Consider the following 217800-nt stretch of genomic DNA (forward strand, 5'->3'; position numbering starts at 1 on the left):
ATTCTGTTGGAAGACCCTCTAAAATCTTTTATAAAGCATGAGCAGTATGAAGTTCAAAATCAATAAAGTACAGGTGGCTTTTTTTTAATTTTTTTTAAACAGTATTACTACATCAGAACAAGATTTATCTGAAATCAATCAGCTTTATCAACAGTGAAGCAAATTCTTTGTTCATAATAGAGATTAAATGAACATTTCTGTCAAGATTTGCACCTTATTTTGAATCCTCTAATCTGTCAGAAAGGCTAGTTAGAAGAATTTGACCGATATTGTGCATTATCCTCGAATTGCTTAGATTTGAAATCCAAAGAGGCAAAAGTGACTAAATTGAAACCACAAGGACCGTAGTGGTAAAACTGGGAAACCACAAAGACAACAAGTGAATTTTTACCTTTTTTTTAGACGATATTCTACTTTAATATAATCCAAACTACGATGTGGGGGATTCAAACTCAGGTGCATAGTGGGGATCTCTAGCCAACTTGACTAAAGCTCATGTCTACTTTTATTTTAGGACTTTTTTGTTTTTGGTAAAAAATGTTAAGACTTTCATATTACATTACATGCTAGTACTGAATTGATTATTATAAATCACATTAGTTCCTTCCTTTTTTTTTTTTTAAAGAAAAAAATTATAGACATAGTGATAGGATTATTAGCACATCTGTTTAGTTTTCTATTAATTAATTAATTAATTATTTTATTTTATTTTATCATGGGCCGTCTTTTAGTCAAATAATCCTCATTTGTAAATGAGTACTTGTCCCTTTTATTACAACAAAGGCTTATTGGTTGGGAGGACTTAGGAGGCATACGTAGGAACGGTATAATAATGTGAGATTTTGTAAGCCTTATGATTATACTTGTGAACTTTTTTCTTGAGTAGCCAAGATGAAACCTGTGCATGCATGCAACGAAAAAGGCAACACACATCACGTACCATGTCTTATTTTGCACTAGTTTTGTGAATGCTTAGTTTTAAAAGAAAATAGAATTAGAGAGATCAAATCAGATGTATTATATCACTCATGATAAAGAAAGTTTGATTTTGACCTGAGAAGTGTAACAAAGTGTCTCATGCTACATTTTATTTTGCACAAACAAGGTCTTGTGTGGCTAATGAATTGTATTATTGATGACTTTATTGTAACAAATTCTTCCAATTAATGAACTTTACTTCTTTTCGATTAAAAAAAAATGAAACCACACATACATATATCATTAACGCAAAAGATAGTTTAGTGATGAACTTTTGGCTAAATACGAGGTGGTTCCAGGCTCAAACTTCGTTAGTTCCAAGCACAGCTTCTTCTTTTTTTAACTTGAAAATCCAATTATAATATAAAAAACTTTGACTCGAAGATTAATAAAAATACATAAAAACAATTGAGTTGTTGACGCCAAAAAGTGGTTCTCTGACTTAGAGGGTCAACTTAGTAATCTGATGCCTTCGGTACCCTTGATGCCTCGGTAGTCTGCGTAATCTGCAATATGAGTAAACGCACGGTAAGACCTGGGGCACCGGTGTGGTACCGGCCGAAGGCTCTCCGATGCTTAAGTAAGTTCGGGAATAGAAAGTTCAACTGACAGATCAATAGGCTTGTATGCCGTAAGTTCTGATTACCTCCATTTTGGGATAGTTGGCCTCCTTTTATAGCTCTTGGGAGGTGTGCATTTTGTTTATTATTTCGATGTGGGACTGTGGGCGTCGCTTGGGAGCGCGCCACGTGTCCCAGGAGAGGGTGTTGCCCTAATGGAGAGATCGGTAGGTAGGGTGCCGAGGATGCCTCTGACCAAGCCCAGTTTCCTCCACGTGTCTTGTCCTTATTGGCTGTTTAATTTGGGTGTAAACAGGAGTCCCCCAAGTTCTCGAGCGAGATTTCCCGGTCGGGGACTTGTATGTCCTTCGGTAATCACTCGGTTAATCTACCGTTCGGTAGTCTGTCAGGGAGGCGCGCTGGGGCCTTGTCCTGGTGCCGATCGATTTCAAAGACTTGCCCGGAAACTCAAGAGTCGCCACTTCGAGGGTTACCGTTCGGCAGGTCATAGTATGTTTAAAGGGTCCCGAGAGATTCTTGACGATGCCCTGTTAACTTGGGCGAGTTTGATATCTTCTCATGCGACCTCGCGCACAGTGAGGGGTAATGATGGGACAGAATGTCGCTTCGTCTTCTGCACCCAGCGTGCTCTCAGAGATCCCATTCAGCGCTCGACACGTGGCGTGTCTTATCACGCGGAGCAGCGCCATTAATGCGTCGTTTGGGATTTCGAGGAGTACCGTTGCAACTTTCGCCCTATAAATAGAGGGAGTCTCTGAGGCAAAACTCACTTTGCATTTGTGAGTAAGGCGAGAGCTCTGTCCAGGCGATTTCTGACGAAGGCGAACGGTAACATAGGCGATTTCCGGTGAGAGCAAACGGCAATACAGGCGATTTCCGGCAACAGCAAACGGTACTAGAAGCGATTTGAGCCTTTTACTTCCAATACACAAGGTACCGTTCGGTAACTTTGCAATTTTCATTTCTTCTTTTCATTGTGCATACGTCCTTCCATGGTTTGAACTAGACTGGAACTTTATGCAAGTGGGATGTGGTTCGGTAGTCTAGTTGCCATAGGTAGAGACGTAGGCATCGGTAGGATAGATCCGTGCATGGCCCTTAGTTTCCTTCCGTTGCTTTTGTAGATGTCTGATAGCGAGTCGGGATTCGAGAGTGAGCCCAACGCCTTTGAGGAGGAGTCTCCAGATAGGGGGAAGACTACCGATAGTGAAGAGTCACCCCAAGATACCGATAGCGATAGCGGTTCTGAGGTGGAAGTGGTGGGCGAGAGGTTCAGACCTGCGCCTACCCATGGGATCGGTAAGGGGCTCATGACTAGCCAGCCCCTACCGTTGGCGATCGTGTATAGCAGCGGTCGTCAAGCTGGGTTGGGCTCGTATCCCGAACCTGAAGAGAACGTTCGGACACCTGAGGCATCTTCCAGTCAACCTCCGGAGGCTTCCACTTCAGGCCGTGGAGAGCCTTCTGAGTCACCTTCCATGCCGAGGGTGACGATAGTAAACAGCGGTAACCCTCGGGTGCCGATGGGTGTACCGAGAGAGCAGCTCTTTGACGTAGAGCTGGCGAGGATCAGGGAGGAGTTCAAGATTCCCCAATCGGTAGGGATGAGGATCCCAAGCCCTACCGAATCTCTGAGCAACCCACAGGACGGTGAGGTTGCGTTCTTCACTGACGTCCTTCAGCAGGGTGTTAGGCTACCGTTGCAGCCCCCAGTTCAGCGAATCTTAGCCCAAATTGGATATGCCCCTGGGCAGTTCAATCCGAACTTCTGGGCTGTTCTGATGGGGGTAGTAACGGAATTCGGGCTTGCCGATGAGGAGGGGCCTTCCTACGAACAGTTCTCCCACCTGTACAGCATCACCAAATCGAAGAGTACTGATCATGGTGGCTGGGTCCAGGCGAACTGTCTTAGGGCTTCCGAAAGGGGCCATTTTCTTACGGCAGTGCCAACCTCCCAGAAGTCCTGGAGGAATCGGCGGGTTCTCCTCTCTGGCGATTGGGAATCGCCCTCAGGGGTTCCCGTTCGCTTCCATATCCCAACTACCTTTCAGATTGCCGGTAGGTTGCCACCATGCCGATCGGTAGATCAGTTTTTTCGGTTCAATGGATTAACCTCTTTCGTTATTTTTGTAGGCAAACTGAAGCAACCATCGGCAACACAGTCAGAGCTTCGGCAGATTGACAGAGTTCGGCTGAGAGTTCCCGCCGGTGACAGGGAATACCCACAATTCCTATTTACCGAGAACCTCGTCAGAGCCCGTCTTTTTTTTTGCTAACTCCACCGTTCCTGCAGTGTCAGAGGCCAGGAAGACTGCCGAGGCCAAGAAGATGTCGGAGACCTCGAAGAGGCGCCTCCAAGTGCTTTCGAAAGGGAAGAAGCAGAAACGGCATCCAGAGGCCACGGCGGAGAAGGTCTCGGAGGCAGTCTCTGAGGAGCAGCCCCCTTCCGAACGGCACAGGCAACGCCATGCCGAGCCCATGAGTAGAAGGGCGCCTGTCAACGAGCCGGCGCCCATTCCGAGCCAGGGTGCCGATGCCGCTTCGTCCAAGGCGTTCGGGAAACGGCCCGTGACGGTGGACCTGGATGCCGCCTCGACTCCCAAGCGGGTCCGGCTTGCCGATTCCCAGAGGGCCATCTTCGCGGTTGAGGACGAGGAGGGCCCTGCCGAAGCGGTGACACTTGCCTGTCCATCCAAGACAGTTCAGTTTGCGAACCACATGATCCTGGGTTCGCAGATGGACCTGTCTGAAATCGACGAGCTGCCGAAGAGGGCTCTTCGGGAAGAGGCGGGGCGTGCCTTCCGTCTCCAGGCCACGGTAACCTCTGATTCCCCTTGTGTTTTCGCTGTTGTTGTTTTTCGTTCGGTACTAACTTGTGGCTTAACCTTTCAGGCGTCGATGGACATGTGGCTGTGCATGAGGAGGGCGATCAACGCTGCCGAGCGCGCCAAACGGCTGTACGAGGATGGCCGTTCCAAGGTTGCCGACGCAGCCAAGGCACTCCAGGACCATGCCAACCTCGTGCAGGACATGCACGCTGCCGAACGGCAGATCCAAGCGCACGAGGCGAAGCTCGCCGAGATGCGCGAGGCTCCGGATGGCGCAGAGCGGGCGGTCAAGGATGCTGAAGAGGCGAAACTGGTGGTGTAGACGGCGTTGGAGGCTTCCGAGCGGACTAAGGCGGCGGAGGTTGAGGCTGCCGTTACAGGGGCGATCAGGGACTACCGTTCATCCGCCGAGTTCACTTCTCTGGTGGACAATGAAGTGGCTTCGGAAATGGCGGACCTCATCTACCGTTTCAAGCGGTTTAATCCGGGCCAGAAGCTGAACCTGAACTTCACTGCCGATCCTCCTCCCCTACCGGAAGGCATCACAGAGGAGATGATCGAGGAATATGAGGGGGAAGATGCCCCTGAAGATGCCGAAGGTCCGGATGCCGAAGATGCCCCTGTCGCGACCGTCGATGCCGCGGTTGAGGCTACCGAAGACCAGGGAGGGCGTGCTGCCGAGGCTTGAGCTGTATTTTTATAATAGTAATTTTTTTTGTATTTTAATTGCCGTTGGCAAAATTTCCGAACATATTAATGCCGAGGGCATTTTTAATTTGAAGTAATTTGTCTTTTCAGACTTGTGTTTTTGTTAATTGCACTTTGAATTCTTATCCATGCTTGTTACTGCCGTAGGCTAATAACTGTAGGATAATTACTGATTGGGCCGTTGGCTACTTAGGAGTTGGTTTGCCTTGGATTTTCCCAAAGTGCCCTTACCTTCGGTATACAAACCAAAGCTTTGGTAGGAACAAGGTCCCACAAAGCCTTTCGCCTATGGAAATGCCGTGGGCACGTCTGGGATACCGTATAGCCTTGTAGTCCTTGCGCGATGAGAATACCGTAGGTAATTCTAGGGCGTTGTACTGCCGTAGGCTCGTACATACTGTATTAACTTGGAATGAAAATTGACAAGCTAAGTTGGAATCGGCAGTAAGCATGTAGTGGCCTACTTTTAGTTGCCGTCGGCAATGTTACTGTGGCTCATTTTGGTGAGCCCTACCGAAACAATTTTTTTTTTTTGAATGGATACCGCTAGGATGTTACGTTCCGAATACATGGGACTGGATAATCTCGTTTTATTTATATATGCCGTAGGCAAAAATACAAATTCCTCCCTGCCGTTGGCTAGGGGGCTTTATTTAAAATAACTCTTGAGATGGTCCACATTCCATGGGTGACCGAGGGTCTTCCCATCTGTGCCTCGGAGTCTGTAAGTACCGGAACGTAGGATGCCGATGACTTCGTAAGGTCCTTCCCAAGAAGGTCCGAGGGTTCCTTCCGTTGGGTTTTTGGTTGCAAGCGAAACCTTGCGCATGACCCAGCCCCCGATTCTGAAGGAACGCGGTTTGACCCTTGAGTCGTAGTACCGAGAGACGCGCTGTTTGTAAGCTTCATTCCGAAGGTTGGCTACCGTTCTCCGTTCTTCGATTAAATCCAGGCTTAACGCTAGTGCTGCCTCGTTAGCCTTCGGCTCGAAGCTTTCCGTTCGGTAAGAAGACTCACCGATCTCAACTGGGACAACGGCTTCCGAGCCGAATGCGAGGCTGAAGGGAGTTTCCCCTGTGGAGGTTCGGTAGGATGTCCGTATGGCCCACAGAGCTTCGGGAAGCTTCTCCGGCCAAGCGCCCTTGGCACTGTTGAGTTGCCGTTTCAAGAGTTTCTTGATGATCTTATTTACGGCCTCAACCTGGACGTTCGATTGAGGGTGAGCTGGCGAGGCGAAGAACAGGTTGATTTTGAGGCGAGTACAGAACTGTCTGAAGAGCGCCGAATCGAACTGTCTGCCGTTATCAGTGATCATGGCGTAGGGAATGCCGAAGCGGCAACAGATGTTGGTCCACACAAACTCTTCAACTCTAGCTGCCGTTATGGTGGCTAAGGCTTCGGCCTCAACCCATTTTGTGAAGTAGTCCACGGCAACGATCGCGTATTTGACCTGTCCTTTGCCTTGCGGCATTGGTCCAATTAGGTCGAGTCCCCATTGGGCGAATGGCCATGGGCTTACGATAGGCGTGAGTGGTTCGGCAGGTAGGTGCGAGATGTTACCGAACCTCTGGCATTTGTCGCACTTCTTTACCATTGCGATTGCATCCCTGTGCATGGATGGCCAATAGTAGCCCTGCCGAAAGGCATTGTGGGCCAGGGATTTAGAACCGGAGTGGTCGCCGCAGACACCACTGTGGATCTCCCGAAGGACATACTCGCCCTGCTCTTCGGTGATGCATTTCATGTAGGGGGTCGAGTAGCCACGTTTGTACAGGATGTCGTTGATGACAATGTACCTCGTCGATCGGTAGCGCAGCTGTCTGGCCTTGGCCTTATCTGTAGGGAGGGCGCCGTTCGTTAGGTAAGCATGAATAGGCGACATCCACGTATCGTTGTACTCTACAGCACAGATCTCGGCAGTGGCGGTGCTCGGAAGGGCCAGTATCTCGACGGGGATCTTTCGACCCACTTTGTCGTTGATTGCCGAAGCCAGTCTAGCGAGGGCGTCGGCATGACTGTTCTCGTTCCTTGGTATCTGCCGAATCTCGTACGCCTGGAACTTGTTTAGCAGTTGGTGTGCTGCCGTAAGGTATGCCGTCATGGATGCGTCTTTAGCTGCGAAGTCGGCAGTCACCTGGTTCACTATTAGCTGCGAGTCGCTGTAGATGCTGATCTAAATTGCCCCCATGCTTCTGGCGAGCCGTAGGCCAGCCAAAAGTGCCTCGTATTCGGCTTCGTTGTTGGACGTTTGGAAGCCAAACCTGATGGCGTATTCAATTTTGGCTCTATCGGGAGCGGTGAGTACCAGACCTGCTCCGCATCCTTGTTGGTTTGCCGAGCCGTCAACGTGCAGGATCCAGAAAGGAGTTGACTGGTCGAGACGACTACCGTTCGGTAGGCCTTCCAGTGGAGGGGTTTTCTCAGTTTCTGAAGTCTCCGAAGGTGTCAGTTCAGCGATGAAGTCTGCTACGGCTTGTCCCTTTTCGGCAGGCCTAGGTTTGAACTGCACGTCGAATTCTCCTAGCTCGATCGCCCATTTCACCAGTCTTCCGGATGTTTCTGGTTTTTGAAAAACTTGCCGAAGGGGCTGGTTAGTCAGAACGATGATGGTGTGGGCCTGAAACTAGGGCCTTAACCGCCGGGCAGAAACGACCAGAGCTAAAGCCAGCTGCTCGAGTGGGGGGTACCGAGACTCTGCCCCCTGAAGGGCCTTACTGACTTAGAAGATCGGCAGCTCTGCCTTCTCTGGGATCCGTATTAGTACTGAACTGACGGCAGTGCTGGATACCGACAGATATAGAGAGAGCGTTTCTCCAGGGAGGGGTTTCGACAGTAGCGGTGCTCGGCCCATATAGTTCTTCAAGTCTTGAAACGCCTTGTCGCATTCGGCAGTCCACTCTATATGGTGTTTGCCCCCTTTCAAGGCTTTGAAGAACGGTGCACATTTGTCTGTAGCTTTGGAGATGAAGCGAGTGAGGGCTGCCACTCGTCCGGTAAGGCTCTGGATGTCCTTTTGTGTCTTCGGCACCTCCATGTCGATTATTGCCTTGATTTTATCGGGGTTTGCCTCAATACCCCTCTGGCTGATCATGAAACCGAGGAATCTTCCGGAAGATACACCGAAGGCGCACTTCGTCGGGTTGAGTCACATTCGGTAATCCTTCAAGATGCCGAACATGAGCGATAGGTTTTTCAAATGCTCCCCTGCCGTTCGGCTCTTTACTAGCATGTCATCCACGTAGACCTCCATGGTGCTGCCGATCTGCTCAGGGAAGATTCGGTTGACCAGTCTCTGATAGGTTGCCCCCGCATTCTTCAAGCCGAACGGCATGACGTTGTAGCAATACAGGCCTTTGTCAGTTATGAACGCCGTGTGTTCGCTATCGGCAGTGTGCATGAAGATCTGGTTGTACCCGGAGTATGCGTCCATGAAGCTGAGCAGTTCATGACCGGCAGTGGCGTCAACCAGCTGATCGATGCGTGGCAACGGGAAGCTATCCTTTGGACAGGCCTTATTGAGGTCGGTGTAGTCCTGGCACATTCGCCATCCGCCCTTCGTCTTCCGAACCATGACTGAGTTCGCCAGCCATTCCGGGTATATGGCTTCCCGTATGAAGCCAATGGTCATGAGTTTGTCCACTTCGTTCTTCATGGCCTCATACCGTTCGGCATCATAGGATCGGCGCTTTTGCCTGATAGGTTTGAATGCTGGCGAGATGCTCAGTTTGTGGCTGATGATGTCAGTGGATATGCCTGGCATGTCGTTGTAGGACCAAGCAAAGACTTCTGAGTTCTGCCGAAGGAACTGGATGAATTCGGCACGGAGGGTGGCGTTCAGCATGGTACCGATTTTCACACACCGGTCCGGTTGATTTTCGTCCAGCGCCACCGTTTCCAGATCTTCGGCAGGTTGTGCCACTGGAGTGGGCGTTTCCTCCCTTGGATCGTCCACTGGTTCATTGCCGTTCGGCAAGTCTGCGACCGTGAAGGTTTCCTTTTGCTTGTGGGGAGCTGCCGATTTCAACGCTGTGGCGTAGCAGTTCCGAGCGCTCAATTGATCGCCCCTGATTGCCCCCGTGCCGTAGCAGGTTGGGAACTTCATGAGTAGCATGTGGGGGGACAAATGGGCCTTTATTGCCGTTAGCGTCGTTCGGCCGACAATTACGTTGTACGCCGTAGGACAGTCCACCACAAGGAACTGGTCGTAGACCATGGTTCTTCGTGGTGCTGTGCCGAAGGCGATTGGCAAGCTGATACTACCGATTGGCTGGACCAGGTCTCCTGAAAAGTTAAGGAGAGGCGAGAGTTGCCGATTGACTTGGCTGTCGTCAATTCCGAGTTCTTTGAATGCATCGGCGAAGATGACGTTTACCGAACTGCCATTGTCGATTAGGATTCGTCTGACATCGAACTCGGCAATGACGGCTCGGATGATCATAGGGTCGTTGTGTGGGTAGATGATCCCTTCCTCTTCTTCTTCGGAGAAGGTGATGGGTTCCCACCTGACCTTCGGCATCTTTGTATGCCGGCTGCTTTCAATTCCGAGGACTTGGGGGTACTGCGCCGCCCTGACATACTGCTTTATCGAACGGTTGGATGCTCCGGCAAGGGTTAGGCCTCCGCTGATCGTGCTGATCATGTTGATCTGCCGATTAGCGTTCGGGACTGGCGCCTGCTGAGGCCTGGCGACGTATTGGTCCAGTTTGCCTTCCCGAATTAACCGTTCAACGATTTTTCGCAGGCTTATGCAGTCCTCGGTATTGTGGCTGTTCTGCTGGTGGTATCGGCAGAATTTCCCTGTATCCCTGCCGTCTTGCCGACTGGGCTTTCGGAAGGCTGGCTTCGGGATTATCTCGTTCTCGTTCATCAGCACTGCTTCGTAGGAGGTGTTGAGCAGGGTGAACACCTCCGTCCCTTGGTTATGTGCCGTTAGTGGGGCTCGGTAGTTTTCCCTGCCGTACCTGCTCTTGTTTTTCTTGGAATACCCCTTTTGGGAGCTTCCGGCATCTTTGCGTTTGTGACTTTCAGAGTACGCAGCAGTCTGGGTTGGTGGTGCGTACGGCGATGCCTGTGCCGTGGAGGGACGCTGTACGGGTTCGCTCTGCCGAGCCGTGGGCTCGGCCCTCGAGTTGAAGTATTCAGCCTTGGCGTGGATTGCCGCTTGCTTCATGAGTTCATCATACGTACGCCAATTGCTACTGTGTACCAGATACCGAAAGTGTGAGGACCGTAGGCCACTCTTGAAGGCGCCGTAGGCTGCCCTGTCATCGGTATCCGGACATCTCGAGTACTCGTGGCTGAATCGTGCAGCATACTCGCGCAATGGTTCGTCATCCCTCTGCCGGATGGTATACAGATCATCGGCAGAGTACAGTCTGTCTGTCTGAATCATGAAGTGGTTCAGGAAGATTTGCTTCAGCTCGTCGAAGGAGTCGACCGTCCCCGGTTCCAAACGGTAGAACCAATTCAGAGCTGCTTCTGTGAGTGAGGAAGGGAACAGAAGGCAAAGGCCTTCGTCGCTCAGCCCTCGGCACCCTACTGCCGATTGAAAAGAATGAAGGTGCGTCAGTGGATCCTCCACCCCTGTGTAGGGGGTTATGCGGAGGGGCTGCACATCCCTATCCTGCCGTGAGTGCCTTATGCGCTCGATGAAGGGTCCTGGCCGAAGCCTTCCCCAGTCTGGCTCCTGTGAACGAGTCTGATCGTCCTCCATCTTCTGTACCCTTTGAAGGAGGAGGCGAATGACAGGGTCCCTGTCCGGTATCTCCTCTGCAATCTGGTGTGCCGATCGCTGCTGGGATCTAGCAGGATTGACCTCCGAGAACTTCGTTGGGGTTGCCGAACGGTAGGAAGATGACCGGTTGGCGGAAGGAGTGTACTCGTGGTCAGACTCTGCCGTGGACTCCAGGACCGGTATCCTTCGTATCGGAGACTTCCTCCCCATGTTCTTCAGTCGAGGATCGTCCAAGCGGGCGTTGATCCTGATCGGCGATTCTTGCCGTTCGGACCGTCGTTCGACTTCTCGCTCTAGCAGCCTGTGTCGGCAATCGGAATAGACCTTCTTCGGTACATGGGGCTTATTTTTGGGTGCCGGGACCACCAATTGTTTAGACGGCGCAGGCGTTGCCTTTGCCACCTTCTTCTGCCGACGAGGAGTCTGTAGGCTTTCGGACGATCGATCTGTCGGCATGTTCTGCGTTTGCTGCTGGTTCAACAGCAGTTGCGTTTCTTCCACTCTGGTCGAGAGAAGATTGTTGTGTTCTTGCATCCTAGCCATGTCCTGCCGAAGGGACACGACTTGTGCTAAAAGCTCCGCGTTCTCGGCAGCTTGGATCGCAGGGGGATTTGTTGCCGGTGTGTAGGGGGCTGGCGCAGGGCTTACCCCGCTTGGCATGCCGAACGGCATCCCCTCTCGCGGTACGAACGTAGTTTTTTCAGTGGTCCCCATATGTTCGGGATAAAGGGTTGATTTTATCGAGTTCCCACAGACGGCGCCAAACTGTTGGCGCCAAACTGCTGACGCCAAAAAGTGGTTCTCTGACTTAGAGGGTCAACTTAGTAATCTGATGCCTTCGGTACCCTTGATGCCTCGGTAGTCTGCGTAATCTGCAATATGAGTAAACGCACGGTAAGACCTGGGGCACCGGTGTGGTACCGGCCGAAGGCTCTCCGATGCTTAAGTAAGTTCGGGAATAGAAAGTTCAACTGACAGATCAATAGGCTTGTATGCCGTAAGTTCTGATTACCTCCATTTTGGGATAGTTGGCCTCCTTTTATAGCTCTTGGGAGGTGTGCATTTTGTTGATTATTTCGATGTGGGATTGTGGGCGTCGCTTGGGAGCGCGCCACGTGTCCCAGGAGAGGGCGTTGCCCTAATGGAGAGATCGGTAGGTAGGGTGCCGAGGATGCCTCTGACCAAGCCCAGTTTCCTCCACGTATCTTGTCCTTATTGGCTGTTTAATTTGGGTGTAAACATGAGTCAATTGATTAATTTCATGGTCATTAAATAAATAAAAAAGATTTAATTTAGACGCATTTCTTTCACCTTGCCATTCTCCAATGCTTCCACTCTAGAAAAATTCTCATCCAGAGGGAGGTTTCGTCTTTTCAAACACCTACCTGCCTAGTAAGAATTAGGATAATGAATGAAGCAATAGGTGAAAGCGACAACATCTACTTTAGGTGAACTGAATGCCAGCATCAATACAATACAATACAAACAAAACAGTAAAATAGCGAGTATCAATAATTTCACATTTAAGAATATGTAACATACTGGTGAACTGAATGGAAGCAAAGATTGTGAAGACCGTATTTTTAAAAGTATATATATTAATAATTTGAAGAAATAAATATTTACATCTTATTTTATTATATATATATATATATATATATATATCTTATTATATTATATATGTGTGTGTTACATAAATATATTATTCTATATATATGGATATGTATTAATGGTTCTTGTTAGTTTAGTTTTGCCAATTCCTTACGTGTCAAAGTGAAAACCTTGCTAAGTAGCAAGGTTAGCCAACTCACCAAAAAGAAAGGAATATGATTGGAGGTCTTGCATGCTTTCTTAATTAGTAATAGAAGTTTTGGTGAAACAACACGTAGGAAGTCATCTTAAGCTTGAGGTGGCTAGTCTAAATTCATCCTATTGACACATGCACACACATGCAAATACTTAGTCTTTAAATATAGTAGATATTTGTATTTCCTTGGAGAATAAGTAGGTTATATTCCTTGGAGAACAAGTACGTAGGTTCTCCTTTAATTGTTTAATAGTTGCTTCTAGTTATTAAACCAATAAGGAGCTAGTAGCAACCGACTTCTTCTAGTATAAATAGGCATATCCATTGCTTCTTATTTGAAAACATAAAAACTTTGTATTTGAGGTAGCACATTGCATGCCATGCAAAGTTAGTTCTTGAGAGAGACGGAGAAAGAGAGGAAGAAGATAAAGGAAGAAAGTAGGCTAGTGGTGATAGAATTTCTAGAGGAGTTAGAGGTCATAGCTCTTATGTTTTCTTAACTTGGAATTAGCTTTGAAAACAAGGTAGGGATTTCTTGGGATGCCTTTACGGGGATTGATCTAATTAAATTTCGTGAGCACTATATTATGCATGCTATTATTATTTGAAATGCATAATTATATCATGTTATCGGTGATGGTTGGAATTCTTGGGTTGATGGAAAAGAGGGTAATGGAAATAGTCTTTTGTGTAGTTGAGTCTAACTCTTGGCAGGTACCAGGTCTCAGGGATCCCACAGTGCACATGCTTTTTATTGGGTGATTCGGGACTGGCGAAAGGGAGTTAGACAAGATGACTAACAAAAGGGGAATTATGGGATGGTTGAAATGGGTGTTAGTTCATATAAATGGGCATCCGGGACCAAGTGGTATAAGCATGGTATGGGACGTGCAGGTCTGCTTGTCCAGTTATATGAATTAACGGGATTAGATGAAGAGCATTCGTTCATGCATTATTATTTATTTTATATTATATAATTGCATGTCACTTAATTTAGTTATATCAATCTACTGTGGTAAGGTCTCATATCCCTACTGAGCGGTGGTTGCTCATCCCTCACTCTGTTTAATTTTTTTCAGATGAATTAGTGGGCAAGACAAGGACTAAACCAGTCGATGCTGAATTAGATGAAAGTGTTAGAGCTTTATTTATTAATTGTAAAGTTGTAAGATTTTGGATCTATTTTTATAACAGAAATTTATTTTAAACCCTTCTTTGTATTTCTTTTTATTTTATTTTACTCACGTACCGGGCGCGGGATTTCCACCTACCCCCGGGTCCGGGGCGTGACAAAGATATATAAACCTCCTGTAGCATCAAGATAGCCAAACAAACATCGCAAATCTATTCAGGAATTAAATCATATACTTAAATTACACTCATTCAAAAAATAAATCCGGCGGATAAAATTAATTATTATAGACCAATTAGTCTATATTGTTGTGCGAAAACACTCCAAGACCTTGTCATTGATGGACTATGCAACCGGCACACAAACAAACCACACAAGAATAAATCAAGCACACACCCAAAAAATAAAGCAAACACACATAGAACACAAGAATTTAGCGAGATTCGGCGTTGTACCTACGTCCTCTTGGTGATCCACTTGAGAAATTCACTAGTATGTAAGAACACTTTTTGTTACAATCAAGGACCCCTTAGCTCTCACAAGAACTATTGCTCTCTTTTCTCTCACCCGTCTCAAAACCAATTTGATGTCCTTGTTTTATCTCACCCTCTGTGAGTCGTAAAGGAAAACTTCATATAGGGGGAGGAGGAAGAAGCGTCACTCCCATAATATCTAAACAATTTTCAATCTACCTCCTAGCAAAAGGTCAATCTTCAACAGAGAAAATCTACTATTTATTTTTCGTATCATGTTGATAGAGGAATTAAAGACCATATTACTAGTATATTAGATATTCCTCATAAAATACATTTGGAAAATATTTTGGAATTCCTAATATAGTTAAATGGAAAGATCTGGCTAATACACAAGAATTAATTACAAAAATTACCAAAAACTTTTCAGGTTGGAAATCTAATCTCTTATCTAGAGCAGGAAAGTTAATTCTAATTAATTCCCAAATTATAAGTATGCCCCAAACCTAATGGCATTCTTTCCTTGTTTAAAAAACTGTTATTAATAGAATGGAAAATCTGGCAAGGAGCTTTTTTTGCGGACTTCTACTAAAAGATAGAATATTATTTGCAACCAAAAGACCTTGGTTGGCTTGGATTAAGAAAACAACAATTGGTTAATAATGCTTCCCTAGCTAAAAGATAGTTGGGAATGGTCATAATATTAAATTTTGGAATTTCAATTGGGTCTTGTTAAACGAATCATAAAATTAACTGAGTACACCTTATGATCTAAGTATATCCTAATATTTAAATCAAAATGTAAAATTAACTAAGTACACCTTATTTAACTACCAAAAATACCTTTTTTTGAGAGCGAGACCTCTTCCTTCTTTAGTCTCTGTTGTAGTTGGTTTCATACCTCTTCACTCGTGTATGCAATTTTATACATAATTCAGTCTCTAGAAATTCTTTGGGCCGGATGTCAATCCTTGATATAAAATCCAAAAATTAACAGAGCTTTTACCGTCATCTTTTCTGGTTAACGGTAATTCAAGCCGTGTCTTCCACTAAATACAGACCAATAATGATGGCTTCAAAGGAATTCTTTACCTCAGGTAATACATACCGTTATTCAGTATATATAAAGGAAATAATTTAAATTTCTATTACTGAAATAAACATAATTTTAGTTAACAAATGCTAATTAAGGCATTAGCCTAAGTGAGAAGACGGTGAAGCAAGATAGAACAAACAGAAACCACATGATCAAGATCCCAAAACTACCACAACAAATATAACTAATATATATTGCATGTACTGGAAACGAAATTGAACTTCACATTCATCAGTTTGTGCAGCAACACACTGAAACATGATAATTATATATAGTAAACAAGGAACATTAATTCAATATCCTTAACAAAAACAAAAAATAGCAATATCAACTGTGAAGAAAAGATAACAGCCAATAATGGGCTAGATGGAAGTAAAATGCCTCAATAATATCTAGTCAAAGACGGATGCCCTGCTCTGCTCCTCAGGTACTTACATTACAGCTTGTTTTCTACTACCTGTATTCCCTCCTTCCAAAAGCTTGGCTTTTTCATGCTGCATGAAGGCTATTTCATGTTTGACTTCTTTCTGCAAAACCCAATTATATTATGTGAGAAACTAGACCCAAAGGCTAATAAAAACACTTATAGACATGCAAACAATTGAGTCTCTTGATTCATGGTCATTAAAGAAAAAGAAAAAAAAAAGATTTCATGTAAACACATTTCTTTTACCTCATTCATCAAAGAATTCTCATTCAAAGTGGTTTCATCTTCTTGTTTTGGCTGCTTCATGCTTGCTGCACTCTTCTCTTCTACGGGTTCATAATCCCCACACTCTCTGTGAGTCATAATCATCGTAAACAATAAAATCCAACACACAAATTAATGTTATTGATGAGAACACAAGAAATGTGAAGAAAACTTACGGAGTAAAGCCGAATGTAAGCAAGAACCAATTACAGTCCTCGATTTTCACAGGAAGAACAGTTGAATGTAAGGTCTCGATCATATGTCTTCTTCCTTCTTGAACAATTTGAAATGTGGTGATACAAAGATGTTGAACGTCATCACATTCTTCGTTACTGGCAGTCTTAACATGAACAAAGTCTTGGTTCCCCAAATGAACCAAATAGTCAGTCACAAGTTCATCAAATTCCAATGGCGGATCCGCAATCTCAAGGTCGTTCAATTTACATTGCTGGACTAGTGAATATGCAATATCACCATCATCATCTTCTTTCATCTCCAAAGAGTATGCTATGATCGCCTCTGTCTGAAACATATGTAAGGCATAGATAGTCTTGCCTACAACCACGGCCCTCCCTCGGAAAGGAGTACAAGTGCCAATTTCCACTCGTTTCCAATTCTGTCTAACCACGTGAAAAGCAACGACATCAAAGTTTCCGTGCAAGTCAGACAATATAAACAAAATAATATCATAACCAACTGCATAACCAATTACCGCCATAGTAAATCTATGAGAAAATGGAAACCGAGGCAATTGCACCCAATCTTTCTTATCATGGTTGTATTTCCCAAAGTATAAGGCTGAACCTTCTACGAATTCCGTTTTGGCTTCAAGAAAATAAAGTGTGCCATATGCAGAGACAACTGTTCCATGCTGCTTAAATTGTACGGTAGAAGGTGTTAAACGATCTAATGCCCTAGTTTTAGTATCAAAGATATACCCTCCAAATGACCTAACGCAAGGTTTATTCCAACCCTCCTCTGAAAACACATATAGTTGGGAGCAGTCAAAAATCCTTGCACCCAAATAGGTAGAAGGACTGAACGTGGCTACAGGTTCAAGTGGTCCTCCTCCGCCCATATCTTCAACTTCTCCTCCGAATTTGAATTTAACTTCATATACGGCAGCAGTGTATTTGCCCCCAGTGAAAGTTACCATTAAAAACAAAGATCTATCTTCCCCTTGATTTACCGTCGTTGATGCATTATCTACCATGGGCAAACTGGACAAAGAAGAGAGATATACAAAACAAGTCAAGTTAATCTTTCCAAACAACTTCCAGACACAGAGAGAATTAATGAATGAAGCAAAAGCTACACAATCTACATAGCAAGGTAAACATTTTATATTATATAATATATAAAAATAAAAAAACAGCGATGCAAATGGGAAACAAAAATTAAGAAGATGAAATCCACTAGTAAGCCATGCACTGACCTTGGGTAAGGACGAACGGCCCCATGTTGGCGACTGAAGGGGCGTAGCAGGCCAAGCTCCTCCGATATTAATTTCTTCAGCGCGGCTAGAGATTTCTCCATCTCCGATATCTTGCCCAGTTCGCCCAACGATTTCTCCATCTCCCATATCTGTCCCAGTTCGCTCAGAGAGTTCTCCATCTCCGATATCTTGGGCAGAGATTTCTGGATCTTTGATATCTTACCCAAGAGCTCATCCTGGCGTGATGCCATCGTCAAGGCATGGTCTTGACTGGTGGTGAAGTCAACGGCTGTGGCCATAATATTGGAATGCTAAATTGAGGCAAAAGGGAATTTAGGGTTTGGGGATGCCGCGGCAGAAGGGAGTTTTATTCAAGAGATGAATTTGCCTTCATTTCATCCGTGAAGTGATGTATTTATATAATGTCCTAATTAATCTTGATAGGAACAGGAAACTTATAATTGTTTTTCTTTATTCTTGTTTTTTATTTTGTTGAGAGAAAACAGGAAACTTATAATTGTCTTTTTTTTTTTAGGAAAACACAATGAAAACTTATATATAGTTGTTTTTGAATATGCGACTCACTTTTTCAAAACTTATATATATATACACGACTCACTTTTCTAATTTAGTAGGTTTAGGTGTATTGAACGCTTTATTCTATTTGGTTTCCCGTTTTAAAATTCCTAGTGTTACTGCTGTTTGTTTATTTGTTACCCTTTTTATGAGTTTTTTGGGGTTTACTGGTGAGATTGGGTTTTAGGGCCAATTGAGGAAGTGGTTTAGTTCAAAGCCCTATATAATTGATATTATTTTTAAGGAAGAATCAGGAAACTTTTATTAATATTATTTTTATGAAGGAAGAAATAGGGACCTTTTTATTTTTGGCCAAATAAAACACAGGAATTTTTATTTTTTTTTGTTTATTGTTTGAGAGAAAACAGGAAACTTATAATTGTTTTTGAATATGCGTATGGTATTTATATGTACAACTTACTTTTCTATTTGGCTTCCCATTTTAAAATTCCTTGTGTTACCTGTTTATTTATTTGTTACCCTTTTTATGATTTTTTTGGGGTTTACTGGTGAGATTGGGTTTTAGGACCAATTGAGGAAGTGGTTTAGTTCAAAGCCCTATATAATTTACCTTCTTCTTTGATTTTATTGCTTCACTTTGGTTAATCAAATGTGCGGGTGGACTGGATCTCTCTTTGACACCATCGTTTTGCTTCATTGTCCAAGATAATCAAAGGTTACCTCATGCTTTCTCAGTTATATTTCAGTTTTTGTTTTCTTTTCTTTTGAACATTGTAGCAGTATTTTTTTTCTATTTGGATAGAGTTGTGCATCCCAGTTTTCTTAGGATGCACACTGCTGTTTTTTGCTTTTGTTTTTTCAACTTACTCTTCTTTTTGAGCTCAAGTGTTTTCTAAGGATACTCTTTGTTCTTACAAGTATACTTTCTGCAAGATGTTGAATGATTTGGAAGACTAAAGTGCATTGCAATGTGTACTTTGTTTGCTGGCTAATTAAAAGTTGCTGGAGAAGATGCAATGTGTTTTATTAACTGCTTGTTTGTTTCTATCTTTTCTTGCAGATTACTTTCATTGCTGAGAATTCTTTTCGGTAAAATGGATGACCAGAGAGAATTATCTGACTTTGTTCGAAAGTTGCATGATGAAAATAATTCAAAGCACAAGGTCATTGGTTCTAGGCTTTGTTATTACAGTTTCAAGTTTAATCATAGAATTTCTGAAGAATTGTATGAGGGGCATTTGTATTTATCTTTTGATCCTCACAAACCACCGATAAATGTGGTGTTTGTAAAAGTTGCTCAAGAAGATGCAGAAACAATATTTCAAAGGACTGCTGCAGCTAAAGATGGTGTTGTTTTACGGCCGTGGACGCATTTGTTCTCCAAACAAAAGGAGTTTGACGACTTGCCTAAGGATACAGATTTGAGGAAGGGAATTTGGATTCTATGTTATGATCGCTTCGAACACGATCTTAAACATTGGACACATTTGGCGAAGCCAAAGCCTAAGGGAATTGCTTATAATGATAAGCTTAAACTACCTATCAAGACTGGCGATGATCGTCTTAACGAATTTTGGTATAATTCTATAAGGTAATTGGTTAGATTTTGTTAAAATTATTGATTATAGTTTTGTTTAAATTGTATTTGACATAAATTTTTCGTATTTTTTGTAGGAAGTTGATTGATGGTGTATGTGACATACATAAAGAGGGGTTATATCATGGTGGGTTGGGTTCGCGGAGTAATTATGTATTTATTTGCAAAAGTCTGAAGATAATTAATATTAAGGGATCTTTAGATAAGTTAACTGATGAACAATGTGAGGCGCAGAAGAAAGAAGATATTACGGACCTTTTATGGATGTTGGACAACTGGTTCGAATCGATACTAGCAGGGGGGAAACGAAGTTGGCTGGAATGTCAACACTTCTTTGATTTTGTCAACCATGCTAAGACTTTGAATTTGGGGTGAGTTGTCTATCTCTTTTATTTTATTTTTTACTTTATTTCTTATTGGATGTTCTTTTTGTCCTTTCAGCTATGATGATTTTGTCAAAAAAGTGTTGGGTCATCCGTTTTTGTTAAAAGCTGATCAAAGGATGCGTCTCTTTGATCATTATGACACTATGAGGAATTGTCCAACTACTGCTCAACGTGTCAACTTCGCTTTGGCATTATCCGCTTTTGATAATTTCAAATCCTGGAACTCTACTTCAACCGTTAATAACATGGATAGCTTTATGTCGGGTGTTTATAACCACTCCGCATCAAAAAAAAAAAACAACAACAAAATAAAGCAAGTTACTCTGGGACTGTGAGCAGTCTTCTTAGGTACCTCAGGAATCTAAATCATCATTATCAGAAACATGGTTTGGCGGCTGGTTCTCTGGAGGATGTGGAACGTGGTGTTACAACACATTTTCGTGGGTTTTTGGAGCTGCTTTACAAGCATTTAGAATTATAGTGGGAGCGGTGTGTGGTTCATTTCATGGTGTTATTTTATTTTGTTATTTTTTTTGGTCAAAGGTGTTATTTTATTTTGTATATCAAAGATTATATTTCATGGCATAAGTAGATTAAAGATTTGGTGTACAATATTAGTTTAAGAAATTGTTTGGCAATTGCAATACTAATACAAGTACATGTGAGCACAACGCTTCTTATTCTTTTATTCTTTTATTCTTTTTCTTTTTCCGTTTGCAGTCAGCTTTTTCCTGGTTGGCTTTTTCAAGGTGCCTCAGGGCTTTTCATGCTGCATGTGCGCTCTTTCCTCCTCCTTGGTTTCTGTGCAAAACAAAATTAGATTATGAGAAACTCAACCAAAAGGCAAATAAAAATACTTATAGACATACAAACTATTGAGTCTCCTGATTCATGGTCATTAAATATATAAAAAGATTTCATGTAAACACGTTTCTTTCACCTCCCACATCAAAGAATTCTCATCCGCAGTGGTTTCATCTTGTTGTTTTGGATGCTCCATGTTAGCTGTACTCTCCCCTTCTATGGGTTCATAATCCTCGCACTCTTTGAGAATCATAATCAACAGAAACTATATTTATATGGGTTTTGATACATAAAAAGTGTCACAGAATCCAATGTACAAATTAATTGAGTTGGAACTATCTCAAGTTAAATTTATGTATGGAATTATAAACATTTGAATCATGTTTTTGTTATCAATTTTAATAAATGTACTCTTCTTTATTGATCGTTTTTTCTTATTATTCATATTTATGTGTCTATTTTTTTATATATGTTGATCATTTTTTTATGCAAATATGTGTTGATCATATTTATTAATATTGTTGTTATAATCATTTTAAATACATAAGATGGCAGAAAAAGTAAACAAAATAAAGCAGAGGACAAGAAAAGACAAGCAAATTAATGACAATGAAGGAGATGACAAAGCCTATTTTCGATGGAATATACAAATGGAGCGTTCATTAGCAGATATACTTAGAGAAGAATGTCATATCGGTCACAAAGGAGATGGTGGTTGGAAAACAGTTGCTTATAACACCGATGCTGCCATATTGTCTGCACAATTTGATATTGAAGTAAGTGCTGATAACATAAGAAATCGTGTTAAAACCTGGATAAGGTTTTATGGTATAGTCAGTGATATATTAAGTCAGAGTGGATTCAATTGGGATGCAACAAAGAAGATGATCAGTGTAGATGAAGACAATGTTTGGGATGAGTACGTGAAGGTAACTTATAATGCAATTATATCTTTTTGTATAACTAAAATTGTGGTAAATAAATGGTTAACTTTGATTTTCTGCTTGATAGTCTCATGAAGATGCTAGAACTTTTCGATTTAAAGTGATTGCAAACTGGGATGATATAGTGGATTTATGTGGCAAAGATAGAGCTACTAGAGAGGGTGCTAAAACATGTGCAAAAGCTCCTGAGGTTATGACTCCTGAGAGTGATCCCAATATTATTGTTGATTTGGAAAGTGATACTCAAGGTTTTGAGAGTTGTCAGGTTGATGATGTTTCACCCAGCTCTAGTTGTCCAAAGAGAAACAATCAAAAACCTTCTAATATTCCCCCATTAAAAAAAATAAATAAATAAATAAAAAAGGTGGTACAATTAATGTTCTTGCTGATTCAGTGGCTAAAATGGCTTCATCTTTGGAACACTTTATCAATTCTACTACACAAAATCTTGATCCAACATAAGTATATAATGAAGTGATTGCAATTCCAGATCTTAGTCCAGATGAACAACTGAAGGTATGCTCTTGGTTTATAGAAAATGAGAAACAGTTTCTCATGTTAAAGACAATTCCAACTGAGAGAAAGAAGGGAATGGTGTTGATGTTTATTTCACCAAGAGCATAGACACATTTTATATTCAGTTGACATCTTTAATTTTTGCTATTTTTGTTGAAACATTGGTTGGGATGATTAGCTTCATTTTTTTAATTACGTGATTTATGCTTTTTTGAATTAGACAAGCTACAGTTGCAATTCTTTACATTAGTAACAATTGAGGTATGTGCTGTTAGACAATTTTCGTACTGCACAAGTCTTTCTAATTATATATATAATAATAATGTATTGAACTATGCTGATTATTCCTATCCAGATTTTATATACAAGACTGTTGTAAAAAAATGTTGTTACTTCTGAGTAAATTCCAATTCTGTGATGACTATCCAAACAGGTGAAATTGTAATTTCTGTCATTTCTTAAATTCCGCATATATGACATCCAAAAGCTGAAATTTGCAATTGACGGAATTTTTAAATGATGAAATTGGAAATTCCGTCATTTACAATTTCCATGGAAATTAGAATTACTTCATCCAAACATTGGGGATACTGCTGCAGAGGGAAGTTTTTATAACGGTTGGTTGGTGCTATGATATTGGGAAAGTTTCGAACTCGTGTAAATTCCTAGACGCTGCCATTCTTTTTTGTCTATTTTTTTGTTCTAGTTATGTTATACTAAAACCTCACGATTAGTTGTGTACTTTCATAGCGCTGCATGACCAACTTTCTGGTCGTCGATGCACCGCCAGCCTCACCACCAGGTTGCCTCGCACTGCCTCATGATGAACGAGTGTCTTTGATGTTCATAATCCCACCAGCCTTTCATAATCCCACGAATCTATTAAGATTTCTCGAAAATAAATATATATATATATATAAAGATTCTGAAAGTGTCAAGAATCAAACTGAGAAGATATGAAAGAGTGTTGTACAAAAATAAATACAACGAAGAAAGCAATATTTAGCAATCCAAACCGAAGGAAAAGGACTCAAATATCTCAAAACTCATGTGTAGAGGCTAAAATGGCGGAACAAACTCATGTGTCATTGGGATTGTTTCTGATTGAGAGTGTAATTATTGCATCGTTTCAACTTCAAAGACCCGAAAACAAAGTTCTCAATCAACCATTATCAGACATTAAATATTAGTTATTTGAACGGTTCTGTCTTCTTCACATTGGTTTCATCAGTTGCGTTCTCTGTATTTGAGTTTTACATGTCATGGGAGCATTTGTCGATGCATAATCAGAAGTGAGCACTCTTTGTTTGCTCAAACAATACAAAACAATATAGTAAATTAGTAATGTAATTACAACGTCTTATATCAATAATTTATGAACGCAAAAATCCTCATTTTTGTTTTTGTTTTTATTTTTTCGCAGGAAATGTCTGGTTGCTATTAAAACTCTTTAACTGATAGAAGATATTTTAATTTCATTTACAAATGCACACTCTCAATGGGCACATCTTGTGTCAGCAGTTTTTCTTTAAGGTATGTGTCGTGAGATCTTGTAATCCATCTGATGTTTGTCTTTCATTTCATGATGTCAATTTCTTGAGCAGCCAAGTTGGAACCTGCGCATCTTCATTCTTCCATTCAAAGCAAGAGCCAAAACATCAAATTCCTCAACATACCAAAGCTCAGATACGACCGCCTGAATTATATTTTGAGGACCTTATAAGCTCATGCATAGGAGGATACAAACAAATTACATAACATAAATTACTGTGGTTATAAATAACATATCTCACCTCAAATCCTCGGAGGAGGATACAAACAAATTACATAACATAAATTACTGTGGTTATAAATAACATATCTCACCTCAAATCCTCGGAGTTCATTGTTTAGACGATCAACAAGCCCATGGAAGAAGTGGACCTGATCCCCAGTATTAGATAGCACCTGAACATGAAAAAATAAAGAGAAGAATAAAGAATAAACTAACAGAACATAGATAGATCTAATGGCATGTAATGGCAACCGGCATCAAAATGATATGACACATGTTTCCTTGAACTCTCAATTGATGGAAAGTTCTGGATCTTATCAAGGATTCACAAATTCCATTAACTATGAAAAGTAGTCATTCATATACTATATATGAAAATTGAAAAGAAAAAAAAAACGAAGCAAGCCTAGTTTCTTTGAAGAATATAAGAAAGAGACTTAACATTTTCAGCAGATCACTGCAGTATTAAAACAATTACATGTCACACTAAGCAATGAAATAACTAATTGCACTCAAAGAGCCTTTAGATGATACTACCGTGGATGATGCTTTCGGGTGACCCAGAAGCCTTGCAAATGATGTATGAAGAATAGCCGCATCATACTGCAGGAGATAATTGCTACAACCATAAGATACTGGAGGAAAACAAGCTATTTACTCAAAGTCTATATCAGCCTACCACTACTATTGCACAGCGCACTAATGAGGCCAGGTCATGAAGATGAGATCCAGGATGCAACAACTATAAGTTCCATATGAGAAAGAATGAAATAACTTGTTGGGGACTACACACCCCTTTACACCCGGAGGTCAGTTTGGCAGCCAATAAGATAAATCAGAAAGGAATAAGTTCTGTAAGCTTCAGGAAATTGTCACCTCAAGCAAGAGTTACTGTCGTTCATTTTCAAATTCAGGTAAAAACGTATATTAACATTAAAACCTCGGTTCTAAGCTTGAGTTCATAGATGATCTCAAGTTATTAAAGAGTATTCTGTTAGTTAACTTCACAACTCTTAGTCTACATAGTTTTGAGGTACTGTACTAAAATAAAAATGAATTAAGACATAGGTATGGCTCTTACAAGTTGCTTCTCTGGTGCCCGTGGAAGTGCAGTCCTCAATTTTGCACGAATGGTTATAGGATCTGATCCAGAGATTACCTAAATTGGAACACAAACATTAAGTGCAAAAGAGTGATTCCAGCAAATAATTATATCTCATATAGTTGCCTTGATGGTTAAACTACAAGACATACTACTGCATAACACGTCACGATGTCCTCAAATTGGGGATGGGGAGAGAAAATGCAAATTTGCAATACTGTTGAAATCAAGAAATACCCTATTTTTACAAGCATTACATAATTCTTGTTTAACATACATTAAGAGAAGGGAGGCATTAAAGAGTGATTATATAGGTCATGGAAAACAACCTGCCAGCACCCAAGAAGCACACCTGTTGAAGTTAAAACCACCCTGTCTAGGACAATTTTTAAAGGGCAGAGTTCCTGTGTGACAGCTCTAACAGCAGCTGCTTCGGCTTCAATCTGACCCCAAAAAAAGGGTTCAAAAACTAAATTGACATGTAAGTGAAAAGAAAGATGCAAAGAAACAAATAAATGGCTCCAAAAAGGCTGTTACCTCATCTTGAGTGGCAGGAACAGGTGAAATATGGTGTGAGGCATGGAACATACTAAAATGGTACAAGCTGGAGTTCTGAAACCAAATCACTAACAAAGAAATGCATAAGCATACCAACAAATCGTAAATACTAAGTTGACAATAGATGAACTAATCCTAATTTGAGCTATGATTATGTAGTCTGTCAAAGATTTGATAAAATGACAAACAATAGCTTACCTTTATCAAAGTACGGATCAAGTATAGGTTTAAGAGCCTCCCTGCAACAATTCAATCATGAATGCACAACTTCAATGAAAGAGTACTAAGCTGAAGCTATGAAATTATACCCAACGTTATAATTTTGCAGATAAAAAAAATCCAAACTTTAATGTGCTTGATTTCAGAGAATACTTCTCTATGCTCCATTACATTTAGAACTAATAAATAAAGTTCCCAAATTTAATAATCGAAAAGATACATAAATACTGATATCAACTAAAAAATTTCTTTTTTTTCTTTCACCTGATAGCATTGATAATTTGAATAGGAAAACACAATCAACAACACATAAACAGAGAAAGAAAGCAAATACTTACGTTATCGGAACCGAATACTGTGTGCTCAGATGCAAAACATTAGCACGTACAGGGGGATTTGCTGCCTACAGAGAACACATACAACCCAATTAGCCAAAGCTCCAAAGCCTAAAACTTTAATCAATCCATCAATTGAGATATTAAGTTTACCTTAAGTATAGGTGCTACAGATCCATCCTTGATGGTAAAAATATCAGAAAGCGAGAGAGACTGAGAAGTGTGGCCATGTTTGAGAAAAAGCGGTCCGTGCTGATCCAAATCCCTAGCCATCCGATCGTACAAGGCGGACCTCTGCTCCTTATTGGAAACCGTAGAATCTGGAAGGAAAGTGTTGAATAAGAACCCAATTTCTCGGGAACCAAACAGAAAGAGTGAAAGAGTGAAGGAAAGCAATTGAAATTACCAGAAGCAGATGTGTAATTGTGTGAAGAATCAGAGTTCCGGAGCGCCATTTGGAAGAGAGAGTAGAAGAACAAGGCAGAGAAGAGCCAGAGGAAAGCTACGGTTTTGGAGCGATTCATGCCACTACGTCACCGCCACCGCCCAACTCATCAGCACCATTTAGCCATAAGCTCACCACTGGCTCTGAGATTGGTAAAATTCATAACAGTTTGGTTACTGTTCTTTTTCTTTGTTTAACAACAAAAAGAAAAAGAAAAGTCAGAGAAGTTGGTGGCGGTTAAGATTAAAAAGGAAGTAAAAGTATCATCTTTTATGTTAATTACTGTTTCATAATTTTGGGTTTGTTGGTGTGTTGTCCATTTTCTTGTTTTGAATTTGACTAATCATTACATCGTAGCAGTAACAGAGTGAAAATAATCTAGAGACACTTCAATACGCAAACGTAAAAAATTCTCATTTGGATCCCCCAAAAAAAAAGTTCTCATTTGGAAATGGAAATTGAGGTCAAACTCAAGTGACTTGACTCATCCTTTATGAATACAATCTCCCTGTCGTTTGAAAAAACAATAATAATAACTCAACTCATAGAGCAAATGAGTGAAACACAAGCATCCAATGAGTGAATTTCCAACATCTTGTAAAAAAATTAATATAGGCTTTTTTTATACAAGCGATAGTCTATATTATAGGGGAGAGACCATTGGAGTGTTAGTTGAATTCACGGATGGAACTACCGTAGGGGCTACACTGGGATTTAGCATAGTGAGGTTTTTGGGGTACAAAAAATTTTAACCTATATATTTATCTTTTTTTTTAATATAGCTTAGTATGTAATAATAACCTATTACAGTAAAAAAAAAAAAAAATTGTGGTTTTAGTTGCATTTAATATTTATTTATATTTTTGAGAGAAAAATATTTATTTGTTTTAAGTTAAAGCTTATTGTAAATTGCAAAGGGCTTGTAACTCAAATAGTTAAGACCATATACTTTTGTTCAAGGTTCGATTTTCCCATCCCGCACTATCGCTTGTGTTCGTACCACTTTTACAAAAATCAAAGGAGATAGTATCGTATAGTAGTGTAGCTCGGAAGTCCGAGTGTCGTATCCACAGAGAGCAGTGTAAAGAAAATAACAGAGATGAAAAAGAACAAGTGTGATTGAGAGGTAGAATTATGCAAGATTTGATTTGGAGAAAATTTAATTGATTAAAACACTAAGGCATTGGGTTTCCACTTTTAACATAAGCATGCAACTCTTAATAATTTGATCCACAAAATATTTTCCATTGTAGTTGTTCAAAATAATTAAAGCTCTTTTTAATTTCCTTTAGAAGTATTCTAAGCATAACTTGTACCATTGGCAACAAACTATCAAAAAAATAATCTTCATCAAAATTCTATTAATCTTTAGTAATTCTCTTCTCTTTTAAAAGCATGAAAGTTTTTACTACACTATGGGAAAAACATGATTGAACCCATGAAATAGATTATCAAACATTCATCAATTAATTAAAAAGAAAACTACAAATTCCATTTGAACAAAAACTACAAATTCACATTAAAGCTTAAGTTTGGATCAAACTAATAAAAATTACACACTTATATTAAAAGTTTCCTCCCTAGCCCTAGCTAGGGAGTTAGTTCCCCATAATAAAATAAAACTAAAAACAGAATTTAAGACTTAGAAATATGGAGGGAAAAGAGAAAAAGCTCAAGATTGTGGAGCTTGGTGTAGTTTTACAATGCCGTAGCTCCATCTATTTATAGGAGGATGGGAGCAATATTCATGATTTTAATATGTCTTCCACTTGCCATCAAACCAATTGCCAAGTTGCTTTCTTTAATTAATTCATTGTGATGATGACTCCTTATCTAAATTCTTCAAAACTTTCTTCCACTTGAACACTTTGTCATGCATTTCCATACTTTCCTTCTTCTCATTGTCGGGTATCACTCTTGAATTTCTCCACACCACTCTCCACTTGCTTCTTTACTCCAAGCTTTTATCATTTCAAATAAGTACCCATCATTTTCAAATATATTCCTTAATCTTGGCCTAGTTCCTTGACTTTGGTTTTCACAAAGATCTTTGAGTCTTCTTATCAATTGCTCCACTTGCTCATCTATCGTATCTTCTCATAAAAACTGCAGCAACTTTCCTCAAATTGTAGCTAGATAACAACTCAAGCATCATCATTCTTCTTTGCATTCATTGGTTGCAAGTAGTCAATTTGAACTTCTCCTTCATTGTTTATTCATTCTTTCTTTATTTCTTCAATGATGGAAGCTTTGCATGCATGTCCTAGAGTATATTCATGCAATTGATTGCTTCTTCTTTTCATTTGTTTTATCTTCAATTGCATTTGCTGCTGCACATATTTCTTCTCATCCTTTACTTTCTTCTTGCAACACATTACTTACTTCTTTTCCTCAACATGCTATTGGTGGAAGACACTTAATATCTACAAACAACCACTCATTAAATATAAAAACAAAGATTGGAAAGAAACAATAAAAATACTTTAATAGATTTATATAAAACAAAAGAAAATACTAACAAATATAAATTTAAGGATAAAACTTGTATTAATTTTGTGCTCATCAAATACCCCCAAACCTATATTTTGCTAGTCCTCGAGCAAAAGAAAATAAAAACTAAGTAGAAAAGAAAACTAAGCCACTTTCGCAGGGATCTCGATTGCATTTAGCATATGCAACAAGCCTTTAAACCCCTAGGTTACCCTAGTGGACGAGTATAGTCTCGTGAGGGCTTTCAGTGATGATACCCACAAACATCGAAATGAGAGTTTAAAAATTTATGCTACAACAAAATTTGAAAATTTAAACAAATGCTTAACCATCATCAAAAGCTATTTGGATTGAAAAATTCATGAACAATTTTTAAAAGAGCAAACATGCTTCAAATTAATCCCCACATAAAGTTTTGATCACTTATAATCATTTAGTAAATTTTTCATTTGTTTCCTTTGGTGTTTAAGTGAACCAACACATTTTAGAGACAAAAGTTAATTTCAATCATAGTAACCTCATTATTTCAATCATTATCAAAATTCAGTGCAAATAACTAACCAAAGCATATATATACAATTTTTTTTCTTTTTTCTTTTTTTTTTCTTTTTTTTTTGATTGTGACTGTGCAATGTTTAGTTCCATTAAGCTTTCTAATTAACCCATGTAGCGAGATTTAGGCCAACGACTCTCAAACCAAAGGTTTTAAGGCATTAGGTGTAGAAACACCCCTAAGGGCTTATTAACTCGAGTTAAAAAGGCTACAGAACTAAACTAGTCACAAAATGTATTTACCCCAAAACTTTACCGTTTGACGCGAACACTCGCTGCTGTTTAGGCAAGAGGCCCGGTTACTAAGTAAAACTCTGGATAAATTAACATCATTACTATTATTTTATTTATTTACTTATTTGTTTTTTTACGCCAAGGTCAATCAAGAGCAATGTCTTCTAACTCTACTTAAAACAACAAAGTTAACTATAATTGATCTTTTCTTTCATTCTCACTAAAGTGTTGATGTGCATGTGAGAGTTCAAAGTATAACTCATGAATTATCCACTAAATAGAAATAAGTGAAAAAAAAAAAAAAAACTAAAATTATGGGTTTAAAATTTAATAATATGTTTCCAATCGTAAAAATCATTCATGAGTGTTAAATCTGATTTGATGATAGTAAGCATAAAAATCTAGAGATAACACCATTTTTATTTTTTAATTAATTTTTTTTTAATTTTTGGGTGAAATAAAATAATTAAAAAAAACAAAACAAAACTTCTAAACCTTACCCCCAAACCTAAATCAATCATTGTCCTCAATGTTGAAGAATGTAGGTATCAACAAAGTTATAACAAGAAATGAAATGGAGTAAAGCAATTAAATAAAAGAACAAAAAAGAATTAAAATTATAATTTAGTTGCAAAAATAATAAAAAATAAAAATAAAAATAAAGGAAAACAAAAATAACCAAACAAAACAGTAAACCCTAACAAACAGTTCTACGCAAACCGAAACCCAAAAGACGAAGAAGTCCAGCCCATTGGAACCTCCAAATCAATTGAAAACCCAATCCAAACGAAAGCCCAAAATTTTTTATTTTTTTTTTCGGAAAGAAAATAAACTAAGTTATAAAAGAAAAAGAAAAAGAAAAATAAACACATTTCCAAAATTTTAAAAATATATATATATATATAGAAAAATAAAAACAAAAACTGGAAAGGGAAGGTCACGGATAAAAGAAGGAAGGGATGTGTCGGCGTGCAGAGACAGCGTTCAATAATTAAGCAGAAAACACGGAAAGTGAAAGTGAAAGTAAAAGTGAAAGTGAAAGTAAAAAACATGAAGGTAAAAGAAAAAAAATTGTCTCCCCTCTAAAAACACGCGGCTGCAAAACGTTAGGGAATCCGAGAGAAACAAACGCAGAAGCCGAAGTCTATTTAACCCGTCTCTGTGGAGTTGAGCTTGCGTCTGTGTTTCATCCTGAAAACTCAGAGTAAAACATCAATAAGCAAGAAACACAAATCACAATGGCAACCTCACCCACTTCCCTCGATGATTTGAATCTAGAGTTGGCCCTTGCGCCATCAGTGGCTCAAGTAAGTGCTCCTCCTCAATCCGTCTTCCCAAACTCCACATATCATCATGGCTCGGCCTCAAACTTTGCTGAGGCAATGCCGAGAAGAGTAGTGCTGCCAGGAGGGATGACTGTTAGGAGACTCACACCGGCAGATCATCTGTACATGACACAGAGGTCAGACAAGGCCGCGGTGGAGGAGTCTCATGATTTAACTGTTCTCCACGCAACCTCCTCCACAAATCTGGGCATAAGATTACTGGCGAGGACGCGAGAGTGCGCAGTTCTGACCGAGGAAGTAGCCTCTTTGAAGGCTCAGGTGGCGGATTTGCAAAAGCGGCTCTACTGTGCCAACCAGCAAGTAGAAGCACTGTGGAAGAGAAACAATGATCATGCAGAGCTTTTGCAGATTCTACAAATAAGAGAAAATAGAGGCAATTAGTATGATGCCTCAGGTGGCTCAATATCTGGGAAGAAACATGTGATTTTTAAATATATGTATGCATTTTCACGTCTATGTATGTAATCACATGTTTATGAAATGAATAAGTATTCGAGCCAAATTTCCGTGTGTGCAATCAAGAAGCAATCTACTTCCCAAACTTAACAACAAATTAAATACATAAACAAGTAAAAGAAAGAAAGAAAGAATTACAGTAATAAAAGCAAAGAGAAACAAGAAATTCAGAATTGCCTTAGTTGGAGATCGGGTTCCGATCTGTTTATTTATTTATTTATTATTTTTATTTTTATTTTTTTTACAGTACTTAAATAGAAAGATAATACCTGGAAAATATGCGTGTCAATCCCTTTGGTATTTATCCCGTACAGAATGAAAGACAAAAATAATAAATAAATAAAATCCAAGCAAAAAGAAATAAAGACCAAAATAAAATAAAACACACAAAAAGAAAACTAAAATCTATACAAATACAAAATAAACAGTCATAAAAAAAATACAAAAATAACCACACAAAGAAATAAGCAAAAATTATATTGTTTTTTTTTTAAAAATTATTTTTTTATTTTTAACACTTTGTAAAAAATAACTTATTTTAAAAACACAAATATACAAGCAACTCACGGATGACCAGTTAAGGGCCTCAGAAAACACAGCCAGGGGATCCCGGAAGGTTGGAGGGGTCACAATGGTCCCGCTTAAAACCCAAACTTCTTAAACACCAAAGGTGTCGCCTATAGAACTCCTAGACACTGTATTGACGAAGACACTCACTGGAGTTACCAAAAGTCAGCTCATATGAAAAATCTTTTTTTTTTTTTTTTTTTTTTTTTTTTTTGTGTGTGTGTGGGTAATTTCTACAGCTTATGAATATCTAAAAAAACATAAATAGCACAAATAAATAATAAATACGAAACTAAAGATAGTCTGAGAATTCAATCCTGATAAACAGGATTCTCCAAGTGAATCGTGTCATCCTGCATAACAAAATTATCCAAAAATGGTTTAAGACGTTGACCATTAACTTTAAAAACATTACCATTTTTTGGATCCTCAATCTCCACTGCTCCAAAAGGAAAAACTCTTGTGACCACAAATGGACCTGTCCATCTGGAACGAAGTTTACCAGGAAAAATATGCAATCTCGAATTATATAAGAGAACTTTCTGTGATGGTTCAAAGTTTTTCCTCAAAATATTTCTATCATGAAAAACCTTCATTTTCTCTTTGTAAATTCGAGAGTTTTCGTAAGCATCATTCCTTAATTCTGCCAACTCACTCAACTGAAGCTTCCTATTTGAACTTGCATCATTTAAACCAAAATTAAACATTTTAATTGCCCAATATGCCTTATGTTCAAGTTCAACTGGTAAATGACAAGCCTTACCGTAGACAAGTCTGTAAGGTGACATCCCTAAGGGGGATTTGTATGCTGTACGGTATGCCCATAAAGCATCAATTAATCTCAAAGACCAATCTTTACGGTTAGGACTCACAGTTTTTTCCAAAATTTGTTTTATCTCCCGATTAGCAAGTTCAACTTGACCGCTTGTTTGTGGGTGATATGGGGTAGCGACTTTATGAGTGACACCATATTTTTTCATTAAAGCCTCAAAAGGTTTATTACAAAAGTGTTTTCCCCCATCACTTATAATAGCTCGAGGTGTTCCAAATCTTGCGAAAATATTTTCTTTTAAAAACCGCAAAACAGTTTTATGATCATTATGTCGACAAGGAACAGCCTCTACCCATTTAGAAACATAATCAATACCGACCAAGATATAAAGATATCCAAAAGAAATAGGGAAAGGACCCATAAAATCAATGCCCCAACAATCAAATATTTCAATTACCAAAATTGGGTTCAAAGGCATCATGTTTCTACGGGTAATTGCCCCCAACTTTTGACAACGGTCACAAGTTCGACAAAAAGAATTAGTGTCTTTAAAAAGCGTAGGCCAATAGAATCCACACTGCAAAATTTTTGCAGCGGTTTTCTTTACAGAAAAATGACCGCCACATGCTTCATTATGACAAAAAGAAATTACTGCATGGATTTCATTATCAGGTACACACCTTCTAATGATCTGATCAGGGCAATATTTAAACAGATAAGGGTCATCCCAAAAGAAATTTCGAACCTCTGTAAGAAATTTCCTCTTGTCTTGAGCAGTCCAATCAGATGGAATTTTACCTGTAGCAAGAAAATTAACAATGTTAGCAAACCAAGGTAATTCTGAAATAGCAAATAATTGCTCATCTGGAAAAGAATCATTAATTGGCAATGTTTCAATGATATCCTCACAACTCAATCTAGACAAATGATCAGCCACTACATTTTCTACTCCCTTTTTATCTTTGATTGTGATGTCAAATTCTTGAAGTAGTAGGATCCACCTAATCAGTCGAGCTTTAGCATCTTTTTTTTCAAAAAGGTATTTTAAAGCTGCATGGTCAGTGAAAATAACAATAGGTGATCCAACTATATAAGAACGAAACTTATCCAAAGCAAATACCACAGCTAGGAGTTCTTTTTCAGTTGTAGAATAATTCATCTGAGCACTGTTCAAGGTTCTGCTTGCATAATGTATGACATGTGGCTTCTTATCCTTTCTTTGCCCCAAAACAGCTCCAACCGCGTAATCACTAGCATCACACATAATTTCAAAAGGTAAAGTCCAGTCAGGTGGTTGCATAATTGGAGCAGATGTGAGCATTTTAATTAATTTCTCAAAAGCCTTTTGACATGAATCAGACCACTCAAATTTACAATCTTTTAATAGGAGATTACACAAGGGTCTAGATATTGCACTAAAATTCTGAATAAATCTCCTATAAAAACCAGCATGACCTAAAAATGATCTGACATCTTTAACAGTTTTTGGAACTGGCAATTTTGAAATCAATTCAATTTTTGCTTTATCCACTGCAATTCCTTTAGATGAAACAATATGACCAAGAACAATTCCAGAAGAAACCATAAAATGACACTTCTCCCAATTTAAAACAAAGTTTTTCTCTTGGCATCGAACCAATACTTTTTCCAAATTACTCAAGCAATTATCAAAAGAATCACCAAAAACAGATATATCATCCATGAAAACTTCAAGAAATTGCTCAACCATATCACTGAAAATACTGATCATGCATCTTTGAAAAGTAGCTGGAGCATTACATAATCCGAAAGGCATTCTACGAAAAGCAAAAGTACCAAAAGGACATGTAAAAGTAGTTTTTTCTTGATCTTCAATGGCAATTTCAATTTGATAATAACCTGAGTATCCATCTAAGAAGCAATAAAATTCATGACCGGCTACCCTTTCTAAGATTTGATCAATAAAAGGTAAAGGGAAATGGTCTTTTCTAGTTGCAGAATTCAGCTTTCTATAATCAATGCACATACGCCAACTTGAAACCACTCTAGTAGGTATCAATTCATTTTTATCATTTTCAACCACAGTTATGCCAGATTTCTTAGGTACAACTTGAGTAGGACTTACCCATTTACTATCAGAGATGGAATAAATAATACCTGCATCTATTAATTTTAACACCTCAGTTTTAACAACATCTTTCATGATTGGGTTTAACCTACGTTGTGCCTCCCTAGAAGACTTGGCTTCATCCTCTAAAAATATTTTATGAGTACAAACAAGAGGACTAATTCCCTTAATGTCAGCAAGAGTCCAACCAATGGCAGATCTGTGAGAATTCAACACATTAAGTAACTTACCTTCTTGCAAAGAGTCAAGTTCAGAAGATATTACCACTGGAAAAGTGTTGTTGGACCCCAAGAAGGCATGTTTAAGTCCCATGGGTAAAGGCTTCAATTCTAGATTAGGAACTTCCACATTTGATGGCAATGTCTTTTCCTTTCGAGGTGGAAGCTTCTCAAACCTTGGAGTCCATTTATCAGCCTGTAAGGAATTAAACAACGAATTAAGATAAGCAATTTCTGGCTCCTCAAGTAATTCGGATTCTTTAGAATTCAATAAAAGAGTCTCAAAAGGTTCAGAAATACTAGTCTTCTCAAATTGATCCTGTACAAGAACTTCAATCAAGTTCACCACTCCACATTCATCATCTTCATAAGGTTTCCTGAAAACATTAAAAATGTTAATTTCCAATGTCATGTTACCAAAACTGAGTTTCATTATCCCACTCCTACAACTGATGTGTGCATCACATGTAGCAAGGAAGGGACGTCCTAAAATGACAGGAATTTCATTTTCAGAATGCAAAACAGGTTGTGTATCCAAAACAACAAAGTCAACAGGGTAGTAAAATTTGTCCACTTGGACCAATACATCCTCAATTACCCCTCTCGGCACTCGTACAGAACGATCAGCAAGTTGCAACTTCATTGTTGTGGGCTTCAATTCACCAAGACCTAACTGCAAATACACTGAATATGGCAACAAATTTACACTAGCCCCCAAATCAAGCAAAGCACAATTGATGTAATTTTTTCCAATTACACATGAAAGAGTGGGACTTCCTGGATCTTTGTATTTAGGAGGGACCTTATGTTGCAACAATGCACTCACATGTTCAGTCAAAAATGCAGTTTTCTTCACCTGATGCTTTCTTTTAAATGTGCACAGATCTTTTAAAAATTTAGCATAAGAAGGAATCTGTTTAATAGCATCTAACAGAGGAATATTAACTTTGACTTCTTTAAAAACATCCAAAATTTCATGATTTTGATTCAATTTCTTTGGAGGATTTAAAGCTTGGGGAAAAGGAGCAGGAAAATTATTTTCATTTAATTCACTCAATTTGGACTTGTTTAGTTCATCATTATTCTTAGATTTTTCAACTTCCTTTGGTGAAGGTGTTGTATCAATTATTTTACCACTTTTAAGAGCAATGACAGACTTAGCATGTTCAATTGAGGTTTCACACAAATTAACATTTTTTGGATTTGGTTGAGTTTGAGAAGGAAATTTCCCTTTTTCATTTATTGCAAAAGAATTTGTCAATTTAGAAATTTGGCTTTTAATTTCTTTATTTTCATCAACCATTTGACCAAACAAGGTATCATACCTTTGATTTTGCTTCTGTTGTTCCTGCATAAATGCTTGAAGAGTATCGCTCAAAGATGGTCTAGCATTAAATGTATTAGTTGTAGGAAATTGATGATTGAAAGAATTTCTCTCACTTACCTGAGGTTGTGAATCATTGCTCCAACGAAAATTTGGATGATTCCTTGTCGCTGGATTGTAAGTGTTGGAAAAAGGAGAATATTGTTGTTTGAAGTTTCCAACAGCAGCACAACGCTCCTCATAAGCTCCTTTCATTTCCTGAAAAATTGGGCAATTTTTAACAGTATGACCAATCTCATAACAAGAATCACATACTTGATTAACATCAGCTTGAAAAACAGGTTGAGGCAAATTTGATTTTTCCGTTTTCAAAGCAGCTATCTCTTTAGTCAAAACCTCAAATTTTAATTTCCAATCATCTTCTTCTTTTAATTGATAAATTCCTTTATTAGTAGAAGATGTGGCAATTCTTGACCGATCAGTGGTCTCAACTAGACTGGGGACAGTCCATTGATGAGCTTTTTCAGCAATTTCATCCAAAAATTCTAGGGCATCATCAGGGTCTTTTTGCATAAAATTTCCATTACACATTGACTCAACAAATTGGCGATCACGAGGGAGAAGTCCCTCATAGATATAACTAGCAAGACGCCAATTTTCAAAACCATGGTGTGGGCACAAATTCAAAAGCTCTTTAAATTTTTCCCAAGTTTGATACAAAGTTTCATTTTCCTTTTGAGAGAAATTTGAGATTCTTTTCTTAAGAGCAATCGTCTTGTGATTAGGAAAATACTTGTTAAAAAATGCTTGAGTCATTTCCCCCCAAGAACCTATGGATCTAGCCCTTAATGAATACAACCAACTTTTAGCCTTTTCTTTTAAGGAAAAAGGAAAAAATTTCAACCTTATGAAATTAAGCCTATCAAGTTGAACATTGTAAAAAGTGCCAATAGCCTCTTCAAATTCCCTAACATGCACATAAGGATTTTCACTTTCCATGCCATGAAAAATGGGAAGCAGTTGAATCATTCCAGGTTTGAAATCATAATTTGGCATGTTAGGTGGAAACATGATGCATGACGGATTTGGTGCACGAATAGGATGCAAAAATGTCTCTAAAGTTCTAGGTGCAACTACTTCTCTCATTTCATTATTCTCAATCTCATTATTTTCAATATGAGCATTAATTTCTTGTTCATTATTCGCAATTTCTTGTTCATCATTCACAATTGCTGCCATGCTTTCAGATTTGTTGGAATTTTCAGTTGAAGAAGTTGAAGCAGAATGTTCTAAATTAACAGTTTCAGACTTTTTGACAAACCTTCCTAGATGATCTCTAGGTCGCATAAAGAAAATAAATAGATAAACAAAAAATACAAATACAAATATATATTAACAATGAGATAAGTTTGGAAAGAGTGTACCAGATGTGAAGAATTTCACATAACCAGCAAACCTTTGACCAAGGGGATCTCTGCACTCTTTGACAAGCCGCTCCCCGGCAACGGCGCCAATTTGTTCGTACCACTTTTACAAAAATCAAAGGAGATAGTATCGTATAGTAGTGTAGCTCGGAAGTCCGAGTGTCGTATCCACAGAGAGCAGTGTAAAGAAAATAACAGAGATGAAAAAGAACAAGTGTGATTGAGAGGTAGAATTATGCAAGATTTGATTTGGAGAAAATTTAATTGATTAAAACACTAAGGCATTGGGTTTCCACTTTTAACATAAGCATGCAACTCTTAATAATTTGATCCACAAAATATTTTCCATTGTAGTTGTTCAAAATAATTAAAGCTCTTTTTAATTTCCTTTAGAAGTATTCTAAGCATAACTTGTACCATTGGCAACAAACTATCAAAAAAATAATCTTCATCAAAATTCTATTAATCTTTAGTAATTCTCTTCTCTTTTAAAAGCATGAAAGTTTTTACTACACTATGGGAAAAACATGATTGAACCCATGAAATAGATTATCAAACATTCATCAATTAATTAAAAAGAAAACTACAAATTCCATTTGAACAAAAACTACAAATTCACATTAAAGCTTAAGTTTGGATCAAACTAATAAAAATTACACACTTATATTAAAAGTTTCCTCCCTAGCCCTAGCTAGGGAGTTAGTTCCCCATAATAAAATAAAACTAAAAACAGAATTTAAGACTTAGAAATATGGAGGGAAAAGAGAAAAAGCTCAAGATTGTGGAGCTTGGTGTAGTTTTACAATGCCGTAGCTCCATCTATTTATAGGAGGATGGGAGCAATATTCATGATTTTAATATGTCTTCCACTTGCCATCAAACCAATTGCCAAGTTGCTTTCTTTAATTAATTCATTGTGATGATGACTCCTTATCTAAATTCTTCAAAACTTTCTTCCACTTGAACACTTTGTCATGCATTTCCATACTTTCCTTCTTCTCATTGTCGGGTATCACTCTTGAATTTCTCCACACCACTCTCCACTTGCTTCTTTACTCCAAGCTTTTATCATTTCAAATAAGTACCCATCATTTTCAAATATATTCCTTAATCTTGGCCTAGTTCCTTGACTTTGGTTTTCACAAAGATCTTTGAGTCTTCTTATCAATTGCTCCACTTGCTCATCTATCGTATCTTCTCATAAAAACTGCAGCAACTTTCCTCAAATTGTAGCTAGATAACAACTCAAGCATCATCATTCTTCTTTGCATTCATTGGTTGCAAGTAGTCAATTTGAACTTCTCCTTCATTGTTTATTCATTCTTTCTTTATTTCTTCAATGATGGAAGCTTTGCATGCATGTCCTAGAGTATATTCATGCAATTGATTGCTTCTTCTTTTCATTTGTTTTATCTTCAATTGCATTTGCTGCTGCACATATTTCTTCTCATCCTTTACTTTCTTCTTGCAACACATTACTTACTTCTTTTCCTCAACATGCTATTGGTGGAAGACACTTAATATCTACAAACAACCACTCATTAAATATAAAAACAAAGATTGGAAAGAAACAATAAAAATACTTTAATAGATTTATATAAAACAAAAGAAAATACTAACAAATATAAATTTAAGGATAAAACTTGTATTAATTTTGTGCTCATCAAATACCCCCAAACCTATATTTTGCTAGTCCTCGAGCAAAAGAAAATAAAAACTAAGTAGAAAAGAAAACTAAGCCACTTTCGCAGGGATCTCGATTGCATTTAGCATATGCAACAAGCCTTTAAACCCCTAGGTTACCCTAGTGGACGAGTATAGTCTCGTGAGGGCTTTCAGTGATGATACCCACAAACATCGAAATGAGAGTTTAAAAATTTATGCTACAACAAAATTTGAAAATTTAAACAAATGCTTAACCATCATCAAAAGCTATTTGGATTGAAAAATTCATGAACAATTTTTAAAAGAGCAAACATGCTTCAAATTAATCCCCACATAAAGTTTTGATCACTTATAATCATTTAGTAAATTTTTCATTTGTTTCCTTTGGTGTTTAAGTGAACCAACACATTTTAGAGACAAAAGTTAATTTCAATCATAGTAACCTCATTATTTCAATCATTATCAAAATTCAGTGCAAATAACTAACCAAAGCATATATATACAATTTTTTTTCTTTTTTCTTTTTTTTTTCTTTTTTTTTTGATTGTGACTGTGCAATGTTTAGTTCCATTAAGCTTTCTAATTAACCCATGTAGCGAGATTTAGGCCAACGACTCTCAAACCAAAGGTTTTAAGGCATTAGGTGTAGAAACACCCCTAAGGGCTTATTAACTCGAGTTAAAAAGGCTACAGAACTAAACTAGTCACAAAATGTATTTACCCCAAAACTTTACCGTTTGACGCGAACACTCGCTGCTGTTTAGGCAAGAGGCCCGGTTACTAAGTAAAACTCTGGATAAATTAACATCATTACTATTATTTTATTTATTTACTTATTTGTTTTTTTACGCCAAGGTCAATCAAGAGCAATGTCTTCTAACTCTACTTAAAACAACAAAGTTAACTATAATTGATCTTTTCTTTCATTCTCACTAAAGTGTTGATGTGCATGTGAGAGTTCAAAGTATAACTCATGAATTATCCACTAAATAGAAATAAGTGAAAAAAAAAAAAAAAACTAAAATTATGGGTTTAAAATTTAATAATATGTTTCCAATCGTAAAAATCATTCATGAGTGTTAAATCTGATTTGATGATAGTAAGCATAAAAATCTAGAGATAACACCATTTTTATTTTTTAATTAATTTTTTTTTAATTTTTGGGTGAAATAAAATAATTAAAAAAAACAAAACAAAACTTCTAAACCTTACCCCCAAACCTAAATCAATCATTGTCCTCAATGTTGAAGAATGTAGGTATCAACAAAGTTATAACAAGAAATGAAATGGAGTAAAGCAATTAAATAAAAGAACAAAAAAGAATTAAAATTATAATTTAGTTGCAAAAATAATAAAAAATAAAAATAAAAATAAAGGAAAACAAAAATAACCAAACAAAACAGTAAACCCTAACAAACAGTTCTACGCAAACCGAAACCCAAAAGACGAAGAAGTCCAGCCCATTGGAACCTCCAAATCAATTGAAAACCCAATCCAAACGAAAGCCCAAAATTTTTTATTTTTTTTTTCGGAAAGAAAATAAACTAAGTTATAAAAGAAAAAGAAAAAGAAAAATAAACACATTTCCAAAATTTTAAAAATATATATATATATATAGAAAAATAAAAACAAAAACTGGAAAGGGAAGGTCACGGATAAAAGAAGGAAGGGATGTGTCGGCGTGCAGAGACAGCGTTCAATAATTAAGCAGAAAACACGGAAAGTGAAAGTGAAAGTAAAAGTGAAAGTGAAAGTAAAAAACATGAAGGTAAAAGAAAAAAAATTGTCTCCCCTCTAAAAACACGCGGCTGCAAAACGTTAGGGAATCCGAGAGAAACAAACGCAGAAGCCGAAGTCTATTTAACCCGTCTCTGTGGAGTTGAGCTTGCGTCTGTGTTTCATCCTGAAAACTCAGAGTAAAACATCAATAAGCAAGAAACACAAATCACAATGGCAACCTCACCCACTTCCCTCGATGATTTGAATCTAGAGTTGGCCCTTGCGCCATCAGTGGCTCAAGTAAGTGCTCCTCCTCAATCCGTCTTCCCAAACTCCACATATCATCATGGCTCGGCCTCAAACTTTGCTGAGGCAATGCCGAGAAGAGTAGTGCTGCCAGGAGGGATGACTGTTAGGAGACTCACACCGGCAGATCATCTGTACATGACACAGAGGTCAGACAAGGCCGCGGTGGAGGAGTCTCATGATTTAACTGTTCTCCACGCAACCTCCTCCACAAATCTGGGCATAAGATTACTGGCGAGGACGCGAGAGTGCGCAGTTCTGACCGAGGAAGTAGCCTCTTTGAAGGCTCAGGTGGCGGATTTGCAAAAGCGGCTCTACTGTGCCAACCAGCAAGTAGAAGCACTGTGGAAGAGAAACAATGATCATGCAGAGCTTTTGCAGATTCTACAAATAAGAGAAAATAGAGGCAATTAGTATGATGCCTCAGGTGGCTCAATATCTGGGAAGAAACATGTGATTTTTAAATATATGTATGCATTTTCACGTCTATGTATGTAATCACATGTTTATGAAATGAATAAGTATTCGAGCCAAATTTCCGTGTGTGCAATCAAGAAGCAATCTACTTCCCAAACTTAACAACAAATTAAATACATAAACAAGTAAAAGAAAGAAAGAAAGAATTACAGTAATAAAAGCAAAGAGAAACAAGAAATTCAGAATTGCCTTAGTTGGAGATCGGGTTCCGATCTGTTTATTTATTTATTTATTATTTTTATTTTTATTTTTTTTACAGTACTTAAATAGAAAGATAATACCTGGAAAATATGCGTGTCAATCCCTTTGGTATTTATCCCGTACAGAATGAAAGACAAAAATAATAAATAAATAAAATCCAAGCAAAAAGAAATAAAGACCAAAATAAAATAAAACACACAAAAAGAAAACTAAAATCTATACAAATACAAAATAAACAGTCATAAAAAAAATACAAAAATAACCACACAAAGAAATAAGCAAAAATTATATTGTTTTTTTTTTAAAAATTATTTTTTTATTTTTAACACTTTGTAAAAAATAACTTATTTTAAAAACACAAATATACAAGCAACTCACGGATGACCAGTTAAGGGCCTCAGAAAACACAGCCAGGGGATCCGGGAAGGTTGGAGGGGTCACAATGGTCCCGCTTAAAACCCAAACTTCTTAAACACCAAAGGTGTCGCCTATAGAACTCCTAGACACTGTATTGACGAAGACACTCACTGGAGTTACCAAAAGTCAGCTCATATGAAAAATCTTTTTTTTTTTTTTTTTTTTTTTTTTTTTTTTTTGTGTGTGTGGGTAATTTCTACAGCTTATGAATATCTAAAAAAACATAAATAGCACAAATAAATAATAAATACGAAACTAAAGATAGTCTGAGAATTCAATCCTGATAAACAGGATTCTCCAAGTGAATCGTGTCATCCTGCATAACAAAATTATCCAAAAATGGTTTAAGACGTTGACCATTAACTTTAAAAACATTACCATTTTTTGGATCCTCAATCTCCACTGCTCCAAAAGGAAAAACTCTTGTGACCACAAATGGACCTGTCTTGTGTGTGTGGGCCATGCCTTTGGTGTGCTTCTAAGTGATCTTGGGTTCAAGAAATCATGTGTATGAGTTTTTCCATGAGAGCACTATTGGTATGCAAATCGAAGTCCCTTTCCATTGAGGTAGACCACAACTGCACATAAAATGAGGAAATTCTCCAAAGGAAAAACAAAAGGGGGTCAACAATTCTAAAGAATATTTAGGGATCATCATTTGGCCCGCAGTAAATGGGCCAAAGTGGGTAGCTCTAAGCCTGATAGGACAAAGCCCGACCCTACTTGTTGCTTACACTTGCCCAGCTTAACTTGCTCTAAGATTGGATAGGTTTGGGCCAAGGGTTTGAAACCTTGAGTCAACCCGCAGCTCTACCCATTTGGGTTTGTCTAAGCCTGACCTGATTAAGCTCGTCTAGGCCCAAACCACCCCGCCTATCAACATAATTAATAATAATAACAATAAATATAATACCCAATTAAATACTATACTTATTCATGCAATTTTCTAACTTGTCAAGCTCCAATTTTCTCAATCTCTCTAAATCCTCAATCCTTTGGTGGTGGTAGTCTTATTCCTTTATTCTCTTAAATTTCAAGCTATAATTTTCTCAATCTCTCTAAGAGCATCCACAGTGGGGGGGTGTAAATTCGAGGGTGTAAAGCCACTTTTACATCCCCTTTAGAGCATCCACAGTGAGGGGTGTAAATTCGGGGGTGTAAAGCCACTTTTACATCCCTTTTACACCTCCGGAGGGTGTAAATATGTTTTTTGCTCCAGTGAGGGGTGTAAATTCGAGGGTGTAGCCGTGGGTCCCAGCCTTTTATGTTGACTTTTCTTCATTTTCTTCTCTTTTTTCGGGTGGGTCCCGCCTGCAAGGGATGTAAAAATGGATGTAAATATACATTTTATTTTACATCCCCATGGTGGTGATGTATATTTACATCCATTTACATCTCACCATTGGAGACGATTCCGATGACTCGGGGTGTATATTTAACATACACCCCCATATACACCCCCCACTGTGGATGCTCTTACACCTTCGGAGGGTGTAAATATGTTTTTTGCTCCAGTGGGGCGGTGTAAATTCGGGGGTGTAGCCATGGGTCCTAGCCTTTTATGTTGACTTTTTTTCATTTTTCTTCTCTTTTCTCGGGGTGGGTCCCGCCTGCAAGGGATGTAAAAATGGATGTAAATATACATTTTATTTTACATCCCCATGGTGGTGATGTATATTTACATCAATTTACATCTCACCATTGGAGACGATTCCGGTGACTCGGGGTGTATATTTAACATACACCCCCATATACACCCCCCACTGTAGATGCTTTAAATCCTTATTCCTTGGTGGTGGTGCTCTTATTCATTGGCGGTGGTGGTGCTCTCATACCTTTGTAATAAAAAGTTATAAAATATTTGTTAATGGGGTCTAGCCCAATGGAAAAAGGCATTGACTTGTAAACTAGAGGTCTCAGGTTCGAATGCCCATGACATCTTAGTTGTGTGTATTAAATCCCCTCTTCCCTGTAGTTTAGACCATCGCATGTACTAAAAAAAGTTATAAATACTTTTTGTTATAATAAAAATGGCAAAAAGCTCGGCTCGTTTAAGCCCACTCAGCCCACCCAGTAAAGCCCATCTAAGCCCGACTCAGGGGGGGGGGGGGGGCCTGGGCGTTGATATTTGAAACTTTGGCTTGGTCCTATTCAACTCGACAATTCAAAATAGCTAGTGAAGCTCCGCGAACCCAAACATTTTAGGCCGATTGGACGAATGCTATGTTTCATACACACTTCAAACTTCATTTTTGTAGTTTAATAAAATAAGAATGTTCTAAGCTTTTAGCCATTTCGAACTCTGAAAAACCAACTGTCATTGGATGATTCTTTGAATTTTTCCGCTCATGCAGTGTTCAACTTAATCGCCTTCCCGAACAAGCTAAGTCAGCCCAACTCTGCACAAATGGATGGAACTACACAAGAACACAACAACAATTCCATTAAGAACCATGAAAACTTTGTTATCCTAGTTTCAAAAACAAAGTTTGACCAAAAAAAAAATTCAAAAAGAAAGGAAAGTTTACGCATGGTTTTGCCCGCCAACTAGAAGTGTCTTGAAATTTGAGGCGGAGACCGTACGTATAACAAGTCTGGCCTTCGGGGCACGAATTAAAACGCTAGATCCGTAGAAATGCTCTCTAACTCCCTTAAATCCCTAGTTCCCCTTTGCCTTGGAAATTTTCATACCCAACCCTAATCTCCCTTCTGCCACACGCATCATCCCCAACCCTAAATTCCCTTCTGCCCCAATTTATCATGGGGCGTCGGAAGAAATCCCAAGCTTCCAAGCTCACCTCGGGTCAAGATGACGACCCCCATGACAACTTATCGGAGATCAGGAAAGCTTTAGTCGAAAATGCCGCCCTCCAAGCCCAACTGAAGAAGGAGCTTTGCCTGCTACGCGCCAGTGAACCCGAAACGAAGAGCCCAAATCCCACTGTGGTCGCTGGCAGTTCCAAGCGCAGGCCGTCGGCTCAAGGCTCCCTCAATATGTTGCCGGCTTCCTATGTGCTCGATCCTTGCCCAAGGTCAGTGACTTGGTGGGTTTCGTCTTCTTAATTATGCTCTGTTTCTCTCTGTAAAATTGTTGGTCTAAATCAGACGTGGAGGGTTTTGTATATATGTAATGTAACGTTTATAAGGTTTTTGATAATATGACTCAGTGAATGCCGGAAGAGTGTGGCTAGCATGAATCAGCCAAAGCAAGCAGAACAAACCATGAGTGAGAGTGTCGCTAGCATGAAACAGCCAAAGCAAGCAGAAGAAACCAAGTGTGAGAGTGTGGCTAGCATGAAGCAGCCAAAGCAAGCAGAAGAAACCAAGTGTGAGAGTGTGGCCAGCATGAAGCAGCCAAAGCAAGCAGAAGAAACCAAGTGTGAGAGTGTGGCTAGCATGAAGCAGCCAAAACAAGCAGAAGAAACCAAGTGTGAGGTAGGAACAAGCGTTTCTTGATGCCTGGTTGTATAAATGTGTATAAGTGTTTTTATTATTAGCCTCTCTCAATCTTAGTTTCTCATAGTATACAATCGGTGTTTTTCGCAGGGAACAGTCAAGAAGAGATGCAAACCAATTGCAAAGCAGAGTTGGAAACCACCGATAACAGGAATGCCTTTTTGGCTCCAAGCACCTTTACCGGAAACAGAACTCTTGCCCAGAAGAAAATAATCTTGCTGAAGGAGGAAGCACTTCCTTTTACTCATTTCACTCTGTTAGACTGTTGCTGCTCCATCTGTTGACTCTAAAAGTAAGTTCTGAATTACACTTGGGTTTTGATATTCCTTTTGCCCCTTGCTTGTTCTATTCTACTGTAATTGTGGTCCTACTCTTCATCAAACACTTGAATGTTTTATGCAACAATTTTAAAGAATGTTTCATATATATATGAGAATGGTTTTTGGCTACAACTTCCATGCTAATTTAAAAGGCAAAAGCCTTCTGAGACAAGCTAGTTTTGACACAGAATCTCTTTGTAAATGGTATTTCAGTCTAGAATAATAGACAATGTATGTTGAAAACTCCTCTTGGTTAGCATACAGAGACCTAGACCTAGTGTAGTTACCAATTACTTGTACTTGTGCCCAATGCTGGGCCCCAAATATGCAACCCATTTCAAAGTGTATTGGTGGGTTACCTTAAAAACATTTGGGCCCAATTTCAACTGTGCTGGTATTGGGCAACCAAAGCAGTAGACTAGCTTAGTAGATAACTCAATTTCAGAGGTAGAGCTAGGGGTCTGTTTGTTTGCTTGTAACTTTTTCATAATAATGCATTAGTTCTTGAATGTACCTAGAAGGCTACACGACCAGTCAATTTCAATGAGCCAACCTCTCCCAACATGAGAGAGATCTAGTATCATCACAAGCATGACATTTAAGGGTGGATGTGGATGTGGTGGTGGGTCTTTTCATCCAATTTACCTGCTTGCCAACAAACAATCCATAGGCTAAAAGCCAGGTAGCTAGGCAGGCACACATGTGACAATGTCACTGTATCTATTTCCATCATAGATTTTTTTTTCAATTAAAAGAAAGAAAAGCCAAGTCTAAGTGGAAGGGAGGGTTATAAGATTTTATGGGCCCGATCAAGGCCCCAAACCAAACAAATGAAATGAAATTATGAAAGAAAAAATAGATTTTATGGGCCAAATTAGGGGAATAAGCTGATTGTTTATGTACTTAGCACTTACAGAGTAATAAACCCCAGATGGAGGCAGGCTTGTTGGTTCAGTCTGGAAGATTACATGCATGGCTTACAAGTTTAGGATGGTCTAATCATGCTATTTTTGGCTGCTGGGGGCCAATGGCTGTCCTTAGGGATTTCATGTCCATGACCATGTGCATATATTATGTACGAACCAGACCGAGCTATATTTTGCGATGATGATATGACACAGATTTCCCACACAACAGCATCAAAGCTAGTAAATGCCAAAACACACTTGTCATGATCATCACTGCCTAATAATATATATATATATACATCTGCTACTATATGCCTTCATAGCCATGTGTGTTTGCCGTTAATTATATGTATATGCTCCTTATTCTCTTAAAATCATTATTATTCTGAAATTGTAGCGCTCTCTCTTGCACTATGTACGGGTGAATTTTTTTTCACCTGGCTCGTATTATAAGATGTTTAAGTTTGGAGAGACGAGGATGAGAATCGAACTCTTAAGTGTGGTGATAACCATCGTCAATCCTGCTATATTCATTTACATGTACTGGCGAATGAGCAGACCTACTATAAATTGGAGCAGCAAATTAATACATTTTTGCACTAATTAACCCTAACTGCTCGAACCACCCAACCACCCCATTGTTACCAGCCATGTACACCAAACCTATATTATATATCCTAGCAGCAAACTAATAATTTTCTGACCAGAAAACTTATATTTTATATATTCATATATTGCCATTTTCAGAAATGTACCATTACTAATAATACATATGGCAAATCCGTTTACCTTTTTGACAAGAACGGGTTAATACTAATCGAAGGTTAAAGTAACATTTTATTCTTGAGTTCTTTTTTTTATTTATTTACTGTTTCTTTTTACGAAAATACCTTGTGATATCCTTCGTGTTGCATAGTTATAATTTTGGATAAATAACATTATGAACAGCAGACATTTATTCCATGGTATATAGATTATTATATTTAAAAAAAGCTTTCAAACGCACGTATGTCTAATCTCTGTGTGTGTACAACACTTAATCAGATTAGACTTTTATATTTGGCATATACCTGCATATTTAATACACGATAGCAACAAGTAATCACTTTACACTTGTTTTTTTATATATATTTTATACAAAGAATTAGGATCACTAAGAATATAAATATATTAACAACATCGATGACCCACAATGAATTAGAGCACTACCAAGATTTGCATTGATCCCAATTACTCGAGACTCCAAAACTATAGGTAGGAGAAAGACTTTCATGCAACGGGAATATCATTGTTTTGTTATTTTCGACCATTATGATACGCGTGATAACTTTTTTACGTGATATAGTATTATTAGTCGGGAAAAATAAAACAGTAACATCCATGTTGTAACTAAGTTTTTTCACCTATATATAGAGTATGGGCCCCAGTAAAAGGAAAAAAAAACATGGAAACTTTCAAACGGGCAGCTAGTTTTAAATTTTCATAAATCCCAGAATTTTTCATATCTTTCTTTCTTTCTTTCAACGAGTTAATACAAATTAAACGAACCCTGCCAGCCAAGGTACAAATATTTAAGACATATGCACGATAGGACATTACTAGATTTATATGCCATCTGCCCTTTTTCAAGGCCATTGACAATCGTCCCCTTCAGTTATTACGAATATAATCTTTAGCTTTAGGTATATGTCAAACCATCAATTGGTGCAAGAGTATGGTCCTTGTAATATTTTGTTCATTTTTTTATTTGGGGATTTTGTTCTATAAGTTTTAAAGCATAAAATAATTTATCCACCCCTATAGAAAGAAAGGAAAATATATGCAGCATGATGCTGATTGGGTAAGGGGGGAGACAGTAACAAGTTGAGCCATGGGGGGCATATGAAACACCAAATTTCCACCATTTTTCCTATCCTCTAGTTGAGTGAAAAAAAACACTTGTATATCACGGAAATAACACTGTTTTCCTATTCCAATAAATCACGTTCTATCACGAATACATAATAACTCTTTCACATATGGGAATGTGATTGATTAAGAATAGCAAAACAGTGTTGTATTTAATTTCTTCTCTCGGTTGATAGTTTGAGACCCAATCATTCAATGGTAGCCAATCAAAAGGTAATTCCATCAAAATGAAGGGTCCAGATTGATTGAAGGGTTGGTGGGCCATGACCCGGTAGAGTTATTAAATAAATTTAAAACTCACCACCGATCACCCTCAATGGTGTCAGCAACTGCACCATAAGGGAAAAAAAAGAAAGAAAAGAAAAAAGATAGAGGAATGATCCACCTGTTTGTCAGTGACGTTGTATATTGGTTTGGGCAATGACCAGCACCCAGACCCCACCACCTGAGCCAACACCTGGAACTGATAAGGTGTGGAGCCTACCGTCCTATTACCCCCACCCTCTCTGAAAATCTTAATCATTGATGCAGTAAACCCTTTGAGATTCATGGCAGGAGAGAGCCATGTATATATAGAATCAGAATGATATCAAAAGGCTGTGAAATTTTTTTAATACCAACATTGCAGTAAGTAACTCACTGTTTCATCCCTTTTCACTACCCATTTAGGATTCACTGTACACATGAACGCAAACTCGGTGGTGGCCTAGAGAGAGAAAGGGAAGAGAGAGAGAGAGAGAGCCCAATTGTTTTGTATGTTAGGTAGGAGACTTACCCAGAGCATGCAAATAAGATCACTTTCACCAACACAATAAAAAGCAGAAAGTAATACTTGCTTTTCATTGAAAAGAAAATGAAGGGAGAAAAAGAAGAAGAAGAAGAGAGAATTAATTGCACAAACAATGATGATCGTATACTGTGTGGTAAAAAAAAACTCCCAAAATGAGACTATTAATAGAGAGCAGCCAAAATAACCCATGTTAAAAATAAGTGTCTTCTTTTCTTCTCCAAACCCTAAAAAACTCTCTCATCCCGGCCATATCATATTAATCACACAAAAAAATTGGAATAAATAAAAATAAACCTCAGGAATTTTAAGAGCAATCAATCAAACCTCACGTGTGTTGTTACACAGCAAACTACTACACATGTGGGAAGAAATGACGACCACCACCGACGACGAAGAAGAACCGCTGACCATCCATCGTCATCTATGAATGGTGACTAGTACTATCATGCCGATCGTCTCCTCCGTGGTGCGAATGGGACCCACTTGCTTGCTGGGACTCTGAAACACCCGTACTGGACATGTGCCGGTATGGGTTAAGCCCAGCGAGCATATTTAACTGCCCGTCACTCATGTTATCGCCGTCGTTACCGCCACCGCCTCCGCCAGAGCCTCCCAATTGTTGCTGACTAGGCAATAGGGTCATGGGAGCAGGAAAATTCATGAAATGTAATCCACCTGACATGGTCCCTCTATACAACCCGCTGTTGTTGACCGAAGCTGGGAAAGTCCAAATAGGATCTCCACTCATAACCTGGTTATTAGAATTCGCCACCATCCAAAAATTTGCCGGAATCTGGCTGTGGTGATGACTGGCCGGGACTGCGCCGGTGCTAGACTGCAACAGGTATCCTCCACCACCTCCACCTCCGCCCCCGCCCATTTGATTCAAGTCCTGCTCCGGCGGCCTCCGCTTCCTCCCTCCCATGCTCCCCTCCCCAGACGCCGTCTCCGAGAGATCCAACGACACCGTGTCGCGCAGCTCCTGCTTGGCCTGCAACATGGAGGCGTGCATGCTGTTGGTTTGAAAGTTTAGCAGAGTCGACGAGTTGTCCGAGGACGAGAGGCCGATGCCCTGAAAGAGGCTCCGGCGCTGGTTCTGGTGAACCGAGAAATTGGGGCTGTAATAAGAAGATCTTAACTGCGACGGCACCGACATGCTCGAGCCGGAGCTGCGGAGCGAGATGTTGAGCGATGTGAAATTGGCGGGGATTGTGCCGGTGCCCGTTGCGGCGATCACCGCGGGCTCGGCCTGCTGGAGAAGCCACTCTATGGTTTCTCCGTCAGACTTGTGTCCGAGCTCGCGGGTGAGCTGGAAGACTCTTGCAGCGCAGAGGGCCGGCATTCGAATGCGACGGCCGCGTCCGTCGACTTTCGTGTGGCGGTCCTTGGTGGAGGTCCGCTTGGGGGGAGGCTTTTTGGAGGGCTCGGCTGAAGCTTGGAGAGTGGAGGTTGTTGTGGTGGTAGTGGTGGCGGTCGCAGGGTCCACGGTGGTGATGGCTAGAGAAGGGTAGGGGGAGGTCGAGTTAGAGCAGGAGGCGGCTTCTTGATCTAGCTCCTTCTTTTCGAGCAGCTGGAAGGGGAAGTTTGGACGGTGGTGATGTTGCTGTTGTTGGTAGTGATGGTGGTGGTGGTGGTGGAGTTGATGATCTTGATCACCTCCTTCCATGATCGCATGGGAAAGAGAATTATGATCAGCTTGTGTGAAGGGTTTTATTATGAGAGGAGGAGAGAGAGGGGGGGTCTTAATTTAGTAGTATAATTGGTTTTGGTGGGTCTCTCAGCTCAGCTCAGCTCTCTTCAGTCACTCACAGTGGTACTATATTTACAGGACTAGTCTGTATATATATTTTTTTGGAAGTCTCTCTTTGTTGTTGTTGTTGGGCTGGAAATTTGTATATGAGAAAATGGAGAAATTTGATTTTGATGATGTGTAGAGAGAGAGCTATGGACTAGTATGGGGAGAGAGAGAGAGAGAGAGAATGAGAGAGAGAGAGAGAAGATAAGGGAGGGAGGAGGAGCTTTAAGCAACAAAGATAATGAGTGGGAATTATATGGGTGAGCTTTAAAAAGCAATTTTTTTTAGGAAAAGAAATTGCTTTGTTGTTGTGCTGAGCTTTTTCTCGCTTTCTTTTAATATAATTTAATTTAATATAATTATATGTTCTGTCATTCTTTAGGAGGGAAAAATATAAGAAAATGAATTATCAAATACACCCAAAGCCAAATATGAAACAATATCTGAATTTTAATTTTCAGGAGGAGGAGAGATGAGGAGGGAGAGGGAGGGAAGGGGTTCCCCTTTTTATTGTGGTTGGACAGCCCCTTTGGTTCAGACTCCACGTGAGGTGCTCTTTTTATCATTCAATCCATAAAGACAATGGTGGCCGAGGTGGGACCCAATTCCAAGTCAAAAAAATTTTAGAGACTTGGAAAAAAGGAAAGATTATAAAGTGGGTCCCTTCTCATTCAAGTAATCATTTCATTTTGCCTTTGGACCCCTTTGCCTTTCGCTCTGCACCTTTGCTATTTGTTGGTTGCCCTTGCTGGCATGGGAGCAAGGAAGGAACTTTGAGATCCCCTTCATCAACTCAACTAGTAAGTAAAAAACTACTACTCCCCTCCTCTTCCCTTTTGGGCCTTCAATATTCATTGCCTTTCTAGCTTCTGGCTGGGTTTCCAAACATCTACCATTACATTCTCTTCTTTTGGTTTTGGTTTTGGTTTGTTTTATAGCTCAAGTGGTTAAAAGAGCGTTCACCCACGACAAGAGTTTTAACCTCGTAATCGTGTATATATATATATATTTTGTTGAATTATTAGGGGAGATGATGGTGTTAAAAAGTTTTGGGTTATGGTGTTCCTTAATAGATGCTAATCAATGTGGGTGTTACCCTTTAGGACCCCCTTGGTAGCCGATGGCCCTGGATTCAGTACACGCCTTCCAAATTTAAAATGTACAAAATGTTGAATGTGCAATCATGATCATACAGGGCTACTGGTTTATGTGCAGGCTGCAGGCCCATCTAAAATCATTTTGGTTTCTCTAAAGAATCTGTTAAGGTTTGTTTACATCTTTGCTGGTCCATACATCCCACTCATTTGAGCAATCTACTTAATTAATTAGTTTAACAAAAAACCCTATTGGTTTTTCTTTTGTTCATTTACATCATTAATTACACTTAAAACCCTTGAAGAAAGAATATCCTGTGCTACACTGAGCTCTTGGCTGGACTTGTTGCCTAGCTAATATCTCAAATTTGAAGTGCCAACTTGAAATTGATTGGATTCTTTGTTGAGTACCACAGCTAATGTGGTCTGCTCCACATCCAACATTGCTCATGTGGCACTGATGTGATATACTTGCTTTGGCTGGTTGATGGTATTTTTGTCTTTTGCAATCTTAAACTGAACATGTGGCAGAACCTGATTTGATGGTTTGAGCAAAGAAAACTAAAACTAGATCAAGGGAGGGAGATGTTGATGAGCCATATTGCAATAAAAGAATATCAAAGAAGCAAGTCTTAATAATCTTTATATAGCTGGTCAGAATTAGTCATGATCTTTTGTCCAGTAGCAATTTAGAACAGAGATAAGGACTAGCATTTAGACAATTGCTTTGCTTGACCTGATTGTCACAACCACTGTTAATTTTCTATGCCCTTTTCTTCTTCTTTTTCTTTCAGATGAATGATTTGTGATGCCTCAGTAATTATAATCTTTATTAACTTTGTAGGGCCAGTTCGTTAGGTTTCTTTATAAGTGATATTAAGGGAGACGAAATTCAAACACATGAACAAAATGTTCTTAACCATTCAAAGTTACAAGCCCCTTGCCGATTGGTTTGACATTTGCAGAACCTATCACCATATATATACATACCAATCTAGCTCTTTGTTTATATAATTATATGTTTAAATCGTACAGAATGTCTTAACCATATTAGCACCTAGCTAGCTTAGCTATTTCAATCCCACTAGTTCAATAACTTAGTTTAATGACTTGAACCAAATCTAATGGGGGCTCCAGTTGAACAAGTCCATTGAAGCGTGTGGCATCATCTCATTGGGGGTGGCAGGGCTCTTCTGTACATGACGGAATTGTGGGGTTACTGTCGAGAAATGTGAACCAGGAATTAGCAAGTGCTGCCTTTTTTTGAGACCACATGCCTTGCCACTTATGTAATGCCATTGAAGGAGACAGCTTACCATCTATCTATTCATCTCTGCTTGTTAATATCTTTTCCAGCTACAATTTTTGATAGGCAATTTCTGGATGTTAAAGTTTTGATACCCTTGCTCACGTTCAAAACCAAATGGAAAATTCCCACTCACTATATTTATCTCTACAGCTAACCCTAATACATGATTAAGGTTATAATTGGGTGTTTTTAGCAGAGTCTTTATGTTCTAAATTTCTAATACTGGTTTAGCTGTTGTGTGATTAGCACATAATCATGTGCACAGCAGCAGCTTTGCAAACAATACTAGGCCTCTGCAAAAACTGAACCCACCAAGTCATTTGCCCAAAAACCTGTTACAAAAGTTGGTTTTGTTTGGGCTTTTGTTGGGTTTTCATGTTCTTTTTCAAGCTCAATCAATGTCGAGGGCTTACATTTGGTTGGATACATACCATTATCATCATTTGAGTTCATTGCTGCTGATAATGCTCTTCATCAATCAAATGGTTGGTTTATTGGGAACCAGCTTAGCCAAAACTTGTTCTGCTAAACCAAAACATTAACCCAAGATTCTAAGACTTGTTGGTGGGCAAAGAAAAAGAAAACCTAAAACTTCTCAATTTGGAACCATGAAAAATATAAAAGTTGGGTTTGGTTTGGTTTAGAGGAGTAGACAGTTGGAATCTTTGCCTTCATGTAGGGCTGGAAGTTGCATTGGAATATTTTGAAAACAGAGGGAGTTGAGTCACATCACTTTCTCAACTTTTTGTCTGCCTCTATTCTGGGCTCAGTGACTTCAGCCTCTCTCTATAAAAGAAAAAAAAAAAAAAAAAAGCCCTTTGGGATCCCTTCTGTGATCCACACCTTCCCTTTTCTTCATCTACACTGCAAATTGCAATGCATGCATTTCCCACTAGCCTGCCTTGTTTTCTATGTTGCTTAGCTATAGATTGCTCATCATCACTATTCACTTTCCTTTGAGAAATGTGAAGAATCATGAGCATATCCTTTATGCCCATGTTTAAAATCTGCTTTTTATTACAAGATCGTTGTGTTCAATTCACAACACAATTTGTCACATATTTATATATGTTTCTGTAATTTGTAATTATGATTTTGCAGATTCTAATTCATTAACGGAGAGAATGAAAATGAAATATTCTCAAGCTCTCAACATACACAAGACTTGATTAGAAGAAGATTAATGAGTTATAAGGGTTCATCTACAATACGAATTCCCATTGAATGCAAGCACGATTTAGTGATTTGATATTAATCTACTTCTTAGTAGTCAAAGATGAACTATCACTTTAACGACTGCAACTGCGCGTACATGCAAATTCACGGATGAAGAAAAATCCCGTATTTAATGATACTATAATAAGAAAAACATGATTCAAAAGAGTACTACTCCACTAAAAGATGTATCACTTTTCTAAACTTGAAAAACTTTAGTTAAGCCACTCATTATAAGAAGCAAGTAAGGATAAGATTGCACCTAATTAATTCAAGAACTGTGTATTCAAATGTGAAGATAACTAGGTATATATTCTCCCACACAATAGTGCTTGTCTCAACAAGAAAATATGATCGAACAAAAGATGAGAAGTATACCATACTGGGATTTTGAGATGGATGTTACTTTTGCTGCACCAATGAAAAAAGTCAGTTTGGATGACTTTTTGCTGTCGTGCAAGTTGCTAAAATCCACGAGGACACTGAAAATCTTATCCCCAAAAACTTAGAGAAGTCCAATCAGAACACAGCAGCTAAGCATGAAAAGACAATGAACCAATGACACTAAATAAATGTACCTCCATTGGATAATGGACATGTGAGAGAGGCTCAGCTCAACACATGCTGTAATTCTGGCTTTCAGTCAATCAAATTCCTTTGTTTTTCTTTGTGGTTTTTTATCCACCAAGTCTCTGAATTAAAGAAAATTCCAAATTTAGCTAACTACCATCACAAGGCTCACTGTAGACAGTGACTGAGCATCGATACTGCTTTTCCAAATTTACATTTGTTCGCAGGTTGTAATTAATTAAGTTGCAATAATAACCCACTGATCATTGGAGTATGAGGTCCACACATGCATGCACTGGCTTAGATAAGCTTAAGAAGCTTCCATTTGTCCCATTTTATATATAAAAAAGTATAATTAATTTTACGTTTTTCTACGACACTTCTCTAATGTAATTGGTCTTTTTCTTTTCATACAAACGATATTGAGGATGAGGTGTTTTAATAGACATTGTCAAAGTGTCGTGAGAGGTTCGAACTTGAGACCACTAATATGCAAATCAATCCCTTTTTTTTATTGAATTAGACTGCTAATCTAATCTCATTAGTCTTAAGTTATACATTAAGTGTGTGAGTAAAACAAGATTAAAATAGAAAAAGTATTGCCTTAAAGAATAACAAAATCTCTTATCCTAATTTGCACGTACTTTTATAGTGCTCGACCTAAGATTTGATTTGAAAACAATCTTACTTTTACACCTCATATCTTTGTTCTTTTCAGTAAAAATAAAAATAAATAAAAAGATCCATTGAACCTTTTTCACCCCTTTATTCCAAGCCCCTTTTTCTAGATGAAGACTACAAGAATCATATAGACCTAGTTTCCAGGAAATTATATATCCATATATATATCCAGCCTAACAGGACACAATTAAATGCCATAGAGTGATGCCTTCAAATTATTATTTGCTTAAACCATTTGAATTATATGTACACATTACTTTTGCCTTTCCTTTCTGGATGTAATGAAAAGGAAAATAAATTTTTGAAAAAAAAAAAGAAGAAAAAGGAAAAAGGGTTTCATTGTCCGCAAATATCACTGCATCACAATGAGGGATTCGAATCTTATTTGAGGGACTTCTTGTAAGACTCACTTTATATTGTATTTTAATGATTAACCGTACATCATGTATAATATGCACTTCCTTTTGTTTAGCTGCTGCAATAGAAGCATTTAACTTAACGGCTCAACAAAACATTAAGCATTCACCACATTAATTGGAAGATGATAATCGCATGACATGAGGTTTTGTTACAAAAAGGATGCTTGATATAGTGAGATACACATATACTCTTCTACAATTACAAGGCTCAAAAATGCAATCTCAAGTACCCTTTTCTACAACGGATCTCGTTCTATTGCCCATCTCAACAATTCTCATCTTCCTAGCTTGCAAACTCCACAACCGTCTAAGATTTAAGCTTCCTCCAGGACCCTACCCATGGCCTATCATTGGGAACCTTCACAACCTGGGAACTGTTGGATCTCGGTGTTTTTTTGAGTTGTCACAAGTTTATGGTCCAATCGTATCGGTGTGGTTGGGTTCAAGTTTGCACATAGTAGTTTCAAACCCTGAATTGGCAAAGCAAGTGCTCAAAGACAATGATGAGCAGTTAGCACATAGGCACAGGACTTGGTCTAGTTCTAGGATCACAAAAAATGGTAAGGACCTTATATGGGCAGACTATGGTCCTCACTACATAAAGCTTAGGAAGATTTGTATGCTTGAGCTTTTATCTCGTAAGAGTCTTGAGACTTTTAGACACATTAGAGAAGATGAAGTTAGAGCCATGATAGAGTCCATTTTCAAAGATTGTAGCAAGTCTCAAGATTATGGAAAATGTTTAGTGGTCAGAAAATACTTGAGATCAGTGGCATTCAACATTATCACAATGCTATTGTTTGGAAATCGGTTTGAGAATGAAGTGGGTGAGCTAAACCAGCAAGGGTTGGAAATCGTGGCAATTCTGGCTAATGAAAGAAAGGTTGGTGCATATCTACCTATTTTTGAAGAGAATTGGTGGCTCAGATGGGTTTTGTGGTTTCAAAGTACTGCAATTTCCAGACATTTGGCAAGGAAAGAGAAATTCACACAAGCAATCAAGGAAGAGCATATGCTTGAGAGTAAGTCTAACGGCGTTGGTGGTGTCAAGCAGCATTTTTTGGGTGCATTGCTTGGTGATCAAGAAAAATATGAACTCACTGAGGATAGTGTTGAAGGATTACTTTGGGATATGATCACTGCAGGCACGGACACAATTGCTATCTCGGTTGAATGGGCCTTGGCGCAGTTGATCAAGAACCCAAGGGTGCAACGAAAGTCCCAAGAGGAGCTTGATCGCATAATTGGGCTGGACCGCATGATGACAGAATCCGATATTTCAAGCCTTCCTTACCTAAAATGTGTAGCCAAGGAGGCACTGAGGCTGCACCCTCCAACCCCACTAATGCTACCTCACAAGGCCAATACCAGAGTCAAGATTGGTGGGTATGATATTCCTAAGGGAACCACTGTTCATGTAAATGTTTGGGCCATAGGGCGTGATCCAAAAGCGTGGCCCAACCCAATCGATTTTCGACCCGAAAGGTTCATTGAAGAAGACATTGATGCAAAGGGTCATAATTTTCAGCTTCTACCGTTTGGTGCAGGAAGGCGTGTGTGCCCAGCAGCACAACTAGGCATCAATTTGGTCACCTACATGCTGGGGCAACTTTTGCATAGCTTTTGTTGGACATTGCCTGAAGGGATCCAGCCCAAGGATATTGACATGTCAGAGGGCCCAGGATTGGTGAGCTATATGCAGACCCCTGTACAAGGGGTCCCAACTTTGAGATTGCCACCACACTTGTACAAGCAGTCCCAAGATTGATATCAACCATGTGTTCAGCTCTAAATTCCTAGACACAATAACTCAGATTCTACTTCCAACTGTCTGAACCCAGTAAAAAATAAAGAGCAGAAAGCATGTTAAACTTAAGAACATCATGCCTATAAATTTATAATACTTGCATGGTTTCAGAAACAGCTTCCGAGATTAGTTGTAGAAACCTTTTTTTCTGTTCTTTTTCTTGCAGAGTAAGAATTTGTCTAAAATTTGTTGAGAATTTATCTGAAGTACAGATTTCATTAGAGGTTGGATTTAGTAAACTTGACACGGTCACACCAAATAATTACTCGCTCTCACGACGTATATTTCAAATAATATCCAAGTCTATCTGCTCAAATACATAAAGAAAAGGAATTAACACATGCATTTTGGAGTTCCTTGAAGTAAATGATGACTGAAGGATCAAACAACAATTCAAGTTACCGAAAGCCTAAAAGGACTTCCATCTACAGCATAACAACAAGAACAAACATCCATGTCCAGTCCAGATATAAAACAGTATATCAAGTTATATATAGCTAGCACATTCGAAAACTCAACCCTACCAAAAAAATTGTATGTTGCTGACAAGGGTTTCTCACGGTTGAGGTTGGGGATTCAAATCCGAACGATCCAATGTGGACAATAGCAAATTGGAAAGCTGACCAGAAAAAGTTTTATTCTGAGCTGCGTTACCTAATGCGGAGCCTCAACGTTTGAACCACAGACACAGAGCCATTATACAAACAAGACCATCTAATTTTCCAACATAAATCCAAAAATAAATGTTGGCAAATGAACACTGCTCAAACGTACAACTAAACATAGTTGGAGGAGGTTTTCCCTAAAGTTACAGAAAGTTTGGTGCTCTGAAGCTTCTGATGCTAAGAAAACTGATATGTTTAAGGATGATATATGCTCTGAAGTTTCTGGTGCTCCAAAGTTTCTATTTGCTTAATATTATGAAATTGGTAATTTATAAGCCATCGTGGCATATTGTTCTTCCCATGAATATGCTGATGCTGATATTTATTATACAAGAACTAAATTACAAAACCTACATAACAATAACCAAAAGGACATGAGAAGTCGAATAAAATACCAATAGAGCTACAGTTGGTGTTTTTTCGACTTTCTAACTCTGCAATTGTCTATGATTCTCAATTATTGCAATGTTGGATTGCACTGGTGCAATGAAGTTTAATCAGATTCTTCCTGACTTACCAATGTCCCTTAGTATTTTAGAAGAACTAAGGGGGGTTGTATTCAATTAAGATTTTAAAAGAGTTAAATGGAGTTATAAAGTTTATAGATTTCAATGTAGTTCAATTGATTTCTATCAACTCCACATAGAGTTTGATTGAATTCCTAGATTGATTTTGATGGTGTTTGTTAGAGTTTTATCGTAGATTTTAAAAGAGTTGATTAGAGTTCTAAAATAATTTTTTTCTTTTTTTTCTTTTTTTTGGGCTGTTAATTGTTTTTCCAGATTTTCAAAAGAAAAAATTACCTTTACAAAAACATTTTGTAAAGAACTTCCAAATCAATACATCCAAAGAAAATTAAAAAAAGGGCATCTAATTTTGTTCAAATGTGCAGTAATTTCATGACAAAAAAAATGATAAGTAAACTATAATTCTAACTGCATAAAAACGAATAAGTATCTGTTTTATTGCTCATCTTTGACTCCCGTCATTCATAGCATCTCTCCACATATCTGAAGATATCCCAACCCTCCATTGGTTAGCATTCTCGCGTTGTTGTTCTTGGGTTTGAAAAACTTGGTCATAATTATTTCCCTCAGTTTCTGGTGATGACGACGACGCTGAATGCTCGTTGTTTTCTTCAATAGGAAATTCATTAGAACGACACTCCTTGCGGAGAAAATTGTGCAACCCTGCCCAAGCTAAGACCAACTCTGCTTGTGTCTCATATGGAAATGGAGGGGCAGACTTAAAAATTGTGAATCGTGATTTAAATATACCGAATATTCTCTCTATTACGTTTCTTAAGGAAGCATGTCTAAGATTGAACAACTCAGCTGCATTTTCAGGATCACGACCTTGACCGGCAAAATCCTGAAGATGATATCGAACACCTCGAAATGGAGCTAAAAATTGACGCCGATTTGGGAATCCACAATCCACTAAGAAATATTTACCTGAATATACGACACAAATCCAATTAATATTTACAATACAACCTAATATAGACATAAATAAATAAATATATACATGGTGGCACTTTAAGTCCATTCCTCCTTGATAAAGAATCATTAACACTTTGGAATCATGAGCTGAACCCTCCCATCCGCTAAGAACGTATATGAATTCCAAATCAAAGTTACAAGCAGCTAGCACGTTTTGTGATATTTTACCGTGACGATCACGATAACTACTTACTTCGCGCCCTGTCACCATTGCTGGTATATGTGTGCCATCAATAACTCCAATGCAACCCTAAAATAAATTAAGGCATTAGATGTTATGTATTTTGAATAATAACAGTACTAATACTAATACAAAAACTATAATAATAATAATAATATTTATTATAACGAATGAAGTAGTCATTACTTACCTTAAAATAAGGGTAAAACCTTGTACTTTCTCTTATTTTAACTGGCACTGTGGATCCAGGTTTGACCATCATCTCTGGGGCTATTGTGTTTAAGGCCTTCAAAACTTTATTGAAATTTTTGCTTGTTGTGAAATGTGATAGCTCAAATGTGTCACGAGTTTGACAATATCGAGAATTTTGACCAACAGTGAGTAAAAATGTTGCAAGCATTTCTTCAATACAAATAAATCTTGTATCATGCAAATGCGTTTTCTCTCTAATAATACCACATAGCTTCAAAAACACATCAGGGTACATCCTATATAACTGTCGAAAGTGTTGAGGATCCTCATTCAGTACCTTATTTATATAATTGTACCCAATTGTAGAAATTGGGCGTCGAGCTAATGAACGTTCAATATGACCATCATGTATGAGAGCCGTTAAAGCATTGAGCACTTGAGCTATTGCTTCTGTTGCCATCAACAATATCTTAATGGTTTCATAATCATGTTCCTCTAATTCTTCATCGTCCATTTCCTCTTCTTCTTTTTCTTCCTCAATTTCTTCATTCCATAGTACTTCATCTACTTCTTCCATCTCCATTAATAACAAAAAAAATCTGAAGTGCACATATAACATTGTAACACAAGCAATATTCATAAGTATAAAGGCACATAAAACTGAAACTATATAGATTAAAACAAATCTGAACATAAAACTGAAAAAGCATAATAAAGTCTTAAAAATACAGCAAGTAACACACATAAACAGTACCCAAATAATTAATTGTAGGCCAAAGTTCAACAAATTCCAAACTAATAAAGTCTTAAAAATATTTTAAACCAACATGATAAAAATAGTTTAAACCAAAGTTTCAACATCATTTAAAATGGTAAACATAATCTCACAGAACTACACTCATTCCATAGTGCATAATATCCACTCTGAGCGCTCTTCAGGTGACATTTTCAGGAATGCATTTTTCATTCCCAGCTTATGAACCAGTCCAAGTGCTTTGTAACGAGCACGATTATCCAAGTTCAGAGTCTCCTTGATAGCATCCCAAACATTGTTGGTTTTCTCTCTCTCTTTCTCTCTTTTCTCCATTAGGCTATGCATTCCTCGAATTTTAGTGGTAATTTCAGAAATTGAATCCATGCCCACATAAACTTTTTCTACCAGTTCAGCTCGAGTTATGGTCTCAACTGAATTATTATTTGCTTCAAACTCAGTTTTAGGTTTCTTTCTTGGAGGGAGCTTTTCTAATGGAGCTTCCAAATTTGTGTCTAGAAAAGGTGATGAAGTAAAATTACCAGACGACAAAGATTGGTATGATGTTTCATTTTGACTTGGTACAAATGCCTCATTGGTATCTTGCAAACTGGTAGGTCTACTTTCTCCAACTTCATACGTTCTAGCATCGGTATCATCACCAAGTCCAATTGAGTTTTTCCCAGCAGCTGTTCCATTGCCAATTGCAATTACCAAATCCTCATAGTCTGCAAATGTATCTCTTTGAAGATGCACTTGACTTGGGTGGGACTAGCAAAAACCAAAAATAAAATAAAAAAAATTAATTACATGCAAAAAGTACAAAAGTGAAAGTTCTCATTATAAAGTAACATTTTAACAAAATTGAAATCTTACCTTAAAGTAATCTTGCCATACTTCTTCAGTAGCTGTGAATTTCTTTGAGACGGAGTCCCACCCAAATCCAGAACTATGACGCATAAGTTGAGTAAAACTGTGATATCTTGTCTTAAACCATTTCAGACGACTCTGGTATTGATGATAAGTTTTTTGGCATCCAAGTTTTGCATTAAGAACATGAAGTATCTTGCTTTCTACTATTTGCTTGCTTAGCAAACCATTAGAATCGTGCCATCCACGGTTGGCAGCATCAACCATTAGTTCTAATAGCATATTGCTCTCTTTCGAGGTCCATGGGTTATAAGATGTTTTTCCTTTTCCTTGTTGTGAATCTCCCATTTATAATGTTACTAGATAATACATGCAATCTTTAATTAGTTCATAAGAAAATATATATATATGAAGATGCATTTTCCCCTTTCGTTTTGGCATCGACTAGATATATATATATATATATATATATATATATATATATATATATATATATATATATATTGTATATTGATAAAGAAGGGAAACACAGAACAAAAAAAAAGAGATGATTGTAGAAAAATTACAGAAACAAAAAAAAAAATACAGCAACCAAAAAACTATTAAAGAAAAAAAAACAGCAACGAAAAAAAAAAAGAAGCAAAAGCAAAAGCAGAATCTTTTGTTCATGATTATATGGTCTTATGATAGGGTTGCAATTACTAACGTGGCTTGTTGCATGAATTATGATACTTTTCGTTGCTTTTTGCATAAAACTGAAACATATTTTGTCAAGCAACGACAATTATTTGTATGATGATGTACAACCAGGATATATGATGATGTATAGGAGAACAAAACAAGCAACGACAATTGCTTGGATACAAGCAACGGCATACAGGATGTGTAGAAAGCGTAGAAAAAGAGAAGAAATCTTTTACCTCCACTTGACAAGCACGCACGTTCAATCACTGGAGAGCGTAGAGCACGTTCAAAGTTTCTAGGGTTCACATAAGATTTGTCAAAGCCTTTTGTATATATACTTACCACTTTAATTTCTAACGAAATCGGGCAACTTATTAATTCCTTCAAAATAAATTACTTTTTGAATACACCTAAATTTTGTTTGACTTTTAAAAAGTCATAATTGAATACACCTAGATTTCGATGTATTTTTTTAATATCAATTGAAATCTGAATTGAATACACCCAAACTTTTACAAACTCTTTTAAAATCGGAATTGAATACACCCAGACTTTTAAACTCTTTTAAACTCTTTTAAAATCTTAATTGAATACACCCCCCTAAAACGAAGGACTACATAAAAACAGAAACAAAAACCACATTTTCAGCTTTTATGTGACAGACTCGCGTTGTGTCGACAGTTTTTGGTCTTTTACCCCGGTTTTCGTGGTTTTAATGACGACTTTTGTTCTCCTTTTTGGAAAAGTGGCGTTAGCAGCGGATAAAACCGTCGCTAGGCGTTGCTATAACATGCTATTGCCGTGGGATAGAAAACCGCCGCTAAAAACATGATGAAAGTGTAAAGCTTTCCCTCCTCTTTAGACTTGGTAACTCTGAGAAGCGAAAAGTAAAACAAATTAATGGAAAACCTACTTTTCACTATATTTATGTCTACTAAGGGCACAAAGCCTGTTAAAAACATCAGGCGTCACTGTTTATCTACTCTGTGAATTAAAACTTCTGCCACCCTCTAAGCATTCATGGTTTCCAAGGCCAGCAGAAACCTTTTCCTGTTCTTTTCCTGGCAAAGTAAGAATTTCTCTTAAAATTGATACCCGATAATGAAAATCCCTACTAGTAGAGTCAACCATAAAATGATGCCAACGAGCCTTTAACTCCATAATACCATATATCCTCATTCACGTCATTTAGAAACATAAGAAAGCAAAGACCCTTATAATATTGTCATTCTAGAGACCTGCATATCAGGGAGAAGCCACAAAAATAACCCCATTGTAACAGAGAAAGGCCATGAAACAAGAACCAGTGACTGGCTTATAAGAGCAGTCAAGTGCCTAGATGGCAGGTCGCTGTCAATAAAGAGTTATGATGGTCATCCCCCTGTCACCTTAGACTTAACTTATCGACTACTGTAGACCACTTTACACAAGCTGTTAACAAAGCAGCAAATGCCAAAAGGTGAAGACCCAGATGGATGTTCTCACTTTCCATCATCCTCGTCACCATCTTCATCATCTTCTTGGTCATCGTCATCTTCTTCAGAGTCATCATCCTCATTCTTTCCCTGTCAATAGGCAAACCTCAAGAATTAAGATAAGGGAATTTCCTGCTAAAATTTCTATGAGATTTGTAACAGATAGATAAGGGCAGCATATGAGAGAGGTTCAGATGAAAGCAAGTAAATAACCACATATATTCAACTAATAAAATTATTTGCAAGGGTGCAAGTTATCTCCATTCTCAAGTCAATAACGAGCTCCTTACATTTAAGTTCATCTAACCACGAGAATTGCACAAAAACCATCAATTTACATATGCCTCCAGGTAATACAACACTACATGTATGAACTAGGACTCAAAAGGAAACAAACACACATGAATGTAGCAATGCAGGAATTGTAAAATAAAATATCGGTCATAGTACTTTGTACAAGGATGCCAAACACTACTAGTATAGATGCCACAGGCCTATCCTAGACCACTGACTACTTTAAGAAGCAAAAGGCCTGAACCTGATGGAATTCTGTATATGAGGTTCAATTTGAACATATCTTATTATATTAAAGTATGTAATGGCGATGGATAATAATGATCAAGTCATGCAATTGTGAAAATAACAATAACAATTTTCTTTTTTAAATCACACAGCAGTACTTAATATCCGGCCTCAGCATCTTCTTGTGTACCACAAATTTTAAGGCGTTAGAAAGTACAGATTTAAGGTTTGGATTTAGTAGAAAGGTTATCCATGTTTAGAGTATTTTTACTCTGCTTGACAGATAAACCAAAAGGATCTGCATTTACCTCTTCATCAGCCTCTTCATCATCGAAATCCTCATCATCAGCCTCCTATGTCAAAGAGGTCATGAACTCATTAGAAAATTAGGCAAACAGTAAACGCTTCTAAGAAATAATTAGACTTATGCTTATGTAATAGGGAAATAAGGTAAAAGAGAAGTTACATGGTTGAAATAAGTAAGAGGATTGGGCCACAGATCCTCCTTAATAACCTCTGCAATCTGCAGTAAGAAGGGAAAGTCATCCATATGAGAGTAAGAACTAAGGAAAGATTGTCTGGGTCAATATTGAGATTGATACGAAGCACTTGTTACCATCTTCAAATGCAAAAAGAAACTAACCTCATCATGAATCTCATCGTCCAAAATATCTTTCTGTTGACTATCACTAAACCAGCTAAAGAAGCTACATGAAAACAATAAAATTGAGTGAGGATTGGAATTCCGGTCACTTTGAAATAAGCATACAGAAGGATAACGTAATTCTAGAGGTCCATTCTAACAGATTTGGATAACCAACCTTTCCTCAGCCTGAGGTCGCTTGTTCCCTTTCTTATCATGATTAACTCCATTAGGTATGCCCTTCACATATTAGGTACACAGTAAGTTAAAATAACCCGAATTGACAGGCAGACACAAATTGAATACAAGACAAAAATCTTATACCATTCCCTCTTTCCACTTTATTGATGTGGCAGAAACTTTTGTTACTTCATCAAGGAAAGTAAAGGTCTTCGTAAGCTTCGCATCTTCAAAATAAGGATTGGGGCTGAAATGCTGTACATTAAATAACGAAATTTATTTAATCTCAAATATTCAATAATTGAAACATAACATATAACACACCCAAATGCAATTCAAAGATAAAACGGAAAAGGAAAGGAGAAACTCACGAAAGTAATGGCGTAACCAGACTTCACATCCTTAAAATCCTCCACTTCCAGAGAAGTTAGATGCTTGAAAATCTATGAAAGGAAAAGGAAAAATGAACCCAGACATAATAGAAAAGATTGAGGAAACAAGAAGCCAATTTGAAATATTACATGGAAACAATATCAATGATTTCATTGATTATGGAAGATAAGGTAGGGAATGTGAGTAACTGATTATGCAATTCAATGATCATCAACAGATATTTATTATTTGCAAAGTAATTAAAAAATACTCATAAAGAGAAGCATGCACTAATTAATTTCTGGCGCATATGGGAACAAATACGAAACCTTTTGATCATCTTCGGTCAAAAGTTCACCAAGCGCAGGATGACTCAGGAACTGCAGATTAAGGAGCAAGTCAATTAATTGGGAAAAAAGTCAACATCATAAATTCTTCCGTTCAGATATAAATAGGGATAGATAACTAACAGCAGTTAACCAAAAGTCGGGAATGGACTTGATGATATCATTTCGTTTATCATAGACCGGCCTGCGTATCTCATTATACTTCTGCTCCACTTCCAGGACTTTATCACTGGCTTCCTCATTGATCTATAAAGCATTCAAAAGAAAACATAAAAATCCAATGAAAACGGTTGGTCCATTGCAAATTTGCAATAATACATAAATTGAATATCAGTACAAGTTCGTGCGCAAAAAATTCTTAATACAAGTGAACCATAGAAGTTTAACTAACTAGTTTTAGAGCTTAAAAAGTGACTTCCATCACATTCATATTTAATAAAATGCCCAGCCTACAAACAAGGCCACAAAGTGGAAATGTAGCATGGTTTCCATCCTATCAGGCTCTGTTCAGTTAACCAGTTGAGAAACGACAAGAAAAGAAAACGACTAAATTTCCTAGCTTTCAGTTGTTTGGTTATTAATTAACAAGAAAATGACATGGAAAAGAAAAGGAAGAAAATAACTCTTATTTTGCTTATGGAGATGATAGCTTGTGCACCTACGTCACTCAGCTCACGTGCAACCTTGGCTCGTTATATTATGGAAATTGGAGTTATTTCTGGGCTAGTTATCAAGAGCCAGCAACTGGCTGCTGGATCCCGTCCCGCAACTAGGACAATATTACTTAGCCCCGTTCATGCCTGGCGCAAGAAGCTCGAATAGTTAGCTGTTATACACATTTTCAATGATGTCAAGGTTTTATTCGGTTTTGCGTCTTGAACTTCTTTTCAAAGTAGGCAAGATTTCAATAGGTCTTGTACAACCAAAGCTACCAAAGTTGTATATTCTTCTCTTTCCTTTCCCATCAATTTTTTCATGCAAAGGTGGAACCAAGAATTTCCACACGGGTGTGCTAAAAACTTATTTTTCCCCTCTATTATGTATGGGTGGCTGACTACGGTTCTCTTGTGAGTTGCTCGGATGGTATGAGCCAATTTTTTCTAGGCTGGGTGGGCCAACTTCCACTAAGTGGGTGAATTTCCTAAAAATTAGCAGAAGTTTTCAGTTTTCCAAAAAACTTGTGAGGGGCTGGAGCCCACACTAGCCTAAGAATGGTTCCCACTAATCAAACACACGAAAACAGTAAACTTCACGTACTCTTCCTTTCTCTATTTTTTTCCCTCTAGTTGAAATAAACCAGACCTATGGAAGGTTAAATAAAGGAGAAAATTTAATTACCAAAAGCAGCAATTCAAACTTCACAAAATGAAACACATAGCAGAGTTGACAGTTGCAACAATTATACCGAGTATCCAGTGTGTTACAACAAACAACAAAATGAAGCACGGGGCTGCTGCCTACAGATGTCTATATAATGGAGCGCCCCTCAATGGTTTTTTAAAAAAAAAGAAAAATGTAGGCAATGTTGTTGCTCTAATAAGCTAAGGCACTGATTTTCTATCGAAACCAAGCGCACCCTCAGATCCTTTTATGGGTTTAGGCTTTGATCAAAGCCATAAATCATTCCCTCCTATGGGTTAATTTCCTACATCCTCATAATAAAATTAAATTGCAGTGCAACACATGCATGGGCTGAAAAAATTGAATTCAAAGCGCCTACCTGAGCAAGTTAATAATTCAAGAGCAATAAGAACACGAAAAGCTCTGAATGGGCAGATAATTCCCAAAGAAAACTTTAGATAAAAACCCTTATTTTGCCTCAATTGTACAGGGAACAAGGGTACAATAATCTAATGCGCAGATAGGTATAGAGGAACAACCTTTTCGAGCTCGTCTTGGACCTCCTGCAACTTTTCGATGGAAAGGACGAGCTTCTCGTCGATGTGGTCCGAGTTATCATCTTCGGCTTTCTCTGAAAGCTTCAGCTTCTTACCCTTATCAGCCACCATCTTCAGCTTCCCTTCTGATGCTCCTCTAAAACCCTACCGCTCTCTCTGTCTCGCTCTTATTAGGCTTTCCGAAGTGAAGGTGCGAGTGTGGAGAGAGAGAACAAAAGGGGTAGGGTTTTGGGGAGTGTATAATCTGCTACGGCTGCCGAAAGTATAGTACCGATATTAAACCAGTCATCTCTTGACATGTAATAATTTTTTTTAAAGAAAGGTAGGTCGTTGACCAGCCTATAGAAGCAATTTGGGCCAGGCCGAATGTTTTAAAACTCTACCAGCTTTTTTTTAATCCACGGCCCATTCTAAAGCTTATTAGCACCTTTTTAATATACAAAATTATGTTGATTTTGGGATTAAACATCTATCGAAAAGAAAAATCTTCAAAGCGTTTTGTTTGTTACCATTGTGTTAAAAAATTAATGGGCCAGGAATTTATGCTTCAGATTATATATATTAGTAAACATATTTTTATTATAGCATGAGTGGATTGATAATTGTGTTACGGTCACACCAAATAATTACTCGTTCAAGTGAAACATCTACTTTAGAAAAAACCGAGTGTATGTGCTCAAATATATAAAGTAAAAGGAATGATCACCTGCATTTTGGAGTTCCCATGATGGCTGAAGGGTCAAACAACAATTCAAGTTGCTAAGACCAACACTGAAAGCCTAAAAGGACATCCATTTAGGGCATAACAAGAAGAACAAAATATCCATGCCCAGATATAGAAAAGAGCACTCAAATATATATCAAGTTTTATATATAGCTAGCACATTCGAAACTTAACCCAACCAAAACGATTGTACGTCTGAGCACACAAGGGTTTCGCATATGGTTGAGGTTGTCTGGTTGGGGCACATGCAGACAGAGTAAAGGCATCCTATACATCCCATAATATTGAAAAACTTGATTTTCCGTTTTGTTTCCCACAATATTTTCTTAAAAGGAAAGCAAATGTTTTCATAGCTTTGCTTTTGTGTCACCGAGTGAATTAGTTTCTTTCTTTAGTGAAAAATAAAAATTGCTGATTTCAGCTGCAACAAGTTGCAATGGTTGCATCTGGCTGGAAGAATAGAGACTAGAGTTCCAGTCTTTTCATGTTAGCTCCTGCTTTGATGTCTTCCACATTCCTTATATGTCAAGCAAAAATTTCTTTTTCTTTTTCAATTTGTCGCTGTTCGTAGGCCATTCGAATCCAAACAAGCTAATTGGGAGAATTACAATTTGGAAAGCTTACCACAAAAAGTGTTTCTGAGCTGTGTTACCTAATAATGCAGAGCATCAACGTTTGAACCACAGAAACAGAACCATTATGCAAACAAGCCCATCTAATTTTCCAACATTAATCCGAAAATACATATTGGCAAATGAACACTGATAAAACGCATTGGAGTTGTTACCTAAAAATACATAAAGTTTGCTGCTTTTAAGTTTCTGAAGCTAAGAAGAATGAAATGTTTAAAAACTACGTAAGTCCTTGAAAATACAACACAGTTGGAGTTTTTACTTCTTCTTAACTTTGCAATTGTATATGGTTCTCAATCATTGCAAATGTTGTATTGCATTGGCGCAATGAAGTTTAATCAGATTCTATGTGACTTACCAAATATCCCTTAGTATTTTAGGGGAAGTAAAACGAACGCCTACATAAAAACAGAAACAAAACCAACATTTTCAGCGAATATGTAACAGTTTCTTTATATTGCGACGGTTTTTGGTCTTTAGTCCCCGTTTTGGGGCTTTTAGTGACAATTTTTATGCTCTTTCCCAGTCAAGTGGATTTAGCAGCGGTAAAAACCGTCGCTAGCTGTTGCTATAGCACCTTATAGTAGCGAATCCAAAAACCGCGGGTAAAGTCTGACAACATTTTAATTTGCCTCCCATCCCCGAAACTAGTGATTCTGGGAAAGCGCAAAGCGAAAAAATAATACCAAAAACCTCCTCCTCAATATCATTATATGTCTAACATATTACAAGAAAACATTATTAAAAGTCTTGTCCAAATTATTATTTGGATACATGAAAATTCCCCAGTATTTCCTCCACTGACACGCTAGCAACTTCTTGCGTGTTGTCATTGCTCAATCCTTCATTGAAATGATCTCCGAGAAAATCCAATAGCCGTAAGGGAGGAGCTGAAGCTAGACTAAACCCTCCAATCCTGAGAATGCTACCTCTGAACATCCCCTATGCATCATCATCCATCTATATGCAACAAATTGCATGCAACCAGCCATTCCTACCTAAATTTCACAACAACATTAGATAGAAACTGAAAAACAACTTTGCTATCACCTCTTAACTTTCATCCAATTAGTAATAAATCCATAGAAAAATTCAAGACATGCATGTGAGGCCCATGCCGGATATACCAGGGGAAAATTACTCTCTAAAAATTCCCTTCCTCATCTTGGCAAACATGTTATAGGATTAGTTTGAAATAAAAGTCAATGCAAAATTTCCAAAGTATATTTTCTGACTATAGCCCGACCACTTTGTTTCCAAGATTTAAAATAGTATGTTATCTGGTGATGAAATTTAACCAAAATGGCGGGAGATGGCACATTGATAAAACAGGAATAGAATTGCAGAAAACCCCTCAATGATTATATAAAGGATAAACAGTGTTAATATCTGTGCACCTATGTGATCAGTGTTGACGTGCACAACAGCTGACGCTTTCCTTCAACTCTAATTGATGAATGTTATGGACCTTATCAAGGATTGTCAAATTCCATCAAATATGAAAAGTAGTCATACATATACTATATATGAAAATTGAAAAGAAATTGGAAAACAAGCCTAGATTCTTTGAAGAGTATAAGAAAGATCAAGAATTAACAGTTCCAGCAGATCACCTAATAGGTTGCAACTGCAATATTAAAATAATTCGTGTGACACAGCAATGAATAGGCTACTAATTGCACTCAAAGAGTCTTTAGATGTACTACAGTAGAAGATGCTTTGGGGTGACCCAGAAGCCTTGCAAATGAAGTATGAAGAATAGCTGCATCATACTGCAGGAGATACTAGCTACAACCATAAGATACTGAACGAAAAGAAGCTATTTACTCTCAGTCTAACACTACTATTACATAACGCACTAATGAGGGCAGACCATGAAGATGAAATCCAGGATGCAACAACAATGAGTTCCATATCAGAAAGAATGAAATAACTTGGAAAATGGCACATTGATAAAAAAGCTATAGAATTGTAAAAAACCCCTCAATGAATTACAAGGATAACTAGTGTTTGCATCTGTGCACCTATGTGATCAGTATTGACACGCACAACAGCTGACTGCATACAAGTGCCAAGCCTTGTTCAGGTGACATTAAGTACACTAACATCACATATACAGCATGTGGTGCTTGCACCAAATTTAGTCCTACACTGACAACTGAAATTCGTCTGAAAATAACGATAAAAGTATCCAAAAAACAGAATTGATACCTCAAGGTCTTACCCTGCACTTGAAATCTTATTTTGATCACATGATCGCATCTAACGGAGTGGCAAGATATGCATACCTGGACAAGATAATGCAAGTATAAATCACCCTACAGGAAATACTGAAATGAATTATAGAACTATGAACAGAACAAAGTAGGACAAAGTATAAGCAAGGTACATACCACCAGCCAATCCACCAAGCATGACTCCCTCACTAGAACTATAAATATGGAAATTTGGATTTTGTAATTTGCTTCCCATACTCTGTCTAATCTTTCAAGCCTTCATAGAACAAAACCTGCATAATGCACAGGAAATTCATAATTTTGAAGCCAAACTATCATCCTAGAAATAAGAACCAGAGCTTATTAGGAAAGAGCAACAGAATAATGACAACTAAATAAATTAGAGGCCAAAGGCTAACTGCCTATGATTCACCAATGATCAAAATATGGTACGTCTGAATTTTCTGTTTGGGACAAAATAAAACAATAAACTAGTGGGGCCAGGGAGGATGCATGTTCAGAAGTTGCAATCCTATTTTCCTAGTGTTTCAAACCAAATGATGTAAAGGCCAAAAGAAAAGGGTTAGACATACAAGCTATTGCTATTTATGGTACAACTGGATTGTACGTGGTACGACCTCAAACTGATAAATTCTTTTTTCTTCATTTTCTTTTCCTTACAAGAAACACAAATCTTATTAATCAAAGAAGAGTTACAAGGAGGATGAATGAGATGTCCATCTAAAATCCTGTGAACATCCTGAATCCTAAACATCAAGTACAATCAAGTGAACTATGTGGATGACACACACCAGTTGTCCTAAAGAGGCCAATAGTCTTAAATTACATACCATTCATTGCCTAATTCCAATCCTAATGAAAAACATAGAGAAGAGGGACGGAGAAGGAGAGAACACCATACATTTGGATACAAGGCTTCATAGGTAAGATATGCAAAGACTTTAGCAAGAAAATAAAAGGCCAATACTTGGAAATTTACTTTCTTTCTTACATAGAATTTAAATAAATTTAAATGCCATCCATATCATTACATACCAAACGTTTGAGCTTCACCCATTAGCCATGAATATTACATCTACAACATCTTTAGCATGGCTCCAAATACGCGTCTTTATGGTCTCAACAGGATGCAACATTCCTTCCCCATATGCCACAACAATAGCTCCCCACACAAATTCCCTACAAAGTACATTGACTGATTAAAAAATCAATTAGTAACTTCCCACAAGTCCATAAATATTTACAATTCTGCCATGCAAAAAATTACAAACACAGAACCATAATTTTTTTATATACAAATTGGCATATGCAATTACACATTCACTAAATATCAAAAACCTTGATTTCTTTTATTCCCAACAATAGTTTTTCACAAAGAAACAGAATATTTATCACTTAAGAATTTTATAAAAAAACAAAAAAATTGAGGTTTTCTTCTGCTTCAAATTCCAAACATGTAAAGTCAAACCTATAAAAGTCAATGGTTTCAATTTGCTAGAAGATTACAGTTTCATTCTTTCATTGTAATTGCTTGATATCTTCCAACCATCCTATTATGTCAGAATCAAAATTCCAATTAAAAAAATATCGCTATTTCTATGCCATAATATCCATCTAATTGAAGTGGAAAAATCCAGAATTCGAAGGCTTACCAGTGACAAAAGATAACGAATTGTGAGCTCCCATTTGAGAGGAGTGAGAAAGCGAACTCCTAAGTTCAACGTCGATCAGAACGAACAGTATGGCCTCCGGCTGGTTTTTCTTTTCTCTTGGGTCAAATGGGCCTCTGGTTTTGGGGATTAGTTTTGGATCGTTGGACGGGGAAAGAGGAAATAAAAAAAATGTTGAACTAAACAAAAGTACAACGTACACAAAGACAAAGTCAAGACTAGCCTCACTGTTCTTTGTATTCTGATAGGGAAGAAACGACATCGTCTTAGTGATTTTCATTTTTGCAGTCAGAAATCTGCAATGTCACGATCTCAGTTGTTTGGAAATGCTGTGTCATTTTAGAGGATCTAGCGTATACCATGTTTACAATCTTTAGTGTTGAAAGCATGAAATTATATTTGAATATAACATATTTGTTTTGACGAAAGAGCATTACTTATGGTATTTGTTGATTTGGTTTGCAGTATACATACAAGCTTGGTGATTTAAGTTTCATCACCCAAATCAATGAAATTTGAGTGTAACATAGAGACGTAGTCATAGGCCTTTTCATAATGATATATTGCATGTATCACGTTTCTTATAAAAATGAGACCCTATTTGCACGACGCCAACCTCACCATTCTATAACTCTTCGTTTGGATAAAGGAATTGAAAATAATATAGAATTCTAAAATGACGTAATTTAGATTTCCATTATTTCAATTTCTGGCAATTGAAGATTTCAGTATTTGAATTTATGTATGTTAAATTTTGTAAATGACATTGACAATTGTGAAATGATGCCTATTCTGGTGGAAACTAAACTAGGGAATTTGATGCCCCGATTTTTTCCGTGCGTCATTTAATAAATTCCACGCTTAAGTTGTCAAACAAAAGAATTGTCAATTTTTTCACTTAAATTCCCGACTTTTAGCTATGTCATGGTACTAATCACTTTTTTCTTTTACAACAAATTAGATAACATTGGCGAGCAGAACCCAAGTAGCTGGATTGTTGCTCCCTTTATTTGAGACTCCATAAGAACCAAAGTAGCTGGATTGTTGCTCCCATTATTTGAGACTCCATAAAGTGCCACAGACACAAAACAAAACAGAGTAATTGACAGCAAGAAGCAAACACAACTCAACAATTAATACTACTAAATGGTCACTCTGCAGAAGATATGAGGGCCTTTTCTCTAAAGAACTTGAGGAAAGCCACCACCTTCTCCTGAGGAATGCTCGCCGCCTTCACCGCAGGGATCTCAGTCAGAGCTGTTATGGAGGAATAAATTAGTGGAGTCTTCTCAGGGGTTATAACTTTCACTCCAAGGGCTTCTTCCTGAGCTTCATTTGCACCCAAATGTGAACAAATGACCACCTCTAGTAGTCCCACATTTTCTGTGTCAAATGAATTAGGAAAGCCATTTGGGAAGAAACCCTTCAATCCCTCTTCAAGTAACTTGAGTTTCTCAGTCACTTCTTTAATGGCTTTCTCTTGTGCTTCTCCACTGGTTTTGAGCACTGAGACCATGCTCTCAGACACCTGCACCAAAGAACAAGCATATACAAGTTACTTTAATAATTTAATTAGCTTGAGTAACTCATTAAGCACTAAACATGGCTAAAATAATGTACATTTTTTTTTGTTCTCAAGTCTCACCTGTTGCAGATAGCTTGCCCAGAAGCGAACTTGGGATCGTTTATAGGGATCTTCTGGTAGAAGTTGAGGGCCAGTTTTCCAGGTTTCATCAATGTATTCAAGGATGACAAGAGACTCAACAATTGCTTTTCCATTGTGGACAAGTACTGGAACTTTCTGATGAATGGGATTCAATTTGAGGAGCAATTGGCTTTTGTTCCTCAAATCTTCTTCCACATATTCATAGGGTATGCCTTTGAGTCTGAGAGCCAATTCCACCCTCTTAACATAAGGGCTTGACCACATTCCATATAGGGTCACTTTGTTTTCCTCTGCCATCTCTCTCTCTCTCTCTCTCTCTCTCTCCCCTTTCTAGCTTCTGATACAACCAAGGCGCCTCAGCCAATAGGATTGTAGTTTACAAACTCCAATGGTTAAACAATTTTCTTGTTCCTAACAATTAGAATATTATATTATCATATTATCATATTATAATGAAATCAATTCTATCTTCCAAATCTCTACCAACTACATACCGGGTCAAGTTTATTGACCAGATAAAAGCAATGATATGTTTCTTAGAGCATTCAATAATGAAAGCAGTCGAGTTTATTGACCAGATAAAAGCATTGATAAGTTTATTGACCAACAACACACCGGGTTAAGTTCAATTGTCAACATACAATAGGATTCTTTTAGGATGTATTTTATGAGTATTTGTATGATTTTTTATACAAATAATATTGACGAAAGCGAGGTTTGAACATATGACCTCGGCTAAATGATATTGTATGATTATAAAATTATGATTTAAAGGTTTCGTAAGTATCATAATTAGGTATTTAAAAAAGGGAGTTTCACTAAAATACCCAAAATGGGGGCTGAAATTATCAAAATACCCAACACCCAAAACACTTTACAAACATACCCAAAACTCATCATTACACACACTCAAAACCCATTTATAAACATACCCAAAACCGATCATTACACACATACCCAAAACCCATTTTGGGTATGTTTCTATGTTTAAATAGTGCTTGGGTATTTTTTATAAATACATGTCTAGGATTGGGTATTTTTATAAATATCTATTTAAAAAACCCAATATAACTATGACCTGATCTTCATTTTATGTTGCACTAACTGCAATACATCATAATGTGAAAATTTCGATGGAAATATCGAAATATTATCAATATTGATAAAAATTGAATAAAACCATGAAAATTGTAAGAAAAACTTGGAAATTTTTATTGAAACTTTGAATGATGTTTATTTAGTCAATTATCTATTAGTTTATCACAAAAAATTGGAAGGAAATGCATTGCATGATGGGTTTAACAGATGTTGATTATATAGCGAGCTGACAAACACTGTGATTGTAAAAAATATGTAGTAATTAATAAAAGAAGATTAAACACACCATAATCATTTATATATAATGATTTACTAAAATATTTTATACTTTATACATTGCATGGTAAGATACATGAGTGACTTAGTACCACATTGAGTTTCCATTTGCGTATTATCACAAAATTATAAGCAACATGGTGGTTAAGGCATTGGAGGAGTGAAATGACAGGGGTTTAAATCCCTTTTCCGTCTGTGCTTTGTGTTTTTTTTTTCCTTTTTTCTATTACATCGATATTTTCGATATTATAGCGATATTTTGACATAATATTGCTGAAGTATGAGTGAGATTATCAACATTGATATTTTCCGATATTATCGTCAATATTATCGATATTCATACGATATGTGTATGGATACGTTCCGAAATATCTGTGACCCGAAAAAACAATAATATCCTCAATATTTTGTCGATATTATCAATATTTTAGACTATGGCACTAATTGCAGTACACCATAATGTTCCCTCTCATCTAAAAGCTTCAAGTCTTTTTTTCTTGCTCTTCAAAACAAAAGGTGATTGGGTTTAATGGGTCATGTGTGAATGGTAGATCTAGTATATCCATTGGATCAACATGATCAATATAATTTGTCTTCACTTTCTTATCCTTAAGTGAAGATTGATAAAAATCCACCAAATGCTTCAGCGTACTACAGGTACGCACCCAATGTCCATTTACACCACATATGTGACAAGTGCCCTTAATATTTTTAGGCACATAGATTATCTGAGCTTTCCCCTTATTCCGGGATGCATTTTTTCCGCTCGTGACTGGATGACTCCTTAGACTTAAGCCATATGAATGGGCACCATGATCTTTTCTATTCCCTTCCCAGCGGTCACGCCTGCCTCCTCGCCCACGGTTGTGGATATTGCCACGAGATGAGGTGGCATTCACTTCCTGAGATGCATCATTTACTTCAAGAAATGGTGTTGAGCATGTTGGGCAAGATTGGTGATTTTTCAATAAAGGCTCATTGTTCTGCTTAGCCAATAAAAGGCAAGATACCAGTTCTGAGTACTTCGTAAAATCGCTATCCCTATATTGTTGCTGCATGAGCACATTTGAGGCATGAAAGGTACTGAGGGTTTTCTCGAGCATATCCTCCTCAGAGATATTTTCACCACATAATTTCATCAGGGAGGTGATTTTGTGCATTGCTGAGTTGTACTCAAACATTGACTTGAAATCTTGGAATCTCAAGTATGTCCACTCATATATGGCTCTTGGGAGGATCATCGTCTTCTGGTGATTGTATCTTTCGCATAAGGCTTTCCACATAACCAATGGGTTATCGACAACCACACATTCGCTTTTCAGCGCTACATGAATGTGACGGCGAAGAAAAATCATAGCCTTTGCGTTTTCTTCAGGTGATGCATCACTTCCATCTACAATTGTTTTTCCAAGGCTCTTGGCATCCAGAACTCATGATAGATAGTTGTTCCCAAATATGTCTAGGGCAGCAAATTCCAACTTTGCCAAGTTTGCCATCTTCAAAAGAAAATGAGATGTATCAGAATTTGCAATAATCTTCAGGATTAATATATTTTTGAACTTCAGGCCAAAAATATCTTGCATATTTTACTCGAAACTTTTGGTTCGGGATCTGGGACATTAAGTCATTTCTTAACAGGAACTTCAGGTCCTTTAATTGTTCATGTATATTAACTAATACTTTCTTTCATAAAAATAAAGTGTTATAAATAAATTGCTAGTATAGACTATAAACCCGCACCATACTTTAAATAAAAGTAAATGTGCGATAAAGTAAATTGCTTGCTGTATGGACGAAATTTACCATACTTTAAATAAAAGTAAATGTGCGATAAAGTAAATTGCTTGCTGTATGGGCGTTAATTCCACACCATACTTTAAATAAAAAGTAAAGGCAGTGGTGTGTACAATAAACTCATGCCACACTTTTAAATAAACACTATTGTATGGGTAATAAACTTACACCATACAGTAAATAATGTAAATGTGGGGGCAAAACCACCACTTAATATATATGAAGTATATGACATATTATATATTGTGGGCAATATAACTGTGCCACTATTCAAGATATAATAAGATGGGTTATAAGATCACACCATCATTTTTATTACGATAATATGTGTTACAACGTGATGGGCAATGAAATTACACCACCATAAAATAACAGGATGGGGTATAAAACAGCACAATTCCAAATTATAATACGAAAAAATAAATTAAACAAACATGGATGAAACAACATAAAAATTGTGAGAATACAAAAAAGAAAGTTAGCATGTCGTCGTAGTAGTAAAGTGAGAGGAGACATATGACAGAGAGGAGATAGAGAAATAACCACATAGTGTTGAGCTGGGAAAATTTAGAAGTAAAGAGGAGAGACTATTGTGTTGATAACGTGTTATAAAAATAATCAGAGTATGAAAAGTACCACTAAATATTAGGAGTAGAGTTGTATTTGCTCTTGTGGTGTTTACACTGACAAAATTTTCTCTCAGATAGAACTCACTAACTCTCAGATTTCTCACTCTCTTTTCTTCTCTCAACTCAGTATGTTCTCACTTCTCACTTCTTCTCACTACCTCTCGGCTTACATTCCAGATGAGGAACTAGCCTCCCTTTTATAGTTGAGCAAGGAAGGCATGAGAAACCTTTGTATTTCCTCCTACGCCTGGCAACATTATTTGCCCAACATCATCATTTGCCTTTTGAATATTATTTTCTTCTTTTCTTTATGTGGGCTCCACCACTTTTTGACCACTTTCTTTCCAACACTTGTGGCTTTATAGTATTTTCTCTCAAACTCTCAAACTCTCAGATTTTTCACTCTTTTTTCTTTCCTTATGGCGTGCTTTCATTCATTCTCTGGAGGGGTTCACCTTTACATTAAATGAGCAAGCCTATTTATAGGCAAATTGGATGGAAGAAGCCAAGGCTCCCGTGAATGTGCAGTAAGGGAAAGTTACAGACAAGCTTTGTCCAAAGTCTTCAAATAAATAGTTAGTGGGCTCCACTCAAAGACTTTTACAACATCACTTTGTAAAATTAAAAGAGAAAAAAGAAAATTTTAAAAAAGAAAGGTAAGGAGAGAGGCAGAGTGAGACTAAAGAAAAGCAGTTATAAAATAAAATAATCAGAGTATGGGAAATACCACTGAATATTGGGAGTAGAATAGTATTTAGCTCTTGTGGTTTTACACTGACAGAACTTTCTTCCACTGATAGAACTCTTCTAAGATAGAGCTCTCAAATTTCTCTCTGAATTGGTTGTGTATTTTGCAACTGAAGAGGAAGCCTATTTATAGGCAATTACAATGGCCTCCCGTGAATACATCTTCAAAATTTTCTCCCAACATCATAATTCATCTTTTGACTATCATTTTCTTATCTTCTCTGTGTGGGCTCCACAATACTCTTTACAACACTCCCCCTTGGAGACCACATGTCCCTAAATTGGTTGCCTCATTAAAACCTTGCTTGGAAAACCATAAGTGAAGGAAAAAGAGTACAACTTCATTTGGACATAAGGGTAATGTTAAATGCGCTCATGTTGCCTCGTTAAAATCTGGCTAGGAAAAACCCAGTGGGAAAAAACCCCAATCAAAGGAAAAAGACTACAACGCGCACATGTCCTGTGTTAGAGGACTCTTGAATGCTTGCAGAGTTGACGTAATCCGATGCCATGCACTAGCTTTTGGAATGTACATTTTGGCAAAGATTTGGTGAAGAAATCTGCCAGGTTATCGCTTGAATGGATTTGTCTGACTTTAATCTCTTGACTCTTCTGGAGCTCATGTGTGTAGAAAAACTTTGGTGATATATGCTTGATCCTGTCACCCTTGATGTATCCTCCTGTGATTTGAGCAATACAAGTTGCATTGTCCTCATTTAGGATGGTTGGGGTGTCCGTTGCTGAGGGTAAGGCACATGTGCTTCGGATGTAATGAATCATCGACCTTAACCAAGCGCATTCACGACTGGCTTCATGGAAGGCAAGTATTTCTGAGTGATTGAAGTTGTGGCTACCAGCGTTTGTTTCGTTGAGCGCCATGAGATTGCAGTTCCTCCACATGTAAACACATACCCAGTTTGTGAGCGTCCTTGATGTGGATAAGAGAGATATCATGCATCAGAATACCCAAAATACTTGGGGCATTGGTTGATTCACTGAAATAGAATAAGTCCATGTCTGTTGTTCCACGAAGATATCGTAGAATATGTTTGATGCCGGTCCAATGTTGGCTTGTTGGAGCAGAGCTGTATCTTGCTAACAAATTTATTGAAAATGCTATGTCAGGTATGGTACATTGTGCTAAGTACATTAAAGCACCTATTGCACTAAGATATGGTACTTCTAGACCAAGGACCAATTCATCATCCCCTTTTGGACGATACGGATCTTTCTTAGTGTCAAGCGATCGAACGACCATTGGAGTGCTAAGTGGATAAGCTTTATCTATGCCAAACCGCTTTAATACCTTTTCAGTATAAGTTGATTGTTGCACTAAAATTCCATTAGCACTGTGCTCAATCTGTAAGCCAAGACAATATTTTGTCTTTACAAGGTCCTTCATCTCAAACTCGCGTTTGAGATAATCAACAGTATTTTGGAGCTCTTCAAGAGTTCCAATTAAATTCATATCGTCGACATATACTGCTACTATCGCAAATTCAGACTCTGATTTCTTAATAAACACACATGGGCAAATATGATCATTTATGTATCCTTCCTTTAGTAAATACTTGTTGAGACGATTGTACCACATTCGCTCAGATTGTTTTAGCCCATACAATAATCTTTTCAATTTAATTGAGAACATGCCCCATGGTTTATTCCTGGCTGCTTTAGGCAGCTTAAGTCCTTTTGGGACTTTCATGTATATGTCTGTATCCAATTCTCCATACAGATATGCAGTAATGATATCCATAAGTCTCATTTCGAATTTTTTTGAAACCGCCAAGCTTATCAAGTAACGGAATGTAATTGTGTCCTCGCGATCTCATTTTTCTCATTGCGCTTTCTTGTAAATAGCCACTTATAACCTACAGGGTTCACATTGGGTGGAGTTGGAACAACAGGTCCAAAAACACTCATTTTTTTTCCAAAGAATTCAATTCCGCTTGGATTGCATCTTTCCACTTAGGCCAATCCTGTCTATGTGTGCATTCATCAATAGAGCAAGACTCAATATCATAATCTTTTATGATCTCAGTAGCCACTTAGAATGCAAATATATCATCGATAATCATCTCATTTCTATTCCACAATTCATCAGTGGATGTATAATTTATGGAGATTTCTTGATTTTCAGGTATTGCTGCTTCTTTAGGGGCACTTGTCTCATCAAGGATACTTGCTCTTTTAGGAAGTACTTGTGCCTCTTCGGGGGCATTTGAATTATGGATTGTGGGCTCTCCATTTATTTCATTTGGATTCATTTTGGCCATCGACTTCCTCTTTCGAGGGACCGAGTCCTTTGAGCCTAATGGTTTGCCACACTTTAGGCGTGCAATAGATGAATCATTTGCTGGTACATTGTTTTGTCCATTATGAACATCAATCCTTGCAGGTGCATTTGCAGCTGGGATATGTGATTTCGTCACCTTTGTTGCATCATTAAATGCATCTGGCATATGATTTGCAATACTTTGGAGGTGAATGATCCTTCTCACTTCGTTTTCGCATTGAGTGGTACGAGGATCGAGATGAGACAAAGTGGGTACATCCCATGATAATTCACGTCGTTCTTCAGGAACGAGTTTGCCTTGTTGTTCTTTAGGGATAGATTTTTCTCCCCATAATGGTAGGAAAATTGTCTCATCAAAATGACAATCCGCAAATCGTGCCCTAAAGATATCACTCGTCAGGGGCTCCAGATATCTGATGATAAATGGTGAATCAAAACCAACATAAATTCCCAATCTGAGTTGAGGGCTCATCTTAGTACGTTGCGGTGGTGCAATAGGCACATATACCGCACAACCAAAAACTCTTAAATGTGAAATGTTTGGTTGATTACCCAACACAAGTTGTATTGGAGAATATTGATTGTTGGCAATGGGCGTCAACCGCACAAGTGATGCTGCATGTAAAATGGCATATCCCCAAGCAAAGACTGGCAACTTTGTTTTCATTAGCAAAGTGCGAGCTATCAATTGAAGACGTTTAATCAAAGCTTCTATCAAGCCATTTTGAGTATGAACATGAGGGACATGGTGTTCAATGTCAATACCTAGTGACATGCAGTAGTCATCAAAAGTTTGAGATGTAAATTCACCAACATTATCGAGTCTAATTGACTTAATGGGATAATCTGAGAATTGGGCTCGTAATTTAATTATCTGAGCCAAGAGCCTAGCAGATGCCATATTCCGAGTGGACAAAAGGCAAACATGCGACCATCGGGTAGACACATCCACCAAGACCATAAAGTACCAAAATGGTCCACATGGAGGATGTATAGGCCCACAAATGTCCCCTTGGATTCTCTGTAAAAATGATGGGGATTCAACATCAACCTTTGGTTGTGATGGTCTGATCACCAACTTCCCTTGTGAACAAGCTTGGTAAGAGCTGTCACTTGATACCATAATGTGTTTTGTCAACAAGGGATGCCCTTTAGAGTTGGTGATGATCCTACGCATCATGGTGGATCCAGGATGACCCAATCAATCATGCCAAAGCTTAAAAGTATTTGAGTCAATGGACTTCTGGTCCATGAGACTATGTGCCTCAATTGTCCGTATGGTTGTATAGTACAACTCTGATGAGAGCGCACAAAGCTTCTCCAGTATACGCTTCTGGGTATCACTGGAGGTAATGCAAAGATATTCCATGTTTTCCTCATTCTTTGTTTCGACATGGTAGCCATTCAAACGTATATCTTTGAAACTCAACAAATTCCTTCTGGAGTTAGATGAATACAAGGCATCTTGAATGGACAGTATTGTTCTATTTGGTAACATAACTTGGGCTGTTCCTGAGCCTTCAATCAGATCTGTAGGACCTGATATGGTTGTTACCTTTGCTTTTGTAAGCATCAAGTTTGAGAAATACTTTCGATCTCGAAGGATCATATGAGTAGTTGCACTATCTGCGAGACAAATATCTTTGCTAGAGCTCTTGTTTTGGGGGCATCCATAATTTATATCCATGCCTTCAAATAAATAAAATAAGTTGAATCAATAAGCAATTATTCAATGTAAAGAAAACATTGCCACTTTTATTGGATTGAAATGAAAATTAAAAACAGTGCTTCAGATAATACAAATGGTACATTAAGGAATTTAATCTAATTCGGACCCATAAACTTCATTCTCTCTTTCAGTAACAAAATTGGAAACATCCATATGCGTCTTGTCTAACTGACGTGATATTTCCGATGGGCCATCTATGGCTGCCGGATCTGGTATAGCATGATCAATGTAATTTGTCTCCACTTTCTTGTTCTTAAGTGAAGTTTGATAGAGATCCGCCAAATGCTACGTCGTACGACATATACCCGCCCAATGTCCCTTTGCACCACATATGTGACAAGTGCTTTCAACATTTCTCGGCACATGGCTTGTCTGGGCTTTCCCCTTATTTCTGGATGCATTTTTGCCATTGGTGGATGGATTGTTCCTTGGACCCAAGCCATATGAATGAGCACCATGATCTTTTCTACTCCCTTGCCATCGGCCACGCTTGCCTCCTCGCCCACGTCTGTGGATACTGCCACGAGATGAGGTGGCATTCACTTCCCGAGATGCAGTATTTATTTCAGGAAGTGATGCTGAGTTCGTTGGGCGAGATTGGTGATTCTTCAATAGGAGCTCATTATTTTGCTCAGCTAATAATAGGCAAGATACAAGTTCCGAGTACTTTGTAAAACCACTGTGCCTATACTGCTGTTGTGGGAGAACATTTGAGGCATGAAATGTGCTCAGAGTTTTTTCAAGCATATCCTTCTTAGAGATACTTTCACCACATAACTTCATCAAGGAGGTGATTCTATGCATAGCATAGTTGTACTCGGACACTGTCTTGAAATCTTGAAATCTCAGGTGTGTCCATTCGTATATGGCTCCTGGAAGGGTCATCGTCTTTTGGTGATTGTATCTTTCACATAGAGCTTTCCATAGAACCAACGGTTCATCAACCACCACATATTCATTTTTCAGCGCTTCATGGATGTGGCTCGCATTCTCTTCAGGTGATACGTCGCTTCCATCTACTATTGTTTTTCCAAGGCCATTGGCTCGCAGATGGATCTTGGCATACATGACCCATGATAGGTAGTTGTTCCTAGAAATGTCCAAGGCAGCAAATTCCAATTTTGCCAGGTTTGCCATCCGGAACTTCAAGCTCGGGATCTGGGACATTATGCCATTTATTAATAGGAACTTTAGACCCTATAATTGTTTGAGGAACTTTAGGCCCTCGTTATTCATGTATACTAATTTATGATTAAAATAAAGTGCTAATAATAAATTTGCTGGTATGGACGATAAACCCGCACCATACTTTAAATAAAAGTAAATGTGCGATAAAGTAAATTCATAAAGTAAATTGCTTGCTGTATGGACGTTAATTCCACACCATACTTTATATAAAAGTAAATGTGCGATAAAGTAAACATGCTGGTATGGGCACTAATTCTGCTCCATACTTTTAAATAAAAAGAAATAAAGGCGGTTGTGTGGACGATAAACTCACGCCACACTTTTAAATAAATATTGTCGTATGGGTAATAAACCTACACCATACAGTAAATAAAATAAATGTAGGGATAAAACCGCCACTAAAAATATAGGAGGTGAAGGGGATAAAACCACCACTAAAAATATATGAAGTACATGTTGTAAAGAGTATTGTGGAGCCCACACAAAGAAGATAAAGAAAATGATAGTCAAAAGATGAATTATGATGTTGGGATAAAATCTTGAAGATGCATTCACGGGAGGCCATTCTAATTGCTTATAAATAGGCTTCCCCTCAGTTGTAAAACACACAACCAATTCAGAGAGAAATTAAAGAGAGAGTGAGTAAGAATCCTGAGAGTGTGAGAGCCTTATCTTAGACGAGTTCTATCAGTAAAAGAAAGTTCTGTCAGAGTAAAACCACAAGAGCTAAATACAATTCTACTCCCAATATTCAGTGGTAATTCCCATACTCAGATTATTTTATTTCATAACACGTTATCAACACGATAGTCTCTCCACTTTTAAATTTTCTCAGCTCAACACTATGTGGTTATTTCTCTTTCTCCTCTCCGTCATATGTCTCCTCTCACTTTACTACTACGATGACATGCAAACTTTCTTTTTTGTGTTCTCACAATTTTTATGTTGTTTCATCCATGTTTGTTTAATTTATTTCTTTGTAATGTAATTTGGAATGACGAGGTTTTATACCCCATCCTGTTGTTTTATGGTGGTGTAATTTTCATTACCCATCGCGTTGTAACACAAATTATCATAATAAAATGATGGTGTGATCTTAAAACCCATCTTGTTATGTCTTAAATAGTGGTGCAGTTATATTGCCCACAAAATATACTATATTTTTAGTGGTGGTTCTTATCCCCACATTTACTATGGGCGGTTTTCACCTCCTATATTTTTAGTGGTGGTCTTATCCCCACATTTATTTTATTTACTATATGGTGTAGGTTTATTACCCATACGGTGATATTTATTTAAAGTGTGGTGCGGGTTTATCGTTCACACAACTGCCTTTATTTCTTTTTATTTAAAAGTATGGAGAAGAAGTAGTGCCCATACCAGCACGTTTACTTTACCGCACATTTACTTTTATTTAAAGTATGATGCTGGATTAATGTTGTGTAGATACAACTGCACCAAAATGGATTCAGCTGCATCCTCAACTTGTGATACTCGCAAGTGCACGAGCCGTTCGGTAGTATAGCGTATGTAAGTGCGAGGTCGATCCCACGAGGATTGGTGATTGAATGATTCAATTCATTTTCCCTACACAAAACAGAAATGAAAAAGAAGGGAAATAAATAAAACAAGGAAGAAAGAAAATAACTAACTCAAGCAGATAAGTTCCCAAGTTCAATTAGATTAACGGATTGATTCTAGCTAATGTATGATTAAGCCATGGTGTGTGGTCATAACCTTGTGTTCCTAATTCCCTAATTTGATCATTTGTTGTCTAACCTAAAATTAAGCATTAGGAACCCATTAAGCATAGAAGAACAATTTAAACAACCAAGCATGTATCTAATCCCTGTTGTCGAATGTCCATACATACTCTTCCTATTCATAGTTCAATTCGAATTAAAGCATGGTGTATACTCTTAATTCAAACCAAGATAGCTAACATGCAAGCCTAAATGGTGATCAATCTTTCAAACTAGCATATTAACTTATAAGCATAATGAATAAGAACAAAAACCATAATTGAAACTTGGAAACTAATTCAACTTGAAAACTTAAGAAAAGAATTTACATAACAAAGAAAAATAAATTACAACTAAGAAAACATTAAGGAAACTAAGAGAACTTTGAGGAAGAAAGGAAGTGTTTGAGAACTTTGAGGAGGGAGAAGAAAGTGTTTGGGAACTTTAGAGAATTTTGGAAGAACATGTGTTTGAGAGCTTTGAGGATTTTGGAAGGGAATGTGTTTAAGACATGGGGAATTTGGAAGAGAGTGTTTGAGAACTTGGAGGATTTGGAGAAGAAAGTAGAGAGGTGTTTTGAGAGCTTTGTGGATTTTGGAAGAGAGTGTTTAGGAACTTTGAGAATTTGGAAGAGAGTGGTTGAGAACTTGGAGGATGTTTGTGAACTTGGAGAATTTGAGAACTTAGGGAAGGAAGAGAAATGTGTTTGTGAAGTGTTTGAGACATGGAGACTTTTGGAAGAGAAGGGAAGTAGAGAGATGTTTGAGAACTTTGAGGATTTTGGAAGAACATGTGTTTGAAAGCTTTAGAGAATTTGATGAAGGAAATGGGAGAAGTGTTTGGGAAGTGTTTGGAGAAGAGAGTATTTGAAGAATTTAGAAGAAGAGAAAGGAAAAGTGTTTGATATTTAGTACAAGGATCATATTACAACAATTGAGAACTACAAAGGGAAATTAAGAGAATTTGAGGGAGATAAGGGAAGGGAGCTCTAGAGAAGTGCTTGAGAGCTCCCCCCCTTGGGGTGTTATTACAAGCTTAGAGAACTTCCCTATTTATAGGCCTAGGGGAAGTGAAAATCAGAATTCAATAAGACTAATGCATACAACACTTGAATTATAAAATCTGAAATGGTTGATGCACTTGTATTAGAAAATCTGAAATGGGTGATGCACTTGTATTAGAAAATCTTGAATTGGTTGATGCACTTCACCACTAAATCCCACCAGCAGCCCTAGCTCATCTTCATGTCACCATGACCAAGCTTCCAACCAGAAATGATAGCTCATACCTAGCTCACCATGACCAAGCATCCAACCAGCACATGCTGAGGTCAGCATGACCAGCAACTTCAAGGGCTTACAACTTGGGCTTCTCTTAATCAAATTAGGACTTTAAGCACTCTAAATTGAAGTTCAGAATGTCTTCTTTCCAGCCATATGTTATTTGGGCCAATCCAAGGTCGGAGGAAGAAGTTAAGGCCGAAACAAATTGCTAACTCATTTTCCGCGCTGATAAGATCCATCCTGAGCATGGTTCTGTGTTTGCTAGGTAACGGACTCCAGATTTATCCAATGGGGCTGACTTTTGGATATGTTATAGTACACACCAATTGGAGCAACTTTCATGAAGAATGTGGCCTCATCCGAGCTATGTAGGTTGCTGAAACAAAGCTTGCAATATGACCTACGGAACTGGACTGGCAGGGGGCTGTAGCCATAATGAATTTGTCTTTAAGCTCTTCATCCATTCATCCAAATTAGGCCTTAACATGCTTGAATTGCATGAATTATGCTCTCTTGCTCTATTTGCCTACAAAACACACAAAGGGAGGCAAATAACTTAGAAATCTAAGAAACTAAGCAAAAGAAGTAAGTAAATAGGGCATGTATATGTATGAAATTATGAGCTTAACACACCCCCAAACTTAGATTTTGCTAGTCCTCGAGCAAAACAAAAGAAAATTAAAATTAAAAAAAAAACAAAAAACAAAAAACAAAAAACAAAACAAGAAGTTAACTAGACCACTTTCGTAGGTAACTCGATTGCATTGAGCGTATGCAACAAGCCTTTAAACCTCTAGGCATCCCTAGTAGGAGGAGTTGTGTCTCCTGAGGGTTTAACAGATACGATACCCACAAACGTTTTTCTAACTCTACAAAACAAAATGGTTAGAAAACTTAATAGATTTGTTAGTCCTTAAGCAAAACAAAACAAAACAAAATACAAAAACGTTAACCTTCCAACCAGACAGAAATTTTAACTTCGTAGACATGGCTCAATAAGGAACAAAACAAGCACTAAGGAAGTTCTAAACATTATTCAAGTGCTACCACAATCTCACAAAAAATCATGCTCAAGGTGTGTGTGTGAAATAGCCATGAAGATACAACTCATGCTTCTCAAACAACGATATGAATTCCTGCAAGAATGAACACAAGTTTGCCAAGCTAAACCAAAATCAATAGGACTTTACTCATGGATGTAATGTAATGGTTAGAAAAGGAATGGATATTGAAACACAAAGTCTAAGGAACAAAGTAGAGCATGTCATATAAACAAGATCATTGACATTTGAAATGTAAGGCACATAAATTGAATAGCTCACAACTCCAGATTTTGCAATTGAATCACTTCACAATTTGATTTTGACATTTACACACTTTGTATAATATTTGGCCCAATTTTGCGGCTCTTTACCCTAGATCACCTTGATTTCTCCTTATATCACCCTAGGGTCGTGACTACATTGGCCACACTTCTTTTCTCTTTTTCTTTTGATTTTTTTTTAATAGCTCATTTATTGCCTTGAATACAATCTGAAATACAATCATACTCTACATGTCCCCTAGATGGTAGGATATTTAATAGATGATAAGGTGATAGAAAGAAATGGCTAAGTGTTTGGGCACAAAAGGGTTTACAATGGAATATGTATTGTATGGGTTGATGGAGGAAAAAGAAAGAGGCTTAATAAAGATGGCCTAAATCATATCTTAGTTATAAACTTGACATTCCAGTGAATCACACAAGAAAAAATGCATACAATTGGGTAAGACATGCAAGAGTTGTATAATCATGGCTAAAGTGCATAGAAAGCTCAAGCATAATTATGTGAGACTTAGCTAGCAAAAGAATAAGATTCAGACCTAACACAATGCTTATCAAATTCCTAAGAGCCATATTAGAAGTTAGACTCAAGATTTATCATTGGTGTGGGAAGGAAAACTGAAAATGACTCAAAGAAAAGAAACATAAAAGAAAAACGTGAGGTTTCAAATTGCTGTTTTGTTCAATTTCAACATATAATCTGTTTTGACATGTAACTTTCAAACCACTTGGTCAAATTTAACGTTCTTTATGTCGTTGGATTCAGCATGAAAAAATGAAGAGCACAACGCGGACCAAACTTTCAAAACAGTAGCAGAAAAAAAATTGTAGCAATGAAGAAGCCTACGTTTTCAAACACAAACACAAAAACTAAAAAAAACTTTCCAGCACCCCCAAACTTAAATGAAGCATTGTCCTCAATGTTAAAGCAAAGTAAAGATGATTGAGAACATGTAAATGATAAGGGGAAAAGTTAAGAAGAAGGTTTAGAAAGAAAAAAAAAATGAATATATAAGCAACTCACGGATGACCAGTTAAGGGCCTCAGAAAACACAGCCAGGGGATCCGGGAAGGTTGGAGGGGTCACAATGGTCCCGCTTAAAACCCAAACTTCTTAGACACCGAAGGTGTCGCCTAAAGAACTCCTAGACACTGTATTGACAGAAGTGCTCACTGGAGTTACCATAAGTCAGCTCATATGAAAAATCTTTTTAAATTTTTTAAATTTTTTATTTTTTTAAATTTTTATAAAAAAAAGAAACAGAAATTTAAAATAATAACAAGTAAAGAGAAAGGATTGAAATGCTCCCCCTTGAAGCGATTAGGTCGAGCGTGATGCATTTGGAGGTCGCGACTTCTCCCACTACTCCACACTTCCTATCTTTGAAATTGTCATCTCTCTCCATTTTTATTGAGCTATTATAAATTGCTAAAACAAGCACAGAAAACTTGAAATGGAATTAAAAGGATTAGGAAATAAAAACTAAAATGAAAAGGAAAATCAACACACATCCAATTCCATGTTTCAAAGCAACAAGCACCAATGGGTTGTGTAAGCTGGGACTTAAACCCAGTTCTCTTGCTTGTTGGGCAATTGTCCTTTTCTGTTGGACTACAAACACAACTTGTCCATTAACGTCATTAACTTTAAAACTTGAAATTGTCTAGTTAAGAAAAAAAAAATAAAGTAGGAAAGCCAAATAGAATCAAACAATGTTACCGATCCCCGGCAACGGCGCCAAAAACTTGTTGTGTAGATACAACTGCACCAAAATGGATTCAGCTGCATCCTCAACTTGTGATACTCGCAAGTGCACGAGCCGTTCGGTAGTATAGCGTATGTAAGTGCGAGGTCGATCCCACGAGGATTGGTGATTGAATGATTCAATTCATTTTCCCTACACAAAACAGAAATGAAAAAGAAGGGAAATAAATAAAACAAGGAAGAAAGAAAATAACTAACTCAAGCAGATAAGTTCCCAAGTTCAATTAGATTAACGGATTGATTCTAGCTAATGTATGATTAAGCCATGGTGTGTGGTCATAACCTTGTGTTCCTAATTCCCTAATTTGATCATTTGTTGTCTAACCTAAAATTAAGCATTAGGAACCCATTAAGCATAGAAGAACAATTTAAACAACCAAGCATGTATCTAATCCCTGTTGTCGAATGTCCATACATACTCTTCCTATTCATAGTTCAATTCGAATTAAAGCATGGTGTATACTCTTAATTCAAACCAAGATAGCTAACATGCAAGCCTAAATGGTGATCAATCTTTCAAACTAGCATATTAACTTATAAGCATAATGAATAAGAACAAAAACCATAATTGAAACTTGGAAACTAATTCAACTTGAAAACTTAAGAAAAGAATTTACATAACAAAGAAAAATAAATTACAACTAAGAAAACATTAAGGAAACTAAGAGAACTTTGAGGAAGAAAGGAAGTGTTTGAGAACTTTGAGGAGGGAGAAGAAAGTGTTTGGGAACTTTAGAGAATTTTGGAAGAACATGTGTTTGAGAGCTTTGAGGATTTTGGAAGGGAATGTGTTTAAGACATGGGGAATTTGGAAGAGAGTGTTTGAGAACTTGGAGGATTTGGAGAAGAAAGTAGAGAGGTGTTTTGAGAGCTTTGTGGATTTTGGAAGAGAGTGTTTAGGAACTTTGAGAATTTGGAAGAGAGTGGTTGAGAACTTGGAGGATGTTTGTGAACTTGGAGAATTTGAGAACTTAGGGAAGGAAGAGAAATGTGTTTGTGAAGTGTTTGAGACATGGAGACTTTTGGAAGAGAAGGGAAGTAGAGAGATGTTTGAGAACTTTGAGGATTTTGGAAGAACATGTGTTTGAAAGCTTTAGAGAATTTGATGAAGGAAATGGGAGAAGTGTTTGGGAAGTGTTTGGAGAAGAGAGTATTTGAAGAATTTAGAAGAAGAGAAAGGAAAAGTGTTTGATATTTAGTACAAGGATCATATTACAACAATTGAGAACTACAAAGGGAAATTAAGAGAATTTGAGGGAGATAAGGGAAGGGAGCTCTAGAGAAGTGCTTGAGAGCTCCCCCCCTTGGGGTGTTATTACAAGCTTAGAGAACTTCCCTATTTATAGGCCTAGGGGAAGTGAAAATCAGAATTCAATAAGACTAATGCATACAACACTTGAATTATAAAATCTGAAATGGTTGATGCACTTGTATTAGAAAATCTGAAATGGGTGATGCACTTGTATTAGAAAATCTTGAATTGGTTGATGCACTTCACCACTAAATCCCACCAGCAGCCCTAGCTCATCTTCATGTCACCATGACCAAGCTTCCAACCAGAAATGATAGCTCATACCTAGCTCACCATGACCAAGCATCCAACCAGCACATGCTGAGGTCAGCATGACCAGCAACTTCAAGGGCTTACAACTTGGGCTTCTCTTAATCAAATTAGGACTTTAAGCACTCTAAATTGAAGTTCAGAATGTCTTCTTTCCAGCCATATGTTATTTGGGCCAATCCAAGGTCGGAGGAAGAAGTTAAGGCCGAAACAAATTGCTAACTCATTTTCCGCGCTGATAAGATCCATCCTGAGCATGGTTCTGTGTTTGCTAGGTAACGGACTCCAGATTTATCCAATGGGGCTGACTTTTGGATATGTTATAGTACACACCAATTGGAGCAACTTTCATGAAGAATGTGGCCTCATCCGAGCTATGTAGGTTGCTGAAACAAAGCTTGCAATATGACCTACGGAACTGGACTGGCAGGGGGCTGTAGCCATAATGAATTTGTCTTTAAGCTCTTCATCCATTCATCCAAATTAGGCCTTAACATGCTTGAATTGCATGAATTATGCTCTCTTGCTCTATTTGCCTACAAAACACACAAAGGGAGGCAAATAACTTAGAAATCTAAGAAACTAAGCAAAAGAAGTAAGTAAATAGGGCATGTATATGTATGAAATTATGAGCTTAACAATTAACGTCCATACAGCAAGCAATTTACTTTATGAATTTACTTTATCGCACATTTACTTTCATTTAAAGTATGGTGCGGGTTTATCGTCTATATCAGTAAATTTATAGCACTTTATTTTTATAATCAATTAATATACATGAATAATGAGGGCCTGGAGTTCATCAAACAATTACAGGGCCTGAAGTTCCTATTAATAAATGGCTTAATGTCTCAGATCCCGAGCCTGAAATTTTGGGTAAAATATGCATGATATCTTTTGCTTGAAGTTCAAAAATATATTAAGCCTGAAGATTATTGCAAAATATTATTGCAAATTCTGATGCATCTCATTTTTTTTTTTAAGATGGCAAAAATTTGGCAAAATTGGAATTCGCTGCCTTAAACATTTCTGGGGACAACTACCTATCATGGGTCCTGGATGCCAAGATCTATCTGCGTGCTAATGGCTTTGGAAAAACAATTGAAGATGGAAGTGATGCATCACCTGAGGAAAATGCGAAGACCATGATTTTCCTTCGTCGCCACATTCATGAAGAGCTGAAAAGCGAATATGTGGTGGTTGATGAACCGTTGGTTCTGTGGAAAGCTTTATGTGAGAGATACAATCATTAGAAGACGGTGACTCTCCCAAGAGCCAGATATGAATGGACACACTTGAGATGTCAAGATTTCAAGACAGTATCTGAATACAACTCAGATATGCACAAGATCACCTCCCTTATGAAATTATGTGTTGAGAATATCTCTGAGGAAGATATGCTCGAAAAAACTGAGTACATTTCATGCCTCAAATGTGCTTCTGCAGCAGCAATATAGGCATAGTGGTTTCACGAAGTACTCAAAACTTGTATCTTGCCTCTTGTTAGCTGAGCAGAATAACGAGCTTTTATTGAAGAATCACCAATCTCACCCAACGGGCTTAGCACCACTTCCTGAAACAAATGCTGCATCTCGGGAAGTGAATGCCGCCTCATCTCGTAGCGGTATCCATAAACGTGGGCGATGAGGCAAGCGTGGCCGATGGCAAGGGAGTAGAAAAGATCGTGGTGCTCATTCATATGGCTTGGGGCCAAAGAACAATCCATCTACAAATGGCAAAAATGCATCCAGAAATAAGGGGAAAGCACAGACAAGCCATGTGCCTAGAAATGTTGAAAGCACTTGTCACATATGTGGTGCAAAGGGACATTTGGCGGATCTTTATCAAGCTTCACTTAAAACAGGAAAGTGGAGACAAATTATGTTGTACCAAATCCGCCAGCCATAGACGGCCCATCGAAAATATCGCATTAGTTAGACAAGACGCATCTAGATGTTTCCGATTTTGTTACCGAAAGGGGGAATGAAGTTTATGGGTCCGAATTGGATTAGATTCCTTTATGTACCATTTATATTATCTGAAGCACTGTTTTTTAATCTTCATTTCAATCCAATAAAAGTGGCAATGTTTTGAATAATTGTTTATTGATTGAACTTATTTTATTTATTTGAAGGTATGGATATAAATTTGTTTGTGCCTAATAAACCACTGCCAAGAACTGATCGAAGGAGCCCCTTTTCTCGGCCATAACACTCGCTCGTGAGGCTAAAACGCGGCGTTTTGCCAAGATGTCTAGCCTTCCTAAAAAGCAAAGGAAAAGTTGTGAAGGCATGATCATCTCGGCCTTGACTATAGGCCGAGGCCGAGGCCGAACAAAATCACGGCCAAAAGTACTAAGGTCAGATCATCAAGTGGCAGCAGGGTCCCACGCTTCATTTAATGAAACAATGCCTCTGTTTATGGTAGCAAACCCACTGACCACGAATAAGCATTTAATGCACAAGGGAAGGTGGGAAGTGATTGAAGTCAGGATTTGGTGATAGGAATCAGAGTGATTAGACGCAGACATTCTCACAAGAATTCTTGCAGTTTGAGAGATTGGGTCACCAACTATCAGAAACAATAAATGCGTCTCCACGGCTAGAGGCGCAGAACCCACGATCAGGGCGGTGGCCGAGATTCACCGGGATTTATGGGGTCACACCACCATGCTTCACGATCCCAAATGTCGATTGGACTACCCACTTGCTCTAATCAGGCTCCACCATGCAGATTTTTAGCCTCGATTACTCCTCCAAGAACTCTTCCTATAAATACAAGGCTCAAGCTACATTCACAGGGTTCAAACACCAACCAAAAGCCTCTCACGGAGCAAATTATATTTTCCTGTAATGCACTTTCAATATCTTTACTTGTTTTCCTAGGAGTAGTGTTAGTTTGTAAGGAAAATCCATTTATCAATATATCATACGACCCTTGATTTTCAAGGCGCCAGAGCACCATCTCTATTACTCATTCATTCACCCCATATATCATACGACCGCCGCTCACTGAGCAGCGCGCCGGAGCACCGCCCAAAACCCACCATTAGCACCACCCCTAAACGGCCTTGTAGCTCAGGCCGTGAACCTTACAGCCGAGATCAGTTCCTCTCTTGACTACAATCGTTTGATTAGAAGACGAGTTCAAACAGGCGCACCACTTGACCATTCTATCCACATCAACATCTCGACGCACGGTATACCGTGCTGGCACGCCCGCGCACAACCGCATCGCATCCAAAAGCAGGAAGCCACGTGCTAACGCACATCCCCTCGGCCCGGAACCCCAGGCCGTGAGATTTGCGCAGCCGACAAAATTCTAGATGCTCCCAAAATAAGTGCTCTAGCAAATATATTTGTCTCGCAGATAGTGTGACTACTCATACGATCCTTCGAGATCGAAAGTATTTCTCAAACTTGATGCTTACAAAAGCAAAGGTAACAACCATATCAAGTCCTGCAGATCTGATTGAAGGCTCAGGAATAACCCAAGTTATGTTACCAAATAGAACAATACTGTCCATTCAAGATGCCTTGTATTCATCTAACTCCAGAAGGAATCTGTTGAGTTTCAAAGATATACGTTTGAATGGCTACCATGTTAAAACAAAGAATGAGGAAAACATGGAATATCTTTGCATTACCTCGAGTGATACCCAGAAGCGTATACTGGAGAAGCTTTGTGCACTCTCATCAGGGTTGTACTATACAACCATACGAATAATTGAGGCACATAGTGTCATGGACCAGAAGTCCATTTTCTCAAATACTTTTAAGCTTTGGCATGACCAGTTGGGTCATCCTGGATCCACCATGATGCGTAGGATCATCACCAACTCTAAATGACATCCCTTTTGCCAAGCTTCTTCACAAGGGAAGTTGGTGATCAGACCATCACAACCAAAGGTTGATGTTGAGTCCCCATCATTTTTACAGAGAATCCAAGGGGACATTTGTGGGCCTATTCATCCTCCCTTTAGACCATTTCGGTATTTTATGGTCTTGATTGATGCATTTACCCGATGGTCACATGTTTGCCCTTTATCTACTCGGAATATGGCATTTGCTAAGCTCTTGGCTCAGATAATTAAATTACGAGCCCAATTCCCAGATTATCCCATTAAGTCAATCAGACTCGATAATGCTGGTGAATTTACATCTCAGATTTTTGATGATTACTGCATGTCGCTAGGCATTGACATTGAACATCCTGCTCCCCATGTTCATACTCAAAATGGCTTGGCAAAAGCTTTAATTAAGCGTCTTCAATTAATAGCACGCACATTGCTAATGAAAACAAAGTTGCCAGTTTCTGGTTGGGGATATGCCATTTTACATGCAGCATCACTAGTAAGGTTGAGGCCCGTTGCCAACAATCAATATTCTCCAATACAACTTGTGTTGGATAATCAACAAAACATTTCACATTTAAGAGTTTTTGGTTGTGCGGTATATGTGCCTATTGCACCACCGCAACATACTAAGATGGGCTCTCAATGCAGATTCGGAATTTATTTTGGTTTTGATTCACCATCTATCATCAGATATCTGGAGCCCCTGATGGGTGATATATTTAGGGCACGGTTTGCGGATTGTCATTTTGGTGAGACAATTTTAAGGGGAGAAAAATCTGTTCCTAAAGAACAACAAGGCAAACTCGTTCCTGAAGAACGACGTGAATTATCATGGGATGTACCCACCTTGTTGTTGCATTCCTAAAAGGACACAAATTAATGTGCAAACAACCAATTAAAAATACCCGCAAGTGCACGAATCTATTGAGGTATAGATTATGTAAGAACGGGGTCGATCCCACGAAGAACTTGTCGGCTTCCTATAAGTTCTAATTTGAGTACGTAAAGAACACTAATTTAACACACCACAAATGCACAAATGCAAAATGGAAACTAAAAATGAGTAAAGAAGTGTAAAGGAAATGAAACAACACAAGAAAACTAAAGAAAAACACAAACAGCATTTTCTATCACCATTTTATCACCACTGTATCACCTGTGAACAGTGCGTGAATAGTGCGTGAACAGTGTCTGGTGACCGGTCGTTTTAGCACAGAGTCGAAACTTAATTTTTGCGTGATGAGCGACCGGTCGTGAGGTAAAAGCGACCGGTCATTTTTGCACAGAGTCGTTTTCTCTGTTTTTCAGTTTCGACCTCTGTCCAGTTTTTGACCTATAACTATAGTTACGCAAATAAACAGAATTCAGTAAACAAGACACACAACGTATCAAACACACAACTCACACACACATTGGGGGGGGGGGTGTTTGGTTTGGTTCAAGTGACCTATTTCTATTGCATGAAAGTAAATGGACTTTGAATTTAAATGAGAATGGCAGAGATGAATTATCAAATTGTGAAATTAAAATGTAACAAACACTAGGGTTTCGGAATCCACCCTAAACAATTCTACCTATGTTCATGAATACTCAAGTGATGAACTCTAAACATGTTGATGAAGATGTTCGCAATCAAGACCATGGGTCGTGGCTCAAGACGCATTGATTCTCTCTAATATATGTAAAGTGCATGGTTCGTGCTACAATACTTGTGCCCTCCCAATAACCGAACCTAGGTATGGTTCGTACTTCGATTCAATTACAAGGAAAACCCATTAAGTTCAAAGAGAATATGAACATCACAAGAATCCTAATAGCATGGTGTTTACATTAGGTATTCAAGAAACCAATTCACATGGATGATTCTTACTTCATCCATTTATTGCTTAGGATAACATGAAGATACACATAACCCCAACAATCTCAAGAAGCATGCTTTCAAAGATGATCAATCAAAGAAGAACACACATCAAGGATAGATTAATTTGGTGAATTGGAATTCATCAACAATATCCAGAAATTCATACACTCAAGTATCAAAACAATAAGGTAATCATGTTTAGGGCTTCAACCTAAGCCCTAGCTATGGAGTTTAGTTGCTCATACTTATTCCAAATACAAACTCAAAATAAAATTAGAAAGAGTTTATAGATTTTGAGAAAATGGTGAAAGCTTCAAGGTCTTCAATGGTGGAAGCTTTCTTCTCCACTTTCTCCTAGCTCCAAGCTCTCCAAAATCTGCTCCCCTTGTGTAGAATAATAGTCTGGTCCAATTTACCCACGTTCAAAAGCCTCTCATACTTCAGATTGCAATTAACTTTCCATTGCCCATCAATTTCCAGCTCACACTTTGAATATAAAAGTCATTCTTTCCTCCAAAGCCTTCACCCATTGTCCCCTTGCCATGATGAAGCTTTGTCCTTGAAAATATGCTCTTTGCCTCAGAAAATATCTCTTTTACTAAGGTAAATTCTTGTTACCAAGTGTTATGGTAACAAGAAGAATCAAGTGACACATTGGAGGTAAAAGCTGGACTACTTCGGATTTCCAGAGCTGTGGTAACATGCTGGATTGGTTGGATAGGCAATACTTGTCCAATGGAGCTCAAATTTGGATATGTTGTAGTTAACATCCATTGGAACAAGTTTCATGAAGATCTTCACCTCATCCGAGCACCAGAGCATGTTGATCCCAGGCCAAGAAGTTGACCTACGAAAATGAACAAAAACAGAAATTAAAACCAATAATGCCCTTTTAGCTCATTTTCATTCTAACCAAGGTAAAATCTAAGAAAACACAAAAAGGAAGTAAAAAGCTATAAAATTTCAAGAACTAACTCAAAATAATAGGTGAATAACATGAAAAATCATGTGTAAAAATGAACCGAACAAACTTCCCAAACTTATCTTTTGCTAGTCCTCGAGCAAAACAGAAACTAAAACAAGACTCGAAACAAACTTTCCGAACACTTTCCAAAGAGAGAGCGACTCATACAAACGACTCAAAAATTTTCACAAGAAAAACTCAGTTTAGACATTAGTCACAAGGCGGCAAAGTTCAGAACACAACATGCTCAAGTGTAGTAGTGTGATGGCCAAATGGGACTCATTCTCCAATTTCAGTTTTCACACAACTTCAAAAATTATACCAAGCACAAATGTAACTTCAAATCTCACCAAAGTTGTCCTCTCACAAATGAATCACTCGGAAGAGGGTTACAATGCAACACTCAATAGTAAATATGAGAATAGAGTTAAACCATAAGGGACTTAACTCAAAATTAGCAAGATGAAAAACATGCATGAATATGATCTCAAGAAGGATGCCAAACACTTAAAAGCTGAAAAAATGTGTGCAAATTCAACCACAGGACATTTAGGATCAATTTAGGTCTTTATTATAGGTTGTAATGGGGCTAAGGGTGTAAGGTGAGTAAGAAATGAAGGATATGGATACAACAAAGTCCAAGGAACTCACAATGTAAGAGCATAACAGTTGACTAAAAGACTTTGAAACATCACGCTTGAGATTTTCATTCATTTTTTTTTTTTTTATATGTGGTCAAATAGACCACAAAGCCTTATACCTCCACTAATTATGATTCACACTCCTTTCTTCCTTTCGAACAACCAAGAAACATGGAATTGAATTTGAAACCATTGCCACTTAACCACAACTTTTCTCTTTTCTTTCACCCTTTGAGTGAAGTACTCCTTTTTTTTTTTTTTTTTTTTTTTTTTTTCCGAAATGTAATAACCCTTCCCAAACTTAGCATGAAAAACACATCTAAATTAAAGCTCATGAGTTCCTTAGAAAGGTAAATTCTTGTTTTTCAGGCTAAGGCTAGAAGTAATAATTGGTTACTTGAAAGAGAAGGCTTACATATAAGCTCAAGGTGGTTAACAATGGAAAATCATGCTTAAGCATGCATAGGGTTAGCTTGAAAGGCACAAACGGTCCAAAGAGGGCCTTAATATCATTTCTCAAATGTCATGTAATCAAATTGCACAAGAATGAATGTCTTTTAAGTGCTCAACCAAGTCAATGAATAATGAGATCAAACAACAACTCGGATGACAAGAAAATAAGAATATGTGTATAACACTCATGAATTGAAGCACAAGGCTCAAAGCTCACATTATATGGTTATACAAGTCTAATTCATGCTTGATACAATTCTTTGGATCATGCAAGTCCCTCAATTGGAGAATTATGAAACAAATGGCAAGTGCATAGAGGGTTTCAAACATATCATGCTAGAACGATGCCATTTAGTGAATAAAAAAAAAAAATATATAAACATTTTCAATCAAGTCATGTAAACATTCATCACAAACTCATCATATATGTCCGGAAAGTGACTTGAAAACAAAAGACTCAAAACAGAAAAAAAAACAAAATAAAAGAAAGCAAGAATTTAAGTTAAACGAAAAAGACTTGCTATCCCTTCCCAAACTTAGAAATAAACATTGTCCTCAATGTTAAAGAATTCAGGCATCAACAACGTTATAACAAGAAATAAAAGGAATAAAGCAAGTAAATACAAGAACAAACAAGAAAAACAACTACAACACGGTTGCAAAACAAAACAAAACCAAACAAAACCAAACAGTAAGCCCTAACAATAGTCCTACGCACGCAGAAATCCAACCCAAAGAAACGCACAAACCAAAATGAAAGCCCAACCCAAATGAAAGCCCAAAAGCGAAGAAAGTAAATAAAACAAAGAAACCAAGTCAGAAGCACAAAGAGCGAGAACTCAGAAAAATAGAAAAAGTGGGCCCTGATGTCTCGGCACCTGTGAGTCACGGGCAACCAAGTGAGGGACGTGTCGACAAGCAGAGGTCCCTCTCACATTCCCAAGCCAGAATTATTGGCTTCATAGGAAGGTGTGACGACTTTTGTTTCTCGAAAGCGCTGAAAGGCAGAGATGCAATTAAAGGGGTTGGGGAATAGGTGAGTGACATAGGAGGATAGGCCGTAAGGGCCGCGCGAGATGCAGAAGCGCAGTAGCTAGGGTTATGTAGAAACTAACTCTATAAAAGAAGAAGAGAAAGAGTTGGGGAAAAACACACAAACTCAGAAACACACAACAGAGAAAAGAAAGAACAAAAGACAAGAAAGTTCAAATGGCCTCTTCATATCCATTCTCGTTGGATCTCAACCTAGCTCCACCGACTCAGACTCGGGGCCAAGCAGTGGCACCAGTGTGGATGCCCTACTTTGCCTCCGCACGGGGCCCCGTGACAGTGAATGACTCGATACTGCTAGACAACGATGTTGCCCTTGGAGTTGCTAGAAATCTAGTGACTCCCAAGGATATACGGGTGCTGGGAGCAAGGGATGACAACCGGGTCGTGAGCGATGCTCTGGCACTAAGCGTGCAAAGCACGGCAACAGTCGCAAGTGTGGGTCATCGCCTAATTGCGAAGTCCCATGAGGTGGAGGTGCTAAGAGGTCAGTTGGCGGCAAAGCGAAGTATGGTTGAAGAGTGCCAGAGTATTATTAAAAGTTTAAAAAGGGAAAAGGCAAGGATAGTGGAGGTGAATCGACACCAGCTGGAGGCGTTGCGGGAAGAGAACAAAAATCTCTCAAAAATGGTAAGTGTTTACGCCCAGGACATGAGAAAGCAGCTGGAGGACCTAGACCGACCGGGTAAACGCAAGAAAACAGATCGCGAGAGTGGTTACGCTCAAGCTAAGAGTGCGATCTTTGGGAGCTCGAGTGATGAGCCCCAAGAGCTTGCACCTGAAGCCCCGGAAGAGGATAGCCATAGGGCTAAACTCAAAGGTCCTATGGTCGAGACACCGAGCACTGTGAAAAAATGATTTCTAATGTATTATTGGTGTGCCTGTTTGTCTTTGCCCTTCCCGTGTATTTTTTTTTATTTTTAAATTTCTCGTTTTCGGAAATAAAAGAAAAGAAAGTTGCAAAAGACAAAGAAGAAAAACAAAACGCACTTCCCAAACTGGAATAAAGGGAATGCGACAAACGAAAAAGAAACAAATCACACTTCCCCAACTGAAATAAAACAGAGACGACAAACTAAAAAGAAATCAAAACACAATGCACCAGAAAACAGGGAGGAAAAGAAAGTAAAGTGAAAGTAGAAATGCTTCCCTTTTAACTGGACGCAACCGCAAATTGCTCAGGAAATGCAAAGTGATGTCGGCTTCCTTATGGGCATATGTCTATTTAAACCACTTCTCGATTGAAAGGAGGAGTGCCCTGCATTTCATCCTGCAAACTCAAGAAAAACCATCAAATAGTCCAGACATAAAAATCAATGGCATCTTCAGCTATGCTCATTGATGACCTTAACCTTGAGTTGTCACTTGCACCACCAAATGCAGAGAGAAGGGCTCCTCAAAACCCTATCTTCCCAAACTCCTCATACCATCATGGCTCGGCCTCAAACTTCTCTGAGGTGGTGCCGTGGAGGGCAGTATTGCCGGAAGGCATGACTGTCAGCAGACTTACAGTTGCAGATCATCTGCATGTGGCGCAGAGGTCTGACAAGATGGCAGTGGACGAGTCCCACAATTTAACCGTGCTCAACGCGGTCTCGGCCACAAATTTGGGCATGCGCCTACTGGCGAGAACGCGGGAGTGCGGAGCACTGAGTGAGGAGGTGGCTGCTCTGAAGGCTCAAGTGGCAGACTTGCAGAAACGGCTCTACTGTGCCAACCAGCAGGTAGAAATGCTGCAAAAGAGAAATGAAGACCATGTAGAGTTGCTGCAGATTCTACAAGTGCGAGCAAATAGAGGCAATTAGCAGAAGCCTCAGGTGGCTCAGAATGCAAAAAAAAACATGTGATTCAGAAATTCATGTATGCATTTTCAAGTTCAAATTTGTAATCACATATTAAGAAATGAAATAAGCATTCGAGTCCCGTTTCTGATTGTGCAATTATGAATCAAAATCACTTCCCAAACTTGCATGAAACACTGTTTATACTGATGGAGATTTAAGATTAAACAATGCCATATAGAAAAATTGGGATGAACAAAAAGAAAATAAACAACCACAAACTACAATAAAGAAGAAAAACAAGTTAGAAACAAGAATAAACAATAAGAATAGCAATTAGAGTAACAAAATCAAAGGGAAACTCAAAGAAAAATTCGAAATTTACCTTGGGTGAACAGTAACCCTAACTGAAAATCCTCCAAAATTGATGAAAACACTTGAAATTTCAAGGAATAGATGCCAAAAACGGATTCTACTCGAAAAAACAAGTGAGAAAAGTGTGATTTGAGTTAAGATTAGGGTGGGTTTTGAGTGATTTAGAGGGAGGGAGAAGAGAGGAGTCGAAGGGGAAGAAGAGAGTGTTCTGTCGCTGGGAGGAAGGAGAAGTGAGGAGAGAGAAGAGGAAAAAGAAAGAAAAAGACACGGTGTTTTTTAAAAAAAATATCGCGACGAGCGACCGGTCGCAAGTGATAATCGACCGGTCGTTTTGAAACAGATTCAAAATAAAAGAAATTTGCGAAGAGAGACCGGTCGCAAGCGAAAAGCGACCGGTCGTTTTTTCACAGATTCATTTTTTTCGAAATACCAAAAGAGCGACCGGTCGCAAGGCAAAAGCGATCGGTCGTTTTTAGGCAGAGTCTAAAATTTTTATTTGCGCGACTCGCGACCGGTTGCAATACATGTACGACCGGTCGTTCTCTATCCCTTTTTTTTTTTTTTTTTTTTTTTTTTTTTCAGAATAATATCTTTATTAAGGACTTACCTTCCCAACTCAGTTTTGCATCCCAGCAGGTACATCAATGAAGTGGAGCACTTCATCTTCGGTATTGGAGTTAGTGATCAATCGGCTAAGGTGGTCAGCTACCACATTCTCCGATCCCTTCTTATCTCTGATTTCTATATCAAACTCTTGGAGCAACAAAACCTATCGTATCAATCTTGGTTTTGCTTCCTTCTTTGCCAAGAGATATTTCAAAGCTGCATGATCAGTAAAAACAATTACTTTAGAGCCTATCAAATACGAACGAAATTTCTCTAAAGCAAAAATTACAGCTAAAAGCTCTTTCTCAGTAGTTGAATAGTTCAATTGAGCATCATTAAGGGTACGGCTTACATAATATATGGCATGCAATCTCTTCTCAACTCTTTGTCCCAATACAGCTCCAACTGCAAAATCAGATGCATCACACATTAATTCGAAAGGTAAATTCCAATTTGGAGGCATAATGATAGGTGCAGTTGTGAGAAGAGTTTTGAGCCTTTGAAAAGCTGCCAAACATTCATCATTAAAATCAAAATTTGCATCTTTGGCAAGCAAGCTACACAATGGTCGAGAGATCTTAGAAAAATCTTTTATGAATCTTCTATAGAACCCGGCATGTCCTAAGAAGGATCGGATCTCTTTTACTGATGTGGGAGGTGGCAAACCGCTTATCACGTCTACTTTGGCTTTGTCAACCTCAATGCCTTGACTGGAGATCACATGACCTAAAACAATTCCCTGTTGTACCATGAAATGACACTTTTCCCAATTGAGAATTAAGTTGCATTCCCGGCATCTTTGCAAAACTAAAGAAAAGTTGTTAAGGCATGAATCAAATGAATGACCAAACACACTAAAATCATCCATGAATACTTCAATAAATTTTTCTACCATATCGGAGAAAATACTCATCATGCATCGTTGGAAGGTGGCCGGGGCATTACACAATCCAAATGGCATACGCCGGTAGGCGAAGGTACCATAAGGACATGTGAATGTCGTCTTGTGTTGGTCTTCAGGAGCGATGGCAATTTGGTTGTATCCTGAATAGCCATCCAAGAAGCAGTAGTAACTGTGACCTGCAAGTCGTTCAAGCATTTGATCAATAAATGGTAATGGAAAATGATCTTTACGGGTGGCGGTATTTAATTTTCTATAATCAATGCAAACACGCCATCCCGTTTTGACACGAGAAGGAATAAGTTCATTTTCCTCATTTCTTACAACAGTTATTCCTGACTTTTTAGGAACCACTTGGACCGGGCTTACCCACTTGCTATAGGAAATAGGATAAATTATACCCACATCCAATAGCTTCAGAATTTCTTTTCGGACTACCTCTGTCATGATTGGATTTAACCTGCGTTGAGCATCTTTTGTGGGTTTGGAATCATTTTCCAATAAAATTCTGTGCATGCATCTTGTTGGGCTTATTCCCTTGATGTCCGCAATACTCCAACCAATTGCTCCCTTGTGTTCTCTTAACACTCGCATCAACTTATGTTCATTTTCCACATTGGATTGGATTAAAATTAGGCCCATGTTTGGTTCACCAACTTCTAGTTCTAAGCTGGGATTATTCATGCGGGGCCCACCAGAAGCACCTCCTTAGCAGGTGTTAGTGAATCCTGAGCGAAAGGCGGGGACTAAACAATCACGTGTGTTTTCAGACACAAAAAAAAATTTAAAATTTTTAAAAAAAATCTCATGCATTCTGTGCTCATCCTCCTGCTCCCATGTCCGTCAAATCAGCCGAGTTTTTGACAAATCAGCCGAGTTTTTGATCGACAGCGACTCCATCCCTGAACACAACGCCGTGTCATCAAGCTCGGACCCAATCGCCGAGCAAATCCCATGGATCTGAGTCAGTGCGAGGGCTCGTGCTAGTGCCTGCGACGCCTCGACGAATCTGAAATCGCCATGGAAATGGAAGAACCAAAATTGAGAGAGAGAGAGAGAGAGAGAGAGAGAGAGAGAGAGAGAGAGAAGAAGAAGAAGAAGAAGAAGGAGAGGAGAGGAGAGGAGAGGAGAGGATGGTGTTGGGGAACTCTCGCTTCCCTGCAGAGATCCAGTGGTTGTGTTGTTGATGGTTTTGGGCGATTGTGGCTTTGGGTTAAATAAAAAATTAATTTTTATTAGTTTTTAATTTTTTAATTAATTAAATAAGCATATTTTTATTCAAGTCTCAGTCCCAGTCCAGCATTATACCAAACGCATGACAAGTCTTATTGAGCTTAGTCCAAGCCAAGTCAATCCAGGACAGTACTTAAGTATAGTACATGTCAAGACAATCATGTATAACAAACGAGCCCTAAAAGGTCTTTCTCACATACAAAGATGCCCTATCCTTTGGAATGAGGGAAGGAAGCCCAACATTTCTTGCTGGATTTCATTCTTTTTGTTTAGTTTGGAAGACCTTTTGTTCTCTTTTTATAAATTAGAACCCAAGAATTCTACATCGTAAGCGAAGAATGCAACCACATGGCTGCTGTACACATGGATTTGAAAATGGATAAAAACTCATCATTCCAAAATTGTAATATGACAAACCAACAAACGAGAGGTTCTTGGTTAAACTAGAAACCAATTTCAACTCTAATATTACTTGGGGTGTCATGATCTCATCTCATCTTATTAGGAACAATATGATCATGCATATTTTGCCTGTATAATTTTATATATATATCTGAGTTTCAAACATAATTTAGGCTAAAATGTATAAAAACACATTCCAAAACTGTAATATCACAAAGCAACAAACGACATATGTAAAAAATTTATACCTCTTTTTACCGATTCCCTCCCATTCCAACTTTCTGCTAACCCACGATACCATGCCTCTTCTTTTTCTTTTTCTTTTTCATGGCCTTCATCTGCAAAATACAACATCAATATTCCTTTTAGTAAGCAAGAAATGTCAAAAATGAAAGAAAAAGAATTCATGTATTGAAATGTATAAATTATGTACCTCAAGTTGATCGATAGGCATGATGGTTGAGAGTTTTGAGGTGCTGTGTGGAATTTGCAAAGGGATAAGGAGGAGGAGACTTGGTTTCAATTTTGTGCTTGCTGAAGAGAGGAAGAGAGAGAGAGAGAGAGAGAGAGAGAGAGAGAGAGTTTTGATCTGGAGGCAGTGGGGAAGTAGAGGGTGGGTGCGGGTTGCATATATAATTATTGAGGTGCCTTGCGTCTTGTTACTGTAGCATGATTGTGATTGGGTGTCACATGCGAATCATACACATCTCTCATATATTTCTTTCACTTTGGCATGTAGAAATCATAGAAATTAAAAACACCCCATGTGATGCCTACTTGCTTTTGATTTAGTCAAATGGCAGCCATCTTTATGTTGGATTTTTTAAGTGGTTAGCCAAAGAAAAAGATAAAGAAAGGTATTTATGCAATTATTTCTGTTTTCAACCATGTAGCATGGGCCCCTCCTCATTTACCACGTATGTTTGGTGGGATGATAATGAATGGTCGCAAGCAAAGCAAGGACAACATTTGCTTTTGATTTTGTAGTTTTTTCCAATTATGTTTACTTGTAAGTCTTCTTTTCGAGATGTAAAGAAGAAGAAGAAGAAAAAAAAGAATTTATTCTACAGAAGATATGTCACGGTAATAATCTTTTTATTCTTTTACAACAAATTAGATAACATTGGTCAGCAGAACCCAAGTAGCAGCAGGATTCTTGCTCCCATTATTTGAGACTCCATAAAGTGCCGCAGACAGAAAACAAAACAGAGAAGCAAACACAACTCATGAACTCAACAATACTACTAAATGGTCACTCAGCAGAAGATTTGAGGGCATTTCCTCTAGCAAACTTGAGGAAAGCCACCACCTTCTCATGAGGATTGTGCGCCGCTTTCACCGCAGGGATCTCAGTCAGAGCTGTTATGGAGGAATAAATTAGTGGAGTATTCTCAGGGGTTATAAATTTTACTCCAAGGGCTTCTTCCTGAGCTTCATATGAACCAAAATGTGAACAAATGACCACCTCTAGTAGTCCCACATTTTCTTTGTCAAATGAATTAGGAAAGCCATTTGGGAAGAAACCCTTCAATCCCTCTTCAAGTAACTTAAGTTTCTCAGTCACTTCTTTCATGGCTTTCTCTTGTGCTTCTCCACTGGTTTTGACCACTGAGATCATGCTCTCAAACACCTGCACCAAAGAACAAACATATACAAGTTACTTTAATAATTTAATTAGCTTGAGTAACTCATTAAGCACTAAACATGGCTAAAAAAATGTACATGTTTTTTGTTCTCAAGTCTCACCTGTTGCAGATAGCTTGCCCAGAAGCGAACTTGGGATCTTTTATAGGGATCTTCTGGTAGAAGTTGAGGGCCAGTTTTCCAGGTTTCATCAATGTATTCAAGGATGACAAGAGACTCAACAATTGCTTTTCCATTGTGGACAAGAACTGGAACTTTCTGATGAACAGGATTGAATTTGAGGAGCAATGGGCTTTTGTTCCTCAAATCTTCCTCCACATATTCATAGGGTATGCCTTTGAGTCTGAGAGCCAATTCCACCCTCTTAACATAAGGGCTTACCCACATTCCATAAAGGGTCACTTTGTTTTCCTCTGCCATCTCTCTCTCTCTCTCTCTCTCTCTCTCTCTCTCTCTAGTTTTTTTTTATCTGATGTTCAGTTAATTCTATTGGAAGCAGCTTATATAGAGTTTAAACCATTTGCTTAGCTTGCCTGACAAGTTGATAGTAAAACACTTGCCTGAAATGCCTTCCATAAAAAATTATCTGTATCTATTAAACAAGGCGCCTCAGCCAATAGGATTCTTGTTCCTAACAATTAGAATATGATATTATCATATTATAATGAAATGTATTATATCTTCCAAATTTTCAATTACCAACTACATACCTGGTCAAGTTATTGACCAGATAAAGCAGTGATATGTTTCTAAGAGCATTCAATTTTGTTTTGATCACTTGGCAGGTCCATTTTTCCATATTGCCATGGCCATTGCAGCATCACCAACCAAATTTTTCCATATAGTGGCCATTGCAGGTTGCAGCGTCACCAACCTACTTTTGCGCCGGCTGGTGAAGATGAAACTATAGCTAGCTAATCCAATTAGGTTACACAAGAACTTAAATTGTTGAAGCACAAGAAATTAATTCCATATGGGACGTGGGGTGGGAAATTACCTACTCCTTTAGAATTAGATCGTAGGCAGTGACGCTACATTTCAGATGAAAAGTTGTATTTTTCTACTTATATAGAATTTGCATAAACTAATCTCATGCTGTTAAATATTAGAGCAAGGTTTCATTATATATGATTCTTATCCTCATAGTTTATATATTTGTATATAATCGAATTAGTTGACAACAATACCTCTCCCTTAAGCATGCTTGTATAGTGAGATAATAATTTGCATTCTTGGATCTTTGGTCAAGTATATATTATCAGCGGGTTTAATCAGTGCCGGTAAAAATACATTTCTGTTGCCAGGCCTGAAACCACTGGCTCTGCAGCTACAAAAGTTGGGTTTAAATAGTAAAATATATTTCAAGGGTATAAGATATGGAAAAGTTGTGACTCACCAACTTAACAAAGCCATTCATGCTTCAATTCACCTTTCTACACACAAAGCTTGAGTCGCATTTTCAAACAAAGTGTCAAGACACCCAAGAGAATTCTTCTATGGTGTTTGTGACAAGACAAGGGGCATGGAGGAAATTGAAGCAAGGATTTCTCATGACAAGCCAAGTAATGACTGATTTCAAGTCCTCTCCCCTCCCCAACTTGCCTGCAGTTTGATCAACTATGTATAGCATAATTAAGCATAGTATTCTATTCTAGTCTGCCATCAAAACCGAGGCGAGCATGTAATTTGATACCCAACTGCAAGCCTTGATTTCCTCAATCCAAACGTCCTTATAAATCAAAGCTGTAAAATGTAAAAACAATGCATAGCAGTTGGTCCTAGTCCATTATGGACAAAACTGCGAAGTTCCCTTTCCATTTATGTTGAACAAGGGTCATTTCCAACCATGCTCCAACTAGAAGCATCCTATTAAAACCACAAAAAAGAAAGATTCATGTGGTGATATGTTGGTCTACAAAATGTCAATATTTCTGAATGAAAAAAAAGGAAGATACAGTCAAAACTTCGATTACTAATCTAAGCAGCAAGCAGCAAGAGGAAGCTTCTAAGTCAGCCTCAGCGCCATTTCTTGAAGAAGAGCTCGCTTCTGCACAGCACTTATTACATGGTTGGTCTCGGCATTCTCAACAACATTAGTGATAATGGCAGCTTCATATCTTGGAAGTTTGTAACAAGACAAATTGCTCATGGAAAAGATACATACCATAGACAATTGTGATGAAATTGAGCAAGATAATACTCCTCATCTTCTTGGATGCAAAGAAATGTTGGAAAACCAACAATCAGTGACTGATAAAAATATTTATATATCAATAATATATTTGCCAACAAAATTGAAATTTAAAATGAATTGTAAATTGAAATACAGTAAACAACAAATTAATGAAACTGACTTGGATTTGAGATAGAGGCTTGAAGATTTGATGCAATGTCCTAAAGAGAGTAATTTCACCCCTTCGCGGTGCTTGAAGTTCTACAGGTGACTGTCTCCCAGGATTCAACTATCTATATTCTAAGCCCTATAGCACTAGGACTTGGAATCTTGCGAACTTTGTTTGTCCTCCTCTCAGACAACATGCATATGCTTGTATAATGCTTTTACTGTACATAACGAATGAGGGTTCTTCAGACTTAAATAAACTTCTGAAACCTTATCAGAAGGGTTACAACTGTTAAAAACAGTTATTTAAACTAATCTGAATTAATAAAAAATTATTAATCCGAAACTAAAAAATTAATTTAAATCTGAAGTCCAATTGTGTGAAACTTAGGAATAAAAAGTTCTTGTCCCAAGGTGGTTTTTCATGAAAATGCTAATATCTATTTTACAAGAATTATATTTCAAACCCAAAGTCAAACTAAGAAGCATCAAAATGTGGAATTTACTCCAAACAAATGGCTTTTCTTTGCGGCTTCTTAACAATGCAATTGTCACTTAATTCTCAATTATTGAAATGTGGTATTTGTGGAATCAAGTTTTTAGCAGCTTCTACATTACTTATCAAATTGCCAGCAACATTTTATGGGAAGTAAGAAAGAGGTCTATATGAAAACAGAAAGAAAAACACCATATAAACCAATATATGACAATAGGCTTTCGTACGACGGTTTTTGATTTATAGCTACGGTTGTTGACGGTTTTTGCACTTTTAGTAACGATTTAAATGTCCCTAACCTGTAAAACATATATAGCGGCGATAAAAATCGTCGCTAACTGTTGCTAAACCTTGAATTTGCAGCGAGTGGAAAAACCGTCGCTAAATCTGGGAAAATAATTTTACTTCACCACTCCTATGGGCTCGATGATATTTGGTAGCCAAAAAGAAAAAGAACATTAAACCTCCTTTATCTTTATATGTATATATATATTGTATGAAAACAGTACTAAAATTGTCGTCCAAAGTATTACTTGGATACATGTAAATACCCCAACCAGTTGAACAAAATAGATATGATAGGAAAAAAAATTCAATGAAGTTTATCACCGCATCCATTCTGGAGGCGATTCTTCTTCTCTACTATGCTAGCAACTTTATGCGTGTTCTTAATCCTTCTTTGAAATGGTCTCTAACAAATTCCACAACCATAAAAGTAGGATCTGAAGCTGGACTGCTACCTCTGAACATCCCTTGTGCATCTTCAGCCATCCATACACAACTAATTGCATTCAACCATTCATTGTACCTAAAGTTCACTACAAACATTAGATTGAAATCAGAAAATCCTTTTGCTATCACATCTGACTGTCGGCCAATGAGTAATACAACCATATACTGTATACAAAGTTTACTCATGAATGTTAGGCCCATATCAAATATACCAGATTGAAAGGAAAATTACTATATAGAATTTCCCTTCCCCTTCTTGCCAAAAATGTTGAAAGGTCAGTTTGAAATAACAATCAACGCAAAGTTTACTTAAGTTAATTTTCTGACAATAGCCCCTCAATTTTGTCCCCAAGAGTTGTTATTCGTTGACATTTAACCAAAATGGTACTCAAGGGTGCATTGATAAAACAGCAATAGGATTGTAGAAACCCCTGAATGATACAAAAGATAAATGGTGCTTGTGCTTGTGCACCTATGTGATCAGTGTTCACATGCAGAACACCTGACTTGTCAAGCCTTGTTCAGGTAACAGTAAGTACACTAAAGATCAAAAGATGGTATGTCTGAATTTTCCTTGCTGGGACAAAGTAAAACAAGAAAATAGTGTGGTGAATGCATGTTAAGAAGTTGCAATCCTAATTGAGTAAATTTTGGTTATTAGGAGTTGCAATCCCATTTTCCCAGTGGTATGAAGCAAATGATGTAAAGGCAAAACTAAAAGGGTGAGACATACAAACAATCAGTATTCTATACACTGTTAGACCAGCAAAAGCTACTCCACAATCACCCAACAACAATCTGATCATAATTCATATGAGTGCTGACCACTATCTGCCTAATGAAAGAAAAATTACCCAACAAGAAGATATGCACTAATACCTGACAGCATTTACCCTAAAGAAAATAATGAATTCAATAATAGAACTATCAATAGAACAAAGAAGGTCAAAGTACAAGCACGGTACATACCACCAGCCACTCCTCTAAGCATGACTCCCTCAATAGAAATATCAATATGAAAATTTGGATTTTGTAATTTGCTTCCCATACTCAAATCTTTTAAGCCTTCATAGAGCATAGTCTGCAAAATGCACAGGAAATTATTTTGAAACCAAACCATTATCCTAGAAATAAGAACTAAAGCTTATAAGGAAAGAGGAACAGAATAATGACAACTAAATAAATTAGAGGCCAAAAGGCTAACTGCCTCTGATTCACCAATTATCAAAATATGGCACGTCAGAATTTTCTTTTAGGAGACAAAATAAAACAATAAACTAGTGGGGTGGGGGAATGCACGTTAAGAAGTCGCAATCCTATTTGAATAAAATTTGGCTATTACAAGGTGCAGTCCTATTTTCCTTAGTGTTACAACGCAAATGATGTCAAGGCCAAAAGAAAAGGGTAAGACATACAATCTCAAACTAAGCAACTTTTTTTTTTCTTCTAAAAAACACAAATTTTATTAATTAAAGAAGAGCTACAAGGAGGATGAATGAGGTGTCCATCTAAAATCCCATGAACATCCTCAATCCTAAGCACCAAGTACAATCAAATCAAAACAACTATGTGGATGACACAGACCAGTTGTTCTAAAGAGGCCAATAGTGTGAAATACTATTCATTGCCTAATTCCAATCATAATGAAAAACATAGAGAAGAGGGAAGGAGGAGGAGAGAACACCATACATTTGGATCCAAGGCATCATAGGTAAGATATGGAAGACTTTAGCAAGACAATAAGAGGCCAACACTTGATAATTTACTTTCTTACATAGAGTTTCATTAAAGTTAAATGCCATCCATACGAACATACCAAAATTTGAGCTTCACCCACTAGCCATGAATATTACTTCTATAACATCTTTACTCTATGATCATACCTGATTTGTGTGAGGAGCTTCACCCAATAGCTCCCCGTCCCCTCACAAATTCTGACTGATTAAAAAATCAATTAGTAACTTCCCACAAGTCCACAAATACTTACAATTCTGATATTAAAAAAAAGCATTACAAACGTAGAATCAGACAAATTTTTTATTATTCATTTTGGCAATTATACATTCACTAAATACCAAAAACGTTGATTTCTTTTCTTTCCCAACAAGATCTTTTGATAAAGGAACACAATCTTTCATCTGCTTCAAATTCCAAAACGTGTAGTTAAACCTATCTTTAAAATTCAAGGGTTTCATTCTCTCATTTTAATTGCTTGATGTCTTCCAACCATACTAATATGACAGAAAGAATCCAAATTTTCTTTTAAAACAAATTATCGCTACTTCCATGGCATAAGGTCCATCTAATTGAAGTAAAAAAAAAATGGAGTAGAGTAGAGAAGCAGCCACCAGACCCGCCCAGGCGCCGCCTAACTCCCTGGCGCCTACCCCTAACGATTAGGATGAAATCTAACGCCTAGGCGTTGTCCTCCCGCCTAGGCCGATTTTTCGAACACCGTTAATATAACAGATAGAATCCAAGTTATCGCTACTTCCGTGGCATAAGGTCCATCTAATGAAGTAAAAAAATGGAGAATTGTAAGGCTTACCGGTGAAAAAATATGATGAACTAGTGGGGGTTACCCATTTCAGAAGAGAAGGTGAGGACTGAGAAGGCGAACACCGTCGAAACGAACAGTATGGGCCTCTGGTGATTCTTTGTTTTTTTTGGTCAAATGGGCCGCTGGTTCTGGGAATTAGTTTTGGATCGTTGGATGGGGAAGAAGAGGGGGAAAAACACAAAGTTAATACTACCCTTACTTTTCCTTATATTGTGCTAGGGTAGAAACGCCGTCGTCTGCCCCTTGTGCAGTGGAAAATTACCAGATGACCCCATTGAATTTACTGTCTTTTTTGTTTTGATTGTATGAATTTACTGTCTTCGATTTACAGTAAACTATAGCATATTTGTTTGACGAAAGAGCATTACTTGTTGGCTTTTACCCTTTTTGCTGAACATAACATCTAATGGTATTTGTTTGTATTCATACAAGCTTCATGATTTAAGTTTCAATCACAAAAATCTAAGAAATTTAAGTATAACAAAGAGATGTGCTCGTATCGTATGTCTTTAAAAAATAAGTAACATTAGAAAGACAAGAACTATATGAGCTGTTCTTCAAATAATTCTATTTTCCAGTGTACCATATTTATTAATCACATAGAACTACGTCGTGTTATTAAATTGTTTTATTCTTCTACAACAAATTAGTCAACATTGGTCAGCAGAACCCAAGCAGCAGCAGGATTCTTGCTCCCATTAATTGAGACTCTAAAAAGGGCCACAAACACAAAAGAAAACTGAGGGATTGACAACAAGAAGCAAACACAACTCAACAATACTACTAAATGGTCACTCTGCAGAATATTTGAGGGCATTTCCTCTAATGAACTTGATGAAAGCCACCACCTTCTCATGACGATTGCGTGCCTCTTTCACCCGCAGGGATCTCAGTCAGAGCTGTTATGGAGGAATAAATTAGTGGAGTCTTCTCAGGGTTTATACACTTCAGTCCAAGGGCTTCTTCCTGAGCTTCATATGAACCAAAATGTGAAAAAAATGACCACCTCTAGCAGTCCCACATTTTTTATGTCAAATGAATTAGGAACCCTTCAATCCCTCTTCAAGCCATCTGGGAAGAAACCCTTCAATCCCTCTTCAAGTAACTTCATTGTCTCAGTCACTTGTTTCATGGTTTTATCTTGTGCGTCTCCATTGGGTTTGACAACTGAGCTGAGACCATGCTCTCATACATCTGCACAAAGCAACAAATATATATATTTAAGTTAATGAATAATTTAATTAGCTTGAATGAGTGATTAAGCATTGCTAAAAAATGTACATTTTGTTGTTGTTCTCAAGTCTCACCTTTTGCATAAAGCTTGCCCAGAAGCGAACTTGGGATCTTCGGGTACAAGTCGAGGGCCAGTTTCCAAGGTTTCATCGATGTATTCAAGGATGACAAGAGACTCAACAATTGGTTTTCCATTGTGGGCAAAAACTGGAACTTTCTGATGAACAGGATTCAATTTGAGGAGCAATGGGCTTTTGTTCCTCAAATCTTCCTCCACATATTCATAAGGTATGCCTTTGAGTCTGAGAGCCAATTCCACCCTCTTAACATAAGGGCTTGCCCACATTCCATATAGGGTCACTTTGTTTTCCTCTGCCATCTCTCTCTCTACTTTCTAGCTTTTGATCTGATGTTCAATTAGAATATTGATCAGATAGGATGGTAACTCCCTGCGCCCTTAGATGATCGTAGGCAGCGATGCTACATATCAAAAGTTATATGATAAAGCCAATCAAAGTGTATTTTCTACTCACTTATACATAATTATCAAATGACCCCAATATTCTGTTTCATTTCATAGAAATTAAGCACCAAACGTATAAGTAGATGATATTATTACAGAGACAAATGAACAAATGAAATGTACCAACTTTGGTAGATAGATAATATATGTGAACATTTTGTTTGTTATCCAAATATCACTAAATAACTAAGTTGGTAGCTCAACTATTTTTTGCAAGAAATTGCAAGAACTTCCAGGAAGCCAAAGCATATGAACTAATTTATCAGAAATTGCAGCTTCCACCATTGAAGATGAGCAGCAAATTCTTGCATTTGCTGTCCATGTATCCCTGTCAATCCATAGTGCCATTTTATAGCTTTTAGGCGTGGGCTTGTGCAGAGACTTTTGCTGTTGTTCTTTCCTCTAAGATAGTATTGGCTAAAGAACATCTTGTCTATGCAGATGCCCAACCTAGTTTCTGTTGTGTGAAAAGGAGAGAAGTGACCATGGGATCCACCTTTGGTTGTAAGATAGCTACAGAATTAAATGTTGCCACCCAACTTGCTCATATCAGATCATGTGTTGGACGGGTCATTATGATGACATTCCTCAATGGTCCATCTTTATAATTAATTATATTGCCATTGAGAGTTTCAAATCTCTATATCAAATCAAATAAATAAAAAAAGATAATGGCGATATCTTCTTTTGATACAAGCGATAATGACAATATCTAGAACCTCGGATGCATGGATAAATGCTCTTAACCAATTGAGCTACAAGCCCCTTAAAAAGTTGATGAAATTTCATTGCCTTGTCTCTGTGTGGTTTCATGTTTAATGCAGGGTCCATTGACATGACAGAAGCTTTTCTCTGACTCTGGTAAGTCGTAATATATTTTCTTTTTCTCTCAATAATGTGCCCATGTCGGGCTGCAAAGAAAGCTTATGGCAACCTGACTAATGAGTGTTAGCACTTTCTCAAGCATGAGCTGCATTTGTAGGGCCTTTAGTTTCTTAGATTTGAGATACAGATTTGTGGAATTATAAAGATAGAAGTCATAAGTGAGGCTAAGGTGGCTTGCCAAAAGCAGCTTCTGTTAAAGTCGTTAAAAAGATCCAAAACATGAATGGCCACCCACTTGTAAATCAAGAAAACAAAGATAAAATTAGAACTGAAAAGTCAGAAAATATGTTGGACAAGGTCGGTTGTGGTCTATCATTAATCTTTTGGTGTAAATGGCCCCAAAAATCTGGAATCTCTCTTTTCAGTGTTTCTGGGCTGTTTTGCCTTTGAGTGACACAAGGATATTTAAGAAATGTTCTCTGATGAGATAGTTTTGGCAATAGTGAGACTGTCAATTTGAACTTGATAAGGTTGGTTCTTCTTTGAATATATGGTTTTAATATTACCCACCAAAAGTTTTCTGTCATCTTTATTTAATCAACAAGTAGACATGAAAGACATAAACAAGATAAATCAGAAAGTGAAGCTTATCTCAAACTTAGAACGATCAAATGATTAGCTGTAGATTAATATAAAGATGGAAGTTTGACAAACTTTCTCAAATATTTCATCATTCCATTGCGCATTCACTCTGGCATGTACAAAGACAGTAATGCATTTGCATAGTTTGATTATAACCCTCCTAAGGCAAAGGCATGTTGCACGTAGTAATTTTCTTGCCACAGTCTCAGACTGTAACTTTCCCCTTTTCCATTGAAGATTCTAACCTTTGAGCAAGTCCTGCTGTGCCAGTGGTTGTTGGATCAGGTGTTCCGCCGTTTGCTGCCAGTTTATTTTCATCACTGGCTGTGACAACACTCCTATCCATGCTGGTCTCACTTGACTCATACCGGGCGGCAGAGGCCACAGACATTCCATCAGATGCGTGACTCGTGAAGGGTGTTTGTCCACTGCCAGGTAGGTTCTCTATCTCAAACAAATCTGAACTAGCATCACTCTCCACATCTTCATTGATCACCGGACCTGTCCCCGAAGCATTTGAGAGGCTTTGAGCTTTTGGAATGGCATCCCAACTTAGCATGGAGAGCCTTCTCTCCAGATTTATTGCTACTATGTCTCCCTTCATCATGTGGGATCCAAACACCTCCAGCGACTTTCGTGGCTCTTCTTCTTTTGTTTTCTTCTCTCCCAACTGTGATTTAGCTGCAGATTTCTGTGCACTAGAATTCAAATTTGTGAATGCAAAATGCTCTTCCTTGTGTGATGTTTGAAAGCTAGAGTAGTGAAGCTCATCTCTGTCCTTGAATCTTGGTTGAGACTGCTTGACAGGATTTTTATCAATTCGAACGCTTTGCTTCCTGGCATCTTTACCATGATGCCCTCCATGCTCAGCATTTATCTCATGAATATAAATGGCTTTCTTATCTGAACATCCATTGCAGCTGAAAATAGACAAGCTTTTGATCTTTCCATTTACCTTTTTCTTCTTATTGTGAGATGAGTTTCTCAGAGACGGTAACAAGGTGCTTTGGCTGTTCCAACTTGCTTCAGAACAAGTACTTGGAGTTCCTGGCCTGCTCTTTGGTTGCTTGTAGTGCTGACCAGTTCTGTTTTCTTTCTTATTATGCCCATGTTTGCTTGTGTTATAGTCCACAATTCTTGGACCCTCATCTTCCAGCATCATGTTGAAATACCTTTCAGCACCAAAGACGCTGATTTCGCCCTCCTCAGTCTTTCGGCTCAAGGTCATGGCAGGAGGGGGAGTCTGAACTGACCCTGCAAGTTTGAGGACAAAGTTCCCTTCTGCTTCGCTGATGTAAGAAGAAAATGAAGCATCCCGGGTATGAGCACTGTTGTTAGCTTTTCCTTCCATGATTTCTTTAAAGTTTGATACTTAAGAGTACGGTTAGAATTGAGCAGAGGGAGAAAGCACAAAATTGGACAAGGGGAAAAGCTAATTTCAGTGACAGGGAGCTTTCGGAGGATTGGAGATGACCATGCTTCTTGAGAACCAGTTCTTATAAGTAGGCTTGTGGGAGGGTCCTACATCCTTGGGCTAAATTGCAACTAGGCCACCCCTTTCCCTCATCACATTAAGTGCCTTGTACTCTTCATTTTGTCACTGATCTAATAAGAAGTAAGGGAAAGAAAAAATCCCTTTGTCATCTCATCTAGTGAGTTTGAACACTATAAACAAAGTCTTTACTGATGTTTTGCTTATAATATGTGAAGTACTATTAGATTATGCAGCGTTTCTTTTTGGTACAGATTATGCCAAAGTTAGAAATAAGCATAACATGCTTGCTTGCTCACTGATATGGTAGTATGTGATTGTTATGCTAATTTGGTATTGGCAACATAGTTGAAGTTTGAGAGCATTATCAATTTCCTTAATCAACACTTTATATTAAAAACTATTAATTGATTCGATATCGAATAATAAAATCAAATTAAATAATTAATTTTAATCCACGAGTGTTGCATGGGTCAATCTACAAGTAAATATTAAAAAAGAGAACAAAAACTAACATTGACTTAGAAGAAAATGCTGTAGAACTGTGATTTTAAGGGCCAAGAAAATAATTAAAAAGACAATTAATTAAACGAAGAGAGGGGAAGAACAAGGCAATCAACAAAAATGCTGTAGAAGACACGTTCTTTGGCTCACACCTTGCTTGGAGCTGGAGGGCCAGAATATGTGGAATTGTCCCTTTTGTTTCTTAATCACTCTGAGGATGTAGAATTGTCTTCACCTGCAACCCAGTACCGTTTAACAGCAAACAGTACCTTTTCGGGAACAAGAGGGCCATCTTCATGATCCACCATTTTCGTATTCCATCTCATTCCTCTCACAATTTTGCTCACCTTGACTAGCACATCCATGTGATCACGGAAAATCACTGCTCCTTCAGGCCGTAGAATCCGATCCATCTCCAAAAGAATGTCTTCAGCATCACACCTGCATTGGCTTTTTATTAGTACAAAAAGATCAAGTACCTTTGACTGATGGAAAAACACCATTTGCAATCGATGGTAAGGAGCAGGGTCGAACACAACTTACTTATCCTTGTACAAGCTGAAAACACCATTTGCATGAATAAGGTCATATGTCCTTGGATATGTGGAGAAGGCTTCACACCTGGTGGAAGACAAAAATATTATCAAACACACAATAATAGCATGTACAAAAAACAGCATTTAAGAAAGCCAAGGGCATCCACTGTGAACTTCAAAAGACAACAGTAAGCTACCTCTACCATATCTAACCACTTTCTATTTTGGCAGTTAAATTCATTTTTATAAGAGAACAAAATATGAAAAAGAAAGGAAACACTCTGGATGAGTGATTGGTTCAAGTAGTAAGAGAAAATGTGTTACCATGCTCTTGCAAAGAGCCCTGAGAGATCAGAAAGGAAAAATAAAATTCTTGTAGCAGGCCCGAAATATTTCGGAAGCTGTTTTTGAGTTTATAAATAAGATAATACTAAAAATAATTACAAAAGGATCACCAAAATTGACATGCAGGTTGTGTTTATTTAAATCCTCATCCTCTGCAAAATTAGAGGCCACTCTGAGAAAAATTATTGCCACAGAGCAGGAACAAAACAGAAAAGGAATGTTCGAAAATTACCAATCATGATAAATGCCTATCAGTCCACGTTCAAATATAACTCCCAAAGTGTCTTTCTCAGCTATAGTAGGCATAACATTCATAACCCACAATTTGGGAGAGTCAAGAGCAGCAGCAAAACATCCCAGACCGGCATTCATATCCATAATGTTGCGATACCTTCCTGTATCCAGTAATTTGTTGGTCCTCTTATAAGCATTCACATGTTTCTTCCATGACCTATTGTCCTCCTGGTATGTCTCAGGAGAAACTCCAGGGATGGATCCACTAGATATTCTGAAAGGTAAAGCATTGAGCCTCTCTGGAAATGGCTTCCATGCCCCACCAGCATCCTCATTGGGATCAGAAGTCCCGGGATAAGGAGTTATGCACAACTCCATCTTCTTGTACCTAAGAAACAGAAAAAGGTTAAATTCTGCTCTGGAACATGGCAAAAAAATGCATCCAACTAAACTGATAACTGAAAAAAAAAAAAAGACTAAGAAATCCTACATTAACACAAAGCAATCTAAAATTATTTTTTTTATAAAATTATATATTTCTTTCTCAAATTAACTCAGACTTATTCCAACTGCTTCAGGTTAGCTACATGAATCTTTCTCTGAAACTAATTTGGATCCACCACATGAAGTTTATATCACCATTCAACTAAACAGTTAATGCAATCTCAGTGTTACCCAAAATTTTTACAGACATTACGAATTCCTTTCTATAATTCTCCTCTTGCTTCCATCTATATTCACGAAATTTACGGAAGAAACTTTACTGTATAAGACAAAAGAAAAAAAAGAAATCGTAAATGGGACAAGAAAAGCAGCAAAAAGAGACTGTATTCCACAATAAATTTCATGCACTGTCAAAGAAGTAGTGCACGGCAGTATGTATGAGTTCAATAAAATTCTTTCTTCTTTGCAGGATTGTGTGCATATAGAACTTTCCCAGTCATAAAATAATGGGCCAATAAATGTTCAATCAAATTGTAAAAGACTCAGTAGATCAAATAAAGCAATATACCAAACATCATCTGCGTTCGTGGATTCACACATAGTAGGTTGAGGATCTCGGTCACGATGATAGTCAAAACTTGTTTGTTTCCTCCAGATGGCAATTTCACCCTTCTCATGCTTCTTTTCCCAGTTAAGAAGTTTCGCCATCTCTTCAATCTTCCTCTGTTCTTCCTCAAGTTCTTCTTTAGGACGCTGCCATGCTACATAATTATTCCTCCAGTTAATAGGAGGACCAGAAAGCACCCAGTAACCACCAGGTCTAAGAACTCGATCAACTTCCATCATGTACATTCCATCTGCAAAAGAAGTCCAAGGATGATTTCATGTCATAAATGATATCATGTCGTTACCTAAAAGGAATCAAAATCACTTATGAAGGTCCTGCACTTAATAAAAAGTAAAGCAAGTCATTTGTCCAATGCCATAAATATATGGCAGCAGGAGCAGGGATAAGTGGCTTGGAAGCTCGATGGAAAAATGGCAAGCCCTGATTATTCAAGGCAGCCTCAGCAGAGCCGACATCTAGACTACGCTCAATTAAGGTCATTAACATATGAACTTAGGTGGTGATACAGATATATCTATGTGCGTATGTTTGCATTTATGTATGAATACATGTAATTAGGCATCAATATCAACGGCTAATTTATGAGCATCACCATTTGCACCCCATGGAATCAGGCAACGAGAACAGTGAGCCATGTCAAAGGCCCTAGATGGATAAGGCAGCTTTATAGTTCCAAGAACGCCAATAACTGCTGGAACACCTCTTTCCAGAGCAAATTGAACTTGTGCTTCGTGAGAGTCTCTTGGTGCGAATGACATTGCTATAACATTCTTTTTAAACAGGTAGGCACCCCAGCTGGCAACCTATGAAGTATGAACCAACATGGGTAATAAATCAAATAGAAGAAAAAAATATAAATATAGACCACAAAAAATAAGTTTCATAGGCTAGATAAAAATACTACGACAAAAGCAAAAGAGTGCACCCATCATAGAAACGGGTGAACATAAATATGGTACTAGGTGGCACTTCAAAACACAGACAATCTGCAACTTTGCTAGGTACTTGAGAATTGGGATGTAAGTTCCAAAGAGGGGCAAGAATACAGTTGTATTTGAGAATAGCAGTATAAACAGCCAAGCAGATTAAAGGAGCAGAAAAAGGGAAAAAGGAAAAGAAAAAGATATTTAAGTTACCCCACATCCAGTATCCAATGCAGTTCTAACCATCCCACTGTCCATTGGGATCACAGCTGCAAGTTCATTGATATACGCATCTGCTCCACGAGGAAACTGTGTTCCACCACCTGGGAACCTAAACACATTGCCCTCATATTGAATCCAATTCTGAACAGCCTTCTCAACTGTCAGGCTCTTATAAGGAGCATTGGCATACGGTACGTAGTCGCGGCTTTGGGGCCATCGAAACGGGGTCACATATCCTTTGGGTGCTGGAATAAGGCAATGCAGCTTCTCTTCGTCAGGCGGACAGTGTCGTTCCCTGTAATTCATATTTTCTCGGGGGAAAGTCATTGCTCGCATTTGATCTTGACAGGGAGTGTAATCAATATAGTGATCGCTGCATGGTTTGAACTCATTGACAACTCCTTCAGAATCATCAATCCCAACATGATGGGTCTCATAATTCAGATTGGAAAGAATACTACAGTCTGTCTGTTTGGTAATCTCTAAAGCTATGCTATCTCCTTTTCCAAATCCACTTCGCTGCCATGCACCCAATATGTAAAAGAAACAACACAGACCAGCAACAATGAAAACAGACATGGAGCTTCGACTTCTGTTGTCTCCTGAGTTCCCTTTTGTCGCCATGATGTACCTGAATGTATTTTCGGATTCCCAATAACAATTATGACTTTTGCTAAATAAATGAAAGGAAATATAGGATAGATTTGAAGTGGCTGAGCATTCTAAAAGGATTTCGAGAATAATAGGAGACTCTATAAGTGGGACATTGAAGAACCCTCAGACTTGTCAGATTTTGCCCCCTTTGCATTCCTTTTTCATACAATTTCTATCACTTATAAAAAAAATGTGATTCTTAGTATATAACTTTCCAGGTTTGAATTAATCAAAGATACCGAGACAATGACAAGGACACATATATAAGCAAGCGGGTCAATAATGAAACATAGCCACTAGTTTAGAAGGCATAAACAAAATCTTAAGAGCATATGCAGAAAAAGTAAATCAGAATATGAGAGTTTCAAATATTTTATTACTTAGAACCTCCAAACCCACCTCTCAGCTAAGCCTAACACAACCCCTAAGCTCAATCAATGTGAATTCCACATTGATTGAAACAGAAATCATCCAATCATATCCAATTGGAATTCTTTTGCTTTCTTTGTTCCCGTTTTCTTTTTCTTTTTCCATTTATTCGAAATCAACCAACAATCACAGACAATTGAACAAAATCAACAACAAAACCATACCACAAAACTTGATTCAAATAAAGAAGTAAAACTTTTCAACAAAATCCCATAAATAAAAGAGTCAGAAAGTGCAGGCTAGATATCATGCATATGTAGATAGTAAAGCATCCAATAAATGAAAATTCATAACTAAATCAAAAGAATTGAAAACTCTTACCGGATCTCAGGGAGCGGAAGTGACAATCTTTGTGGGGTCCAATCAAATCAAATGCATCTTCACCTTCTACAATCCATAACACAAGACAGAGCCAGAGACATCGAGAGGAAGAAGACAACTTTATGCACCAAAATGTGCCAGAAATCGTGGGTAGTTGCTAAAACGGTGAAAGGAACGAGATTTCAGAAATTGTGGGTTGTGGCCGGCTTTTCTCTGTTCGTTTATTTTCTCAGGCGACAAGGCTAACACTGCAAACAGAACACAAGTACGATGAGTCCGAGGAATACGGAGTCGATTGTTCCTGTGTTTTGCGCACACACAGTGTTTCAATTCTAGTTAGTTAATTAAAAGACTTTAAGATCGCATGTTTTTAAGGCAAAATAGGATGATGATTGTTACACCCAATCAGATCCCGCCATTTTAGTTCCCAATCAGTTGGGTCCCGCGGACACAAGAAATGTACAGGGCCTTGTGAAAAACGACGCCGTTGGGACTTAAATAGCACACAATTTTTTGACCAAGTTTAAAGCTTTGCCTTTTCTCTCCAAGATGAAAGCTTTGAATTATCAAATCAAACAGACAAACCGCCACTCTGCTTTGATTGATGAGCACCTCATTTCACCTCCAGCGACAAAGACTGGTTCATCTTCTCCGCCTAAACCCTTGCCTCTTCTCTCCCCAAAACCTCCTTCAAATCCAAGCCAAGCTCACAACCACAGGCCTCCTCTTCTCAGAGCCCTCATGCCTTCTCTCACTCCTAAACCTTTCTCTCTCAAGCTCTGCGACTGTTCATCAAGCCACTGCCTTGTTCATCCACACACAAACACCCAATGTGGCCGCATGGCCCATCATGGTCCGCAGGCTCAACTTAGACAACGAACCTTTTCAGGTTTTTTCTCTGTTCAAAGCCATGCAAAGGCTAAAACGTAATGACCCAGTTTGTGATTCGTTTGTGTTTGCTTCTTTGATCAAGGCTTGTAACAAGTTATCCGCTTTGCGAGAAGGAAAGTCTGTACATTGTCATGTTGTTAGGCTTGGTTTGGATTATAATGTGAATTTGTTGAACAGTGTAGTCAGTTTTTATTCGTGTTCGAAGAGTTTGGTGGGATATGCTTGTGCTGTGTTTGATAGAATTCCTCACAAAACGGTTGTAACTGTTAATTGTATGCTTTCTGGGTTTGTGAAGAACAATCTGTCCGATGCGGGATTGGGTTTGTTCAATGAAGTTTTGCGTTGTGGTTTTGGTTTGGAGTTGAAGCCAAATTATGTCACTTTGGTTATTTTGATTTCAGGGTGTGTGGAATTTGATGAGTTCAGTGTGGGAAAGGCACTTCATTCATACTGTTGTAGGACAGGTTTGGATTTGGTAAATGAGGTATGCAATGCACTTATTGATTTGTATTCAAAGTTCGGGCGTATGGACGAAGCCGCAAGCTTGTTTAATGAAATGCCCGAGAGGGATTTGATTTCCTGGAATACCATGATTGCAGGATATGCTGGTGTAAGTGATTGCAGAAGAGCTTTCTCTTTGTTTAGAAAAATGAGAGAAAGAGGTGTTGGATTTGATAGAGTGTCATTTATTTGTTTGATTTTGGCTGCTTGTAATAGTGGAGATCTTGAGATGGGGAAGGTGGTTCATGGTTATATGACAACTTGGGGAACAGAAATAACTGTAGATATTAGCACAGCACTGACTAACTTGTACTGCAAATGCGGACAAATAGCGTGTGCTAAAAAAGTTTTGGATGAAGTAGCAGATGACAATATTGCATTGTGGAACTCTATGATCCATGGTTACGTCAAATGCGGGCATAATCAAGAGGAATTGGGGCTCTTCAATCAGATTCGATCTAGAAAGCTAAGGCCAGATGAAGTAACAATGGTAGGGTTAATCTTAGCTTGCCGAAACTCGGGGGATTTGTCTCATGGAATTGACATTCATTCTTATGTAGAGAGTTGTAATCATCTGCAAGGGAGTATTGTACTGCACAATGCGATTATAGATATGTATGCGAAATGTGGGAGCATGAACCGAGCTAAAGTTTTGTTTGATAAGATCCCAAAGAAAGATGTTGTTTCATGGACTTCAATTATAGTGGGGCATGCCATCAATGGTGAAGGAAAGGAATCCCTTCTTGCTTTCAGGAAAATGTGTGCGGAGAAAGTTGAACCAAACTCTGTTACATTCATAGGTGTTCTATCAGCATGCGATCATGCTGGTTTGGTTGATGAAGGTCTGAACTTGTATGATGCCATGTGCAAGTTTTACCATATCAAGCCCACGATCGAGCACTGTGGATGCATCATCGATATGCTTGCACGAGCAGGAAGGCTAGAGGAGGCGCACAAGTTTGTGAGGAGTATGCCTATAGAACCAAATGCAGTTGTTTGGAGGATGTTGATTAATGCGTGTAGGGTTCATGGTGATTTTGATAGGGGGTTATGTTTGGTTAGTGGGTTCACAGACCCAAAGACATTGCATGGTGCCGAAGATCATGTTACTTCTTCCAACATTCTTGCTGATGCAGGAAGGTGGGATGATGTTCTTCATCAGAGGAGCTTGATGGCAATCAGGAAAGCTCCAAAAGTTTCAGCTAAAAGCTCAGTTTCAGATTTTACCGAGTGAATAGTAAACAGATTATGAACTGTACAATTCATCAGCTACTGTCCCTGTATCCAGCTGCTACGGCCTGGAGCAGGGTGGACATTTGAGCCCCAGCTAGTTTCAGTGTTTTCTTTGAGCTCTAGGAGGTTGTAGACATCCACATAGCTAAACTGATATGGCGAAGGTTTAGATATTTGCTCTACAGGAATACTACCTCACCTATTTGAGCTCAAGTGATTCAACGCAGATAATGTGAAATGATGGCCCAGGTACAAGAAATTGTTCCAAATTTGTTACCAGAACAAATACATATTTTTAGTATAATAACAAAAGATAAGTTTTTCATTTCAAGGTATTTCTCGGGTTCGAAGATTGTGCAGATTCCCGTGATGTTTTGCTCCATAAAGCATAAAATGTGGCAGGGTCAAACATCTTGAAGAAACTATTAAGCAATTTGAAATTTATACTTGGAAGTGGTCTCCAAGACTACAACATGCCTCCTGCCAATGAGTGTTCTTGTTTTACCTTATGGCTCACACTAATATACTAAAAACAAGGGCAGTTCAAAACGAATAACAAAATATATTTAAAACCAAAAGGATCAATCTCGTATCGCATCAGTATAACAGATCAGCTTCTCAAAGGTACTTGTATATAGAACAGCCAATCACAACGGTCTATGCAGCATTGCAACCTTTCTTTATACCATAAAATTTTGGAAAATGGTGCAACGGAATCTTGTTTGTTTCTGTTGTAAGGTATGTTCCTAAATTACAAGCAATGAAAAGGTGAATTGCTATATGGCATTCTGAATCTCCCTCAGAGCACCAGAAGTTGGAGCAAAGTTTAAAATGAAACCCCAATATCTCCCTCAATGGTAATCTAGAAAACATTCTCCACGATCATCAAGCATACCCCCACTTACAGTTGTTCCTTCCGAAAACTTCCCATTTGAAGCTGTTTCCAATTGATCATCCATCATAAATTGTTTTAATTCATTGCTGACATGCTGCACCCTCCCAGTTATCTCCAAGCACAAGCCGTTGGTGGGGCCCTTGTTTGCCTGTCTACCTTGAACAGACTTCTTACTACGGCCTGGATCCACAAAGAGTGGTTGTACTTTAAGAGTAGGATTTGGTTTAATCCGGTTCACTTCCCTTTCATCTCGTGGCCTCAAAATTCTGCTTTCTGATTCTAATTCAGACGCTTCATCTTCATTTACAAGGACCTGCATAACACAAAATGTTAGAGGGGCAAAATGCACCTTTAGCAAATGCTAGCTGAAGCTGCAAAAGCAACATGGAAGAAAAAGAAATTATCATGAAAAATCTAACTGCTGGAGCTAGTGGGGTAAAAATAAAAGTCAATCTTAATAAGCCCTTTTTTTCCCTTTCATTTTTGCAGAAACCTACTTGCAGAAAGTTTACAGCTGCAATACCAATAAGAAAAGTTTTGCTGCAAAAAATTCCACTCATACAATCATGCAAGTCCAATAGTGAAGAGTTTTATTACCTTGCGGCCAACCAAGTCAAAACTCACAACTACTTTACTTCGTTTCGCCCGCTCAGCTTCTTCAATCTCCTCCTGCTTCTTTATCAGAAGTTCCTTTTCCTGCAAGTAATAGAAAGGGGGACGGGAAAGGAGATGTGGATGAATTTAAAGTATGGAGCACCAATAACATTTGTTCTTGGAGCAGCAGAGGTAGAAATTACAAACCTCCTTTGACAACCAGCTGTTCCCTTCAATTTCATAGTAGTCACTTTGGTCATCAATAACTGTTGTACGTGCTGCAGAGTCTCGATCATACTCAACGAGTCTCTTTGCATAAGCTTCAGCTGCAGCTTCAGCATCTGATGTGGGAGCGAAACTTTCCTCCAGACCAGCATACGTGCTGCCTTCCTTCAGCACAAGAGCTCCACAAAAATTGCAAGGCCCCTCCCCCTCTTGTTCACAGACTATCTTCCCACAAGATAAACAATTGCTCACCAGTCCATGGCGACGGGCTTGGCATGAGCATGGCTTCCCCTGGTTGAATACAATTGATCCTTTGGCAGCCTCTGCAAGTGAAACAACTTTCCCAGCTTTCTTCTTCTTAGAATTACCTTGGTTTGCATTACTAGTGGTTCTTGACTCGCTGGTCTTAGTTGAAACCTGCTTTACCAGATTGCTGGAAGCTGCCTGATCACTGGCGCCTCTAGCCACTTTTGGCGTTTTCAATGGTTTCTTGGTTCCACTTGAAGAACCTTCATTTGAGGGTGGTTTAACATAGGCATGTAAATTTGAGGTTGGGAAAGCTGGGGTGCTGCAAAGATCTGCACGACCTCTTTTCTGTAAATATTCCTCAATCACAGACTTACCCACCTCTTGCCCAATTATGTTCTGCATGGAAAGACATGTAATTTCAGATACCAACACACAATAAGCTTCTGGTACCATACTTTTTGCAAAGGCTACATAAAAGGGTAGGCACAGGATAAGCTACCTATACATCAAATGACTCTACAAGAAAAGGAACTACACAAACAATTATCTCAATCTTCAATACATGAGCATTTGTCAAGAATCCAGTCCAAAACAAGAACCCAATAATACAAAAGGAAAACCCAATTGGTGTGGAGCAAATTGTGTGCCACTCTTTAAATGTAACCACCAGGCATTGCTATTTAAATTGCCATTGAACACTGGCTCATTAGAACCCCATTGATGCCTATCAAAACCAAATTTAAAACCAAAATAAAAATAAAAATAAAAATAAAAATCCAACAGCAATATAACCATTATCACTGTGTTTTCAGACAAATTGATTCTACAAAAGTATGCAAATTGGAATCCACAAACATATTTTTTTTGCAGAAAAGGAAATGAATAATGAAAAGATAGAAGTTTAAGTAGGAGAGAGTGGGTTTACGTCAAGGTATTCTTTGGCGTCTTGAGGATCAGCGAGCTCACAGTAGGAGACTAAACCCGATATCATATCCTTATCCAGACCCAGACCCGTTTCCATCTTCTGGTATAGATCCACCAACGCCTTCTCCAGCCATTCTCCCGACGCTCCCATTCTCTCTCCTTCTCAAAGTTTCAAACTTTTTTTTTCTCTCTCCTTCTCAGAGACGAGACTGGTTTGGGTATTGGGAACGAAGGGACTTTTCGGTGATAGCATACTGCGCTCGACCACGAGGCCTCATGTAGTTTATCTATGATCTTGCCACGTCAACGAGGAAAAGTGTATCTTGGGTCCCGCTTGTAAGATGACATGGCGCGATAGAAGCTGTGACTGGACCAAACGGAACTAAACACTCGCCGCAGAGAACCTAAACCTCCGTAGTTGCTTCTTCTTCACTGCCACTGCAATTTGAAACCTAATTGCCCCAATTTGACGCTTATATCTGTTCTCTGAAAATCCATTTTGGGAAATTTTTGCACAGAAACCATTACAATGCATTCGCTGCTTTTACATTTAGGTAGTTGTCCTTTTATTTGGAGATTATTCACCTTATCTATCTGTTAAATCCTGCTGTTAAGCGGATGAAGTTTTGGTCTTTTTGGTTCTGAGGTAGAGCAGAGAACGCAAAGAAGGTAAATTTTTGCACTTATTTCCAGCTGGTAGCAATTCATTTTCGTTTCTTTAACAGCTTCCCAGAAACCAAACTGAGCTTTAAGAGGAAATTGCAGTGATGAATTTTTGTGTAAATTTAAAAAGAATGATACTTTTTGGTTGCTTTCTCCTTTTTGTGGTTTCAGGATAGCTAAAGCTTCAGCAAGTGAAAACTGGTTTACAGAAGCTTCAAATTCTTCTGTGTTGTGGGTTATGTTGTTATCATCTATTAGCTATTAGTTATAGAACTTTCGAATGAGTCGCGCTTTACTTCCTAAGCATGTTTCTGCAGTTGTCAAATGCCAAAAGGATCCCCTTAAAGCGCTTGAAATGTTCAATTCAGTGAACAATGAAGATGGGTTTAAGCACACATTACTTACTTACAAATGCATGATTGAAAAGCTTGGGGTTCATGGTGAGTTTGAAGCCATGGAGCGTGTGCTTTCTGAGATGAGGATGAATATCGATAATAGCTTACTAGAAGGGGTGTACATCGGAGCCATGAGGAATTATGGAAGGAAAGGAAAAGTTGAAGAAGCTGTCAATGTGTTTCAAAGGATGGAATTTTATAATTGTGAGCCCTCGGTTCAATCTTATAATGCAATCATGAATGTACTGGTTGAGTATGGATATTTTGATCAAGCCCATAAAGTGTATATGGGCATGAGAGATAACGGGATTGCTCCGGATGTGTATACTTATACGATACGGATAAAGTCTTTCTGTAAGACTAGGAGGCCTCATGTTGCATTGAGGCTTCTTAATAACATGCCTTCTCAGGGGTGCGAGTTCAATGCCGTCGCATATTGTACAGTCATAAGTGGATTTTATGAAGAGAATTATCGAATTGAGGCATATGAATTGTTTGGAGACATGCTTGGGCAAGGTATATGTCCCAGTGTTACCACATTTAACAAGCTTATACATACCTTGTCCAAGAAGGGGCATGTCCAAGAAAGCGAAAAACTTCTCAACAAGGTTCTGAAGAGGGGTGTGTCTCCAAATGTGTTTACATTCAATATTTTCATTCAAGGGCTTTGCAAAAATGGTTCGCTCAGTGGGGCTGTCAAAATGTTGGATGGTTTTATGATGGAAGGTCTAACTCCCGATGTTGTCACATATAATACATTGATCTTTGGCTTGTGTAAAAACTTCAAGGTTGAGGAAGCAGAGTGCTATATGCGTAAAATGGTAAACAACGGATTTCGGCCTGATGCCTTTACTTACAACAGTATTATTGATGGGTATTGCAAACTGGGTATGATACAAAAAGCAGATAAGATTCTCAGTGATGCCATTTTCAAGGGGTTTGAACCTGATGAGTTCACATATTGCTCGTTAATTAAGGGGTTATGCCAGGATGGCGACATTGACCGTGCCGTAGCTGTATTTGATGAGGCGTTGGGAAAGGGATTAAAGCCTAATATTGTTCTCTACAACACATTGGTAAAAGGGTTGTCACAGAATGGGCTTATCTTGCAAGCCTTGCAACTGATGAATGAGATGTCAAAAAATGGTTGCGGTCCCAATATCTGGACTTACAACTTAGTTATAAATGGGTTGTGCAAGATGGGTTATGTATCTGATGCCAGTAAACTCGTGAGTGATGCTATTGCCAGAGGATACCTTCCTGACATATTTACCTTCAATACATTAATAGATGGTTACTGTAAGCAGTTGAATCTGAATAGTGCTGTTGAGGTAATAAATAGCATGTGGAGTCATGGTGTTACTCCTGACGTGATCACATATAATACTGTGTTAAATGGCCTTTGCAAGGCTGCAAAATATGAGGATGTGATCCACACCTTCCAAGCAATGATGGAGAAGGGGTGTGTTCCTAACATCATCTCGTATAACATACTTGTAGAAAGCCTTTGCAAAGCCCGGAAAGTAAATGAGGCCTTGGAAATGCTACAGGAAATAAAAATCAAGGGCTTGACTCCAGATATTGTTTGTTTTGGCACATTGTTGACTGGTTTGTGTGGCAATGGGGATTTGGATGGAGCATACCACCTATTTACAAGAATGAAAGATGAATATAATATATCTCATACAACAGCAACATACAATATCATGATCAATGCTTTGTGTGAAAAGCTAAATGTTAGCACGGCACAAAAGCTATTTTGGGAGATGGGTGACAAAGGCAGTGCCCCGGACTGTTTTACTTACCGTGTCATGATTGATGGTTTCTGCAAAGCAGGAAATACTGATTCTGGGTACAATGTCCTCCTGGAAAAGATCAAGAAGGGGTTCATTCCCTCATTGGTGACATTTGGAAGGGTGCTGAATTGTCTTTGTGTGAATCATAGAGTTCATGAAGCTGTTGGCATCATTTACCTTATGGTGCGGAAAGGCATTGTTCCTGAGGTTGTGAATTCAATCTTTGAGGCTGATAAGAAGGAAATAGCAACACCTAAGATTGTTGTAGAAGATTTGTTGAAGAAGGGTCATATAACGTATTATGCCTATGAACTTCTATATGATGGAATTAGAGATAAAAAGTTAGTGAAGCAAACACAAAAAAGATTTAAACCAGGTATTCGCTTGACTTCACAGTGAAGCCCTTGATTGTTGAAAACTTCATTTCTTCATTTAGGGAGCAGATATACTTCTTGATATGGCATTATTCGTGATGATGCCAAAAACTTGAAGTAACAAGCTTTTTGACCAGTGCTCTGGTAGCTTCTGTGGGTAAGTAACTGCTGAAGTATTGGTACTTGTTCATCTTTTTATTCTTACTACCATTTTTTTTCTGAATAGCTTGCTCTGTGTTCTTAGATCACAAGCCACTATTAAGTCGCTAATTGAAGTATTGTTATTTTCCATTTGCCACCATATTTGTCACAGAACTTGGTGGAGATATTGAATATGGAGACCTGAGTATCATGTTTGGGGCCTTTCAGAAACCAACTAGTACACTAAAAAGTTTATGAGTCCTTCAACAACAAAGTTCGGTATTAACGAAGCTCCCAGCTAAATGACTATCTCTTGTAAAGACATTGAACATTTGGTACTTATTATACCTAATCCCTGTATATTTATTAATTTATTTACTTTAATGAAACTGAAAATGGACTGATTTAGCTATTTCTTACAGGAACTACCCCAAGAGTGCCAATTCTGGAAACTGTTACCTGATTATAACGAAAATGATTTGAGTTACTTTTTACGCCTCTGTAAAACCGCATGAAGCATGCAGGTTGTGATTTCTGGTTTTTTCTTATTATTCTGTTTCGTAATTGTCTGCTCCTTATCTTCATATTTATAATCAACAACCAAATTAAGATATTATATTTAGCTGACTTTGGTCATGGAAGCTATTTTGAGTAATGGTGATATTAACCAAGATAAGATATTAGTATTTTTCTCATTATTGAAGTTTGCCTCCCTGATGTTGTTCATATGGACGGACTTATGATATAATCATGATTTTCCACATGTTATTTCAGGTTTTTATTCAGCACATGTTAGTTGTCATGCATAAAAAAAATTAGCAGCGCGATGCAAAGAAGAAGATGTGAACCTAAGTGGCGTTTGGTTCTGGTTCCAAAACCATTTTGTTTGGTCCTTTGAACAAACGGATTATATAGGGCCTTTTTAGTAAGTATACACTTCATTGGATCCACATGCTCTATTAGTATATAGAGCTTCTTATATGTACGAGTATATTGGAAAAGCTATAGATTGGATATGAATGTGTGTAGAGTTCATAGACGGCATACAATTTTATTTAACAAAAGCTATGATAGCTAAGATCCAAGAATGTATAGTTTCGTGCATTCATCACGGTTTGGAAAGATCTGAAGACAATTTTTTAGAAGTTATTATGATCATTGAAGAAGGATGATCAGAGTTTGAGATGTTATTCTCCTTAAAAACTGAGCACTCATCCTGGGGTTGAAGCTCCAATACTGCCTCCCTTAAATTGAGCACAAAAAGAGAATTGGAACCCATGCGCCAATCTCTGCATTGTAATGATGTTCATTTGGCGTTTACACGAATTCTGCAATATTTGCCCCAGTTCTCTTGTCCTGCAGTCCGATTCTTCGTTTATTCGCCAGCAACAAGAACTGCATCCAATGCAGTGTGTACTAAACCAGGTCAAAATCCCATGGATGGCTTATAACCTTTGATTCATTTGATTCAAGCATCGAAAATGAAAATCCCCATTTAGACTGAAAATATAAGAAGGGCAAATTAGACTAGAGAATTGGATAGCAAGAACGTTGACGGATTAAACCACATGAAGCAGCATCGTGTTAAATGGCAACCATTTAATAAGATTTAGAACACAAATAAACAAAAATGTAGTGCAACTTTTTAAGATCCATTTTTGCAAGCTTTTACTCTGAACAGTATAACCCCCTGAACTACAGAAAAATATCCAACAAACCAATATATGTTTGTCTAGAAGAAGATAAAAGTCGAGGAACAAAAATGAGTAGGACTTACATGCGTACAAGGCATGCCAAGTTTCATCAAGAAGGTTTTGTGATTCTTTCTTTTATTCATTTTAAACCGCACGCTCGGAATTTCATCCCCCTGTTTTGGAATGCTTGGTATGTTCCCACTAGTTTGGCTTTTCTGACTAGCTTGCCCTCTGATCTGCTTAATACCAAACTTAAGCAGCAGGCATTGGTATGTCTCTTCAATATGCTCAGTAAGAATAAGTTCCCTGTGTTTCATTCCAAAGTGGGATTGTATTTCGCTATACGGAGCCAAAGAAAACATTGAATGAGAAACAAAGTTTGAGACAAAATGAAAAAGGGCCAAACTCCATCTATCACAGAGAAATCACCAAACTAAAGAAGGAATGAGAAGGGCCATATGTAAATTTACCGAGACACGCTAGTATCTAGTATACAGTGAAGCATTTTTATTTGCTTGCAGTCCTTTGTGTCAATCTGCTCACCCTTCTATTGTTAGTTGATTTTTCTTTAATTTGCGATAAAGTCATAATCACTCACAAGTGAGACTAACCAATCAAAGTATAATTATAGTTTACACTAAGCTCCAACCAGGTTCCTTCCTCACATCAGTTCCTTTCATCTGGCTTCTAATCTTCAGGACTTCCTCCCACTGGCCTACATCTGCACAGATGTTTGAAAGGGAGACATATGTCCCGGCATCACATGGCTTCAACTCCATAACCTTTTCAGCTGCGAGCTTTCCAAGCTCCATATCTCCGTGAACTTTACAAGCCGCAAGCAGTGTTCCCCATAGTAAGGCATCCGGTTCAATAGGCATATTCTCAATGAACCATGCAGCCTCTTTCAGTCTCCCTGATCGACCAAGGAGATCAACCATGCAGGCATAGTGGCGATAACCAGGCTCTAGTCCATAGTCGTTAACCATTGAGTTAAAATAGAAATAAGCTTCTTCAACCAATCCGTTATGGCTACAAGCAGATAAAAGTCCAACAAAAGTCACTGAATCAGGTCTAATTCCTTGTTCCCTCAAAAGCTCATACGCTCTTAAAGCCTGTGCGCCTTTCCCGTGTTGAGCATAGCTAACAATCATAGCTGTCCAACAAATTAAATCTGGTTTCTCAATTTGAACAAATGCTTTGCAGCACTCTTCAATGCTTCCACATTTTGAGTACATTGTCAGTAGTGAACTGCCAACAGAAACATCTGAATTGTAGCCAACTTTCATTATGTGGGCATGCAGTTGAGTCCCAATACTAAGTCTATTTAAAAGTGCAATGGCCCCAATAATAGATGAAATTGTGAAGGAGTCAATAGTCAAATCCGCCATCAGCATATCATGGAATAGCAAAAATGCCTCTTCGATGTACCCATTTTGGGCATACCCTGAAACCAAGGAAGAGCATGCAACCTCATCGTTTTGGGGAAGCATATCAAACACCGTCCTTGCCAATTTTAGAGCACTGCATTTTGAGTACATGGTCACAATTGCACCACCAAGTACATCTTGTTGGACTCTTTTGCGAAGAGCATGACAATGAATTTCCTTACCTGTCTGTAGGGAACGAGAAGCAGAACACGCCATTAGAATTGCAGTTAAAGTCATTTGGTCAGGTATAACTTCTTCTGATAGCATCTCTCTATATAGTTGAAGGGCTTGATCTGCACAGCCATGTTCTACAAAACCGGAAATCATTGAGGCCCATGAAACATTGTCTTTGTCAGGAATTTGCTGAAAAACTTTGTAAGATTCCTCTAGACTATCACACTTCGAGTACATTGTGAAAAGAGAACTACCAACAGAAACAACAGAGACCAGCCCAATTTTAAGAGTGTAGCTGTGTATCTGTCTCCCTAGATTTAAACAGTCTACAATACTCAAGACACTGGAAGTACAAAACTTATCTGGTCTCACACTTTCTTGTAACATTCTCTGGAACAATTCAATTGCCCTTCCAGAATTTTGATTCTGAGCGAAAGAAGATATCATCGCAGCCCATGTACCCAGATCCTTTATATTTTCCATCTCTCTGAACACCATCTCAGATAGATCAACTGCTCCTATTTTTGAGTATGCGTTAATTAAAGCTGACCCCACAACTGCAGCTGAATAGAATCCAGCTTTTAATATCAAAGAATGAATTTGGGTTGCCTCTTCAGCCATGGATGTTTTAGCACATGCAGTAAGTATACTAGTAACAGTGTACTTATTCATTTGTTCTCCCATTTTTCTCATTTCTCCGAAAACTTTTAGTGCAGAAACAGAATCATCCTTATGCACAAAACCTGAAATGATGGCAGTCCAAGAAACCACATTACGGGTTGGCATACGTGAGAATTTCTTGACAGCTTCATTCATTTTTCCACATTTGGCATATAAATCCACAATAGTAGTCCCAACAAAGACATCCTCTGCACCACGTTTAATCACCCACCCTTGAACTTCCTTCCCAACTCCAACTTCTTCAAGTGCAGCGCAAGCGGTTAAAACACTAGAAAATGTAAAACTATTTGGCAAAAAATCTCCACGACACATTTGCCGAAAAATATACAAAGCAGCCATGTTCTCTCCATTTCTCACTGCTCCAGAGATAATCGCATTCCAACTCACAACATTCTGACATGAAACATCATGAAAAACCCTCAAAGCATCGTCAAAGCTGAAATTTTTTGCATACAAGTCTATCATTCCGGTCTGAACATAACCATTCGGAAAGAACCCGTTTTTTATTGCAAGTGAATAAACCTGCTTACCCAAAATGGGAGCTTGCAAGGCAGTGCAAGCTGAAAGAACACTCCCATAGGTAAACTCATTGGGCTCAAAACCCAAAGAGTGCATCCTACCAAAAATTTCCCACGACTTCTCAAATAAGGAGTTCTGGTTATAACCCGATATCATCATATTCCATGAAATAACAGTTCGGTCAGCAATAAAATCAAACAACTTCAGTGCATCTACCATGGCAGAAGACTTACAGTACGAATCAAGCAAAGAATTCGCAATGAAGATATTGGATTGCAGTAAATCAGTTCTAAGCAAATGGGTGTGCAAGATTTTAGTGTTTCTAGTAGTACACTGTGTTGATTTTGTATAATCATTGAAGAACTGCAAGGGGTCAAAATGACTGGGACTTTGATCGTTTTCGCTGGGAAAAGAAGATGGGTTTTCCACAACGGCAAGCGAGGATACGAATTTGAGAGTGAAGGGCGAGATTCTGGTGTGGAGTTTTTGATTGAGGAGAGAATTCATTTGGGTTCGTGAAGAGGACAGGGAAAACATAGTCAACTAGTCACAGATCATTTTGAAGAAACGCGGGAACGTAATTAAACCCAAAAAAGAGAAAAGAAATGTAATAAGGCAAAACGACACTTGTAGTCCTTGTGGTTTCCAACTTTTACCACTAAGGTCCCTGTGGTTTCAATTTCGTCACTTTTGCCACTGTGGTTTAAGAATCCAAGCAATTCAAGGACACTTCTCAATTTCCGTCAGATTTATGTTAGTTCTGTTAGGGCATCAGCACGTCCCCCTCACATGGAGGGGCATTACGGTCAAATCGAAACTCTTCGTCCAGCAACGAGTGCCCCCTCCCACACCCCACCAACCCAGCCAATCTCTCTCCCAAACTCTCACCAAAACACTTCAATTTACCGGAGTTAATCAATTTCTTTTGTTTTTGTTTTAAATTTGGATTTCAAGTTAAAATCCAGTTGTAATTGACTTTTTAAGTTCGGTTCCAAATCTGGGTTTCCAAATATGGGGGCAGATTGGGGTTGATTGGGGATGGAGGTGCGTCGGGGGTGGGAAAGAGAGAGACGAGAGGTGCGTCAGGGTGGGTGGGGGTGTGGGACCCGCGGAGTTCGACCCGTCGGATGTTCTGGTGGTCGACGACATTCACAGCTCTTAATTCACGATTTCGCCTCCGAGAAGTCGCACAGAGGTGAGGAGCGATCCAGCATTTGTTTTCTGGGGTTGAGCCGAGGAGATCTTGAGGTGAGGCGCGATTGTTTGGGAGGCAATGGCTGGAGGCTGACGGGACAGAGGGTGGAGGGTGGGTTAAGGAAGGGAGAAAGGGAGAGTGGGGTCAAAGTTGGATTGGGGAGAAATGGAGAAAGAGATCAAAGCTGTGCATTCCTTTTTCAAACCCCATTAGCCATTCTTCTTCAACTCCTCGAAATCAAACCAAAGCTGGATTTTTTTTTCTTTTCTGGGTTTCGTTAATTTATTTCTTTAATTATTTTGTTTTTCTGGGTTTGATTAATTCTTTTTTCTGGGTTTTCTGGTTTAATTCGTTTTTCTAGGTTCTGTGGTTTTCTGGCTGAGAAGGAGTGAGAGAGAGAGAGGATGATTGGTTGAGAAAAGGCTTTGGTGTGAAAGAAGAGGGCTTTGTGTTGTGGGTTTTATAGGAGAGAGAAAGGTTGAGCTTTTAGGGAAGAAGAGGTTGGAGAAAACACTTTTCCGTGAGAGGAAGCTACAAATTTCTCATGGGAAATGGCGTGAAAGCTTTAATGGAAAAAGTATGGAGTTGGTGTGGTGATGATGACCAGTATGAGGTTCAGCATCCAAATAGCAAAAATGATGGCTTTGGCTTGGAGAAGTAGGCAATTATTGAATCTTGTATTGTATTCTACTACAATCTGAGCTCTCTCAAAGCTTTTCTTTTTCTCTGAATATTTTTGGGTGCTGGCTTCTCAGAGAAGACGCAGTCACTCACTCTGCAACTTACTATAGAGCAATGCAAGGCTCTTCATTTTTTATTTTTTTTTATTTTTGTTATTATTAATATTATTAATATTTTACTGTTTTTGTAATTACAGGGGATTTTACCTTAATGCCCCTCCACTTATTTAATAACTAACGGCAATAGCTGATGCCCTAACAGAACTAAAAGGAATCTGACGGAAATTGAGAAGTGTCCTCGAATTGCTTGGATTCTTAAACCACAGTGGCAAAAGTGACGAAATTGAAACCACAGGAACCTTAGTGGTAAAAGTTGGAAACCACATGGACTACGACTATTGTTTTGCCTATGTAATAATACTCGTGCTTGGCTACTATGAATAATTATCATGTCATTGCTTCAGCTAACAATCAGTCAAGATGGCCGAGTTGGTCTAAGGCGCCAGTTTCAGGTACTGGTCCGAAAGGGCATGGGTTCGAATCCCATTCTTGACATTAGTTTTTCATATTATTTCGATTTTTTTCCAATAATTTTTTTTTTCCCAAGGTAAGCTTCTGCATCCCCTTTTCTTTTTATTGACTCATTTATTCTTTCAGTGTCTAGCCACCCAAAAAAAAACAACAACAAAAAACAAATGCAAGCAGTCTTTCACAAAGTTCCAACTTCCAACAAATCATAATCCACTCTTTAATGAATTATTATACTCCACAAAAGCTGCCTGCCTGCCAACTATTTTAGCCTTATAGTAAAATACTAATGTTTGTGGACATAGTTTAGAACTCTATATAAAGCAGCAAGAATGAACGCACTACACAAGAAAGAACTGAGAAAAAAAAAAAAAAAAAGAGAGATGGCAGGGGAAAAGAGTGAGAGTGTGATAGTACATGGGTTTTGGGCAAGCCCTTACTCAAAGAGGGTGGAACTAGCCCTTAAACTGAAGGGCATATCCTATGAATATGTGGAAGAAGATTTCAAGAACAAGACCCCAGAACTGCTCAAGTACAACCCTGTCTCCAAGAAAGTTCCTGTGCTTGTTCACAATGGAAAGCCCATTGCTGAGTCTCTTGTCATCCTTCAATATATTGAAGATACTTGGAAAAATGGTCCTCATCTTCTCCCGGAAGATCCCTACAAAAGGGCACAAGTTCGCTTTTGGGTTGATTTTGTCCATCAAAAGGTGACAGTGACACCCTCTTATATCTATGCTACTATTTCCTGCTATACTCGCCAAATTTGTTCGCTAAAATTATACGACATAATGCATGCAGACATACAAACAATTTGATGAATAAAATTTGATGTCACTAGCATTACTTTATTAATAAATGTTGAATAAGGACATTTTTAACTTGATGCTTGTTGTACTATTGGAGATGGCCGGCCTACCAACACTTGTGTCACCTTGTGTTTTGTTCTTATATATATAAAACAAGTGAGTTTATCAATGTGATTATTAATTAATACAAGGGCTAATGATTGTAATTAAGTGCAGTTTTCTGGCATCATGATGACAGCGGTTAAAACTGAGGGGGAAACACAAGAGAAAGCCCTCAATGAGGTGTATGAGCTATTGAAGGTGCTTGAGGAGGGAATTAAGAGCTTTTATCCAGATGGAATTCCTACTTTTGAGGCTAAGAATTTGAGCCTCCTAGAGGTGGTAGCAAGTTCAATACTTTGCCTTTTTAAAGCTCCAGAAGAAATTCTTGGTATCAAAGTTATAGACCCAGAGAAAACTCCACTACTGTTCTCTTGGGTGGAAGCTATAAGAGAGCTATCTCTGGTGCAAGAGACAATCCCTTCTCATGAAAAGATTGTGGCACTTCTTGGGACCTTGAGACAGCTTGCCATCAATCCTCCATCTCAATCGTAAAATTCTGTGTTTTCCTTTTTGTTTTGCATGTTTTAAATAAGAAGTTGAAGAAAGTTGCTTTTACTACTTTGATTAGAGTAATAGCTTTGCTTTTCAAGGGTGAAAACATTATTAATTTCATTTGGGATCAGTGGCATTTCCATTTTCCAAGTGGCTTCTTCTTCTACTACAACCTGCAAATTATCACAAACAGCAGCAACATGCCATTTCTCTAGCTGCTTACAATGCTCCAATCGTAGTAGGAACATATTATTCGGAAGCGATAGCTAGAAATACCCCCTAGCGATAGCTAGAAATACCCCAAAACGAAGAGTGGTATATTTCTCAAGAGCGTGCGTCATGTCTTATCTATGTTCTTCATTTCTTGTTTTCAGTTTCTTGTGTGATTTCCCAAAGCGCGATTTTTCTGTTCTATTATGCAAGTAATTTATGTAACATTCTACGTATGGTGTTGATTGCGGATTTGAATTTTTTTACTTAGTTTTTTTAGTGCATTCTTGTTCTTTTGTATTAGTTAGGTTTTGGCTCTTATAGAGTACGGCCGGGCGGCTGTCCCATTTAAAATGACCTATTTATAACGTAAAGCCAGGCGGCTATACTGTTAAAATATATTATTTGTATAGTATAGCCGAGAGCCTATACTGTTAAAATAGACTATTTATAGAGGCTATACTGTTAAAATATACTATTTATAGAGTACCGCCGAGCGGCTATACCGTTAAAATATTTTATTTAAATAGTTTAGCCGCAAGGCTGTCCCTTTAAAATATTCTATTTAAATAGTATACCCGCGCGGCTATACGTTTAAAATGAACTATTTATAAAGTAAATCCGCGCGGCTATATGTTTAAAATATATTATTTATATAGTATAGCCGATCGGCTATACTGTCAAAATAGACTATTTATAAAGTAACGCCGACCGGCTATACCGTTAAACTATTTTATTTAAATAGTTTAGCCGTACGGCTATACCTTTAAAATATAATATAAAGAGTATAGCCGACCGGCTATACCGTGAAAAGATTCTAATATATTTGAATATTTATATTTATTTATTCGAATATACCTTTTTTTTATTTTAAAAAAAATTAGTTTTTTTGTTTGATATTTGTAATTAAGAAATATCTTAGCCTTATTGAATTACTTAAATTGTTATTTATATAGTGAATAATTAGTATTTAATTATTACAAAATTAAATGCTATATTTTAGTCATTGACCTCATCTAGATTATTAGATGAAATTTGGTTATTATCTACAACAATATTAAACTTACTATTGAGTTTAAACCAAAACTCCCTCTGTTAAGCTAGATTGTAGTGAGATAATTTCCAATTGACCCCATATGCCATTTTCTTCTTCTGTTCTTCACCTTCCAAAGTATATTCCATTTTGTTTATCAAATCATATAGCAGTGTTTTGTTTTTCTACATTCAAAACAAAGTTGAAAACGGTAGGGTAAATTGGCCTAATGACAATAAGCTAAAAGCAACAAACTTGACGAGCAAAACTCAAACAAGACTTCTGGATTTTCATCTGTGCTTAGTAAAAATAAATACAGAAAAAAACACAGGGGCATAAGGAAAATAAGTGCATTTCTAGATTTAAATTTGGCCTTATCAAATCATACAGCAGTGTTTTATTTGTTTATATTGGCCTTACTTTTTATTTCTATGTCATGTGTGACATAAGGTCAAGCAGCACCACATTTAAGGGCATTATTTCTGAAGAACTGAAGAACAGCTACCAGCTTTTCATGAGGAGGGGTTAGCTCTTTCACCAAAGGCAATTCATTTAGAGCTGTCAGCCAAGAAAATATTAGTGGGGTCTTCTCTGGGTCTATAATTTTGGTACCAAGCACTTCTTCTGGAACTTTATGAGCTCCAAATCCTGAATACAATACAATGTCCAGAAGTCCCAGATTCTTGGTTCTTTCAATCGAATCGATGCTGTCTGGGAAAAATTCCTTCATTCCCTCTTCAAATGTCTTTAATTTTTCAAGCAACTCCTTGATGGCTTTCTCTTGTACTTCTCCATCAGATCGGCAGGCCAAGGACAGACTTTCAAATACCTGCACTCAAAACTTGTAACCATTAATCAACTAAAATTTTAGCCGAAAAAATCTCATTAATTTGTTTGACAAAACTTAGAAACCTGTTGGTGGACAAAGCTAGCCCAGAAGCGAACTCGGGCCCTTTCGTAAGGATCCTCAGGCAGAAGTCCAGGACCAGTTTTCCATGTCTCATCAATGTACTCAAGAATGATGAGTGACTCAAAATAGGCTTTCCATTGCGGACAAGCACAGGAACTTTTTTGTGGACAGGATTGTACTTGAGGAGCAATGGGCTCTTGTTATTCAGATCTGCTTCCACAAACTCAAAAGGGATGCCTTTTGTTTTCAAGGCCAGTTCCACTCTCTTTGTGTAAAGGCTAAGCCACGATCCATGCAGGGTCACCTTGTTTCCCTCTGCCATCTCTTTCACACTCTTTTTCAGTTTTGGGTTGGATGTTGGAGTCAAATGTTACTGCAGCTTTTTATAGAGTTCCATTTTTCTTCTTAACTTGTTTGTCAAGTCCTGATGAAGAATTCATCCTTTAAAAAATGCATTGCTGATAAGGGCATTGACCAGCTAATACATCAGTTCCTTCTTCCTCAAGGGAACCTGTAGTCATCGATATCTTAAAATATTTTCATTTTAAGAAGAACCAAAACATTACAGATAAACGGTTTTTCAGAGTTAGCTGTAAGATAACTAGATGCTCCATAAGAATTGTAATGTTGCAAATTGACGAAAATGTCAATGGCCTCTTTGAGGAAAAAAAGAAGATAAAGAACTGCTTTTCTCTGGTCAATGAGCTCATCACCAGTGTTTAGTAATCCAATATTAAGTAAAGAGTAGAGTCGGACGGCTATACTAATTATAAAAAAAGACCACCGTAAAGCCGTGCGGCTATACTGCCTTCACCTCCTCCACATACTTCTTAACCTCACGGTGCTCGAGGGCTTCACGATGGTAGCAATCGTCGGAAAGGAGCTCTCGGTATTGACGACTGTAGTACTTGGTCAAGGGCACCAAAACCTCCTTCCTCAGCCGTTCCCACTCTTGTAGTTGATCTGATTCCGGAGGTAAAAGCCTCCTCCCGATGCTTTCACGCAGCAAAACAGAGCGGGCGCGGTAGCCCTTTGCAGGGTCTTTGTCAGTGCAACACTTTGCAGCCGCGGATACGAAAAGATCAACATCAAGTTGGTCGCAGTAGTCGTCGTGGTCATCATCATCACCGTCAGTTAAATAACCAGACCCACCCTGGCACCCAGACCAGCCTAGCGCCGCCTAGACCCGCCTAGCTCCGCCCAGACCCTCCCAGCGCTGCCTAGACCAGCCCTGCAGTGCATAAGTTTGAAAAATGGCTATGCAGTAGGCTTAAAGAACAAAAGAAAAGAACCAGACCCACCCTGGCACCCAGACCCACCTAGCGCCGCCTAGACCCGCCTAGCGCCGCCCAGAACCGCCTAGCACCGCCCAGACCCACCCAGGCCGCCTAAGCCGATTTTTCGTAATGCAGAGTATGGATTGGAAGGAATGGTTTCAACAAGAGGGGATGTGTAAAGTTTTGGAATTGTAGTGATGGAAGGAAGCCAACAAAACAGCGGTTGGTTGGTTGGTGCTCTCTCTCTCTCTCCCCTCTGCTGGGAGGACTGATATCGATTTTCTTGGCTAGAGTTGTTGGAGAAAATGATTCTAGAACTGATTATGGATGCTGGTAGTGACTTGAACAGCAAGGAGTTCCATTTTCCTCCTTCTCAGGCCAATAACACTTGTTCTACTATATATGTCCACCTTCTATATTCGGGCCGCGTCATCCAATTTGAGTATCTCTTATTTCAGGGTAATCAAGCAATTTCAATATCCCATAAATAAGAATTTGACTAATATTATTCTACTAAAACCTCAAAGAATTTCGTATGGTGATTGTAATATATATGAATTAATTTAAATTTGTTTTTGTATTGCTTTCAACTCTTACATGCATTTGCAGTAATTGCAGTAGAATTTAAGGTGTCATAGTCATTAATTCTATTGCTGTCATGTCCTCAATTAACACACAAAATCAAATCAACTGTCATTAATTTCTTTTTTAATGAAAAACAATTTAGAATCCGTAGTGGTATTGGAGATTTGATTATGTGGAACTGTTTTCCTTTTCCCATTCCTATCAACATTGCACAATTACCAAATGAACTTTTAGGGGGCAATGCACTTTTAAGAATTGAATTGCAATCCAAAACTTAAACATAATATCAATCCACATAATATAATAAAGCAAATGATGCTTAGGAATCTAGCTAGTGATAATCCAGTCCAACCCAAGGGATTGATCGATCATCATCACTTTAAGTTCAGAGGTAAGTCGACTACAACTAAAGTTTGATACTCTTTGTAAGCGATGGCTGCTTCCATGAGATGGTGCGGACCAATTTCCCCGCCATTGTGTAAGGACTTGATCAAATTGTCGGAGCCTCTTCTTTTGTTGGACAAGATGAGCCTCGGAATGAAGGAAGTGGTAGGAGGGCCTCTTTCTTTTAAATGTAGGAAAAACAAAGGGTTAATTAAAAGAACTTTGGCTGGCACCAAAGCCTAATTATAGAATTAATTATATAATATTGCAGAGTATGGAATGGAAGGAATAGTTTCAACAAGAGGGGATGTATACAGTTTTAGTGTTGTCCTGATGGAAACATTCACAAGAAGGAAGCCAATAGATGAGATGTTTGTTGGGAAAAATGAGTTTAAAGCAATGGATTGCAAATTCACTATTACCATACCCAACAATAGATGAAGTTATGGATGCCAATTTACTCAGGAAGACACAGCAGGATAATCATGGTGTGGAGACCAGGAGGGATTTCTTATGATCCATAATTAGATTAGCTCTTGCTTGTTCTGCAAAATCATCGGCACAGAGGATTAATATGCAAGAAGCTATAGCCACACTCAATAAAATCAAGAATAAGCTTTTGAAGGACAATCCTTTTCTTCATGATGAAGAAGGTCAACTTGTGGTTTCTTTTCATCAGGATTAATATGCTGTCTTTCATGATTAAGAAGGTCAACTTGTGATTTTCTTTTCATCGTATATACTAAAATCACATGTATAACATTGCAGAGTTTGGACAACCTCTCTGTCTTTTGTTTTTTTCCCTGTTTCTATTTCGTTTGGGCAGCTCTGGTTTTGTATTAGTAATACCCAAGAACCAATGTAATAGTATAGCCCGGCTACACTATTTAAATATTCGAATATATTTAAAACGCAAAGCCGAGCGGCTATACTTAAGAATTTTTTAAAATATAGTATAGCCGCCCGGCTATACGATTGTTAAATTATTTTTTTTCCCTGATTTCAAAGATGAACTGATTCTTACATCATTTGACCTTTCATGAGATGAAGTTGGTTCTATGTGAAGGAAAATATGATTGTTTCATAAAGATAATAGACTATTTAAAGAATTGTCGTGGCTTTACTCATTAAGTAATACTAAGAGTAATTTATAAAACGTAATAATCTTTCAATTTGATTCTAGAAGTCGACAAGAAAATTTGAATGGTGGAAAAAAATAATAATAATAATGTCCAACCAAACTATATGTTTGATTAGTTGAGGATTAAACTAGCGGTTAGGTCTCGTTTGATGACTAGTATTGGATTGGATTACATTAGATAACTCCTTATTTTTAAAGCATATGTTGAACGAACTGTTGTTACTTTGAATGAAGTTCACGGACTTTTGTCCCATATATGTATACTAAGTCTCTTTTCCTCTTTCGCCTTACTCTCTTCTCTCCTCACTCTCTCCTAAACAACATGTTCACTTCGCCTCACCACAGCAACAACAACGAAGTGTATAGCCGAGCGGCTATACTTAAAATAAATAAAAAATAACATAGCTGCCCAGCTATACTATTTAAATGTTCGGATAAATATTAAAAATAGTACAGCCGCGCGGCGATACCGAAAACTAAATAAAATATAGTATAGCCGCTCGGATATGCTTAAAAAAATTAGTACTATTTAAATATTCGAATATATTTAAAAAGAAAAGCCGCACCGTTATATTTGAAAACAAAATTTAAAAACAGTATATCCGAGCGGCAATACTTAAAAATTAAAAAAGAAATAGTTGGAGTGAGTGAGCTTGATAAAAATGAGAAGAGTTGGGGCTAGGGAGGGAGATGGTGGAGTCGGAGGAAGCCATGAGGTGGACCTAAAGGAGAAGGTTGGCTAATGTCTTAATGAAAAATTGACCTACAATAACCCTCATAGCTAGTTATAGTCCAATTTCCTGTAAGCTTCTACAATCTGCCTGTAGTGTACAGACAGTGCTTGCTCTATGAACCCTTCTTAGTTTTATAAGCCGCATCATTGGAATTTCCTTCTTGATTTGATATAAAACTGTGACATTGATCTCCATCTTCACTTTTATGCCGAGGCTGCAAACTGTGCGCGGCGCTACCATAGAAATGGTTACAAGCCATGATTCTGCCAATGTCTTTAACTAAACATTAATTCAAGGCCAAACACATGTACAATAATTTATGTATGCATATTTTTAAAGACATTAGAAAACATTATATAAGCTACTCATATGTAGAAAAGAAAATAATATTATACAGCTGAATTGAAAAAAAAATTCAAACCTCTATACATAATCATGAGGTTTGGACCTCATCGTGATCAAGGCTATAGCCTTTTGAAAGTGAGAACCTATCATCTCAAGTGAAACATTTTAAGTCATGTAGATTTGTCCTACAGAACTTTATAATCTTGGTCGCTTATGTATGTTCCTGTAGAAGCCTCTGCTTTTCATCTGCTACGAGTATATACACCTGCAATGAGAGAGAGAGAGAGAGAGAGAGAGAGAGAGAGAGAGAGAGAGAGAATTAATATATGTTGACAGATTTTCTTCTCATTAGTCATTGACTCATTGCTGAGAGAATTATCTCAGATGAAAATGGAAGTATATTAAGCTCCATTATACTTACAGAGATAAGGTTGAAATTAGAGCTCTATGTATGCAAAACATTACACAGGTACAGGATCTTGTTTGAGGATTTCCTTTCCTGTAATTTCATCTTTCAAAGTTTTAAAGTAGACATTGTAGTCCTTCTCGGGGGGTGGATTTTGAGGGTCCGCTGTAAATGGCTCACTAAATGGCACAACACTTTTAACCTGCAAATGAGTTTATAAGCATCTCAGAATCTGCAAAAGCCTTTAACTTCCAAAAATAGCAAATTACAGCCACAGCACACAGCACACAATTAAGGGACATAAGTCGGGCTGTGACCTCAAATGTCTTGCCTGATGCATAGGGGCTTTCCAACGCAGCAACACAAATCCGAGCTACCTCCTCTCTTGATATCTTACCCTGCATATATATAAATACTATAAATCATAACATTCAGATATTATTACTATTATAAGGGAAAGATGCGGCTGTCAGTAGGTTCTAGATGGGTGGTGAACACAATCACCTTCTTGATCATCTGTTGTGCCTTCAAGTTCTCATTCACAGCCACTTCCGGAATCAAATCAAACACCTCCAAAATCATAGGTTCATTGCTATTACAGTTCATGAAGAAGGTCCTCACGGATCTCATAAATTCAAACTTGGACGTAAGATCATGCCCTTGTATCAAGTCTACCTGATATTTTCCACCTTCGTACTTTAGCATCCTATTTCCTCCATCACTGTATTTTATTATCTTTCCCCATGGCTCTTCATTCACTTCAGACACCAGAATTTCCAAGCCCGCCTCTGCATAGGCCTCTGCATCTTCATAGTTCAGCACATGATAGCCCACCACCAAGCAGTTTTTGAATTTTTCCAAACCCTCCCCCTGCTTTATGTCCTCCACCATTGTCTTCCACTGAAGCTCAACCGCTTCCCGGACATCCTCCTTTCTTACATATTTTATGATCACATTTGGAAGCAAAGCATCCGGATGTATTATTCCACCTCTTAGATTGCCTCCTGCTTCTGCAGCTGCCGCCTTCACCTCCTCCAAATGCTTCTTAACCACATGGCACTCTAGGGATTCACGATGGTAGCAATCGTCGGAAAGGAGCTCTCGGTATTGACGACTGTAGTACTTGGTCAAGGGCACCAAAACCTCCTTCCTCAGCCGTTCCCACTCTTGTAGTTGATCTGATTCCGGAGGGAAAAGCCTCCTCCTGATGCTTTCACGCAACAAAACAGAGCGGGGTCTTTGCCAGTGCAACACTTTGCAGCCGCTGATACGAAAAGATCAACATCAAGTTGATCGCAGTAGTCGTCGTGGTCATCATCCTCACTGTCAGTTAAATAACCAGACCCACCCTGGCACCCAGACCCGCCTAGCACCGCCTACCCCCGCCTAGCGCCGCCTAACCCGCCTAGCGCCGCCTAGACCCGCCTAGCTCAGCCCAGACCCGCCTAGACCCGCCTAGCGCCGCCCAGACCAGCCCTGCAGTGCATGAGTTTGAAAAATGGCTATGCAGACTTAAAGAACAAAAGAAAAGAACCAAACCCACCCTGGCACCCAGACCCGCCTAGCGCCGCCCAGATCCGCCTAGCGCCGCCTAGGCCCATTTTTCGTAATGCAGAGTATGGATTGGAAGGAATGGTTTCAACGAGAGGGGATGTGTAAAGTTTTGGAATTGTAGTGATGGAAGGAAGCCAACAGAACAGTGGTTGGTTGGTTGGTGCTCTCTCTCTCTCTCCTCTGCTGGGAGGACTGATATCGATTTTCTTGGCTAGAGTTGTTGGAGAAAATGATTCTAGAATTGATTATGGATTCTAGTAGTGACTTGAACAGCAATGAGTTCCATTTTCCTCCTTCTCAAGCCAATAACACTTGTTCTACTATATATGTCCACCTTCTATATCCGGGCCGCGTCATCCAATTTCAATATATATCTCTTATTTCAGGGTAATCAAGCAATTTCAAAATCCCATAACTAAACCAAGGTGGTTGGTGTGAGTGGTTCGGCATTCTCATTCCTTAAGAGAGGTCAGGGGTTCGATCCCTGCTCTCGTACGGAGTCACCACTTTGGCCAACACTTTACCCTTTACGGGCCGACCCGGTGTGAGTGGAGATTAGTCTGGGTTGTGGTTAAGGCTTAAAGGTGCCACCCATAGTTGGGGCCCATCCAGGACCACCTCATGGTTCAGACCAAAAAAAAAAAAAAAATCCCATAAGTAATTACCCTCTTATTAGTTACCATAAGTAAGAATTCGACTAATATTATTCTACTAAAACCTCAAAGAATTTCGTATGGTGATTGCAATATATATATATATATATGAATTAATTTAAATTCGTTTTTGTATTGCTTTCATGTCACCCCTTTGTGCTGTTTTTGACTTGTTCAAATACCTACCGTGTAAATATCTTACATGCATTTGCAGCAATTGCAGTGGAATTTAAGGTGTCATAGTCATTAATTCTATTGCTATCATGTCCTCAATTAATTAACACACAAAATCAAATCAACAGTCATTAATTTCTTTTTTAATGAAAAACAATTTAGAATCCGTAGTGGTATTGGAGATTTGATTATGTGGAACTGTTTTCCTTTTCCCATTCCTATCAACATTGCACAATTACCAAATGAACTTTTAGGGGGCAATGCATTTTTAAGAATTGAATTGCAATCCAAAACTTAAACATAATATCAATCCACATAATATAATAAAGCAAATGATGCTTAGGAATCTAGCTAGTGATAATCCAGTCCAACCCAAGGGATTGATAGATCATCATCACTTTAAGTTCAGAGGTAAGTCGACTACAACTAAAGTTTGATACTCTTTGTAAGCGATGGCTGCTTCTATGAGATGGTCCGGACCAATTTCCCCGCCATTGTGTAAGAAGGACTTGATCAAATTGTCGGAGCCTCCTCTTTTGTTGGACAAGATGAGCCTCGGAATGAAGGTAGTGTAAGAAGGACTTCATCAAATTGTCGGAGCCTCCACTCAACAGCGTGAACCCTGAATGTTGTGTACAAATCCAGAAATCCTCATCCTTAGAAACGTGCCAATACAAAATGTGTGGCACAACATCATCCCCGTACCCTTTGTCCTTGAATTATTTGCTCTGTATTGCCTCAAACTCACTCCGGAGTAACTCGTATTGAAACTCCCAGGTGGTGGTTGTATCAGGTGGTTGTAGTTCGGTGAACACAATCACCTTCTTGATCATCTGCTCTACCTTTAAATTCATATTCACACCCACCTCCAAAATTAAATCAAACGCCCCCAAAACACTACATTCGGATTTCCATGCCAACTCGTACTTGGACTTAAGATCATGATCGCCTTTTATCCAGTCTGGCTCATCTTCTCCACCAATGAGCTTTCCTTTCCATGGCTCTTCACTCTGTTCAGACACCAAAAGTCTCAAACACACCTCCAAAAGTCCATGGCTATACTAGTTATTAAATATATATATATATATATATATATATATAAAAGGACGGCCCACCTGGCTGCTAGCACCCACTTCGACACATGTGAAAACAGTACAGCCGTCCAGCTATACAATTTTTTTAATAATAAAAACAGTAGTATAGCCGGTCGGCTATATTTGGGTTATTCGCAGCAATGGTCCCTCGACTATACCCCAAGTTACACTTTGGTCACTCTGCTCAAATATTAGTTGCAGAGGTCACTCAATTAGGTGTTTTGTTGCACTATTAGTCCTACCGTCAAGTCTGTTACTTTTTCTGTTTAAAATGATGACATGGCAAGCATCTCTTAGATTATTGATGGGCAAATGTGACTTTCCAGTTAAGATTATTTGTAGCAATGATCCCTCAACTATACTCGGAGTTACATTTTGGTCACTCAATTAGGTGTTGTGTTGCACCATTAGTCCCTACTGTTAGAGAGACTTGACGGTATGACTAATGGTGTAACAAAACACCTAATTGAGTGACCTCTGCAACTAATATTTGAATTGAGTGACCAAAGTGTAATTTGGGGTATAGTTGAGGGATCATTGCTTCGAATAATCCCTATTTTTATTATATAAAAATCCTAGTATAGCCGCATTAAAAAAAAAAAAAAAAAAAAGGCCCGCCTGGTGCCTAGCATTTGGCCACATGTCAAAATAGTACATAGCGGGGCGGGTGTACCTTTTTAATTTTTAAAAAATCCCCAGTATAGCCGCACGGCTATACGTTTTTTTAATAAAAACCATAGTATAGCCGGGCGGCTGTACCTTTGTAATTTTAAAAATATCCCTAGTATAGCCGCACGGCTATACTATTTATAATACAAGAGGACCACCCACCTGGCGCTAGCCCAGCGCCGCTTCGCCACGTGTCAAAAATAGTATAGCCGCCGAGCTATGCTATTTTTTATTATAATAAAAACCATAGTATAGCCGACCGGCTATACTATTGACTATAGCAGTTCAGGCTAAGCATTGTTTCATCCGTTTGACTTCTGACTATAGCAGTTCAGGCTAGCTAAAGCATGACAAAAAGTGCGAGATAAAAGCTATATAAAGGCTAGCCTCATAAACTTGAACCCAGAAACTAGGTCATTACTTGTAGTGGGAGAGATGGAAGAGGAGAACAGAGTAAAACTACATGGCATGTGGGCTAGTACTTACTCTAAGAGGGTGGAAATAGCGCTCAGACTTAAAGGCATACCCTATGAGTACATAGAAGAAGACTTGAGCAACAAGAGCCAGTTGCTCCTCAAGTACAATCCGGTTCACAAGAAGGTCCCAGTACTTGTCCACAACGGAAAATCCATTGTTGAGTCATACATCATCCTAGATTACATTGATGAAACTTGGAAAAAAGCTCCCCAGGATCCTGCTTGAAGATCCTTACAAAAGAGCCGAAGTTTGATTATGGGCCTCTTATATCCAGCAACAGGTGAGACAATGCTAGTTGATCAGAAAATGGTTTTTTTGCCTAACGCATCATCATCATGCTTACTTTCATTAATACAGTTGTTCGAGGGCATGAGCGAGTGCTGACAAGTCGCAGTGATGCACAAGAGAAAGCGCTTGAGCACTCGAGGAAGTGTTTGAGACACTGAAAGTGTTTGAAGGAGTGGAGGAATATCAACCTCTTCAAGGAGAGAGTTTGGCCCTTACAAAGCTTCTAAGAATTCTTTGGTTACAAAATGCTGGACCCAGAGAGGAAAGGGACCATTCATGCTAGATCACATTAGTTGTTAAAATTATTGTGTACTGTAGACATTGGTATAGTATGCCTTTGAGTCTAAGTTTTGATTTTGAATGTAATAAACGTTAAAAGCAATTGGCTTTTGTTCTTAAAATCACTATCAGGATCACTCTGTTTTCTCCTGTCATCTCTCTCTCTCCCTATACCTTTTAATCGGATGGTGAGTTCATTCTGTTGGCAGCTTAATGTAGAGTTTAAAACTTTCTCCCTACACCTTTTAATCAATATTTTTGTAATTTAAAAACACAAATGGTTGAGCAATTTCCTTGGTCCTTATAATTAAAATATCATATTGTACTAGACTTCTTTTAATTCATTTTCATTTCAGTAGTTCCTTCGACATCCCATAAACTAGCCATTTTCAACAATAATATTTTATGCTTAATAGTAAGAAACTTATTAAATAAAAAATATTTGTGCCAGGGCCCTTCTTCATGAATCTGCGGAAATTTATTATACAAAAACTAAATTTGAAAACCCATAACAAAAACTATAGGAAATGAGGAGTCAAATCAATAACACAAAATATAGAATTTACTCCAAACACAATCAATCAGTTTTTCTTTGCAGCTTCTAAACTTTGCAATTGCCACTAGGTTATCGTGTTTCCTTGGTGCAATCAAGTTTGTCTCAGCTTTAACCTGAATTACCAGATTGACAACGATATGTTAAGGGCGGTAAAGCAAACGATCTATATGAAAACAGAAAGAAAAACGCTGTTTCCATATATATGTGACAATTACGGGTTTAGCGACGGTTTTTGACTTTTAACAACGGTTATGGACTTTTCATGACGAAATTTATGCCCCATTCAAGTAATTATTCTTTAGCAGCCAAAAAAACCGCCGCTAGCCGCGGGTTTAGACATTATTATCTACGGATATAAACACCGCCGCTAAAAGTCAGTAGAAGATTCAAAACTCAGCCTTTATCAAAATCCAGTGATTTTGTAAACAGCAAAAGAAAAAATAACTATAAAAAACCTCATTTTCAATATCATAAGTATTCAATGAGGTGATTATGTCAACTATGAAACTCATCCAAATTCAATTGACAACAGGTATTGTTCGAACAATCTTCATCCTCTCATAATAAAAGTCAAAATTTCAAGCATGGAGATCAAGAAAAACAAAATCATTCTCTATTGCAGATTAGCTGCTCTTTGATGCCTGCTTCTCTTTTGCCTTCTGAATCTTCAAAACCTTCTTCACGATCTTCTGCTCTTCCACCAAAAAGGCTCGGATGATCCTGCAAAACCAGAAATTGCAAGAAATATTGTTGGCACTTGGAATCATTAATAAAAAGTTAAACAATTCAAAAAAATTGCTTTTGTAAACAAAATCACATCAACCAAGATTCTTGGTCCAAGAAGTGCCCAAATAAGCCACAGAACTCTAGATAAGTAATATTTCTAGAAATACAAACCTCTCTCGTACAGCTCCACCAGACAGCACACCCCCATATGCGCGATTCACAGTCCTCCTGTTCCTTGATAGTCTAGACCTCTTATATTCAGCAGGTCTCAGGTGAGGAATCTGCATATGGCAGTGAGTGAGAACGAACAACACAGGGCATATAACCAGGCACAGAGTTTCTCAAGACAAAGTAATCAAGAAACATAAAATCATATACATACGTTCATCACATCACATAGACAGAGCGCTATAATATATATAATATATCAACATGGTAGCCCTAATTTTCCCAAACATATGAATCCTGACAAACTAAGCGCATTATGAAATAAAGTCATAAGCATATACATATGGCCGCAAACATTAAAAAATAAGATGCTCAGACTACACAGAACATTTGATTCCTAGAATTACCAACCATATGATATAAACCAAAATGCTTAATGTGAATTCTCGTTGTCCTGATTGTAACATTAAGTCAATGCCATCTCACATGTACACTTCTTGGAAGAAATAAAAATAATTGGAAATCCATAATCAGAAGACTGAACAACAAAAGTTAGAACCAACAAATGTCATAGCCGCAAACAATCAACCTACCCCTTGGATTCTCTTTCCGGTAACAGGGCACTTGGGTCCACTTGCTCTCTTCTTGGTGGTCTGATACACAAGCTTTCCACCTAAATATCAAATGTAGCCCGGGAATAAGCAAAAAGCCATCCACACAAAATCAACGGAATAGAAAATTTTATGGTAGGTATTACAATGCAACTGCTGGAATGATCAGATTATAATCCAAATGAAAACTATGATCTATGAGATACAAATGCAGGACACATACTAACACAGTTTCTGCATTTCAAAACATGTTGCCATAATTCCAACTCAGAAACCATATATTATATGCACAGAATTTGAGGGGGACCAACAATGGAATTTAGCCAGTCAAAATGTGAGATCTTCTATTTTTTTGCTATAAAATGTAAGATTTTAAACCTACTCTATTGTAAGTTGTAACCATTCAACTCAAAAAACAACAAACAATGCAGCTGCTTATTTCCATCAATTTTCTAATCTTATGCACACAACATTGCACAATGCACACCCTCTTTTCAATTTACCCTATATTGCCAATCCAGGAATTCATAAAAATAACACAATTCTAGACATATGCAATTTACTTTGTCCAAAGTTGTATGCTACTAAACTCCATTATGAAATTAAAATCCATACAAATATTTACTTTTGGAGAAGAAACAATACAATCTGGAAATGGAGTTTCTTTACAAAATAAAGCAAAAGGGACCAAAGAAACTCACACCAAACCAACCTAAGCCAATGAAAAACACACAAAGTTTGCATTTTGATTACAAGACCAAAAAACACCAGCTTTAGCCCCACATGAATATATAATAACCATGTATAAGATGTTGATAAAAGTACCAGGGGTCTTGACTATCCGATGCTGGTTTGACTTGGTTGCATAGCTATGGCGCGTACGGTATGTGAGCCTCTGCACCATCTCTCTCTCTCTCTCTGGGTTAGAGGAACTCTGTTTTGGGGGTAGAGCGAGAAAGTTAAAGCCCTAGAGTTAGAGTTAGAGTTAGAGAGAGAAGAGAAGCCTCAGTTGCCCTAGGATCCAACGGCTGTCACGTGCTCTCTTTCAACGGTCAAGATTTATAGGCTTTTTTGTTTTAATTTGAGAACGTGCTTTTTTCTACTAATTGAGCGCCCCAATCCGGAGTGGCATTAGTGCAATCAACGGCTACTTCTAAAAGAAACCGCGAACGAAGTCCGCGTCTTTGAACTATGGAGAGCGAGAGCTGAGAATGAACACCGCCGAACAGCTCTGCGTGTCTCTATTGAGCAAGTGCAAGACCCTCAAAACCGTGAAGCAAGTCCACGCCTTCGTGTGCAAGACCGGCCTAGATGCCCATCCTTTGGTCTCTGGCAAACTCCTCCTCCACTGCGCGGTCACAATCTCCGGCGCTCTCGAATATGCTCGCCGTCTGCTCCTTCATTTTCGAAACCCAGATGCTTTCATGTACAACACGCTCATTCGTGGGTTCGCTGAATCTGATACCCCGCACAATGCGTTTGATGTGTTCGTTGAAATGCACCGGAAATTGATCGACCCGCTTGATAGCTTTTCTTTCGCGTTTATACTCAAGGCAGCGGCCAATTGCCGGTCTTTGAGAGATGGGATGCAGCTGCATTGTCAAGCTTTGACTCATGGGCTTGATACCCATCTTTTTGTTGGGACAACGATTATCAGTATGTATGCTGAATGTGGGATTGTCAGCTTTGCACGCAAAGTGTTTGAGGAGATGTCTGATCCAAATGTGGTCGCTTGGAATGCGATTCTTACTGCGTGTTTTAGGTGTGGGGATGTGGAGGGAGCGGAAACAATGTTTGATCGTATGCCTTTGAGGAATTTGACCTCATGGAATGTTTTGCTTGCAGGGTATGTGAAAGCGAATGAGCTTGAGCTGGCTAAGAAGGCGTTTTTGAGGATGCCGATGAAAGATGATGTGTCTTGGAGTACTATGATTGTTGGGTATGCTCAGAGTGGTTGTTTTGATGGGGCTTTTGGGTTTTTCAGGGAACTACAGAGGGAGGGAATTAGACCCAATGAGGCGAGCTTGACTGGGGTTCTCTCTGCGTGTGCACAAGCTGGGGCATTTGAGTTTGGCAAAATTCTACATGGGTTAGTAGAGAAGGCTGGTTTTCTTTGGATGATTTCAGTCAATAATGCACTCCTGGATACGTACTCTAAATCTGGAAATGTGGACATGGCTCGGTTGGTCTTTAAAAGGATGCCGGAGAAAAAGAGTATTATTTCTTGGACTTCAATGATAGCGGGGCTTGCAATGCATGGTTATGGCAAAGAAGCAATACAAGTTTTCCATGATATGGAAGCGTCTGGATTTAGGCCTGATGGGATCACCTTCATTTCAGTTTTGTATGCTTGTAGCCATGCTGGTTTGATCGATGAAGGATGTGAGTATTTCTCTAAGATGAGATATTTGTATGGTATAGAACCAGCTATTGAACATTACGGTTGTATGGTAGATCTATATGGTCGAGCTGGTAAACTGCAAAAGGCCTATGATTTTGTTAGTCAGTTGCCAATGTCTCCTAATGCTGTTATTTGGCGAACTCTTCTTGGGGCTTGCAGTGTTCATGGTAATGTTGAGTTGGCAGAACAAGTGAAGGAAGTGCTCTCCAAACTTGACCCTGAAAATTCAGGTGACCACGTTCTCTTGTCAAATGTATATGCTGTTGCAGGGAAGTGGAAGGATGTTGCTGCTGTAAGAAGATCAATGGCTGACCAGAGGATTAAGAAAACTCCAGGATGGAGTGTGATTGAAGTTGATAAGGTCATGTATAGTTTTACGGCTGGTGAAAAATCAAATAAGATTACAGAAGAGGCTTATGAGAAGCTAAGGGAGATAATGTTAAAGATAAGGGTTGATGGAGGTTATGTTCCGGAGGTTGGGAGTGTTTTGCATGACATAGAAGAAGAGGATAAAGAAGATTCAGTGTTTAGGCACAGTGAGAAACTTGCTGTAGCTTTTGGCTTGGCAAGACTGCGGGTAGGAATGAATATAAGGATTGTGAAGAATTTACGAGTCTGTAAGGACTGTCATATGGTGATGAAGCTGATTTCTAAGGTTTATAGATTGGAGATCGTAGTGAGAGACAGAAGCCGTTTTCACTCCTTCAAGGACGGCTCTTGTTCTTGCAAAGATTACTGGTGAGTGGCAACTGACGAAGTTCTTGAAGAAATATAGCTCCTATAAGTTAAGAGAGATCAAAGTCATGGAAGAATATACTGACACGGATACACAAGACAAGAAGGAACGCCAAGAATTTGTCCTTGAGTCACATTACTGATCAAAAATTTCAACAACTGGTTCAAAGGAAGCAGGGGAAATGATGAAAACTGAAAATGAACTTCTAAACAACAAGGAGCAACTGAGTACTTAGTAGGCAGATGGAGAATTGGCAGATTTTCATTCAAGTACACCCAATTGGTTGTTGTCAACAATTTTCTTCATTCTTTTGACCCCCCAAAATGTGTACAGATTATACATGCTGGGAATTTTCTTCAAAGCTGGAGCATTCCAGATGGGATGTTTGTAAACGTGTGTAATGAGCAAAGGAAGCATATATTTTTGGAAATATCCCAAGCTGTTAGGTGAGAAAAACGAAAGACACGTAACGTTTGGCGGGAGGGAGGCCAACGGCACTTTGTGGAGAAAAAGTGAACAAATTTATATCTCAGCTGGTGCTGAGTGATATTTCCAAAACTATTATGGACACTACTGATATATTCATATTTCTCATCTGACGCTGACTGTCCGCTGAGCATAGATTCTTAATATTTTTCCACAGCAGAAAATCTCAGTAAAAGCCAGTGGTCAGCGTCTTCCTCCGCAACCCCATCTACCCAAAAACCCAAGACCCAAAGCCCCTGTCCGTAATCCTTCTCTCTCAATTTCTGCACCTTATCCATGGCGCTCTCTGCAGCATTCTACACATCTTCACAACCATCCCGTGCTCTTTTGTGCAGAACTCGTAGGCCCAATTTCTCTCAGACTGCTTGCTTCCAGAAAACCCTAACAATTAGGGCTTCAACCACCCTGGACTACTCCAAGCTCACTGTGGGTGATAAATCTTCAGCCCCATCAAAGGTCAGGGACCCAATTGTACTTTTTCTTTGTTCTTACTTTGTCATTTTGCCCATGGGTTTCAAAGTTGAGGTTTGGATTGTGGCTTCTATGCTTCTACGTATGTACGAATCATTAATGTATTGGAAACTTGAGAAAATTGAATGAATTTGAAAATGAGCTAGGGGAATTCACAAAACTAACCAAGAAAAATTGGATTAGAGTGCTTACATATCTAAATGAAAATTTGGATTTCGGAAAAGATTTGAATTAGTTTACTTTCTGAAGTATTGAATTGAAGTTTACATTTCTACCACCCGAGAGAAGAGACTCATTTTATTATCAATGTGAAACACAAGTTAATATTATGTTAAATTCCATGAAAAATTCGATGGAACGGTTCTATTTTATTCTATACATGTGTACCTTTGTGTATCAGTCACTGAACCAAATATCACTAAGAGTGGATGTCACTGGTAACAAACAACATTTTGGAAACTAAAATTTTGTTAATTGCAAGGATACAGGGATCAGTTTATAAAGAAACACATTGATGTTAAAATCTAGTCAACTAATGTTCTTGTGTTTGTTATTTTCTTTCTAATAATTATTTGCCGAGTCCAGTACTATACGTGTTGTCACCTTGCCTGACAAATGATTGTACTTTGTTTCAGAGCAATAGTTGGCAATGGAAATTCAAGGAAAATTCTATTAACATCTACTATGAGGAGCATGAAAAGGAGAAAGAGGGTCCTTCTAAGAACATCCTTATGATACCAACCATTTCTGATGTAAGCACTGTTGAAGAATGGAGATCAGTAGCAAGTAATCTTGTTCAGCAAGATGGTAATGTTAATTGGCGAGCAACCATTGTTGATTGGCCTGGTCTGGGGTACTCTGATAGGCCAAAGATGGACTACACTGCTGATGTCATGGAGAAATTTCTGGTTGACTTCATCAATGCACCTGATGGTCCTATAAGCGGCTCAGGTTGATGAGTAACTACTGTTCTTTGGTTAATGATATTATGATGATACCACTACTGTTTATCTACATTTCTTAGCATGATGTACACATCTTGTTCCATCATGCATGTGTTAAGGTACTCGACCTTCTTAACTACATATAGTTACTTGAAACGCATCATGCTTCCCAACCCCCATCGAATGAGGGAAAAAAGTGAATTTACTGATTGTTTTACTTTGTTAGGGTTTATTGCCTCAATCAGGACCTTTTTTTAAAATTTTTCTTTATGTGGTCAGCCTTTTCTTTATGCGGTCAGCCTTTTCTTTTCTTAAAGTTTACTTGCTAATAATCTCTTGCTATCAATCAGAAAATGATTTTGTAGTATTTGGAGGAGGGCATGCCGCCACTTTAACTATTCGTGCTGTAAAACGTGGTGCGGTGAAACCTAAAGCCATTGCTGCTATTGCACCCACCTGGGCTGGTCCCCTTCCTATTGTGTTTGGTCGAGATTCTAGCATGGAAACAAGGTATTCTATCTGATAACATATATTAAATGATTCTAGTTGTTGACAATTGAGCTGTAATTGGGAACCCAAATTGTGGATAACTATTATGCAGAAAAATCTACAGTGCAAGACCATTAAGTCATATCACTCCATGTTATTGTGTGTGATAAAATGTAGTTGGTCCATTTTAAAGATTTTAATATAGATGTCTTTTAAGGGAAAGTGCTACTTTTCCTATGTAAGTAAGCACCAGTTTTTTCTTGATCTATGACATGACTGATATCTCCTTTTGTTAACAAATTTTCTCAGGTATGGACTGCTTAGGGGCACCTTACGAGCCCCTGCTGTGGGCTGGATGATGTATAACATGCTAGTCAGCAATGAGAAGTCAATTGAATCTCAGTACAAATCACATGTCTATTCAAATCCGGACAATGTGACTCCTGGAATTATCGAAAGCCGATACGCACTGACCAAGCAGAAAGGAGCTCGCTATGTACCTGCTGCTTTCTTGACTGGTCTCCTTGACCCTGTACAAACACGAGAGGAATTTGTTGGACTCTTTGCAGAGATGGGCAGCCAGAATATCCCAGTTATTGTCCTGTCAACTGAAGGATCTCCGAAGAGGTCAAAAGCAGAGATGGAAGCTCTGAGGGAAGCTGAGGGAGTAAGTAAGTTTGTTGAGGTTCCAGGTGCTCTACTTCCTCAAGAGGAGTATCCTGCTATGGTTGCAGAGGAGCTTTACAAGTTCTTACAAGAAAACTTATGAATTGAAAAAGTAAAGTTCGTTTTAGGTTGGCAGTTGTATGGTTTCCCTGTACCACAGTTTTCCCACAGATTATGTGATACTGGTAATTTAAGCCCGTAAGAAAGTTTGGATGCCAATATGCATCTGTACAAACATTTTTCTCTTTCTTTTAATGATGAACTTGTGCAAATTTATATTCACTTTTGTGGTCGCTATATTTTGTACACTTTATCTACTCTAGATAATTCAGATTCCACTTTTATATGTGGTTGTTTTTAGCAGACATGAAATCTGTTCAGCTTAGAGAAAGGGCCACTGTTTAGCCCAATAAGGGCAAAGGCAAAAACTAGCAAATGGCCGTGGGCTATGGCCTGCCTAAGGCATAAGAGGCTAGCTATGACCCAAATTGGCCACGCGATCAGTAGCTACATTGAGGAAGAACCAAAAATCTCTTTCTTTTTTTCTGGGTCGAACCCAAAATCTCTTTCAAGTGTTATCTGTGCCATAATTAAGCAGAAAAACTTTCTTATAACGGGGATGCAAAAAAGCTTTCTTATAATGGGGATAGCACTATTTCGTTATTCCCGGCCAATAATACAATGATACGTGGAAAAGTTATCCCGCGTGTCATTGCACTATTGGCCGAGAATAGTAAAATGTGATATTCTCGTTGCCTGAAAGCAATGGTGGACCCATGAATTTTTGTAGGGGTAAGCTAAATTTTATTTTTTTACAGGAGATATATTATAAGCCTTTTTTCTCTTGAAACAAAAATGTAAATAAAATTCTATAAATCAAACAAGGCCACATTACGAGCAAATATAACACAAAGAAGTACAAAATATAAATAAATATCAAATCAAACACATTGTTCAACTACTTGAGATCCGAGTTGAGTAAGTTCCTCGGGAATTGAAACATCAACGTCAAATGCAGAAGGTGTATCCTTATTATCGTTACCACTTTTTTTGAAGAATGAATAAATAGTTTTTCCTCTCTTTGTTGGTCAATTATCATCATGTGACATGACATCCTAACAAGAAATACTAGACACCAAAAATCATATATACTAATTAATAATTCAAGTTGCAAAAATAAAACATATATAACAATCCCCAAAAGTTTTCACCCAAACCCTAAATCATAAAAACTTAACAACAACAATTAAAATTAAAAATTGAATTAAAAAAAGAGAAAAACTTACCAAGATTAAAGAACCCATTGAAGATAGGTTGGTACAATTTTTTAGAGGGGGAGAATTATTTCTTCTAGGCTTTGAAGGTTCAAATATGGCGTTTTGGGTGGCTAGAAGAAAATTTCTAATGTTTGCTTCTAATCAAATTTATATTGGTTATGCCAACAAGGGTTGGTTCAGTTGGTAAGGTCCATGCACTGTGTGTGGCCCCACCAGTGTTCAAGTCCCGCTGCCACTGGCGGACCTGTGCAGGCGCAAGGAGGTGCACCTGCACCTCCGGTCGTCGGAAATCTCCAATAAAGCTGCTGGAGTTGCACCTCTGCTCTGGCTGCTGCTGCACTCCAAGTGTTTGAAAAAAAGCTTAAGCAAACTTGCTGGGTTCCTTTCTTTTGCTGCGTGCGCATCACAGTTGCTGTCCTTTTGTTTTTTAAGTTCTGAGCAAAACGACGTCATGTTGTACAAGGCCCCCCAAAAAAAGAGAGGAATAAACACGTGAGTGCGACTGCAATTCCTACATGCTATTTAGTATATGATAAATCAATTGGGTCATTGGATGAAAAACAAATTGGGCCTTAAATAAGGATTGTCCTTGCATAAATTTGTAGGGCTGCAATATTAATTATCTATCAAGTCTGCATTGTTAATATCGATCAAGTATGTATAAAATTGCATTATTTAATAAAAAAGAAAAGAAACCAAGTTTGTATAAAATATTGTCATTGTTTTTGTGATATCAAAGCTTGCGGTGAACAATTGTAACTTAACTGTAATGTTATATTTTTTTTTTCTATGAATTACAAATGACATTAGTATTGTTTAAATTCTTAGGTATATATATTTTTTTGATAGCAAATTCTAAGGTATTTGGTTGTCTATCTTTTTGGTGTTTTTTTTTTTGGTTGAGCTTTTAGCGTTTTAAAAATTGCCCCTTCCCTGAAAAATTCTTGGGTCCGCCACTGCCCGCTGCCAGCAGTTCTTATTGGTGTGTAATCTGTAATTACCTACATAAATCCATACCAGTGGCAACTAGCAGTTGAGTGCCGCGCATAAGTCCTTCCGGCTCAAGGTTATGGGTCTGCCCTAACGCTGGTGGTGAGAGTAGCCAATCTCCCCACAAACTTTCGATTATCAAAAAAAAAAATTATATAGGTTATGGATTTCATGTTTACTATTTCCTATATGCTTCAAGAGTGGGCTTATTTCTACATAGAGAGCTAGCCTTATTTTAAATAGAGGGCTAGACTATTATTTACTTTACCTATATTTTATATAAAAAAATCAGCACTAGGTTGGAGTGTCCGCAGTTGCATGAAAGTCTCTCTCCTAATTAAGACCGTTACTCCTAGTACCTGATTATTAATTGTACTATATGCATCAATCAACATTAGGGCACACAGTTTTGTGGATAACAAAGATCCAACAAAAATTCCGAAAATAGGATTTTATGTTTAATTTTTTGTCTTTTTCACAGCAAATGGATACCTAATGTCCATAACTTGCACCTAATCCTAATGAAACTAGTAGTACATCCATTTTTTCTAGGTCAGCATAGAAATTGAAAATTGCATGCTCCGTTCAAATTTTCTATCATATTTAAGTCCACAATCTGTTCTGATTAGGACTTAGGCATGCTTAATGAGGCCAATCGACGCCTAATGTAGCTAGCAATCCGAACTAAAAACCTGTTTACACTAGTTTGATTAAGAAAATAATTATTGTCTCTGTATATTGGAATGGAAAAATGCATCTGTGAATAGTATACTGATGGCTTTGATCTACTGAAACTTGTTCAATGGCATGCCATGCACAAATGATACAAAGGAGAGGGTTCATAACCTAAGCTCACCAGGGCTCACTTTTCTCAATGACAACTCGATGGGGCTTGCAGTGGCTTGGTTTAGGTAATGGCTATGAGCTTAAAACTACAGAGTTTCCTTTATATATTTGGCATTCTGGCTCTCTAAATTTGTAAGCTTTTCGAATATGGATACATTCATTATGCGTACAGTTGATCAAACTTATATCACATCAATGATACTTTATATTTCAGTATCTAATTATTTGTGTAAATTGATAACACGAGAGGGGAGTAGCAGTGTTAGCCAGTGATGATATATGTAGTCTTCTAGGCTTTGAAGGTTCAAATATGGCATTTTGGGTGGCTAGAAGAAATTTTCTAATGTTTGCTTCTAATCAAATTTATATAGGTTATGCCAACAAGGGTTGGTTCAGTTGGTAAGGTCCATGCACTGTGTGTGGCCCCACCAGTGTTCAAGTCTCGCTGCTAGCAGTTCTCATTGGTGTCTGTAATTACCTACATAAATCCATATCAGTGGCAACTAGCAGTTGAGTGCCGCGCATAAGTCCTTCCGGCTCGAGGTTGTGGGTCTGCCCTAACGCTGATGGTGAGAGTAGCCAATCTCCCCCTAAACTTTCGATTATCAAAAAAAAAAAATTATATAGGTTATGGATTTCATGTTTACTATTTCCTATATGCTTCAAAAGTGGGCTTATTTCTACATAGAGAGCTAGGCTTATTTTAAATAGAGGGCTAGACTATTATTTACTTTACCTATATTTTATATAAAAAAATCAGCACTAGGTTGGAGTGTCCGCAGTTGCATGAAAGTCTCTCTCCTAATTAAGACCGATACTCCTAGTACCTGATTATTAATTGTACTATATGCATCAATCAACATTAGGGCACACAATTTTGTGGATAACAAAGATCCAACAAAAAATCCAAAAATAGGATTTTATGTTTAATTTTTTGTCTTTTTCACAGCAAATGGATACCTAATGTCCGTAACTTGCACCTAATCCTAATGAAACTAGTAGTACATCCATTTTTTCTAGGTCAGCATAGAAATTGAAAATTGCATGCTCCACGATGTGGTTCAAATTTTCTATCATATTTAAGTCCACAATCTGTTCTGATTAGGACTTAGGCATGCTTAATGAGGCCGATCGACGCCTAATGTAGCTAGCAATCCGAACTAAAAACCTGTTTACACTAGTTTGATTAAGAAAATAATTATTGTCTCTGCATATTGGAATGGAAAAATGCATCTGTGAATAGTATACTGATGGCTTTGATCTACTGAAACTTGTTCAATGGCATGCCATGCACAAATGATACAAAGGAGAGGGTTCATAACCTAAGCTCACCAGGGCTCACTTTTCTCAATGACAACTCGATGGGGCTTGCAGTGGCTTGGTTTAGGTAATGGCTATGAGCTTAAAACTACAGAGTTTCCTTTATATATTTGGCATTCTGGCTCTCTAAATTTGTAAGCTTTTCGAATATGGATACATTCATTATGCGTACAGTTGATCAAACTTATATCACATCAATGATACTTTATATTTCAGTATCTAATTATTTGTGTAAATTGATAACACGACACGAGAGGGGAGTAGCAGCGTTAGCCAGTGATGATATATGTAGTCTTTATAGCACCATTGACGTGGTGATCTGCCATTGGCCTACACAACATTTTCAGCAGAGACTTATTGCCTTCATCAGTACTTAAGTTCACTTAGGTTTTGACTTTTAAGGATGCGATTTTTTGTTCTTTCTGAAATTCAGATTAATGATTTATAGGTTTGGTTGTTCAATAGTTCAAGAATGTATCGGTTGCGTACATCTATAAAAGGGATTGTACTATATTTTCTTTTTTTTATCTCAATTTAACATAAGATTCATCGAACTTTTATATATGACAATAAACATAGAACTTCGACAAAACTAGGAAAGAAGATGGTTACCCTTAACTAGGGTTTATAACAATCTTATTAAATTAAGAAGATAATTATGTTTGCATTAAGTAGAAATCGACACTCTGACGGCAAGGTACCCTAGAGCTTTAGGACATCATATTTTCATATCATAAATCGCAACACTGAGGTCAACACTTGTAGCTCTCCAAGATCACACCGCATTGAATCAATTGTCGGGCAATATATTCCAAGAAGCCACTACGTGTCAACTCTTCACGTGGGGTAGACACTGCCGATGTGATCTCCAACCAAGCCTTCATTCTCTTCACCCAGTTCATCCTCCTCCTCCTCCTAATCTAAACAGGGCTTTGCCCAAGTCTACCCTTATTTCCTGTTATATCAGATTGTGACACCTGTCGACCCTTATGGCCTGTGAATGTAGCGGGCCCCAGACCCGCATAATACAATTAAAATACTACTTTTTGATTGTGGGCTCCACTTTGCACCAAACAAGCCACAATCATGGTGGACACGTGTATTCCTTTTTATTTTCTATTTTTTTTTGGGGCAAAAGATAAAGATATAGTAGGTTACGTGCGGTTTGGTTTTATCTTGTAATTGTAAATGAGTTTGATAACCCCATACCCAAACACCCAAACACCCATACTTGATACTCGGTGTCTCTTGTGCATGCCATGTCTACGTGTGAGCTGGAAGTCGAAGCCCCAAAAGATATTCGTGAGTTCACACCACAAGGCACCACTTGGACAATAATATTTGTGGTTTGTGGTTTGTGGAGCAAGAATACAAGACTGTTTGTTTGTTTGGTTCCAATATCGTATTCAAATTCAACAGAGAAAAAGATGGGATGTGTTGGATTTGAATTTGACTGTCAACAAAGTGATTAATCTCTCAATTAGTTAGCCTAGAATATTGAGACAAGTGGAAAACCTTAAATAATTATAATTAATAATAAATCATGTTTGAGTTGATATCATTTTGATGATTTCAGAGATCGATCGATGATAACTATGTGTCGGTATAAATAAAAACTAAAGAATAAAAACAAAATGACGTGAACTAGACCTTTTCTTAATGCAATTTTCGTCATAAATAGTGTGAATGAAGTGATTAGGGAACAACCCAAATTAGCCAATAGATACATGACACGTTTAATATGTTACAGATCAATATCATTTTCCTTTTCAAAGTTGATGTTACTTGTTCGCATGCGACAATAGTTCGAGTTCCTGCTGCTCTCTTTCCCTTATCTCCTGACTATTTTTCTTAAACACATACAGATGCAAGGACTGGGAACAATATATAACAGAACTGGATATATTCTTTTTCTCTGGCCTTCCTCTTCCCTTCCTCTTCACACAAAAACAAAGTAAAAACCGCACGTAGTATGAACATTTCAACAAGCCAAAAAACAAAGCAGAGGTCTCTGGTTTCATATACATGGACAAAAGTTGTGTGGTCACAAATTTGAAATGCAAGGACCCGAAAATTATCGCATGACCGCCGAGATCACAGCACAACTGCCCTAAAAACAATTTATGAGGCAAAAAACAAAGACCTCTACCATTTGATTGTGGATCGTTTGAACAAGTGCCACACAAATCCAACACAAATGCAACCTCTTTTGTTTCCTGGTGTTTTTGCCATTAATTTTTACGCATATCGATTGAGTTTAGCATTTTTTTCTGTGACGCATGGCTTTGAGTCCACATCAACCTTCCCGGCCAATAAATATATTATCAAAAACTCTTTTTAAGTAAAGAAATAGTCAAAGTTTTATATACTTTAAATTTAAAACGGACGTCCCAATTCTAAGCCATTTCCTGTTGTGCTCTATTTTCGTCTGCTTCTGCAATATATATGGGATGTACGGTCTATCGGTCATTTTAGTCAGTGATGATGATGCTGCAAAATGTGTAGCATCATCATGCGGCAATGTGAACACATGTGTTTGTAGATAACTACTGAGCTTGAAGACTTTCCATTTTCCAGTCTCTTTCATCAACAACCAGTAATTGCCAATTTGTTTGTATTTGCATGTAGGTGTAAAACCAATTGCGTTAATGGTGCTCATCTTTCTTTTTCATTCCATAATAATTTCAGTTGTTTGTTTGCCTTTGTATAAGCGATATATGGATTTATATGAGCTTTGAATAAGATCTAGATAAGCTAACCACTCCATTTACTAGATGGTAAAAACAATTATAAAAGAAAAAAAACAACATAATGTGACAATTGTTTAGTTATCGTAAAGAAACGAAGTTCAAATGCGCCCGAAACATTTAAAACAAGCAAACAACATACGGTCTTGAACCGGGTTCGGGCATGACACATACTTACTTAAATGCACATGGTAAAGAAAAAATTGCCTGCTATTGCTGCATATCTCTTTGCAGCTTAATTAAATATCGTTCACATTTGCACCTCATCCACATAAGTCCTATAAGAGCTCTCAAGCCACAAACCAGATTGCAACCCGATGATATTTTACACACCACTATATTGCCTTGATTATATTATCCACCATTATCGGTGAGTAGTTGCGGGGTTCACATGGAGTTTGGTACTATTTTTCTTCCTCCATTATAGCCGCAATATACCTTGTTCGTGTAGTCAGTTCATGTAACAAATCCTTCTGAATCTGAACAATTTAGCCACCAACATTTTCATCTACTGTTTACACTTTGTGTGTATGCATTGCATACATATTGTCAAAATTGAAAGAACTTCCCATATACATTACACATTACATGTTACTATGTTAGCCTCACGTTTCACATTCAATGGATTTGAACATCAAATACATTAATTTGGTTCTTTTTATAGAAAATTTGGCATAAGTCCAATTATGAGGAGAGATTTTGGGTGCAATCCACGCAGAAATTGTTGTTGATCCAAGTCCTTTGACTTTTGCGCTACATAAGATTACATGCCTATTTCAATTTATTGATATTTACTTTTATTTATTTTTTATTTTTTGTTCCAATTATGCACCTAAAACATAAATAAGGTAAATTATGAATTCCTAAAACTGGTAAGTTATTCATTTGTAGGATATTAATTATCATATTTTATTTGAATTTAATTGCAAATCTATTTATTGAATTTTGAAATTTTCCCAAGGTATACTGACATCAAAATTTGTAATAAGAGTTCATAAAAACTTCATACCTTAACAATAGGTAAGGTACCTATGCATACACCTCGTATGCAGTATGCAGGTAATTAAACCCATAAATTACCTCTGGTCCAGGTAATTAAACCCATAAATTACCTCTAGTCTAGGTAGTTATACCCTCTAGCCCAGCTAATTGAACTCATATAATATCTTGGTATGGATCTTTAAACTCAACGGAGATAAAAATCCATACAAAATTTCTTTGGAAAAAAAAAAACACTATTACATGGAAGACATGTACGTATGTATATAAATATGAACCTCCAGAAAAAACTGATTAAGAAAACTCAAGAAAAAAACACTTACCTGTAAGGCAAGTACATATATACCTGTATATATTAACATTATTTACATGTATGTCAGGTACATAATTTAATGTGGGTTCTTGTTTGATCGATTGGTATAATATGTGAGACTTTACTTTTTTATTGATTAAATTGTATTTTATCTATATATTAGGAATATTATCAAGGAAAAAAAATTCAAAATTCAAAATTTGTAATGCAATTGCAAGGAAATAATGCATTAAATTTAGATTTTCAATGTGTTTTCCTTATTTACCTTAAAGGGTAAAATTGACACAACAAAAAAGTAATAAATGTCAAAGGACCTACATCTAAAACCAAAAACACGAGGACTAGACCCAATGACAGTTAATCATTTTGGACCTAGATCTAAGAACCCCTTCTTTTTATTTTATGGAGGGAGATTGAACTCGAATGCGACGGTCAAGACACACAATCTAAGTCAACTGAAATAATTCAAGTTTGTGCATATATATGTTTTTTTCAATGTATGAATATACATAATATGTCACCATGATTTAACTCATGATTAGAAAAGTAACTAAAAACCATATATATATTGATCAACTTTAATAGACTCCAACATCTCACATCTGTGACTTTTCATACAAGTTATATTCATATGTTTGACATTTCTTTTCTTTAGCTTTTGAGTTTGTGGCTGATTTGCAAACTGCGTTTCGATGATGGCAAAATTTTGTACTTGATTGAAATCTTGCTATCAGATTCTTAAGTGCAAATGAATCTCCGGTGAGAGTTGCAAACTTTTATTTTTATCAACACTGCTTGTAGTTAATTTGGTTTAATTTCATATTTTATCATTTTCATATTTAATCAATGTTGGGCCTGGGCCCAATACATTGGTCTTACTAAACATGGATCATATTTTATTAATTTTGTATTTACAAATCACGTAGACCATCCATTTGTCACTCCCCCATGCAAGTCCAAGTAACCATTTGTCATCAGATCACACTACCTCTAAAACAAGGAACATTTTTTATGTTCCAAGAAAGAACCAACCACCACGATGTCTTCAAAGCATAGATTCCCAGAGCAGTCATATCCTGTAATTATTTCAAATTTTACTCCTGATAATTATCAGCTTTTATCAGTAGGTTTGATGATGTGACGTAAGTGGAAATTTTTTAATTCGTACATGTACGTATGTATGTGTATATATACAATACAAAAATCAATGTATAATACTAATGGAATGAACCCTTCAATAATACGAGTAAAATTAAATATTATTAATATTCAATTTCTGATATAATTGTTAGAAAATGAAATCTTACGGAAAATATCGTAAGTTTATTAAATTAAAATAAAATAAATATATGGCAATGTGTAGACTGGGGTACATTGAAGAGTGAATATTGTGATGATATGATGGTCCCAAACCTTAATTGCAATAGACACGTACCCTACTCGCTTATCTCAGAAAACAAAAGATGAACCAATCAGTTTCTGGATATTGACTGACTGGACCAGCATCATCCCCACAAATCTTAACCGTCGGGTTGGCATACTCTTTGTTTGTGAATATCCCATTGATGCACCACTGGAAAATTCAAAGCATAGGCACCGCAGCAGCTGATCGCCGCCACATATGATGGGATCGGCCGGAGGGTTTATTGATTGAGCATGCAAAGAGTTCGAGAAGGAGAAAAGCTCTCACGGAAATGGGATATATATCGAATATTGGGATTAATTATTACTTTGCAAACCCCCCACATCAAAATCATGCACGCATCACGAGGATTGGAGTTTTAATTCGTTGAAAGCAACTTCGTGATACGTATGCCAAAGCCTAAAAAGGCCCAAGCAAAAAGAGATAAATTAATGTATAATTATAAGTTAATAATTAACGAGTTTAGTAATAAATATAACTTGGGGGGCTTCACAAATAAAAATACGTACATAATACACAAAGCAGAGAGAGAGAGAGAGATAGAGATGAAGATAGAGAGAGAGAGAGAGAGAGAGAGAGAGAGTAAATTAGGGTTCTTTTTCGGTGCCACCACAATACCCCTATTGAATGCCACACGGTTTTGTTGAGGCGCAGAGAGAGAGAGTCTAAGTATAGCTGACTTTTTGCAAAGGAGGGCAGTGAGTAAATGCGGTTTTGCTGTCCGTTTTGACTCCTTCTTTTACTTGCTTTGGTCAGCAGCACTCACCACTCTCACCACCAGGGTCTCTCTTTCTCTCTCTCTCTCTCTCTCTCTCTCTCTCTTCACCCTCTATATATATACACGTATATCTCTACAAGACAAGCCCAACCCACCTGCCTTGGACGCTTGATTTTGCAATCTTCCATCACTTCTGAGAAGAAAAAGCAAAAGAAGAAAGGAAGAGGCAAAATAAGAGAGTTTCGTTCCATTTCATTTTGGAGTTTCAGCAAAAGAAAAAAGAACCCTTTTTAGCTTCTTTTGAACTCAATCTTGGCTTATATCAGAGAGAGAGAATTGAATATCATCATCAATTTGAACAAGTAGCTAGAGCTTATAGCTAGCGGTGGAAATTTGGAAATTATGGGAAGGCCACCTTGCTGTGACAAAGTTGGGGTGAAGAAAGGGCCATGGACTCCAGAGGAAGACATCATCTTGGTCTCTTACATTCAAGAACATGGTCCAGGGAATTGGAGATCAGTTCCTACCAACACTGGTAATTATTTTATTTACATCACCCCCTTTGTTTTTTCAATTATTTCTTCATTTAGATTTTACACTGGTACCATCAATGCATCTTTTGTATGGTGGTACCTTTATTTATTTTTATTTTTTATTTACCTTTCTTCTCATAGTAACTGGATTTAATTTGGGGTTGGTTTTCATCATTAAAGTCATTTAATTATTACCCAGTACTGGTTCTTTTTTCTTTCTTCTTGAACAAAGTACTATTCCCTGCAGATTCTTGCTGCTTGATTAATTGTAAATATAGATATTGACAGTATTTTTTATTTTTTTGTTTTGTTTTTCAGGTTTGCTGAGATGCAGTAAGAGCTGCAGGCTTAGATGGACAAATTATCTGAGGCCAGGTATCAAACGCGGTAACTTCACCGATCATGAAGAGAAGATGATAATCCACCTCCAAGCTCTTCTGGGCAATAGGTAAATACTTGCACCCATCTTTTTCCAAATTTGGATGTTTTCTTTTTCCAAGCTCTTGATTTAACTTTTATAATGTTATTATTATCTTTTGTTTATGGATTTGGATTTGGGGGTTAGATACTCGCAAATCCCAATAGTAAAGATTATATATTGTTGTTGGAGTGTATATTATATTATGGAGTTTATGGGATAGGATATATGGAATTTTTAATCTTTTTATTTTTTCAATCAGGGGAATTTTAAAAAATAAAAAAGAAGGAACCTCAATTTGATGATGAAATTTATTTTTTTTAATGGGTGCAGATGGGCTGCCATAGCTTCCTACCTTCCTCAGAGAACAGACAATGATATAAAAAATTACTGGAACACCCACTTGAAAAAGAAGCTCAGAAAGCTCCAGACAGGGCTTGATGGCCATGACCACCATAACAGCCAAGATGGTTTTTCAGGTAATTCACATGATCAGCCAATCTCCAAGGGCCAGTGGGAGAGAAGGCTTCAGACTGATATCCACATGGCCAAGCAGGCTCTTTGTGAGGCTCTGTCCCTTGACAAGCCACCTACTCATGATCTTCATTTGCAAGACTTGAAGCCATCCATTAATCTTGGTTACAACAATAATGATCAACCTAACACAAACACTTGTTCTAGGCCTCACCAAGCTTCCACTTATGCATCCAACACCGAAAACATTGCGAAATTGCTCGAAAGCTGGATGAAAAATTCACCAAAGGGACCTTCATCAGCTCAAAATCATAATCAAACAAACTCAAAAACCAATCTTCCTCAGATCAATTCCTTCAAAAACAACAACAATACAGCTGCAGGTTGTTCCATGAGTACTTCTAGTGAAGGGGCACAAAGTGCAACAACCACACCAGAACAGGCTTTTGATTCCTTGTTCAGCTTCAACTCATCCACATCTGATGTGTCTCAATCTATGTCAGTGGATGAGAACAATGCAAATTTCACAGCAGAAACAAGCTGCCTGTTCCAAGATGAGAGCAAGCCTAATTTGGAAGGAGAAGTCCCTCTCACATTGCTGGAGAAGTGGCTCTTTGATGATGCTGCGCCTCATGCTCATGAAGACCTAATTAACATGTCATTAGAGAACACATCTGTCATGTTTTGAAGTTCAAAAAAACACGGTTAAGTGCTTCAATTAGGGTTTCTTTTGTTTTCTCTGGAAATTAGCCTTTGTGCTTTTAGCTAGCCGTGGTAGTACTTTTTTCGCTTTTTGCTTTCTCTTCTAGCCTAAGCAGAAAGATAACACCCCACTTAATGCACGAACAGGAAAGTGTAAATTCAAAGTATATCTATATTTACGTATCTGCTTTTGTTCTGGAGAATAATGAATTAAGATGTTTTTTTTATGGTTTCAATTTTCATCCACCTAGAACAGGAAATCCTTGTAATTTGTGCATCTTTTGGTAGGTAAATCCATTTTCTCTCCATTCTCACGCTTACCCATCATTTAATGTTACGTTAAACACAGTTTCAATTTTCCCTCAATCTACATATATATAGGCAAGCGGTTTAGGAATTCAGGTACTATATACGGTTTTAGTAGGGTTTCGCTTTTATATTATGAAATACGCTAAGTGTCGGCAAGAGAAATAAAGTTTGCGGCAAAGCATTTGCTTCGTCTCATTGGTAGGTTCAATATTAATAATAGCATTAAGTTTGTTTAAATGTAGTTTGTCTAGTTCTAAAGATAATATAGAGAGACTCTGTAGCCGTACTATCTCTTCATGAACATTTATATACCATATCTATTGCACTAGATCTTTCCAAAACATCAAATAACTTTTATTGAATCCTTAAATAGGATTTTTTATTTTAGAGAAAAACGATAGATTACATTCATAATTCAGGCCGTGATATAATCCCAAGTCGTTCTTTATACAATTTTAGAACTTTATTAGCTACGTCACTAGTGACTCTAGACGATGTTCGACAATAGTTAGTAAATTGCTTCCCTATAAAACAACCTAAAAATAAGTTATACACTATCAGAATCAACACACAACCTACGGTACATAGGAATAGTGTTCTTAATTAGATTGATATATATATACACACACACAGTTATTCTCTCATTCGGATGTCCGCATAGAAAATACATAGCATTTGCAAGATAATAATGTCCGGACGTCTGCATAGGAGAATTTCTGTATATATATACAGTTATTCTCTCATCCAGATGTCCGCACGTTATTATCGTACAGATGCCATTGTAAACAGAGAGGAAATCAGAGAAGGGTAGTAGAAAATACATGGCGTCCGCACTATAATAACGTCCGCACATTGATATAGGAGAATTTATATATATATACAGTCCCTTTTTATTGAGGGATCCCTCAAAGAAAATTATTTGAGAGACACCCTTTAGGGTCTCCTACGATTTTTTTTTCAACAATCCAAACCATCTATTTTTTTAAGTATACATTCATAGATTATCTTTGCAAAAAATTAGACAAATCGGAAACCGTTTTGACATCCAATTGTATCCTACAAAATTAATAAACACGGTGTTTTAAGAAAGTATTAAAATTCCATTAACTCAATTGAGTGGTCAAATGATATTGAATTCAAGTGATTTTTTGTAGAGATGATATTTGAATGATTATCTAAAAAATAGACGGTTTAGAATAGTGAAATAAAATGTGGAGTGAGCCCTATAAGGGCGTCCCTCAATAGAAACTCTTTGTACATATATATATATATATATATATATATATATATATTATAGAAGATTAATTTCTCTCCAATTAACTGGGTGGTCAATTTGATTTTTTGCTGATTAGATTGAACTATATGTAGTTTGATATATGTTAAAACTAAAATAATTCAATATATGTAGCACAGTGACACATCAAAAATAACTTTTTAAGTTCGACTCATATTTAAGGAGGTAGTTGGATCTCAATTTAAAAGAAATTGATGATGCATAGGGAGAAAACTACTTTGTACCTTGGATCTTAATGACAATGTTGCAATCATAGAAGGTTTAATCACAATTAAGGACCGAAAAAGTAAGAAATTTAGTAGACCAGTGATTTTCCTAAGTACAGTAAAGTGTTAAAATTCTCAGTTATGGGGCCCTAGATGGTTTTCCTCTTCTACTCAACCTAATTTGACTTGCATATAATTGAAGTTGGAAATTGAAACCATTCAACTGGTGTTAACTCTCAATGAGGATCATCCAAAGCTTATCTTTCATTGTCCAATTATCATTCTCATAATTAAGTGGGTTTTTTGAGAGCGAGACGACAGAGGAAAATCTAAAGCCAAGAATTGCCTTGGAAATATTGAAAATGGTGGCCTTAAATGCACAGCATGTGAAGGGTTTGACTTTTTCTCTGTGATTATTTTTAGTTGGACTTGCTTGACCACCAGTCCTTCACGAAACGTAAACTGTAAAAGCTTTTGCAGGAAGCTGCAATGCATAATGTGCATAAGTTCCTCATGAAACAGTGCTTTTGGCTGCTTTTATATCCTCTCCTTTTGAATTGGCATTATAAGCAACGCATATGAAGCCGAAATTTATTGAAACACAGCTAGCTTCACAGAGCCACAGGCTGCTCAATTCTGCGTGCTTCAATTTCAAAGCTACAAAATTTACCTGCTAGGCCTAATTTTTGGCAGAGAATTAGCTCCATTTCAAAGGAAGCTTCGTTTGAGACCAACCAAACATTAAAGTGGTGCATATGCGTGGACCGTGGTAGAGTAATGGGTTTCAAAGCCAAAGTCATGAGAGCCCATGTTCCTCGCCAGAGTGACAACCAAGCTTGCTTAAGTTCTTGCCTTTTTCAATTTAATATTCTCTATTTGATTACTCACTTAGACATTATAATTTTCTTTTCTAGAATGGGACTCTAACACCATCCGTCATGTGATGATATCAATTCATGTAATATAATATAGGTGGACGATGATAATACAACACGTCTTAGGATAGTATCCTCATATGACTATATTACGATCAAGATATTTTTGAGTGTTACAATTACAATGTCACGTGGCGTTATTCAAATGTTACAAAATAATTAGGTAAAATGAACTTAAAATATAGTATTAATATATGTATAATATAAGTATATTAGTAACACCATGTTACAATAGATCCGTCGTAATTACAAACTAAGTATGACACAGAAATTTCTCCCTCCATTTGGTCCATAAAACTGATCTCACTAAACTTGACTATCAGTCCAAAAGACAACAAAGACAAAATTTCCCTATCCCGTCATAAAGAAAAGAAGTGGGACGCATAAATTAAACTATTTTTTTTATTTTTTATCTCTATCAAATAGAGCAATTAGTGGGACAAAAGCATGTGCATCTTTAGCCATCGCAACCTAAAACCTGAATTAAGGAAATCATGTGGTACAAGTTTCACAAGTATAGATAGATCTGCACAAGACACAACCAAGGTGGCTTGGTCCCGTGGGCACTGGGGACGGGACCATGCCTTATTATCTCACAGTATTCTTATGTAAGTAGGGTCTGCTGAGCTTTCAAATTGTTCTGTTTCATCACCATAAAAATGGCCAACAAACTTATAAATCATATTCAACTCATGATATGCAGCTTGCCTGGAAGTGGCCACTATTAATTCCGTCACTAAAAGAAGAAAAATAAAACTTGTATATTATTTTGCCTCTAGTTTTGCCCACGTCATATCTATATCAACTATAATTCATCATGTTAGATGCATTATTAAACTACATTTCTGCAGTGTGCGGTGTGTGCTTATGTAATCACATCAACAACCAAAAAAAGAAGGGAAAAAAAAAAATACATGCTTTAGATGTTATTTGGTTTTTTAAATTCCTGCCAGTTGGGTGGGGTTGGGGGGGACCTAGAAGTTGCAAGATACGAGAAATGAGAGAGGGATAAAATAGGTAAAAATAAGTATATGATTTGGGCTCAGCTCATCTTTTTGATGTTTTTGTTTCAAAAGAGGCCCGTGGTAAGAAAGGAAGAAAATATGTGATAGGCGCTATAATAAGGGGTTATAAAGGGTTATAATGAGGGGATTCTTAATAGCCGTCTAATTGAGTGCATTGAACTCCATCATTATAACCCCTCAATATGGCCTCTCTTTATAGAAGCTCCCAAAAAATATAGAGTTGGGCGTCGAGGGAAGTGTGACCAATGATTTGGGTGTGTTGAGAGTGAGAGAAACTCTCATGTAACGGGGATCACACTTTTTGCTATTTCCGGCAAATAACGTAATGACATGTAGTATAACTTTTTTATGTGTTATTGTGTTATTGATCGGGGGCTGGAGATAACAAAATAGTGTTATTCCCGTTACATATGAGTTCTTTGGATTGAGAGGAGTTGATTGGGGAAATAGATTCAATGGTTAATGGGCCCCATGAACATGTTTTGGCATCAAATCCTTTCAGGCATTATAAACCCAGAAAAAGAGGAGTGGATCACTAGGAATTAGCCCAATGTCGATTTGAAACCCAATCTCAATTTAGTCTTATTCTTAGCCCAACTTAACCCTATATCTTGTTCACCATTAACAGTCCAACCCCATTTTTTATTTTTCCTAAAACACCCAACCCAACCCAACCCAACCCAATACATCAAGGTAATTACAAAGAAGTTGTAACTAATGGTTTTTCTCCTCCTACATTCACAATGAGATAGGAATGGCAGAAATTCTCGTCGGGTCAGGTCCTCATCGGATCTCTAGCCCTAACAGAGGTAGATTTTGAGAAAAATCAGGGCAAGTACGAGGTTTAAAAATTCCCGATTGGGTTCAATTCCTAATTTGCACCTCTTCCAAGAAAAAAATAAGTGAATAAAAAAAGAAACCCATATTTCGATTTAGTTGGATTGAAAGGCAAAAAGCTCTATGCACCAATATGAGCCGCCAAAAGAAAATTGAGAGGGGGTAAAATTAAGAGTGAAATTCTTTTTCATGTTGACTGTATCTGTAGGTACAAATTAAAAAGTGACAATTATTAAGATTAATGGCTACCAATGACACATCAACTAGTATAATAACTAGTGAAATACTTCCCTCTTTATCAGGTAAGTAGGAACTCCTATATTCCTGCCAATAACAGTGTGACATGTGTGCATAAGTTTTTCTTTTTGTGTTTTTGATGAATTATTTTTGCATATACGTCAAACTGTGATTCGTAGGAAGGATGAGTATCTCCTTATTGGTAAGGAGGCAAGTGGTAAGAAAAGAAACCAGAATGAATTCAATTTGAACTAACAGCTGCTGCACCAATACAATTGTACAGGTTACAAAACTGTTGGCTTCTCAGCTGTTTAACCCCAGGAAAATTGAAATTAGAGCGAAAAAGGGACCGTTGAGGGACTAAGGGGAAAAAAACTAAGAAAAGAAACAACAGCCAACCTCACTATTATAATTTATAATATTGAAGACAGACGCAATGGTTTCCTTTGAATTCTGAGGCGTGATGAGCCTTTGGTTCTAAGGAAGACATAGGCCTAGGGCATAAGACGGGGCAAAGCAATTGGAGCAGTAAGACTGAATTCCAAGCAAAAACTTAAATGTAACATAAGATAGAATAGCAGAGGATGTTGCTGGAACATATCCAATAAAGCAAACTAAATTAAAAGTTTATTCCAATCCAAATTCAACAGATTTATTTTTATATTCTTGGTCGCCACCACATCCACACCAGTTGAAGTTGAGTCTCTTAGTCAGTCGACTACCTCAAGAGTTTCATACTCTTTGTGGGCGATGGATGCTTCCATGAGATGGTGCGGGCCAAATTCCCCACCATTTTTCAAGGACTTGAACATACTGTATATATCACCTTCTTGATCATCTGGTCTGCCTTCAAGTTCTCCCACAATATGGGGATGATGCGGTGCCACACATTCTGTATTTCAACGAGGAAGAGCATCCCTGGATTTGTACACAACATCCAGGCTTCACGATCATGAGTGGCTTCCCCCACAATATGTTCAAGTCCTTCTTGAAAAATGGTGGGGAATTAGGCCCGCACCATCTCATGGAAGCAGCCATTGGTCACGAAGAGAATCAAATTCTCGAGGTAGTCGACTGACTGAGACTCAATCGAAACTGGTGTGGTATAGATATGGTGGCGATCAAGATATCAAATAATAATTTGGATTGGAATAACCTTTTAATTTATAGTTTGGTTTATTATATATGTTTCAGGAGCTAGATTCCTTTACTATATATCTAAGTCTGCCAGCAACATCCTCTGCTATCTTGTATCAAAGTGAAAACTACGGCCACGCTTTATGCCTATGTCTTCAATCTTACTGATATTACATTTAAGTTTTTGCTTGGAATTCAATCTGACTGGTTCAATTGATTGCCCCGTCCTATGCCTATGTCTTTCTTAGAACCAAAGGCTCCTTTCGCCACAGAGTTCCGAAGGAAACCATTGTGTCTATCCTCAATCTTATTGATCACTGCATCTTAATATTATTATCAACGCGTTGTCTTCCGTATCATCAAATTTAACTTGATTCATTATGGAAATATTAATAAAGTTCAACTTCAAAAGTAAAATATCCACATGAGCAAGTTTTACAACGTTTCATGTGCTTTCACACACGGTAATATTTTAGTTAATCTACATATTAGGGCTCGCTGAAATCGATTTCCTCCATAACTATACCTAGTCGCCCATTCTGAAAGGGATGTGATATGTTCTTGAAAAAAAGTAGACGAAACTAGGTGATAAATTGCAACACTTTAAGAAACCATGTGATTAAAAGTGCAAATTAAAAGTTGATTTGGTAATTGGGCACATGCCTAAAATTCGGTTGGCATTTCTGCAATGGTTCTTTTCTTTCTAATGGTCAACATACATCAGGATATTTTTTGGCAACTCACAAGGTACTGCTATTCTCGCAGGTTCCTTTTCTAGCTATTGGCTTTATATATGTTTTACGAGTACAAAATGCTGAAATTGTCCTAAACCACTCATTCAACTTTTGAAGAATCAAAATTTCATCTATTGGAGAATACAGTCTCTTCTTTTTTCGCCAAACTATTGGAGAATACAATCAATCATCTTATTCAAGTTTCATACAAGTTAAAATCGAGCACGATTTCAAGGAAACAAATATGAACTCTGGCCAATTAAGGACACAATCTCCATGATCTTTGCATTTGATTTTAGTCATTTTAATCTTCTAATTTTACATTAGTTTGAAAACCAATGCAACCCAGACACCATCTGATCAAATTCAGTCTAACCCATATGAAAAATAAGCTCAAACTCACAGCAAATTCCTTCGGATAAACAACATCCATTCTTTGATGCTCTATAGATAATAGACGAGCTTTTTCTGCCCCTCAGTTAGAGTTGTTAGGTGAATCTAATGCAATTGAGTTTGCAAAATGTTATCCTGCATGATCACAGCTTGAAGAAAATGGCGAAGAAATCTACAACCACACAGTCAAATCGAAAACAAAATTGGAAATCACTACAGCAATAAGTTAAATAGACAACGAATGCCATAAATACTCTCGTCTTATTTTTTTTTAAACTGATGGAGGAAATAGGATGCTAAAAGACAGTGGTGGAAAATATCAGATAGACTTGATACAAGGACGTGATCTTACGTCCAAGTTCGAATTTATGAGATCCTTGAGGACCTCTTTCATGGAATGTAATAAGGAACGTAAGATTTTGGAGGTGAACACAATCACCTTCTTGATCATCTGCTCTGCCTTCAAGTTCTCATTCACAGCCACTTCCAGAATCAAATCAAACACTTCCAAAATCATAGGTTCATTGCTATTACAGTTCATGAAGAAGGTCCTCATGGTTCTCATAAATTCGAACTTGGACATAAGATCATGTCCTTGTATCAAGTCTAGCTAATATTTTCCACCTTCGTACTTTAGCATCCTATTTCCTCCATCACTGTATTTTATTATCTTTCCTTTTCATGGCTCTTCATTCACTTCAGACACCAGAATTTCCAAGCCCGCCTCTGCATAGGCCTCTCTGCATCTTCATAGTTCAGCGCATGATAGCCCACCACCAAGCAGTTTTTGAATTTGCCCAAACCCTCCCCCTGCTTTATGTCCTCCACCATTGCCTTCCACTGAAGCTCAACCGCTTCCCGGACATCCTCCTTTCTTACATATTTTATGATCACATTTGGAAGCAAAGCATCCGGCTGTATTATTCCACCTCTTAGATTGCCTCCTGCTTCTGCAGCTGCCGCCTTCACCTCCTCCAAATACTTCTTAACCACACGGCGCTTGAGGGCTTCACGATGGTAGCAATCGTCGGAAAGGAGCTCTCGGTATTGACGACTGTAGTACTTGGTCAAGGGCACCAAAACCTCCTTCCTCAGCCGTTCCCATTCTTGTAGTTGATCTGATTCCGGAGGGAAAAGCCTCCTCCCGATGCTTTCACGCAGCAAAACAGAGCGGGCGCGGTAGCCCTTTGCGGGGTCTTTGCAAGTGCAACACTTCGCAGACGCGGATACGAAAAGATCAACATCAAGTTGGTCGCAGTAGTCGTTGCGGTTATCATCATCACCGTCAGTTAAATAACCAGACCCACCCTGGCACCCAGACCCGCCTAGCACCGCCTAGCGCCACCTAAACCCGCCTAGACCCGCCTAGACCCTCCAAGACCCGCCTAGCTCCGCCCAGACCGGCCTAGCGCCGCCCAGACCCTCCCAGCGCCGCCTAGACCAGCCCTGCAATGCAGGAGTTTGAAAAATGGCTATGCAGTAGGCTTAAAGAACAAAAGAAAAGAACCAGACCCACCCTGGCACCCAGACCCGCCAGCGCCGTCTAGACATGCCTAGCGCCGCCCAGACCCTCCCAGTGCCTCCTAGACCAGCCCTGCAGTGCACAAGTTTTGGAATTGTAGTGATGGAAACATTCACAAGAAGGAAGCCAACAGAACAGTGGTTGGTTGGTTGGTGCTCTCTCCCTTTCTCCTCTGCTGGGAGGACTGATATCGATTTTCTTGGCTAGTGTTGTTGGAGAAAATGATTCTAGAACTGATTATGGATTCTAGTAGTGACTTGAACAGCAATGAGTTCCATTTTCCTCCTTCTCAAGCCAATAACACTTGTTCTACTATATATGTCCACCTTCTATATCCGGGCCGCGTCATCCAATTTCAATATATATCTCTTATTTCAAGGTAATCAAGCAATTTCAAAATCCCATTTAAGGTTAATTACCCTAACTAATTACCCTCTTACTCGTTACCATAAGTAAGAATTTGACTAATATTATTCTACTAAAACCTCAAAGAATTTCGTATGGTGATTGCAATATATATATATATATGAATTAATTTAAATTCGTTTTTGTATTGCTTTCATGTCACCCCTTTGTGTTGTTATCTGTGGTTTCGAAATAAAACTTTGGCTAAGGCTTGCTAGCTGTTTTTGACTCGTTCAAATACCTACCGTGTAAATATCTTACATGCATTTGCAGTAATTGCAGTAGAATTTAAGGTGTCATAGTCATTAATTCTATTGCTATCATGTCCTCAATTAATTAACACACAAAATCAAATCAACAATCATTAATTTATTTTTTAATGAAAAACAATTTAGAATCCGTAGTGGTATTGGAGATTTGATTATGTGGAACTGTTTTCCTTTTCCCATTCCTATCAACATTGCACAATTACCAAATGAACTTTTAGGGGGCAATGCATTTTTAAGAATTGAATTGCAATCCAAAACTTAAACATAATATCAATCCACATAATATAATAAAGCAAATGATGCTTAGGAATCTAGCTAGTTATAATTCAGTCCAACCCAAGGGATTGATCGATCATCATCACTTTAAGTTGAGAGGTCAGTCGACTACAACTAAAGTTTGATACTCTTTGTAAGCGATGGCTGCTTCCATGAGATGGTGCGGATCAATTTCCCCGCAATTGTGTAAGAAGGACTTGATCAAATTGTCGAAGCCTCCACTCAACAGCGTGAACCCTGAATGTTGTGTACAAATCCAGAAATCCTCATCCTTAGAAACATGCCAATACAAAATGTGTGGTACAACATCATCCCCGTACCCTTTGTCCTTGAACTTGCTCTGTATTGCCTCAAACTCGCTCCGGAGTAACTCGTATTGAAACTCCCAAGTGGTGGTTGTATCAAGTGGTTGTAGTTCGGTGAACACAATCACCTTCTTGATCATCTGCTCTACCTTTAAATTCATATTCACACCCACCTCCAAAATTAAATCAATCGCCCCCAAAACACTACATTCGGATTTCCATGCCAACTCGTACTTGGACTTCAGATCATGATCGCCTTTTATCCAGTCTGGCTCATCTTCTCCACCAATGAGCTTTCCTTTCCATGGCTCTTCATTCACTTCAGACACCAGAATTTCCAAGCCCGCCTCTGCATAGGTCTCTGCATCTTCATAGTTCAGCGCATGATAGCCCACCACCAGAGGCGGCCCATGGGGTGTGCGAGCTGTGCGACCGCACAGGGCCCCCAAAATTTAAGGGCCCCAAATTTTTCCGAGTCAACGCATTCAATTAATTAAAACATGAAAATAAAAATGAAATATTAAATATCACCCCACAACGCCACATGCAAGCCCCCAAAACCAAAACCAAAACCAAAACCAAAATTGAATTGAATATTAATCATCAACAACTTCCACGACTTAGAGAGTAGATGCTCTAATTTAATTCGTTTTCCTATTCCCAATTCTCACGCTGCAACTCTTCTTTTTATTTATTTATTATGGTTTGAAACCTGTGTTTTCCTCCTCCCAACTCTCGCGCTGCAAAACCATTATAATATTATTTTCTCTTTCAGTGAGTCTCTCTCACTCTCCTCTATCAAAATAAATCCCTTTCTCTTCAGTACCAGTGTACCACCCTCTTGTTGGAAAATGGCTCACATTTAAGGATGCATGTGTCTCAGGATGCGACCGGTCGCTAGGTTTGGGCGACCGGTCGTTTTGGAGCAGATTCGAAGTCTGGAGCAAATTCATGGGGCGACCGGTCGCTAGTTCTTTGCCACCGGTCGCAGGAAGCATGAGCGACCGGTCGCGTGCCATTTGCGACCGGTCGTAAAGAAACAGAATCGAAACTGAAGCCTCAGTCCAAAAGCGACCGGTCGCCAGTTCCTGGCGACCGGTCGTCCCAGTTGTGCTGTGACGATTTCTTACGTGTTTTCAACTGTGTTTTCGATGGCTATCGCTTTCCACAAGATTTCAGAGGCTTTGTGGGTCACTTCTGAGGTAAAAGAGGGTTGACTACCTGCTGGATAGTTGGGAGAGCACTCATGGCCAATTGGTTATCTTATTTTGAATAATCTCCTCTCCATTTTCTGGTTTAATGGAGGTGGCTGAGTGGGATTGTATTACCTACTTGATCTGACCCTTAGTCTAAGTGGTGACTAAAAGGAAAGAACGTGGAGGACAATCAGATATCCTATCTCTTGTCCATTGACTTGTGTAGGTAATGGGATGAAGTAAGATAACACAAGGGAGAAAACAAGTTGAATAAGAGGAAGTGGCTGAAGCAGAAACAATGTGTGGTTAAACTCAAGGTGGTCAAGTAGCTGGGTGCTATTGTGTTCAAAGGAGGTTAACTCACCAAGGGAGAACGTGAGGGAGAGCAATCAGTTCAAGTTAGGAGCTGAGTTGGGGTCTTGAGAGTCTAGACACCAAGGAGGGAAACACCAAGGGTTGTGAGAGTGTTCACAAGTGCATCAAAGTGTTGAGCAAGGGGTGTGAGAGAAAAGAGAGCTTGGGGAGAGAATAGAGTTCTAAGGGGGTTTTCTGTGTAAAACCAAAGTTGTAACTTATTCTTTCATGAAGTGAATTTCTCAAGGGGAACACCAAGAGGATGTAGGCAATTGCTGAACCTCTATAAATTCTTGTGTCACTTTGTGCTTGGTTGTTGTCTCAAGTGTGTGTGTGTGTGTGATTCATCCATCATTGTGTGTGTCACAAAGTCCATCAACAACAAGATCATTAGGGGAGTGAGTGAAAGTGTTTGTCCATTTTTCACAACACCTCTTCCATCAAATTTTGGATTGTAAAAACCCAAGCTTTAGCACTTTCCCCAAAATCACAGTTCTTTTCTCCCTCCCTCATTCACATGAGAATTCACCGAGCATTGAAATTGGAAAATCAATTTATCAGCTCTGTGATTTGGAAGAGTGACTAAAGAAATTTTTCTGGGAAGCTCTTTCCGAAGGTGTTCCTCCCGTGTCAAAAAATTTTGTTTCTAAATGGATTTTTTTTCCCTACTTGTATATGTAGGGCCTCGACATCCATATTTGCACAGGGCCTCCGAAATCAATGGACCGGCTCTGCCCACCACCAAGCAGTTTTTGAATTTGCCCAAACCCTCCCCCTGCTTTATGTCCTCCACCATTGCCTTCCACTGAAGCTCAACCGCTTCCCGGACATCCTCCTTTTGTACATATTTTATGATCTCATTTGGAAGCAAAGCATCCGGCTGTATTATTCCACCTCTTAGATTGCCTCCTGCTTCTGCAGTTGCCGCCTTCACCTCCTCCAAATACTTCTTAACCACACGGCGCTCTCGAGGGCTTCACGATGGTAGCAATCGTCGGAAAGGAGCTCTCGGTATTGACGACTGTAGTACTTGGTCAAGGGCACCAAAACCTCCTTCCTCAGCCGTTCTCACTCTTGTAGTTGATCTGATTCCGGAGGTAAAAGCCTCCTCCCGATGCTTTCACGCAGCAAAACAGAGCGGGCGCAGTAGCCCTTTGCGGGGTCTTTGTCAGTGCAACACTTTGCAGCCGCGGATACGAAAAGATCAACATCAAGTTGGTCGCAAAAGTCGTCATGGTCATCATCATCACCGTCAGTTAAATAACCAGATCCACCCTGGCACCCAGACAAGCCTAGTGCCACGTAGACCCGCCTAGCTCCGCCCAGACCCGCCTAGCGCCGCCAAGACCTTCCCGGGGCCGCCTAGACCAGCCATGCAGTGCATAAGTTTGAAAAATGGCTATGCAGTAGGCTTAAAGAACAAAAGAAAAGAACCAGACCCACCCTGGCACCCAGACCCGCCTAACGCCGCCCAGACCCGCCCGATTGGTTGGTGCTCTCTCTCTGTCTCTCCTCTGCTGGGAGGATTGATATCGATTTTCTTGGCTAGAGTTGTTGGAGAAAATGATTCTAGAATTGATTATGGATTCTGGTAATGACTTGAACAGCAAGGAGTTCCATTTTCCTCCTTCTCAGGCCAATAACACTTTTTCTACTATATATGTCCACCTTCTATATCCGGGCTGCGTCATCCAATTTGAGGATCTCTTATTTCAGGGTAATCAAGCGATTTCAATATCCCATTTAAGGTTAATTAGCCTAACTAACTACCCTCTTATTAGTTACCATAAATAAGAATATGACTAATATTATTCTACTAAAACCTCAAAGAATTTCGTATGGTGATTGTAATATATATGAATGAATTTAAATTCGTTTTTGTATTGCTTTCAACTCTTACATGCATTTGCAGTAATTGCAGTAGAATTTAAGGTGTCATAGTCATTAATTCTATTGCTATCATGTCCTCAATTAACACACAAAATCAAATCAACAGTCATTAATTTCTTTTTTAATGAAAAACAATTTAGAATCCGTAGTGGTATTGGAGATTTGATTATGTGGAACTGTTTTCCTTTTCCCATTCCTATCAACATACAATTACCAAATGAACTTTTAGGGGGCAATGCACTTTTAAGATTGAAATGCAAGCCAAAACTTATACATGATGTCAATCCACATAATATAATAAAGCAAATGATGCTTAGGAATCTAACTAGTGATAATCCAGTCCAACCCAAGGGATTGATCGATCATCATTACTTTACGTTGAGAGGTCAGTCAACTACAACTAAAGTTTGATACTCTTTGTAAGCGATGGCTGCTTCCATGAGATGGTCCAGACCAATTTCCCCGCCATTGTGTAAGAAGGACTTGATCAAATTGTCGGAGCCTCCTCTTTTGTTGGACAAGATGAGCCTCGGAATGAAGGTAGTGGCAGGAGTGCCTCTTTCTTTTAAATGTAGGAAAAACAAAGGGTTAATTAAAAGAACTTTGGCTGGCACCAAAGACTAATTATAGAATTAATTATATAATATTGCTGTCACGCCCCGGACCTGGGGATTGGTGGAAACCCCGCGCCTAGTGCGTGAGAAAATAAAAAGTAAAATAAAATAAAAAGAAGCCGAAACATGGGTTTGAAATAAACTTCTATTATAGAAGTAGCTCCCAAAATTTTACAAATTTACAATAAATAAATAAAACTCTAACACTCTCATCTAATTCATCCTCAACTGGTTTAGTCCTTGTCTTGTTCACTAATTCATCTGAAAAATTAAATAGAGTGAGGGATGAGCAACCACCGCTCAGTAGGGACATGAGACCTTACCACAGTAGATTGATATAACTAAATTAAGTGACATGCAATCACACAGCCAAATATCATATAATTAAGAATAATGCATGAATGAATGCTCTTCATCTAATCCTGTTAATTCATATAACTGGATAAGCAGACATGCACGTCCCATACCATGCTTATACCACTTGGTCCCGAATGCCCATTTATATGAACTAACACCCATTTCAATCATCCCATAATTTCCCCTTTTGTTAGTCATCTTGTCTAACTCCCTTTCGCCAGTCCCGAATCACCCAATAAAAAATCATGTGCACTGTGGGATCCCTGAGACCTGGTACCTACCAAGAGTTAGACTCAACTACACAAAAGACTATTTCCATTACCCTTTTTTCCATCAACCCAAGAATTCCAGCCATCACCGATAACATATGATCATGTCAATATTAATAAAATAATATAGATCATTAACAACACTTCAACATCTAATATCAATAATAATAATATCATGCATAATATAATGCTCACGAAATTTAATTAAATCAATCTTTGTAAAAGGCCCCCAAGAAATCCCTACCTCATTTTCAAAGCTTATTCCAAGTTAAGAAAATACACAAGCTGGGACCTCTACTCCTCCAGGAACTATATTACCACTAGCTTTCTTTCTTCCTTTATCTTCTTCCTCTTTCTCTCTCTCCCAAAAACTCTTACTTTGCATGCGATGCATATGCAGTGTGCAACCTCAATTAGTACACAAGGTTTTTGTGTGTTTTCATTTGTTTGTGCAACTTAACTTCCTATATATATACAAGGAACAAGTCGGTTCCTATTGGAGGGTGTATTGGCGATTGATATAAACTTACTGTCCAAGTAATTTGTCAATATGGCCTTGCACCCTATTGTTAGGAAGACACGTTGTGGTTGACAAGGCTACAAAAAGGAGTTGACACGTACAAGGACAATTAATAAGGTTTATGAATTGACAAAACTACAAGGACTATTAAATACATATCCATATATATATATATGTAGAATAAGATATTTATCATAATAGAATAATATATGTAATAAAATAAGATATAAACGTTTATTAGTATACAAGACAATATATATATATAAGTTATAAACTAAATATGTAACAAAATATTTAATTTCCTTAAATATAATATACATGTATATGTATATATATACATTTATTTATTTAAAAATACGGGGTTTCACAATTGCAGAGTATGGAATGGAAGGAATAGTTTCAACAAGAGGGGATGTATACAGTTTTGGTGTTGTCCTGATGGAAACATTTACAAGAAGGAAGCCAACAGATGAGATGTTTGTTGGGAAAATGAGTTTAAAGCAATGGATTGTAAATTCACTATTACCATATCCAACAATAGATGAAGTTATGGATGCCAATTTACTCAGGAAGACACAGAAGGAGAATCATGGTGTTGAGACCAGGAGGGATTTCTTATCATCCATCATTAGATTAGCTCTTGCTTGTTCTGCAGAATCACTGGCACAGAGGATTAATATGCAAGAAGCTGTAGCCACACTCAATAAAATCAAGAATAAGCTTTTGAAGGACAATCCTTTTCTTCATGATGAAGAAGGTCAACTTGTGATTTTCTTTTCATCGTATATACTAAAATCACATATATAACATTGCAGAGTTTGGACAGCCTCTTTGTCTTTTGTTTTTTTCCCTGTTTCTGTTTCGTTTGGGCAGCTCTCTGGTTTTGTATTAGTAATACCCAAGAACCCGAATATATTTAAAACGCAAAGCCGAGCGGCTATACTTAAGAATTTTAAAATATATAGTATCGATGGCCGGCTATACTATTGTTAAATTTTTTTTCCCTGATTTCAAAGACAACCTGATTCTTACATCATTTGGCCTTTCATGAGATGAAGTTGGTTCTATATGAAAGGAAAATAAGATTGTTTCATAAAGATAATAGACTATTTAAAGAATTGTCGTGGCTTTACTCATTAAGTAATACTAAGAGTAATTTATAAAACGTAATAATCTTTCAATTTGATTTTAGAAGTCGGCAACAAAATTTGAATGGTGGAAAAAAAAAAAAAAAAAAGGTCCAACCAAACTATATGCTTAATTAGTTGAGGATTAACCTAGCAGTTAGGTCTCGTTTGATGACTAGTATTGGATTCGATTAGATTAGATAACTCCTTATTTTTAAAGCATATGTTTAAGGAACTATTGGTAGTTTGAATGAAGTTCACAGACTTTTGTCCCATATATGTATACTAATGGCTCGTTTGGGACTGCTTCTTTAGGAAGCACTTCTGCTCATAAGCGCTTCTAACAAAAGCGTTTTTATTATAAAGTTGTTGAAACTTTCATAAAAAGCCGAAGCGCTTCCTAAAAAAGCACTTGGGAGTGCTTCTTGAAGAAGCACATGGCAGGTGTTTCTCCAGAAAGCGTTTCTATGGCCCATAAGCACTTCTGAACTTTTCTGCCAAACGCCATTAGAAGCGCTTTCGGTTGTCAGAAAGCACTTTTAGCCCTTCCAAAAGCACTCCCAAACGAGCCCTAAGTCTCTTTTCCTCTTTAGCCTTATTCTCTTCTCTCTTCGCTCTCTCCTAAACAACATGTTCACCTCACCACAGCAACGACAACAAAGCGTATAGCCGCCTATACTTAAAATAAATAAAAAATAACATAGCTGCTTGGCTATACTATTTAAATATTCGGATAAATAAAAAATATTACAGCCGTGCACTGAAAACTAAATGAAAAATAGTATAGCCGCTCGGCTGTACTATATTTCTAAACACTAAAATAGTATAGCCGCTCGGATATACTTAAAAAAAATATTAGTACTATTTAAATATTCGAATATATTTAAAACGCAGAGCCGCGCCGTTATATTTGAAAACAAAATTTAAAAACAGTATAGCCGAGCGGCAAATTAAAAAAGAAATAGTTGGAGTGAGTGAGCTTGATAAAAATGAGAAGAGTTGGGGCTAGGGAGGGAGATGGTGGAGTCGGAGGAAGCCATGAAGTGGACCTAAAGGAGAAGGTTGGCTAATGTCTTAATGAAAAATTGACCTACAATAACCCTCATAGTCCAATTTCCTATAAGCCTCTACAATATTCCTGTAGTGTACAGAAAGTGCTTGCTCTATGAACCCTTCTTAGTTTTATAAGCCGCAGCATTGGAATTTCCTTCTTGATTTGATATAAAACTGTGACATTGATCTCCATCTTCACTTTTATGCCGAGGCTGCAAACTGTGCGCGGCGCTACCATAGAAATGGTTACAAGCCATGATTCTGCCAATGTCTTTAACTTAACATTCAAGGCCAAACACATGTACAATAATTTATGTATGTATATTTTTAAAGACATTAGAAAACATTATATAAGCTACTCATATGTAGAAAAGAAAATAATATTATACAGCTGAATTGAAAAAAAATTTCAAACCTCTATACATAATCAGGAGGTTTGAACCTCATCGTGATCAAGGCTATAGCCTTTAGAAAGTGAGAACCTATCATCTCAGGTGAAACATTTTAAGTCATGTAGATATGTCCTACAGAACTTTATAATCTTGGTCGCTTATGTATGTTCCTGTAGAAATCTCTACTTTTCATCTGCTACGAGTATATACAACTGCAATGAGCTAGTGATAATTCAGTCCAACCCAAGGGATTGATCGATCATCATCACTTTAAGTTCAGAGGTCAGTCGAGTACAACTAAAGTTTGATACTCTTTGTAAGCGATGGCTGCTTCCATGAGATGGTGCGGACCAATTTCCCCGCCATTGTGTAAGAACGACTTGATCAAATTGTCAGAGCCTCCACTCAACAGCGTGAACCCTGAATGTTGTGTACAAATCTAGAAATCCTCATCCTTAGAAATGTGCCAATACAAAATGTGTGGCACAACATAATCCCCGTACCCTTTGTCCTTGAACTTGCTCTGTATTGCCTCAAACTCGCTTTGGAGTAACTCTTTTTGAAACTCCCAGGTGGTGGTTGTATCAGGTAGTTGTAGTTCGGTGAACACAATCACCATCTTGATCATCTGCTCTACCTTTAAATTCATATTCACACCCACCTCCAAAATTAAATCAATCGCCCCCAAAACACTACATTTGGATTTCCATGCCAACTCGTACTTGGACTTAAGATCATGATCGCCTTTTATCCAGTCTGGCTCATCTTCTCCACCAATGAGCTTTCCTTTCCATGGCTCTTCACTCAGTTCAGACACCAATGAGCTTTCCTTTCCATGGACTTAAGTTCCATTCTTCTTCTTAACTTGTTTGTCAAGTATTGATGAAGAATTCATCCTTTAAAAAATGCATATTGGTGATAAGGGCATTGACCTTTAGCTAATAGATCATTTCCTTCTTCCTCAAGGGAACCTGTAGTCATTGATATCTTAAAATATTTTCATTTTTTGGTCTGAAGATAAAAAAATATGTCCTTTCCCACGTTGACTTTTGATCAACAGAGGAATATCTACAATTTAAGTTGAACCAAACATTACAGATGGTCTCTAACAATAAGACCTTACAGAAAAATGTTTTTTTGTACAGTTAGCTGTAAGATAAACTAGATGCTCCATAAGAATTATAATGTTTGCAAATACACAAAAATGACGATGGCCTCGTTGAGGGAAAAAAAAAAGTAGATAAGAACTGCTTTTCTCTGGTCAATGAGCTCATCACCAGGGTTTGGTAATCCAAAGAATGCATTACATTATCTTTTGGAAAACTTCACATGAAAGGTGCATCTACTAATATTTCTGATTGTTATGACCTAGAAAATTGTATAGCCATTTATTGTTAAATCTAGCATTACACGACTATTGATATAGATTGAGGCCCTTTCTCTTGAAAAGTTGAAAAGTTAGCATCTTTGTTTATGCAGATTTGTCAAGCAAGTTAAGGAAATGGATAAAACTCTATATTAATATGCCGACAGAATGACAACCGAGTAAAAGGTCAGAGGGGGAGAGAAAGAGATGGCAGAGGAGAACAGATAATAAACTTAACTAGAACAAAGTGTGGCTTAAACCAATTTGGAAGAACAGTATATAATTAGCAACTCTGACATTGAATGAACAAAAGTACAAAAATTCAAGTCTTTCAAGCCACATAAAAATAGTAGATACGTTTAAAGTTATTGCTCAAGAAAATGTGGTCGAATTCCTAAGAATATGCGCTCCTTTCTCTAAAAGCATTGTTCAGTCTAAGGTCATCCGTTTGACTATTGACTAAAATGTCAATGGCCTCTTTGAGGAAAAAAAGAAGATAAAGAACTGCTTTTCTCTGGTCAATGAGCTCATCACCAGTGTTTGGTAATCCAATATTAAGTAAAGAGTAGAGCCGATCGGCTATACTAATTATAAAAAAAGACCACCGTACAGCCGTGCGGCTATACTGTTTTTATAATAAACAGTATTTTATTATCTTTCCTTTCCATGGCTCTTCATTCACTTCAGACACCAGAATTTCCAAGCCCGCCTCTGCATAGGCCTCTGCATCTTCATAGTTCAGCGCATGATAGCCCACCACCAAGCAGTTTTTGAATTTGCCCAAACCCTCCCCCTGCTTTATGTCCTCCACCATTGCCTTCCACTGAAGCTCAACCGCTTCCCGAACATCCTCCTTTCGTACATATTTTATGATCTCATACATTTGGAAGCAAAGCATCCGGCTGTATTATTCCACCGTCAGTTAATAACAAGACCCACCCTGGCACCCCAGACCAGCCTAGCGCCTCCTAGAGCCGCCTAGCTCCGCCCAGACCCGCCTAGCTCCGCCCAGACCAGCCTAGCGCCGCCCAGACCCTCCCAGCGCCGCCTAGACCAGCCCTGCAGTGCATAAGTTTGAAAAATGGCTATGCAGTAGACTGAAAGAACAAAAGAAAAGAACCAGACCCATCCTGGCACCCAGACCCGCCTAGCGCCACCTAGAGCCGCCTAGCTCCGCCCAGACCCGCCTAGCGCTCCCAGACCCTCCCAGCGCCGCCTAAACCAGTCCTGCAGTGCATAAGTTTGAAAAATGGCTATGCAGTAGGCTTAAAGAACAAAAGAAAAGAACCAGACCCACCTTGGCACCCAGACCCGCCTAGCGCCTCCTAGACCCGCCTAGCACCGCCCTGACCAGCCTAGCGCCGCCCAGACCCTCCCAGCGCCGCCTAGACCAGCCCTGCAGTGCATAAGTTTTGGAATTGTAGTGATGGAGACATTCACAAGAAGGAAGCTAACAGAACAGTGGTTGGTTGGTTGGTGCTCTCTCTCTCTCTCCTCTGCTGGGAGGACTGATATCGATTTTCTTGGCTAGAGTTGTTGGAGAAAATGATTCTAGAACTGATTATGGATTCTGGTAGTGACTTGAACAGCAAGGAGTTCCATTTTCCTCCTTCTCAGGCCAATAACACTTGTTCTACTATATATGTCCACCACCTATATCCGGGCCGCGTCATCCAATTTCAATATCCCATTTAAGGTTAATTAGCCTAACTAATTACCCTCTTATTAGTTACCATAAGTAAGAATTTGACTAATATTATTCTACTAAAACCTCAAAGAATTTCGTATGGTGATTGTAATATATATATATATATATTAATTAATTAATTTAAATTCATTTTTGTATTGCTTTCATGTCACCCCTTTTTGTTGTTAGACAACCGTTATCTGTGGTTTCGAAAAAAAACTTTGGCTAAGGCTTGCTAGCTGTTTTTGACTTGTTCCCCAGGAAAACAGAACAGCAAATTAAACAAACACTCATAGAAACTAAGGGCATTTTTAACACACCAAAATCATATTCCAAATTTTGGATTTCAAATCATATAGCGATGTTTTATTTGTTTATATTTGGGCTTATTTTTATTTGTATGTAATGTGTGACATCATTTAGTATCCCAAATCTGAAATTACAAATAAAAATACTGATGTAACATAAGGTCAAGCAGCAGCACCGGATCTGAGGGCATTATTTCTGAACAACTGAAGAATAGCTAGCAGCTTTTCATGAGGAGGGGTTAGCTCTTTCACCAAAGGCAGTTCAGTTAGAGCTGTCACCCAAGAAAATATTAGTGGGGTCTTCTCTGGATCTATAATTTTGATACCAAGAAGTGCTTCTTGAACTTTATGAGGTCCAAATACTGAACACAACACAATGTCCAGAAGTCCCAAAGTCTTGCTTCTTTCGATCGAAGCGATGCCATCTGGGAAAAATTCCTTCATTCCCTCTTCAAATGTCTTTAATTTTTCAAGCAATTCCTTGATGGCTTTCTCTTGTACTTCTCCATCAGATCTGCAGGCCAAGGACAGACTTTCAAATACCTGCACTCAAAACTTGTAACCATTAATCCACTAAAATTTTAGCTGAAAAAATCTCATTAATTTCTTTGACAAAACTTAGAAACCTGTTGGTGGACAAAGCTAGCCCAGAAGCGAACTCGGGCCCTTTTGTAAGGATCCTCAGGCAGAAGTCCAGGACCAGTTTTCCATGTCTCATCAATGTACTCAAGAATGATGAGTGACTCAACAATAGGCTTTCCATTGTGGACAAGCACAGGAACTTTTTTGTAGACAGGATTGTACTTGAGGAGCAATGGGCTCTTGTTTTTCAGATCTTCTTCCACAAACTCAAAAGGGATGCCTTTTGTTTTCAAGGCCAGTTCCACTCTCTTTGTGTAAAGGCTCCACGATCCATGCAGGGCCACCTTGTTTCCTTCGGCCATCTCTTTCACACTCTTTTTCAGTTTTGGGTTGGATGTTGGAGTCAAATGTTACTGCAGCTTTTTATAGAGTTCCATTTTTCTTCTTAACTTGTATGTCAAGTCCTGATGAAGAATTCATCCTTTAAAAAATGCATTGCTGATAAGGGCATTGACCAGCTAATACATCAGTTCCTTCTTCCTCAAGGGAACCTGTAGTCATCGATATCTTAAAATATTTTCATTTTAAGAAGAACCAAAACATTACAGATAAACGGTTTTGTAGAGTTAGCTGTAAGATAACTAGATGCTCCATAAGAATTGTAATGTTGCAAATTGACGAAAATGTCAATGGCCTCTTTGAGGAAAAAAAGAAGATAAAGAACTGCTTTTCTCTGGTCAATGAGCTCATCACCAGTGTTTGGTAATCCAATATTAAGTAAAGAGTACAGCCGGACGGCTATACTAATTATAAAAAAAGACCACCGTAAAGCCGTGCGGCTATACTGCCTTCACCTCCTCCACATACTTCTTAACCTCACGGTGCTCGAGGGCTTCACGATGGTAGAAATCGTCGGAAAGGAGCTCTCGGTATTGACGACTGTAGTACTTGGTCAAGGGCTCCAAAACCTCCTTCCTCAGCCGTTCCCACTCTTGTAGTTGATCTGATTCCGGAGGGAAAAGCCTCCTCCCGATGCTTTCACGCAGCAAAACAGAGCGGGCGCGGTAGCCCTTTGCGGGGTCTTTGTCAGTGCAACACTTTGCAGCCGCGGATACGAAAAGATCAACATCAAGTTGGTCGCAGTAGTCGTCGTGGTCATCATCATCACCGTCAGTTAAATAACCAGACCCACCCTGGCACCTAGACCCGCCTAGCTCCGCCTAGCGCCGCCCAGACCCTCCCAGCGCCGCCTAGACCAGCCCTGCAGTGCATAAGTTTGGAAAATGGCTATGCAGTAGGCTTAAAGAACAAAAGAAAAGAACCAGACCCACCCTGGCACCCAGACCCGCCTAGCGCCGCCCAGACCCGCCCGGTTGGTTGGTGCTCTCTCTCTCTCTCTCTCTCTCTCTCTCTCTCTCCTCTCTGCTGGGAGGATTGATATCGATTTTCTTGGCTAGAGTTGTTGGAGAAATTGAGTATCTCTTATTTCAGGGTAATCAAGCAATTTCAATATCCCATTTAAGGTTAATTAGCCTAACTAACTACCCTCTTATTAGTTACCATAAATAAGAATTTGACTAATATTATTCTACTAAAACCTCAAAGAATTTCGTATGGTGATTGTAATATATATATATACAGAGAGCTTCCATTGAGGGATCCCTCAAACAAGCTTATTTGAGGGACACTCCTTGTAGGCCCTACTCCGGATTATATTTTACTAATCCAAACCGTCTATTTTGTAGATACTCATTCAAAGATCATCTTTACAAAAAATCACTTGAATCCGATATAATTTGACCACTCAATTGTGTTATTGAAATTTGAGTACTTTCTTGATGCATCGTTGTTCGTTGATTTTGTAAGACACAATTGGATATCGAAACGGTTTCCGATTTGTCTAATTTTTTGTAAGGATGAATTAATTTAAATTTGTTTTTGTATTGCTTTCAACTCTTACATGCATTTGCAGTAATTGCAGTAGAATTTAAGGTGTCATAGTCATTAATTCTATTGCTGTCATGTCCTCAATTAACACACAAAATCAAATCAACTGTCATTAATTTCTTTTTTAATGAAAAACAATTTAGAATCCGTAGTGGTATTGGAGATTTGATTATGTGGAACTGTTTTCCTTTTCCCATTCCTATCAACATTGCACAATTACCAATGAACTTTTAGGGGGCAATGCACTTTTAAGATTGAATTGCAAGCCAAAACTTATACATGATATCAATCCACACAATATAATAAAGCTAATGATGCTTAGGAATCTAGCTAGTGATAATCCAGTCCAACCCAAGGGATTGATCGATCATCATTACTTTAAGTTGAGAGGTCAGTCAACTACAACTAAAGTTTGATACTCTTAGTAAGCGATGGCTGCTTCCATGAGGTGGTGCGGACCAATTTCCCCGCCATTGTGTAAGAAGGACTTGATCAAATTGTTGGAGCCTCCTCTTTTGTTGGACAAGATGAGCCTCGGAATGAAGGTAGTGGTAGGAGGGCCTCTTTCTTTTAAATGTAGGAAAAACAAAGGGTTAATTAAAAGAACTTTGGCTGGCACCAAAGACTTATTATAGAATTAATTATATAATATTGCAGAGTATGGAATGGAAGAAATAGTTTCAACAAGAGGGGATGTATACAGTTGTTGTCCTGATGGAAACATTCACAAGAAGAAAGCCAACAGTAGATGAAGTTATGGATGCCAATTTACTCAGGAAGACACATATGAAGTTATGAATGTTTAAAGCAATGGATTTCAAGTTCACTATTACCATATGCAACAATAGATGAAATTATGGATGCCAATTTACTTAGGAAGACATAGGAGGGATTTCTTATCATCCATCATTAGATTAGCTCTCGCTTGTTTTGCAGAATCTCCGGCACAGAGGATTAATATGCAAGAAGCTGTAGCCACACTCAATAAAATCAAGAATAAATGAATTTGGACAGCCTCTCTGTCTTTTGTTTTTTTCCCTGTTTCTGTTTCGTTTGGGCAGCTCTCTGGTTTTGTATTAGTAATACCCAAGGACCAATGTAATAGTTTAGCCGGGCTATACTATTTAAATATTCAAATATATTTAAAACGCAAAGCCGAGCGGCTATACTTAAGAATTTTAAAAAATATAGTATAGCCGTCCGGCTATACTATTGTTAATTTTTTTTTCCCCCTGATTTCAAAGATAACCTGATTCATACATCATTTGGCCTTTCATGAGATGAAGTTGGTTCTATATGAAGGAAAATAAGATTGTTTCATAAAGATAATAGACTATTTAAAGAATTGTCGTGGCTTTACTCATTAAGTAATACTAAGAGTAATTTATAAAACGTAATAATCTTTCAATTTGATTCTAGAAGTCGACAAGAAAATTTGAATGGTGGAAAAAAAAAATAATGTCCAACCAAACTATATGTTTAATTAGTTGAGGATTAAACTAGCGGTTAGGTCTCGTTTGATGACTAGTATTGGATTGGATTAGATTAGATAACTCCTTATTTTTAAAGCATATGTTTAAGGAACTGTTGTTAGTTTGAATGAAGTTCACGGACTTTTGTCCCATATATGTATACTAGGTCTCTTTTCCTCTTTCGCCTTACTCTCTTCTCTCTTCGCTCTCTCCTAAACAACATGTTCACTTCACCTAACCACAGCAACGACAACGAAGCGTATAGCGGCGCGGCTATACTTAAAATAAATAAAAAATAACATAGCTGCCCGGCTATACTATTTAAATATTCGGATAAAAAAAAAATAGTACAGCCACGCGGCAATATGGAAAACTAAATTTAAAAATAGTATAGCCGCTCGGCTATACGATATTTCTAAACACTAAAATAGTATAGCCGCTCGTATATACTTAAAAAAAATTAGTACTATTTAAATATTCAAATATATTTAAAAAGCAAAGCCACTCCGTTATATTTGAAAACAAAATTTAAAAACAGTATAGCCGACCGGTGATACTTAAAAATGAAAAAAGAAATAGTTGGAGTGAGTGAGCTTGATAAAAATGAGAAGAGTTGGGGCTAGGGAGGGAGATGGTGGAGTCGGAGGAAGCCATGAGGTGGACCTAAAGGAGAAGGTTGGCTAATGTCTTAATGAAAAATTGACCTACAATAACCCTCATAGCTAGTTATAGTCCAATTTCCTGTAAGCTTCTACAATCTGTCTGTAGTGTACAGAAAGTGCTTGCTCTATGAACCCTTCTTAGTTTTATAAGCCGCAGCATTGGAATTTCCTTCTTGATTTGATATAAAACTGTGACATTGATCTCCATCTTCACTTTTATGCCGAGGCTGCAAACTGTGCGCGGCACTTCCATAGAAATGGTTACAAGCCATGATACAGCTGAATTGAAAAAAAAATTCAAACCTCTATACATAATCAGGAGGTTTGGACCTCATCGTGATCAAGGCTATAGCCTTTTGAAAGTGAGAACCTATCATCTCAAGTGAAACATTTTAAGTCATGTAGATATGTCCTACAGAACTTTATAATCTTGGTCGCTTATGTATGTTCCTGTAGAAGGACTTGATCAAATTGTCGGAGCCTCTTATTTTGTTGGACAAGATGAGCCTCGGAATGAAGGTAGTGGTAGGAGGGCCTCTTTCTTTTAAATGTAGGAAAAACAAAGGGTTAATTAAAAGAACTTTGGCTGGCACCAAAGACTAATTATAGAATTAATTATATAATATTGCAGAGTATGGAATGGAAGGAATAGTTTCAACAAGAGGGGATGTATATAGTTTTGGTGTTGTCCTGATGGAAACATTCACAAGAAGGAAGCCAACAGATGAGATGTTTGTTGGGAAAAATGAGTTTAAAGCAATGGATTGCAAATTCACTATTACCATACCCAACAATAGATGAAGTTATGGATGCCAATTTACTCAGGAAGACACAGCAGGATAATCATGGTGTGGAGACCAGGAGGGATTTCTTATGATCCATAATTAGATTAGCTCTCGCTTGTTCTGCAAAATCATCGGCACAGAGGATTAATATGAAAGAAGCTGTAGCCACACTCAATAAAATCAAGAATAAGCTTTTGAAGGACAATCCTTTTCTTCATGATGAAGAAGGTCAACTTGTGGTTTCTTTTCATCAGGATTAATATGTTGTCTTTCATGATTAAGAAGGTCAACTTGTGATTTTATTTTCATCGTATATACTAAAATCACATATATATAACATTGCAGAGTTTGGACAGCCTCTCTCTCTTTTGTTTTTTTTCCCTTTTTCTGTTTCGTTTGGGCAGCTCTTTGGTTTTGTATTAGTAATACCCAAGAACCAATGTAATAGTATAGCCGGGCTACACTATTTAAATATTCGAATATATTTAAAACGCAAAGCCGAGCGGCTATACTGAAGAATCTAAAAAATATAGAGTATAGCCGCCCGGCTATACTATTGTTATTTTTTTTTCAGGGTAACAATTTCAGGGTAATCAAGCGATTTCAATATCCCATTTAAGGTTAATTAGCCTAACTAACTACCCTCTTATTAGTTACCATAAATAAGAATATGACTAATATTATTCTACTAAAACCTCAAAGAATTTCGTATGGTGATTGTAATATATATGAATTAATTTAAATTCGTTTTTGTATTGTTTTCAACTCTTACATGCATTTCCAGTAATTGCAGTAGAATTTAAGGTGTCATAGTCATTAATTCTATTGCTATCATGTCCTCAATTAACACACAAAATCAAATCAACAGTCATTAATTTCTTTTTTAATGAAAAACAATTTAGAATCCGTAGTGGTATTGGAGATTTGATTATGTGGAACAGTCAAACAATATGGTAGAATATTTTCAGATATATTTCATTCTCCGAAAGGAGGTATTTATGATACAAGGTTACAAACCCTAGTAGGGTCAAACTGGGAAAACAAGTGGAATCCTAATTACATAATATCTATATAAAAGAAAATAAATAAAATAATATCCTAATAGAATAGGATATCTCTCGCTAACACTCCCCCTCAAGTTGGAGCAAAGACGTCACGCATACCCAACTTGTCAAGCGAGTTGAGAAAGATACTTGTAGAAACAGCTTTCGTAAGAACATCGGCTAACTAGTACTCAAAACAGATGAACGGAAAGGAAACAATCTCCGCATCCAACTTTTCTCTAATGAAATTTCAATCAACTTCCACGTGCTTTGTACGATCATGTTGTACAGGGTTATGAGCAATTGCAATTGTAGCTGTATTGTCACAATATAAATCCATGGGTTTCTTAGGCCCAAAACCAAGGTCTCTCAACAATCTCCTTAACCATAGTAATTCAGATACACCATGGGCCATTCCCCGATACTCGGCCTCAGCACTAGACCGAGACACCACCTTTTGTTTCTTGCTCCTCCACGTAACAAGATTGCCACCAACAAACATAAAATACCCAGATGTCGAGCGCCTATCTGTAGCTGAACCAGCCCAATCAGCATCTGTGTACCCTTCCACATCTGTATGACCATACTTGGAAAACATTAACCCCTTGCCAGGAGTCCCTTTGAAGTATCTCAAAATACGTGTCACGGCACCCATATGATTTTCACTAGGTGAGTGCATAAACTGACTCACTACACTTACTGCATACGCAATATCAGGACGTGTATGAGCCAAATAAATTAATTTTCCCACAAGCCTTTGATAGCACTCCTTATCAGTAGGAGCTTGATCAGGATACAACCCCAACTTGTGATTCTGTTCACTTGGAGTATCAATGGGTTTACAATCTAACATTCCAGTTTCTGCAAGCAAGTCCAAAACATACTTTCTTTGGGATAGAAAAATACCATGCTTAGATCTGGCAACTTCAATCCCAAGAAAGTATTTCAAGTCACCTAATGATTTCATCTCAAATTCAGACGCAAGATATTTCTAAAGACTCTGTATTTCTACATGATCATCTCCAGTTACAATCATATCATCAACATAAATTATTAAAGCTGTCAATTTACCTCTGCTACGTTTCAGAAACAAAGTATGATCCGAGTTACTTTGTACATACCTAGATTTCCTCATAGCCGCAGCAAACCTCCCAAACCAAGCTCTTGGAGACTGCTTTAATCCATACAATGATTTTCGTAGCTTGCACACCATACCCTCCTTAGAGGTCACAAGGATACCTGGCGAAGGATCCATGTATATTTCTTCTTTGAGGTCACCATGGAGAAATGCATTCTTGACATCAAATTGTAATAGCGGCCAATCATGATTAGCAGCTAAGGACAAGAGTACGCGTACAGTGTTGAGCTTGGCTACTGGAGCGAAAGTCTCCGTGTAATCCACTCCATAGGTCTGAGTATACCCTTTTGCTACCAATCTTGCCTTGTAACGGTCATGTTTGTGCCTAATAAATCACGGCCATGAGCTGGCCGAATGAGCCCCCTTTCTCGGCCCTGGCACTTGCTCGTAAAACTGAAACGTAGCGTTTCAACAAGGTGCTTTGCTTTCCTGAAGACAAAAGAAAATGCCAAGGCATGATCATCTCGGCCTCGAGTGCAGGCCGAGGCCGAGGCCAAGCAAAATCACGGTCAGAAATATTAAAGTCAGATCATCACGTGATAGCAGGGACCCATGCTTCATTTAATGAAGTAGCGCCTGTTTAATGCAGCAAACCCACTGGCCACAAATAAGCATTTAATGCATGAGGGAAGGTGGGAAGTGACTGAAGTCAGGTTGTGGCGACAGAAGACAGAGTGATTAGACGTAGACATTCTCACAAGAATTCTTTCAGCTTGAGAGATTAGGTCACCAGCTATCAGAGCAATAAATGCGTCTCCACGGCCAGCTGCGCAGAAACCACGATTAGGGCGGCGACCGAGATTCACCAGGATTTATGGGGTCACACCACCATGCTTCACGATCCCAAATGTCGATTGGACACCCACTTGCGCTAATCAGACTCCACTATGCGTAAATTCAGCCTCGATTACTCATCCAGGAACTCTTCCTATAAATACAAGGCTCAAGCTACATTCAACGGGTTCAAACACCAAACCAAAGCCTCCCACGGAGCAACTTATTTTTTCCTGTAATGCACTTTCAATATCTTTACTTGCTTTCCTAGGAGTAGTGTTAGACTGTAAGGAAAATTCATTCATCAATATATCATACGACTCTTGATTTTCAAGGCGCCGGAGCACCATCTCTGTTGTTCGTTCCCTCATCCCATATATCATACGACTGTCGCTCCCTGAGCGACGCGCCGGAGCACCGCCCAAAACCCACCACCAACACCATCACTCAACGGCCTTGTAGTTCAGGCCGTGAACCTAACAGCCGAGACTAGTTCCTCTCTCGGCTACAATCGTTTGATTAGAAGACGAGTTCAAACAGGCGCACCACTGATCCATCCTACACTCATCAACATCTCGACGCACGGTAGATCGTGCTGGCACACCCACGCACTAACGTACCGCACCCAAAAGCAGGAAACCGCGTGTCAATGCACATCCCCTCGGCCCGGAACTCCAGGCCGTGAGATTTGCGCGGCAGACAGGTCAATAGAACCATCAGACTTATGCTTCAAAGTAAACACCCATCTGCACCCAACTGCCTTTTTTCCTTTTGGTAAAGGAACTAACTCCCAAGTAGCATTCTTGTTCAAGGCTTCCATCTCAATATGCATTGCATCTACCCAGTTTTGATCAGATAGAGCATCCTGCAACTTAGTTGGCACACATACACTAGATAATTGACACAAATATGATGTATATGACTTAGATAAACGATGAGTTGACATATAATGGTTAATGGGATATTTGGACTTGGCATGTATATCAGGAGAATATTGTACTTTAGGTTTCCCACGGGTAGTGCGTGGGGACAATGAATAAGTAGACACATCACTACAAAGTACCTCATTATCACGAGTTGATTGGGGCAGTGGCAGGGCAGATGGGGGTCCTGTATCAATTTCATCTGTACGAGAGTCGCTAGTATCACTGTTATGTCCTTCTGAGAGAGGCTCGAAAAATTCCAAAATATCACCGGGCGACCGGTCGTGACATTCCTGGCGACCGGTCGCGTCACTCGTATCGTCATTGTCGTCGCTCATCGAGGCAGGCGACCGGTCGTTTCCTATGTGCGACCGGTCGCTTTCAGGCAGATTCGTTAGCGACTGGTTGCTCACTTCTATGCGACCGGTCGTATCCAGGCAGATTCGTTCTAGACCAGTCGTTTCCTCCATGCGACCGGTCGCTTCCTGTTCACCAGAAATTCCTTCTTCAGATCCAATATCTTCCACATTTTCTACTCCGAAACTCTTCAATTCACCCCCCCTCTCTCCCTGAATTGAAGAGGAGGGGGAAACATAATAGGGTACTTCTTCATGAAAGGTGACATCCAAAGTAACATGTACCTTCTGAGTAGGCGGATGATAGCACTTATAACCCTTCTAAGTAGTAGAATAGCCAATGAAGACGCAACGGAGAGCACAAGGATCAAGTTTACTCCGTTGATGGGAGTAGACATGAACATAAGCAACACACCCAAACACCTTCGGAGGTAACTTAGAGACCGAAACCGGAGGAGTATGGGCACACAACACATCAAGCGGAGTCTTGAAATCAAGAACCCGACTAGGAGTACGGTTAATCAAGTAAGCCGCGGCCAAGACACCATGTCCCCAAAGATGATGGGGAACAGACATATCCAACATAAGAGAGCGGGCAACTTCAAGTAACTGACGATTCTTCCTTTCAGACACGCCATTCTGTTGAGGAGTGAATAGAGTGGTAGTTTGGTGAATGATACCGTGATCACGAAAGAACTGATTCAAGGTATGATTCACATATTCACCGCCATTATCGGTTCGAAATACTTTAACATGAGCATGAAACTGAGTAAACACCATGGCATAAAAAACAGGGAGAATAGAGGCAACATCATGTTTATTCTTCATCAAATACACCCATGTTAAGCGAGTGCAGTCATCAATAAACGTAACAAACCAACGGAAACAAGGAGAAGTCACCCGAGCAGGACCCCATACATCAGAATGGACTAACTCAAAAGGCAAAGCAGCTTTATTACTACTTAAGGGAAAAACAGTACGGTGACTCTTGGCCATTACACAAGTCTCACATTTGAAGCTAGACTCATCACAGGAGCGGAATAAAGATGAAAACAGACGCTTAAGGTAGCCAAATGACGGGTGTCCCAAGCGACGATGCCTTAACCAAATTTGTTGTTTGTCTTTGACACTGCAACGTTGAACAGTATTAACGACACGATCACAAACTGGTGCAGAAGGTAATGTCAAATAATACAACCCCCCCCCCCTATCCGTTTACCATGCCCAATCACCTCGTGAGTCTTGAGATCCTGAAAAGAGCAATGGGTAGGATAGAAAGTAGCAGAAGCATGAAGTGTATCAAGTAAGCGACCAACAGATAACAAGTTACAATGGATATTGGGAACAAATAACGCACGAGACAAGGACAGAGTTGGGGTGAGAGAAATGGTGCCCTCGCCAGTAATTGGAGAGGGTAAACCATTAGCACTAGTTATGTATGGGTCACGGGTGTTACTAGACAACTCATCAAAAAATTTAGCATCATAAGTCATATGATCAGAAGCACCAGTGTCAATTATCCAAGTATTGGAGCCAATACCTAGAATAGAGTCAGAAACACGCAAATTTGAAGAAGCAGCAGCAGCACCAACAATGGCATTATCACCCATGATTGTAGCAGAAACTCAACAAATCACGCAGAGTATACAACAGAACATAGCACAGACACAAATATGGCAGATGCACGAAGACAACAGAGGCACAAACACAGTAGAATCAGATGCACGAACACAGTAGAGGCACGAACACGACAGAGCACACAGCGGAACACGGCAAAGGCACAGACACAAGAACCCTAAAAGAAATTAGGGCACACAGTAGAACACGGGTGGGCACAACACACACAGGTCACCAAAAACCTGGCTATGATACCAAGTCAAACAATATGGTAGAATATTTTCAGATATATTTCATTCTCCGAAAGGAGGTATTTATAATACAAGGTTACAAACCCTAGTAGGGTCAAACTGGGAAAACAAGTGGAATCCTAATTACATAATATCTATATAAAAGGAAATAAATAAAATAATATCCTAATAGAATAGGATATCTCTCGCTAACAGGAACTGTTTTCCCTTTCCCATTCCTATCAACATTGCACAATTACCAAATGAACTTTTAGGGGGCAATGCACTTTTAAGATTGAATTACAGGCCAAAACTTAAACATAATATCAATCCACATAATATAATAAAGCAAATGATGCTTAGGAATTTGCTAGTGATAATCCAGTCCAACCCAAGGGATTGATCGATCATCATCACTTTAAGTTCAGAGGTCAGTCGACTACAACTAAAGTTTGATACTCTTTGTAAGCGATGGCTGCTTCCATGAGATGGTGCGGACCAATTTCCCTGCCATTGTGTAAGAAGGACTTGATCAAATTGTCGGAGCCTCCACTCAACAACGTGAACCCTGAATGTTGTGTACAAATCCAGAAATCCTCATCCTTAGAAACGTGCCAATACAAAATGTGTGGCACAACATCATCCCCGTACCCTTTGTCCTTGAACTTGCTCCGTATTGCCTCAAACTCGCTCCGGAGTAACTCGTATTGAAACTCCCAAGTGGTGGTTGTATCAGGTGGTTGTAGTTCGGTGAACACAATCACCTTCTTGATCATCTGATCTACCTTTAAATTCATATTCACACCCACCTCCAAAATTAAATCAATCGCCCCCAAAACACTACATTCGGATTTCCATGCCAACTCGTACTTGGACTTAAGATCATGATCGCCTTTTATCCAGTCTTGCTCATCTTCTTCACCAATGAGCTTTCCTTTCCATGGCTCTTCACTCAGTTCAGACACCAAAAGTCTCAAACCCACCTCCCAAAATTTCCTTGGATAATGGCCCACCAGCAACATGTGAGAAAATAAGACTCATATTTTCCTGTTTGTCTGTCTTCTTGATCACAAAATGGTTTTTTGCCTAGTACATCATCATCATGCTTATTTTCGTTAATACAGTTGTTTGAGGGCCTGAGCCGAGTGGTGACAAGTCGTGGTGAGGCACAAAAGAAAGCGCTCGAGGAAGTGTTTGAAGGAGGAATGAAGGAATATCTTCAAGGACGAGCTTCTTTCACCAATGGAGAGAGTTTGGGACTTCTAGACATATTGATGGTTGTAACATTTGGCCCTTACAAAGCTCATGAAGAAGTCCTTGGTTTAAAAATGTTAGACCCAGAAAAGAATCCATTTTTGTTCTCATGGGTTGCAATCACTACGCCAAAAATTGAAAGCTACGTCACCTAAAAGACGTCGAAAAGTGAATTTCGCGACGTTGTTTTAAAATTGGCCACAAATCACGTCGGCATTTATAGAAGCGACGTCGTAGGATATCGAATACGGTGGTTTATGAAAACATATTTCAAAACCACGTCGGTTGTCAAGACAAAAGCGACGTGGATTCAAAACACGCTAAACACTGTTCACTCAAGTGACCTAAATTTTCACGACTCGCGCTTGCTCTTCTAAGTTTCCCTCTCATTGCTCTCGATGAAAATTTCCAATCTCTCTCGATCTCTCCCTATCTAGACCGCACTTGGTTCAAACCATCTCTCTCTCTCTCTCTCTCTCTCTCTCTCTCTCTTAGGTCGTCATCTCTTTCGTGTTCACTGTGGGTTCCGTCAATTTGGACTTTTCTTGTCGTGGCTAGTTTTTATAAAACAACCGTCGTCTATACAAATAATTAATGACGGTTTTTATAAAACAACCATCGTCTATGCAAACAATCCACAACAGTTTTATTAAAAACCATCGTCTTTCCTCCTATAATTAACGATCTTTACCTCTAAACAACAACGGTTTTTCTTAAAAACTGACGTCTCTATAGGAAAACAACGATGGTTTTTAAGAAAAACCGTCGTCTTTATATAACAACAACGATTTTTAAGAAAAACCGTCGTCCTTATATAACAACAACGACGGTTGTTTTAAAATTGAATTTCGCCTAAAAGATGTCGAAAAGTGAATTTCGCGACGTTGTTTTAAAATTGGCCACAAATTACGTCAGCATTTATAGAAGCGACGTCGTAGGATATCTAATACGGTGGTTTATGAAAACATATTTCAAAACCACGTTGGTTATCAAGACAAAGCGACGTGGATTCAAAACACGCTAAACACTATCCACTCAAGTGACCTAAATTTTCACGACTCGCGCTTGCTCTTCTAAGTTTCCCTCTCGTTGCTCTCGATGAAAATTTCCAATCTCTCTCGACCTCTCCCTATCTAGACCTCACTTGGTTCAAACCATCTCTCTCTCTCTCTCTCGTTCTATCATATATATATATATATATATCTCTCTCTCTCTCTCTCTCTCTCTCTCTCTCTCTCGTTCTATCATATCTCTAAGGTCGTCATCTCTTTCGTGTTCATTGTGGGTTCCGTCGATTTGGAGTTGTCTTGTCGTGGCTACCGTCAACATTGGCGTTCACTGCCCTGCCCTTGGCTGTCGTTGACATTCGTGTTCACTGCCGTCGATTTCTCGTTCCCTGGGCTTATGCCATTGGAGGTCACTGAGCTCCCTCAAGTTCACGACCCTTCATCAACACTCTCAGGTACTTTCACTAAGCCTTTTACTTTGTCAATCACGAATTTGGGTTTGGGCTTCTCCCTCTTCTGAGTCAGAGATATGTTTTTTTGGCATGTTTGGTTAGATTGGAAGGCTTCTCTCTTAAGAAATATTGTTGTTCATATTTTAAGAATTACTCATGTTCCTTCATTTTGCTTGATTTGGTTGTTGTGGTGCTATTTTCATGCGTTGTTTATTTATTTTGTTTTGTTCTTTCTGTAAATTTCTTGTCATTGGTAGTTTTTGATTGAAATTGTTGGGTTAATTGAAATAGGTTCTGGGTTCTATAGATTTCTGTTTATAGCAAAGTGGCATGCTGATATATGATTGAAAATATTAGAGTTGGGTGTGAAGATATATGGGTGGTGGATAAAGTAAATGTCAATGACTGAATGAAGTTAATCATGTATGGCATTTCTCTATTTGATTTGTTTCAATTAATGAAGTTTTCTATAATTTGAGAATTATATTGTTGTAATGTACGAATTTTACAGATAAAAAACCATGATATGTGTCTCTACATTTAGTTACTTAAAGGTTATTTGATCATTGTATTATAGCTCTAATTTTGTGCACCTTACTTAACGTTCATCATTTTTCTGTAATTTTCCTACTATGGCTGTGATATTTTGCAGGTTGATATCTTTAATTTTCCTACATTATGGGGACATCAACATGCCCTCAAAAAAAGCCACCCAATTCCCCCAAAAAGAAGCTATGCATGACTCCTAAAAAAATGAAATTGGTTTCAGCTCATTCCAACGATTCAAGTCCAAGTACAATTACATCGAATTCTGGGAAAAAAGCCTTGCGGTATGAACACAATGCCCCGAGTTATAAAGAGGAAAACACAAGGGGTAAAAGCAGTAATAGAGTACAACACCAAGTGTATTTGTTTCATCCCACGAGTCCTAGTGTGTTTGAATTATTTTTCAGTTTTTTTTAACGTCAATTATGGTCTTTCACTTGAGAGCAAAACTTGCTGGCCTGGACAACTTTCAGCCATATGTATTGCTCTTCCTTTCCTGATGAACACGTGAAGGTAATAGCTTATCCAAGTATATTATTGTTGTGCTTCTTTTGTGAGATCATGCTCTAACTCTTCTTTTTTTATTTGCAGATTTATATCTTTTCACCATCATTTTATTTATATTTTTTTCCTTTTGCAGGTTCTCTATGGTCTTTTTTATGCTCATTTTTCAGGTTTTCTATGGAAATATAGTCCGATGGTAAAATTTCTCTTTCACTAATTTTATTTGTTTATAATCTTAGCCTTTTTTTTTCTTTCTGTCATTTTGATTTATTTACAGGGATGATGGAGGAGACATCAATTGTGCATCATTTGTATGTTTGGATGAGGAAGGCTTGGATTAGGAGTACGTAGGTCTTGTTAGGAAAAGCTTGTACTACGTAATTACCATGTATCAATTGAATATTTATATTTAATTGGTAGGAAGTATGTTTGTTGTAGACTAAAGATTGGTTAACCATGTAATAACTATTGAATCTTCAAGTTTTATGAAAGAAACTATTATTGAGTGTATATATTCATTAATAAAGCATTACGGTTGGTTTTCTAGTTAAAATCATTGTATAGCATCATAGGAAACCAAAAAGAACTAAAATGTAATAGTTTGGGAACTTATTAGATGACAGTTTTTATAATAAATCGTGGTCTTTACAAATAATTAACTACGGTTTTTATAAAACAACTGTTGTCTATACAAACAATCCACAACGGTTTTATTAAAAACCATCATCTTTCCTCCTATAATTAAAGATCTTTACCTCTAAACAAAGACAGTTTTTAAGAAAAACCGTCGTCTTTATAGGAAAACAACGTCAGTTTTTAAAGAAAACCGTCGTCTTTACAATAAACAACGACGGTGAAAAGCCGTCGTAGTTTGACACCCAAAGAGATGGCGGTTGATTTAACGACAGTTTTCAAAGCATTACAACGACAGTGGATCCCCGTTGTCTATTTCATTTTTTGTAGTAGTGAATGAAGGAGCATCCGGTGGTGAAAGAAGTTGACCCTCCTCATGACAAGCTTGTTGAACTGCTTCAGTTTATTGAAAGTACCAGTCATGCTAGATCACATTAGTTGACCATATTATGTGACGGAAGGCTATGATCCATTTGTTACATCAATCATTGTGTACTGTAGACACTGGTATATATAGTATGCCTTTGAGTTTGAGTTTGAGTTTGAGTTTTGAATATTGTAATAAACGTAAAAAGCAAGGCTTTTGTTCTTCAAATCTTCATCCACAAACTCATATGGTGTGCCTTTGAATTTGAGTGCTATTTCCACCCTCTTAACATAAGGGCTAGGTATCCCTCTTTTTTCTCTTTTTTTCTGTTTTTTTTTTTCTGTCATCTCTCTCTTTCTTATACATCTTGATCTTTCAGTTGAGGCCCCTCAGTCAATACTTTTGTAATTTAAAAACACAATGATTGAGCAATTTTCTTGGTCATTATAATTAAAATATCATATTGTAATAGAGTTATTTCAATATCACATTTAGTATCCCAAATCTGAAATTACAAATAAAAATACTGATATACATGTCACCTTTGCTCATTCGCCTCCCTCCACTAACCGATGACCTCTCCCTGCATGCGTGTTGACGACTAATTTATCTTTTCCTTTTCTTTACCCCAACCAAGACCACCATGAATTATAAATCTCTCATTCCCTCTTCATTTGCCTCCCAATTCTCACTCTCTCAACAACAGAAACACAGTTTTCTATCTCTTCCTTTCATTTCACACGAAACAAACCCCTCATTTCTTATGCCTTTCCTTATTTTATGTCACCTTTCCTCCTTCTCACACACTTATTTTATTATCAACGCTCCTTCGCACCAGCAATACTCTCAATCTGAACTCTGTGGTGTAGATATGGTGGCGATCAAGATATCAAATAAAAATGAGACTCAGTCAGTCGACTACCTCAAGAGTTTTGATACTCTTCGTGACCAATGGCTGCTTCCATGAGATGGTGCGGGCCTAATTCCCCACCATTTTTCAAGAAGGACTTGAACATATTGTGGGAGAAGCCACTCATGATCCTGAAGCCTAGATGTTGTGTACAAATCCAGGGATGCTCTTCCTCGTTGAAATATAGAATGTGTGGCACTGCATCATCCCCATAACCTTTATCCCTAAACTTGTTCCGGATTGTCTCAAACATGCTGCGTAGTGTGTCATACTGAACGTGCCAGATGCGGCTGTCAGAAGGTTCTAGATGGGTGGTGAACACAATCACCTTCTTGATCATCTGCTCTGCCTTCAAGTTCTCATTCACAGCCACTTCCAGAATCAAATCAAACACTTCCAAAATCATAGGTTCATTGCTATTACAGTTCATGAAGAAGGTCCTCACGGTTCTCATAAATTCGAACTTGGACGTAAGATCATGTCCTTGTATCAAATCTAGATGATATTTTCCACCTTCGTACTTTACCATCCTATTTCCTCCATCACTGTATTTTATTATCTTTCCTTTCCATGGCTCTTCATTCACATCAGACACCAGAATTTCCAAGCCCGCCTCTGCATAGGCCTCTGCATCTTCATAGTTCAGCGCATGACAGCCCACCACCAAGCAGTTTTTGAATTTGCCCAAACCCTCCCCCTGCTTTATGTCCTCCACCATTGCCTTCCACTGAAGCTCAACCGATTCCCGGACATCCTCCTTTCTTACATATTTTTTGATCACATTTGGAAGCAAAGCATCCGGCTGTATTATTCCACCTCTTGGATTGCCTCTTGCTTCTGCAGCTGCCGCCTTCACCTCCTCCAAATACTTCTTAACCACACGGCGCTCTAGGGCTTCACGATATGGCAACAATCGTCGGAAAGGAGCTCTCGGTATTGACGACTGTAGTACTTGGTCAAGGGCACCAAAACCTCCTTCCTCAGCCGTTCCCACTCTTGTAGTTAATCTCATTCCGGAGGGAAAAGCCTCCTCCCGATGCTTTCACGCAGCAAAACAGAGCGGGCCCGGTAGCCCTTTGCGGGTTCTTTCTCAGTGCAACACTTTGCAGCCGCGGATACGAAAAGATCAACGTCAAGTTGGTCGCAGTAGTCGTCGTGGTCATCATCATCACCGTCAGTTAAATAACCAGACCCACCCTGGCACCCAGACCAGCCTAACACCGCCTAGACCCGCCTAGCGCCGCCTAGACCCGCCTAGAGCCGCCTAGAGCCGCCTAGCTCCTCCCAGACCCTCCCAGCGCCGCCTAGACCAGCCCTGCAGTACATAAGTTTGAAAAATGGCTATGCAGTAGGCTTAAAGAACAAAAGAAAAGAACCAGACCCACCCTAGCACCCAGACCCGCCTAGAGCCGCCTAGACCCGCCTAGCGACGCCCAAACCCTCCCAGCGGCGCCTAGACCAGCCCTGCAGTGCATAAGTTTTGGAATTGTAGTGATGGAGACATTCACAAGAAGGAAGCCAACAGAACAGTGGTTGGTTGGTTGGTGCTCTCTCTCTCTCTCCTCTGCTGGGAGGACTGATATCGATTTTCTTGGCTAGAGTTGTTGGAGAAAATTATTCTAGAATTGATTATGGATTCTGGTAGTGACGTGAACAGCAATGAGTTCCATTTTCCTCCTTCTCAGGCCAATAACACTTGTTCTACTATATATGTCCACCTTCTATATCCGGGCCGCATCATCCAATTTCAATATCTCGGTAATCAAGCAATTTCAATATCCCATTTAAGGTTAATTAGCCTAATTAATTACCCTCTTATTAGTTACCATAAGTAAGAATTTGACTAATATTATTCTACTTTAAAAATAAAATAAAAGGCGTATTGAAACTGAACTGACTGCTCTTAACTTTTATCAGCCCTCTCTTTTTTAAAATTAAAATTATTTGAGAATATTGTTAGTTGATCAAAATTATAATGGTTCTTTTACAAATTTAACTTTGACTAATATTATTCTACTAAAACCTCAAAGAATTTCGTATGGTGATTGTAATATCTTAAATTCGTTTAAATTCGTTTACAAACTTTGACTAATATATATGAATTAATTTAAATTCGTTTGTGTATTGCTTTCATGTCACCCCTCTGTGTTGTTAGACAACCGTTAAATATCTTACATGCATTTGCAGTAATTGCAGTAGAATTTAAGGTGTCATAGTCATTAATTCTATTGCTATCATGTCCTCAATTAACACACAAAATCAAATCAACAGTCATTAATTTCTTTTTTAATGAAAAATAATTTAGAATCCGTAGTGGTATTGGACATTTGATTATGTGGAACTGTTTTCCTTTTCCCGTTCCTATCAACATTGCACAATTACCAAATGAACTTTTAGGGGGCAATGCACTTTTAAGATTGAATTGCAAGCCAAAACTTAAACATGATATCAATCCACATAATATAATAAAGCAAATGATGCTTAGGAATCTATAGCCAGTGATAATCCAGTCCAACCCAAGGGATTGATCGATCATCATCACTTTAAGTTGAGAGGTCAGTCGACTACAACTAAAGTTTGATACTCTTTGTGTAAGAAGGACTTGATCAAATTGTCGGAGCCTCCACTCAATAGCGTGAACCCTGAATGTTGTGTACAAATCCAGAAATCCTCATTCTTAGAAACGTGCCAATACAAAATGTGTGGTACAACATCATCCCCGTACCCTTAATTTGTCCTTGAACTTGCTCTGTATTGCCTCAAACTCGCTCCGGAGTAACTCGTATTGAAACTCCCAAGTGGTGGTTGTAGTTCGGTGAACACAATCATCTTCTTGATCATCTGCTCTACCTTCAAATTCATATTCACACCCACCTCCAAAATTAAATCAATCGCCCCCAAAACACTACATTCGGATTTCCATGCCAACTCATACTTGGGCTTAAGATCATGATTGCCTTTTATCCAGTCTGGCTCATCTTCTCCACCAATGAGCTTTCCTTTCCATGGCTCTTCACTCAGTTCAGACACCAAAAGTCTCAAACCCACTTCCAAAAGTCCATGGCTATACTATTTATTATAAATAAATAAATATAAAAAAAAGGACAGCCCGCCTGGCTGCTAGCACCCACTTCGACACGTGTCAAAACAGTACAGCCATGCGGCTATATAATTTTTTTAATAATAAAAAGGTCGTATAGCCGGTCGGCTATACTTTTTTATTATATAAAAATCCTGGTTTAGCCGCACGGCTATACGATTCATTTAAAATTAAAAAAAAAGGGACCCTTCTGGTGCCTAGCATTTCGCCACATGTCAAAATCGTACAGCCGAACGGCTATACTATTCTTTCTAATAAAAACCATAGTAAATCCGGACGGCTGTACCTTTTTAATGTAAAAAAATCCCCAGTATCGCCGCAGGGCTATACTATTTATAATAAAAAAGACCA

General features: G+C 38.3%; 22 protein-coding genes, 3 long non-coding RNA genes, 2 other non-coding genes and 6 pseudogenes across 38 annotated transcripts; 12 read left to right on the top strand and 21 right to left on the bottom strand.

The window, feature by feature from the left end:
* Nucleotides 1–15545: 15545 nt before the first annotated feature.
* Nucleotides 15546–17874, bottom strand: LOC110762398 (uncharacterized). Of its 2 annotated transcripts, none has more exons than XM_088253612.1 (4): nucleotides 17464–17874; nucleotides 16205–17248; nucleotides 16011–16116; nucleotides 15546–15857 (listed from the first exon to the last, which is right to left on the bottom strand). In XM_088253612.1, exons 1-4 carry the CDS (start codon nucleotides 17760–17762, stop codon nucleotides 15843–15845), a joined length of 1464 nt encoding a protein of 487 aa, XP_088109738.1. In that variant the 5' UTR covers nucleotides 17763–17874; the 3' UTR covers nucleotides 15546–15842. The 2 variants fall into 2 exon arrangements, with proteins under 2 accessions (XP_088109738.1, XP_021820725.2); XM_021965033.2 differs by having other exon boundaries at nucleotides 15546–15864.
* A 3563-nt stretch (nucleotides 17875–21437) lies between these two features.
* Nucleotides 21438–22355, top strand: LOC110762266 (uncharacterized; annotated as a pseudogene).
* Nucleotides 22356–23566: 1211 nt separating this feature from the next.
* LOC110762382 (uncharacterized) lies at nucleotides 23567–26859 on the bottom strand. Its single transcript, XM_021965020.2, has 10 exons — nucleotides 26642–26859; nucleotides 26389–26555; nucleotides 26239–26303; nucleotides 25880–25920; nucleotides 25661–25749; nucleotides 25453–25566; nucleotides 25103–25180; nucleotides 24559–24624; nucleotides 24114–24194; nucleotides 23567–23943 (listed from the first exon to the last, which is right to left on the bottom strand). Exons 1-10 carry the CDS (start codon nucleotides 26757–26759, stop codon nucleotides 23836–23838), a joined length of 927 nt encoding a protein of 308 aa, XP_021820712.1. The 5' UTR covers nucleotides 26760–26859; the 3' UTR covers nucleotides 23567–23835.
* Nucleotides 26860–32560: 5701 nt separating this feature from the next.
* Nucleotides 32561–34682, bottom strand: LOC148294597 (uncharacterized). The gene is made up of 3 exons (XM_088252924.1): nucleotides 34280–34682; nucleotides 33760–33895; nucleotides 32561–33624 (listed from the first exon to the last, which is right to left on the bottom strand). Exons 1-3 carry the CDS (start codon nucleotides 34680–34682, stop codon nucleotides 32637–32639), a joined length of 1527 nt encoding a protein of 508 aa, XP_088109050.1. The 3' UTR covers nucleotides 32561–32636.
* Nucleotides 34683–37407: 2725 nt separating this feature from the next.
* Nucleotides 37408–37514, top strand: LOC148294598 (small nucleolar RNA R71). The gene has a single exon (XR_015836136.1). It is a non-coding gene; the product is annotated as a small nucleolar RNA R71 (small nucleolar RNA).
* A 7888-nt stretch (nucleotides 37515–45402) lies between these two features.
* Nucleotides 45403–46884, top strand: LOC110762366 (uncharacterized). 2 transcript variants are annotated; one of them, XM_088253161.1, is made up of 3 exons: nucleotides 45403–45999; nucleotides 46123–46390; nucleotides 46502–46884. In XM_088253161.1, exons 1-3 carry the CDS (start codon nucleotides 45716–45718, stop codon nucleotides 46622–46624), a joined length of 675 nt encoding a protein of 224 aa, XP_088109287.1. In that variant the 5' UTR covers nucleotides 45403–45715; the 3' UTR covers nucleotides 46625–46884. The 2 variants fall into 2 exon arrangements, with proteins under 2 accessions (XP_088109287.1, XP_021820693.2); XM_021965001.2 differs by having other exon boundaries at nucleotides 45414–45987; nucleotides 46502–46881.
* Nucleotides 46885–50472: 3588 nt separating this feature from the next.
* On the bottom strand, nucleotides 50473–52383 carry LOC110762383 (transcription factor TCP14-like). The gene has a single exon (XM_021965021.2). The coding sequence runs from the start codon at nucleotides 52001–52003 to the stop codon at nucleotides 50759–50761; it is 1245 nt and encodes a 414-aa protein (XP_021820713.1). The 5' UTR covers nucleotides 52004–52383; the 3' UTR covers nucleotides 50473–50758.
* A 5204-nt stretch (nucleotides 52384–57587) lies between these two features.
* LOC110762267 (cytochrome P450 98A2 pseudogene) lies at nucleotides 57588–59466 on the top strand (annotated as a pseudogene).
* Nucleotides 59467–62665: 3199 nt separating this feature from the next.
* LOC148294599 (uncharacterized protein At2g29880 pseudogene) lies at nucleotides 62666–63736 on the bottom strand (annotated as a pseudogene).
* A 1471-nt stretch (nucleotides 63737–65207) lies between these two features.
* On the bottom strand, nucleotides 65208–69706 carry LOC110762360 (NAP1-related protein 1). The gene is made up of 10 exons (XM_021964993.2): nucleotides 69492–69706; nucleotides 67735–67857; nucleotides 67594–67644; nucleotides 67264–67335; nucleotides 67037–67147; nucleotides 66891–66952; nucleotides 66713–66776; nucleotides 66536–66592; nucleotides 66378–66422; nucleotides 65208–65637 (listed from the first exon to the last, which is right to left on the bottom strand). The coding sequence occupies exons 1-10, from the start codon at nucleotides 69618–69620 to the stop codon at nucleotides 65554–65556; spliced, it is 798 nt and encodes a 265-aa protein (XP_021820685.1). The 5' UTR covers nucleotides 69621–69706; the 3' UTR covers nucleotides 65208–65553.
* A 1839-nt stretch (nucleotides 69707–71545) lies between these two features.
* Nucleotides 71546–74949, bottom strand: LOC110762296 (uncharacterized). Of its 3 annotated transcripts, none has more exons than XR_015835784.1 (5): nucleotides 74755–74949; nucleotides 74138–74281; nucleotides 73259–73374; nucleotides 73077–73153; nucleotides 71546–71863 (listed from the first exon to the last, which is right to left on the bottom strand). It is a non-coding gene; the product is annotated as an uncharacterized LOC110762296 (long non-coding RNA). The 3 variants fall into 3 exon arrangements; XR_002527518.2 differs by having other exon boundaries at nucleotides 73090–73153; nucleotides 74138–74297; nucleotides 74755–74948; XR_002527517.2 differs by having other exon boundaries at nucleotides 74138–74297; nucleotides 74755–74948.
* Nucleotides 74950–75697: 748 nt separating this feature from the next.
* Nucleotides 75698–76845, bottom strand: LOC110762378 (glutathione S-transferase U10-like). The gene is made up of 2 exons (XM_021965012.2): nucleotides 76418–76845; nucleotides 75698–76300 (listed from the first exon to the last, which is right to left on the bottom strand). Exons 1-2 carry the CDS (start codon nucleotides 76733–76735, stop codon nucleotides 75923–75925), a joined length of 696 nt encoding a protein of 231 aa, XP_021820704.2. The 5' UTR covers nucleotides 76736–76845; the 3' UTR covers nucleotides 75698–75922.
* Nucleotides 76846–93478: 16633 nt separating this feature from the next.
* LOC148294600 (uncharacterized) lies at nucleotides 93479–108607 on the bottom strand. Of its 7 annotated transcripts, none has more exons than XR_015835692.1 (5): nucleotides 108427–108606; nucleotides 108242–108331; nucleotides 105810–105862; nucleotides 105459–105673; nucleotides 99703–104428 (listed from the first exon to the last, which is right to left on the bottom strand). It is a non-coding gene; the product is annotated as an uncharacterized LOC148294600 (long non-coding RNA). The 7 variants fall into 7 exon arrangements; XR_015835688.1 differs by having other exon boundaries at nucleotides 99703–104470; XR_015835687.1 differs by lacking the exons at nucleotides 105459–105673; nucleotides 105810–105862 and adding an exon at nucleotides 93479–94406 and having other exon boundaries at nucleotides 94996–104470; nucleotides 108427–108607.
* A 462-nt stretch (nucleotides 108608–109069) lies between these two features.
* Nucleotides 109070–110109, bottom strand: LOC110762367 (glutathione S-transferase U10-like). Its single transcript, XM_021965002.2, has 2 exons — nucleotides 109740–110109; nucleotides 109070–109623 (listed from the first exon to the last, which is right to left on the bottom strand). Exons 1-2 carry the CDS (start codon nucleotides 110055–110057, stop codon nucleotides 109246–109248), a joined length of 696 nt encoding a protein of 231 aa, XP_021820694.1. The 5' UTR covers nucleotides 110058–110109; the 3' UTR covers nucleotides 109070–109245.
* A 2911-nt stretch (nucleotides 110110–113020) lies between these two features.
* LOC110762299 (uncharacterized) lies at nucleotides 113021–115948 on the bottom strand. 2 transcript variants are annotated; one of them, XR_002527521.2, is made up of 4 exons: nucleotides 115755–115948; nucleotides 115090–115144; nucleotides 114176–114287; nucleotides 113021–113282 (listed from the first exon to the last, which is right to left on the bottom strand). It is a non-coding gene; the product is annotated as an uncharacterized LOC110762299 (long non-coding RNA). The 2 variants fall into 2 exon arrangements; XR_002527520.2 differs by having other exon boundaries at nucleotides 115090–115140; nucleotides 115755–115947.
* A 442-nt stretch (nucleotides 115949–116390) lies between these two features.
* LOC110762306 (glutathione S-transferase U10-like) lies at nucleotides 116391–117378 on the bottom strand (annotated as a pseudogene).
* A 1635-nt stretch (nucleotides 117379–119013) lies between these two features.
* Nucleotides 119014–120786, bottom strand: LOC110762305 (protein PHYTOCHROME KINASE SUBSTRATE 1-like). The gene has a single exon (XM_021964908.2). The coding sequence runs from the start codon at nucleotides 120338–120340 to the stop codon at nucleotides 119195–119197; it is 1146 nt and encodes a 381-aa protein (XP_021820600.1). The 5' UTR covers nucleotides 120341–120786; the 3' UTR covers nucleotides 119014–119194.
* Nucleotides 120787–120899: 113 nt separating this feature from the next.
* On the bottom strand, nucleotides 120900–126070 carry LOC110762337 (putative methyltransferase PMT2). The gene is made up of 7 exons (XM_021964958.2): nucleotides 125722–126070; nucleotides 124309–124948; nucleotides 123765–123975; nucleotides 123113–123401; nucleotides 122099–122488; nucleotides 121529–121606; nucleotides 120900–121426 (listed from the first exon to the last, which is right to left on the bottom strand). The coding sequence occupies exons 2-7, from the start codon at nucleotides 124939–124941 to the stop codon at nucleotides 121192–121194; spliced, it is 1836 nt and encodes a 611-aa protein (XP_021820650.1). The 5' UTR covers nucleotides 124942–124948; nucleotides 125722–126070; the 3' UTR covers nucleotides 120900–121191.
* Nucleotides 126071–126279: 209 nt separating this feature from the next.
* On the top strand, nucleotides 126280–128615 carry LOC110762341 (pentatricopeptide repeat-containing protein At1g06140, mitochondrial-like). The gene has a single exon (XM_021964963.2). The coding sequence runs from the start codon at nucleotides 126326–126328 to the stop codon at nucleotides 128345–128347; it is 2022 nt and encodes a 673-aa protein (XP_021820655.2). The 5' UTR covers nucleotides 126280–126325; the 3' UTR covers nucleotides 128348–128615.
* A 273-nt stretch (nucleotides 128616–128888) lies between these two features.
* LOC110762342 (transcription regulator/ zinc ion binding protein) lies at nucleotides 128889–131486 on the bottom strand. The gene is made up of 4 exons (XM_021964964.2): nucleotides 131235–131486; nucleotides 130043–130705; nucleotides 129839–129937; nucleotides 128889–129554 (listed from the first exon to the last, which is right to left on the bottom strand). Exons 1-4 carry the CDS (start codon nucleotides 131382–131384, stop codon nucleotides 129198–129200), a joined length of 1269 nt encoding a protein of 422 aa, XP_021820656.1. The 5' UTR covers nucleotides 131385–131486; the 3' UTR covers nucleotides 128889–129197.
* Nucleotides 131487–131538: 52 nt separating this feature from the next.
* On the top strand, nucleotides 131539–135724 carry LOC110762339 (Pentatricopeptide repeat (PPR) superfamily protein). Its single transcript, XM_021964961.2, has 5 exons — nucleotides 131539–131902; nucleotides 132068–134618; nucleotides 134775–134937; nucleotides 135025–135126; nucleotides 135377–135724. The coding sequence occupies exon 2, from the start codon at nucleotides 132177–132179 to the stop codon at nucleotides 134484–134486; it is 2310 nt and encodes a 769-aa protein (XP_021820653.2). The 5' UTR covers nucleotides 131539–131902; nucleotides 132068–132176; the 3' UTR covers nucleotides 134487–134618; nucleotides 134775–134937; nucleotides 135025–135126; nucleotides 135377–135724.
* Nucleotides 135596–139651, bottom strand: OTP87 (pentatricopeptide (PPR) repeat-containing protein). The gene is made up of 3 exons (XM_021964959.2): nucleotides 136767–139651; nucleotides 136380–136635; nucleotides 135596–136102 (listed from the first exon to the last, which is right to left on the bottom strand). Exon 1 carries the CDS (start codon nucleotides 139632–139634, stop codon nucleotides 136929–136931), a length of 2706 nt encoding a protein of 901 aa, XP_021820651.2. The 5' UTR covers nucleotides 139635–139651; the 3' UTR covers nucleotides 135596–136102; nucleotides 136380–136635; nucleotides 136767–136928.
* Nucleotides 139652–141446: 1795 nt separating this feature from the next.
* TRNAL-CAG (transfer RNA leucine (anticodon CAG)) lies at nucleotides 141447–141527 on the top strand. Its single transcript has one exon. It is a non-coding gene; the product is annotated as a tRNA-Leu (tRNA).
* A 350-nt stretch (nucleotides 141528–141877) lies between these two features.
* Nucleotides 141878–143246, top strand: LOC110762273 (glutathione S-transferase U9-like). Its single transcript, XM_021964877.2, has 2 exons — nucleotides 141878–142210; nucleotides 142526–143246. The coding sequence occupies exons 1-2, from the start codon at nucleotides 141884–141886 to the stop codon at nucleotides 142901–142903; spliced, it is 705 nt and encodes a 234-aa protein (XP_021820569.1). The 5' UTR covers nucleotides 141878–141883; the 3' UTR covers nucleotides 142904–143246.
* Nucleotides 143247–144493: 1247 nt separating this feature from the next.
* LOC110762274 (glutathione S-transferase U9-like) lies at nucleotides 144494–145378 on the bottom strand (annotated as a pseudogene).
* A 4169-nt stretch (nucleotides 145379–149547) lies between these two features.
* LOC110762343 (uncharacterized) lies at nucleotides 149548–151755 on the bottom strand. Its single transcript, XM_021964965.2, has 4 exons — nucleotides 150433–151755; nucleotides 150246–150326; nucleotides 149944–150130; nucleotides 149548–149787 (listed from the first exon to the last, which is right to left on the bottom strand). The coding sequence occupies exons 1-3, from the start codon at nucleotides 150817–150819 to the stop codon at nucleotides 149984–149986; spliced, it is 615 nt and encodes a 204-aa protein (XP_021820657.1). The 5' UTR covers nucleotides 150820–151755; the 3' UTR covers nucleotides 149548–149787; nucleotides 149944–149983.
* Nucleotides 151756–154507: 2752 nt separating this feature from the next.
* On the top strand, nucleotides 154508–213510 carry LOC148294601 (glutathione S-transferase U9-like; annotated as a pseudogene).
* On the bottom strand, nucleotides 156114–158169 carry LOC110762390 (large ribosomal subunit protein eL34). Its single transcript, XM_021965028.2, has 4 exons — nucleotides 158003–158169; nucleotides 157160–157239; nucleotides 156570–156679; nucleotides 156114–156392 (listed from the first exon to the last, which is right to left on the bottom strand). The coding sequence occupies exons 1-4, from the start codon at nucleotides 158079–158081 to the stop codon at nucleotides 156296–156298; spliced, it is 366 nt and encodes a 121-aa protein (XP_021820720.1). The 5' UTR covers nucleotides 158082–158169; the 3' UTR covers nucleotides 156114–156295.
* On the top strand, nucleotides 158323–161123 carry LOC110762386 (Tetratricopeptide repeat (TPR)-like superfamily protein). The gene has a single exon (XM_021965023.2). The coding sequence runs from the start codon at nucleotides 158389–158391 to the stop codon at nucleotides 160318–160320; it is 1932 nt and encodes a 643-aa protein (XP_021820715.2). The 5' UTR covers nucleotides 158323–158388; the 3' UTR covers nucleotides 160321–161123.
* On the top strand, nucleotides 161077–163663 carry LOC110762387 (alpha/beta-Hydrolases superfamily protein). The gene is made up of 4 exons (XM_021965024.2): nucleotides 161077–161256; nucleotides 161907–162222; nucleotides 162566–162725; nucleotides 163014–163663. The coding sequence occupies exons 1-4, from the start codon at nucleotides 161077–161079 to the stop codon at nucleotides 163471–163473; spliced, it is 1116 nt and encodes a 371-aa protein (XP_021820716.1). The 3' UTR covers nucleotides 163474–163663.
* Nucleotides 174128–176366, top strand: LOC110762388 (myb-related protein 306). The gene is made up of 3 exons (XM_021965026.2): nucleotides 174128–174538; nucleotides 174855–174984; nucleotides 175288–176366. The coding sequence occupies exons 1-3, from the start codon at nucleotides 174406–174408 to the stop codon at nucleotides 176114–176116; spliced, it is 1092 nt and encodes a 363-aa protein (XP_021820718.1). The 5' UTR covers nucleotides 174128–174405; the 3' UTR covers nucleotides 176117–176366.
* Nucleotides 197310–198091, bottom strand: LOC110762389 (glutathione S-transferase U9-like). The gene is made up of 2 exons (XM_021965027.2): nucleotides 197774–198091; nucleotides 197310–197690 (listed from the first exon to the last, which is right to left on the bottom strand). Exons 1-2 carry the CDS (start codon nucleotides 198089–198091, stop codon nucleotides 197310–197312), a joined length of 699 nt encoding a protein of 232 aa, XP_021820719.2.
* Nucleotides 213511–214362: 852 nt separating the features above from the next.
* LOC148294602 (uncharacterized) lies at nucleotides 214363–215361 on the bottom strand. Its single transcript, XM_088253817.1, has one exon. It carries the CDS (start codon nucleotides 215359–215361, stop codon nucleotides 214363–214365), a length of 999 nt encoding a protein of 332 aa, XP_088109943.1.
* Between the last annotated feature and the right edge of the window lie 2439 nt (nucleotides 215362–217800).

The sequence above is a fragment of the Prunus avium genome, chromosome 5 (assembly GCF_965620075.1).
Source record: "Prunus avium chromosome 5, drPruAviu1.hap1.1, whole genome shotgun sequence".
Classification (NCBI taxonomy): Eukaryota; Viridiplantae; Streptophyta; class Magnoliopsida; order Rosales; family Rosaceae; genus Prunus; species Prunus avium.

Coding starts and splice junctions, on each gene's coding strand:
- LOC110762398 (XM_021965033.2), bottom strand. CDS start 17,762: ATGGCCACAGCCGTTGACTTCACCACCAGTCAAGACCATGCCTTGACG. Junction 17,249..17,463: donor GCCGTTCGTCCTTACCCAAG/GTCAGTGCATGG, acceptor TTCTTTGTCCAG/TTTGCCCATGGTAGATAATG. Junction 15,865..16,010: donor AGAATTCTTTGATGAATGAG/GTAAAAGAAATG, acceptor TGGGTTTTGCAG/AAAGAAGTCAAACATGAAAT.
- LOC110762382 (XM_021965020.2), bottom strand. CDS start 26,759: ATGAATCGCTCCAAAACCGTAGCTTTCCTCTGGCTCTTCTCTGCCTTG. Junction 25,921..26,238: donor CAGTATTCGGTTCCGATAAC/GTAAGTATTTGC, acceptor GAATTGTTGCAG/GGAGGCTCTTAAACCTATAC. Junction 25,181..25,452: donor TGCTTCTTGGGTGCTGGCAG/GTTGTTTTCCAT, acceptor GTTCCAATTTAG/GTAATCTCTGGATCAGATCC.
- LOC148294597 (XM_088252924.1), bottom strand. CDS start 34,682: ATGGTTTCTTCTGGAATTGTTCTTGGTCATATTGTTTCATCTAAAGGA. Junction 33,896..34,279: donor ACATGTCATACATTATGCAA/GCAGAACCTTGA, acceptor TTCTTGCTACAG/GTAAAATTCCATCTGATTGG. Junction 33,625..33,759: donor AGGTGTGTACCTGATAATGA/AATCCATGCAGT, acceptor TTCTTTTTGTCG/AACTTGTGACCGTTGTCAAA.
- LOC110762366 (XM_088253161.1), top strand. CDS start 45,716: ATGGGGCGTCGGAAGAAATCCCAAGCTTCCAAGCTCACCTCGGGTCAA. Junction 46,000..46,122: donor TGCCCAAGGTCAGTGACTTG/GTGGGTTTCGTC, acceptor AATATGACTCAG/TGAATGCCGGAAGAGTGTGG. Junction 46,391..46,501: donor CAGAAGAAACCAAGTGTGAG/GTAGGAACAAGC, acceptor TGTTTTTCGCAG/GGAACAGTCAAGAAGAGATG.
- LOC110762383 (XM_021965021.2), bottom strand. CDS start 52,003: ATGGAAGGAGGTGATCAAGATCATCAACTCCACCACCACCACCACCAT.
- LOC110762360 (XM_021964993.2), bottom strand. CDS start 69,620: ATGGTGGCTGATAAGGGTAAGAAGCTGAAGCTTTCAGAGAAAGCCGAA. Junction 67,336..67,593: donor TGACCGAAGATGATCAAAAG/GTTTCGTATTTG, acceptor TTCCTTTCATAG/ATTTTCAAGCATCTAACTTC. Junction 65,638..66,377: donor ATGAAGAGGCTGATGAAGAG/GTAAATGCAGAT, acceptor GCCTATTGACAG/GGAAAGAATGAGGATGATGA.
- LOC110762378 (XM_021965012.2), bottom strand. CDS start 76,735: ATGGCAGAGGAAAACAAAGTGACCCTATATGGAATGTGGTCAAGCCCT. Junction 76,301..76,417: donor GGGCAAGCTATCTGCAACAG/GTGAGACTTGAG, acceptor TCTTTGGTGCAG/GTGTCTGAGAGCATGGTCTC.
- LOC110762367 (XM_021965002.2), bottom strand. CDS start 110,057: ATGGCAGAGGAAAACAAAGTGACCCTTTATGGAATGTGGGTAAGCCCT. Junction 109,624..109,739: donor GGGCAAGCTATCTGCAACAG/GTGAGACTTGAG, acceptor TCTTTGGTGCAG/GTGTTTGAGAGCATGATCTC.
- LOC110762305 (XM_021964908.2), bottom strand. CDS start 120,340: ATGGAAGGAAAAGCTAACAACAGTGCTCATACCCGGGATGCTTCATTT.
- LOC110762337 (XM_021964958.2), bottom strand. CDS start 124,941: ATGGCGACAAAAGGGAACTCAGGAGACAACAGAAGTCGAAGCTCCATG. Junction 123,976..124,308: donor CATTGGATACTGGATGTGGG/GTAACTTAAATA, acceptor CATACTTCATAG/GTTGCCAGCTGGGGTGCCTA. Junction 121,607..122,098: donor ATAGGCATTTATCATGATTG/GTAATTTTCGAA, acceptor GTCTTCCACCAG/GTGTGAAGCCTTCTCCACAT.
- LOC110762341 (XM_021964963.2), top strand. CDS start 126,326: ATGAGCACCTCATTTCACCTCCAGCGACAAAGACTGGTTCATCTTCTC.
- LOC110762342 (XM_021964964.2), bottom strand. CDS start 131,384: ATGGGAGCGTCGGGAGAATGGCTGGAGAAGGCGTTGGTGGATCTATAC. Junction 130,706..131,234: donor ACGCCAAAGAATACCTTGAC/GTAAACCCACTC, acceptor CTTTCCATGCAG/AACATAATTGGGCAAGAGGT. Junction 129,555..129,838: donor TTGACTTGGTTGGCCGCAAG/GTAATAAAACTC, acceptor TGTGTTATGCAG/GTCCTTGTAAATGAAGATGA.
- LOC110762339 (XM_021964961.2), top strand. CDS start 132,177: ATGAGTCGCGCTTTACTTCCTAAGCATGTTTCTGCAGTTGTCAAATGC.
- OTP87 (XM_021964959.2), bottom strand. CDS start 139,634: ATGTTTTCCCTGTCCTCTTCACGAACCCAAATGAATTCTCTCCTCAAT.
- LOC110762273 (XM_021964877.2), top strand. CDS start 141,884: ATGGCAGGGGAAAAGAGTGAGAGTGTGATAGTACATGGGTTTTGGGCA. Junction 142,211..142,525: donor TTGATTTTGTCCATCAAAAG/GTGACAGTGACA, acceptor AATTAAGTGCAG/TTTTCTGGCATCATGATGAC.
- LOC110762343 (XM_021964965.2), bottom strand. CDS start 150,819: ATGGTGGAGGACATAAAGCAGGGGGAGGGTTTGGAAAAATTCAAAAAC. Junction 150,327..150,432: donor CACAACAGATGATCAAGAAG/GTGATTGTGTTC, acceptor ATATATATGCAG/GGTAAGATATCAAGAGAGGA. Junction 150,131..150,245: donor CATCAGGCAAGACATTTGAG/GTCACAGCCCGA, acceptor ACTCATTTGCAG/GTTAAAAGTGTTGTGCCATT.
- LOC110762390 (XM_021965028.2), bottom strand. CDS start 158,081: ATGGTGCAGAGGCTCACATACCGTACGCGCCATAGCTATGCAACCAAG. Junction 157,240..158,002: donor TCGGATAGTCAAGACCCCTG/GTACTTTTATCA, acceptor TTTGATATTTAG/GTGGAAAGCTTGTGTATCAG. Junction 156,393..156,569: donor GGTGGAGCTGTACGAGAGAG/GTTTGTATTTCT, acceptor CTGGTTTTGCAG/GATCATCCGAGCCTTTTTGG.
- LOC110762386 (XM_021965023.2), top strand. CDS start 158,389: ATGAACACCGCCGAACAGCTCTGCGTGTCTCTATTGAGCAAGTGCAAG.
- LOC110762387 (XM_021965024.2), top strand. CDS start 161,077: ATGGCGCTCTCTGCAGCATTCTACACATCTTCACAACCATCCCGTGCT. Junction 162,223..162,565: donor TGGTCCTATAAGCGGCTCAG/GTTGATGAGTAA, acceptor GCTATCAATCAG/AAAATGATTTTGTAGTATTT. Junction 162,726..163,013: donor GATTCTAGCATGGAAACAAG/GTATTCTATCTG, acceptor AAATTTTCTCAG/GTATGGACTGCTTAGGGGCA.
- LOC110762388 (XM_021965026.2), top strand. CDS start 174,406: ATGGGAAGGCCACCTTGCTGTGACAAAGTTGGGGTGAAGAAAGGGCCA. Junction 174,539..174,854: donor ATCAGTTCCTACCAACACTG/GTAATTATTTTA, acceptor TTTGTTTTTCAG/GTTTGCTGAGATGCAGTAAG. Junction 174,985..175,287: donor CAAGCTCTTCTGGGCAATAG/GTAAATACTTGC, acceptor TAATGGGTGCAG/ATGGGCTGCCATAGCTTCCT.
- LOC110762389 (XM_021965027.2), bottom strand. CDS start 198,091: ATGGCCGAAGGAAACAAGGTGGCCCTGCATGGATCGTGGAGCCTTTAC. Junction 197,691..197,773: donor CTAGCTTTGTCCACCAACAG/GTTTCTAAGTTT, acceptor TTTTGAGTGCAG/GTATTTGAAAGTCTGTCCTT.
- LOC148294602 (XM_088253817.1), bottom strand. CDS start 215,361: ATGAGATTAACTACAAGAGTGGGAACGGCTGAGGAAGGAGGTTTTGGT.